This window comes from Schistocerca nitens, chromosome 1, assembly GCF_023898315.1.
Source record: "Schistocerca nitens isolate TAMUIC-IGC-003100 chromosome 1, iqSchNite1.1, whole genome shotgun sequence".
Lineage (NCBI taxonomy): Eukaryota > Metazoa > Arthropoda > Insecta > Orthoptera > Acrididae > Schistocerca > Schistocerca nitens.
Genome location: NC_064614.1, coordinates 1105477229 through 1105721118, shown reverse-complemented (window position 1 = coordinate 1105721118; position 243890 = coordinate 1105477229). Strand labels below are relative to the sequence as shown.

General features: G+C 39.8%; 1 protein-coding gene across 2 annotated transcripts; it reads right to left on the bottom strand.

The window, feature by feature from the left end:
- Window positions 1-65268: 65268 nt before the first annotated feature.
- LOC126198787 (cytoplasmic dynein 2 intermediate chain 1) lies at window positions 65269-226729 on the bottom strand. Of its 2 annotated transcripts, none has more exons than XM_049935367.1 (19): window positions 226647-226729; window positions 217220-217309; window positions 217090-217122; window positions 216498-216972; window positions 214155-214678; window positions 196717-196976; window positions 195627-195777; window positions 189996-190136; window positions 171210-171359; window positions 152101-152211; window positions 145888-146088; window positions 141464-141671; window positions 141234-141346; window positions 123479-123651; window positions 118105-118247; window positions 116102-116160; window positions 98489-98637; window positions 82392-82515; window positions 65269-65597 (listed from the first exon to the last, which is right to left on the bottom strand). In XM_049935367.1, the coding sequence occupies exons 2-19, from the start codon at window positions 217232-217234 to the stop codon at window positions 65475-65477; spliced, it is 3153 nt and encodes a 1050-aa protein (XP_049791324.1). In that variant the 5' UTR covers window positions 217235-217309; window positions 226647-226729; the 3' UTR covers window positions 65269-65474. The 2 variants fall into 2 exon arrangements, with proteins under 2 accessions (XP_049791324.1, XP_049791317.1); XM_049935360.1 differs by lacking the exon at window positions 226647-226729 and adding an exon at window positions 217441-217479.
- Between the last annotated feature and the right edge of the window lie 17161 nt (window positions 226730-243890).

The window sequence follows — 243890 nt, the reverse complement described above, 5'->3', positions numbered from 1 at the left end:
GATGTCTTTAGGTTAGTTAGGTTTAAGTAGTTCTAAGTTCTAGGGGACTGATGACCACAGATGTTAAGTCCCATAGTGCTCAGAGCCATTTGAACCATTTTTTAAATCACCCGAGTGTAAATAACAGCTCCGCCAAAGCACTGCCCTTTTATACCTTGTGTACGTGATACTACCGCCATCTGTACTTGTGGATATCGCAAAATGACTTTTGTCACCACAGTGTAAATAGGTCGGAGAATCCGTGTGTCATGACATGAAGCAAAGCCATCACATAGGTTACATTCTGGATTTTAAAAAATTGGTAGGGTACATACGGTCAATGAAAGAGATTGTTTACTAAATATTTGTGTGACCCTTACTACGTGTCACAGATAATATTGAAATCAAACGACAATATGTTTCCTTTATATAATTTACTGTTATGATATTATCTAATAGAAGGTGTTACTCCGTCGATGCTGCCAACACCGTCACCTCGCTGTGCATGTTTTGATCTGAGAATGGTTTCATAACCGAAATTGGTCACTACGTACTTTCAAAAACGATTTGGAATGCTGTAAGATTATTTGTTGATGATCAGTTAGTGAGTGCTGTTCCTTAGACTTTGTGTCTGAAATTATTTGTTCCATAAAAATTTCGTGTTAGTAAATTAGATCTACTCACAAAAAATTCAAGGACTGTTAAGAAAGATCGCTTACAAATATCCTCTTTCGACCACTGCTGTCAAAGGAGAGGGGCGAGTTTGTGTCGGTATTATTTAGTCGGCGAGGGAGCCTTATTCTACATCCATACAAATACTCTGCAAAACCACTGAGAAGGATACTTCCCATTGTACCATACATTAGGGTTTTTACCAGTTCGATTCACGTATGGGGTGCAGGAATAATTTTTACACAAATGTCACTTCGCACGCCGAACGTAGTGGCCGAGCGGTTCTAGGCGCTTCAGTCGGGAACCGTGCGACTGCTACGGTCACAGATTCGAATCCTGCCTCGGGCATGGAAGTCTGTGATGTCCTTAGGTTAGTTAGGTTTAAATAGTTCTAAGTTCTAGGGGACTGATGACCTCAGATGTTAAGTCCCATAGTGCTCAGAGCCATCACTTCGCACGTACACAACAGCGCTGGAAGCAAGCAAGGAAGGAAGGAAGATTAAGAGTTTAACGTCCCCTCGACAGCTACGCCATTAGTGACGGAGCGCAACCTCGGATTATAAAAGGATGGCGGAGAAAATCTGCAGTGCCCTTTTCAAAGGCACGGTCCCGGCATTTGCCTTGAGCGATATAGGAAAATCACGAGAAACCTTCGACTGGATGGGCGGGCGGGGATTTGAACCGGCGTCCGCCCGAATGCGAATCCAGTGTGATAACCACTGCGCCACCTAGCACGGTGGGAGCGGTGGCTAGAAGGATAGCACTATATTCTTAAATACAGGATGACACAGAATAACGAAAACGTTTGAAATGAGTAGTGGCAGTCACGGGCAGGTGGCAGTACTGCGGGTTCGTGACAGCGAGTAAACAGTTCGCCAGTTCAGTAATCATGGATCAGTGGAATGGACAACAGCGTGTGTTTGCCACAAAAACGTTGTATAAAAACAATAATAGTTTGGTAGCGGCTCAGAGGGAGCTTCGTTCTTATAATTTAGGACGACATGATGTCTTTCCGCAGAAGCACGCGATAAAATGTCGGATTAATAACTTTGAAGAGACTGGATCTGCCCCCAAGAAGAACCCAATAGGACGAGAAAGAAGTGCGTTCTCCAGCGAACATTGATATTGTACGCGAGTCTGTCTTACGGAGCCCACGCCGTTCAGTTCGTAAGCAAGCAGCAGTGGTTGGAATGCCCCAGGAGAGTGCTCGCAGAATTCTTCATCTTAATTTAAAATTTCAAATGGTTCAAATGGCTCTGAGCACTATGGGACTCAACTGCTGTGGTCATAAGTCCCCTAGAACTTAGAACTACTTAAACCTAACTAACCTAAGGACAGCACACAACACCCAGCCATCACGAGGCAGAGAAAATCCCTGACCCCGCCGGGAATCGAACCCGGGAACCCGGGCGTGGGAAGCGAGAACGCTACCGCACGACCACGAGATGCGGGCTTTAAAATTTCATCCGTACAAACTACAGATGGTACAACAATTGAAGGACAACGACTACCGGTTACGATTAGGATTCTGTCAACAGACGATAACAAAAATAAACAATGACAATGAATTTCTAAACAAGTTGAGGATGTCAGATGAGGTACATTTTCATCTCACAGTTATGTGCATAAACAGAACTACCGTGACTGGCAAACAAAAATCCTAATGACGTTCATGAGCGCCTTTTATAGGCTAGTAAATTGACAGTATGATGTGATGTTTCATCACATGGGATCATCGGACCGTATTTTTTCGCAAATGAACATCGAAACACAATAACAGTCAATGACGATCGTTACGTGGAGATATTACGAACTTTCGTTGCACCTCCATTGAACAACTTTCCAAACTTTCAAGAGTCCTGGTTTCAACAGGACGGAGCGACATCACACACTGGCGGCAATCAGTGGCACATGTGCGAGAATTGTTTAGTAACCGTGTTATCTCACGATTCGGTAACATTCCCTGGACCCATAGATGGCCAGATTTATCCGTTTGTAATTTTTTTCTTGTGGGGCTACCTCATGAGCAAAGTCTACACGACTCTACCAAGAACTGTGGACAAGTTAAAATAAATTCGGGATGCAATTATCAGTATCACAGCTGAGATGTTGCAGCGGTCAATGAGGAATCTCAACAACAGATTTCACGAATGTATTCGACAGGAGGACGCCATCTAAAAGACGTAATTTTTAAACAACGGCAAATTCCATCAATGTTTCGTAAATGGCAAAGTTGTAATTTCTTTCCTCCATCACTTCTAGTTTTATTGGATTGTGGAAATGTTCCCGTTTCTCTGTGTCATCCTGTACCTCGCTCAATGCTGGCTATTGAAACTTTGTGCCGGCCGAAGTGGCCGCGCGGTTCTGGCGCTGCAGTCTGGAACCGCGAGACCGCTACGGTCGCAGGTTCGAATCCTGCCTCGGGCATGGATGTGTGTGATGTCCTTAGGTTAGTTAGGTTTAACTAGTTCTAAGTTCTAGGGGACTAATGACCTCAGCAGTTAAGTCCCATAGTGCTCAGAGCCATTTGAACCATTTTTTTTGAAACTTTGTAAGTAGGCTTTCGCAAGATAGTTGGCGTTTGCCCTCAGGTGTCCGTCTGTTCACGTTTCTGAGCATCTTCGTGACCATTCTTGCTCCACCTTTTTGTGCACTTTCAATATCCGCAGTTAGTCATATTTGATATGGGTCACACGAACTTGAGAAATGGTTCAAATGGCTCTAAGCACTATGGGACTTAACATCTGAGACCATCAGTCCCCTAGACTTAGGACTACTTAAACCTAACTGACCTAAGCACAACACACACATCCATGCCCGAGGCAGGATTCGAACCTGCGACTGTAGCAGCAGCGCGGTTCCGGACTAAAGGGCCTAGAACCGCTCGGCCAACTTGAGAAATATTCGAAGATGAAATACGCAGGTGATTAGTTAACAGCCACCTATGTAGAGTGACAGCATTTTCCCAGCATCATGCCAATGAACGAAGTATGCCACATGTCTTACCCATAATTGAGCCTATGTAATAATTCCATATCGTATCCCTAAACATTGTTACACCTAGGTACATGAATAAGTCGCTGATTGCATCTGTTATTATTGATGTTGTGTTCATTGGATAGTACGTTCCTGAGTTTTGTGAAGCGTACAGTTTTAAACATTTAAAGCAGGTAGCCAGTCTCTTCCCTACCAAGAAATCCTCATGCAGTCATAAACTTTGTTTGATATCCCACGTAATCCGACTTTTATTAATAATCATTGGCATGCTACCGAGTCAAATGCTTTTTGGAAGTCAAGAAATACTGCATCTACGTGATTGTCTTCATCAGTGGCTTTCTCATGCGAATCAAAGGCACCTTTCTCATTACCGATGTTTTCGGCATCGTGGTCATTCTGTTCATTATATTTGAGGTGAGATATGCTCTAGGATTCTTCAAAAGATGAACGTCGTGACATAGGATGAGAATTTTGTGGAACACTTCTGCTGCCTCTGTTGTAGGCTACTGTGACCATGCTTTCTTCCAATGACTGGGAACGGATTTTTATTCAAGGGACCTACGCTTTACAGACTGTGAAAACAGGTGCCTTACATAAAACAAGACACAATTATCTAGTAAACGTGGGCTCTAAGATGTATACCTTAAGAGCCACGAGCACATGTTAATCTTCAATACTGCTGTGAAACACATGTCGTCTACTGCAAGCTCTTTGCTTTCCATATTTTGGGAGGAGGTAGTATGGACCAAAAGAAGAAAAAATTTCCAGTAAACATGGGCTCTAAAATTCATACCTTAAGCGCAACGAGCACTTGTTCAATAGAAGAGATGTGTTTCATATTAGAGAAGATGAGCAAGTGCTCATAGCTCTGAGAGTATGCATTTTAGAGCCCATGATTATTAGACTTTTAATCTTCTTTTGGCCCATACTGTCCCCTTACCAAATTATGGAAAGCAACGAGCTTGCTGTACAAGAGATGTGTTTCACAGTCTCGAAAATAAAAAAGTGCTCATACCTCTCAAGGTATGCATTTTAGTGCCCATATTCACTAGACTTTTTTTCTTGTTTTGGTATAAGGAACGTGTCGTCAAACTCTGTAAAGCGAGTTTAGTTGCACCCTACATTAAGGTTAAAATAGAGCCGTCTCAACTGCGAATTCTGTGTAGTATCCGATAGGTATTTTTCCAGGGCCTGGAGTCTCGTATAATTGTAACGATTTTAGCTGTTTCTCAACGCCACTGATTCCGACATCTATATCGCCCTTCTTTGTAGTGGTGTGAGAAGTAAACTGAGGCAGTACTTCGATATATTGCTTAGTAATTTAGTATTTCTGCTTTTACTTTACTACCCTCAATTTCAGTTCCTGTGTCAAAAAAATGGTCCAAATGGCCCTGAGCACTATGGGACTTAACTGCTGAGGTCCTCAGTCCCCTAGAACTTAGAACTACTTAAACCTAACTAACCTAGGGACATCACACACATCCATGCCCGAGGCAGGATTCGAAACTGCGACCGTAGCGGTCGCGCGGTTCCAGACTGTAGCGCCTAAAACTGTTCGGCCACCCTGGCCGGCTCCTGTGCCATCCATGAGTTTCTGGATACTAACTTTGGTGCCACCGGTAGCTTTTAGGCATGACAAATATATCTTTGGAATTTGTGAGAGTTCTTGCGATAAAATTAAGCTACGGTAGTCATTTAAGATTTGCCCTCTTGACAGCCAAACGCTTTTCATTCAGCATCTCTGTCTACAGCCCTGTTCTTTATGTTAGAGCTGTTACTCATTAGTAACTGTTCCTTTACAGTGACTGTATATCATGGAGATCCCTGCTATCGTGAACTGTCCCACTATGTACAGTCGTGCTCAAAAGTATCCGAACGACGTGAATTGCATTTCGCCTGATGCGAATGCAACCCGCATAGCGCAGCTGTCTAGCAGGTCCTCTAATCGCCCCTCGGTACAGTCGTTTGACTATTGAAAATGGTTCCAACAAGTCACCACTAGAAAACACTGTTCTGTATCGCAATAACTCAAGATGTAAAGTAATACCAAGGTACTACAAATATCAGGGAACGTCTTGTCACAGATAAGACGGTTATTCAGGCTTGTAAGCTCACATTTATTACAATAAATGACATACATGAAATGTTACCACTCTCATTATTACGTCAGATAGGTAATTCACGTACTAAATACGTCGTATTCATGATTTCCTCTTCAAAATAATATACCGTACTTATTATTTAACACAAAATGACATTACAAATTTACGTTATTCACGAGCAGCTAGTTGAGAACATGTATGAACTTCAAATGACACGACGAACCGTCTCGTTCTGCATATGGATTCAAACCCAGGTCATGCAGACTAAGCAAAGACTTCGTGACTGACGGAAACTAACAGTCATTCCTGACTAGGCATACAGAGAGTGATATACCTCGATTTTAGACAGTATTAGTTAGCAGATATCAACTTTAAATTACATAACGTAAACATTGTTAACGGACGCGAATTCCTACCCAGCATCTATTGTCCTTGTTGACGAACTACGAGAGATGTTAAATATTGCGTCTTCACAAGTAACTTGCTTGAAATGCCCTGAGGCAAAGCTTTGTGTTGGACAGGGATTCGAACCCAGAACCTAATTGGATTGTCATCGAAGCACAATCGACTGTGACATATCGGATTTTCTCGGCAGTAGCTAGATGTTTTAACTGAAATGACGACACGAAACATTAATTTTTTCTTTCCCAGGACTCCAACCTGGCACCTATCGCTGTTATATTCTAGAGAAAACGAACGTTAAAAATTGGTTGGTTACGCCAGCAGCGATATGTGAGCATGTTTGAACGAGTAATAATATGACGAAGAGTTCAGTGCTGACTGGGAATCGAGCCCCACACACATCGTTGTTGACTGCACACAAAGAGACGTCAGCTACCGAATTTTTCTCCACCTGCAGCTCGGAATAACATCCTTGAATTTACGATGATTTCGCAAACAGTTCTGTGTCTCACTGGGACTCAAAAACGTTAGATACCGTTAGTGTTGACAACGAATGAAAATACATTAAAAATCAAAATTATTACCCACCAGCAGATAGGTGTTTTCATGCTAGAGCTTGATAATACATAATGAAAGCTTTAGTGCCGGGCCAGGATTCGAACCCTTTCGCGCGCAATATGTGGAGATGTTGAGGAATCTGCAGTTTTGAACAAACAACAAATTGCAGTCGAGCTGTATTGTCACGAAGGGATCAAATTCCGCGTTAAGGGCGGTCTGAGTTGCATTCCCAGATCAGAACCAATTTTATCGACATATAGAAGCTCAAATACAAGATGCAATAAGTGTCCTGTCATCCAGCATAGCGTTTGTTTCGTCACTAGAAATAAATAACTAGTATAAGAAAGGTTACTGCTGATAGAGTTTCTACGTGTCGCGACTCCAGACTTTATTGTGGTTCAACCTAACGTCTACTTGGTAGAGAAGGAATATCATGTTTAACATGAATGTCAGACCACAATGCCATTATACCTTCTTCACTCGGCGTAGCCAGAAGAGAACAGAATCTGTCTCTCCTTATCAAAAATCATCAGCAGAAGTTGGAATCGAACCCAGACCACAAGTATATGACACTAGCATCAATCCAAGAGACCAGCAAATTCTCTTCTCTATCACTAATTTTTCTATCATAACAATGTTGCGCCACACTGGATGAGAATTCTGACACACAGACTCCCTGTAGTGGTTTGCAGCATGTTCAGTACATTCATTTACTTGGTTGACCGAATCGCCATGAACTAGCTGCCTCGGCTACCCAGTGCATACATTCGACTCTATTTTGTAATCACCGAGATAAAATCACGTAACTGACACCTACACAGAACTGCCAACAGTGTAGGATGCAGAAATTTAAACAGGAAGTGTTCCTTTCGACTTGAGCTACTCTATTGCGCCATCTGTTTGTTAAAAACGTCGTGCAGTGCAAAAGAGAAGCTGTAACTGTCTGACTCTCAGAAGTCTAGATCCGGCCATATGCATTATCTTACAGCACTGTGCAATGCGCAAGTTCTGGAGGAATTGTTGTTGAGTTCTGTTGGTGTTGCAGCTATGTGTCAGCTAGTAGCGTAACGGTAAGCGTCGCGCAATCTTGATAAGACGTCGCGAGTTTGGGTACATTCATGGCTACATTTTTTAAAACGCCATCCTGCTGTCTGCTGACGTTATCAATCTAATGGAACTTTGAACATAATTTACTTCACTTCTCAACCCAAAATAGTCGCATGTGGAAAAAGGGCTAACTTCTGCGACATTTTGTTCTTTTCAGGTTTAATAGGTGACCAGGCTGCAAATGCATCTCGAAACTTTTGTATTATGTATGGGAAGAGCGCATCGTGCCAAAATACGTCAGAAAAGTATTTTCTACATTAGCTGTCGTGTGGCAGTGGTATTTTGTTCTTCATAAAACCTTGTTTGACAGCTTTAACTCAGAACAAGTTTTCTACATGCATGTAATCAATAAACTGCATGTGCATTATCAGACTGTTACAGATAACATCAGAGAATTCGCATATATCGTTGATGATTAATTTCTCTCTCATGTTAACTAACGTTTTAACAACACTAAAAGAAACCGTTCGAAAATTGTGCACTGTATTATAAGAAATGAAATAAAACTACCCACGATAACCTTACGACGAAAGTCTGTTTCAATAAAACTGAGTGTTCACAAGCGTGCCTCTATCGGCACGAATTAGTAAAATACTAATCACTTAGATTTTTGGGTCTGTGTTTGATTGGTATGCTGTGTCATACTCAAGTGGTATGCAAATATGGCAATTCATAAATAAAGCTATGTATTCCTAGAAATCCAAAATTTGTTTGTCAGCAGCGGAAAGTGGCGTTACCTATTGTGCAGCATTGTAAGTTTTTCACCATTACACTATGAGCCGAAAGTATTTTCTTGCGATTTCCTTATCGATGTGTGATCTGACTGCTTGTAGCTCTTTCACAGAACGGATAAAAACGTTACAGTCAGAAAAATTGGAACCGGAAACCATAAGAGACGCTTTCTCTCAGGTTAGCACGTTTCCACAGAGCTAGGGAAGAGGCATGCGTCTAGGTCTCCTCTTACGAGACCAGTAGTGGCCAGAATTCGTAAACCGCTATTTAAAGGACGAGATTAGATGCGATTTTCACGTGCAACGACTTTTCTGGGCTGAAAACCGTAAATTTACAATCTTTTGTTACAGCTCATGCGTTAATAATAACTCAGATTATTCAATGGAAATGACAGGAATCAAGTGAACTTAGAGGCTTAATTCCGTGCACACCAGGAACTAACTCCTCGATCACAGAGTGCCAAATATATCTTGCCTTGTTGCCAAATCCTAGTTACATTACCAGAGGAAGACGACTAACCGATGTGATCCTACAATGGGCTGGGAAGTGACCATAGCTGACGTCTCAAAGACGCGGTTGCTATGGCCTGGAATACGTAATCCGTCTGATTCACATTTTTGTAACTGGATTTAGGGACTGGAGCGTAGTTACTAATAATACTCAGAACTGACTGCAAACTAAGCTTCATAAATCAGTAGCTCTCATAGTTGTTTTTATATATCTTTCGTACTCAAAACTAAGAAAATCATTGACGAACGTTTTCGTGCCTCGCCGATAGTCGAGCACAACAAACAAATAACAATAAAAAATACTGTGTGCGTGTGCGTGCGTGTGTGTGTGTGTGTGTGTGTGTGTGTGTGTATGTGTGTGTGTGTGTGTGAGAGAGAGAGAGAGAGAGAGAGAGAGAGAGAGTGAGGGAGAGAGATAAAAATAAAATAGAATGAGAGAGAGTAAAAAATTGTTGCAAAGAAACTGAATCATGGTATGTAAAGAAATCTTTCATAAAAATGACACGTTCTACATCATTACGAAATGCCGTATTCATGATCTATGGAACAAGTATTAATCTAATCTAATCTAATCATATCATATTGCTGACTAGTCATGAAGAGGCACGAATTACAGACATTTTCGCCAATATCAGTAACCAAATCTAAACTTGAAAAAAAAAAAAAAGACGACAGTTTTGTAATAAACCGGGACTCCTGTAAAGACCCTTTCGTCCCCGTTAACTAACCACGAAAGATGTGTTATATACCTCCATTCAGAAGGAACAAAGTGTTCATGCATTTAAAGATGAAGCGCATGATAAGTTCTGTGATGGAGAAACGAAGCCAGCACGCAATCGGATTGTTAACTAAGTAAAATTAAATGTTACGTATCGGTTTTTCTTACAAGCTGCTAGATGTTTGAATCTAAAATAAGGATGCAAATTTTTGTGCCTGAGCGACAATGGATCCGCACACCTACAGTCCTTCTTTATCATCCAGGAACATAGCTTAAGTAACACTTGCTTACTCACCAACAGTAAGATGTGTGCGTGTTTGACCAGACATAACGACACCTATTGCGATTGTTGGCAACACATGAACAGACATTAAAAATGCACGTTAATTTTCACTAGCGTCTGGTATGCACGTGATAGGGCTTGAAATGAAATGATGAATATTTTTGTACTGGATCAGGATTCGGACCCACATACTTACCTTTGGAGGAGACCTAAAGAAGATTGCAGTCTTGGGAAAAGGAACGAAATGATTGAACTATACTGTTCCGAGAGATTCATATTCTCGAAAGATGAGATACGAATTCGAATCACAGTCCAGCACCACATTTTTCCACGTCTCTACTTCAATCAAGTACAAGAAAAATAAGAGCCCTGTCCCTTTAAATGGCTATCGTTTCATCAAATAAAATAAAATGTAAGTAAGTTTACTGGAGACAGTATTTCTGTTTACCATGACTTCCGCCTATGTCATTTCCCAACGTAAACCGGCTCTGCCCAATTGGTAATGAAGGAACGTGATGTTTAATGCGGATTCTGGACTATAACGTCTTTCTCTTGAGGTTACCTGAGGTAAAATAAATCTATTTGTGCCTCTTAAAAGTAAATGCCTGAACCCACGCATTGCACCTGTGATAGTTCGTTCCACCAGACCATTGTGGCCACATTTCCCAGCCCCAGGAGTGTGCTGTAACGGATGATGTGCTTAGCTTACAAAATTAGTCACGGTGGAAAAAAATGCGAGTCTATTAAATGGTTAAGTAGAATCAACCTTCTGACGTGGAGAGTATGCTATTCTCATGTCAGCAGGATGTAAAGACTCTTCTAGGCATCATAGCCTCGATGTAAAGCCATTTTGAAATATTCACTAATTCAGCAAATTTCTTAGTTCGAGAAAATCCACTGTGAAGTGTGAAGTTAGCGGATAATTCGATTATTACCGTCATTGTTACTATCCTTTTCTTCATACTGTTGCTGGAACACATGTGCTTGAAGATCATTTAATGCCTTTTGCTCATTATAGAAGTACTTGCCCTAGAAGAGGTTCTTTCCCTGTCTACGGAGTCCTTTTCATGTTAATATCAAACATCAACAACTACTCGCAGATTACATTAAATCTAAAGTAATTGCTGAAGACGTTACTTGATAACAAAAACGCGCTGCCTTTCTTAATTTAATTCGCCTAGAAATGGCTGTCGAATACTGCCAAACCAAAAGCCGAGGGATCTTACGGCCTTCCGTTATACGTCGCTGTCAGTTCTTCCACAAGATTTGGTCGACGTGACCTGTTTCAAGTTGTGTATGACAGAATGTTTTAGAAAATCAATTGTTTTCCTTTGCAATAAACAGAAAGATTTTCATTGTAAGCTATCCAAGTTCAAAATTTTCGCATTATTAGTTCAGATTTAATGTTCACTTCTATGATATAGGAAAGTATTTCACAGTTGCAAAACCCGCATCCGACTCATTGACCTTATACTTAGTCGCTGACCATAAATTCTAGCTCAGAGTGACACCAGTTTAAGTAACCTAATGTAGCGAAGACTGTTTGCCAGTGCTCTTTTTCACCGGAAAAAATGCAATTCACTCATTGGGCTCCAATAGTACACTGTAACAGTAATTTCTGTGCGTATGCAATGCATGCGGATTGTGGAATTTAGTGGTGCTTTCTCTTCCACTTCTGTATACAATATGCCTGACCTAAACGGACCCTTTATCATTACAGGCCCTGGGCAGTGCAACATCATACTGACAACAGTAATGTGCTTATACTGACAGCCTCAGTTTTCCTTTTAGCTGATTTTGTAATCATTTAAATAGAACAACATGACCTTCCAGTGGGAGACATTTCGTCCCCCTTTTCCTTGTGTGAAATTTGTCAGTAAGCTTTTTGCCTTCCAACCAGCGAAATGCAGCAGAGTACAGCCAGTAAACGATTCCCATAACACGATTTAGTGCCGTTAAGACGATTTCTTTAAACACTGTCGTAGCTGAAGGAATTTAGTTTCTTCTTAAATCGTCTTATGCAGCAACGTTCACAGATATCTCAAATGGGAAAAGCTCTTTATCCAGGTACGAAGTTTGTAAAACAAACTTCCCACTGTTTGTGTCCGGTTGATCTTTCCGTCTGGTAGCATTGCATAAGTATTTTGTCTAAGAGGTATCACAAGTAGTGTTCCTGTAGCTGTGGGAATCATTGGTTGAAAACGAGTTTAATGCCAATGGGTACAGTACTGCCAAATATTCAAAATGATTATTAACCTAACTCTGAGTTCATCCACAAACTGAGGACTATTTATAATACCGTAACTAGACTGTGTATCCTTGTCCTCTTTGAGTGGGCATTGGAAGACATTTACACACACGTATACAATACTATGAATACTTCGAACGCTGTAGCTACCGTTGCTCACAAATCTAATTTTAGTAGATGAGGTACGAAGTTTGTAAAACAAACTTCCCACTGTTTGTGTCCGGTTGATCTTTTCGTCTGGTAGCATTGCATAAGTATTTTGTCTAAGAGGTATCACAAGTAGTGTTCCTGTAGCTGTGGGAATCATTGGTTGGCACAAAGAAACAATCAGACTCATGGGTGTAGACAGAAACTAAAGGGCAGATGCGGGCACTGTGCAGATCTGTGTTTTTTCTTCTTCTGATCCGTACAAATAACGTATACAAATCAGCGTATGCATTGCTTTCATAATGTTTCCCTCTTGTTTAGTCTTCTAATGAAGTGGATCCACACCCATGAGTCTGTTTCTTTGTATCCTTCCATCTACTATCTTTGTGTGTTACTGCTCGGTAATCAAAGAGTAGTAAATTATGCCTGCTCCCACGAGGTATTAGTACGAGGTCGCAAGAAGGCTAACGAATTATAATCAAAATATACTGAACGCCAATTTGTCCGTCATGGCTCAAATGGCTCTGAGCACTATGGGACTTAACATCCACGGTCATCAGTCCCCTAGAACTTAGAACTACTTAAACCTAACTAACCTAAGGACATCACACAACACCCAGTCATCACGAGGCAGAGAAAATCCCTCACCCCGCCGGGAATCGAACCCGGGCGTGGGGAGTGAGAACGCTACCGCACGACCACGAGCTGCGGACATTTGTCCGTCATCATACCTTTATTTATGAAATGCCATATTTGCATACCACTTGAGTATGACACAGCATACCAATCAAACACAGACCCAAAAATCTAAGTGATTAGTATTTTACTAATTCGTGCCGATAGAGGCACGCTTGTGAACACTCAGTTTTATTGAAACAGACTTTCGTCGTAAGGTTATCGTGGGTAGTTTTATTTCATTTCTTATAATACAGTGCACAATTTTCGTACGGTCTCTTTTAGTGTTGTCAAAACGTTAGTTAACATGAGAGAGAAAATAATCATCAACGATATACGCGAATTCTCTGATGTTATCTGTAACAGTCTGACAATGCACATGCAGTTTATTGATTACATGCATGTAGAAAGCTTGTTCTGAGTTAAAGCTGTCAAACAAGGTTTTATGAAGAACAAAATGCCACTGCCACACGACAGCTAATGTAAAAAATACTTTTCTGACGTATTTTGGCACGATGCGCTCTCCCCATACTTAATACAAAAGTTTCGAGATGCATTTGCAGCCTGGCCACCTATTAAACCTGAAAAGAAGTGAAGTTGTTGGAGCTCTCCAGATCTAGTGAACTAGTAAAACCTGTTCGGACTCTGCTGAAGGAGCGGTCGCTTGACCGCTCACAGGGAGAATGGCCGAGGCTAGACCTACAGGCACTGTAAGGAATTTTCACCTCCAGAATTTGGCCAGCAGAGGGAGGACGAGATTGTGGTGTACAGTTCCTGATTATCAGAATTTGGTCTAATGTTCTGAGTTCAATACAGTGTCTTATGGAGTGAATATGTGTGGCGCCATTGATGGCTATATGAGGACCACTTTAAGGTAACGCAGAATCCTTATATCACAAATGAACTGTCACATGCGGATTTAGCAGTATATAGTCATACCCGTACATTTTAAACATGTTGTTGTGGATTGGCAGGAGCCAACCCACGGAGTTTGGAGGAAGCCGAAAGGGTCGCCTTTAAGCTCACGCAGGCTGGCGTGAGGTCTGGAACAGGACAAGGAATTTAGACTTCAGAAAAAAGGTGGTACTTGGTGGAATACTTAACTTTAATCCATTAATGTTGAACGTAGCTCTTGTCTGTACATTATTTACAATATCAATAGCAACTGATAATGGCGCCTTGCTAGGTCGTAGCAAATGACGTAGCTGAAGGCTATGCTAACTATCGTCTCAGCAAATGAGAGCGTATTTTGTCAGTGAACCATCGCTAGCAAAGTCGGCTGTACTACTGAGGCGAGTGTTAGGAAGTCTCTCTAGACCTGCCGTGTGGCGGCGCTCGGTCTGCAATCACTGATAGTGGCGACACGCGGGTCCGACGTATACTAACGGACCGCGGCCGATTTAAAGGCTACCACCTAGCAAGTGTGGTGTCTGGCGGTGACACCACATTCCTCCCCCGCAAATCGGCGTACGGTTGTGTTATAAGGCTTCCGCCCGCCGTGGGGAGGACCCCATGTTGACGTATGCGACGAGGTGGGGAGCCTAACAACAGGCGAGGCTGATGACCATAGATGTTAAGTCCCATAGTGCTCAGAGCCATTTGAACCATTTTTGAACCATTTTTCTTATCAACATTGCGCGACGCTTGCCGTTACGCTACTAGCTGACACATAGCTGCAACACCAACAGAACTCAACAACAATTCCTCCAGAACTTGCGCATTGCACAGTGCTGTAAGATAATGCATATGGCCGGATCTAGACTTCTGAGAGTCAGACAGTTACAGCTTTTCTTTTGCACTGCACAATGTTTTTAACAAACAGATAGCGCAATAGAGTAGCTCAAGTCGAAAGGAACACTTCCTGTTTAAATTTCTGCATCCTACACTGTTGGCAGTTCTGTGTAGGTGTCAGTTACGTGATTTTATCTCGGTGATTACAAAATAAGAGTCGAATGTATGCACTGGGTAGCCGAGGCAGCTAGTTCATGGCGATTCGGTCAACCAAGTAAATGAATGTACTGAACATGCTGCAAACCACTACAGGGAGTCTGTGTGTCAGAATTCTCATCCAGTGTGGCGCAACATTGTTATGATAGAAAAATTAGTGATAGAGAAGAGAATTTGCTGGTCTCTTGGATTGATGCTAGTGTCATATACTTATGGTCTGGGTTCGATTCCAACTTCTGCTGATGATTTTTGATAAGGAGAGACAGATTCTGTTCTCTTCTGGCTACGCCGAGTGAAGAAGGTATAATGGCATTGTGGTCTGACATTCATGTTAAACATGATATTCCTTCTCTACCAAGTAGACGTTAGGTTGAACCACAATAAAGTCTGGAGTCGCGACACGTAGAAACTCTATCAGCAGTAACCTTTCTTATACTAGTTATTTATTTCTAGTGACGAAACAAACGCTATGCTGGATGACAGGACACTTATTGCATCTTGTATTTGAGCTTCTATATGTCGATAAAATTGGTTCTGATCTGGGAATGCAACTCAGACCGCCCTTAACGCGGAATTTGATCCCTTCGTGACAATACAGCTCGACTGCAATTTGTTGTTTGTTCAAAACTGCAGATTCCTCAACATCTCCACATATTGCGCGTGAAAGGGTTCGAATCCTGGCCCGGCACTAAAGCTTTCATTATGTATTATCAAGCTCTAGCATGAGAACACCTATCTGCTGGTGGGTAATAATTTTGATTTTTAATGTATTTTCATTCGTTGTCAACACTAACGGTATCTGACGTTATTGAGTCCCAGTGAGACACAGAACTGTTTGCGAAATCATCGTAAATTCAAGGATGTTATTCCGAGCTGCAGGTGGAGAAAAATTCGGTAGCTGACGTCTCGTTGTGTGCAGTCAACAACGATGTGTGTGGGGCTCGATTCCCAGTCAGCACTGAACTCTTCGTCATATTATTACTCGTTCAAACATGCTCACATGTCGCTGCTGGCGTAACAAACCAATTTTTAACGTTCGTTTTCTCTAGAATATAACAGCGATAGGTGCCAGGTTGGAGTCCTGGGAAAGAAAAAATTAATGTTTCTTGTCGTCATTTCAGTTAAAACATCTAACTACTGCCGAGAAAATCCGATATGTCACAGTCGATTGTGCTTCGATGACAATCCAATTAGGTTCTGGGTTCGAATCCCTGTCCAACACAAAGCCTTACCTCAGGGCATTTCAAGCAAGTTACTTGTGAAGACGCAATATTTAACATCTCTCGTAGTTCGTCAACAAGGACAATAGATGCTGGGTAGGAATTCGCGTCCGTTAACAATGTTTACGTTATGTAATTTAAAGTTGATATTTGCTAACTAATACTGTCTAAAATCGAGGTATATCACTCTCTGTATGCCTAGTCAGGAATGACTGTTAGTTTCCGTCAGTCACGAAGTCTTTGCTTAGTCTGCATGACCTGGGTTTGAATGCATATGCAGAACGAGACGGTTCGTCGTGTCATTTGAAGTTCATACATATTCTCAACTAGCTGCTCGTGAATAACGTAAATTTGTAATGTCATTTTGTGTTAAATAATAAGTACGGTATGTTATTTTGAAGAGGAAATCACGAATACTACGAACTTACTTCATTCTGTGATAAGACGTTCCCTGATATTTGTAGTACCTTGATATTACTTTACATCTTGAGTTATTGCGATACAGAGCAGTGTTTTCTAGTGGTCACTTGTTGGAACCATTTTCAACAGTCAAACGACTGTACCGAGCGGCGATTAGACGACCTGCTAGACAGCTGCGCTATGTGGGTTGCATTCGAATCAGGCGAAATGCAATTCAGCTCGTTCGGATACTTTTGAGCACGACTGTACATATGTATCCAAGGCATAGTCAACTTCCATTTTAAAGTTGAGCCACAGTTCTTCCATACAGTCATTCCCAGAGGTAAATGTTTTGTGTTCCTCTTTATCTAGTTTACTGAACATCTATATATTCCTCTTTGTTTCAGCTCACCTTTATAATTTAGTGTCTAGTTGCTGCTGATGACTGATTACCAGTTTCGATATGGACATCATCGAAGACGTCAGGTCTATTTATCGTGATTAAATCTAATATATTTCTATTGTAAGTGAGCTTATGGACTACTGTATCTCTTCTAACAAGGGAACCTCCCCATCGCACCCCCCTCAGATTTAGTTATAAATTGACACAGTGGATAGGCCTTGAAAAACTGAACACAGATCAATCGAGAAAACAGGAAGAAGTTGTGTGGAACTATGAAAAAATAAACAAAATATACAAACTGAGTAGTCCAAGTGTAACATATCCAACATCTAGGACTATATAACACGAAGAGCGCCGTGGTCCCGTGGTTAGAGCGAGCAACTGCGAATCGAGAGGTCCTTGGTTCCAGTCCTCCCTAGAGCAAAAATTTTACTTACTTTATTTTCGCAAAGTTACGATCTGACCGTTCATTCATTGACGTCTCTGTTCACTGTAATAAGTTCAGTGTCTGTGTTTTGCGACCGCACCACAAAACCGTGCGATTAGTAGACGAAAGGACGTGCCTCTCCAATAGGAACCGAAAACATTTGATCGCAAATTCATAGGTCAACCGATTCCTCCACAGGAAAACACGCCTGAAATATTCTATACGACACTGGTGACGGCATGTGCGTCACATTACAGGAATATGTTGTCGACCCACCTAACTTGCACACTTGGCGAATGGGTAAAAAGATTCTTCTACCTTGCCCGATTTAGGTTTTCTTGTGGATGTGATAATCACTCCCAAAAAAGTGATGAAAACATTGAGTTTGTGGCATAAACGGCAACAAATGAATGCAACAGTTTCACAGTCACACAGTTTTCCCTGTGCTCTTTCAAAACAAACGTTTTTAACGTTTTCAAGTTTTTCCGTGTGTAGACCGTCAAATCCTGCATGTGTCCAAGCAAATCTGAACATGTCCTGGAATTTTGGAGAGCACAGTTGATCATGTCTGAGTGCATGAACTTTGATAATTGTCTGAAAATAAAAAATTAAAACTTTTCACTCGAGGGAGGGTTGAATCAGGGACCTTCCGTTCCGTAGCTGCTCACGGTAACCACGGGACCTCGGTGCTCCTCAGTGAACAGGTATCTTAATGTGACATATCTTGCACACGGACTACTCAGTTTGTATATTTTGCTTATTTTTTTCATAGTTCCATACAACTTCTTCCTGTTTTCTCGATTGATCTGTGTTCAGTTTTTCATGGCCTATCCCTGTGCCAACTTATAACTAAATCTGAGGGGGGTGCGATGGGGAGGTTCCCTTGTAAGTAGATTTCACAGAAGGCATTTGGTGATGTTTAGAAGGATGTCTTGTAGCACACACCATTTACAAAGTCTCCTCAAATGATTCCGGTATCATCAGGGAAGGTTCATATCAGCGAACCAAGGTGTTCTCTATGCTGTTCGGTTACATCTGGGAGTGAGCCTAGTGGTCGACAGAAAGCTCAAATTACAAGTTCATGCCCATCCTTGATACTGAGCCCTGCCCGAACATTCTTGCATACAGCTCAGTTTGTATTTGGTAGTTCTGAGTTTCTCACCAATACACACTTAGAATTACGCCAAAAATCCAATTTTTTCATGACTGCTTCAGACTCTGTAGCTTTTGTGAATGCTCTGGAATTGTTTTCATCTGTGAGTGCTGTCTTGGGGTTTTACAGTAGTACTTTGGGAGCTCCTACAGCTGTAGTTATCTAGGTTGGATGGAGAGTCGCCAAAACGCACATGAGCACTCCACACACAGCCAGTTATGTAGGTAGTGGGGTTTGGTAGCTAAAATATGTTCAATGAAAGAGATTGCTTAGTAAATATTTGTACAGTCTGTAGTGGACCCTTATTACGACAGGTTATCTTAACAGTGTTCAACCCACGAATAACTGTTACAGATAGAGGAGAAAGGTGAACGACATTATGTTTACAACTTAATAGAAGGTATTAAATTATCACTGCTGCCAGCGCTGCTACCTGAGACGGTAAATCCGCGAGCGCGCGCGTTCTGTTGTACCGTTAGCAGATGAAATAATATTTTGTGACGTCTTTCTCCAATCGAGCAGTTAAGTCCCTTAGTGCTCAGAGCCATTAGAGAGCCAAGAAAGATTATACGAGTATATTCTCGGTGTAACCAAGAAAATGACATTTTGACGGAAAATTTTTGTCAGGTCGCTATCCTACCAGTTGTACATTCCCCGGTTAACAGCCACTTTTAAGTTTTATTCTCGGAATAGCGCGCAAAACGCGTTGTACGAACACATGATAACACCTAATCGGGGGATAAACGCGGTATAATTGGAACTGTGATTCTGGTAGGGTTAGTGGAGTTAATTGGAGAATAAGTTTTGACAATGGCAGGAATAATTACAAAATTAGTGATGATGAGAGGAAGGAGAAGAAACGGGGACGTCACACAAATTATACAGAAGGATATGACGCTTCCAAATTTATATAAAAATTTCGTACTACTATTTTCGACCTCATGCTTGAGAAACTGGAGCATATGGATGAAATGTGAAACTATTTCTTAACATGGTAGTAGGCCTAATAGACATTTGGTACTGGTACTTCGTAAATTATATTCTGTCGTGCTATTTATGTAAATGAGATACATAAAAATGACCATTTGTACCAAAACAGTCTCGCTATGGAGTGTGTTACAATTGCTGCAGTATTAGAAATGCCTACTTCGTTTTATCTAGCAGACAGTGACAAAATAGACGTAATCAAATCGAGAAACAACATTAGTCTTGGGTAGTATTCGTATTAACAGCTTCAGTTTCAATCGGCTGCATGAAAAAATAGTGTTTAGAAAAGAACTGGGAGACAGTAGCAGAGAACTGAATTACCTTGATCTTACATTACGAGTACATGACGACAAAATAGACTTCAATATTTTCCGTAAGAAAACTTCTTCTGATAATACCATTCTGACTCAGCACACGCCCAAGCCCATAAACTGCCCTTCTTCCATTGTAGTATCCACCGAGCACTGATAACTCCATTAACATCGGAGAGTTTGTGAGATGAGGGAGCATTTGGGTAAGAAATCCTCTAAAAAATTTTCCACATTAGGTGACAGTAAACGGGAAGATGTAGATGGGAGAAGATTGTTTATTTCCATACCGTTTCTAGGTAATATTTCGTATAAAATTAGACGGGTTCTTTCTAAGAAATGCAATTGCCATGTGTCTGTTTCAACTAATAGCAACTTGAGAGGGAAGTGAATACTCAACTTAGAACGTAAAGAACATCCATATTCAAAATCGTTTTTATATAGATCAGACGGTTCAAATGGTTCTGAGCACTATGGGACTCAACTGCTGTGGTCATCAGTCCCCTAGAACTTAGAACTACTTAAACCTAACTGACCTAAGGACATCACACACATCCATGCCCGAGGCAGGATTCGAACCTGCGACCGTAGCAGTCGCACGGTTCCGGACTGCGCGCCTAAAACCGCGAGACCACCGCGGCCGGCAATATAGATCAGACGGGGAGGCCAATTAAAACTAAGTACAGGGAACATTTACTGGGAAAAGGGGGCATTAATATGTATGGCTCCACAACGCTCAACATCTCGTTCAAAGCGGACATTCCCCTAGTAATTTGGAAGACACTGTTATTTTGCACAGAGAGGAGAAGGGATATAGGCAGGATTTATTGCAAGAACTTAATATTTTTAAACATAGTTTCAACAATAATGATTTAATTTTGAATTGCCAACTGCAACTGAAAAATAAAAATTTCTTCGATGGTTTTCGTCTAGTGTTCGAATTAACATAATAATAATTATTATTATTATTTTCTTTATTGATTTTCAATTCCCCCAAAGGGGGCGGGCCGGCAGCAGCTTACTACGCTGCTCTACAGCCTACAGACTTTCTTTTAAAAAAGGAAGAAGAAAGAAACAAGGAAAAACAGGCGATAAAATGGTGATTGAAAGTGTAAAATGGCGTAAAAATGCGGAAAGTTAAAACAGAAAGCAAAAGGGGTTGGCAATGTAGATAAAATACACAGGAATCAGACAAGTAACATAGTAGACAGACAATTAAAAAACATGGCGACAGTCTGGTTTCTGTTCGCAAGAGATAAAAAAAGCACACCCAGCGACAGTATGATGGCTGTTCGCTACACTTCCCAAAAGACACAACACGGAACACTGACTGGAAAAACACACCGTAAAACACTGCACGAAAATGGCGGCACAATTATGGCACTCCCGATCCAAAGGCAGATGGGGGGGGGGGGACCTGCAGGAGGGGGAAAAACAAGGAGGGAGGAGAGGAAAAAACGAAAAGGGGGGAGAGGACTAATAAAGGGGGAGAAGGGCAGACGCGAGAGGGAATGAGAGGAGGCAGAGGAGGGAAATGTAAAAGGACTCGGGGGAGAGAAGGGGGCAAAGAGAGGGGAGGTGGGGAAGAAAGAGGATGGAAGGGGGGGAGAGAGAGCCCGGGAAAAGAGAGGAAAGGAGGGGGAGTAAGGATCAGAGTTGATAGGAGGGATAAATGGAGGGAGAGAGGGCATCATCCGGGAGGGGGAGTTGATGGAAGCCACCTTGGGAAAGGAGATGTAGGGTGTAGAGATGGAGGGTAGGGGGGACACAACGGTGAAGACGTGGCAGGGGGAGGGGATCGGAGAGGAGAGGAGCAACCAGGGGGTGAGGGGGTTCAAGACAGTGGGAGGTGTAGAGGATGCGGAGATGTTCAAGGAATAGGAGCAGATGGGGGAAAGGAATAAGATCATAGAGGATCCACGTGGGGGACGGGAGGCGTATATGGAAGGCGAGGCGGAGTGCATGACGCTCAAGGATCTGGAGGGACTTATAGAATTTGGGGGGGGGACAGATATCCAGGCAGGACTGGCATAACAGAGGATGGGACGGATTAAGGATTTGTAGGTGTGGAGGATGGTAGAGGGGTGCAACCCCCATGTCCGGCCGGAGAGGAGTTTGAGGAGTCGGAGGCGGTTGTGGGCTTTGGATTGGATGGAGCGGAGATGGGGAACCAGGTGAGGTGACGGTCAATGGTGAGGCCAAGGTAGGTGAGGTTGGGGGTGAGGTGGACAGGACAGGCGCAGACAGTAAGGGAGAAATCCAGGAGCCGGAAGGAGCAAGTGGTACGACCTACGATGATTGCCTGGGTCTTGGAAGGGTTGAGTTTCAGGAGCCACTGGTTACACCATGCAGAAAAAAGGTCAAGGTGATTCTGGAGAAGGCGTTGGGACCGTTGGAGGGTAGGAGCGAGGGCGAGGAATGCGGTGTCATCAGCATATTGCAAGAGGTGTACTGGCGGGGGGGTTGGGGCATATCTGCCGTGTACAGGAGGTAGAGGAGATGGGAGAGGACAGAGCCCTGGGGCACACCTGCAGAGGGGTAGAAGGTGTGGGAATTGGCATTATGGATGGTAACATACGAGGGGCGGTGGGAGAGGAAGGAGGCCACCAGACGGATGTAGTTGATAGGAAGGGCGTAGGTTTGGAGTTTAAACAGGAGACCGGGATGCCAGACACGGTCGTAGGCCTTTTCGAGGTCAAGGGAGACAAAAATGGCGGAGCGACAGGAGTTAAGCTGGAGGGAGAGGAGACGAGTGAGGCGGAGGAGTTGGTCATCAGCAGAGAAGGAAGGTGGAAAGCCACATTGGGTGTTTGGGAGGAGGTGGTTTTGGCGGAGGTGGTGATGGATGCGCCGGGAAAGGATGGATTCCAAGAGCTTGCTGAACACCGATGTGAGACTGATAGGACGATAGGAAGAGGCATCAGATGGAGGCATGTTGGGTTTGGAGAACATCAGGATACGGGAGGTTTTCCACAGGTCGGGATAGAAGCCAGTGGCAAGGATAACATTGTAGAGGGTGGCAAGGATTGAAAGGAATGAGGGAGGGCAGTGTTTGAGGTGGCGGTAGGTAACGCAGTCGTGGCCGGGAGCAGTGTTGTGTTTGGTGCGGAGTGTGAGGCTGATGTCCTGGGTAGTGATGGGAGTGTTAAGTTCAGATGGTAGGGTGTGGCCCAAGTACTGGAAGCTAGGAGCAAGGGGAGGAGCAGAGGTATTCGTACAGTCCATGACATCAGGGAAGAGGGAATAATCAAAGTGGGGATCATCTTGGATGGAAAAAACATCAGAGAGGTGGGAGGCAAAGTGGTTGGCCTTACTGAGGTTGTCAGGAAAGGGACGGTCGTTAAGGAGGAGAGGGTACTGGGGGGTGGGGCGCTTCCCAGTAAGGCGGTGGAAAGCAGACCAATACTTGGAAGAGTTTATGGGGAGCGTGGTGTTGAGTTGTGTACATGTCTGGCGCCAGGCACAGCGTTTCTTTGCAGTAAGCAGGTTGCGGATGTGTCGTTGTAATTGCCGGCGGTGGGTAAGTGTATCCCGGTCATGAGTGCGGAGAAAAGAGCGGTAGAGGCGGCGGGACTCTCGAAGGAGAAGGACGGCCTGTGGAGGCAGGGCGGGGCGGTGAGGGTGGATGGCTTTGGTGGGGATATGGGTGGCGACGGCGTCAGACAAGGTCTGGTGCAGGAAGGCAGCAGCGCAAGAGATGTCATCAGGAGATTGGAGGGTAAGGTCATGGCCGTAAACCTGGGTGTGCATGGAGTCCTGGTAGACATCCCAGTTGGCACGGGAGTAATCATGGACAAGTTTAGGAGGGACGTCAGGGCGAGGAGCGTTGCGGGGATGGCGACCATTAGAGATAGTGAGGAGAACAGGAGCATGGTCACTGCCAATGAGGTCAAGGAAAACTGCGGTGATGCACCCAAGGAGGTTGGGAGGGGCAAGGACCACATCAGGAGTGGTGTTGGATTCGGGTCGGGTGTGCTGAGGTAGGGGAACCAGGTCGCCCTGGAGAGTGGTGAGAAACTGATGCCACCACTGGAGGTCAGCAGGATCACGGCTGTGGATATTGAGGTCGGCGGCAAACACATAGGTGGAGAAGGTGCGGTCAATGTGGGCCAGGAAATCGTACAGGATGGGGGTGTGAGGGCGGACGTAAATGGTGGCACAGGTGATGGTAAGGGTGGGGAAGAAGAGGCAGAGGGTGAGATGCTCGGCAGGATTGTTAAGGAGAGGTTGGGGCCGGACAGGGAGGTGCTTGAGGTGGCCTATAGCAACTCCGCCACGCGCCAGAGGGTAAGGGTTATCGGTGCGGTGTAGGGTGTAAGGAGCCGTGGAGACGGAGATACGGGGTTGAAGGAAGGTTTCATTTAGGACGAAGGCATCCACGCGGTGCTGACGGAGGGTGTGGAGGAAGAGGAGTTTGTGGGTGGGCAGGGAGCGAATGTTGTGGTACAGGAGACGGTAGGGTTCGTGTACCATTGGAGGGGAGAGTTAGACGAGGGTGGTGAGGGGGGTGAAGGTGAAGTGGGCCTGGTTGTGGGAGTATGTGGCATAGGTGGTAAGATGGAAGATGGAACGGGCAGCGAGGGCGATTTGGGAAAGAGTGTGCGAGCGCTGGAAGGGGTGGATGTTTTGGAGCACAATGGTGGTGAAACGGATGATGTCCTCAGCAGTAGGGGGAGGGCGGAGCGAGTTGTTGGGATGGATGGGGTCATCAACAGGACGGACAGGGACGGTGAGCTCAGGGGTGACTGGTGGAGGTTTCGCTTTACACTTTGAGGAGTAGGTAGGATGTGGTTCGTTGCAAGTGTTGCAGGAGGGGGGAGAGGTGAGGTTGGGGCAATTCTTGAGGAAGTGTGAAGCTTTGCAGTGGGGACAAGTAGGGGGGTTCTTGCAGGCAGAGGTAACGTGGTCGTTGTAGGTGAGACAGCGTTGGCAGCGGTAGGATTGGACTGGGGAACGGGAGGGGTCCACCTTATGACGGCGATTGTAGATGAGGGCTCCCTCGGTGAGGAGGCGGTCAATGGAGTAGGAGGATTCGATGAATATCCGCATGAGAAAAGTCGGCCCGGCATCATTGAAGATGCAACGGGCTGAGCGGATTTCAATGTCAGGCCAGGAGTTGAGTTCCGCCAACACCTCAGCCTCCGTGATCACGGGGCTAAGCTTCGTGGTCACAGCGGTGAAGGTCGGCGGACGTCGGGGAGGTTGAGGTTGACGGGGAGAGGACGGGGTGTGGTAGGGGGTGAGGGTTGCATGTTGGCCAAATTGGATACGGGGGACGTGGGAGAGGAGATCGGTGTGGAAGGAAGCATTGGGGGATTTAATGAGGACCGAGCCCTTGCGAGGAATCAGAAGGGAGATTGGGGCATTGGGGTAGTATTTCCGGATGGCGAGTGTGAGGGAGCGGGCATCAAGGAATTGAGGATCAGGATTGGAGAGGACAAAGGTGTGGGTGGCAGGCGTGGTGGGGGCGGGGGTCGGAGCTGCGTCCATGGGGGTGGGTGGGTCATGGGGAGTGGGTTTTTTTTGGAGGAGATTTCGGGGGAAGCGTCAACATTCGGGCGCTTTGAGGGTTTCGTGGTCACGACCGGGTGTAGAGGGGGCAGGGGGATGGGTTGCAGGGGGAGATGGCGGGGGGCAGGACCACCCTGAGCAGCGGATGACGCAGACGGAGGGGGCGTGGGTCTCACAGAGACTGTGGAACGTCGAGCCGAAATCCGTGCTGGCTTGGAGCCCGTCGAAGGCGGTGCAGGGAGCAGCGGATAGTCAATAGCTGTCGAAGGGGGGACAGTGATAGGGGAGGAGGAGTTGGGGGTGGTTACAACCGAAAGTGGCGCAGGGGTGGGGTGGACAGGGAGAGAAGGAAGGACGGGAAGGGGGGTGGAGGATGAGCTCCATGTGATGGTGGTTGGAGCAGCGGAGGGAGAGGTGAAAATGATAGTGGTGGTGGGTTGGGACATGGTGGCGGCGCGCGAGAAGGGCGGCGGCGGCGGCGGCGGTGGTGGCGGCGGCGGCGGCGACCAGGCGGCGGCGGCGGCAGCGGCGGCAGGCGGCCACAGAACGACGGCGGCGGCGGCGGCGGCAGGCGGCGACCGAACGACGGCGGCGGCGGCGGCGGCGGCGGCGGCGGCGGCGGCAGGCGGCGACCAGGCGGCAGCGGCGAGCACCGGCAGGCAGCGACCAGGCGGCGGCGAGCACCGGCAGGCGGCGACCAGGCGGCGGCGGCGGCGGCGGTCGGTGACGAACAGACGGACGGACAGCAGGCAGCAGCGGTGGCGGCGGTGACAGCGACGGCGACGGACAGCGAGCAGGCGGATGGACGGACGAACAGCTACAGCAGTAAGCGGCGGGCGGGCGGGCGGGCGGGCAGACAGACAGACAGAATCTTCGAAGACGGAGATTCCAACCTGAGAGTAGCCCAGGCTTTGCAATCTGACGCTTTCGAAGGAGGGGATCCAACCCCCTTTTTTTTTTCTTTATTGTTATTTTAAACCTGTACAACAGGCAGGCTGTCAGCAGCATTCTACGCCGCTCTTCAGCCAGACGATACACAAAGAGAAGAAACACTGAGAAGACAGAACGGTGGGCAATATAACAGTAGACACATAAAGACAAACACGGAGCCGTTCACACTCGACAATAATCCACACTGCAAACTGTTGATACGACGCACAAACACTGAAGAAGACGATGGCACTGGTGAACGATGGAGTGTGATGGTGAACACTGAACACTAAACATGACGGCACACACGAAACACTGATGGCGGTGATCTCCGGCGCGCGAATGTCCACTTAGCGTGCGAGTCCGGGGACCAGCCAAGAGGGGAACAGGGGTGAGGTGGGGGAGAGGGGAGAAAAAGGATGCCAATGGCTGAGGAGACGGGGGCAGGAGGAGAGGAACAGGGGAGGGGAAGCCCAGGGGAGGAGGGGGGAGAAATGGAGGAGGGAGGGAAAAGGGAGAGAAGGGAGGGAGGGTGCCCAGAGGAGCAAGCACAGGAGGAGGGCGGGAGGATCAAAGTTGGTAGGAGGGGTAGATGGAGGGGAGGAGGGCATCATCAGGGAGGGGGGAGCTGGCGGAAGCCACCTTGGGAGAGGGTAAGGAGGGTGGAGAGATGGAGACCGGGTGGGACGTGCGAATACAGGCGCGGCAGCGGGCGGGGGTGGGAGAGGATCGGGGAGACGAGCGGGTGAGGAGGATCGAGTTTGCGGGAGGCGTACAGGATCCGTATCCTTTCAAGGAAAAGGAGGAGGTGGGGGAAGGGGATGAGATCGTACAGGATCCGTGTGGGGGAGGGGAGACAGATGCGATAGGCGAGGCGGAGAGCATGATGTTCAAGGATTTGGAGGGATTTATAAAAGGTAGGGGGGGCGAAGATCCAAGCCGGATGGGCATAACAAAGGATAGGGCGGATGAGGGATTTATAGGTGTGGAGGATGGTGGAGGGGTCCAGACCCCACGTATGGCCGGAGAGGAGCTTGAGGAGACTGAGTCGGGAGCGTGCCTTGGCTTGGATTGTCCGGAGATGGGGAGTCCAGGAGAGGCGACGGTCGAGGGTGACGCCAAGGTACTTAAGGGTGGGAGTGAGGGCAATAGGACGGCCATAGATGGTGAGATAGAAATCAAGGAGGCGGAAGGAAGGGGTGGTTTTGCCTACAATGATCGCCTGGGTTTTGGAGGGATTGACCTCGAGCAACCACTGGTTGCACCAAGCGGTGAACCGGTCAAGATGGGATTGGAGGTGTTGAGAGCGCTGTAGGGTGGGGGCAAGGGCAAGGAAGGCGGTGTCATCAGCAAACTGGAGAAGGTGGACGGGGGCTGACGGCGGCGGCATGTCCGCCGTGTACAAAAGGTACAGAAGGGGGGAGAGGACGGAGCCTTGGGGCACACCGGCAGAGGGGAAAAAGGTGTAGGAATCTGTGTTATGGATGGTGACATAGGAAGGACGGCGGGAGAGAAAGGAGCCGATCAGACGGACGTAGTTAATGGGAAGGGCGAAGGTTTGGAGCTTGAAGAGGAGACCGGAATGCCAGACGTGGTCATAAGCACGTTCAAGGTCCAGGGAGAGGAAGATTGCGGAGCGACGGGAATTAAGCTGTTCGGAAAGGAGATGAGTGAGGTGAAGGAGAATGTCGTCGGAAGAGAAGGACGGCCGAAAGCCACACTGGGTAACGGGAAGGAGGCGATTGCTGGCGGAGATGCTGGTGGATGCGTCGGGTGAGGATGATCCAACCGTCTAGATGTAACATAATTATCATATCGGGCTACTATACTGTTTTCTGACTGCCAAATTCTTTATAAGCGTTTCCAATAAAATGTTGCAAATGTGTGTATAATCAAGTCATTTCTCTTGTAACTTTTATAAGCCGAGTTGCCCTATTGTAACAATTTTTGATGTTTTCTATCTCTTGCTGTCTTCAGAATTTGTGCTAAAAAAAAAATTCGGTTTTAGCACGTGGTACAGTTACATCAGCTGTTTGCAAGCGGCTATAGACCACAGGCTGTATCAGCGCCATCTAGGCGCAGTTGTCCAAATTTCTGTTCACCCATGAATGTTACTCTGTCAGTTGCATGTTTATCCGTTACTGGTCACACACGCCACGTCTAATATGTGTATTATTTTATGTATGACAAAGCCAGATGGCTGTTTTTACCATTGTCAATTTTAATTATGACTATGCCTATTGGCGGCACATCATACTCAGCATGTAAAACCTAAGTTGTGGCTTATTTTAATGATTAATAACTTTTGGCCTTTTTGGAATGTATCAGTGTCCATGTTAGGCATTTGGCCAGTCGGCTACTCCGCTGTGTTTTGCACGTGGCCATTCAGCTTGCATTTATGATAACAAGTGGACGTATTTTTATTGCATAACCTCCACTTTATATATGTTCTGCTTTCATAAAATCGTAATTTTCTGAACTTTGCATTTATCTGTATATACTTATTTTTAGGTAATAAGACTTCTGCAGAAATCTCATTTATATGAGTTGAAACCTACGTCAAGAGCTTTTGACTCCTATCTTCCTCAACTGGTGGCTGTTTTTATTTCGTATACGAGGCGTATTAGGGAAGTAAGATCCGAGTAGGCGCGAAATGGAAACCACTGTGAAAATCCGACGGAACTTTTCACAGACGTGTTGGGCACTGTCTTTAGTGGCCTGTCGATGGCTTTACGTCGCTCTTTTGAGTTCAGAGCGCAAAGTGATCATGTAGAGATGCCTATAACAACAGTGTCTCCCGCTAAGTATGTGGATCTGGTGAGAGATTTCGCCTGAAGCTATGCAGCGCCCATAGCATAAATGTCATACGTTTCTTTCTTCAAGACAATTTTCAGCCGCATTCTGCAGGGGCAATGAAGACGCTCCTGCAGCGTTTTCGATGGGAAGTGTTTGATCACCCACAATACAGCCCTTAATTGGGCCCCTCCGTTGTTCGTCTCTGCTTACATGAACCACTGGCTACGAAGACAACATTTTGGAACAAACAATGAAAGACAGACCAGCGTAGAGAATTGGCGGAAAGCACAGGCGGCTGCTTTCTGTGACGAGGGTAGTGAAAAGTTTGTACAACATTACGACAAGTGTCTTAAGTCGGAATGGCGACTAGGTAGAGAGATAGCTGGAAGGTGTGGCTAAAAAAAAAATTTATTTTCACTTTGGTTTTCATTTCACGACCGATCGGACCTTACTTTCCGAACAGCCCTCGTATACCTCCGGAAACCTACCAAAAATTACTGGAATCCATGGCTGCTGTGCTGCGTTCCAAAACTGGCCGGACACGCTAGCAAGCAGGTTGTCGTGAAATTTTGGCTCTTAAGTGTATGTCTATGTTTGCAAAAATGTCGCCAACTGCTAATAGCGCAGCCCCCTCTGATATAACTGAAAGAGCCCAGTTACCTCTCCCACGGAGCTGCAGCTGAAAACACGATGTGCTTGCAATTCAGGCGCAGTCCTGCGATCTTGCCGTAAACACAGCTAACTGGCCGCTGCGAAGGTCGCATTCGAGAAGCTATGGAGAGAGTGATTCCCCGGGACCTGCCAACAAACTTCGATGTCAAGGTTACCCGGCTGTGTAGCAGGCGCCGCACACGTTCGCTTGTGCAGTGGCGCTGGCACGGTGGTAGTCAATTCCGATCTACATCTCCGCAAGCCATCATAAGGTGTGTGGCGTAGGGTACCTTCTACTATTACGAGTCACTGCCTTTCTTGTTCCACTCGCAAACAGAACGAGGGAAAAGCGACTATCTCTATGCTTCTGTACGAGCCCTAATCTCGCGAAATGATCGTTGGCGCCAGTAGAACAGTTCTGCATTCAGCATCAAATATCGGTTCCCTAAACGTTTCTAGCATTTGTAGACTTAGAGAAAGCTTTTGACAATGTTGACTGGAATACTCTCTTTCAAATTCTGAAGGGAGCGAAAGGTATTTCCAATCCGTACAGAAACCAGATGGCAGTTATAAGAGTCGAGGGACATGAAAGGGAAGCAGTGGTTGGGAAGGGAGAGACACAGGGTTGTTGCCTCTCCCCGATGTTATTCAATCTGTATATTGAGCAAGCAGTAAAGGAAACAAAAGAAAAATTCGGAGTAGGTGTTAAAATCCATGGAGAAGAAATAAAAACTTTGAGGTTCGCCGATGACATTGTAATTCTGTCAGAGACAGCAAAGGACTTGGAAGAGCAGTTGAATGGAATGGACAGTGTCTTGAAAGGAGGATATAAGATGAACATCAACAAAATCAAAACGAGGATAATGTAGTGTAGTCGAATTAAATCGGGCGATGCTGAGGGAATTAGATTAGGAAATGAGACACTTAAAGTAGTAAATGAGTTTTGCTCTTTGGGGAGCGAAATAACTGACGATGGTCGAAGTAGAGAGGATATGAAATGTAGACTGGCAATGGCAAGGAAAGCGTTTCTGAAGAAGAGAAATTTGTTAACATCGAGTATAGATTTAAGTGTCAGGAAGTCGTTCCTGAAAATATGGGTATGGGGTGTAGCCATGTATGGAAGTGAAACATGTACGATAACTAGTTTGGACAAGAAGAGAATAGAAGCTTTTGAAATGTGGTGCTACAGAAGAATGCTGAAGATTAGATGGGTACATCAAATATCGACTGAGGAGGTACTGAATGGAATTGGGGAGAAGAGGACTTTGTGGCACAACTTGACTAGAAGAAGGGAGCAGTTGGTAGGACATGTTCTGAGGCATCAAGGGATCACCAATTTAGTACTGGAGGGCAGCGTGGAGGGTAAAAATCGTAGAGGGAGGCCAAGAGGTGAATACACTAAGCAGATTCAGAAGGATGTAGGTTGCAGTAGGTACTGGGAGATGAAGAAGCTTGCACAGGATAGAGTAGCATGGAGAGCTGCATCAAACCAGTCCCAGGACTGAAGACCACAACAACAACAACAAATTTTATCGACCGTGGTCCTCGAAAAGAACGTCGCCTACCCTCTCGTGATTCCTGTTTGAGTTCTCGAAGCATCTCCATAATACTTGCGTGTTGTCCGAACCTGTACATAACAAATCAAGCAGCCCGCTTCTGAACTGCTTCGATGTTTTCCTTTAATCCAACCAGGTGCGGATCCCAGTCACTCGAACAGCACTCAACAATGGTTCAAATGGCTTTGAGCACTATGGGACTTAACTGCTGAGGTCATCAGTCCCCTAGAACTTAGAACTACACTACTGGCCATTAAAATTGCTACACCACGAAGATGACGTGGTACACACGCGAAATTTAACCGACGGGATTAAGATGTTGTGATATGCAAATGATTAGCTTTTCAGAGCATTCTCGCAAGGTTGGGGCCGGTGGCGACACCTACAACGTGCTGACGTGAGGAAAGTTTCCAACCGATTTCTCATACACAAACAGCAGTTGACCGGCGTTGCCTGGTGAAACGTTGTTGTGATGCCTCGTGTAAGGAGGCGAAATGCGTACCATCACGTTTCCGACTATGATAAAGGTCGGATTGTAGCCTATCACGATTGCGGTTCATCGTATCGCGACATTGATGCTCGCGTTGGTCGAGATCCAATGACTGTTAGCAGAATATGGAATCGGTAGGTACAGGAGGGTAATACGGAACGCCGTGCTGGATCCCAACAGCCTCGTATCACTAGCAATCGAGATGACAGGCATCTTATCTGCATGGCTGTAACGGATCGTGCAGCCACGGCTCGATCCCTGAGTCAACAGATGGGGACGTTTGCAAGACAACAACCATCTGCACGAACAGTCCGACGACGTTTGCAGCAGCATAGACTATCAGCTCGGAGACCATGGCTGTGGTTACCCTTGACGCCGCATCACAGACAGGAGCGCCTGCGATGGTGTACTCAACCACGAACCTGGGTGCACGAATGGCAAAACGTCATTTTTTCGGATGAATCCAGCATCATGATGGTCGCATCCGTGTTTGGCGACATCGCGGTGAATGCACATTGGAAGCGTGTATTCGTCATCGCCATACTGGTGTATCACCTAGCGTGATGGTATGGGGTGCCATTGGTTACACGTCTCGGTCACCTCTTGTTCGCATTGACGGCACTTTGAACAGGGGACGTTACATTTCAGATGTGTTACGACCCGTGGCTCTACCCTTCATTCGATCCCTGCGAAACCCTACATTTCAGCAGGATAATGAACGACCGCATGTTGCAGGTCCTGTACGGGCCTCTCTGGATACAGAAAATGTTCGACTGATGCCCTGGCCAGCACATTCTCCAGATCTCTCACCAATTGAAAACGTCTGGTCAATGGTGGCCGAGCAACTGGCTCGTCACAATACGCCAGTCACTACTCTTGGTGAACTGTGGTATCGTGTTGAAGCTGCCTGGGCAGCTGTACCTGTACACGCCATCCAAGTTCTGTTTGACTCAATGCCCAGGCGTATCAAGGTCGTTATTACGGCCAGAGGTGGTTGTTCTGGGTACTGACTTCTCAGGATCTATGTACCCAAATTGCGTGAAATTGTAATCACATGTCAGTTCTGGTATAATATATTTGTCTAATGAATACCCGTTTATCATCTGCATTTCTTCTTGATGTGGCAATTTTAGTGGCCAGTAGTGTACTGAAACCTAACTAACCTAAGGACGCCACACACATTCATGCCCGAGGCGGATTCGAACCTGCGACCGTAGCGGTCGCGCAGTTCCAGACAGTAGCGCCTAGAACCGGTCGGCCACCCCAACCGCCACTCAACAATGGGTCGCACTAGTGTCCTTATGCGGTGTCCTTTAAGTTGAACCACACTTTCCTAAAATTAAGTTGCCGAGCGCTTCTAGGCGCTTCATTCGGGAACCGCGCGACTGCTATTGCGTTGGTTCTGGTCCACACAAAGTCTCAATTTTCCAGAAGGTTTTGGCAAAATTACTAAGGGTGATGCCCAGAGAGAAGCCTGCACACGTTCAATCACACCTTGTGATTCCAAATCGTGTAATGTTTTTGCGACCTCATCACGTAATGCGTGGGGAACATTGCGCGCTCTGAAAAATTTCGGTTGCGCGTTTACTTTCAGTTCCAAATGTGCTTTATAGTTCTTAGCGCAACCAAGGCCCGGTGCAAAAATGTCTGCAAACTCTTCACATAGACGAGAAACACTGTCTGAAGGCACAGTCTGGTTCACTGATAGGACCTGATTGACTATATACAAGTTAAACAACTGAAATAAATCGAAACCAAACAAGTTCACTGCAGAAGAAGAACGAAGGACGTAAAATGACACAAGTTTTGTTTGTCCTTTGTATGTTGCAAGAAGGCTGCACTGTCCTAACACAGGGAGCCCGTGACCTGAATAGGCAGTTAGCTTAACATTTGCGGCACGCAACGGAGGTGTGCCCAGCTGTTTGTACGTGTCGTGATTGATCAGTGAAACTGCAGCTCCGGTATCGAGCTGGAATGGTATCACTTTGCCGTTAATGTCCAAGTCAACAAAAAGTTTATTGTCCTGCTGACGACAAGAGCGACTGTCTCGTGAAACGTGAACTGACACTGGTAGAGAATCACTTGCAACTTGACGGGATTTCCGGCGATGTCGACACACACTATTTGTGGGACGAACACAGTCACTGTGAGAGAGAGTGGCACTGGGCGGAGTGGAATTAACTACACGAATGTCCATGGGCGAAGAGTCACGAGCCTGTGTATCCTTGGTTCGAATTCGGCGCGAAGCAAAGGGCCTGGAATGGTTGTGAGTGTCCGTTCTGAGCTTTTTCTGGCAAACACTTTGAACATGTCCTTTTTATTACAGAAAAAGCAAATAGCTTGGCGTGATGGGCAATTCTCACGCGAATGTCTAGTAGCACACCGCGGGCATGATTTTAGCACTGCATTTGCTTGCCTGCGCGCCACACGTGGCTGAGAGCCTGGTGGCAGCTACGCGGAATGGGCGCGTGGACTGTTTACTGTTCCGTGCAGCGCGCCCGGCGGGCCGGTTAATGTGACACACGGCTGGTGAAGTTTCAAATGATTCCTGAGCAAAGTCAAGTGTGTCCTGCCGATCCAATATGTCCATCACTTGTTGAAGGGAGGGACTGACTAGTTTCAAAATCTGTTCCCTTATATGAACATTAGAAATGTTCTGTGCAATTGCATCACGTACCATAGTATCTGAATAAGGGAGTCCACATTGACACTCAAAAGCACAATCCCTAGTCAGGCCTTGCAAGGTTGCAACCCACTCCCTATTAGTCTGACCGGCCGTACGTTTTGTACGAAAGAAGGTATACCTTTTTGCAACTACATTGACTGATTCTTTGAAATATGCATCTAATGCAGACAAAATTTCGTCGTAGGACAGAGTTGCTACGTCACGTCAGGGAAATAATTTCACTACCACACGGTACGTTTGGATGCCTACGGAGGAAAGGAGAAAAGGCTGCCGCTCATTACCTTGAATTCTGTAGGCGGCGAGATGGAAACCAAATTGGCGTGACCACTCCGTCAAGCTTTCCAGTGCAGCATCAAAAGGACGTAAAGTTGGTGCAACTGCGTGTTGTGGCTGCGGTAGCGGTGGAGCGGCGGCTGCCGCATCGTTTTGCATTGCACGTTGACCCTGGACGAGCTGTCCAAGGGCATCCAATAAGGCCTGCGTCTGCTGATTCTGCAAGCGATAAAATTCGGACAGTACATCTGGAGATTGTGGCGAAGCCATTACACAAGTAAATCAGGGCAATATCAATAAGAACGCGAAAAACCTCGTCGCCAAAATGTTGTGGATTGGCAGGAGCCAACCCACGGAGTTTGGAGGAAGCCGAAAGGCACGCGTTTAAGCTCACGCAGGCTGGCGTGAGGTCTGGAACAGGACAAGGAATTTAGACTTCAGAAAAAAGGTGGTACTTGGTGGAATACTTAACTTTAATCCATTAATGTTGAACGTAGCTCTTGTCTGTACATTATTTACAATACATGTTGCTTCATTCCTATACAGGGCGCATTGGACGCAGGCTATGCAGACTCTAGCCCGACCGCCTGCACCACAAAAATATGAAATAAAAAAATGAACCCTGGAATTCAATGTTGGGGTACTGTATTATCCACAAATTTTTTGGGTTTTGAACCGCAACCGATAGAAATCACTTTTATTGTCTGGTGACTGTCTGCCTGTTTGAGTATTAAGACGCCGTTTTCTCAGAAATGGGTAGACGTTACAAGTTGCAATTTATGTCACATACTAAGGTCTATGGTCCCTTGGCGGTGTGAAAACGTAAGCTTCAAAGGCAATGTAGTCAAAAGATATGCCGTTTATATAACATATTTCGACACTCAGAAACTCATTCATCAAAACCTATAGGGTACTTCCTGATGACCTAGAATCATGAAATTTGACAAGAAGCGAGGTTTCACAGCACAAGTAAAGGAAAAACCCAAAAACTGTTAACCTGGAAATATTTTGCAATTGCTAAATATATATGGGAATTGGATATATTTTCCTGATTTCCTTCCCCCAAACCCTCCCTCCCCTCCCCCTCTCTGTCCACCAGCTCCTCCACCTCTCTCTGACCTCGAGTCTTGCTTTATTGTTACTGCTTTTTCAGAATCCGTAGCAGTGTTCTAAACATAAGTCGATAAGCATAAATACCACATTCCTATTTTGTGTAAAAACGGGCTAAGAGGAAGGAACAGAACATCGATATGTGCACAATTTTGTTTCAAGAAATTGGCCAGGTGCGAGTTGGACTCGCTCACCGAGTGTTCCGTAGCAACTTTATGATGTGTGTAGACAGTTTATCCTTTCAGGGAGTAGAGGATACTGAAGATTTTTGCCTGTTATTGGTGCAAGACATTGGTGCTAGGAACTACAAGACTTTCGAGAAAGTTTTAATTTTAAGTTTAAAGTCGTATAACAAATGACAAAAGAAAGATGTATTTCGTGCGATATAATCACGAACTGACAATTTTGGATTTTTATCCTTAATTGAACCTCTTGTCAAATTTCATGATTCTAGGACAACGGGAAGCACACTATAGATTTTGATGAGTGAGCTTTCGAGTATCAAATATGTGACATAAATAGCCGTATCTTTTCATTGATTTGACGTAGAAGCTTAAAAGTTTTACAACGCCAAGGGATCATAGACCCTGTTGTTGTTTTTGTTGTTGTGGTCTTCAATCCTGAGACTGGTTTGATGCAGCTCTCCATGCCACTCTATGCTGTGCAAGCTTCTTCATCTCCCAGTACCTACTGCAACCTACATCCTTCTGAATCTGCTTAGTGTATTCATCTCTTGGTCTCCCTCTACGATTTTTACCCTCCACGCTGCCCTCCAGTACTGAATTGGTGATCCCTTGATGCCTCAGAACATGTCCTACTAACCGATCCCTTCTTCTAGTCAAGATGTGCCACAAACTCCTCTTCTCCTCAATTCTATTCAATACCTCCTCATTAGTTATGTGATCTGCCCATCTAATCTTCAGCATTCTTCTGTAGCACCAGATTTCGAAAGTTTCTATTCTCTCTTTGTCTAAACTATTTATCGTCCATGTCTGACTTCCATACATGGCTACACTCAATACAAATATTTTCAGAAACTACTTCCTGACACTTAAATGTTTACTCGATGTTAAAGAATTTCTCTTCTTCAGATACTCTCTCCTTGCCATTGCCAGTCTACATTTTATATCCTCTCTACTTCGACCATCATCAGTTACTTTGCTCCCCAAATAGCATAACTACTTTACTACTTTAAGTGTCTCATTTCCTAATCTAATTCCCTCAGCATCACCCGACTTAATTCGACTACATTCCATTATCCTCGTTTTGATTTTGTTGATGTTCATCTTATATCCTCCTTTCAAGACACTGTCCATTCCGTTCAACTGCTCTTCCAAGTCCTTTGCTGTCTCTGACAGAATTACAATGTCATCGGCGAACCTCAAAGTTTTTATTTCTTCTCCATGGATTTTAATAGCTACTCCGAATTTTTCTTTTGTTTCCTTTACTGCTTGCTCAATATACAGATTGAATAACATCGAGGAGAGGCTACAACCCCATCTCACTCCCTTCCCATCTGGTTTCTGTACAAATATTAAATAGCCTTTCGCTCCCTGTATTTCCCTGCCACCTTCAGAATTTGAAAGAGAGTATTCCAGTCAACATTGTCAATAGCTTTCTATAAGTCTACAAATGCTAGAAACGTAGGTTTGCCTTTCCTTAATCTAGCTTCTAAGATAAGTCGTAGGGTCAGTATTGCCTCACGTGTTCCTATATTTCTACGGAATCCAAACTGATCTTCCCCGAGGTCGGCTTCTACTAGTTTTTCCATTCGTCTGTAAAGAATTCGCGTTAGTAGTTCGCAGCCGTGACTTATTAAACTGATAGTTCGGTAACTTTCACATCTGTCAACACCTGCTTTCTTTGGGATTGGTATTATTATGTTCTTCTTGAAGTCTGAGGGTATTTCGCCTGTCTCATACATCTTGCTCACCAGATGGTAGAGTTTTGTCAGGACTGGCTCTTCCAAGGCTGTCAGTAGTTCTAATGGAATGTTGTCTACTCCCGGGGCCTTGTTTCACTTAGGTCTTTCAGTGCTCTGTCAAACTCTTCACGCAGTATCATATCTCCCATTTCATCTTCATCTACCTCCTCTTCCATTTCCATAATATTGTCCTCAAGAACATCGCCCCTGTATAGACCCTCTATATACTCTTTCCACCTTTCTGCTTTCCCTTCTTTGCTTAGAACTGGGTTTCCATCTGAGCTCTTGATATTCATACAAGTGGTTCTCTTTTCTCCAAAGGTCTCTTTAATTTTCCTGTAGGTAGTATCTATCTTACCCCTAGTGAAATATCCTTACATTTGTCCTCTAGCCATGCCTGATTAGCCATTTTGCACTTCCTGTCGATCTCATTTTTGAGACGTTTGTATTCCTTTTTGCTAGCACGCGAAATAAATTTGAACGTGATACGCCAAGTTGTTGCAAAGAAAAAGGATCTTAACGGATGGACAGACAAACACAGACGGATAAAAAGACAAAAAAATATTTTTTTCGTGGCTGCAACTTTTGAGTGAATTGACTTAAAAGCTTAAAATTTTTACATCGCGAAGGGACCATAGACCTTATATGTGTGATAAATTTCAGCTTGATGCGTCTACCCGTTCCTGAGAAAAATGTTTCTCAACAGTCGGACACACAGACGGACAGACACACAGACAGACAAAAAAGCGCTCATATAAGGGTTCCGTTTTCACAGGTTGAGGCGCGGAATCCTAAAAACGTAATGAGAAAGAATAAGTCTAGCAGAAACAACTTTTCTAAAAGTTTAAATCCCCTATCATCGTAGTTCAAACTGATTGCAAGAAAGAAAACAAAACCGCAACAGAGCACAGCACAGCATTTTCTTGCTCACAGTGTGTTTTAAGAGAAAACTGTGAATTGATGTTTAATATATAGCTTATATCTGTATGAATGTTTAGTAGAGTATCCTGTAAAAATATTAAGTAAATTGGTGAAGAACTTTTCGGTATTTTTGGTAACAACGTTTCCCCTTTATTATTACATGCATACTTATGTACTATATGTATTAAAAATATATAGCCAATGTCAGTCCAAATGTTCATTAGATTGCTGTGTAAAATTTTCAAGCAAATCGGTCAAGAACTTTCCGAGATTTTTGGTAGCAACGTTTCATATTTTTTTATTTCATATGTGCATGGTGGACCATTTTAATCCATAATGAGGAATAGCTCCGGACAGAGATGAGATACAGCAAAATATTTCAGATAAAAGTTGTAGTTGACAAACGGAGTCACGAATTGTTACAGATGGCCGTGACCTTAAACGTGATTTTCAATGTGATTTGGGAGCTAAATTTTGTATTTTGCCGTATCCAAGCTCTATTCCGAGTTAATCCCTACTAGAATAAAAATATATTTGCTTATTTGACTTTCATTGAACCTTGCCAAGGCCATCAATAATGTATCATTTTTCAATCTTAAATCAAATATTAGGGTTCCCATTTAAAAAATCACTTTAACCTCCAAATCACCTTGAAAAATCACATTCATGGTCAGCACCTACTTATTTTATCTAAAACATTTTGCTGTATCTCATCTCAATACCGAGTTCTTCCCCATTATGGTTTTAATTGTTTCACCTTATATATAAATATATAGAGCACACTCGTACATGAATATATTGTATGTATTAAAATATATAGTCTGTGTCTGGCTGAATGCTCTTTAGAGTATCATGCAAAAATTTTAAGTAAACTGATTAACTACTAGGTCTACAACTTTTCTTCCACCGTTTTTTCTCAAAGTTCGGGGGTTTATTGTGAAAAATTTACAAAAAAATTATGATTCATAATACTAGCCATCGCTGGCCACTACATTCTCCCATCTTTCGGATAGCATACGAATCTGGTGGCGGAAGAACTGGGCATCTTTTGTGGGGACCCATGAATCGATTCAATTTTGCACTTGTTCATATGATCGGAAGTGCTGGTCAGCCAGACTGTATGCCACTGATCGAAAAAGGTGGTACTCAGAGAGAGCAACGTATGGAGAATACGGCGGGAGGGATAGCACTTCTCATTTCAACGTTTCCATGTACGAGGGCAGTTCAATAAGTAATGCAACACTTTTTTTTCTGAAACAGGGGTTGTTTTATTCAGCATTGAAATACACCGGGTTATTCCCCAATCTTTTAGCTACACAACACTATTTTTCAACGTAATCTCCATTCAATGCTACGGCCTTACGCCACCTTGAAATGAGGGCCTGTATGCCTGCACGGTACCATTCCACTGGTCGATGTCGGAGCCAACGTCGTACTGCATCAATAACTTCTTCATCATCCACGTAGTGCCTCCCACGGATTGCGTCCTTCATTGGGCCAAACATATGGAAATCCGACGGTGCGAGATCGGGGCTGTAGGGTGCATGAGGAAGAACAGTCCACTGAAGTTTTGTGAGCTCCTCTCGGGTGCGAAGACTTGTGTGAGGTCTTGCGTTGTCATGAAGAAGGAGAAGTTCGTTCTGATTTTTGTGCCTACGAACACGCTGAAGTCGTTTCTTCAATTTCTGAAGAGTAGCACAATACACTTCAGAGTTGATCGTTTGACCATGGGGAAGGACATCGAACAGAATAACCCCTTCAGCGTCCCAGAAGACTGTAACCATGACTTTACCGGCTGAGGGTATGGCTTTAAACTTTTTCTTGGTAGGGGAGTGGGTGTGGCGCCACTCCATTGATTGCCATTTTGTTTCAGGTTCGAAGTGATGAACCCATGTTTCATCGCCTGTAACAATCTTTGACAAGAAATTGTCACCCTCAGCCACATGACGAGCAAGCAATTCCGCACAGATGGTTCTCCTTTGCTCTTTATGGTGTTCGGTTAGACAACGAGGGACCCAGCGGGAACAAACCTTTGAATATCCCAACTGGTGAACAATTGTGACAGCACTACCAACAGAGATGTCAAGTTGAGCACTGAGTTGTTTGATGGTGATCCGTCGATCATCTCAAACGAGTGTGTTCGCACGCTCCGCCATTGCAGGAGTCACAGCTGTGCACGGCCGGCCAGCACGCGGGAGATCAGACAGTCTTGCTTGACCCTGCGGCGATGATGACACACGCTTTGCCCAACGACTCACCGTGCTTTTGTCCACTGCCAGATCACCGTAGACATTCTGCAAGCGCCTATGAATATCTGAGATGCCCTGGTTTTCCGCCAAAAGAAACTCGATCACTGCCCGTTGTTTGCAACGCACATCCGTTACAGACGCCATTTTAACAGCTCCGTACAGCGCTGCCACCTGTCGGAAGATAATGAAACTATACGAGACGAAGCGGGAATGTTTGAAAATATTCCACAAGAAATTTCCGGTTTTTTCAACCAAAATTGGCCGAGAAAAAAAATGTGTTGCATTACTTATTGAACTGCCCTCGTATATTTTGACGGGTTTTGCGACATGGGGTCGAGCACTAACTGCTGCAAAATTACCTTTACGTGTCTATCGCTGTATTGTGGCCGACTGTGTTTGAGTGCTGGGCTCGAACGCATCAACTGCTTTCGATAATGATGTCCTGTGACTGTCTTCGTCTGTTTCAGTAGCTACGAAAACGTTCTGTCTGCGCCCGCCATGCCGGTCTTCAACATCAAAATCACCGTTCTTTAGCATTGAAAACATTCTCTCCACGTTCTTCCAATAATAGTTCCCTAACCATTGGTCTTACCCAGCATTTTAAGAGCCACAGCCGCAGATTTCTTCACGTTAAAGCAGAAAATTAAAACTTCCCGCAAATGGCGAGAAATGGGTACGCAAATTGACGTATTTAATCGAGGATAACCTTATGATGCAATCACAAATCGACTAATACTTTTATGGCATTATGTTTACAGCTTATTGTATTACACCTATGACCAATCACCTGAACGCCCCTTGCCGCTACTGCCTTCTATTGCCATACGGCGGAAGCAAAGCTGTAGACCTAATACTTTTGTAGATTTTTGGTAATAGCTTTAAACAATGATTGTCTTTATATAGTAATACATATAATTTTTTGCCATTTATTGTCCATCTGTCATTTCCGCTGTCAGTCATTGTTGGCGGTTCAAGCATCTCTTTTGGCAGTTGACAAAAGACTTGCAAACAAACTAGAAGCATTTGGAATCATCCGCTCTGCTCTCTCGGTGCACAGCTGTAAAATTTGGGTGGAGGTATTATTGACCCCACGACACAGTGTTTCTATTTCCCACATCGTTAAAATCGACTTATCGACTAAATATGATTACATTTTTAGGCTTAATTAGTGTTTTTATTTATTTTCAGTGTTACTACGTCTTCGAGCTTTCAGTCACTTCTGTCTGCTGTTGATCCAGATTTTCGAGACATTGTGAGAAAACATTAGAAGAAGATGAAGGCAGCGATGCAAATTATCTCGCAGATGAAAAGACCCTTCTCATAACAGTGAAGACGAAACTGCTTCAGAACAAAGCTGTGACTGGTGAACCAGATAATGAAGTGAGAAATGATAACAGAGAGGAGGCTTCTAACTTCTGTGGCAGAAACAAATATAAGTGGTCCGCTATTGAAACTCAAGGGAGTGTGAGAACACCGGGCCGGCCGCGGTGGCCGAGCGGTTCTAGTCGCTTCAGTCCGGAACCGTGCGACTGCTACGGTCGCAGGTTCGAATCCTGCCTCGGGCATAGATGTGTGTGATGTCCTTAGGTTAGTTACGTTTAAGTAGTTCTAAGTTCTGGGGGATTGATGACCTCAGCTGTTACGTCCCATAGTGCTCAGAACCATTTGAAGCATTTGAGAACACCGGCCCACAACTTGGTTATGGAAGTTCCTACACTGAAAGGCACTGCAAGCAAATTGGGAGACTCATGTAGTCCATTGGAAGCGTGGCACTGGTTGTTTACCAGATATATGTTATAAGAAATTTGCCAAACGTGTCGTTCAGTGATGTGTAAAGAATGTGAGGAGGACGCCTTGTGTAAATATTGAACATTTGTGAAAGACTAAGTACCAACTAATATGTATAGTTCGTTTACACGCTGCTGATTTTTAACACCCTGTAAGTTCATTTTACAGCAATCTACTACTGTTTCATGCTATTTATAATACAGTAAAGTAGTTTGAATTTTTATGTTCCATTTTACTTCACTGTTACGCAGGGTTACATAAACTCGTTTTGCTTTTGTGATTTATTGTGAGTTTCTTGTAGTAAACTTCCAATTTGTACTCTAATATATGCAAATACGAAAGTTATGAATAAATACTTGTGATTAAAGTCAAATAAATTACTTTTTATAGCTAATGCAAAGCGGTACCCTTCTGGACCCACCATTTATGATACAAAGAGGTCACTACTCTGTTTGAGGATCAACTATGTAATGTTCATTCCTTTGTAATACAATTTTCTTGTAGACAGCTTACGAATCATATATGTCAGAAAGACTAACGAAAAATCTAGTTTTTTTGGAGATTATTACAAAATGGTTCAAATGGCTCTGAGCACTATGGGACTTAACATTGAGGTCATCGGTCCCCTAGACTTAGAATTCTTTAAACCTAACTAACCTAAGGACAGCACACACATCCATGCCCGGGGCAGGATTCGGACCTGCGACCGTAGCACCAGCGCGGTTCCGGACTCAAGCGCCTAGAACCACTCGTCCACAACGGTCGGTAGATTATTACATTCTCTGTTTATAATTCACATGCGTGAAGTTGGACATAACAGTGAATTTCCTTGCTAAGTTATAAATTAGAGCGATAAACGCCGTGGCCCTTAGAACAGTTATCGCTTCTCCCATGTATTATGCTTCCACAAGTTTGGAAACACGCGCCGTGCAGCCGTGGCAGTGTCTGGTACGAGAAAGGAGTTGTAGGTAAGGGCATCGAGGAGCGCGCGAATATCATGTGCTTCAGTGACTAAAAAGACGCACAACTTTGTGGCCCATCTAGTCTTTATTATCATGAGCCAAAATGCTCTGCAGATACGCATGGGACACGTTGAAGGGTCAAGGTAGTTTATGATATGTATTTGAGTCACAATGTAGCTGTACAGTGTACCACTCATAACGTACCCTAACGGAAAAAAATCGCAACAGCAAGAAGGAGTTGCTCGGCATAAACGGAAGTTTGTAGGCGTGTTTCTACATCTGACAGATGACTAATAAAATTTCACGCCAGTCGCACAAGAGTGGCGCTTGTGGAGCCACTATGAGGATGAAAATCAGATTTGTTTTAAATACACGCCGTAACGGTCGTGAAAGTTAGTTACCTTTGAGATTGGGACTAGGACAGTTGATGTTAGTCAAGAATGCCTTTAATGCGACAAAGACACCATTATCAACACCTCAATGAGTTTGAACGAGGTCATGTAACAGGGCTTATGGGAAGCTGGATGTATCTTCTGTGCTACTGCTGAAAGACTTGGCAGGAATGTAGCCACTGTATGTACATGATTGTTTTCGAATGTACGGTCGCAAGAAGATTGGGCTCCGGTCGGTTGGCTCTGAGCACTATGGGACTCAACTGCTGAGGTCATTAGTCCCCTAGAACTTAGAACTAGTTAAACCTAACTAACCTAAGGACATCACACACATCCATGCCCGAGGCAGGATTCGAACCTGCGACCGTAGCGGTCTCGCGGTTCCAGACTGCAGCGCCAGAACCGCGCGGCCACTTCGGCCGGCCCTCCGGTCGGCCACGAGGCACTACATAGAGGGAAGACCATTGTTTTCACTGTATGGCTCTGTTGCGCAGTGCTGCATCTGCAGCAGCAATTAGAGCAGCGGTTGGCACCACAGTGACACAAAGAACTGTTACAAACCGTTACTTCAAGGACAGCTCCGAGCCAGATGCCGTGTAGCGTGCATTCCTCTGACCGCCATTTGCGACGTAAGTCGTGTCAAGCGAGAGCTCATAGGATGGAGCCAGTGGGCGACCGTGCGTTGGTCTGGAGGAGGCGAGTTAGGGCGTGTAACCAACTGCCTGTGTGCTACACACACTGGACCTACATCTGGATATTCTCGGGTGTGATTTCGTACGACAGCAGCGTGGTTATTCCACGCACCATGACTGCAAATTTGTACGTCAGCCTGGTGATTCGTCCTGTTGTGTTGCCATTCATGAACTGCATTCCCGGGGGTGTTTTCCACCAGGATAACGCTCGCCCACGTACCGCTGTTGTAACCCAACATGCTCTAAGAGTGTCGACATGTTGCCTTGGTCTGCTCGATCACCAGATGTGTCTCCAATCGAGCACGTATGTGACGTCACCGGACGACATCTCTAGCATCATCCACAACCAACAATCACCGTCCCCTGTATTGACTGACCACGTGCAACAGGCATAGAAAAGTCACGAGTGGGGTGTCGCGAGGTTCGGTGTGGATCCTCTGCTGTTCTTAATATATATTAATGACTTGCCACTCTATATTCACGAAGATGCAAAGCTGGCCGGCCGGAGTGGCCGCGCGGTTCTAGGCGCTACAGTCTGGATCCGCGCGACCGCTACGGTCGCAGGTTCGAATCCTGCCTTGGGCACGGATGTGTGTGATGTCCTTAGGTTGGTTAGGTTTGAGTAGTTCTAAGTTCTAGGGGACTGATGACCTCAGAAGTTAAGTCCCATAGTGCTCAGAGCCATTTGAACCATTGTTGCAAAGCTGGTACTTTTTGTCGGTGATCAAGTATAGCTATCACACCCAACAGACAAGAATTAACTGGTGAAATTGTAAACGATGTTTCTCAGAAAATCATTAAGTGCTTATCTGCAAATGGGCTCTCATTAAACTTTGACAAAACGCAGTATATACAGTTCCATACAGTAAATGGAATGACACCATTAATAAATATAGACTTCGATCAGATATCGGTAGCTAAGGTAGAATATTCAAAATTTCTAGGTGTATGCATTGATGAGGGGTTGAACTGGAAAAAACACACTGAGAATCTGCTGAAACATTTGAGCTCAGCTACTTATGTCATTAGGGTCATTCCAAATTTTGGCGATATACATCTGAGTAAATTAGCTTACCACACATATTTTCATTCTCTGCTTTCGTATGGCGTCATATTCTGGGGTAACTCATCATTGAGTAAAAGTGTGTTCATAGCACAAAAGCGTGTAATCAAATAATTGCTGGAGCTCATCCAAGATCATCCTGCAGACACTTATTTAAAGACAAACTGCCTATTGGCTTCTGTCTCGGGTTCTTCGGCCGACGTTCATCTCAACAAGTGGCCACGAAAGCCTTAACAATTTTGTACTTATTTAAAGAGCTTGAGATCTTCACTGTAGCCTCGCAATATATATATTCACTTACGAAATTTGTTATTAACAATCCGAACGAATTCAAAAGTAATAGCAGAGTACATGGCTACAACACTAGGAGAAAGACTGATCTTCACTACTCAAGGTTAAATCTAACTTTGGCTCAGAAGGGGGTAAATTATGCTGCCACAAAAGTCTTTGATCACTTACCTAATAGCATCAAAAGTCTGACAACTAGCCATATAGCATTTAAAAGGAAACTAAAAGAATTTCTTAATGGCAACTCCTTCTACTCATTAGATGAATTTTTGGATATAGTAAGTGGGTAATTTCCCAACCCCACAATTAAAAATATTGAGTGTCATGTAATATTTTGTCTAATGTAATATCTTGTATAGACACCTTTTATTAACCTGACACGTTCCACATCATTACGAAGTGTCATATTCATGATCTATGGAACAAGTACTAATCTAATCTAATCTAGAACTTCGTCCCATAAAATGAACAACACAATGCATGCATGCTTGCATTCAACATTCTGGCTGTTACACTGGTTATTAATGTACCAGCATTTCACATTTGCAATGGCTTATCTCGCGCTTACGTTGACCTGTGATTGTGCAATGTTAATCACTTACACATGTTACCTAGCCAATTATTTTTTTGTTGTTGCGATTTTTTCCGTCAGTATACCATAAAGAAAATTCTAATGATTGCAAATGTATATATTTTTCTTTCTGTCACGACTTTCAGGTTCTTGTCCCGCTTATTTTATTAAGCCATCAGTCCCTAAGTTCGATTTTCTGCGAACTGTGTCTGGCAACTACTCCAGATGGACGCACTTCCACACCCAGTTCCCAGAACAGAATCAGCCCGTACTTCCCCGCCCCGATGCTTGCAACATCGTCTGAAGGAGAAGAGGCAGGACGTGTGGAGGTCAACAGCGTGAGAGATGCTTGACTTAACACTATCCCGTTTATACGAGAGTCATGACTGCCCTTCACGCACTCTGTGACGAATGCTGACGGAAATAGCCTCCTCTAATGCGGCGAGAGGGTCATTATCGTAAAAGCTGGTGTTAACAACTATTTTTTAGTGTTTGTGGAACAGACAAACCTACTCACTGATTTCGTCTAATGTGAATGAGACCAGTGGCGACCGCTGAGGCATTCCATTGGTGGTACCAAAATAAAATAAAAAAAAACTTAGTTTGGTAACATCGAACTTAATAAGGAATTTTGTCGATAATTCATATATTTCATAAGATATTATATCAAACAAAACGTATAGAGATACAGATATAAACACTTATTACAACAGCGCCATTCTTATGCAGAGTAAGCGATTGATATATTCCTGTAGAGCATGATAGCAAATGTTTGTATAAGAGAGAGAGAGAGAAGTTGCGTTGTCTATCTTTTTCGCATGTCTGCATAAGATATAAAACGTAACACTAACTCCGAAAATCTCTCTCGCACACACAAATGCACACACGCGCACATATACACTATGTTATCAAAAGTATCCGGACACTCCCAAAAATATTAGGCGCATAGTGATGCCACATACAGCCAGGTGCTCCATATCAGCGACCTCAGTAGTCATTAGACATCGTGAGAGAGCAGAATAGGGTCCTCCGCGGAACTCACGGACTTCGAATGCGGCGAAGTGATTGGGTGTCACTTGTGTCATACGTCTGTACGCGAGATTTCCACACTCATAAACATCCCTAGGTCCACTGTTTCCGATGTGATCGTGAAATGGAAACGTGAAGGAACACGTACAGCACAAAAGCGTACAGGCCGACCTCGTCTGTTGACTGACAGACCACTGACAGTTGAAGAGGGTCGTAATGTGTAATAGGCATCTATCCAGACCGTCATACTGGAATTCCGAACTGCATCAGGATCCACTGCAAGTGCTATGACAGTTAGGCGAGAGATGAGAAAACTTGGATTTCATGGTCGAGCGGCTGCTCATAAGCCACACATCATGCTGGTAAAAGCCAAACGACGCCTCGCTTGGTGTAAGGAGCGTACACATTGGACGATTGAAGTAGAAAAACATTGTGTGAAGTGACGAATCACGGTACACAATGTGGCGACCCGATGGCGGGGTGTGGATTTGACGAATGTCCGGTGAACATCATCTGCCAGCGTGTGTAGTGTCAACAGTAAAATTTGGAGGTGGTGGTGTTATGGTGTGGTCGTGTTTATCATGGAGGGGGCTCGCACCCCTTGTTGTTTTGCGTGCCACTTTCACCACACAGGCCTATATTAATGTTTTAAGCACCTTCTTGCTTCCCACTGTTGAAGATAATTCGGGAATGGCGATTGCATCTTTCAGCACGATCGAGAACCTGTTCATAATGCACGGCCTGTTGCGGAATGGTTACAGGGCAATAACATCCCTGTAATGGACTGGCCTGCACAGAGTCCTGACCTGAATTCTATAGAACACCTTTGGGATGTTCTGTAACGCTGACTTCATGCCAGGCCTCACCGACCGACATCGATATCTCTCCTCAGTGCAGCACTCCATGAAGAATGGGCTGCCATTCCCCAAGAAACCTTCCAGCACCTGATTGAACGTATGTCTGCGAGAGTGAAAGCTGTCATCAAGGCTAAGGGTGGGCCAACGCTATACTGAATTCCAGCATTACCTATGGAGGGCGCCACGAACTTGTAAGTCATTTTCAGCCAGGTGTCCGGATACTTTTGATCACATAGTGTATCAACAGTACAATTCTTCACTCCTCACAGGGTATGTTCGGTCACTTTAACGTGGCAGTCGTAAGAAGGGGACGTTTTGATGTACAGTTGCTTAAGATACCGGTGGAGATCGGGCCTGAACTACAACGTAACACCACCAACCTCAAATAACAATTGCGCTCTAGCCGTTACCAAATGATTTATGTGCTCCGCTTTCCTTTGAGTTGTGCTTGCTGGTTGTTTTCTTTTCTTATTTTGAAATGAGTGCAGAGAGCAATCTTGATCTGTCACAGGGTTCGAATATGACTCTCACAACACCAGATGGAATCAGCTATCCACATGTACATTATTACATCGGTTATGCCTTCCCAGGAGTACAGAACAAGGACATAGGCTGCCAGCCCTGTGAGAGGGAGGCGTGGCTTGTCCCCTCGCTCCGCTCTTCTTCCCTCGACTGCCAGAACTTCTCGTTTGTTTTACGTTCGCGGCCGACGACCAGAAAAGTGTCCGTTATAACATGAGTACCAGTACGAGAAATAGCAGAGCACGTATAAATTATTCGAACTTGTAATCTGGATTTTGTGATGCAAATTTAATCAAATTACCAACATTTAAAACTAAAAGCATTGTACTCACCAAAAGGAGCAACTCCACGACTTTGGGAAGACAGCTTCAAAATAATTAATAGGAACGATATTGTAAATCGAATCTTCGCTCCTCCTTGTTGGCAAATAAATCTGCCATCTCAGATTGAAACGTTCAATTTTACACACGAATGACTTTTCACAGGATAGCATCCCTAACGCACTCAGTTATTTTTCTTTCGTGTGTTTCGTAGGAACTTTTTAATTCTCTTGAGCATTGAGAAGCATCGCTCAGCTTCTGACGTCGATATAGGCGTCGTGAATAGCGGTTTTAAAACTTTAAAAGTCTTGTCGAATGTGTCACGAAGTTCACCCTCTAGAATCAGGGAAAGAAATGCAACTGCTCTCAACTCAGGCCTAGCATAGAAGACTTGAAACTCATCATTCAACTTCCTTTTTTTCCATAAATGTATATGTGTCTTTAATTTCAAGATATTTGTCAGGAAAATCTGTGATGTATTTGTCAAACTGATTTACATCAAATAAGTTGGCTGTAATGAGATGCCCAGTGAACTGAAAACCTAATTTCATTTCAGGAAGAACGGCATCGCACAATCCCTAAGCATCTCTTTTTTTATGCCCATCAAGAATCCGTGGCTTCTTGGCAGGCATCGTTTCATCATTTTCGAAACTATTCTGACATGCTCTACATCCTGGAGGACCTCCTCACTACGGATCAAATGGAATGAAAGTAAATCTAATCTAATCTAATCTAAGGATGGAGTCAATGTCATCTCTGATGTTCTGCATTACCGCTTCAATATTCTGGTTGTCTCGCGTTTCTGTGGTCGGTTCGGTTTTCTTCTGAAGCTGATTAAAAACTACATCTGCGTGAGGCATTATCTTATAGAAAAATGGTAGCCAGAAAATGAATTCGTTGTCTTGCAGCCTTTGTTTGTATGAACCAGCTTTTTCAATAGTAGGAGATAGTTTTATGCTCTCACTTGTTTCAGTGACTTCCGTAACAGTAATAAAACTTTTCCCTGTTTTCAAAAACATCTTTTGCTACTTGTGAATGGTAATTCTATCTCGTCACGCACACTCATAACGTTTGCACCATCATAACTCTGAGCTATTACTTATGCTAGATCATCGCCAATTAATGGTTCAATTTCTTTCAGAATACTCTCAGCTGTAGTATGGGGATTCTGACTTCCTGGATTAACGAAGTTTCCAATTGGTTTTCCGTCAACAACATAACGCAAAACAATAACCAATTGAAATTCGCAAGACGCACCTGTGCCTTCATCCGCAGTAATTGCAACATAATGGGCATGTTTTATTTTTTTACGAACTTCATCATGGTACACTTCCAACGTGCAGTAGTTCGTTCTGAACAGTCTCAGAAATTCCTTTGAACACTGATGCTTGAATGAGATGAAGATCTTCATACAGTTCTAGCTCGCGAAAAAACCCCTTGTTTTGAGAGGCTATTGCTATTTTCACAGTCAACTGAATTTTCCCTTAGGGATAACACTGTGCAGACAGCTATATACTGTCAATTACCTGACCTCGCAATAGCTACAGCATGTTTGTAAAGAACTGTATTACGCGAACGTAACGAGTATGAACAGAAATACTAAACCTTTGTGTGCAAAACAGATGCTCAACATGTGTTGAATACGTTAGTGTTTTTGTTCTGCAGCTATAGCCCTGCTGTTGTGAAATAATGCCTCTTAGCTTCAAACTCTAAGGGCATAAATATATGCAAATTACATATAGCTATTTATAACTATATTCAAGTGTAGGCCTATTATTTATGTATTAGATTTCATTACGCATTAATTAGCGTTTAGGAATGCATTAACATTAACTTGCAGGAAGATTGAAAACTGGATTACAAGAAATCTGCGCCCCGATGTATTCAACATGATCGCTAGATGGCAGATCGTGCTGCTATAGGTCCTGCACTTTAATGCTGTCTGGCGGAAGGAACGTGAAGCTTTGAGTCAGACTAGCTGTGGCTCTACCTTCGTCATACGAAGCATGTAGAAACCAACGGCTCAGCCTTTCACACTGCGCTATGAGGGCACACGGTCCCAATCTGCAATTGGCTGGCTCCAAGCTTCAGAAAACTACCGCGAGAGCGCACGCGCCGAAACGCGCCTCTTCAAATCAGTAAATACATACTCCGAAACAATGTTTTATGCGCAGTTCGCATAGATTTCTCTTTCTTTCTTTTTTGTGCAAGTGATGCCATGACACAGCTGCACTACCTCAGAACTTTTTGTTTTAAATTTTGAAAGACGCATCATATAATTGGGAGCCGTACGTTTACTTTGCTTAGGGACTGCTTAAAAAAGGAGGAAAACTTGTTGGAGATCGCAGTATCAGTCGGTCATTGATAAACATCTTATTTACAAACATTGTGCATCACTCCTTAATAGAAACAAGAAAAGAAATAATTTCTTTGGAAAGATGAAGTCACTTTCTTCGTTTCTTTCGAGACTGGAAATTTTACGTACAGTTCCAGAACGCAGCTTTCCTTTCGACATTTCGCGAAACAAATTCTTTGATGACATCCATAGGACAGTTTTCCCAGCTCCGTCTTGATGAACATGAAGGAAAAGAAGATACGGAAGTCTCGACTGTCTCATGATTAATCTAAAGTAAGTTTTCTGTCGTCTCAGGATGCTGCATGATCTCTCAGTGGATGCTGGAACTATCATGATAAGAGACATCAGTCGAATAACTTCCTGATACAGATCCTCAACTATATCACCTTCCCTTCAGCAATGCGTTGTCATCTTACTTGGTTGTACAACAGCTGCAATAGATCCAGCGACACCCGCAGGCTTTCGCGTCAGTATGGGCAAACTATTTTTCAAACATACGTGATAAATAAATTTTCAGGACATTATTATCTGCTCATCATTTTCTCCTGTTATTTTCTTCAGTGCCCCTTTAATACCTGGTCAGTGTTATAAGCATAAACAAGCTATTAGTGTAAGGTAATTTTTGTAAAACTTGTTTTTAGATTCAAAGATTTTGTTTTTCCACCATGTACGTTATTTTCTGTTAGTCCCATATAAGCCCTATTCTTTATTTTGTATGTGTTGTGTTTAACGTCCATTTCTAACACAACCGTTCATTCTTTTAGTGTTAATAAAAACGAACAATGCACGTGCTTCTAGGATAAATGCAAAAATGTTGTTCAAGAATGTATTCGTACATACTGAAAATAAACGGAATTGATGGTTCATCTGCTTGTTGTCATTGCCCTATCACTGCAGTGTTCTTCTATCAGGCACTGATATTGAAACAAAAAATATTGATAATTTGTATAGATATTCAAGCAAACGTAGTATCTATTTGTAAAATATCGATATTGGTGTATCGATTATTTAGATTCGAAGTTGAAACTACGGAAAATATATAAATGCACGCTCCAGTAGTTGCAGCAAATGTTGAAAGATTTTCTAGCTACAATCATGGGTTTTCTGAAAACAGAGGTTCTCTCACTTTCGAGAACCTCTGCCAAGACCACCTACAATAAATCAGACCGTAAGGCAGATATCGATCGTTAACAATGCCCATGTCTGCAAGTACAGGATGAAAGCAAAGTAGCCCATGGTTGACAGTGTTTCCTATCAGCTGTCAACACTATTGGCAGATGTACAGAATGTGCTGCAGCAATTGGTGTGGAAGCAGGAGCGGATAGTTATGTCTTTGTGATGGTGACCTCCTGTGGTATTTGTGTGTACCTCTTGCTCAGTACACAACAATAATCTTTTTATCCGCTGGGAAAACTGACTTTGTCAGCCACAGTATAAATGCTATACACAAAATTTATTGGAAAATGTCATGCATTTAGGATCATGATGTTACATAACTACTTTGCTACTATCAGCCTACATGTTACTCAGAGAGGAAAAATTACTTTTAATGGACGCATAGGCAATCATCTGTCACTGAAATAATCATTGTAACAAGATGGCGGCTACAGTAAAAGTTAAGCAAGTGTCCTTCCAGAAATACTTAAATTTTGCCGTAAAAAAGAAATCGTGTGAAAATTGTAAAGACGAAATCAAGAAACTGAATGAACGCATAATGAGCTTACAGTTCATAATCGGCAGTTTGAAAAGGGATATTTCGAAAATACAACAAGAAAATAGTGAACTGAACACGCTAAAACTTGTGCGAGATAGTTCATCCGTTACGGAAAAGTGGTCTAATGTAAAGTGCAAGAACAGCAAGTCCAAAGTGCAAATTCGGAAAACCTGCGAAAGTTACGCAAGCTTTGTGCACGAAAACACATTTCAAGAACTTTCGATCGCCGATAGTGAAAATGCAACTTACAGTTCGCATGAACGATGGGAAAAGCAAAAAGGCACTTTGGGGAATAAGGTAAGAGAAGGAAATTTACTGACGCAAACAACTGTGAAGGAGGTCAATATAAATGTGCCGACCAAAAATTGTGTCGAAGTGTGTAGTAAAACAATACAAAACGATTCGCAAATTGTGAACTCCAATAACAGGAAACTGTTTGTGTTTTCGGACAGCCATAGTCGTGGACTTCCGAGTAAACTAAAAGAAACAACTAAAACATTTTCGTGCGGTATAGTGAAACCGGGTGCCCCACTTAGCGAAATTAAAAAAAAGACCGAATCCGCAGAGGCAAAAAATCTGCATGATAAAGACTTCGTTGTACTTATGGGAGGCGCAAACGATGTCTACAAAAATGAAACAGCGAGTGCAACGCGCGATCTTAAACAGTGTCTGCGGAACCTCACTCACACTAACGTAATACTTGTCAATATTCCGCATCGCTATGATCTTGTAAGATGGTCATGTGTTAACAGGGAAATAGAAAGTGCCAACAGTCAGTTTGCAAAAATCTGCAGACATTTTAAAAACGTGAAATGCGTTGATATAAGCAGTATTGGACGTAGATTCCACACGCAACACGGACTTCACCTGAATGGCTTGGGGAAAGAATATCTGACAAGCCTGATAATCACGGTAATAAAAAATCATCAAAATAAATTCAAAACCAAAACGATAATTGCATTGCCATCGCCTGACTCCATAACGAAAACGCTTCAAAAAAATTCATTAGAAACTTCATCAGCAGCAGCAAAACATGTAAAAAAAGACCAAATTTTAACAGAAAGAACAGTGGACATCGATTTCAACAACAAAAGAACTACTGCTCCTCATCAGCCAAGTATTATTTTAGACGAAAATAACAAAAACGAGAAGACTCCAAGTTCACAAGGAAACAGCAGTAGTGACAGAACCAACATTTGAAGTGTCAGAAACAGCACCGCCATCAACAACAACAAATAGAAGGCTGTTGGACAGAAGAAATGCTGAGCCTCCTTCTCATCTCAACGATTTTTTATGTGTGGGCCTGAAGAAAAAGAAGGGACAACAGTAGGTAGTGTCAGGTGTCTCCTCTCTCCTGTCTCAAGGCAGACTCCAATGGATTCTCAGTCAGGTAACAGCACTAATAGAATGAAAAAGCAAGAGGAAGGCATCTCTTTCTTTCATCAAAACATAAGGGGCCTCTTAAACAAAACAGATCAACTCCTTATTAACATTAGTGAAAAGGACAGTATAAATAATGCCCAGATTTTGTGCTTAACTGAGCACCATGTTACTGATAAATGTGCCTTGCCATCTATAGTAAGTTATACTTTAGTAACATACTACTGTAGGGAAAGTAAAGATAAAGGTGGAGTAGCAATTTATGTTAAGGATAGTGTAGCATACAAAGCTATAGATATTAAGAAATATTGTGTGGAACAACAATTTGAGGCATGTGCCACAGAAATAACAACTAAATTCTACCCAATAATAGTGTTGGCTGTCTACAGGGCTCCTTCAGGTGACATAAAAACTTTTCTGCATTCAATGGAACTCCTACTGTCATGGTTACTTTCAAAAGCGAAGGATATTGTAGTATTAGGTGATATCAATATAAACTTTTTGACAGGAAATAAGAATAAAATAGACTTTGAGATTGTGATGACCTTACACAATCTGACATCAGTAATAAACTTCCCAACAAGAATTACATCCGAGTGCCAAACTATGATAGACAACATTTTTTTAGATGTAAATAGACATCAGAATTATATTGTCAGGCAGGTTATAAGTGGGCTTTCAGATCATGATGGACAAATTCTCACTATTTATGACGTTAATCTGTTCAAAAAAGAATTTCCTCGATGGAAATTCATAAGAGTAATTAATAAAGAGGCGAAAGGAACTTTCAACCACAGGTTGCAGCAAATGGATTGGTCTTTAGTATATAGCCATGATGATGTTGATACTAAATTTAACTGTTTTATGAATGAATTCTGTGCTCTTTTTGAAGAAATATTTCCCAAGAAATGGGTCAGAAACAGGGCTTCCAATTCTGTAAGCAAGCCTTGGATTACAAAAGGTATAAAACAGTCATGTAAAACCAAAAGGGAAACTTATGCTGCAATAAGATTCTGTAAAGATGTAGAAAAATGGGAACACTATAGAATATACTGTAAAATTTTGAAGAAACTAATACAGAAATCAAAAGCCCTTTATTATGAGAAGAAAATAGATAATTCTAATAATAAAATAAAAGCAATTTGGAGCGTAGTAAAAAAAGAAACAGGAAGAGATACAACAAGTAAAGAAGATATAAATAATATCAGATATGAAGGTATCCTAGTAGATAACCCCAAAACGGTGGCTGAGATTTTTAATAAACACTTCCTATCAGTAACTCAACAGATTGGTTGCAAGCCCGATGTTGATGAAGCTGTAACTCTTTGTCAAGCCGTATATTCAAACACAATTTCAGAAATGCACCTTAATCCTGTCACTGTAGAAGAAATTCAAAAAATCATCATGTCTCTAAAAAGTACGAATTCTGCAGGGGTTGATAATATATATAGTAATTTATTGAAATATTCTTGTGTGTGGATAAGGGACATTCTCTGTCATATTTTCAATGCTTCCCTTCAGAAAGGTGTTGTTCCTAGTAGACTTAAGTATGCCATTGTGAAGCCCCTGTACAAAAAGGGTGATAAAGCTGAACTAACTACCTATCGACCTATCTCTTTGCTGACAGCTTTCTCAAAAATTCTAGAAAAGCTAATACATGTAAGAATTACTGATCATCTCATAAAGAATGAAGTTCTCAGTAAGAGCCAGTTTGGCTTTCAAAAGGGCCGTTCAACAGAAGATGCAGTCTACACACTTGCAAATGAAGTCCTAGAAACTCTTAATGAAAAAATGCTAGCACTTGGTGTCTTCTGTGATTTATCCAAAGCGTTTGACTGTGTTGATCGCCAGATTCTCTTGCAAAAAGCAAAATTAGTAGGAATAAGTGGTGTTGCAGGCAATTGGCTACAGTCGTACCTCCAAGACAGAAAACAAAAAGTTGTGCTGAATAGCTCGGGTGGAGTATGTGACACTTCCTCAGATTCTGAATGGAGTTCCATTACATGTGGAGTGCCCCAGGGCTCAATTCTTGGGCCACTATTATTCCTGATTTTTATAAATGATCTACCATCATGTACAAGCCTGCCGTGTAAATTTATATTATTTGCTGATGATACCACAATTTTTATGAGCAGTAGAACAGACAACAATCTTGAGGAACTCATTAATCACATACTCTCAGATATGGTTAATTGGTTCAAGGTGAATGGTCTCTCATTAAATTCCAGTAAGACCAGCTTTATTCAATTCTGTACAAAAACAGAAAAAGAGAGAGAGATAAGTGTGACATGTGGTAATCAACCAATAGTTAGAATGGAAACAACAAAATTTCTTGGAGTGCACATTGACAAGAAAATGAACTGGTCTTCACATATTATTGATCTCTGTAAGAGGCTTAGCTCTGCTACCTATGCTTTACGGGTTGTCACTACATGTGTTGAACCTAACACTGCAAAAGTGGCATATTATGGCTATTTTCACTGTCTCATTGAGTATGGAATTATTTTTTGGGGCAACCAGCGATTAGCAAGGAAAGTGTTCATTGCACAGAAGCGAGCTTTAAGAATTATATGTGGATTGCGCCCAAGAGACTCTTGTAGAAATAGTGTTCGTAATCTTAAAATATACACAACTACATGCCAATATATTTTTTCTCTCATGTGTTTTGTTTGTAAAAATATAGATATATTTCAACCAAACAGTAATTATCATGAGCATAACACACGGAGGAAGAATGACACAAAGTGAACTCAGAAATTTGAGCTAGGCACAAAAGGGTGTCCACTACACTGGAGCAAAACTCTTCAATGCTCTTCCTCCCGAAATAAAGACAAAGATTCATAACAATAGTGAGTTTAAGAAAGCTCTAAAATATTTTGCTAGAAAAAGCTTTTTACAGTCTAGATGAATTTTTAACTAAATAAATTGTAATATTTTAATATTATATAATACAAGTTGACATAATGCCACTATGAATTTTATTTAACCTGAGCTCTGTAACTGTGTGTGCTCCGTATCTGTTTTCTGTAATGTTTTAATGATTCTAAGAAAATATGTATTTTCTTTTTCTGTATTGCCGCCCAAAGAATTTACTGTATAAATTTTTATATAATTATGTACTCAAATTTCTGTATATGCTATAAGATTATCAGATTGTATTTGTAAAAAACTGACTCGTTCCACGTCCTTGTGTATCCAACACAGTTGGACCTGTGGAACACGAAATAAATCAAATCAAATCAACAAGTATTTTTCTTAGTGAAGAGAATTCACCCATAAGGCTCTCGGATAAGAAAGTTAAGAAAAGCAAAAACTGGACAGGCTATATCACTCACTGGATCTTTAGATAAATACCTTTCCATTTGCGGAGGAAATAAAGATGACGAAGGGAAAAATAATCAAACTGTTAAATCAGGCTCCAGCATACAGATAATTATTGATGTTGAAACTATGAACACAGATCTACATCCAATGATTATGACCATTGGCTAACACATGATCCACAGCATACCAGAATTGTGATTCTTGAAAATGATAGTGAGTATATCAAAAAAGGAAGGACTTTTTGAATTTATAGAATGACCAGGTGAAGGAACTAAAGGAACACTGTGTTGTTTAACTTCACCTCAGTTTCACTCACATTTGAACAAGACTAATTGTTTAAGGAAATGGGTGCTATACTCACCATCACAAAAAAACTGTACTGTTTTTGCTGCTGATTATTTGCCTCTGAGGGTGATACCAACACAAATAAATTTATTTCTTGATTCTGTCAGTGATGGAAATTGAATCCAAAGATATCAAAGCCTGAATCATAGCCTGAATATCTATCAAATTTAGAGAAATAGAAATCACTCTCTATTGGCTTGGAACTTAATAAAACCACCGACAAAGATAATCAAAAGTTTGTTCATGATGGGACCAAGAAATGGAGAAACATTTTATATTGACTTTTAGGTATTACATTATTTTTAGCCCAGCATAACCTTGCTCTCCGTGGTCATCGAGAAGATGTTTCATCAGGAAACAGAGGCAATTCCTTCGAACTGGTGCAGTTGATGGAGAAATATGATTCAGTATTGAAAGACCATAGTTTAAAACTTGAAGAGTCTGCTGGTGGATCAAAGAGAGTACCTTCCTATTTGTCAAAAGGGATATAACATTCATTTATTTTTATTCTGGGTGAACACGTTAAATAAAAAATTATTGCAGATCTCAAAAAGGCTAAACATCACAGAATAATTTTTGACAGCAGCAGATGAACTGACAAACTCAGTCAATTCATCATACATATTCATGTAGAAGACAACAATGTGGAAATTCAAAAATCTGTGTTATGTTTCTTCTTTATGTCATGAAAGACCACAGAGGATATGTCAAAAGATAGTCAAACAGCAGCTGGAAAAAGAAAAGATGGGAACAATATTGCACTGTGCAGGGCTCAGGTTATGGCAATGCCTCATCAGTGTCAGGAGTACATGGGGGAGTACAACAAAAAATTCCAGAAGTCAATCCAAAATCTCTGTTCAATCCCTGTGCTAATCATTCCTTAGCTTTTTGTGGAGTTCGTGCATTCTCAAATGCTAGCTCTAGCAAGTCCTGCTTTGGAACTATAGAGAAGGTATATTCATTCTGTAGACAGGAATTACTTGCAGAAAAAGGCAGTAAAAAGTCTGACACGATTACCTGATACTCAATGGAGTGCTCATAACAATTCAGTTAAAGTCATGAAAGAAAATGTAGAAACCATTGTGAGCACTTTGGAAGATATGCAAGAGCCATCCAAGGCAAACTTTGATATTGGACCTACAGAAAGCTTGGTCCTTCCAGCTGACTTCTACATAAGTTAGAAACTTATGGGGTCAGAGGAGTGGCATTAGATTTGTTAAGATCGTACCTTGCTGACAGGAGACAATGTGTTAAGTTGTATCATACAACCGGGGGACTTATACAAACAGTAAAATCATCTTATAAAATTCTTAACTGTGGAGTCCCTCAGGGAAGTATTATTGGGCCTTTTCTGTTCATTGTGTACATCAATGATATAATAATTCCAAAAAATGCAGACCTTGTGAATTATGCCGACGACACCTCCTTCATAAGCTGGGGCCCTACAAAACAGGTAGCTGTGCAAAATAATATGAAGAACACTAGCGTCATCACAGAATATATGACTAAAAATAAATTGGTATTAAATAAGGAAAAGACAATTCTAATGGAGTTTATGCTAAATTACAAATCAAGACAAGTGGATACTGAGCCAGAGTTATCAATTGAAACAATTGATAAACATAAATTCCTGGATATTATAGTTGACGAACATCTTACATGGAAAGATCACATCAGCAACATGTGTAAAAAAATCTCGTGTAATACCTACCTGCTAAAACGCCTTTCTAGCATAATAGCGTCACCAGTCTTAAGACAAATCTATTTTGGTATTATACACTCCCACCTAGAATACGGTATTGAGATTTGGGGCGGGGCACCAACGGTATACATGGATAGGGCTTTTAGAGCTCAGAAGAGAGCAATTAGGAAATAGCGAATATTAGCAAACATCAATCCTGTAGAGAATACTTCATTAAGCATAATATACTAACAGTGTATTCATTATATGTTCTAAGGACTATACTGTTTGTAAAAGAAAATATGGAGCACAGTATAATAAATAGTGATATCCATAGTTATAATACAAGGAAGAAAGAGGATTACCATATAAAATTCAGACATAAAAAAGCAACCGATCATAATCCATTTTCTGCTGGAAGATTTTTTACAACAGACTGCCAAATACCAAAAAAAATGTTAAAAGGAAACATATTTAAAATAAAATTAAAGCAGCTGTTAATTGCTAAATGTTTGTACTCCATCAAGGATGTTTAATGTTGTATGTACTTTATTTCTACTACTAAACTATTATTATTGTTCATGTATGTAATGACTGACTATGTCCATGACTGTAAAAGTTATTATGGACAAATAAACCATTATTATAGTATTATTATTATTATTATTATATGTGATTTTATCTTTTTGAACTACTTCACATTTTGGCACATGATACTGATGGAAGTAGATTTATTCCAACAATATCTAAAATTACATAAATTGTGGTGTCTGTTCTTTCAGACATATCTGAAAGAACAGACACCACATAGCATCTGCATCTGTTATACATTATATGTAAATTGAAGATGGAGTGGCGTGAAAGGAAAGGAAAGAATGGCTCTGAGCACTATGGGACTCAACATCTTAGGTCATAAGTCCCCTAGAACTTAGAACTACTTAAACCTAACTAACCTAAGGACATCACACACACTCATGCCCGAGGCAGGATTCGAACCTGCGACCGTAGCAGTCCCGCGGTTCCGGACTGCAGCGCCAGAACCGCTAGACCACCACGGCCGGCGAAAGGAAAGAGGAGGGACTACTGATGTCAGCTGCATTGAGACTCAATGCATAATCAGCGGCGACAAGCGGACTGGGATTCAAACACGCGACCTCCTGCTTACTAGGCACATGCATTAACCACTGCGCCACCCGGAACACTGTGTTTATCACAATTGCACAGACTATCTTGGCACACCTATTAGCCAACACACATTCCCACCCAGTTCCACCTATCCGCAGTCCCTCTCCATGTCCTCAGTGCTTGCTACTCTGAGTTTTCCACAGAAGATTGGATGTAGTTGTGCATCCATACTGAAGAAGGTGGATGCATTGCTCATCTCGCTGAATCAATTATATGAAAGTATAGTGTCTGCCCTATCAGACATGCCTGAAACAACAGACACCATGCATTCATTTAACTGATTTGCCTACACGGGCAGTGCATCCACCATCTTCAGTGCAGATGCACAACTACGTCCGACCTCCTGCAGGAATCTGAGTAACAAGCATGGAGGACATGGACAGGGACAGTGGATAGGTGACGCTGGGTGGGACTGTGGGTCGGCTGAGATGCATGTCGAGACAGTCTGCGCAGTTGCGATCAACAATGTGTTCTAAGTGCCACAGTGGTTAATGCAACTGCCTAGTAAGCAGAGGATCCTGAGTTTGAATCCCAGTCTGGCACACATTTTTGCTTGTCACCACTGATTCTGCGTCAAGTCTTGATGCAGATGACATCACTAGTCCCTCCAATTCCCCCCCCCCCCTCCACCTCCAATTTACATATCTAAAATTTCCAAAAATGACTGGATAAAGGGTTCACCAAATTAAAAACTGTGAATGAGTTTTTAATGATGGATCAAACCACAACTATACACAGTGTTACTTTTGGCAACAAAAAATGCAATCATATGGTCATTAACATTGACTGTTGAGGGAAAAGAAAACAATGCCAGCTGAACTAGCTCATAACACTGGATTTTTCGACTGAAGAACAAGATCACCTATCAGTGTTTGAATGCACTGACTGATTTATACAAGAATTTTCACAATGACACAGGTCCATGAAGGACGTCACCAAAATTTCAAAATTGTTGAAACAAAATTTATGCTTGAAGCTTCTGATAATGCTCTGGCTAAAGTACTAGAGAATCTGGTAGAAATTTACAGTGACCCTGATAAGGAACAGGTGCCCCCAAAAATGAAATCCTTCGATTTGTATTTAAATGGGACTTCACAGAAACATTATTTTGTACATCACTTATAATCCAATACTTCTTGACCATTTGTGTCTCAATCACATCATGCAAGAGAAGCTTTTCTAAACTGAAACTAACAAAAATTGCCATAGTTCTGTGATCAATCAAGACTGTCTGGCCAATCTGTTCATTTTATCAAATGAAAGAAAAGTTACAAATGAAATAGATTTCAATGATGTCATTGAGAATATCAGTAAAATAAAGGCATGAAAACATACCTTACACAGTGACTGGTGTCTGACAAGGCCGGGAATGACTCACAGACCTGCAGGACCTGGATGTTCGGCTGAGTATCAACAGCGAAACATAAAGATAACAACAGAGAAGGACAAACGAAAGTGATGATATGCTGGAAGAATAAGTGCACTAACTAAACCAATATCAAAATGTAAGACAGAGCGAATCTAGAGCTAAACAACGGTGTACAGTAATATCAATACTATAGTGCAGTGAGATCATAACTGACTGACTGAGAGGGTGCACTTCTGTATCAGACTATAACAATATCATAAAATTTGGTTCACAGGACATCCAGAACTGAGCATCGTGAAATCAGATATAAATTGCTTCAGTTGTAAAAGATTTATTTGTTAAATCACAACTGGTTTTGTGCAGTTATAGGCCCATCTTTAGATGAAACAAGTCTGCAATAGAAACTTGGAGAAACTATAATAAAATATCATAAACCACTTAACACTTGTTTAGTTATAATAACAGGAATTCACTCCAAACTGTAAATATGAAGTTGATACTGGTGCCTTAGTCAGAATGGAACACAAACTACTTACAGAAATGGGTGATAAAGGGGAGAAACTAAGAGAATATCAAAATACAACATAAGAGAACTTACACATGTGGCACACAGCCTCTGAACACTGGATGCCAGACTGTGGGCTGGCGACAGCCATAACTGAAGGCAAGATATGGTATCAATAATAACTACCATCTTGTACTATGGTTACAAAACAGTGCATGCTTTGTTTCCAGGTATATAAGGTAAGAGATAAGTTTGTTATTCTATTGTTTATTATTTCTTTGTACTCCACCAGATGTTTGCTGTGCTGAATGCTGATTCATATTGTAAGATTCTCAATATATCTTTAAGTATGTACAATTACTAAAATGGAGTACACATATTATAAATACTTGATTTTCTTTTTGGTCAGCCATTACATCACCATATTTTACAAAATGTACACTACAAATACATCAATTTCTAAGCAGACTATGGGCCTCATCTAGTTTCACTGCTTCAGGCCTCTGATGGGCTTAGTCCACCACTGATCAGCAATAACACAAATACTGGCTGTGAAAGCCTGATTTCTGTGATTAAATTCATCTTGTTAACTGTCTTGGTCAGTGTATTGTCATTATCACAACTGCAGCCTGAAAAGGCAACAGAGCCATCTCAATTTGCAATGTGAACCACCAGAGTTAGCACACACTGATCATTCATCTTTTATGGTTTCCAACAGAGCCTTTCTTATTTGTCAACACTCTTACAACATATCAGATGATTTTGGCAATACTTTGCCTCTATTGTTGACACCTGAAGTACTGATGCTATGAGTCAAGATCGGCTGAGCATACTTCAACTGCACATCGAGGTCAAGAACGTCTTCATCTAATGCCCCAACTATTGAACTTGTTCCACAGGCTCTTCCTATCCATTTTCATGGTGTGAATGTGCAGTGGTAGTTAATTCCTATTTGCCTAATGGACAGTAAGAACTTCACAAATTGAAGCTTGAACCAAAAGCCAGGATGTGATGATGTTTGATACTCACTAATAGCAAATGTATGCAGAGCCATTTGTCATGGAATCTGAAAACTATATTGCCATCTGGCAAAAAACTAAAACACCCCCCCCCCCCTCCAAAATTACAGTTTTGGGTAAGCTTTTGGCTGGCCAGGTTTTCAAGCTTTACTGCCACAACCAGGCAGACACCAGCCTTTTTGAACAACAGTACTGGTGTTTCATAGGCACAGTGACCCATGAAGGAAGGCCTAGACTATCAACATCGCCTTCTTTAAGAAGTCTTCCTGGCAACTATGAACTGTGTATCCACCAAATTAGAATGTACCTTGAAGATGGATGAATCTGTGTAATGAAACTCACAAATCTTTATTTATAATAATAATACCCACAAATTGTAAAGTGCAGTTGGATGTAGAAACAGTTTTTGCTTCTGCCTCAGCATCAGTTTTCAATTTGGATATAATAAGGTAGTCACTGGTTCATTCATTTCTACAACACACATTCCTCATGAGACAAAAAGCTAAAAGCTATTTTCTAAAAATAAATATATTCACAGTTGTAGTATCAAGATTTTGTTTTGGTGGATAAAGCCAAATAGACAAAAAGAACTGTATTAAATATATATGGATTCCATTACAACTCATAAGTGCATGGGGAACCTGAATGCATGTAAGGCAGTTTTAATGGAACACATCAATCATTATCAGACAACTGGACCATAGTTTTGTTTTTCTGCAGTTCAGTATTAATAACAACTTATATAAACAATATGTTCTGATATTACATACAGGTTATATACATATAAATCACATTTATGATATCCTACAAAAATATCATGGATACATACTCTGATGTATTAAATTTCAGGTCGCAATCTCGTTCAGATGCAATAACAAAACTGAGAAACATGTGAGTGTCTACTGGTTCAAAGGAAAACTGACACAATATTCATATAAATGCATTCATATTTACAAAATTAAATTATATCTACAGTACATGATTTTCATATAACCAATACCAACAACAAAATATTTGTGTTTTGGACCAGATCTAATTCATATTAGAAGACACCAGTATACCTCAAAAAGTTGTTAATTTTATCTCTAAAATCATTCTGAGAGTGATTCCAAAATTCTTTTCTCAACTGATGAACTTCTATGGTTCCATCCTCAAATGACAGGACCTGGAAAACACGATTGCTTGATATTACTTGGAACACAATGTGAATATTTAATTACTCAGCATATTGTAGCAAAACTAAATAATCAAACTTAACCACCTAACGCCCCCACCATTCCTTTCCTCTTATACTTCCCTCTATTCTCCTTTCCACAAACATGCCATCTCTGTCAAATCTCCCACTCAGGAACAGTCGAGTGAGCCATGCTGCAAGGTCGATACCTCATGCCCGACTCATGAGTGTGAATGTAGTGCTGTGATGTGGGACTCTCTTTGGTTTGTTTGCAAAGAGCAGGATGGAGCAGTGCATGGAGGGAGATTTCTGGTGGTTGCCATTGAAAAAGGTTGCTGGCACTCTGTTTTGGCTACAAGGCACTCGGTACAGAAGAACTCTGTTTGGAGCTCGCAGGATGAGTAAAGAGAAACAGCATAAACACGCCATGCTCAGTTGGCCTATGGCAACTTCTGTTTTCCAGATCTCACTGTTGGTGCTGGTTTATCTGGCGGAAGAAACCTTCCTGCTCCTGTACTTATTAAGAGTGGATGAGTGCCATAATTATGCTCATGTATTGGTGGTTTTCCGCAGATCTGGGTAATGGAGTGTTTAGCACATTTCTTGGAATATTATTTGGCAGAATGTCCATTTGCCTTGTTGTGGTACATCATTTTCTTACTTATTTTGACACTTGCACATATTGCTTATTTAGTGCACCTTTGGCGTGTTCATGTCGATCTATCAATGCTATTCCCAGCCCCTCTCTTGGATGTAATTTGTTTTTGCAGTTGGCTTCTATTCTGTTTTATTGTATTCACCTGTTGACTGGCTTTAAATGTTATCACGTTCAGGCTAGTACCCAATATATTTTTAAAAATAATGTCTGGCTATTTGGTCCACCTTTTGGTATTTCACATTTGAATCTGTTAAAAGATGCAACCTCTCCAGAGACACCCATTTTTCTGAATTACGTTAAAAAGGGTGGTTGTAATATGCATTTTCTCACTTGTCTTAAGAGTTTTGATGAGTTCTAAAAGTCAGTTACAATTTGGTCCCTCATGTCAGTCTTGGCATGTGCCTCCACAGCCTGGGCAGATCTAGTGCATGCCAGTTTTGGTTGATATCTCTGTTGGGAGCCTCAACCAGCCTTATGACACACTGTTAGTGATCATGTCTTACAGGCACCACTTCTGTCTGTAATCTGCCCATTATGTTTGGTATTTTTGTCTCTTATCGTTGAAAAGTTAGTATTGTGTGTGTTTGTCTCTTAATTAGAGAAGCTTAACCTTGCTTATTAGGATATTTGGACAAAATCATATCTTGAAAGAGCATCCACATTTAGTTACCTATCTTGTAAGTTTTAAAGGTTCTGTTTTACATTCTTTCTAATGAAACAGTGATTCCTTTGTGAATATCACTTTAATTAACAATAATTGTATGATCCTCAATTTGAATCTGTAATAATAATAATAATAATTTTGTTCCCCAATAAATTTAAAAATATTTAAAATGACAATGCTCAATTCCCCCTCTCCCCTTCTCCCCAAATGATCCAGCCATCCTAATATGCTATGACAAGCACACGCAGTGGTACAATGGTGCCCTGCTACAGGGGATGTCACAGGGTGAGGATTTATATTTATTTGTGTGTGTGTGTGTGTGTGTGTGTGTGTGTGTGTGTGTGTGTGTGAGAGAGAGAGAGAGAGAGAGAGAGAGAGAGAGAGAGAGTCGGGAGGCAGGAAGAGACACAAAATATTTAGACTATAAATGAGCAAACATCCAAAACCTAAAGCAATTTTCTGAGCTGGTACATGTGTCTATGCAACACACACAAATCATCCGCAGGTGAGTGGCTGTCTCTTCTCATTTCATACTGCAGTTAAATTGACCTTCCAGACCAATATTCTGATGTCTCATTCATCATATATGACACTAACTGAAAGCTAACTTATAAATGTAACAAACAGTTTTAATCTAGTATTAACTTAATTTTAATACATACTCTTACACAGAGTGTCTCATTATGAAAATAATCTCAATACCACTATTACTCTCTTTGCTCCCATATCTTATCTATCACTTATGCAGTTGTGAGAAACAAGTGGGGATGTGCTGGTAGATTATAAACATATCAGTCCATGAAATGAAATACACCGTCAGCTACAAAAAGTGAAGATTTGATTTTAAGTTCTGGTTGGGCACACAGTTTCACCTTTCAAAAAAATACAATTCAGTGAACGTTAAGATGCAAATTCAAAGTTTCAATCTGCTGTGAATGATAACAAACCACAGAGGATTGTCAACACAAAAACAAAATGCACATGTAAATACATATCAGTATAAGCCATTATGGCCAACAATGAGCAATGGAAAAAGAGTTGTTTCTTTGTGAACCATTCGCATTCTCAGAAATATTGCTTACATCAGCTGAAACCACTAAAGAGGCAGATGAAATTTTACTCATTTAACGCATCCCAATCAGGCCACAGTGACTGCTGCAGTCCCCCAGAAGGCATAAACTTTTTCAACATTTTGTGTGGTGCCTGCTTATAAGATGAAGTACAAAAGCAGATTACTGTCTGTTTCAGAAATACTGTGGCCAATTTCAAAACCATCATCATCAATTTAGGAATGGGATTCAGCAAGCAGCTGCAGAATTTCTTTATCAGTCAAACTGTCCATTTCACGATAAACTTTTACAATCAAGACAACTACAGAAGTACAATCCAGCAATGAATGTATAGGAACTAATCACACATGCAATATATTTTTCAAGTCACATAGCACTTAGTGGAAGCAGGGACATCCATCTAGTGACTCTCTGAAGTACTACAACAGCAAATAACTAACTTTATTCCACCACTGCTTGGAAATTATGAATTATGATGTAACATTTCGAGCACTGACTGTTAGGGAAATCACAACATGCTTGTAATTTCTATGGGCAGCGACCATGTAACACAACAAGTCATATTGGTGTATTAGTGTGATTCGCGTGTGCGGTTAGCACAAGATTGCCTTGCACCTCTTGCCTGTTGCAAGAGGTTGCGTTTCTCGCTGTTCAGTGCCTCGCTTTTGCTGAATAGAGCACAGACCATGTGTGGGTTTCTTCGCGTGCCTGTGACAGCAGCAGCCAGTGGCCGTTGAAAATATTTCATATAAACAAAGTTACTTTATACCTTTTGCTCATAGTTTGAAGTTAATTAAAGATACTAATTCTCATTACAGCAATGAAAGGAGGAGATAAAATCTGATGCAAATGTATAACATTTGTAATTTTAAACTAAATACACCAAAACCATACACAATTTTCACTGATGAAAGATTAAAATGTGAATCATTAAATTCTAATTTACAGGTAAACTATGGTACTTAGAAATTATTATGATACATGTTTTCAAAGTAAAGTTTTAGTGCACTGCTAAAGGCACAATTAGAATTTCAATTAAATGTAGGTATAAAAAGTTAAAGGTCTGTCTGTCAGAATGACAGCTGTGACTTTGGAGTTCAAAAATATTTCACATTCCATGTGGACTCTGGCAAATTTTGTGCAGTTTTCAACTTAGTTTTTGGCACAGTCGCAAGACTTAGAATTATTCAGGCTCAGTGTAGACTGTGTTGTTTTTGCAGTGTGCCACAGCAGTTCGTGAAACGTTATTACAGTTCCACATCTAACTGACTTACAGGACAATCAATTGTTGTACCAGTTTGCATGAGGATATTTTATCATAATTCGTAGCTGTGAATACAATCTGCTTTTTCTCCAGATGTTGTTGTTTATTGTTATGGTATTCAGTCCAAAGACTGATTTGATGCAGCTCTATCCTGTGCAAGCCTCTTTATCTCCAAAGCATTACTGCAAGGTACATCCTTCTGGATCTGCTTATTGTATTCATCTCTTGGTCTCCCTGTTTGATCTTTACCCCCCCCCCCTCTCTCTCTCACACACACACACACACACACACACACACACACACACACACACACTTTCCTCTAATACTTAGCTGGAGATCCCTTGATGTCTCAGGATGTGTCCTATCAACTGATCTGTTTCTTTAGTCAAATTATATCACAAATTTCTTGTTTCCCAATTCTACTCATTACCTCCTCATTTGTTGCATGATCTACCAATCTAATCTTCAGCATTCTTCTGCAGCATCATATTTTAAAAGCTTCTGTTCTCTTCTTGTCTGAACTGTTTATCATCCCTGTTTCACTTCCATACATTGCTACACTCCAGACAAATACCTTCAGAAAAGACTATATTCAGTGTTAACAAATTTATCTTCTTCAGAAATCTTTTCTAACCATTGCAGTATAAATTTTATATCCTCTCTCCTTTGGCCATCATCAGTTATTTTGCTGCCCAAATAGCAAAACTCATCTACTACTTTAAGTGTCTCATTTAATTTCCTTATTTAATTCAACTACATCCCATTAGCTTCATTTTGCTGTTGTTGGTGTTCATCTTGAATCCTCCTTTCAAGAGACTGTCTATTCCATTCAACTGCTCTCCCATGTTCTTTGCTGTCCGTGACAGAATTACAATGTCATTGGCAAACCTCAAAGTTTTTATTTCTTCTCTCTGAACTTTAATTCCTACTTCAATTTTTTCTCTGATTTCCTTTACTGCTTGCTCATGTACACTTTGAATAATATCAGGGATACGCTACAACCCTCTCTCACACCATTCTCAGCCACTGCTTCCCTTTCATGCCCCTCGACTCATAACTGCCATCTGGTTTCTGTATAAATTGTACACAGCCTTTTGTTCCATGTATTTTACCCCCAAGACCTTTAGAATTTGAAAAAGAGAATTCCAGTCAATTTTGTCAAAATCTTTCTCTAAGTCCACAAATGCTTGGCTTTTCTTAACCTATCTTCTATGAGAAGTTGCAGGGTCAGTATTGCCTCGCATGTTCCTATATTTCTCTGGAATCCAAACTGATCTTCCCCAAGGTCGGCTTTTGCCAGTTTTTCCATTCTTCTGTAAAGAATTTGTATTAGTATTTTCTTAATCTAATAGTTCGGTAATATTCACATCTGTCACCATCTGCTTTCTTTGGAACTGGAATTACTACATTCTTCTTGAAGTCGACTGTCTCATACATCTTGCTCACCAAATGGAAGAGTTTTTGTATGGCTGGCTCTCCCAAGCTATCAGTAGTTCTGATGGAATGTTGTTTACTCCTAGTGCCTTGTTTTGACTTAGGTCTTTCAGTGCTCAGTCATGTTCTTCACACAGTATCATTTCTCCCATGGCATCTTTACCTAGCTTTGCTTGCATTTCCATAATACTGTTCACTAGTATATCTCCCTTGTATACACCCTCTATATGCTCACCTTTCTGCTTTCCCTTCACTGCTTAGGACTGGTTTTCCATCTGAGTTGCTGATATTCATACAAGTGGCCCTCTTTTCTCGAAAGGACTCTCTAATTTTTCTGTAGCCGGCGTCTATCTTGCCCCTAGTGATATATCCTTCTAAATTCTTATGTTTGTCCTCTAGCCATTCCTGTTTAGCTGTTTTGCACTTCCTGTAAATCTCATTTTTTTAATGTTTGTATTCCCTTTTCCCTACTTCATTTACAGCATTTTTATATATAATCCTTTCAGCAGTTAAATTCAGTATCTCCTGTGTTACAAAAGGAGTTCTACTAGCCCTCATCTTTTTACCTAGCTGATCCTCTGCTGCATTCACTATTTCATCTCTCAAAGCTAACCAATCTCCTTTTACTGTATTCCTTTCCTCTGTTCTTGTCAACTGTTATTGTCAACTGTTCCTTAATGCTCCCTCTGAAACTCTCTACACCCTCTGGTTCTTTGAGTTTATCCAGGTCCCATATTCTTAAATTCCTACCTTTTTTCCGTATCTTCAGTTTTAATCTACAGTTCATAGCCAATAAATTGTAGTCAGAGTCCACATCTGCCCCTGGAAATGTCTTACAATTTAAAATCTGATCTCAAAATCTCTGTCTTACTATTATATAATCAATCTGAACATTCCAGTATCTCCAGGTCTCTTCCACATATACAACCTTCTTTCATGTTTCTTAAACCAAGTGTTAGCAACAATTAAATTTTGCTCTGTGCAAAATTCTACTAGGCAGTTTCCTCTTTCATTCCTTTCCCCCAGTCCCCAGTCCATATTCACCCACTACAGGGTGTCCCACATAAAACAGGCAGGCTTCACATAGTGGTTAATCTTCTCTAGCCGAACTGCTTGTGAAGTGACAACACTGTGTCAAAAGTTGGCTACACTGTGTTTCATTGGAGACTCAAGCACAGCTGTTTGTTTGTGTGCCAGTTGTTGTTAGAAGCTCATATCGCTGTTGCAGAAATGGGGCAGTTTGCGTTAGAACAGATATTTGATATTGTGAAGTGTTACATAGAGACAGGCCGCAACAGGGAATGTAAGGAAATGTTTGAAGTGAAGTATCCTGGTAGGAAACTCCCCATGACCAGCACTATACAAGATCTGTACAAGAAATGGAGGGCTGTAAAATTCATTCAGAATGTGCGGAGGAATCGGTGACCGACAATGAGGAACCCTGAAATTACAGACAGAATTCGCATGGTAAAGACGTTATCGCAACAAGCTGGTGTATCTAGTACATCATGTCATAATGCACTAAAACGTATAAAATTAAATGCCCATCATTTGAGTCTGGTGCAAGTTAAAATTTGAGGATCAATAAAAAAAAATCATTATTTTAACTAGCTGTTACCAATAATTGCTAACAGTTACTTAGACCCCTTGCTTTACTTCATTTCAGATGAGGCCTTGTTTCACTTTTCAGGTTATGTAAAGCCACAGAATTGCAGATACTGGTCGCAGAACAACCCACATATTCTGCATGAAGAAACTCTCCACTAGGAGAAGATACATGTTTGGTGCGTGTTGCCCGGAATCACATTATTGGCCCCATATTTTTCAATTACACCTTAAACAGTGCCAGATATCTAGAGATGTTCGACTCTTTCTATGAACAATTAACAGATGCAAAGAAGCTGTATACATTACCCCAACAAGATGTCCTCGCACAACAGATGATCTTAAACAGAACATTACTAGAGAAATTAACAACAGCAAACCCGCTGAATTACAGCCTGTTGGTGTTACTGTCATCACACAAAACAGGCAATACCTGAATACCCATGGCCACCACTTCCAGCATTTACCATAAACAGGTAACTACATGTTTTTTAATGTTACTATTATCTATTCTTTTTTTAGTTATTTCATTATTCCTTCAATCTCAGGTATGAGGTGTACTACTTTTATGTGGGATGCCCTGTATTTTTCCTTCTCTTCCTTTTCCTGCTATCGAATGCCAGTCCCCCATTACTAATACATTTTTGTCTCCTTTACCTATCTGAATAATTTCTTTTATCTCATCATATATTACTTAAATTTTTTCAACATTTGCAGTGCTAGTTGGCATATATACTTATACTACTGTGGTAGGTGTGGGCTTCGTGTCCATCTTGGCTATGATAATACATTTGTTATGCTGTTCATAGTAGCTTACCCGCATTCCTATTTTCTTATACATTATTAAACCCACTCCTGCTTTACCACTATCTGATTTTGTATTTATAACCTCTATGATGAAGGCTAGCAGAAATTCTTGGGTAACAGAAGAGATATTGAAGTTAACTGATGAAAGCAGAAAATACACACATCAAAAAACTTTTTGCATCACCCTGGTTCCCAGAACTCTAGAAGATAGACGTTGACTGTGGATATTGTATCACAGACACAGTCCCTTTGACTATTCACAAATGTCACTAAACCTGCCCAAAGATTTAAACAACCATGCATGAGCAGCACCTATTAGACGGAGGTGGTCCGACAGCCAATCAGTTTCAGTCATTCCACCAGGAAGGAGCTACATGACTCATGTTGTCTGTAGTTCAACCAAGATGGTCAATACTGCAGTTTGATCACATCTGCATTGTTACTTTGTGCCAGGAAGGGCTCTCAACAAGGGAAGTGTCCAGGCATCTCAGAATAAGCCATATCGATGTTTTTCGGTCATGGAGGAGATACAGAGAGACAGAAACTGTTGACAACATGCCTTGTTCAGGCTGCCCAAGGGCTACTACTGCAGTGGATGACTGCTACCTACAGATTATGGCTCGAAGGAACCCTGACAGGAATGGCACCATGTTGAATAATACTTTTCATGCAGCCACAAGACGTCATGTTACGACTCAAACTGTGTGCAATAGGTTGCATCATGTGCAACTTCACTCCTGATGTCCATGGCGAGGTCCATCTTTTCAACCATGACACCATGTAGTGCGGTACAGATAGGTCCAACAACATGCCAAATGGACCACTCAGGATTGGTATCACGTTCTCTTCAGTGATGAGTGTCTGGAGCAACCTGGACAGGCTGAATGCTTTAGACACATTGTCCAGCGATTGCAGCAAGATGAAGGTTCCCTGCTGTTTTCGGGTGGCATTATGTGGGGCCGATGTATGCCGCTGGAGGTCATGGAAGGCGCCATAATGGCTGCACAATTCGTGAATGCCATCCTCTGACTGATAGTGCACCATATCGACAGCATATTGGCGAGGCATTCGTCTTCATGGACAACAGTTCATACCCACATCGTGCACATCTTGTGAATGACTTCCTTCTGGATAATGACATCACTTGACTAGAGTGGTCAGCATGTTCTCCAGATGTGAACCCTACCGAACATGCCTGGGATATATTGAAAAAGTTTGTTTATGGATGACGTGAGCCACCAACCACTATGAGGGATCTACGCTGAATCACCGTTGAGGAGTGGGACAATCTGGACCAACAGTGCCTTTATGAACTTGTGGATAGTATGCCATGACGAATACAGGCATGCATCAATGCAGGAGGACGTGCTACTGGGTATTAGAGGTACCGGTGTGTACAGCAATCTTGACCACCACCTCTGAAGGTCTCACTGTATGGTGGTACAACACGCAATGTGTGGTTTTCATGAACAATAAAAAGGGTGGAAATGATGTTTATGTTGATCTCTATTCCCATTTTCTGTACAGATTCTGGAACTCTCAGAACTGAGGTGATGCAAAACTTTTTTTTTTTATGTTTGTATAAATATGCAGTAAATGAAGCAGGCGAAAAGGAATACAAACATCTCCAAAATGAGATCAACAGGAAGTGTGAAATGGCTAAACAGGGATGGCTAGAGGACAAATGTAAGGATGCAGAAGCATATGTCACTAGGGGCAAGATAGATGATGTCTACAGGAAAATTAAAGAGGCCTTTGGAGAAAAGAGTACCACCTGTATGAATATCAAGAGCTCAGATGGAAAACCAGTCCTAAGCAGAGAAGGGAAAGCAGGAGGAAGGCATATATAGAGGGGTCAATACAAGAGAAATGTACTGAAGGGCAATATTATGGAAATTGGAGAGGACATAGATGAAGATGAAATGGGACATATGACATTGCGTGAAGAATTTGACAGAGCAGTGAAACACATAAGCCAAAACAAGGCCCCGTGAGTAGACAACATTCCATTAGAACTACTGACAGCCTTGGGAGAGCCAGCCATGACAAAACTCTTCCATATGGTGAGCAAGATGTATGAGACAGGCCAAATACCTTCAGACTTCCAAGAAGAATATTGTAATTCCGATCCCAAAGGAAGCAGGTGTTGACAAGGGTGAAAATTACCGAACTATCAGTTTAATAAGTCGTGGTTGTTAAATACTGAATTGAGTTCTTTACAAATGAATGGAAAAACTGGTAGAAGCTGACCTAGGGGAAGATCAGTTTGGATTCTGTAGAAATGTTGGAACATTATAGGCAATACGGACCCTACGACTTTTCTTATAAGATAGGTTAAGAATAGGCAAACTTATGTTTCTAGCATTTAAATAATTAGAAAAAGCTTTTGACAATGCTGACTGGAATACTCTCTTTCAAATCTGAAGGTGTAAAATACAGGGAGCGAATGGCTATTTACAATTTGTACAGAAACTAGGTGGCAGTTCTAAGAGTCGAGGGGGCATGAAAGGGAAGCAGTGGTTGATAAGGCAGTGAGACAGCCTTTCCCTTGTGTTATTCAATCTGTATATTGAGCCAGCAGAAAAGGAAACAAAAGAAAAATTTCGTGTAGGAATTAAAATTAATGGAGAAGAAATAAAAACTATGAGGTTTGCCAATGACATTGTAATCCTGTCAGAAACAGCAAAGGACCTGGAAGAGCAGCTGAATGGGATGGACAGTGTCTTGAAAGGAGGATATAAGATGAACATCAACAAAAGCCAAATGAGGATAATGGAATGTAGTCGAATTAAATCAGGTGTTGCTGAGGGAATTAGATTAGGAAATGAGACACTTAAAGTAGTAAATGAAGTTTTGTTATCTGAGGAGCAAAATAACTGATGATGGTCGAAGTGGAGAGGATATAAAATGTAGACTGGCTATGGCAAAGAAAGGGTTTCTGAAGAAGAAAACTTGTTCACACCAACTATAGATTTAAGAGCTAGGAAGTCTTTTCTGAAAGTATTTGTATGGGGTGTAGCGATGTACGCAAGTGAAACATGAATGATAGAGAGTGGAGACAAGAAGAGAAAAGAATCTTTCGAAATGTGGTGCTACAGAAGACTGCTGAAGATTAGATGGGTAGATCATGTAACTAATGAGAAGGTACTGAATAGAATTGAGGAGAAGAGGAATTTGTGGCATAACTTCACTAGAAGAAGGGATCGGTTGGTAGGACACATTCTGAGGCATCAAGTAATCACCAATTTAGTACTGGAGGAAAGTGTGGATGGTAAAAATCATAGAGGGAGACCAAGAAATGAATACACTCAGCAGATTCAGAAAGATGTAGGTTGCAGTGGTTATTTGAAGTTGAAGAGGCTTGCTCAGGATAGAGTAGCATCAAACCAGTCTCTGGACTGAAGACAACAACAACAACAACAACAACCCCTATTCTCCTAACCAGAAGTCCTGTTCCTCCTGCCTTGGAACTTCATTAATTCCCACTATATCTAAGTTCAACCTATCCATTACCTGCCTGATTAAGGGATCTAACATCCCATGCTCTGAGTTGTAAATTGCCAGGTTTGTTTCTCCTGACGATGACATCCTCCTGAATAGTCCCTGCATGGGGATCCAAATAGGGAACTATCTCACCTTCAGAATATTTTACTATAGACAATGCCATAATCATTTAACCATACAGTAGAGCTGTATGCCCTTGGGAAAAATCACGGCTGTAGTTTCCCCTTGCTTCCAGCTGTTCGCAGCACCAGTGCAGATAGGCTGTTTTGGTTTATGTAACAAGGACAGATCAGTCAGTCAACCAGACTGTTGCCCCAGCAGCTACTGAAAAGGCTGCTCCCTCCTCTTCAGGAATCACACACTTGTCTGGCATACAGTACAGCTATATGTTTTGCTGAGGCACGCAAATCACCCCAGCGATGGCACGATCCTCTGTTTATGGGTATAGTTTATTAGTCTATTAAATTTATGGTGCATTGATATCCACCATTGGGGGGCTTGAGTCATATCATTTATTGCTGCACAATAGCTTAGGTTGATCACCAGAGACAGTAACAAATGTTGTTTCCACAATACATCTGGTTTGTGAAAACTTAAATCAACTGTAGTTGTGTTAGTGATTTAAAACCTGCAGCTATGTTTCAGTCTAGCAGTTAGTGGAATTCTGACCAGTTGTCAGTAAGCATTCAATAGTTTATTGTAAATTGGTGACACATTTTAGGTAAATAAACCTGCCCCGACACGAACAGAAGCAGAGCCAAATTTTATTAATCAATTTTAATTTAACCCTTGTAGCATCGCAACCAGAATGTGTTGCAAAGACATTCTTCAATTAACATTTGCATTGTGATGGAGGGCAATGTTTTAGATTTAAAATGGGCCAACTCAGGTGTTACTGCTACAGCAAAAAATGTGATCATTATCTACTGTATCCTCTGGTGACACAGCCACCAACCACACAGTTTTGTACTGCAGACAGCTGGAGCTCTAGCCTGCTAATGACACTTCCTCTGGAGCTCAGACAAAAACAATCTGCAGCACCTCTCAAATACACCAGCTTTTTACAACCCAACCTCCAGCAGCTGTCATAGTAGTGTGCGGTGTCAGCTTCACTGCCAGAGGCTTCTGAAAGTTACCTGCCTTCACCGTATCCTTCCACTGGATGAATATTTAGGTTGTCGCCTGCCTGCTCTGAATTCACTTAATGTTGCAGGCTTCATGCTGACCACACTTAGTGGTTCCTCAATGAGACCACTTTTGATGAGCATACTGTACGCTCTGGGCTCTATGCTGACTGTGTCTACTGATCTATCACTTGGGGTTCATTCCTCGAGCACACTCTACTCTCTGTCCCCTCTGCTGGCTGCACCTACCAGCCCACCATTTGAGTCCAAAGCAACTCAGTCTTTGCAAGACTTCATCTCCAAGCTCATTGCCTCACAGTACATTAATACCATGAACATTGTCCACCTATGAACACCTGATTACCTGCTGGAACTTCCAGTGCTTCAGTGAGTAACTATTAGACTTAACCGATTAGCATAGATTCATGTTCCAAGAAATTGTTATTGTGTTTTGTTATTAGACTCAGAAAAATTCCATTGTTATTGGCTATGTGGGTACATCATTGACAGTGTGTTGTTCTCCTCAGTCACAAACACTACATTATCACCACCATTGTGCCCTCAGACTGCCAGCAGTGTTGTTACCCAACATTTATGAAAACTAACAACTAAATGCATATTGTACCTCCATAGGTACTGCCCTGTGTTACTTTTATCCTTTTCACCATATGAAGTCGGGAAAACATGGTAAGCCATTTGAGTTATCATAAGTAGTCCTGAATGTAGCAGAGATAATATCAGACACACTTTAGAAGATAGCTAAAAGAACATCTTTTGATGTGAACAGTCAAGTAAAGCAACTCAAAGGGAATTTTTCCTGAATTATTTCTGAGTAAGAATGCATTCTTTCTCTTCACTAAACTGCCCTTGTGGCCCTTGGTATAGATAATATTCCCCCAGAACTATTGAGATTGTTGAGTTAGTCCGTCAAGACAGAACTATTCTACCTGGTGTGCAAGATATACAAGACAGGAGAAATATCCTCAGACTTTCAAGAATTGTGTAATAATTCCAATTGCAAAGAAGGCAGGTTGCAAAATAATGACACAAATCAATTACAGAAGAATGAAAAAACTGGTAGAAGCCAAGCTCAAGAATAATCATTTCAGATTCCAGAGAAATATAGGAATTTGCAACTCAATACTGACTGTATGACTTATCTTAGAAGATAGCTGAGTAAAAGCAAACATACATTTACAGTATTTACAGATACAGAGAGAGTTTTTGACAACATAGACTGGAATACACCCTATGAGACTGTGTAAATACCCAGAATAAAATACAGGGATTGAAAGACTATCTACGCCGGCCACGGTGGCCGAGTGGTTCTAGGCGCTTCAGTCCAGAACTGCATGACTGCTACGGTCGCAGGTTCGAATCGTGCCTCGGGCACGGATGTATGTGATGTCTTAGGTTACTTACATTTAAGTAGTTCTAAGTTCTAGGGGCTGATGACCTCAGATGTTCAGTCCCATAGTGCTCAGAACCATTTTTGAAAGGCTATCTACAATTTGAAAGAAAGCAGACTGCAGTGATACATTTGTAGGATATGAAAGCAAAGCAGTAGTTGAGAAGAGAATGAAAGAGCATTTTAGCCTATTCCAGACATTATTGAATCTCTACTTAGAGCAAGCAGGAAAGGAAACCTACAGAAAATTTTGAAAGGTATTTAAAGTTCAGGGAGAAGAAATTAAAACTTTGAGCTTTTACAATGACAGAGATGGTAAAGAACTTTGAAGAGCAGCTGAATGGAATGGATGGTGTTTTGAAAAAAAAGTTATAAGATGAACATCAACAAATTCAAAACAAGGGTAATGGAATGTAAGTGAATTAAATCAGGTGATGCTGAGGGAATCAGATTAGAAAATAAACACTAAAAGTAGTACATGAATATTGCTATCTGGGCAGCAAAATAACTGATGATGTCTGAACAAGAGAAGACATAAATAAAATGGAGAATGGCAACAGTAAAAAAGCATAACTGAAAAAGAGGAATCTGTTAACATGCAATATCAGTTTAAGTGTTGGGGAGTCTTTTCTGAAGGTATTTTTTTGGAGTGTGACCCTATGTGGAAGTTAAACAATTCAAATATGTAGAGAATAAGAACTTTTGAAATGTGGTGCTGAAAAAGAATGCTGAAGATTAGGTTGGCACAGCAAATAACTAATGAGGAGGTACTGCATCTAAATTGGGAAAAAAGAAGAGGGATTGGTTGGTAGGACTCATAACAAAAGGTCATCACAGAATTGTCCATTTGATAATGCAGGAAAGCTTTGGGGAGGCGAAGGGGGGAGGGGAATTGTAAAGGGAGATCATAATTTGAATACAATAAGCAAGTTCAAATGGATGTAGTTTGCAGTAGTTATGCAGAGATGAAGAGGCTTGCACAGGATAGACTAGCATTAAGAACTGCATTAAAATAGTCTTTGGACTGATGATAATAACAACAACATTATATAATAATTTTCCAGTCACACAGAGCACACATTTTACAAGCCCTAGATCAAGATCACTGCTGGATGATTCCCTTGATAAAATCAGACCATTGTCATTCACCTGGCCTGAGATGGATAAAAAAGTAAAGAAGCAGGTTCATGCATGCACAAAGCACACAAAACACCAACTCAAAAACTGGCTAACACCTACCATCCATTGGAAGAATCCTTGTAGACTTTGTTGGACATTTTCTGAAGTACATATGTTTAATTTAATTGGAAGCCCTTTAAAACTCTTCTTAGGGTAGAAATCACCAACAGAAATCCCATAGTGGTAACACTGGTTCCTGTCAGATCACCGAAGTTAAGCATTGTTGGGCTTGGCTACCACTTGGCTGGATGACCGTTTAGGCCCATCAAGTGCTGTTGAACGCAAGTGGGGTACACCCAGCTCTTGTGAGATCAACTGAGGAGTGAGTAGATTGAGGAGTAGCAGCTCCAGTCATGAAAACTGACAACAGCCTGGAGAGCGGTACGCTGACCACATTCTTCTCCACATCCACATCCAATGATGTCTGATGGCTGAAGGTAAACAATGGTTGGTTGGTATCTTTGGGCCTTCCAAGGCCTGTACAGATGGAGTTTATGTAGTCAGCATGCAATCCATGACTATAGAAGTGAAACTATGGTCTATGATAACAACTTTAACTTTTGAAGATCTTCTCTATAGGATAATGGTAAACAATGGCCCCAGTTTTTGTCCAAAGTGTTTCCAGATTTCTACACCTGAAATGGCATTACACACCTCATAGTGATAGCCTCCAGCCATCTTCAAATGGAAAAGCATCGAAAATGATATTTAGTTTTAAGCAGTAGGTGACAAGGACCATGCGAGAGTTCTCAACTGAGGCATGGAACACACTATTTTTCACTATGTACTGCACAATGCCAATCAACAGTCAACAGATATCCTCCACAATCACAAGCCATGCACCCAATGCTGTGGCCACCTGATGTCACTATCATAGCTGCTGCAGCATGGGCACACACACCTTACTGAGTACTAGGCTGACTGAAGGGTATGTGGTCCACCTTCAGCATATGGGAGTCAATAGCCAGGGGCACCATGTGCACCTCCCCAGCTGTCATGATGTATTAAGGTCATCTTAGATCAGGTCCTCACCCAATTGTCAGGACCAAAGCAGTGATATGACCCACAGTTCTGGTCAAACTACAATGCCACATCTAATAACAGCACTTCAAAGAGAAGCTCTACAAGCCAAGACATTACCAGCACCCTTATGTCTACCCTTCAATAAGTTAATACAAGATTGGCCATATCTGGCCAAAGTGCCAGTGATAAGGGAAAGGATTTAGGACCACAGCAGGAAGAGGATTTCAACAAAAAACGAAAACTGTATGGAAGGCAGTCAATACACAAAATGAGGATGCCACACAAGCAGTAAATACCAACAGGTACTGGGGTCATGACCATCGTAGTACCACTTGACATGGGCAATTTGGGTCCTCCTCCCGTGCACAAATGTGACCCACGGCCACTTCTCATCACTTGGTCCTTATCTATGCCAAGTCATCATCACTCACTGGGTTGTGCACTGCTACTATCACTGTACTCTGACTTTGGGCAGTTATGGATGGCATTTACTGATCTTATGGTTGATGGACTTCGTGTTCTCATTTGGTTATTTGTGGTTTACTCTTTGGACAATCTCAGTGCACCGCTGCTGTGAACTAGACAGTGGACATTATGATGTTGTTCTTCGTAACACTTCTTTGTGTGTGACACTAAATTTTCAGATTCTTGGCCAGATAATACACCACATTCAGATCAAGTTTACCAGTAGTTCTTAAGTCACCCATATTTAGATCACAACACCTGAGAAGATTGAAAGGTTTCCTCTCTCTCTCTCTCTGTCTCTCTCTCTCTCTCTCTCTCTCTCTCTGTATGTGTGTGTGTGTGTGTGTGTGTGTGTGTGTGTGTGTGTGTGTGTGTGGGTGTGTGCATGCGTGTGTGCATGTACATGTACATGTCCATGCAACAAACTTATACTCTTTAATAGGTAAGTACTCCCTAACATAAGAGGAGCATGTGAAATTTCACACTGGTGATATAATCTAGTGCCTTAACATCAGAATCTGACATTTCTGAAGGAAAAAAAATAGTAATATACCAGTTGTGACTACAGTTACATACTTACTAGTGTTGGAATTTCTCTTCCATTAATATGTCTTGGTGAAAGCCTCATGGATGTTGCTGTTTTTTCACAGCAGACAGAATGAACTGGTGACACATCACTTACATTCAGATCCCAAACTTGTATCCTAATAAACAGAAACAATATAAACAGTGCATTTATAAATTTAAGGATTGTGTAGTAATATGGAACACTAATCACAGGATATGGCCAACTAAATACTTAAAAAAGAGTACAGTAATGAGCTACAGATGTAGTGTTCAAAAAATGTACACCTTTTTATATTCTTCTATTGCAGTAATATGATACCAGATACAATTGTATTAGAATTCATATTTTATTGTAATGTTAACTTGAATAAGAGAATACATTAACAGTTCTGAATTCACAATTCTGAACACAAAAAATGTGTATCTGCATTTCATGCCTGGAGGTCTTAGTTACTGTCAAAGAGAATAAATCAGAATAAAACTGAAACAAATGAGCCCTCGGTCACTATTTTTTAATGTTATTAACCAGGTTTCAACACTTCTAAGAGTGCCTAAATTCTGATGACGGCACTCTGAGAAGTGTTGAAACCTGGGTAATAAGACGAAAAAATTGTGACCGAGGCCTCATTTTATTTCAATTTTAATTTTTAAATGGTCACTGAACCAAGCAGCCATGAAGGGGGGAGGGGGGGGGGAGGACAAGTCCAGATGTAACAATAAAGGCATATCTTTAACATAACTGTTCCCAGTGTCTATTGTAAAATAAATGGGCGATTTGTTATTTTTGTTAAAACTGTTATTTTTGTAAACTATGTATGAACTAATTTCGCATGATGTTAACATATATTGTGACTCCGAAGAGTGAATATGTGCTGCTTAAAATCTATTGTGTGTGTGATGGAACAATCTTACCTACAGGCCTCAAGATTAATGTTGAACTTGAATGACGGTCAGCATAATTAGGATAGGATGGGTAATCTACTAATAATTACAAATACAGAAAACTTTGTATACTACTAAGAAGATTTTTAAAAATATTCACACAATCGTAATAATCTCACTGGACTTCATTGTGTATATGCTCAAACTGACCAAAGGCACCCATTATAGACACTTCTTATGTGGCCCATCTTGGTCTTTTGCGGAATTTTCTCTAGCGAGGACTCTGCATGCTTGAGTGAAGATATTAAAGAGATTTTTATAGTGAACCCCACTGAGTTCAATGTAACTTTTGCAGCAAATTCATGGGAAAATAGACCTCCATTTTCTTCCTCCAACTTGCTTCACAATTCACACTTGACAATTTTTTCAGTACAAAATTATTTGAAGACACGATTGATCCAATGAACTGATAACTGTGTGATAGCTTACGGCCATAGCATTGGAATTGTTTATAACTACGTTCACCTGCCAGTTACAGCACCTGTTACTCAATATTAATTTATGCTTTTGAGGTCTCTGGTAGCTTATTTGGTGACATTATAATTCCTGGGGAGTGGTTTCATTGAATAATCATGAACACATGCAGTATCTTTCAAAATAATTTCTTATTACACCAGGCACATACAACACCCAATTCAGTGTAGGTCAACCTTAAGGCCACAGAAGGCACAGTAATGAGATTTTAAATTTATTCGCCTCCTTTTCCTCTACTAACTTTACCTTGTCAATTTTTTTCTTCTTACTTTCTCAAAATGGTAGCACACTATGTTAAATTTAGTCCATCTTATCACACATAGTTTGTAATGATTTTATAATGGTTTATTATTAATGCAGTTTCCAACAGCTGCTTAACTTTTGTTAATGAATAACTTACTTGTTCCAGATCCTTGACAGTTAGCCTACACAATGCAATCCACATAATACAATGAATGAATGAAGGAATGCACAGACGCATTGTACAGACCATGAGTTGAAGCAAGCTATTTCATACTTTTATAATACTGAAGAGGTACATAAAAAGTGTTAAAGAGTGCAAACAAAACACATCTACAACAGATAAGTAAGCAAGCTCACAAACAGAGTCACAAAATGTATGGGTACCAATAGTGGTTATATGGAAAAGTAAGATATATTCTACACAGACATCAAATCAATGACAAGGTATAGCATGCCAGTTCAACTAAAATTAACACGACAATTAAAAAATGTAAATTTCACTGTGTGAAATACTCCCAAACCACTACTCTTCCCTGCTCCTTACCCTCTATCTGAAATTGCCTCTGAGGTGAGCTCAACATGATATTTACAGACTTAAGAAGTGAAAAATTCAAGCAATTATGAGCAGGATGTTGCTTCAGAGAAAAGTGTGTAAATATGGCAACAATTTGTCACTAAACCATTTTCTTCCCACATTTGTTTTAGAAAGCCAGTCAACAATGAAACACTTTTCATTGTTGCTGACAAAGAAATGCGCCTGAATTCTGTGCTGCCCAGGATGTAATGAACACAGGTACCTGATATATTTGTGACAAATTAAAAAAGTTTAGTTATAGCTGTTATGAGAACTGTAACAAGAGACCTTGTGTCAAAATGGATTGAGGAAAAGGAATTTCTAAGAATGGACGGTGTTGTCATTTACTGAGATTGTTGCATTGAGGATGTAAATAACTGCGTATTTACCTGATTATTAGCAGACAGTAGTGTATTTTAAAGAAAATTTTTCCAAACCACTTGTACACAATATCATGCTATTTTGTTTAAACTTTATTAAGCCTAGAACATGTATGCATAAAAATATAATACTGATATAAGCTATATTTTGTTTGCAGATCACATGATCAAAAAAGTTTTAAGTAGATCAGCAAGTAGCTTCCACACGTCATGCTGCAAAGATGAAGCTATGAAAGGACACAAAAGTTCTAAATGTGCAATCATTTATTAGTATAATACCAACTAAGCAAATGCAAACTCCATTTTTGTGGATCTATGTGATGCTTTGGCAGGAGTAAACATACTATTTGAAAAACTGGCAAATATCGCAGTCAAACGATTTTTAAAAAAATACACAAAAGATGATACTCCAGACCCAACTACTTTAGACAAAAATAACTTGACATCAGGCAGGTAGGTTAGAAAATTTAAAAAGAGAAATGGGTAGGTTAAAGTTAGATATAGTGGGAGTTACTGAAATTCAGTCAGAGGAGAAACAGGACTTTTGGTCAGGTGAATATATGGTTATAAATACAAAACCAAACAGGGGTAATGCAGTAGTAGGTTTAATAATGAATTTAAAAAATAGGCACATGCATAAGTGACTATGAACAGCACAGTGAACGCATTATTCTAGCCAAGAGAAACGCGAAGCCCACACCCACCATGGTAGTACAAGTTTATATGCCAACTAGCTCCACAGATGATGAAGAGACTGAAGAGCTATATGATGAGATAAAAGAAATTATTCAAATAGTTATGGGAGATGAAACTTTAATTATCATGGGGGACTGGAATTTGGTAGTAGGAAAAGGGAGAGCAGGAAAAATAGTAGGTGAAGTTGCACTGGTGGAAAGGAATGAAAGAGGAAGCTGTCTGGTAGAATTTTGCACAGAGTATTATTTAATCATAGCTAATACTTGGTTTAAGAATCATGAGAGAAGTTTTTATACATGGAACATACCTGAAGACACCAAAAGGTTTCAGATTGATTACATGATGATAAATGAGAGATTTTGGAATCAGATTTTAAATTATAAGACATTTCCAGGGGCAGATGTGGACTCTGATCACAATTTATTGGTTAAGAACTGTAGATTAAAACTGAAGATATGGCAAAAAGATAGGAATTTAAGGAACAGTTGACAAGAACAGGGGAAAGGAATACAGTAGAAGGAAATTGGGTAGCTTTGAAAGATGAAATAGTGAATGCAGCAGAGGATCAACTAGGTAAAAAGACGAGGGCTAGTAGAGATCCTTGTGTAACACAGGAAATACTGAATTTAATTGATGAAAGGAGAAAATAAGAATAAACGAATCAGGTGAAAGGGAAGACAAATTTCTATAAAATGAGGTTGACAGCATGTGCAAAATGGCTAAGCAGGAATGGCTAGAGAACAAATGTAAGGAGTTAGAAGGATATATCACTACGGGCAAGATAGATGCCATCAACAGAAAAATTAAAGAGACCTATGGGGAAAAGAGGACCACTTGTGTGAATATCAAGATCTCAGATGGAAAACCAGTCCTAAGCAATGAAAAACACTCCATCCGGACAGGCCTAGGAAGGCCCAATGGGACTGACTGGTCGCCGTATCATCCTCAGCCCACAGGCATCACTGGATGCAGATATGGAGGGGCACATGGTAAGCACACCTCTCTCCCAGCCGTATGTCAGTTTATGAGACCAGAGCCACTACTTCTCAATCAAGTAGCTCCTCAGCTTGGCTCACAAGGGCTGAGTGCAACCTGCTTGCCAACAGTGCTCGGCAGACTGGATGGTCACCCATCAAAGTGCTAGCCCAGCCCGACAGCGCTTAAGTTCGGTCATCTGACAGGAACTGGTATTACCATTGTGGCAAGGCCATTGGCCCAAAGCAATGAAGGGAAAGCAGAAAGGTGGAAGGAGTATATAGATAGTCTATACAAGGGAGATATACTTGCAGACAGTATTATCGAAATGGAAGAGGAGGTAGATGAAGATGTGATAGGAGGTATGATACTGCTTGAAGAATTTGACAGAGCACTGAAAGACCTAAGTCGAAAACAGGCACTGAGAGTACACAACGTTCCGTTAGAACTACTGATAGCCTTGGGAGAGCTAGCCACGTTGAAACTCTTCCATCTGGTGAGCAAAATATATGAGACAAGTGAAATACCCTTAGACTTCATGAAGAATAGTACTGGAGGAAAGTGTCAAGGGTAAAAATCATAGAGGGAGACCATGAGATGAATGCAGTAAGCAGATTCAGAAGCTTGCAGTAGATACTCAGAGATGGAGAGGCTTGCACAGGATAGAGTGACATGGAGAACTGCATCAAACCAATCTTTGGATTGAAGACCACAATGACAATAACACCATATGCACAGGCATTAAAGTGAGTTTCCATGTGCATACATTTAAAAATATCTAAAAGTAATTTATTTTTGACATTGCATCAAGGAACTGCAGTGATTTTATCTTGTAAAATACTTGCAAGAATATCTATGACTTGATTGATTTTCTTCCAAGAATGAAAAAAATTAATTTTATGAACTTAAACTTGCTTCAGCCTTCATTTTAATTCTTATTTTGTCAGTTAGGAGTTGGATGAAATTTGAAAGGACTTGGAAACGTTAAACATGTGGGCGCATAATTTGAAAGGCCTCAGAAATGTTAAACGTGGGCATTTGTAAGCAAAATTACTGACTGTCTGCATCAGTATATTGCATATTAATAGTTGGACAGATAAGGACAGCCTCATCTAGTTTTTTGCAAAGTTTTTGCAAACACCAAATCAGTCTACAATTACAAATTTCTTTGATGAAGGACTGCACAAGTAATTGTAAACAGAAAAACATTCTATAGTCTAAACATTTTAGTATATCCACATTCCACTTTTTCAACCAGTAGAAGTTGCAGAGTTTGTGGCTACTACCTGTCTTCATTATCTAACAGTTTTTCATCTACAACTATAAGTGTATGCCACAAGCCACCATACAATGCTTGGCAGAGTGTATCTTGTGCCATTACAAGCTATTCACCTTCCTGTTCTGCTCACAAATAGAGTGCGGCATAAATGATTGTCTATACACCTCTGTACAAGCCCCAATTTCTCATTTTTTGTCTGCAAGGCCCTTATGCAAAATGTACGTTGACCGGAGTGGAATTGTCCTGCAGTCAGCTGCAAATGGTGGTTGTCTAAATTTCCTCAATAGTGTTTAACAAAAAACATGCCATTATCCATCCAGGGATTCCCATTTGAGTTCAAAAAGCATTTCCACAATACTTCCAAACTGATCGAATGTACTGGTAACAAATCCCAGCAGCATGCCTGTGATTGGTTCGATGTCTTCCATTTATCCTACCTGATGAGGATTCTAAGCACTCGAGCAGTACTCAGGAATGGGTTACCACACTAGTGTTCTATATGCCATCCCCCTTATAGAAAATACACTTTCCTAGAATGCTGCCAATAAACTGAAGTCAACCATTCTCCTTCCCTACAGACAACCTTATGTGCTAATAGCATTTTGTATCTTCCATTTCTTATCACTTTGCAACACTATTGCCAGATATTTAATTGAAGTGACTATGTAAAGCAGCACACTAGTAATATTGTTTTTGAACACTACTGATTTATTTTTCCTGCTCATGTTACATACTTCTACATTTAGAGAAAGCTGCCATTCATCACACCAAACAGCAACAGACAGTGTACTGGGTTCTATTACTTAAGAAGTCTTCATGCCACTCCCATATCTCAGAACCTGTTCCATATGCTTAGACTTCATTGATAGTCTGTAGTGGGGCACAGTGTCAAATGTTTTCTGAAAATCTAGGAATTTGGAATCTGTCTGTTGTTCTTTACCCATAGTTCACAGGATATTGTGTGAGAAACGGGCAAACTGAGTTTCTCGCAACTGATACTTCCTAAATTCATGCTGATCTGTAGACAGATGCTTTTCTGTCTCAAGGAAATTTATTATACTCAGATAAAGAATATGCTCAAGAATTCGGCAGCAAGGAGATGTTAAGGATATTGCTCTGTGATTTTATGGGTCCGTTACTTTATCCTCCTTATATCCCAGGGCATCTGCGCTATTTCCAGTTACTTGCACTTTTGCACTGAGTGAGAGCTTTTCATTAAATGCAAGCTAAGTAAGGGGCCAAACTCAAAGACTACTCACTGTGAAACTGAACTGGGATTTCATCTGGACCTGGCAAATTATGTGTTTTCAACTCTTTCAGTTGCTTCTGGATGCCAAGCATGCCAACTTCTGTGTCCTCCATTTGGGGAGTCTGTGTGATGGTCAAATGATGGTACATCTGTAAGATTCTCCTGCATGAATGATTTTTTTAAAAGCTTAATTTAAAATTTCAACTTTCCTTTAACTGTTTTCTTTTGTCACATCAAACTGGTTGAAGAGAGACTGGACAGATGTCTTTGACCTGCTTAGTGATTTTATGTAAGACTAGAATATTCTTGGGTTCTCGGAAAGGTCTTTGCTAGTGTATGATTTTGCCTGTCGACATTTCCACACTATTTTTTGAACTGAGAATGTAAAAATCTCTGTTTCCTCAGCATTTTCTGAATTTTGTTATCAAGCCACAGTGGGTCTTTTCTGTCCTTAGTCCACTAAATCGAAGCACTCTTCTCCAGAGCATTATTTACAATCAGTTGAAACATTGCCCATAACTCCTCTACATCCATCATATTTGAACTAAATGATGTTCATTCATTGTTCAAGTAGGATACTAACAACTGAATATCTGCTCTTTCTGGCATATAAACTTACCTAGCTTTCTTGATGGATTTATCAACTTTACTAACCACTGTCACTATGAAGACATTACAATAAGCACTATACTGACATTGTCGATAAAATCATGTCTGTTTGCAGCTACAAGATCAAATATATTTCCACTGCATTTGGGCTGCTGAACAAGCTGCTCAAGAAAGTTTTCAGAAAATGTGTACTGAAGCACGTCACAGTACTGTCTGTCTGTAGGACCTGCAGTGAATCCGTAGACATCCCAGTCCGTACTGCGTAGGTTAAAGTTGCCTGTAACTAATGTTATATCATCAAGGTATTTCCATGCTAGTTAGCTATTTGTAAGTGTTCCCATAAGTTTAACTTAATTCCATATTCATTTCTTAAAAGTATGTAATACTTGAACATGGGCTTCTTTATTATGTCCTTTCACATTATTTTGCTACTTCTGAGTTCTATGTGACATTTTTATTATAGCGGATTATTGGCATGAAATGTACGTTTTCAGCACTGGGTGACGTGGAGGTAACTAAATCTCTCTGCACTATCCCTCACCAATTTAAAGTTCGTATGCTCTATCCCCCCTACCTGCAAACCAAGGGAGGTGAGTTTGCTACATTATTTGCAGACTGTATGTCTTATTTTAAAATGTATTAATTGCACAACCAAAGTTGAGCCCTTTTGGATGTCTGCCAAACTTTGTCTGATGTAGGTGCTGAGCAACAGTGGTATTATTGTTGTCAATCTGTGTTGGCTTCTGTGTGTTGAGTTTTATGTTGTGGGTAAATATTGTTTTTAAAATAGTTTCATTATGAGTGATGCTTGTACTTCTGAGGAGTTATTAACTTCTTCTACTCCTAAATGCAAAGGGAGTAAAATGTTGCGTAGCCAAGCACGTACAATAGTGCTTAATGTCATAAAGTGCCGCAAAGAAGGAAAAAAGCAGAAGAAATTGTTCTACCTGCTTTCACAGGCGGGGAAGAGAGCTGGTAGGTACACAGGACAAAGTGTATTGAGTATGAAGAGAATGGTAAAATTTATGAAAACTAATCCTGGTGAGTCTCCAAGAACGACAAAAAAGGAAAAGGTTAGTTTAATTTAGTAGTCTGCAGTTCCACTGTCCCTCAGTAGAACCCTCTATTGGATATTAATTTTTCTTTTCATGTGTCATTGATTACACTTCAATGACTTTGTGTATAAGTACTGTATAGTATTTCAATATAGTCAATGTACAAGGTGATCAAACTTTTGAAGAGGTGTTCCTTCCTTTCCTTAATAGGAGGTGTAGTAACATTCAAGAGGAACTGGATGAATTTGACAAGCGTGTCATTCGTGACATGATAGACTTTCATACTAAGCAGAAATTTGTTCCCAGCATAATGAAACTGTTGCTAGTTCTGAGAGCCAAGATAGGACAGAACTGGTGTGGTACTTCACTAAATTTTGAAGTCAACGGGCTTCATGTGGAAAACGTCTCAAAACAAGAGGACATTGTTACTCGAACGTGAGGACATTGTGGAATGGAGATCTCATTTTCTTGTAGAGATGAAAGCCGTTAGCGAGGCAGGAAGCGAAATTTTCTATCTAGATGAATCTTGGCTCAATAACAATCTTACTTGCAGCAAAAGTTGGCAAAGCGAAGACGTGGTTGGTGTGACAGCTTGGGGAAGAGCTTCTAAGAGATGAATAGTAGCATCTGTTGGTTCTAAGAACTGTTTTGTGAGGGCAGCTGAGCTCAAGTTTTTTTCCAGAACCAGCCAAGGAGATTACCATGAGCAGATGAACTCTAATAACTTTGAAAAGTGGTTTGAAGAAATGGTTTTACCCAATCTTCCCGCTAACTCAGTTATTGTGTTAGACAATGCACCCTATCACAGTAGGCAGCTGGACAAACCTCCCACATACTACGATTCCAAGGCGGAAATGCTAGAGTGGCTGAGGAAAAATAACATTGAATGTGATGCGAGGCGGCTCTGCTCGTTAATTTGGCTACATAAGCCTGCGGATAAATGCTATGCTGTTCACACATTGGCCGCAAGCGAAGGTCACAGAGTGATATGCTTGCCACCCTATAACTGTGACCTAAATGCAATCGAACTTGTGTGGGTGAAAGTAAAGAGAGTGTTTAGGGAACAAAATGTCACTGGAGACAGTCACTGAGGATGACTGGGCAGGCTACTGTTGTAAGGTGGAGCATTTGGAGAGGGAGTACTGGACAAACGATGGTATTAAGGAAGTTGCCATTGATAACATCAATTTTATTGTTGGCACAGGTGACTCCAGTGAATTGTCAGAATCCAGTTCAGATAGAGCTTCATTGCAATTAAGAGCTGAAGATGTTAGTGGGGTGTCTGACCTTGAATGACTTTGCACAGAGTTCATATTGTTTCTTCTTCATTGTTTCATTTTCATACTCTATATTGCGTATATAAGAGAATAAGTAAAAATCAGTAGTGAACTTCTATTCCATTTATCACATTTGCCTAAATAGCTTCATACACAGATTTTGTAGCAACTGAATTAGGCAAATTGTAGCAGTGGATATGTTAATAAGCACGATGTTCAATAAGTTCAGACTTCTTCAACCATAATCACTGAAGGAATATGTATAACACTGATGCTATCACTAACTCTCTCACGTCTGCTACCGTAAACAAACAGATGTCACACTAACACTGCAGTGCTTTCTGCTAGCGTGCTCAGGTTAGGTTGGCAGTGAGAGAAAGCTGTCACTGACGGTCAAATGCATTCAATTTGTATCGAATCAACCACCTCCCATAAGTCAGCTCGCCGGGTTTCAAGTTTGTTTGCGCAATTAATATCAATGATCTGATATTTTTATTAGTTTTTAGGAATACTGTGACCAACAGATTTAAATAACAAAGGTCCTGTTGTTAAGCACTGCTGTCCCATATATGGTAAAGGGCAGGAAAGTAATTAAAATATTTCATTCCAACACAAAGCATATTACATTTGTAGCTCATGTGCCACACCACATAACTGAAACATTATGTCTAAAATACGAAAATATGAATACATTGATATGCTCCACAAAGGAAGTAAGTACATGGACAAAATACACTCCTGGAAATGGAAAAAAGAACACATTGACACCGGTGTGTCAGACCCACCATACTTGCTCCGGACACTGCGAGAGGGCTGTACAAGCAATGATCACACGCACGGCACAGCGGACACACCAGGAACCGCGGTGTTGGCCGTCGAATGGCGCTAGCTGCGCAGCATTTGTGCACCGCCGCCGTCAGTGTCAGCCAGTTTGCCGTGGCATACAGAGCTCCATCACAGTCTTTAACACTGGTAGCATGCCGCGACAGCGTGGACGTGAACCGTATGTGCAGTTGACGGACTTTGAGCGAGGGCGTATAGTGGGCATGCGGGAGGCCGGGTGGACGTACCGCCGAATTGCTCAACACGTGGGGCGTGAGGTCTCCACAGTACATCGATGTTGTCGCCAGTGGTCGGCGGAAGGTGCACGTGCTCGTCGACCTGGGACTGGACCGCAGCGACGCACGGATGCACGCCAAGACCGTAGGATCCTACGCAGTGCCGTAGGGGACCGCACTGCCACTTCCCAGCAAATTAGGGACACTGTTGCTCCTGGGGTATCGGCGAGGACCATTCGCAACCGTCTCCATGCAGCTGGGCTACGGTCCCGCACACCGTTAGGCCATCTTCCGCTCACGCCCCAACATCGTGCAGCCCGCCTCCAGTGGTGTCGCGACAGGCGTGAATGGAGGGACGAATGGAGACGTGTCGTCTTCAGCGATGAGAGTCACTTCTGCCTTGGTGTCAATGATGGTCGTATGCGTGTTTGGCGCCGTGCAGGTGAGCGCCACAATCAGGACTGCATACGACCGAGGCACACAGGGCCAACACCCGGCATCATGGTGTGGGGATCGATCTCCTACACTGGCCGTACACCACTGGTGATCGTCGAGGGGACACTGAATAGTGCACGGTACATCCAAACCATCATCGAACCCATCGTTCTACCATTCCTAGACCGGCAAGGGAACTTGCTGTTCCAAAAGGACAATGCACGTCCGCATGTATCCCGTGCCACCCAACGTGCTCTAGAAGGTGTAAGTCAACTACCCTGGCCAGCAAGATCTCCGGATCTGTCCCCCATTGAGCATGTTTGGGACTGGATGAAGCGTCGTCTCACGCGGTCTGCACGTCCAGCATGAACGCTGGTCCAACTGAGGCGCCAGGTGGAAATGGCATGGCAAGCCGTTCCACAGGACTACATCCAGCATCTCTACGATCGTCTCCATGGGAGAATAGCAGCCTGCATTGCTGCGAAAGGCGGATATACACTGTACTAGTGCCGACATTGTGCATGCTCTGTTGCCTGTGTCTATGTGCCTGTGGTTCTGTCAGTGTGATCATGTGATGTATCTGACCCCAGGAATGTGTCAATAAAGTTTCCCCTTCCTGGGACAATGAATTCACGGTGCTCTTATTTCAATTTCCAGGAGTGTACAAAGGTCTGTTTGTTCAGACATCATTAATTAATCACATACCTTTTTTCGTATTGAAGGTATTCTTGTAAGCATCTGCCATCATTGCTGCATTTAGAGATATATGGCCAGTTTTAGCTTTGCCACTGCACCCTATGAATATTGTAAACAAATGGGGTACTTGGATATATGCTGATATCTTCTACTGTGATATGTTTGATGGAGTTACATAAGTAAGGGATCATAAAGTCCTGCAAATTTATTGAAATTACACCTGTTTGCTTCATTCTATGTAAAATATTACTGATTTTTTTTGTTTGTTTAGGGCTGTAGACACTTTTGAAGACACTTTTGCAGCTTCATTAAAGATGTGCAAGTGGCATCAACAAAACAGATTTGAAGCAAGACCTGATTTACATCAAATCAAATCTTGTGAATTTGCCTGCAGCAGTAATTAAACTGGAAGCCACAGATATAAAACTGGTGGAATCTTTGGCATTTACTGAAGAGACTGAAAATCTTCGCAATCATCCTGTGGAGAAGAGAAAGTTGCAGTAAAAGTTAAGCTGAACGAAGTTATCAGATGAATTCCTGATTTTGACTTTCTTAAGACACCAAAAAAATTTGTGGCAAAACTGTGAAAGACTTTCAACTTGATCTAATTTTGCCCAAAATTTTTTCACCTGTCACTTCTTGTGATGCAGAATCATTTTCTGTGTGCAAAAATGGAAACACGTGAGCCTAATTGAAGAAAATATGGATAAATTGGTTGTTGAGTACTGTTTTAAAAGGAAATAGCAATAAATATATAACTGAATTTTGATGCCATGCAGTTTTATTGTTTTGCTGCTTCATCATGCACGTTTAGTGACATGACACCTCTCCATGGTACTCTATCCTGAGCGAGCCTCTTCATCTTTGAGTGACTACTGCAACCCATATCCTTCTGAACCTGGTTAGTGTATTCATCTCTTAGTCCCCTTCTATGATTTTTACTCTCCACATTTCCTTCCAACGCTAAATTGGTGATCCCCTGACGCCTCAGAACATGTCCTACAATCTGATCCCTTCTTCTAATCAAGTTGTGCCATAAATTCTCCTTCTCCTGTGGTCAAGAGGCACCAGTAGGATTGTGAGGGGATAGGATGCTTCAAAATCATGACATTAAGTGGTTCTTTGTGCAGAAAATGTAAAAAATGTGTAGTCACAGGAATTTGGTGCATTAAGTGCAACGTTTGGTTACACAAGAAGTGCACAAATGTGTATCTGAAATTTATAAATGACAATATTCAGTGGACATGCTTCGACTGAATTAGTGATGAAAATGCGTGATTAACAACCATACTAAGTTCTAAAGACGAAATTATTCGTATTCTTCAAAGTGACATTGATCCTCTGAAAGCAGAACTGATGCTGCTAAAGCAGGGAAATATTGCATTGAAACATGAAAAACTGCAAATCATAAACAACCATGTCATCCATTGTCTAGAAAACTTAGAATATTAACTCTGCCATACTTAACATACATGAGATCATTATATTTTTGTACGCCAGACATGAATTATTTGAAGGAAATCATTTTGTCCATTCACATGATACTAGAAACAAGGAAAATTTTATGCTCCCCACCCACTGCCTCAGACTGTGGGCCCAGAGACATGGGAATGAAAATTTTTAATAAATTAAAAGGGAACAAGTTGATGCAGATGAATTCAGGTTCACTTAAAAGAAAGTTATATGAGGTACTGTCACTGGAAGGTTATTACTCGGTGGATGAATTCATGCAGGACAAACTGGAAATTTGAGCTGGATACATTGTGCTACATATTCCAAGAATTATTCTTATAATGTTATTATTTATTGTGGCGCTATTATTTATTAGTGTAATAATCATTGTAACTGTATTACAAATTTCTGACATGTCTCTTGTATGCAAACCAAATGGATTGCAAATGTATGTCATGAGATGAATAAAACACAATTCACAATTCTATTCAGTACCTCCTCTTTAGTTACGTGATCTACCCATCTAATCTTCGGCATTCTTCTGTAGCACCACATCTTGAAAGCTTCTTTTCTCTTCTTGCCTCCACTGTTTATCGTTCATGTTTCACTTGCGTACATGGCTACACTCCATACCAATTCTTTCAGAGAAGACTTCCTGGCACTTAAATCTATAGTTGAGGTTAACAAAGTTCTCTTCTTCAGAAACCCTTTCCTTGCCATAGCCAGTCTACATTTTATATCTTCTCTACTTCAGCCATCATCAGTTATTTTGCTCCCTAAATAACAGAACTCATTTACCACTTTACATGTCTCATTTCCTAATCTAATTCGCTCAGCAGCACCTGATTTAATTCGAATACATTTGATTATCCTCGTTTTGCTTTTGTTGATGTTCATCTTATATCCTCCTTTCAAGACACTGTCCATTACATTCAGCTGCTCTTACAGGTCCTTTGCTGTTTTTGACAGAATCACAATGTTGTTGACAAACCTCAAAATTTTTATTTCTTCTCCTTGGATTTTAATTCCTGCTCCACACTTTTTTTTTGTTTCCTTTACTGCTCACTGAATATACACTCACTGAATAACATTGGGGATAGGCTGGCTCATTCCCTTCTCAATCAATGCTTCCCTTTCATGCCCCTCGACTCTTATAGCTACCATCTGGTTTCGGTACAAGTAGTAAATAGCCTTTTGCTCCCTGTATTTTACCCTCACCACCTTCAGAATTTGAAAGAAAGTATTCCAGTCAACACTGTCAAGAGCTTTTTCTAAGTCTACAAATGCTAGAGACATAGGTTTGCCTTTCCTTAACCTATCTTCTAAGATAAGTCATAGGGTCAGTATTGCCTCGCATGTTCCAACATTTCTATGGAATCCTAACTGATCTTCCCTGAGGTCAGCTTCTACCAGTTTCTCCATTCATTTGTAAAGAATTCATGTTAGTGTTTTGCAACCATGATGCATTAAACTGATAGTTCACTAATTTGTACACCTGTTGACACCTACTTTGTTTGGGATTGGAATTATTATATCCTTCTTGAAGTCTGAAGGTATTTCACCTGTCTCATACATCTTCCTCGCCAGATGTAAGAGTGATTGAAGCAGAGGAAATGAATTAAAATTTGTGCTGCAGCCGGGACTCAAACCTGGGTCTTCTTGCTTGCTAGGCAGAAATGATAACCATTACACCACCACAGTACAATGGTCAACATTGCTGCACGAACTACCCAAGTTGAATGCCCTCCCCAATACAACCTTCAATTCATATCTTCTGCTTATTTTCCATTACATTATAAGGTGGAGGAGTTTTGTCATGGCTGGCTCTCCCAAGGCTATCAGTATATCTAATGGAATTTTGTCTACTCCTGGGGCTTTGTTTCGATTTATGTCTTTCAGTGCTCTGTCAAATTCTTCATGCAGTGTCATATCTTCCATTTCATCTTCATCTACATCCTCCTCCATTTCCATAATATTGCCCTCAGGTACATTGCCCATGTACAGACCCTCTATATACTCCTTCCATTTTCTACTTTCCCTTCTTTGCTTAGAAGTGGTTTTCCATCTGAGCTTTTGTTATTCATACAGGTTCCTTTTCTCCAAAGGCGTCTCCAATTTTCCTGTAGGCACTATCTATTTTACCCCTAATTGTATATGCTTCTACATCCTTACATTTGTCCTATAGCCATTTCTGCTTAGCCATTTTGCACATCCTGTCAGTCTAATTTTTGAGATGTTTGTATTCCTTTTCACCTGCTTCATTTACTGCATTTTTTTCTTTCATCATAAATATTACATTTTCAAAATACACAGGAAATAATCATCAGTTAGTATGGATCTGAGAGCACACTTTAGTTAGAATAAAACTTCCATTTCTATACTTCACGTATACGATATTTCAAAATTGTGCCTTTAAGTTTTGTCAGTGCAACATCTGAATAAGGTGACTGTAAATGGACTGACAGGAATTGTTTTTGACCATGTAATTCTTCTTTTTTTCTTTTCTCTTTTTCTGGGAGAAACATGCTAACACATGCAAAGATTGAAAATAGTAATTTAGTAGGATTTATTGAGCAACTGCTGAAATTCACAGAGAAAGGAAAAGATCATTATAAACTGACTTTTCAGAACAATATTCCTCGTTTGGTTACAGTCCATAGCTGCTTATCTATTATTTTGAGCTGTAAAACAAAAATATTTATAAATCTTTGCATACCTGGATGAGCGGTCAAGGCTGAAAATTGAACATGGTGAATGGTACAACCACTGGACAGAGACCAATGGTGATGTGCCACCAGGTGTCTGTGCAATCCCTTTTTCTGAACTCCGCCAGAAGAGTTTCATACTGCCATCACTGCAGCCAACCTAAAACAATAAAAAGAAATAAAATTAAGATATAACTGAAGAGATAAGACTAAAACTTTATTAGCAATTACATAAATTATAAATGGATGTCACAGAAAATACACAACATTGTAAAATGCAAATATTTTTACATCATTTGCCATACTACTCATGAGATGATATGTTGTTGAGATTTTATGACAAAATGAAATGAAGTAGAAATTCTTCAAAGGTAGTGCCCAATGGGCAGATTAAAAGTGTCATGCACAGTTCAGTAAAAAGTCAAAACAGCATTCAATGAATTTAAAAGTGAAGATGTTAACATTAAGAATGCATGAGGAATTTCAATTGAGGAGAGAGTGTATATGTGAAAAGACAGCACTGAAGGCCTCTATAAGGCGTGTGGTGGGATGGGGTGAATTGTCTGATGATGTAATAGAAGAAATGGGTGCCAATATGGAAGACATATGGGATCCAGTATTACAGAATTTAACAGAGCTTTGGAAGAATTGTAATCAAATAAGATGGAAAAACGGTTCAAATGGCTCTGAGCACTATGGGACTTAACTTCTGAGGTCACCAGTCCCCTAGAACATAGAATGGTAGCGCCTAGACCCGCTCGGCCATAAGATGGAAAGCCTAGATAACATTCCTTTGGTATTTATAAAATAACTGGGGTAAGTGGCAACAAAAGACTATTCAAGTTGGTTTGTAGAACCATAAGTTTGGAGACAATAACACCATACCTTTGGAAAAATATCACCCACACATTCCCAAAGAGAGCACAATCAGTTTAACTGCTCATGCATCAAAGTTGGTGACAAAAATAATGTACAGAAGAATGGAAAACAAAAGTGAAGATCTGTCAGATGATGGTCAGGAAATATAAATGCACCAAAGGCAGTTCTGTCACTGCACTTGATAATGGAAGAAAGACTTGAGAAAAATCTAGACACATTCATAGGATTTGTCAATCTAGAAAGAAAGAAGTACCCAGTTTAAAAACAGTATAGCCAAGGATGTAGTCTTTCGCCCCTGTGCTTAATTGCACATCGAAGAAGCAATGACAGAAATAAAAGATTCAGGTTGTATTAAAATACGTAGTGAAAGGATATAAATGATAAGTTTTGCTGATGATATTGTATCCCCTATGAAAGTGTGGAAGAATTTAAGCACCTGTTGAATGGGGTGAACAGTCTAATGAGCACACACTGTGGACTGAGAACAAACTGAAGAAAGATGAAAGTAATGAGGAGCAGCCAAATTGGTTAGCGATAAGCTTAATATCAAATTTGGGAAACATGAAGTAGACAAAGTGAAGGAATTCTGCTACCTCGGAAGCAGAAAATTACACACAATGGACAATGCAAGCAGGTTATAAGAAACAGTCTAGCACAGGCAAAGAGGGCATTTATGGCCAAGAGAAGTCTACTAGCATCAAACACAGGATTTAATATGAGGAAGAAATTTCTGAGAATGTATGTCTGAGCGAAGTATTTTATGGAAGTGAATCACGGAATGTGGGAAAACCAGAAGAGAAGATAGTCAAAGCTTTTGAGGTGCAGTGCTATAGAAGGATGATGAAAATTTAGTGGACTAATAAAATATGAAATGAGGAGGTTCTCCTCTGAACTGGCAAGGAGAGGGACATCAGGAAAACACTGACAAGAAGAAGGGACAGCATGATAGGACATATGTTAAGACAGAAAGGAATAGCTTCAACAGTACTACAGTGAGCCGTAGAGAATAAAAACTGTAGGGGAAGTCAGAGATGCAATATATCCAAGCAGATACTTGTGGGCGTTGGGCGAAAGTGCTACTCTGAGATGAAGAGGATGGCACCAGAGTGGGATTCATGGCAGGCTCATCAAACCATTTGTAAACCCTTGTTGCCAGTTTTGTAAAGGCCTCATCACTACTGCTGTGGAGGCTGAATTGCCACTGTTGTCAAGGCAGGCCAAGTTTGTGAGTTTGTGAAATGGCTTCTGGTGCAGTGAAACACGAAGACAATTTCTTCCTGCCATTATTACACAGCTATGCCTCACAGTCAGGTAACAGAATAGGAGAATGAAGGTTCTACAACACTCCAACAAACTAGTAACAAATTTGCACAAATGAGTTAAAAAGGTTTGCTTATCTTTGTGACTAGTGTCATTTTTGGAACACGTCCTATGACCAGTTTAGAGACAGAAGTGATGACATTTTCGACACGACCTGATCAACATTTTGCAGGACAATGCTCAAGCACATACAGTGCAAGCTGTTACTGATTTGTTTGACTGATGGGGCTGCTAAGTGCTATACCACCTACTACAATCTCCTGACTTAAGCCCTTGTAAGTTGAACTCAGTTTCTAAACTGAAGGAAACACTTCACAGCATTCACTTCAGAACTGCTACAAATTCATTGGCAACAGACCACGCCATTCAAACTGTCAACACAACTGGCAATGCTAAGAGTATCCTAAGACTTCCACATTGCTGGCAACAGGTTATAGACAATGCTGGTGACTACTTTGAACGCCAGTAAAACTTTGAAACATGTATCTATTTTGTATGAGCTGTGAATAAATAGTTGCCACTATTAAAGTTCCAACCCTCCTATATAGGAGACTCTGTTAAGTGCAGAAATAAGAGCAGACAGATAGCAGGTAATGTAAATAAACTGGACTTAGAACCAGCAGTGCAGCACCAGGATGAAATCAGGCCACCACCAGTTGGTCAGTGATTGTGAGTGAAATGAATAGTCAGCACTTCACAGTGCCTCTGCAACAAGTCAGAAATGCTGATGCTGGGCCAGCCTGCAGGAAGTGCTGCAGCTTGATTACTACAGGGGAAGTCCCGCACTTTGCCACTATCCTGGGAATATGACTGGAGTGTCTATCCATCTCTACCATCACCAGGGTGTCAATAGAAGACCTTTATGCTCTGGGCCCTGGAGTGTGATGCAGTCTGAGATCCTTGCAGGTGTTGCTGCTGGCCACACTTACTATGGAAATCACAGCAGCATCAGCAGAATGCTTAGTCAGCAGTCAGAGGCTGCCACACTTGGGAAACACCATGATATTCTCTGGGCTGCCAACCAATGATTGTAAACAAACCTCAACAAAGAAGCCATTGTAACCATGACTGGTCCTTTTTTAGCCGCGTAACACATCCTTCAGCAGAGAATCCTAGCCAGTTCTAGGCAATCCTTGATGCACCAGTTGTACTGCCTCTAGAAGTATGCCCTCTACCTTCACCCTGTTGCAACTGGTGTCAGAAAGATAATGAGGATGAAGACGAAGTTGGACAGCGAGAAGACAGCAGCCAGAACCATGGGCCTTCTGCACGAGGAACGTCCTACTCAACTATATGACTAAGTGCTGTGGATTCAAAGTTTTGTTTGGGCCTGTATGGCTGTTTCTTTAATTCTTCCTTTTTTTATTTTTACTTTGGGTGTATTATATACTTAGGTTGGTACTGGGTGGTTATAATTAAAGAGCAGCTACTCAAAGAAGTCCGTTGTCAACTATAATTGTTGTATGGCAACAAAACTCAGTAGACATACTAATGCATCAATGCAGAACCTATTTATGATGGAAAAAATTAGTTCCAATTTTGACCACCAGGTGAAAATATGGAGCTGTTAATGCAGGAAAGACAGGTAGACATGTTTCCGTGTGCAAGGAATTAGGAATGGGATGATGACAGAAAAGTTCAAACAAGTCAGACAGACATAATGTTGATTTTATTACTTATTATTTCTAACACAATTTGTTCAACTTGAGTACCAGAGACATCAACAAGATGCTGTACAGCACCATATTTACACCTGGTGGCCAAAATTGGAACTTATTTTCTTTCCCTGGAGTACATTGGTTCTGCATTAATGTATTAGCATATCTACCAAGTTTTTCTGCCATGCAACAATTACAGTCCACACTGTACCTCCTTCAGTAGTTGCACTTTAATTATGAACACCCTATAATAAGTAGGCACTATGGAGAAGCAAGTTTTGGCTCAGGAAGCTATTCACTGGCTAATAAATTAAGTAGTTCAGTTGCAGGCAGAGTTAGGGCAACTCAGTGAGGAAATGAGTGAACAGTAACTTCCTAGTCTAGCTTGACTGTAAGCAAGCTAAAACTACAGGGAACACAAGGGCACGTATTATGAGCAATGATAAGTTGAGAGAAGCACAGTCATTTGATGACTTAGGAAGGGGTTGGTGGACAGATATAGGAGAGAGAGTGAGTCGAGATACTATCATAAGCAACTTAACAGAATGTTTTAAAAGCATGGGGAATCAACAGAGTTTCATAGGCATTATTTGCAAAATTAATGGCAACACACATGAGCTTACAGAGTATGATAAAGCTAACAAACCCATGTTACAGGAAGCTTAGCCAAGAACTGATGACACATTTTTTAAGGGTGTTGTCATGAAGAGTTTGGATGGAATTCCCAAAGGTTCTGAATAAAACAATAGAAACTGTGGTAGCACTAGCTGAAATTGATGTGGTCACCAAACCACTCGAAAAAAACGATATTTAATATGTATGTTAAATGTTTTAGATGTCGTTAGAGATCTTATGAACCATAACTGCAGAGAACATCAGTGCCATTAATGCAAAAGCTTTGGACATTCTGAGTAGAGTTGTAATGACAGAAACCAGTAGAGGCATAGAAGATAATCATAGGGTGGACCTTGCACTCTGCAGTTAAATGGGGCAGGGGGCACTATGTGCACTGTACAGCACTCCCAGTAGGAGTTAGCACAAGTGCAAAATCAGTGGCACACTTTTTTCTGACTTGTTATGTAAAAGGAAATTTGTGTAAATTTTTATTACATACTGGATCTCAAGTATCTGTGGCAAGTAAGGGTATACTTGATAAAGTAAAATTAAATTCACCATGCTGGGCACTATACAGCACAGATGGGGGTCATGTAGATTCATTATGTTCAACAGTAATAAGTTTCTGAGTGGAGAAGGTAACTTCTGTGTTGATGTAGAAGTTCTTCCCATGGCCAGCAATGGCTGTGAAAACTCATTCTTGTGTTAGATTTCCTGGTTGCACATCATGAAAAAGTTGACTTGGAATAGCATATAATAGAAGTGGATAGGGCATTGCATCATCTTGGCTCTACTGTTGGAATACCATTAAAGTCACAATGTTCATCCTTAAGCAAGGGCAGCTACCTAAACTGCCTTACATTCAACTCACAGGATATCATCCCGAAAGATACCAGAAAGATCATTTGGGTTGATGTGGAAGCTGATCTTCTGGTGAATTCTTTGTGTATTGTTGAAACTTCATTTGGAGATGAAAAATTGGATAAGGCAAAATGTTTTGCACAGTGCAGTTTATCCTACGTACATGAAATTGAAGGAAGCAAAGTAGTGCCTGTCAGTATTGATAACTTTAGCACTGAGGAAGTACAGCTATCAATGGTATGCTGATAGCTAATATAGATATACTATGTTGAGATGAGCTAGGCAGGGATGTCATGTTCAATTACACAACACCGGGACAGTCTGTCAGCTGACTAGGAAATAAAGTAGCATATCTAGATGGACAGGACATGGAGGGCATGGAACAACTTTTGAGGAATACACAGGCTTGTTTGATCCTCCTGACCTATTGCCTGCCACACCATTAGCTCAACATTATATGGGAAACTGTATTGAGTTCCTGAAATCCTACAGCCTGTAATGGAGGACTTTATAAGTCAATAGCTTCAAGAGAGGATCATAAAAACAAGTAATAGCTCCCGGTCAGTACCTGTTGTCACTGCAAAACAACACACAATGCCATATAGCAGCAAAGCACAACAGTTCTGTTACGACTACCACTACTTAAAACAGTATCAGACACCTACCCAATACCAAATATACCAGAAACCTTAGATAATCTGGTCAATATTTCACATCTACTGAAAGTGAATACTTTCAATTAGAGGTAGTGCCTGCAGGTCATCTGAAGGCAGCATTCTTAGCACCATTTGGTCATTATCACTATCGCCGCATGCCTTTTGGGCTCAAAAGGCACAATCTAATTTACAGTGATTATTAGATTGTGCATTGCATGGACTGTAAGTGAAGCAATGCATGGTCTGTTTGGGTGATATAACTGTGTTTTCTGAAGACACCCAGGAGCAAAGTTTTCAGTCATCTGCATGCAGCATGGTTTACCCTTAGCCTGGAAAAGAGCCATTGCGTTTTACTACAGCCAAAATGGGGTCCAGTCTGTGTCATATTGATGCTGTCAAAAATTTTCCAACACTCACTACAACAAAGGAATTACTGTCATGTTTAGGCCTCATAAACTTTTATCAAAAATTTGTTCCATTATTGCAAGACACCTTACACAGTTATTAAGGAGAGGGATAAAATTTCACTGGCACCAGAATGTGAAGCAACTTTTATAAAACTAAAAGATTTATTAATGTCTAGTACATTTCTTACCTGTTGAGATTACCAGAAACAGTTAACGCTATAGTTTGACTCCAGCAATTTCGCATTAGCCTGTCTTTTGAATAAGGAAATAGATGGACAGGAGCACCCCACATTATATGTATCCAGACAGTTGACATTAATATGCAGAAAAAATTAATTTTCGATATTCTTTATGTGGACAACATTTTAAAGTAATAACCAATCACATGGCACTCAAATGTTTATTAGGACCCATCTAGTAAGTTAACTAGATGGGCATGGCGTCTCATGGAGTTTGACTTCAAAGTAATAAATACACTGCCCCGGAAGGTCACAAACAAATGCAGACAGTCTGAGTCGCAACGTATGCACTGATATAAATAAGGGTGAAAAGAAGGAAGCAAAGGGCAATGCCCGAGATTGTCAGTGGTTGGCCAGACAGTCACAATTCAGCATGGAGGAAGGAAAGTTTTGCAGGAACATGAGTCATGATCTACACATAGTAGTACCAGAGAAATTATGAAACCAAGTTTTTGTGTTATTGACTCGAGTGGTCTGTTATTCGTGAGTGTGCTTGCATTTCGTTGCATACAGTTGCAGCTGTGGTGGTTATAAATCTAAGAACTAACAAAGTTGTTTGTGCACTGTTATATGGTTATCAAATTTAGTAGTTTTCAATGGTGTCTCGTGCTGTTTGTGATGAAATAATGGTTTAATAAACTTTTGGAAACGTTTGCTTACTGTGTTTTTTAGAATTGTCTGTGCATTGAAGTAGTATAGTAAATTTTGTGCAGTAGTTTTTGGCTGACATTTCTTATTGTTTTTTGTGAAATATTTCAATAAAATTTTCATTCACTGTTTTAACTTCGTTGACTGTTCTAGCAGTCACTTGAATTTTTGGTTTTAGCTAAGAAATTGCATTAAATTTTCATGGTATTGGTATTTGTTGTGGTTTAGTAGTATTAATAAAAGCTATTGCTTTCTTGGTAGAGAGAGAATTTCAAAACCACTATTGTTAGTTCTATAAATAGTTCTACTGGTGTAATTGAACTTAGGTAACATAGACATTTAGAATTTTCAGTAACTGTACAATTTTACTATCAGTGAGAAGTGTGAACCTTGTAATAGGTTTGTGAGTAGTGGGTTATGGTGTGGGATTTGTCCAAAGTATTTTCATTGGGGGGGGGGGGGGGATGCAGTGGGGAAGCCAGTGGACATTCTAGTGAGATCCTCTCCTGGGAATGCAGAATCTGTAGCAGAAATAAGTTGGTAGTGGAGCAGGAGCATAAGATCTGTGGCCTTCAGGTGCAGTTACAATACACAAAGGAAGAACTAGATAGTTTGGGGAGGATGAAGGGTGTTGGGGATTGTGACCTGGCAGTTGGCAAGAAGGCATCTAGGAGGAGGAGGTATTCAGACAGCTGTTTTCTGCATATATACAATAGATTTAGCCAACTGTCAGAGTTGAGTGGAGAGGAGCCTATCATAGCTGTAGGTATAGGAAACATGCAGTAGACCTCAGCTTTTAGGAAGCCTAAGTCTGTTGCAAAGTCTAACAGAAACAAGAAGGTTCTGCTGCTAGGTAGCTTGCATGGTAGAGGTGTGGGCCAGCAGTTGCAGGAAGTGTTGGGGAGGGAGTACCAGGTCATCAGCACTGTAAAGCCTAGTGCAGGGTTGGCTCAGGTGACTGACAACATAGGCAAGTAATGTAGGAATTTTACGAAAGAGGATCAGGTAGCGATTGTGTGTGGAGCTGGGAATAATCTTGATATGGACAAAGAATATGACATAGGTTGTGACCTGGTAAAGAAAGCTACTCATACTGGTGGCACTAATGCGCACTTCATGCAACTGTTTTGGCATCATCATCGGCCTCATTTCAGTGCTACTATAAGGCATGTTAACATGTGGCTGGAGAAGGCACTGATGGCAGAGGACATGGTTCACATTGCAGTGGTGCCAGTTTAGTCCATCAATAGATCAATAGATTGGGTTTCACTAGGCATGGGCTGCACCTCAACAGGTATGGGAAGGGGAGGCTGGCAAAGCTTATATGTGACAGTGTAGTAGGTGGTGGTAGGATCACTCATGGAAGAATTCCTCGAGTAGTTGGTGTTAGAGCTGCACCCTATTTAGATTGAAGCCAGTTGATAGGTATACCTACTTAGAGGAAGTCCCTCTAACAAAGGAATCACCTTCAGAGGAGGTCAGGTATCCAAGTAGAGAAGGAATTAGTATATTTCATAAAATATCTTTATCTCTAATAAGAGATAAAGTTAGTGAACTGCTTATAGAAGTTGACTCTGACATTATTGGTATATCAGAGTGCCACTTACATAATTTGACAATTCAGAGGCTTCCTTTACCTGGATACGGATTAACTGGCTGTTTTTAAAGAGTTCCTTTTGGAGTGGGGGGAATGGCCATATACATAAAAAACAATATTCCATTTGAGTCCATAGATGTATCACAGCACTGTACTGAACAGATATTTGAATGCTGTGCAGGGGCAGTTGAATTTAGTGAAACTAAACTTCTAATTGTTGTTGTTTATACGTCTCCTAACTCTGACTTCAGAGCATTTCTGCTCAAGCTAGAGTGGGTTCTTGATTCACTTTATAGGAAGTACCAGAAATTAGTTACCTGCGGTGACTTCAATATTAATTTTGTATATGACTGTGCAAGAAAAAGGATGTTGGTGGATCTCCTAAATTCATATGATCTGATGTAGACTGTGTTTTTTCCAACTAGGGTGCAGAGGAACAGTAGCACAGCCATTGAAAATATTTTCATTCATTCTTCACTACTAGATGGGCATTCTTTTAGTAAAAGGGTGAATGGCCTTTCAGACTATGATGTACAAATTTTAACACTATAAAGCTTTTGTATTCAAACAAATGTCACATATAACTACAAACTATGTAGGAGAGCTAACCCAATGGCAATACAGAGCTTTTTAAACCTTGTTAAGGAACAAGAGTGGCAGGATGATTATAGTGCTGATAACATAGATTCCTTAACACATTTCTCATGATCTCTGAGAGTTGCTTTCCATTAGAACATTCTAAATGGGGTACTAAAGTGTGCATCATTTATAACGGCGGCCGAGATTAGGTTCGTTCTGCGCATCTGACGTCACAAAACACAGTCAGTCAATGAACAGAGAATGACCTTGCCAGAGCTCCACTGCAGTACAGAGCACGGACGAGTGTCTTCAGTTTTAGAAATGTTCAGTCATAAATAAAGTAACTGAACGAAAGAAATGTCCTGATAGCATAATTTCTTTTATAGAAAGTTTGGAAAAAGCATTCTTTATACCAATTGCTTCATATTCTATTAATTAATTAATCCAACCAAGCCATAACCCTCCTAATTCAGGTGATAGCAAGGAAAGGTGTTTGTATCATTCTCACTAACCGCTTTTATGCAATAAAGAACAGCAGTAATTGTTTATTTCCTATTGTACTTCGACAAAATGTGAGTAATTCATAGTCATACCAACAGTGTTTGTCGGTATTTTGCGTCCTAGTTTAAAGTCCTCCACGAACTGTATTGAATGATGAGCTGCCTTAGCGTAATGGTTAAAGTGTTTGGATGCTAATCGAAAGGTTCCGAGTTTAAACCTTCTTCTGTGCTTAATAATTTCTGTATTTAAAAACAATATCGAAGTGTCTTACTTCATGAATTTTATTCGTTTGAATGTAATTTTTTGAAATTTCTAGTGGCAACTGAAATCAACCATACGAAAAGTATACGCTATGGACTTTTACCTCTGTAAACTCTTCAAAATTTCGTACAGTGGTTTACTACATTTAATGCTGCACAATAACTGCATTGAACATCGAAGCAAAATTAAGTCATTTATGGGGGGAAGGTATCAGTCAAGAAGATGTGTAAAAATCAAATTTTTGGGCCAAATAGTTTTTGTGAAATCGAATGATAAGTGTGTCAAAGCAGTCGGAACACCATGTGTCTGCACAGGCGAGCAGTGCAGTGATAACAAAATCACGCACAGCGCGGAATGCAGGGAGCACGTCTCTGTAGCAGCGAAAGGGATAATACGGCCGTGATGGCTTTACTTCATAAACTGTGTGCTCCCCTATAAACTAAGTTTGCTTGGCGCGTGCAGCTGGAAACGCAGCAATCTCCCACATCTGGGTGGGCATGCGCGAACCGCCAAGATAAAAGAATTGAACTATAACAGTAAAAAGCAGCCCGGGTGGCTCACTAGTGCGATAAGGATATCATGTAGAACAAAGTGGGAATTATATCAAAATGTTAGAAGTAGTTACAATCACACTACAGTATCGCATTACAAACAGTATTGTAAGGTGCTTAAAATGTTATTACAAAGGCAAAGAGTACATGGTGTGCAAACAGAATAGCTAATTCACAGGATAAAATTAAAACCATATGGTCAGTTGTGAAGGTAGGGTATGGTCAGCAGCACAAGGTTGGTTATATCAAGTCAGTTCATAGTAAAAATATTTCTGTTACTGATAAGTCAGATATATGTACAGTATTTAACAATCATTTTCTGAGCATTGCTGGTGAATTAAATAAAAACTTAGTTTCTACAGGGAATCATATAACTGTATTGGAAAATGCCTTTCTGAGAATGATTTTGAAATACTCCTCTGTGATAATGACAAGGGGGAGATTGAGTCAATAATTAAATTAAATCACTGAAGACTAAGAACTCTCATCAATGTGATGGAGTGCCCAGCAGGATATTAAAGTACTGTGCTGCACATGTTAGCCCTGTACTTAGCCATATTTGTAATTTTTCCTTTAAGAAAGATCAGTTTCCTCAATGATTAAAATACTCAGTAGTAAAGCGGCTTTATAAAAAAGGATAATGAAGACAATTTCAGACCTATTTCTATGCTATCAGTGTTTGCTAAAGTTATTAAAAATGCTACGTTTGTAAGGATAATTGATAATTTTATATCACATTATTTGCTATCAAATGTACAGTTCAGATTTAAAAGTTATTTAACAACTGAAAATGCTATATTATCTTTTTTCTTTGAGGTACTGGATGGATTAAAGAAAAGGTTTTGAATGCTAGGTATATATTTTTTTATTTATTATTGATTTAACTAAGGTGTTTGATTTTGTTGACCACAAAATATTGCTCAAAAAGTTGGACCATTAAGGAATACGGGGAGTAGCTCACAATTGATTCACTTCTTACTTTAACAACATACAGCTAAAGGTCACAGTGTTGAGAATGGCTGTGATGTGGGGTCTGAGTGGGGTTCAATCAAATGGGACATGCCTCAGGGATCAGTGTTGGGGCCATTCTGTTCCTTATTTATATAAATGATATGCCCTCTAGAATTACGGGTAATTATAAAACATTTTTGTTTGCTGATGACACTAGCTTGGCAGTAAAGGATGTTGTGTTCAACACTGGCTCTGTTTCAAATAGTGTAGTTCATGACATAAGTCCATGGCTTGCAGAAAATAAAGTAAGGATAAATAACAGTAAGACTCAGTTTTTACAGATTCTAACACACAATTCAACAAAATCTGACATTCTAGTTTCACAGGATGGGCATATGATTAGTGAAACTGAGCAGTTCAAATTTCTAGGTGCTCAGATAGATAGTAAATTGTCGTGGAAAGCCCACATTCAGGGTCTTGTTCAAAGACTTGATGCTGCCATTTTTACTATTCAAATGATATCTGAAGTAAGTGATCGTTTGACTCAAAATTAGTCTACTTTGCTTATTTTCATTCGCTTATGTCGTATGGTATTACATTTTGGGGTAACTCTTTCCATTCTCAAAGGATATTTTTGGCTCAGAAATGGACAGTTCGGGCAATAAGTGGTTTAAGTTCGTGAACCTCTTGTCAATCCCTGTTCACTAGTCTGGGTATTCTGACATTGGCCTCTCAATATATATATTCTTTACTGTCATTTCTTGTTAACTGTATCAGCTTATTCTCATGAGTTAGCAGCTTTCATTCAATTAATACTAGGCAGAAATCCAATCTGCGTTTGGATCACACTTCCTTAACTCTTGTGCAGAAAGGTGTGCAGCACATTGCTTCATTCATTTTCAATAAGCTACCACAAGAATTCAATAATCTTAGCAATAGTCCACATGCTTTCAAACTGAAATTGAAGAGTTTCCTCATGGGTCGCTCCTGCTATTCTGTTGAAGAGTCCCCTGAAAGATTAAGCTGACTCCTATGTTATATTGTTGATTGCGTTTACTTAAACTTATGGGTTGACTTTTTTTGAGTTCATAAACATTTTATTTGTTCTGTTATTACTTATGTGTTGTAATTTCATGTACTGACATGTTACATGATCTTGGAGATTTGCTCCTCAATTTGGTCCTACAGAACTAGACATGTAAATAAAAATAAAATAAAAGGTATTGAGGCAGGATCACAATTTGATTTTAGCAGGACATGCTGGTCATAGGGCAATGGAATACAGAGTAGTGCCAAATTACTGGTGGCTAACACACAGACAAATGTCAATCGGGTCATCAAGAGCTGGATTCCATGCACACAAAGGCACAGCCCAGTCATCAAAGAATTATGTTGCATATGATTACCTGAGGCAAATAAACCATTTCAAATTACTGGGGTGGATATTCTTGGGCCATACACGCAAACAGATGAAAGAAACCATTACGTACTGATGATAATCATCATTTTTGTTTTATTCCATATTGAACTGGCAGGCTGAAAAAAGTTGCACAGTAAATGGTAGACCAGTGATTACTAAAATTTGGAATGCCTGAAACAATAATAACTGATCAAGGAACAAATTTTATATCCAATTTAATGAATCAGTCATGCTGGTTATCACATATTAAAAACTTCAGACTGGTGCTTTACAAATCATGTGAAACAGCTAGGGGTAACCTTAGATAAGAAACTAACATAGACCCCTCACATTAAGAGCATTCTGCTCCAAGGCGAAAGGTACTCCAGTGAGTACCAGAAGGGCTTGTGGCAAAAACCGGGGCCTAAGCCCCAGAGGTATGCACTGGATATACACCACGGTGATAGACCTAGGATCTCTTATGGGGCTGTAGTGTGGTGGAAGAAGGTAGAACAGCAGGTTGCAGCTAAGGAGCTTGCTAAGGTGCAGAGACTGGCCTGCTAAGCCCTAACACGTAGAATTAGCAGCACACCAACTGCTGGGATGGAAGCCATGCTGCACATGCCTTCGCTACACCTTTACGTTAAGATGGAGGCAGCAGCTGGTGCATACAGACTCAAAACTGGTAAAAACTGGATCTCATTGGGATATCCAGAATCACACACTAAAACAGTGAGTGAGGTAAATATAGGAATCGCTGGGGAAATGCCGGCCGACTATATAATAACTCCTAACTGCTTAAACAATCTTTACAATATAATAACTGGAAGCAGAGAGCAGTGGGAAAAAACAGTTCGACACCATACGGGGGACATTCACTGATGGGTCGAAATCAGACCAAGGCCCTGGGACCAGGGTGTAAGGGGTTCAGCCAAGACTAGAGGGCATTATATCTCTAGGAACATTGGCCTTGGCATTCCAAGCTGAAATTACTGCAATCAGGGCATGTATGGAGGAGAATATGTGTAGTTGCTACAAAGACCGTAGCATATACATCTATTCAGACAGACAGGCAGCCCTGAAATCATTTTCAGCTCCAGCAACAAGATCTAAGATTGTTGCAGAATGCCACAGGGCTCTGGTGGAGCTAGGGGGAAGCAATAGGGTAAACCTAGTGTGGGTCCCTGGCCACTCAGGGATCGGTGGCAATGAACAAGCCGACAGATTGGTCAGGATGGGGGCAAAGACTCCATTCATTGGACCGGAACATGTCTTGACAATCACCAAGGCTATGATCAAACTAGAACTATGGAACTGGCTTAGGAAACAGCATGTAGAATGCTGGACCAAGGTCGATAAACAAGAAAATGGTAAGATAATGATGCCTAAGCCATGTTTTAAAAGAATCTCTGTAATCCTGGGACTGAATAGGAAAGAGATTAAACTCATGACTGGACTGATGACCAGCCATGGGACTTTCAAAAAACACCTACATACAATGGGTATAACAGAAGAAGACCCTAAGTGTAGGATCTGTGATGAGAGTGAAGAAACTGCATCACACCTAATCTTCGAATGCATGGCATTGCAGACAAGAGATACAGAAGTTTTGGGACAACTCGACCTGAAGAAATTGTGTCTAACAAAAAACTGGTAAAGGGACTCCTTGCACTATTTAAGGGCATTGGTTGGCTTTATTAGATACACAGGGAGCGATACCGCATAGTAAACTTGGTTTCGGTGTGGGCAGTGGTGGGTTAGACCAAAGCTGTTTTAGCTTCCCTGTCAAAATCAAATCAATCAATCAAAGTGCTTTACATCTATAGGCAAATGGTCAAATAGAGATGATCCATCAAACAATTGCAAATTATGTTAAGCTATTATGTTAACTTGCAAGACAATAATTGGGATCCTCTACTTGTATGCATCTTGAGAGCAAATAATTCAAAAATTCTTGAGATCACAGGGTTTTCCCTAAACATGGTTGTTTTATCCAGATGATCCTTTCCCCTTTTGAGTTTTGTAATCCTCCCCTAGGAAGCAATATTTTGTCAGAGAAAATTTTCTCTAGAAAGATAATATTTGACAATAGGTGGGAAAGATGAACATCAAAGCTTTGAACGATAAGACAGAACCCATAACAACAAAAAAGTGTTCCTAAGTATCATGCAGGTCAATGGTTTGTGATGACCAACCCATATGCACTGAAATGAAAAACTAAGATGTCTGTGACATGTTATCAGGGACCCTTTCACCTGATAGAAATGATGTTGCCTGTTAACATTAAGCTACAACTATCAGGTCCCCCAAGACAGTTCACTTTGTGACAAAGTAGTCGGATTCTTTCGTCCTGTTATGTTTTTCTAATCTCAAAAGGACCAAATATTTTTTCACTAAATTTCAGCTTATTTTCAATATGCTTACCTAGTAATATGTAGTACCTACTTGGAAATAAGTTTTTATTTAGACCAAATCTCATCATAATTTATGGTTCAGATTCTTATTTAAAGTGTTCTGATCCCATTCCTGTAATTAATTTTCATCAGAGCACAGTCAATTAAAAGTAATTGTTATCTGAAGTTAGTACAATAGTTTGCTACATACAAAACCAGTATATTAGAGGGAAGAGACCTACAAGATTTGAAAGTTAAGCATTCCCATTTTCCCATAAAGTATTTTAAATTTCCAAAAACTAATTATCTTCCACAATAATTAAAATTTAGTTTCTGAACTGGTACTGTTTTCCATGGCTGATTTTGATTACTTACTTTTGTTACCTTCATTTTCATGTACAGTTTGACATACAGCATTAATAATTTTATGTAATTCACACTGATTTGCAATATGGCATCTATTCATGTAAATGCGGGGAATCACAATGCAGAAGAAAAATAGTGTCAAGGTATTTTTATAAATTTATTACCAGCAACATTTTCTGTAATTCAAAATTCTATTGGTTCTTGTACGTCATCAAAAACAATGAATTCCAACCTAGTCATTTTACAAAGCATTAAGTACTTTTCAGAATAACAATTTCTTCTTATGCCCATCTAAAAGTAGTTGGGCATCACCCATAATAGTCAGCTCATGGTTTGAGATGGAATAGTTAACATCTATTTTGGAGGCACACTCATTTGAGTCAAACAACAATTATGTATAGTCTGTATGCAGAATATGCCTTCCATTCACTGTGTAAAACACTTGCCCACGAAAGGCAAAGTCCCTGAGTTTGAGTCTCAGTCTGGCACACAGTTTTAATCTTCCAAGAAGTTTCATATAAGTGCACACTCTGCTGCAGAGTGAAAATCTCATTCTGGAAACATCCCCAGGGCTGTGGCTAAGCCATGTCTCTGCAATATCCTTTCTTCCAGGAGTGCTAGTTCTGAAGGTTCACAGAAGAGCTTCTGTGAAGTTTGGAAGGTAGGAGATGAGGTACTGGCAGAACTGAAGCTGTGAGGATGGATTGTGAGCTGTGCTTGAGTAGCTCAGTTGGTAGAGCACTTTCCCGTGAAATGCAAAGGTCTCGAGTTCGAGTCTCAGTCTGGCACACAGTTTTAATCTTCCAAGAAGTTTCATATAAGTGCACACTCTGCTGCAGAGTGAAAATCTCATTCTGGAAACATCCCCAGGGCTGTGGCTAAGCCATGTCTCTGCAATATCCTTTCTTCCAGGAGTGCTAGTTCTGCAAGATTCACAGAAGAGCTTCTGTGAAGTTTGGAAGGTAGGAGACGAGGTACTGGCAGAACTGAAGCTGTGAGGACGGATTGTGAGCTGTGCTTGAGTAGCTCAGTTGGTAGAGCACTTTCCCGTGAAATGCAAAGGTCTCGAGTTCGAGTCTCAGTCTGGCACACAGTTTTAATCTGCCAGGAAGTTTCACTTTATGAAGTAACTGAATTCTATTATCTAGTCACCAAGGCTCCTCAAGGCAGCTGAAGAAAATAAAGTGTGTGGTGTTATTAAGGAATGTTGGGTAAAAGATGTGGTCAGAGAAGCTAAGCAATCAAAGACCCTGAAATACACTTATCAGAAACAGGGATACGTTAGTGGAACATTTGATGTGACATCCAGGAATATTAAATTAGTGCTGAAAAGGCATTAGAAGGGAAAAATTATAGGGATAGGGATAAACAGGGAGTGTAATATGCAAAACACATTGTGGTGTACACCAGGTGTAGCAGTGATGTAGAGACAAAACTAGTAATGTACCAAAAAGGAAACAAGTACCCAGTGAAAGTATATTATCATTTAGAGATGTGGAAACAGTCATAATTGCTGCTGAAATTCTTGAGGGACTACTGAAGGAACTCTTACATGCGATTTTATCCTCCAATTCTTTAAAATTAATAAATCTGATCATTTCACTTACTCGAGAATTTTTAGAGGCCAAAATGCATAACAGTGCTAGCTAACAGTGGAAAAAAGTTTAGTTTTCATTTGCCACTGACACACAGTATTGGTGACAATGAATGATGTATCAACATGCTAACACATAAAATACATACCAAAAAGAATGGTTCTCCAAAAGGGCAAACATCAATGCACGTGGCAAGACTGCAAAAATCTGGGAAAACAAAGAAAAGAATTACAACTCATTACAGTGAACTGTGTAATAATTCTTAAAAATACATTTCTTTTACTAAGATATGGTCCAATTGACCTCCATGTTGTATCTGCGTGTCAATGATGTATCACCTTTACTTCATCCAAGTGTATCCTTGCTGTTCTTCAAATTGCAGTTGAAGAAAAGAAGTGAAGAGGAAACATTTAGAAGATTATGAAGGGCTTCTGCTTCATCACTACATTAAGGGAACTGAATAAGGCAGGGAGAAAACAAGCTGCATATGCAAAAGTCTGCCATTTATTGAGGATTTTCTTAATTTCAGGATGGGTCAGGGGAGAAATTTAATCACAGCAATGCTTGAAATGTTGCATATTAAATCTTAACTGGTCTTGCCTACAGTGTATCATACCTGTAGTTCTCCAATAACAAACTTCTAGATTGACCATACATATAAACTTAAAAATAGTTGTAAGAACTTTTCATGAACCACTAAATAAACATGTTAAATATTTGGAAGGCAAGTTAATAACATGTAAACTCTAAAATTTTCCCAGCACATAGATTCTTTGATTATTTCATGGGATTCTGGCTGGTTAATATTGATGAAAACATAAGATATTTTGCCTGTCAAGACAAGTACATTACGCTTATTGAAAGACTGGGAAATCATAACAGCATCTAAGAGTTTAACAAAGGACAGAATACTGATTCTCCAAATAATTGGAAAGATATTAGCTTTCCATTTAAGAAGGAAAAGAATAGGAAACGTTTTACAAATACGGAAAACAATTTCAAAGAATTCAAAGAAAATGACAATTACTTGCTCGTGTACAATAATTTTAACTTAAACATTGTGACTGTTTACCTCTGTTCTGAAATAGATCTCTGGGCTTTATATCTCACTATTCTAAGGCAAAAGTTATTTATTACACTGCAATAAGTTTTGTGCAACATGAAACCTAAGTCAATAAGTCCACAATAAAATAAAATAATTATCCTCAACCATAATAATTACAGTAATTTGCACAACTAATTCACTGTGCATGTATAATATGTTAAACTGAATACAGGTCAGTTGGTGTATCATAAAACAAGTGACGTGATACTGATAATCGTAGTAAAAACCACAACTCTGGTTAGTTCGCTTGACTGAATAAGGATACAAGTCTGAAGGTGGTGAAGAGTAACTTCCCTTCAGCAATCTCAAACACACACTTGCATAACTGTACAAGAAGTCTGCTTTGATATCCAGCAGAGTCTGTAAATATAGCAGCCCACCTATGGAAACATCAGTTAGATCAGAACACAACATTTGTTGCCTCGTAGAGAATGAGAAAGAGCCTGTGGTCACACAGGCTTAAATCAGCTGGCTAGCTGGTGTCACCTGATCGGCCAGCTGAAGATGCTGTGTTTTCCTTGTTGGTAGTGCCCTCGTTGGTTGTAGACGTAATGACTATTGTCGATAGTTCCACAACTTCAATCAATACATTCAGCAGGGATACAAGACTGGGTGTCTTACATTCCTTTGTGCAATACAGACTGCATTTTTATGACTTTCCTTTTTCATCTGTAGCTTCTGAAAAGTGAACCTCAGTTTATGGAAAGTGAGAATTCATTGTCTTTGTCTTTATTCTTTTGTGTCTCAGATAAGAAAACCCTGAATGAACAAAGTGTGTGGATTTTTTTTTCACCTACAGAAGTTGGGAGAAAGTGCACATTCAAATCCAGCTCAAACAACAGCGGAACTGAGTTAATTCTATCTCTGTACACTGAAGTTCCATTCACTCATGTCTCAGGAAACAGTAAATAGAAACATTACATCCATTTAAATAGTAGCCACTTCAAACAGACTTCCTACATTCTATTAGTAACTAGTGATAAATGAAACCTTATTTTTGAATGGTATGTTACAAGAAAAGCACTCAGAAAATCACCAATACATACCATCTGAAGTGAGATACATCTTTGGCCGGGGCTTCATACCAGATCTCAGGCAGTGAATAATACGTCCAGCTGTTGTTCCAACATATAAATGGTCCTTGTCATCAATTCCTAAAGAAAGGTATTCTGTGTCCTTGAGCAGAGTGCTGTAACATTTTAATTTGTACCATGATAAAAATTGTGCATTTCAATAAAAATTAAGCAATTCATTGATCAAGCTGCAGTTGAGAAAAATGAAATATATTGCATACACTTTTTCTTGAGCACCCTGCACCTTGTTCTGATGCAATAGGAGTCAGAAGACTAGGACTCCTAGCATTCTGTCTCCAGCTGCTGCCAACGTTAGTGATCAACTACTTTTGTGTGCACTAACATTCTAGTAGCCACAGGAAAATTTCTTGTACTGTACCTTTTTGATAAAAGTAAGTGATAAAGCAGATTTTGGTCCATTGTGTATACTATTTACAAATCCTTAGCAACAAATGTTTCCTATCAACAGTGAAACCAGAAAAACTGTTAAAAAACATTGCAGGCTACTATGACGAAAAAAGATAGACAAAGGGACTGTTTCACCCGTAACTCAGTTGGTGGAACATGCTACCATTTATACTGGGATAAATTTAAGCAACACAAGGAGGATAAATTATCCTGACAATTCCACTTCAATTCTTAGCATGAAGAGATTAGTTTCAATTTTTAGCATGAAGATTTAGCTTCAATTCTTCAGTTCAATAAGCCCTCAAAAAAAGCTGTTTACTTGGCCTGAATTACTTGAAAATATGGTATATGGCAAGGTTCTTGGCACAATATAAATAATTCAAGGAATAAAAATAAGAACACTCTGAACAGTTGAGCCACTGAGTTGTCGGTAGGCACATAAACAAGACTATGAATACTGTTACTTTTCTAATTAATTTTTCCTCAGAGCTATAGAGCACACACACACACACACACACACACACACACACACACATCTACATGGCAACATTGTCTGGGTTAACTGCAGTCAACTCTCAATAATTCATAGTTCCAAAGAGCACACAAAAAGTTTGAATAACTGACAGTTGGGTTTAACAAAGGATTGACTGATTAAGGAGCAATTAAGAAAAAAATCAAAGGAAATGTATCCCCTCCAAAAAGAATGTTAAAAATATTAATGGAGTTTCAATAAGGTTCACATACCTTTGCAAAGCAACAACTAGAACTCAAAAGATAAGTCAATTTTTTACCAGTTTTATTTATTTTAACAATTCAGATGAAAGGCACATAAAAATTTCTGAAAATACGTAAGAAAATTTTGGTTTTATTTTGTAAAGAAATCAGTAATATTTATCTGATTCAGTCATGATCAAGTGCATTTCCTGTATTGATCAAAGCAGAAACTATATCATTGTCTACTTCCATTCTAAAAAGGTACATGCACAATGTTTAAGATGATGACTTTGCCTCTTTTACAGTCACAGATGGAGTCAGTTTTGCTTCTTCTTCTTCTTCTTCTTCTTCTGCATTGTTGTCTTCATTCTTGTCATCTGGAGTAGCCCAAATTCAATGTCAGGCTGGGTACTGCACGCTTCCAAATAATACTCAAACTGTATGAAATCATCAGATGTTACATTTTCTCCTACATATGGAAGAAGGCTCCAGATATAGTTGAAACCTGCATCCATTCTTCTGCTCTCCTGCTTGCAACTAATTTTATGGCCCCCTGATGAATCTGCACTTCTTGAAATAGTTTGAAATAGTAGTTGGGGTAACATTCTTCCATGCTTTATCAGCTGTGGTTGTCACTGCCACAACGTATGTTGGGCTTGTAACCATCTTCAAAAGCTATAAAACACCATTATCAGTACTACTTCTTTGTGATTTAGAACACTGAATTATTCCCTAGTCAGGCAGTTGTATTTTCAAGTGGTGGCCACAATGGAAAAAATGTTCCAGAAGTAGTGAGTAGTAACTTCACAATTGTCCAGAAAAAGAAGAAATTTATGCTTCCATTTTTTCATCTCTTTGTACAGGCTCAACAGCCACCCATTAAACAGTTCTGATGTCATCCACACCTCTCTGTTAGGACAGACAGCACCGATTCCCTTGAAACATCTAGGACTGGCAGCTTTTGGTGTCAGAATACGTTTTAGTGTCTGTAAATGTTCACTGAAAACAACAGTGTTACACGTTCGTTGCTGTTTTTTTTTCCCTTGGCTTTTTGCCTTTAAAAGTGAATGTGCAGCTGTGAAGACATTTGAATGAAATTGCCATTTCATCAGCATAGACAAATTAAAAAAAAACCAATGCTATATCTTTTTCTTTTTAAGTTAATGAGCCACCCCTCAATGTAGGTAAATCCTTCAATGCTGAGGCTAACAGCTAATGATTTAACCTTTCCTTTAAGTGAAGAACCTCTGAAAGGTATGTTTGTCCTTTACATTGACTAAGCAATTTCAAAAACCTTTCTTCAGGATATCTTATGATATGTTTTGTGCAATCTGATTCTTCTGTTTCAGGATAGTTGACAGTGTGGATGGTGCAATCCCGATAGTTTTCACTACACCTGACTTTTTCATCCCTCATTCCATGGCCTCCATACTCTGCTTCTTTTCTGCAGGAGTCAAACATTTGTATCTCTCTTAAGTCATGTTTACAACTAATTTATGTACTGTAGTACATTCAATGTTGTTGAATAACCAAATAAATTAGTGAATGGTGATACAAGTGTGAAAAAATTCAAAATACTATGTTTCAGGTAGCTACTAACTTCAAATTGTCGAATAACCAAAGGAATTAGTGAATGGTGATACAAGTGTGGAAAAATTCAAAATACGATGTTTCAGATAGCTATTAACTTCGAATTACTGAGTGTTCACAGGTGGCTTGTCAGGACAATCACCTTGATTTATTGAGTGTGCCAAAAGGCATAAAACTTCTTTGATTTATCAAGGTCTTTTTAAGCGACAACTATTTCATTTTATCAAGAAACTTGATTTATTGAGGCTCAAATAAGCAAGAGTCAACTGTACATTGTGGCAGCACTGCAGCTCAACTGGGGTGAGGATTTGTGTCATGCAACAGAACCTTCAGTCTGGTAGCCACATCCACCTCTACCCCTACCCTATGATTCTAACTTCACTTATGACACACTCAAATCCTTATGTGCACTGTGTCCCTCTTCCTCTGTTCTATCTATCCTCCCCAATCCACTCTGCCACATTACTCTGCACTGTACACAATCTTCTCTGCCTGTGCTCAGAATGGACTTTTCAGTGCTGTATTCCTATCCTGTGCACACACTGTCTCTCCCTCTCAACTTGCAGTTACCCTTTGACAACCCTCCCTCCCACTCCCTACATCCTTTTGTCCTCACCCACTCCATCCGACACAACCCCTCACCCCAGTTGAGCTGCAATGTCATGTCACTGTAATTAGCTGGGACAATGTTGCCATACAGGTGCATGTGAGTGTATGAATGTGTGTGCATGTGTACTTTATATGTCTGAAAATAGATTGGTCCAAAGCTAGCAGTGCTCTTAGTCTTGTTTGTGTGCCTGTCTACAGCTCAGCACCTCAACTATTTGGTGATTTGTTATCTTCACTCCTTAAATTATTTCCTTTACAATATTTATTCTATTACTGGCTAATTACTTACTATATAACCAAAGCTGCAAATTGCTAAAAATGTTTTCATAGTTATCCTCTATTCCAGGATTTCCCAAACTGTGTTCTGCAGAAAACTGGTATTCCGCAGGACATGATTAGTGCTCCGTAAAAAACTGTTAATAACATGGCAGTTTTTTCTGACCTTTTGACAAGACTAATTATTTTTTTAAAAATATTATGATTTCTGTGTTACTAGTTACGAGTTAAAATTGAATAAAACAAGTTTTTCTCATTTAAAAAAATTATTGACCTTTTAAATAAACAAGGTCTTCCATTAAAGTATCAGGATTCTCAAAGTGTTCTATCAGAAGAAAAGTTTGGGAAACCTGCTCTGTTCTGAAACATACGATTCACAGTAGCATGTGATCAAACTTTTCTACTTTTTTTTACCCTCTTTCACTTGTGATAAGAATTTATATGAAAATCAAACTTAATTACATTGAAAAGAGTGTCACTGCAAGAATGAATGTATAAGGAATACAATCAAAAAATTCTGTATAGTTCAAGAGATTGTGTCATTTCTGTTATATACTACAGCACCTAAGTTCACAAAACATGCTCATGTGACACTCAAATAAGGATAATTGCTTACAAATTGGAAGCATTCCTGTGATGACATTATAAGGAAAGAGGTTCTGCACTCCTTAATCTGAATGAGCAAATCTGCTGGGAATCCATAGTTGGGTTAGTCTGCTTGATGCCATACAATCATGACCATAATGTAAAGTAACTGATATGTTAAAACTGAAAGGCATGTTAGGTATCCCAGCATCACAGATAACATATAAGCTGAAAATTTAAAGAAGCTTTCAGTCAATTCTTTTTAGTCAGCCACTGCAGGAAAGTAGAAAGTACTCAGCTAGAAGACACAACAGCTGAAAGATAAATACTAGTTGCTCAACGATGATATCAAATTGTCATTAATTACTACACACAAACCTGCCAGTAGTGATGATTAGACTGAGTAATCACATACGGATGTGGGTGATAGTGAAGGTGGAATGATTTCTTAGTCCTTGTTTTTTAATGCCAGTCATAATACAAAGTGATAGCGACAACAGGTGTTAAAAAAATTCACTAGACTTCAAGCCATTCTTTATTTTTCCAAAGAATATCATATTAGTACTTTTACCCTTTGAATACATTTATCCATAGAAAGTTCTTATACTTGAACACACAGAAATGCACCATTTTGGAATCTGATCATGTGCTGATATTAACAGTTCTTAAAAAATGTTCTTAAGAAACATGAACAGTGATTGAATCTGTATATATTTAAAATATGTATATCCGACATACATTCCACTGGTGATACAAGCAACAAGAAAATGGAAATGATTGTATGGCATTGTTGGCTGGGAGGCCCCATGAGGGGAGTTTGGCCGCGGTATTGCAAGTTCTTTTTAGTTGAGGCCACTTCGGCAACTTGCAGGTCAATGATGATTAAAATGATGATGAAGGCCACACAACACCCAGCCCCCACCGGGAATCGAACCCGGGCCCATGCTTGGTAGGTGGAAACACTATCGCTATGCTACAGACGCGTACAAGCAACAAGAGGTAATACAAAAATAAAAAATTTAATGAAAGCTAGCAACTGTTCAACAATGCACAAATTATTTATGAAAACATGTTTGGCTGAAGAAACTACAGTGCGTGAATATGATTCTGCTCTATCACCCAATTGACTTTTAACTCATGACAGAATAGATGTTTCTGTACTCACAAAGAGGCCATCCTGACAGGTATGTTGATAACTGAGCTCAGTATAAGCCTGGTTCTACCCCAGTATGCAAGACCTAGGTCCATTTGGGATGCCCTGGCAGGCAAGAATTCAGTCTGTGAGTTCTGTATCACTGTCCATATGACAATCAGACCACCAGCATCTAGACTGCATATCTGCAACACATCATTAGAAGTGATATTTTAATGATACTAATAAACATTTGTGGTCTTGTCAATGATACGTAGTACTAGAGTTTTATTTATCTCTATTAACATGTAATGTAATATTTTTATACTGAAAGAGCACAACATCCATAATTTTAAACGTAGTATAAGTGACACATGTTAAACAGTTCTTATTTTATGGAACACTCAAATCACAGCCTCCTCTATATATGCCAAAGAGTACAGTCTGTGTCCTGACATTTTGAAATTCAATGATTTCTTAGGAGAGGCTGAAAATATGCTGTGTGACTGTGGAATGGAAGACCACACCATTCAAGAATTTTGGGCCAAGGAAGATATCCAATTTAATAAAGGCTACCTCACAATTCAGTTATTCTAAGGCTACACATATGATGTTCCTAAGTACTTCATTTCTTCTACTGTAAATGGGACAAAAAAAGTATACAATTGTTCCAACAGGTTTTTTTAAACTGGGAATGTACCATAGATGTTTAACATAGACAAAAAGATGAAGTGTTCATCACTTTCAAATGAATGCTTATACAGGGTGTTACAAAAAGGTACGGCCAAACTTTCAGGAAACATTCCTCACACACAAAGAAACAAAATATGTTATGTGGACATGTGTCCGGAAACGCTTACTTTCCATGTTAGACTCATTTTATTACTTCTCTTCAAATCACATTAATCATGGAATGGAAACACACAGCAACAGAACGTACCAGCGTGACTTCAAACACTTTGTTACAGGAAATGTTCAAAATGTCCTCTGTTAGCGAGGATACATGCATCCACCCTCCATCGCATGGAATCCCTGATGCGCTGATGCAGCCCTGGAGAATGGCATATTGTATCACAGCCATCCACAATACGAGCATGAAGAGTCTCTACATTTGGTACCGTGGTTGCGTAGACAAGAGCTTTCAAATGCCCCCATAAATGAAAGTCAAGAGGGTTGAGGTCAGGAGAGCGTGGAGGCCATGGAATTGGTCCACCTCTACCAATCCATCGGTCACCGAATCTGTTGTTGAGAAGCGTACGAACACTTCAACTTAAATGTGCAGGAGCTCCATCGTGCATGAACCACATGTTGTGTCGTACTTGTAAAGGCACATGTTCTAGCAGCACAGGTAGAGTATCCCGTATGAAATCATGATAACGTGCTCCATTGAGCATAGGTGGAAAAACATGACATTAGGGTTATCGTCAACTGCACGAAGAATTGCCTCGTCCATTGCAGGTGTCCTCATTGTTCTAGGTCTTCCCCAGTCATGAGTCATAGGCTGGAATGTTCCGTGCACCCTAAGACGCCGATCAATTGCTTCGAATGTCTTCCTGTCGGGACACCTTCGTTCTGGAAATCTGTCTCAATACAAACGTACCGCACCATGGCTATTGCCCCGTGCTAATCCATACATCAAATGGGCATCTGCCAACTCTGCATTTGTAAACATTGCACTGACTGCAAAACCACGTTCGTGATGAACACTAACCTGTTGATGCTACGTACTGATGTGCTTGATGCTAGTACTGTAGAGCAATGAGTTGCATGTCAACACAAGCACCAAAGTCAACATTACCTTCCTTCAATTGGGCCAACTGGCGGTGAATCGAGGAAGTACAGTACATACTGACGAAACTAAAATGAGCTCTAACATGGAAATTAAGCATTTCCAGACACATGTCCACATAACATCTTTTCTTTATTTGTGTGTGAGGAATGTTTCCTGAAAGTTTGGCCGTACCTTTTTGTAACACCCTGTATAAGGAGATCGAAAGTATGTGATTCCGTCTCCAAAACACTGAAGCTTCAAGAACACAGAATGACATTCTATAAAAGTGTGCATTGATATACCTCTGGATAGAACATCTTATTTGAAGCAATAAAGAAAAGATACTGCACAAAGTCACAGCTTGTGAGAATCTCAATCACAGGATAACTAACTCAAAGTAGAAAACACATATCCCCATTTCGTACACATACTCACATGATTTTCTTTTTTGCCACATAACAAGCTTCCTAATGTGTGAAAGAACATGACATTATAGTGAGACAAATTGAATCACCATCTGATGCTTGAAAAGAACTACCATCTGTTTCACAATCTATATAAAGGTATGTTCTCGCTGAAATGGATGTTAAAGAACTGTTTGGGATGCATGAGACTGTGTGGCTGCGAGTCATTAATAAAGAACTGAAATCTAGATAAAATTTGTTGCAAATGACAACAGTTACAAACTATCCAGCAGCAAGGATGATGAAATGATCAGCAAGAGGACGATACCTTGTAAAAGAGCGGAAGCCTACCTGGAAGTTGCCGTCCAGCTTACATGGACGGAGCACATTAAGAATGTCAAATCATCTTCATACTAGAATGTCAAGCACAAAGAATCAACATTCTATATTTAGTGTCTGTCATGACGGAATATTTGTGTAGGGTTAAATGAATTGAGTCCCATGATATTTTACCACAATGTGTTTGACATTAAGACAAAATAGCCAAACTATAGATATCCTAGATATTGACTGTACAACATGACAATAGCTTGGAGGATCCTTTCTTGATACTGCACAACCATCAAATTACTCTCAACCTGACATGAAATACCAGCCTAACACATAGTGGACCCTCTTCTCGGCTGAATCTGCAGCTCTAAGATGTGCAATGGTACCTAGTCACCTTCACACTTTTCTGCAATAAGCATCAAACGTCAACAAATCTTGCACATGTGAAGAACCATTGATCTAGTTTCTGTTCCAGGTGCTCCCTTGCCCACTTTTCACATGAACCATGGTGCTGGGTTTTTCATTATGGATGCCTAGAGGTCAAATTGGTGTGTGGTGACAGTTGACAGGTGCCTAGATTGACACAGCCTCAAAAATATCCAGGTGCAGTTCTGTTGAATTCTCTTCACAGCACCTAAGAACCTTAATTTACAAGTAGCACTCATCGGATGCTGTTGCTGACTGCAGGTCACCAGAAAGAGGCAGATTTTTCAGTGTTTGGTGTCTCACGGTTGGGTTAAATGTGAATCACATTGCTGTGATGTACAAGGTGTGTGAGAAAAGTAATGAGACTGACAACACTGAGAGTGAATTGGCAACACTGTGTTGTTATACTTATGTAGACTGGTGTGCTCATCCCTTTCAGATGCTCAGACTAAGTTTTAGCTTCATGCAGATATCACGTGCTTTTTGAGTGTGCCATCAGTGAAGTTGTGTGTTATGAAAATGGAACAGCAGAATTTAGAGCAAAGTTATACCATCAAGTTTTCTGATAAACTTGGGGAACCAGCAAATGTGTCCTCTGAAAAGCTGAAACAGGCCTATGGGGAACATTACTTATCAAGAGCACAAGTTTTTCCCTGGCACAAGTCATTTTTGGAAGGCTGAGAACACATTGAAGATGAACCTTACTCAGGGAGACCTTCAGCTTAAAAACTGACAAAAACGTGGAATGTGTGCTTGCTCTTGTGAGATCAGACTGATGTTTAACAATAAGGATGACTGGTGACTTTGAACATGCAAAAGGTTTGTACCAAAATCATGCTGACAAACCTCACAACTGAGCACGACAATCAAAGAAATGTGCACTGATCTTCTTCAAAGAATTACCAATGACGATGAATGGCTGAGCTATGTAAAAGCAAGTGATGAATCCTGGATGTTTGTGTGTGATCCTGAGACAAAGTGACAAAGGAAGGGGTGGCACACTGAGGCCGAAAAAAAGCTTGAATGAGCAAATTGAAGAACAAAACAATACTGATTTGCATTTTGATGGTAGGGGTATCATGCATAAAAAATTTGTTTCTCCAGGACAAACTGCCAACTGAGTGTTTTACAAAGATGTCCTCAAAAGGCTCAGGATGAATCGAGTGAGACCACACATTGCAGAGACAAGTGGACACTGCATCATGATGACACCCCATGTCACACTGCCACTTTCCTCATGAATTTTTGGACTGAACAGGCATTTCTGTTGTTCTGCAGCCACCCTAGTCACCTGATCTGAGTATTTGTGACTTTCCTCTTTTCCCAGAATTTAAAAAGTCTTAAAAGAATGTCATTTTGGGACTATGGAGAACATTCAAAAGAATGTGCCCAACAGTTGACTTGTTTCTTTTCCCAAAATTGAAAAATGTCTTAAAAGGATGTCACTTTGGGACTCTGAAGAATATTCAAAATAATGTGAGCAACATGTTAAAGGCCCTACCACTTGAAGCCTTTTAGCATTGCTACCAAGACAGAACAACTCTGCCAGCATCTAGCTGCCAAAGGGAACTACTTTGAAGGAACAATATTGTTGTTTGAAGGAAAAAAAAAAAAAAAAAAAAAAAAAAAAAAAAAAAAAAAAAAAAAAGGGGGGGGGGGGAGAATTAATTCCCTCAATAATAATTAGATATAGACTACTATTAAAAACTGGAGCTGCACCACTGGTTGATAAAAAAATCATCTGATTACTTTTCTTTCACACCTCATGTATGAATTCCCTGGACAACTTCCCATGTTAACATACCTTCTTGCCATAAAGTGACAATGCTCACAGAATCTACGCCGAAATGACACTTTGAGGACTGAACAGTGTACATTATACCACAATGCCACTAGTCCTCCGATCACTCACAAAAACCAGCTGTAAGGGAGCATCTCTCCATTACCAAATATCACTCCAGACTTGTACAACGTAACCACATTCTTCACCAGGACTTTGACTACCTATCATTTGGGCCCTGCAATAGGGAAAATCCTTATTACCTCTCCTAAATTGGTGTTCAGCTGCCCACTCAACCTATGAATTATCCTGGTCCACCTTTATGTCATACCTACTTGCAATCCCTTGCCATATAAGTCATACCCCATGGAAGATCCAAGTATAAAACCTGTCCTGTCTAACTGCTGGGTATGTAGTCAGTCATACCCAGTGACAGAACCAGAGGACACCACCAAGCAGGAACTCTTCACACTATGTTCCACTGATTTCTGAACTATTGCTGCTTAAATGCCGCTCATGAACTGGAACCTATTTATGCTTCTCCATGAGGACTTCAAATATTCAGGTCCATCTGCCTATAGTTGTGTCAGCTGTTGCAGAGTCCATTGATATCTGGAACTACTTTCCTCTTCCAAAAAATAGAGTGCAAATGAACATCATTCTGCTGATCATGGCTAAATGGAGATCCACCTCATACACTCATCTAGTTGCTGTCACAGTTCCACAGTTGCAGTCCATCCAGCAACAGTTCTAACCAATGTTTATCACCAGTTGTCACCATTATAGCTAGTCGCTACAACCAAGCAATTGTTGGATGATAAACACTGAGTGTCAGGTGTCTCAATTGTTCTACAAATAAGAGCCAAACCCAGAAAGTTTGATATAGCAGTGCAAACTGAACATCTATAGATTAGTTAGTTCACTTTCAATGTCTTGGTCAGAGTTGTGCATTACTTCATCCATTGAGTAGCAGAAAATACTGCTAGGCTCTTCTGTAATGGCTTCTTCACAATCACACCATCCAGATCAGGCTCGTCCAAACTGTGCCCCTGGGGTGCTAGCGCTTGTGATCGCCCGAAGCCAGTGCCCTGGGCAAATTCGTATGTTGTTGCAGTGGCCAAGCTGTGTCGCTTAGCTGGCTGTGCGGTCTGCCTGCCGTGCCTCGCCATGCCACTGTACGCGTGCTTTGTACAGAAGACAGACTGCCATGCCCAGTCAAAAGTACTGATACAATAGAAAGCCGTAAGGCTACAGTGGATTGAGATGTATGGTCAGAAGCAGCAGATAAAAAGAAAGAGGAGCGGCGTATCCGCACTATTTAAACCTGAGTGGTAAATTAATTTATTTTGTACTGCTGTTGAAAATCATGCCAAATGTTTAGTATGTCATTGGAAACTCATGTATTTAAAAAAGTACTCGATCGAATGGCACTTTAATACCTGCCACAAAGATCAGTTCAAAAATTTGTCACAAGAGGAATGCCACTCAAAGCTTGAAGAACTGAAGGAAAACTTCAAGCAGCATTACAAGTAAGTGTTTCCTATCATATGACTCTTTATTATTTATAAATATGATAAATAAAACTATATTTTATAATCTGATATGTCACTTAGCAATGTTCCAGTTATAGAATATCATATTGTCAGCAACAAGGAACATTTCTTTTTAGTTAATTTTTATATTTGCGTTGCAGACACTTTCTGAAAAGCTGTCACAAACACTCTCTCTGACAGCAAATTATCATAAAGAGTCAGTCTTTGTTTGTGTGTGTGTGTTTTGATGGATGGGAAAACATAGGTTGTAGTTTGATCTAGGTTTTCAATTAATTAAAATGCAAATATCCCAATAGATAAAAATTCATTTTGAGACCACATTTTGCTGTCCTTGCTAGCATCTATGACCGCTTTTCACAAGAACGGGGGAAAAACACACATAAAATCAATCTTTTTTTGTTAGTTTTTATTTGGGTTTTAATGAATGAAACAATTAATTGTTAAAATGATAAAAGTGTTTTAAAACAGGATTGTACAAAATCAATTGTAAGTTTCTTTTTGCTGAGGTAGGAACAGGAAACAGGTGGGTAAAGTTTGCGCCCAAGTTACAAATGCTCGCTGAGAATTGTAAAGACAAGGAAACCCTTTGAGGCTGGGAATCTCATCAAGGATTGCCTGATTGACTCGGTGTCTTGTATTTGTTCAGCAGACTTCACTGAAAAATTTGAAAAAATAGCTCCTTCACCTCAAACTGTTGCTCACCGAGTTGAAGATATGGCCTCAGATATGAAGCAGCAATTAATGGAGAGAGTGGCAAACTTCATTTCATTTTCTATCACTCTTGACGAGTCCACGGACGATGCAGACATATCTCAGCTTGTCATATTCACTCAGGGTGTCGACGACAATCTGAATTTCTCAACCTTATACCATTAAAAGACACAACCACGGGTTATCGTATTTTTATAGCCGTGGAAAACATGTTCGAGTCAATGGGTTTAAAATGGGGAAGCCTGACCAGTGTAACAACAGGTGGAGCCCCTGCACTACGAAGAATGGACTCTGGATTCCTGGGTGACGTCAGGTCAAAAATGGCTGATGTCAGCTGTTTCTTATTCATGGCACTCCATTCTCTGATACACCAGGAAGAACTTTGTGCAAAGATTGTCAACATAAAAAATGTTATGGACACAGTTGTTCTAACAGTTAATTGTCTTTGCTTGCATGGACTCGCACATCGCCAAATTAAAGAATTTCTGGCTGATATCGAAGCACAATATCCAGACTTCCCCTACCACACTGGAGTAAGATGGCTGAGCAGAGGGAAAGTGATTCATTGGCTTTTCTCCTTGAGGGATGAAATCAATGCCTTTTTGGAAGTGAAAGGATGTGTAGAAGAATTACTTCATGATCCTAGGTGCGTGGCGAATTTGGCTTTTTTGTGGGACCTAACTGGTATTTAAATACTTTGAACATTTCACTGTAAGGCAAAAGTCACTCTGCTGTTAATTCAGTGCAGAAATAAAAAAACTGGTTTTGTGGGAAAAAACAGTTGCAAGAAGAGAATTGTAGACACTTCCCTACATTAGACAGCGTTAAGGAAGATGTGGATTTTTCAGATTATGTTCAAATCATTTGCAAATTACAAGAAGAGTTTGAAAATAGATGATTGGAGGTAAGTGAGCTTCAACCATTGTTAGATATATTTGTTCACCCATTTTCCCTTCAGGCAGAGGACGTCTCACAAGTGTTTCAACTAGAGCAGGTTGACCTGCAGTGCTTTATGCGCCTGAAGGACTGCTTTCTTATTTGTAAAATGTTGGATGACTTTTACAGCTGTTTTCCATGAGAGAAGTATCCTCTTTTGCACAAGCACGGGGCCAAAGTTCTCTCAATGTTTGGTTCAACATGTATTTGTGAGCGCTTTTTCTTTCTTTTAAAGCTTGCTAAAATTAAGAACCATTCACTACTTAGTGATAAAAATTTCACTAATTGGCTCTGGCTCTGAGCACTATGCGACTTAACTTCTGAGGTCATCAGTCGCCTAGAACTTAGAACTAATTAAACCTAACTAACCTAAGGACATCACACACATCCATGCCCGAGGCAGGACTCGAACCTGCGACCGCAGCGGTCACGCGGTTCCAGACTGAAGCGCCTAGAATCGCACGGCCACACCGGCCGGCATTTCACTAATTCTTTGAGGTTAGCAGTCTACTGGAATATTGTGCAAAATCTCGACAAAATTATTTTCTTGAAAAGAAAAATGTGTAAAATGTTAATTGGCTTCTTTAACAATGTTGACTGTAAAGATTAAAAGTCTTTATAACCTTAATTCTATTTTTTTAACAAGTTTTCAGATTTGGTCAATTAAAATTATTGCACACAAACATCAAACTAAGGATCCAATGTCTAATCTCTGAATAGGGATACAAAAAGCTGTAGTACGAAGTACAGCAAAAAAATATTTACTTGTAACTACTAACAGTAAGAATGAGACTCTATATCTCTTACATAAAATTATTTCTAAAATAGAATATTTGTGACAATAGTTCATTTAAGAAATTGATATATCTTTCAGAAGATGCCTACTGTACATATGACGAGTGTGCATGGGCAATACCAATAGAATCAACCTGTGGGTCAGAAAACTACTAAGTTGTTCTTCGATCCTTGTTTTGGATATTGTTTTATAAAACATAGTAATACTGCCACACAAACACTAATTGTTACATAAACAGTAAATGGTTTTCTTGTTTTACCACTCATCGACTACTTCTACAGAGCTGAGCTCCTTCTGTTATTTTGTTTACTTTGGATCTGACCATGGGATAGTCCAGTGCAGAGCAGTCCTGTGTGGTATCACTCATTCTGCAGCTATCTCTCTCACTCCTATGCTGACACTAGCGACACACGGTCACGGACGGGACGCTGAACTACAATGCCGTGCACCTGCGGAGCATGGGCGCTTTGCCGGGCGTATTTCTTGGATGAGCCTGATCTAGATCCTCTCCCACAGTACCAGCTTCTCCAAATTACGTGGAAGAAAGCTTCTTTACAATGCATCCTTTGATCCGACAATCCTCTTGACCTCAATCTCCACTAGTCCGTGTCCCAAACATATCTCACCATGTTAATCTACACTCTCACTTTCCTCTCCACTGTGTCCCTCTTCCTTAACTGCTCAACACCTAAACTGTATGGTTAGTGATTATATTTACTCATCACATTATTAAAACATTTGTTTCTGTAAAGACATTACCCCAGAATGTGATACTGAAAATTTAATGGCAATTGCAATTGGACACAAACTATTTAATAAAGTCTACTTAAATTTCATTTGAAGTCTTTTCTAAAACTAACTTGACTTTCTGTTATCATTTGCAAACAAAAACTTGGCATCTGGTGATGTAACCGATAAATACACACAGGAAAAGGCAGTTGCTCTAACATAGAAACTTCGAGAGTACTTCATGAGATTAATTCCCAATCAGATGATGAATAATATCTTAATTCAAGGGTCTTTCATACTGAAGCCATTTGTACAATGAAGCATAATATCCAAATTTGGTTAAAAGGATATAATTACCATGTAACATACATCGATTAGCCAGAATGTTATGACCACCGACCTACTACCGATATAAACCTGTCAAGGTGACAGCAATGTCACCTGGCGAGGAATGACTGCTAGTCATACACATCTATGGTGCTTGTAGTACAATTGAGTGTGCTGTTCATGTGCAGAGTCTGTCTGCGTTTGATTGAAGGCAGACTGTGATGGCCTGGAGGCTCAGCGCAAGCACTCTGGGAACTGCACAACTTGTCAGATGTTCGAGGAGTGCTGTGGTGAGTATCATCAACATGCAGAGAAACCAATGTGAAACCATGTACAGATGTCATGGGTCTGGGCGACCACCCCTCATTACAGATGTTGGACATTGTAGACTGGGCAGACTGGTCAAACCGGACAGATGGCGAAATGTGGCAGATAACACCAGACTTTAATGCTGGGTAGTGTACAAGTGTGTCTGAACACACATTGCACCAAGCACTCCCATCGAGGGCCTCTGCAGCCGATGACCCATGCATGTGCCAATTAACAACACAACATCAGTAACTATGACCGAAATGGACAAACGACTTTCGGCACTGGACATTAGTACAGTGGCACAGCATTTCATGCTCTCACGAATCAAGAGATCTTCATCATGCCGATGGGAGGGCATGGATCAGTCGACATCCACGGGAACAGCTCCTTGACACCTGTGTTGCAGGACAGAGACAAGCTGGCAGCAGCTCCTTGATGCTACGGGGATTGATGACATGGTCACCCATGGGTCCAGTGGAGCTCATGCAAGGCACCATGATGGCCAAGGAGTATTGTACACTGGTTGCAGACCATCTACACCCCTGTATGACGATGACATTTCCCAACGGCAGTGACATTTTTCAGCAAGATCATGCATCATGTCGCAAGGCCAGGAATATGATGGAGTACTTTGAGAAACATAGCGGCAAGTTCCAGTTGATGTTATGGTCTCCCAGCTTGCTAGATCTGAACACAGTCGAACACATCTGGGATGCGTTTTAACATGGTGACAAGAGTTCATCACCTCCCTGCCTGCTGTTTATGGGAATTGGGTAACTTGTGTGTGCAGATGTGGTGTCAGCTCCCTCACTGCTTCCATGCCATGATGTGTCACCACTGCTATCTGTGCCAAAGGTGGACATTCCGGCTATTAGGTAGGTGGCCATAATGTTCTGGCTGATCAGTGCATTTAGTACATTCTTCCTGTATGTACAAGCAGAGCGTCTTAATATTGTAATTCTTCAGAAATTATAACTTGTCTTGGACAATATACTAATTGTTATCAGATAGTTAAGAAGTTGCATATGTGTAAGCCTTCCAAAAAGCTTGTAGAATTCTAGTAGTGTGGTTGGGAGAAAATTTAATGATACTTCTTTATGCACTCCCTTATAGAATCTTAATATAAGCATATTTCAGCCAGTCAGTAAATGACCATTTGCATAAACAATTTTTGATTTTAACAAACTTTAAAAAGTCCTTTTCAAGTAACTTTGTTATTTTACCACAAACATTTAACTGTTTTTGAATTTCTAGTTTGTATAGTAGATATTACTTCACTTGCTGAAGTTATATCTATAGTAGATATTACTTCACTTGCTGAAGTAATATCTACTATACAAACTGAAATTAATCTGCTGAAGTGAGCGTCATTTCCATGACAATGAAGTTATTTGTAAATTTGGGTCTCAGATATTCTAGGGTATTACTTGCTGAACCTAACAATCACATGTTATCAATGATAGATGTAACATACTCATTAAAGAGATTTGGAATGAGATCGCTTGACCATTATGGAGGGCAGTGTTCTTGATATTTAAATGTAGTGTACAGGTCGTGGTCTTAGTCATATTTTAGTTTATTTAAAAAACTATCACAACTATAAAAGGAAATTAAAAGAAAATCAAACAATGGAAAATCCAGGATGGAATGTAACAATACCAGAGAAGGAAAGTTGCTACTCACCATATAGCAGAGATGCTGAGTCGCGATAGGCACAACAAAAAGATTCACACAATTATAGCTTTAGGCCATTAAGGCCTTTGTCGGCAGTAGACACACATACACACACGCACACGCACACACACACACACACGTAAACGCAATTTGCACACGCTTCTGCAGTCTCAGAGAACGTTTCAGTTCTCTGAGACTGCAGATGTGTGTGTAAGTTGTGTTTGTGTGAGTGTGTGTGTGCATGTGTGTATGCGTGTCTACAGCTGACAAAGGCCTTAATGGCCAAAACTGAGTGAATCTTTTTGTTGTGCCTATTGCAACTCAGCATCTCCGCTATATGGTGAGTTGCAACTTTCCTTCTCTGCTATTGTTGAAATTAAAGGTATTTCAGAATTTGTGAAATATTAATGTTGTCCTACAGCATTGTCCTACAGCACACATGAATAACAAGTATGCTGATTATCTTATAAAGGCAGTGACACAAAGGATGCAAATCATTAACTGAACTAATTAACAATATATTTAATATGTAACTAAATGATAGAAGTTAAAAATCTTGGTATTACTGGTGCTGTTGGAAAGACCAATGACAGATCTTTAATAAATAAATGTTTACTAAGAGTAATTAAATATCAAAAAGCGCAGAGAAATATGAGGTCCATAAATCTGTCAACTACATGTTATAATGATTGTAGTAAAATTATGTGAGAAAATGTAGTGTGACGATTAAATTCTGAATATAACAGATTGTGAATTTTGTTACAGATAAAAACAAGCTAATGTGCTAAAAGTATTAGCAGTAATGTAAAATGTGCTTGAAAGTGCAAAAGATGAGAAATAAAATATATTTAAAAAGAAAAAAAAACGCAGGTATGATAAGGAAGAATGTTTCTTTTATCTTTTCAGTTCAGAGGCATTAATTTACCTCCCTGGGAAGATACAGTGTCTCACCTACTCAAATTTTTGCTCTTTATTTCTGACAGCATGATATTTAAAATTTATCAGTTGCCTTACAATACTCCTTATTTGAAACTGACATTATCAACATAATTACAACTCTTCATCAAACTGACTGGCCCTCCCAGTGTACATTTTTGTTGATATGACAAATTCACTTTTGAATTCACTTAGTGTGAATGACATCAAGCCAAATCAAGAGATTTTTAATGGTACTTACTGTATTACATTACTTTTTTCTGCGAAGCCTTGGCACAATTTTTGCAGACTGCCCAGCTATCCTAATTGTTTTTCTATGCATTCTAGATGTAGTTACCCACATTATAATGATTTCTGTCAACAGTATTTTGCCAGGGTTACATTGCAGATATTGGTTAAAGCCAGCTGTGCCTGTCAGCAGTAGAGTGCACCATGCAGTCTTACACTGTCAGCAATTCATGGTATTCCCATTTTATTTGTTTCTGACACAGTGGTTTTGGTTTCAATTATGAATCATGGGTGAATAGTTTGTGCAAACATTTAAAATGTAGATGGCAAAGTTCTTGACATCTAGGCTTATCGATTCTGCACTGCTTTCTTTTTTATCCTCTTACTGTGCAAATCAAACTACATCTACATGTACATTATGCTCTGCAAGCCACCTAATAGCGTGTGATGGAGGGTACTTCTGATACCACTAACTGATCCCCCCCTTCCTGTTTCACTTGTGAATAGTGCGTTGGAAGAATGATTGTCTGCAAGCCTCTGCATTGGCTTGAATTTTCTACTCTTGCTCATTATGCAAGATGTATGTGCGAGGAAGTAATATATCGTCCAACTCTTTCCAGAAAGTGCTCTATCCAAATTTCAATAGGAAACTTTTCTGTGATGCAAAACACCTCTCTTGTAACACATGCAATGAAATTTTTTGAGCATCTCTGTAATGCTCTCACACTGACTAAAAGAGCCTATGATGAAATGCACTGCTCTTCAATAGATCTTCTCTATCTCTTCTACCAATCCTACCTGGTAATGATCCAATATTGATGAACAATACTTAATAATTGACCAAACAAGTGACAATTGACCAGTAAACCACCTCCTTCATGGATAAGGGACAATTCTTTAAGATTCTTCCGAGGAATTTTTGTCTGGCAACTGCTTTTCCTACTACTTTCTTTATGTGGTCATTCCACTTAAGGTCACTCTGGATAGTTATGGTACATACTGTTTCCAACAGTTTGTCATCAACAGTGTAGTTGTGCAGAAGTGTATTTCTTTTGGTATGCATGCACAGTATGTCACATTTATTTACATTCAGGGTCAACTGCACCATTCATCAATCCTATGCAGGTCATTCTGCAAATCGATTCTGTCTGCTGGCATCACTACATCTACATCTACGCTCTGCAAACCACGGTGAAGTGTGTAACAGAGGGTACGTCCCATTGTACCAGTTTAAAGAAAGTTGTCCATCCTTGCACCACTTTGAAATCTTACCACAATCTGACTGAATAGTTATGTAGCTTCTTTCATACAGTACTTAATTATAGGTAACTGCATCACCTGCAAAAATCTGAGGTTACTATTAACATTATCCGGAATGCCACTAATATACAGTATGAATAGCAAGGGTCCCAACACACTTCCCTGGGGTACACTTCAAGTTACTTCTACATCTGATGATGAATCTCCATCCAAGATTTGGTATGCATGCATTCCCCCCTAACAAAAAGTCCTCAATACACTTACGAATGTCACTCGATACCGCATATGACTGTACTTTTTACAATAAGCACAGGTGTGGTACTGCTACTTTGTTATAGACAACGACATCATCTGCAAAAGTCTTGAAGAGCACCCAACTCTTTCTACTAAATCATTTATACACATTATAAACAGTAATTGTCATAGCACACTCCAGAAAATACCTTTACTTTTGTCAACTTTTTCCCATTAAGAGTGACATGTTGAGTTCTATCTGCCAGGAAGTCTTGAATCCAGTCATGAATCTGGTCCAATACTCAATAAGCTCATATTTTTTTCATTAAATGGCAGTGCAGAACAGTGTCAAATGCCTTCCCTAAGTCAAGCAACACAGCGTCAAACTGAGCACTGCTGTCTACAGCACTATGGGTCTCATGGACAAACAAAGTGAGCTGAGTTTTGCAAGATATATGTTTGTGGTATCCAAGCTGATTTTTTTTTTAGAGGAGATTTTCATTCTCCAAAAATGTCATAATTCTTGAGCATGAAACATGTTCCATAATTCTATGACAGATTAATGTCACATATATAGGTCTATAACTGCGTGCATCTGTCCATGGCCCTTCTTGAAAATGGGAATGACCTGCACTTTTTTCCAATTGCTCCAGCTGCTAGAAAGGGAGCAAGTTCTTTTGCATAATCTTTGTAGATTCCTACAGGTAACTCATCTGGCTCTGATGCCTTTCCATTACTAAATGACTATAGTTGTTTTTCTATTCCATGATCAATTATCTCAATATCTGCCATTTTGACATTTGTATGGTGATGGAAAAGAAGGAATGCATAATGATCTTCTGTGATGGAACAATTTTGGAATAACAAATTCAGTACTTTTGGCCTTCTCTATGTTATCTTCCGTTTAGGTGCCAGTGTGGTCACTGAGTGAATGAATAGGTGATTTCAAACTGGTTACTGATTTTAGATAAGACCAAAACATCATATGGTTTTTACTTAGATCGGTTGACAAAATTTTATATGAGAAACCAGTCTTTCCCAATGTCACTGTTGTATAAAATATTCGCAGACTCCTTGCCACATCAATTCAGGGTAAAACCTTAAGCTTTCAACAATTTCCACGATTGTCATTGACAGGAGCAAATGACTGTCAAAATCGCTGCTGTGGTAGCCTTATATAGCCTAAAGATGGCTTCTGATTGGTCGGTAGTACATCATGCTGTTGCAGATTGTGTCAATGTCTGTTCTGGTGGTGCCACCACTCCTGCCATAGGATAAGCATCACGACAATTATCTATGGCTCTTCTCATCGAGAGCTCACTTCCATGCACTGCTAAGATTATGTCCACCATCACATTGGTTTTCTTACACATTCTTATTTTTACAGCCTCTTTAATTATAGAGCCCCAGTATGTAGGAGTGTGGGACAAACCTTTTGTTTTGTCAAACAGTATTTTATGTCTGTTTGTGTGGCTGTGCTCAGCAACTGCGGATTTCTCCAACTCCTGATTTTTAACACGCCGTTGATGTTATGCACAGTGGTCAGAAACAGTGTGGATGGACTGACTGGCATAATTGCTTCTGCATTCACATGGGATGCTGAAAATTCCAGGAGACTGTCCTTAGCGGGTGTAGCATGTAGTGTTTCTAGGAGGTCAGAAAACAGATCTGATACCTCTGTGCCAAGGGAGGTTACAGGAGTGCAGGATATATTGCAGGGACAGTTCTTAACTGGGCAGTTAAAGAAAACTGGTGTCAGCAGGAAGGATCCAAATGGTGCAGGCTGTGAAGCAGTCATTGAAGTGAGGCACAGTGGGCTGGACAGCAACTCTTGGCCACAGTTTGGCAGTGGCCATTCATGAGGATAGAAGCTTGTTAGTTGCCACACCCATGTAGAAAAAGCACAGTGTTTGAAGCTTAGTTTGTAAATCACATTTCTGTAAATCACATGGCTGCTCTCACAAGTAGTCCAGCCTTTGATGGGAAAGGGGACACCCATGACAAGACTGGAGTAGGTGGGAGGGGGTGAATGTATGGGACAAGTCTTGTATCTAGATCTGTTGCAGGGATATGAGCCATGAAGCAAAGAGTTTGGAGCATGGATGGAGTAGGGATGGACAAGGATATTGTGTAGGCTCATGGGTGCAGAATGCCTTTGTGGGTGGGATGGGGAGGACAATGGATAGGATATTCTTCATTTCATGACATGGTAAGAGATATTTGAAACTCATTAAAGAATGTGATTCAGTTGCTTCAGTCCTGGGCGGTACTGAGTTATGAGAATAGTGCTCCTTTGTGGTATGTGACTGGAGAGACAAGGCGTGGGAAATCTGTTTCTGGGCAGTGTTGGGGGGGTAATTTTGGTCTGTGAAGGCCTCAATGAGACCCTCGGCATATTTAGAGATGTGATCACTACAGATGTGATGACCGCAAGTGGTTAGGTTGTACAGAGAAGGCTTCTTGGTAGAATGATGGCAGCTGTCAAAGTGGAAGTATTGTTGTAAGCACTGTACTGCTTTCTATATGGGCATAACAATTATCAAGCTATCTGTCCACATGAATGGCCACTGCCAAATTCTGGGCAAGATGCAGCTCAACCTCCCAGTTGCTCAACAAGTAGCCTAACACCATGTGCCTCAATTCAATGACTGCTTCTCAGCTTGCACCACCCAGATCCTTCCTGCCAATACCACCTTTTCTGAACTGTGCAGGTGGAAACTCTCCTTACAACATATCCTTCATTTCCACAGCCTCCTGGCCTCAATCTCTGCTAGTCCCCATCCTCCCCCTAACCATCTCTTTCCTACTCAGACTCCAGCTCTATACATGGCTTCCATCACACCAATTCACCTATTGTGTTTTCCATTCCTTAACCCTCCCCAAGTATCATGACTCTGCACCTAGCAGCCCATTCTGTCCCATTACATCCTAGAATACTCCTACAAGTAGCACATCATCTTGGCCCATCCCTACCCTGCTATTACCCCCCCCCCCCTACCTCATGTATCATCCTCCTTACTCCCACAACTCACCCCATATTGCTGCATATATCACATAGTCAGATGCAGTCCCAGTCCACAGTTGGGCCCCAGCATCAGCACCTGTCTACAACTCAACATCTCTTCTATGCTCTGAGTAGCAACCTATTCTTTTCATATAGTAGTTATTCCATCCTGGACTTTCCATTGTTTAAATATTTCATCGCATTATAATAGGAAAATAAAATCTTGCATTTATACATCATGAAAGATATAAAATGCATTTCAGAACATCTGTAATGACTTCAAGGTTGATGAAATATTTAACTACAACACAGTTTCTTACTATTAGTACAAAACCCTCAAATACAGAATTTTTACCTTTCTTTTGTGTTGAACGTACCTGTGCTGGAGAAACTTCACTGCAAAGTACAGTACCAGTATTTTCAACTTTGTGTGTGATGGGCTCTATTGCCACAACTGACTGAAAGTGCCCATCTTTTCTCAAGAAATTAGCTGAAAAATATGAAGTAGAGGCTCAATATCTAATAAAAATGAGGAAAGATAACTGTTGCATTAATTTTATTCATTAAAATGTAGACATTTGTATGTAATTACATTGTATTCACATACCAGTATTATATGTTGGTGATCTCATCCCAGTTATATGGTGTGCAGAATCTTCTTTAAGATCCCAAAGACAGATGGTCCCATCAGATAAACCAGCCACGACCACATGTGCACGACTGTCAAAGCAGGTGGCTGACACAGTGCCAGGGCATGAAAGCACCATGAATGGTTTTGATGGTTCCAAGAGACTCCATACACATAAGTTGCTGACCTATATTAAATTTCATGAAATACAGTAATGTCATCAGAATAACTGGTAACTACAATAATAACTTAACTACAGCCTGAAATAGAAATGCCTGATTTCCTACAGTTTCCTTTAACACCTATTACATTACTTATTTGTTTAGTAACAACATAATTTCCAATGAGAAAGGTTTGCCTGAAAACAATGCGTATCTCCAGATGCTGTACATGACTGGCTGATTACAGAAGAAAAGGAATCAGATGAGATCAACATGCAAGAAATTCATATGAGTTGTCCAGAAGGCTACTCTCATGGACCACATAACTATTAAGCACTTTTACTGCATTCTTTGTCATATGGTTAACATGTCTATCTGGTAATGCTGTGCACCTGAAACTGATACAAATTTAGTTGCATTTTGCTCACCAAAGCTACTAAATGATAAGTATTTCATAGGGCTCCTCCTTTAAATGGAATTCATCTGCCTGGAGTTTGTCAATCCTGAGCATGAGGAAGGAAATCTCCAATATTTCTGACTGGTTTCCTCCACTGCACACATGGAACAGACACCCTTATGGTACACAAAGAGTTATAGCTGCTGCAAAAATTTCTACAGTGACAATACATCAAATACTCTAGGTTAGTGACCAGGATCTTAACAATGTTACATGTCCAAACCTATGAGACGGTTTAAATTGTACAGTCTGTGAAACTATAATAATGAAGGTACTTTTCTATGCTGTATGATATTTTGTGAATAGGGTGCTCTTTCCGATGATACTAAATATAAAAACTGAAGAAGTTTTATTATAAACTGTAGCAATACACAGTAGGAAACAGCTAGCTTACAGAAAAAAAATCCGAATGTTTAAGGACAAGCTGGAGCCAATTCCATTAAAGTTAATCAGGATTTATGACTATGTTATGATATGAAATAAAATTCAATGTGTCAGATAATATTACTGGCAAGTTTCATGAAGGTGATTAATTGGTGTTTGTCATTCTAGTTCTATATACATAGTTGGGAAAACAAACCTCATAATAAGGCTGCAGAAGGGTAGGAGACATCAAATAACCACAGGTTGGAAATGCACTATTGTGGAACTACAGCCTTACAAGAACCAATCAATGATGAATGTGAGGAAGTGCGTATTAAAATTAACTTGCACCAAATGGTACCTTTTACGCTAAGGAGCACAGCTGTTAGTTAAATCAGCTGAACAGTCAAAGATGACAAACTTTAAATTCCTATTCATGGTTGGTTATGTTAGACAAAAATTTTCTGTGGTGTCTACAGCTTGACTATTAAATCAATTATGGTAAAAGTACCATAATGCAATTAATTTGCTAAGGTAATTAGCAGAACTGCACAAACAGTATGTCTGTAAGATAGTCAACATGTGATACAGTAAGTCGCAGTGTTGCTACTAGTGAAATCTAGAGGCTGTTTGTTTTAATTTTTGCTACTGCACAGGAAGCATAATGAACATCTATTCTCACAAGTATAGTAAGCCAGGAAATGTGAACTACAACACTGTTGAAAAACAAAAAGAAATTAAATTTTAAACACTTTTTTTTCTCAAATAACTATTTTTATGGCAAATGCATGAAATTCCTGCCTCTGTCACTACACATGTGACATCATTGAAAAATGATTAGTATACCCTATCAAAAATCCCTGGTGTATTGCAAATGATTTTTATGGCCTCAAAAATTTTTGAGAGCAACTCTTTAAAGATATTGATTGATGTCTGGTAGATGCGGTCTTTTCACACAAAGAAGTCTAGTGGTTTTAAATTTGGCAGTCTGAGAAGCTACTATCAGGAACCTGTGCACTCCATCCACCTGCAACCAAACACTTCATTCATGTGTTGCTGAGTAGAAGACAGCAGAGCAGTATTCTGTTGGAAGAGCATCCTTTTGCTTATGCAGAGAGAAATAGCTCTAGCAAATAGATGACAGGGCCATCATGGAAGCCCTCATGGTGATGGAATGATTAGATTTGATACCCTGCTTAGGGAAATATATAATTTTAAGTTTACTGGCTACCATGCCAAAATTAGTGAAAGATAAACGCTGTTCTGTTCTCATGTTTCCTGACAGTGTGTGAAGGGTTCTACTACTGCAAAAGAGTGAAAGTGTCCTTTTCTCAAAAAGTTAGATGAATAATAAAAATGAGGAAAGATAACTGTTGCAGTAGTTTTATTCATTAAAGAGCACAAAATATTTGCCCAGTGCATTAACATACCACTATTATATGTTACAACATATAGTATTACTAGTACTTCTGGTGCAATGTTTACAACTGCAACAGATGGAGCATCTCTGCGAACTCTGTCAGCCTACTGTGTACAACTGGTGGCAGTCAGAACTGTGAAAGTTTTTATATGTCACTAGGGTTAATGATGAATGACTATTTTGCAGTGCTTATGGACACACTAACTTTTCCCCTGATAGTGACTGGCTGCCTAAAGAGTTGATTGGATTTCCTGAACTCTACAATAATACTGACAGTTAAGTAGTCTTAGTATAATTAGGTATTTGCTATGCTTTGAATTTTTTGCTATTTGAATATTTTTAATAACTTTTTATGTAAGGAAAACATGAAATAATCACTCCTAATCATAATTTTGCCACACCTTTTTTTCCTATTTGTCTTCTGTCTTTAATGACAGATTTAGTTTTCCCTCTCTTTGAAATCTACTGCTGAATATTTGAGTTTTGGCCTGAAAGAGATTCTCAAGAAATAAATATATTCAAAATTTCACTCAGCATTTTGTTATTTAAAAAATAATAAGACAGGCATAAAAGAACTGTCACTTTGGTGGTGGAGGTAAGCTTGTGTGTTGAGGGAGGAGGGGGGTAAAAATTGTAGAGGAAGACCAAGTTTTCAATACAGTAAGCAGGTTCAAATGGATGTAGGTTGCAGTAGTTATTCAGAGATGAAGAGGCTTGCACAGGATAGACTGAAGACCTCAACAACAGCAGGACGAGAGGTAGATATGTTCACTGAATATCAAGAAGGCAGTAATGTAAAAGTGTTTTCTGAAAATTTCTTCTATCTGACCAAAAATAAATATTTTTAATCTTCGCAAATGAACTGCTAATATCATATTTTATTGCCAGACTTTCATACTTCTTTTACAATTTGTTCAGTAAAAACTGTAAAATGTCCACTTGTCCACTTATACCCTAAGCTGCTTTCAAGTTGGGTACCTTTCTTCTTGAATACATTCTCAAAGAAAGTAATACCATGCTTCCAGCCACTTCTCACGCTGTTCCTATTAGCCTAATTTTTCAGCTGCTTCATCTCAAAAGCTCGTACACTCCTACTAGGGAACTTCAGCCTCAAGGGACACCTTGCTTTACACTTATAAATTTAGAAGCTCATCTACTGTCTTGTTATCATCCTCTTCCTCTTCTAACTCATTTTCCATACCAATAAAGACAGGAAAGGTATTTGAGAATATTCTTGTCTTCCTTGTGATTTATTTCCATTTGAAAATTTCCTGTTTACTCATCAACTGTTGATTTTTTTAAAAGGGGGAAGTAGAAGAGAGACTTATACTTTATGCAGAAATGGAAGTAGAATAGAGACTATTATACTTTATGCAGAACTGCTTTGATACTTTATGGGCGGCGAAGAAATAGAGAATAGCCGCTTATGTATACCTCTGATCAACATACATTGAACAAAGCTTCTGGATTGGATAGTAGCGGAACATAAAGCCTTCTGACTTATCACCACTAACAGATAAGTGTAATTTACTATACGGGAGCAAACAGAATATATGGACATCAAAAAACAGTGCTACTAATAATGATAACACACACACACACACACACACACACACACACATACAGAGAGAGAGAGAGAGAGATGGAGAGGGGGGGGGGGAGGGGATGCTACTGAATTAATGTATATGCTAGCTGAGAATCTAGACTCTGCACCTCAAACTCTCTTAATTCATAGTGTACTTGTGATTCACTAAAAAATAAGTAATTGTGTCAAGTAATGGAGTGTGGTAATACTGATTTTTATTTACACTATAGCAACAATTTCTACATTATCTTTTTGTCAAAAGAACCTAACAATTTTCTTTACTGAAATAGACTGTCTGCATTAAAAGGCAGTCTTACACTTAATGTGGAGCTGCATATGTCAAATAAGACATAGACTAGGAACAATGTAGATAGATAAAATTACACATACAATGAAAACAAATCTACATTACCTAACCTGATCTTTCCCTTGGTGAGCAGTCAATAATATGGTGGTCTGTCCTGGTGGAAATCGAATAAGTGTGACAGGTATATTTTTCAAACAGTCCACTGATTCTACATTCAGTGACACAAATCCATCACTGAAAGGTAACTTTGTTTTATTTTTCCACTTTTCATTTTTCTGCAGTAATGATTCTTCCAGTAATATTAAAACAGCCTGTAAATGATAAGTTGAAAATAACATTTTGTACGAGTAAAATTCTACTTCTAAACACAGTGCAGTAGATACAGAATTCCAAGAGTATTTTCCATAAGAACTTTTATTTGTAGTAAAACAGCAGCATAATAATAGTAATAATAGCTTCCATGAGCAAATATCCCTTCACTGGGAAATAAGAAAGGAAACATATTTAGCGATTAAGAAGCAAGTCATTTAGGACTTTGGCTAAAGACATAAAAGATAACAGAGCAGGACAGGACATGAGTGGGGGAGGGGATGGAGGGAAGAAGACCTACCAGATAATACCCAAAAATGAACCTGAGAAGTTAGAAGTAACAGGGAGAGGGTTTTATTTTTCAGTTTCTCATCTTAATAAATGACTGCTCTGCCTTTATAACAAATATGGGCTGAATGTTAAATAATCATTTTTTAATTATAATGTACAAGGCACACACACATTTTTGTAGAATTCCATTGATATTATGTATGCAGTTTCTACTAGCTGACTCCCGCTTCAGCAGCACTTACTACTCAACATTTTTTCTCTTGAGGTATGTTCAAAACTATGGCACTACATTGACAATTACTAACTCACCACTTCAAATAACCCACCACATAATATTACAAATGAAAAGTTTCTCTTTGAGGGAAGGGAAAACAGAGAAAATGGAAAAGAAGGTAAGAGATAATTGCCATGATTATCAAAATCTGTGTGGAGATAAGAGATTCATTAAGGATGGACTGCAATATGAGGGGTACTCAAAAAATTTTAATTATCACCTCAAAAAAATAAAGTTACATTTTTTTTTCGTTTATTGGTACATGTTTGCAAACATGGTAAACACTGAAACACGCAGGTCACAGTATGGTAGCATATCACTAGAGGAGCAAAACAAACTGGTGCACCCTACTGATCTGTGTTCCATACATGCATACAATAGTGAGCTAATTCTGGAAGTCAATATTTTTTGTTTCAAATATGTAGCTGTACCTCAGATACCCACTAAATTCTCAATGAGACTTGTGTTTGAGATACAGTTGTGATATGAGCACAACAATAAATGATTACTACCGTATGACAAGAGATGAAATGTTGACAGGTCCAGATATTGTCATACTAGTCTGATATCCAAGTGCATACTCAGGACCTGCAGCTTTATTTAACCTGTAATTGAATTGATATGCCTGTATGTTTTTTGGCACAGAATGTGAGTTTGGTCTTCAAAAACTTTTTTCTAGGGAAGAATGTTGTGCTGGTTCCTGTCTGTACAACAATACATATTAACAATATTAAGAAAAGGATAGATTGCTACCCACCATATAGCGGAGATGCTGAGCTGCAGATAGGCACAACAAAAAGACTGTCAAACAAGTAAGCTTTTGCCTAAAAAGGCCTTCACAGAAATTAGACAAAAAACACACACACACACACGTAAACACAACTCACACAAACATGACGACAGTCTCTGGATGCTGAGGCCATTCCACAATGACTAAATGATAATAGTCTTACATACATAATGCTTATATGAAGACATGAAATTTGTCGAAATTGTTTGAGATATTCACTGATACAGTAAATTCACATTGCAAACTTATCAGTAGCATTGAAAGAGTAATCCAACACACTGATGTAAATTCACATTTAAAATTTTCTAATTATTTCTAATTATTTTCAAATCTGGAAAGTAAGTTAAAATTTTGGTCCATTTGCACCAAAGCCGGAGCTTTTAATTCATAGTGGAGATAACTTATTTGTGGTTTGATGCATATAAACATTTCAGTTAATTTTGTAGCTAGCAGGGATGAACAAAGTATCTTAGAGAAAAAATTATTGCAAAGCAGTATTAAATATTTCCAAGTGTTTAAATAATTTGCAATGTGAAGTTCTTATATATGCTCTACAAAACAATTCTAATCACTCTTTTACAGGGCAATGAAGAAAGCAAGAGAAAAGTTCTCTCAGAAAATAATTGCAAAAAAATATAAGTGAAATAAGCTGCCCCCTACTCAGAAATATGAGAATGCTGTATTGTACTGTAAAACACAAACAACAGCACGACCAAATGAACCAAAGTTTATTCTCCTTCCACATACAAGGGAAAAACATTTGAGAATGTAGACAAAAACACAGAAACAATCCAGGTACTCATACAAGCAGTTGCTGAAAGTAAGTATGAACACAATTTGAGAGTGAGTACCTTCTGCACTGTGCCTACAAATAGGAAGGCTCTGGTAGATGGCGCAGCGGATGCTGTGCCATGTGCGCAAGTCATGTGGCTGACCACAGGTGGCCTCTATTGGCTGGCCCGTGCTGATGCCAATGGCGGAATATTCGAAGTATAGTGTGCTGGTGGTCTGATGCTGTGGTGCGTACCCAAGAATTATGTGCAGGTTTATAGTAAAAGCATTCTTAGAACAAAATCAGCAGTGTTCCTCAATTAAGTTGCAATCTACATGATGGTCACTCTGTGTAGCTGCTGGTAAATCTTCAACACTGTGAACTGCTATGGATCTTTATGGTATGATTATTTTCCATTTCCTGAGAGTGAGACAGGATTTCTGCTTGTGTAACTTACCGCATCTGGTAAATCCTCCCAATCCAAACTCTACCCGTCCTCCTAAACCTCACAGTCATTTCCTTGACCTCTCTTTCTTCCCCTAAACTCTTCTGCCGAACGAAGGAGTCATTGGCTCCAAAAGTTTGCAAACTGTAATACCTTTTATATGTGCATTCTGCTGCTGCTACTTGGTAAATAGATTTTTATCTGTTCGATTACATTATATTTAAGAAATTTATAATTCATGGTTTTATATTCTGTATTGTCTATTTTATATGACAATAAACTGCTTGGCCTCATTCAGTATGTTAAAGTGTAATACATGTAATGAGTAGTGGCTATAATTCTAAATTGCTTTATGGTAAAAAATTGAATATCTTCTTTAAGAAACTTATAAGTTATGTAGGAATATGCAACATTTAATTCTCATGGATACAATTTTCAAAACAGCACATTCCTTGTAACTGATGATAACAGCTAATATGCTTTAACTGTAATGAATATTTTTTTACATTGGATTATCCAGATAGCTACTGGTAACATCTATTTGTATAATCCAGTGGAAGGTAATGAGATGTAGGAAGGAGGGATAGCTCCACTTACAGTATTCTACTCCTTAAATACACAATTGTTTTTTTTTTCTCTTTACAGTTTACATACAGCAAATATACAGCAGTTACTTGAAATATACAATTTTTTATTCAAGCTGGGATTTCCAATACTTAAATAGTTGCAATGTAATTTCTCGATTATTAATGGAAATAATGTAGTTAGCTCACCTAGTAATACAATATTTAAAGAAATATTATTGATTTAATATACATGCAAACAATGTGAAGGTGAAATTTTCAATGAGCAAAAAATTATTTATTTCTAGACTGGTGGAACTCTTTTGAGGGCCCTTATTCTCCTCCTTTCATTGAAAATAATCAATTATTGATAAAATTATTTAATTGGATAGATTAAAACTCTACTCACTAAGTGGTGGCAGAACACACACAGAAAAGACTGTTGTGATTGGCAAGCTTTCGGAGCGAGTGGCTCCAACTTAAGGCAGAAGGGTTGAAGGGGAAGGAAGAAGGGTGAAGGAAAAGGACTGGAAAGTTCTAGGGAAAGGGATAGATTTTGGTAAAGTCACACAGAACCACAGGTCAGGGGAGACTCTTTTCTTTCCCCTTTTTTTTCCCTTCTCATCCCGTACGGTAAGTTCTGCGTGACTTTCCCAAAATCTACCCCTTTTCCTAGACCTCTCCTGTCCTTTTACTTCATCTTTCTTCCTTCCCCTTGAACCCTTCTGCCTGAAGAAAGACCACCAGCTCCGAAAGCTTGCCAATCACAACAGTCTTTTATGTGTGTGTTTTGCCACTGCTTGGTGAGTAAATTTTTTATCTATCCAATTAAATAATCGACGTGCCAGCGCTTTCGTTTGGTAAGTCACATCATCTTTGTTTTTAGATACAATTAAATAATCTTTTTAACTTAAATTTTACTTTCCCCAAAAACTTCATATTTCAAAATTTTCTGTTCTAGAATATTTTTACCTTAAATTGTGACTGTTTCGAAAATTCAGTATAATGGTTTTGTAGCACTAATTTTTAAGATTCCAAAACTTCCTACTTTCATTTGAATAACTTGTTGGTTTGTTCATTATTAAAATTTAAAAAAATTCACTTTCTTGAGATTTTACTGGCATACTATTTAAATCTTCCCTTTTTTTGTACCAATACAGTGACACTTTCTTAATTATACAGCTATTACTTAAACAAAATTACATCACTGTCCATTGTGTGTTTGTTTCTTTTGATTTCTTTGTTTTTCTGTTATTTGTTAATATGTCGCAAGTGTTTATTTTACCATTATGTGATTCTAGAATTTGTATGTCTCTAAGTAAGTGTTTGATGTAGAAAACAGCCAAAATGCAAGATTCAGTTTTTTAACTAGTCGATGACTAGTTTTGGATAAACTGATCCCATTTTCAAGTTGTTCTGTGAGATGGAAAGTTAAAATTACAATTTATCCAATAAACAATTACAAAAATTAAGTGCATATTACAGGCTAAAGAGCATATCATATCAGGATATACATACCAAAAAGACTGAACATACACATATATCACAGTCAAGTTTTGCTACGAACGTTGGCAGGACAAACATACAACTGACAGTCTATTTCCTATGCTGCCACAAGGAAACCTCCTGTATTGGTCACTCGATCAGGTAGCAGGGAATTTCTTCATTACAAGTCATGGAGGATAAAGCAATTAACACAATGAAAGTACAACACCCCATTTAAACTTTTTAAAATTTTCCAGAAACAACAGGACATTTAAAAGCTCTATCATTTTTTTTTTTCAAAACCAGCAGGACATTTAAAAGTAGTGAACAGTAAATAACAGCAGCACCTCTTACAGCATATGGAAACTGTTGCAAACATCATTCATTGTGAACCATAAATAATGTGGAAGTATGACATTGAAAATGCATCACCACATTTTGAATTATTTTACACACGTAAAACACTCACCCAGAAACAAATCTAATAGATTATGTACCTATAAAAACCTTTTTAATAACACTACATAGGTAAACAGAATTTAAAATGCTAGGTTTTCTCTTCCACTGTAACAATGCTAGGGCCCATAATGGCCCATGACAACCTGATGCACTAATTTAATCCAGCAGTAATGTAGGGAGTCAGATGCTTAAGTGTGTCACACAAAGACTCAGTTAGTCATTGGTTACCTAACAAAAATCTAAACTTCTTTGTGAATCAGGACATGACAATGAACTTGCAAACAAGCTATGTTTCACCAAATGTGCATTTGGTCAGCTGAGGTCTAGGTTGAGCCAAAAATGTGTGCAATTACTAAGTAACAGATGCACACATCATGTTGTTTGTCAGGTAGAACTCTGAGATAAAGTGTAAAATTACTACATTGCCACTTTAAAAATTCTCTGTCAAAACAATCTCAGTTTAAGTGAAGTGTTGACTTGTGATATATTAACTGTCTAAATTCCTGGATACAAGCTGATCATTACAATGTTAAATGTGTTTATAAACATGAGAAGATCAAAAATTAATTTCTGCAGTGTTGTGTTCATTATTTAACAGGGTGTCACAAAAAACATAATTGCAGGAGGATTATTCAAGAAGAATTTCAACAAGAATTCAGAGGCAAAAATCCTTGTTCAGTAATCCTTCAGACTCGACCCACTTTTAACTGATAAGACACAAGATATATGTCTGTCTTTTGCACAGTTATTTCAAAGTAAAAAAAAAATAAAAAGATAGTTTTTTCTTTCTCACTAATAATGCAATGGCTGTATCCACTATAGAGAAGATAAGCATTACTCAACAATGTAAGAAGCTATTATCTGATTATTATGCCCCAGTTATCAAATAAATAAACAAAATGCAGTGTTACTACAATCTAATGAAGTTTACTAACCTTCCCAGCTGACTGCAAGAAATGAGATAATCTCACAGTATCAATCTTTATGAATGACTTCCACACATCAGCATTCTCTTCTACTTCATCACCACCAACACCTCTGCTTTCCTGTAACAACCATTATAAATAAAAATATACAAGTACCTTACCTAGTTATGTATTACTCTGTAGCCATAACTTAAAAAGTAACTTTTAAAATGGATAACAAAGAGACATTTTGTCTCAAATTTGTAGTACATGACAGCCTAAATTTCCAGTAGAAAAATAAAATAGTTCTTGTGGCATTGATTTCAAACATTTCAAACATACAATATGAATGTATTTCTTTTATCTTTAATTTGAGGATATAAATTTATTCTGATTGGAGCTACAAATACATCAGTATCTGCTGGAGCAATATGTTTACCACCAATACATTATAGTCTTAATAGGTTTGTTCATTACAAAGAAACTTTTAAGAAAATGCAAACAATTCACTTTAGAAAAGTACTATATATGCAAGTTTTATAACACCCAACCACAAAAGAATATGTTCATTAAAATAACAATTTATCTGAACTTTCAAAATTAGATTAAAAATGAAATTTTAGATAAGAAATCCACAGCTTAGACTTTCATTTTAGCAACATTATTTTAGCAATGTTTTAATTGTGCTTGTTTCCTAATACCCTTGTCCTTCAAATATCAAATGTTCCAGCAATTTTCCAACTCTGTTTAAATTAGTAAACAGTATTTATCCTCATTTTTAGACTAATTAAACTGAGTTCTCAGGAGGGGGTTAACCCAGCTTACAAGGAACCCCTTGAGTGCAAAGTCATAAGTTCAGTCTTTAGTAAGACTCATTTGAAAGTGTAGTATTAAAAATTATGACAAAAAATATTTGCTATTAATGAGTCACCATGTGCCTCAGGAGGGCGACAGAAAATGTGTCTGAAAGGTGCAGAGATGAACCTTTTATGGGATGCCAGTATTACACTTCACAAAATGGACATTGTCGACATTCAAGGAATGTTCAAAGCAAACCAATTACTTTCACCATGAAAACTGAATGAGAAATGAAATGCCACAGTGATCATGACAGTTTGCACCATCAAGATTGAAAGTGAACTTCTTGGGAGTTACAAACCATGCAGAACATTCAGCTAGGTTTCCTTTCTAAAAGAATGCATACGGAATCACACTGGTGTAACTGGGTGATGAGAACTGATAGCATGTGACAGTATGCAACCGAATGTGAAACAGTCTTTCATGGAGTTTATCATGAAACTGGCTATCCTTCAAGGTGCAGCTGCTGATTGTGCAATATATGTTATAGGCACAGACAAAACAAACATCCAGAGGCTGAATTTGTCCAGGTGTTTCAAGTGGTACGAACTACAATGTCACACACTTTCCAGGAGGGATAGTTTGAGTATGATATTTACATGCAGACCAGGAATCAAGCAAAAGTAAGTTATTTTGGCCAGCTATTGGCCAAAAGCTGTGCTCATACCATAATTGTAGTTCTTTAATGCCCATTTTACTACTCTTGCTTGCTGTGACGTAAATATTCCCTCCTGATCTTACAAGATCATGCACACAAGAAAGAATCATAAGTGGCAGAGCACCGCCAACTTCTCATAGCACAATAAATAACTTTCCAGCCAATTTACTATCCACATTAAAGTCAGCATAATTGTATACAAATGTGTTAAGGCACTGATGCCAGTTGTGACAGTTGATCTTGATACAACTCTTGGTAGGTCTAAACTTCCGGGGTTCCTTTCACATGCATTTTCTCTTCAAATCCTGATTGGTCGGAGATGAAAACAAATTCTTTACTGAATGATGGGATAAGTGTGTTTATTTTGTCTACAAATTTTAAGGCTGATTCTGCAGTTTGCTGTGCATCATCAAATTGACGCTTTGTTTCAACTTTCATTATTTTATGTCTTCTGCAACACAGTTAGAAGTTATGCAACCAGCCACTGTTTCCCTTCAGATCACTTTAATCTATGTTGTGCACCATTTGATGTGCATAATGTAGTAGGACACTATCATGCACATCCTGTAAATTATATTGGGCATCCTTGAAATCCGCAAACAGTAGTTTTGTACTCCCTTGAATATTCATATTTTTTTATGCACTACACAGTTGTATTGCTGTGTACCTATTTGAAACCTGTTCGTAATTGTTTTTTGACTATGCTGCGGATGATGTTCCATGTTCATAATTATGTTTAGTACCTGCTCCAGTACCTGCCCCAGTGACTTAAGCTCATGTCACCTATGTTGGTAATGATGGCAGGAACATAAAGCAATGTTTCAAGTATAACACAAGTGTAACTGTTTCAGACAGTTATTACCTACTGGTGGGCCATTATAAGTAAGAAATGCCAAGTAATTAAGAATACTTACGACAAGAGTAATTAGCCATAATACATCTTAAAATGAGGGGTTTATAAAGATGATACAAGTATGAAGCGTGTATTTTCAGATATTGCACCAAAAGAGAGAAACTTCTGCTCTCAACTGAAAGAAATCCAAATTACAATGCAACAGAAAGATATTACTAGAAATAAGTTCTTGGTGTTAAGCTTTTCGAATCAGAACAGTTTTGCTGGATAAACAGAATTAAAGACAACTGGCCATTCCATGTGAAATCAACAAATAAAAGTGAATAAATTCCTTGATGATTGAGAATTATGTAATTTTTTTATCATTTTAGTCTGTCTGTCAAAAAATTAAAAATTAAAGATATTTTGGACTTTTTTTGAGTTATTAACTTTTCAAGTTTACAAAATTGTGTGATTTTTATCATGTTCTGAAATCTTAAAATGACCATCTTTCAAAAACTATTTGACTTAAGGACCTGAAATTTGGAAATTTATTGAGTTTTTTACAAGCTTTCAAAATATGTGCTATTTCACCACATTTGTAAAAATGCTAAATTTTGCCAAATCAAGAATTTTAAATTCTTGAAATTCAAAATTGGAAATATTTTTGTTGAAAATATCTATGTCAGTCATACACTATTTGTTAATGAGTGTTCCAAACATCATTATGGTATTCCAATGGGAACTCATATTCTTTATTTTACTGTAATTCGCTTTGCCAACTGTACTGTAACCAAACATGTTGAAAATTATGTGCCACCCAGCAAATACTCCATGCGTCACAAACAAATATGATTATTGTTCTAATGCAAGGTGTTTCATAGATGGCTTAATTTCTGCAATTGAAGAGGAAGTGACAGATAATGTAACTTACAAAGAGTGGATTACCATTGACCACTGCATGTTTTAAACTGTACTCAAATCAATAGCGGAATTTGTGCAAGATTTTATACACAACTACGAAGGCATGCTGAAAAGCAATGCCTCTGAATTTTTAATGTGAAAACTCTTAAGGCTTTTTATATAAAACAAACATTATTAACATTCTACATCTTTATTCTTCATGTCTTCATATTTATTTCTCAACATAGTCAACCTGACGATGAATACATCTCTCCCAACAACAGACCAGTTTATTGACACCATCACTTTAGAATGTTTGACTTTGTTGACAGAGCCAAAACCTCACCTCTGCTTGTCCGGCTTCATCACTATTAATGTGAAGTCCTGGAAGGTGTTATTTGAGTTTCTGAAACAGATGAAAATCGGATGGGCCAGGTTGAGACAGCAATGAGGATGGTCGATGTCAGGGAACCCAAGGGATTGAATTGTTACACATGTTGCAGACTTGTGTGTGGTCTGTCATTATCATGCTGAAGGAAAGAGTGCTCCATGACAAACACTTTAAATCTGAAACTCAATTACACCACGCTGTTTCTCACGCACAGACTTAAATTGCATTACACAACACCAAACTTTACTCTTCTTGTCTACATATGTATTTTTCAACATAATCAATCCCACGCTGAACATATGTCTCTCAATGAGAGACCAGTATATAAGGGGTATACAAAATACAACGTAATATATGTAAGAAATTTGGAGGCATTACTTTTCAGCATGCCCTCATAACACATATAAAATTATATGACTGTTATAAAACAGCAACCTGCTTTTTTCTTTTGACACGAAAACTTCACTACTGCAAAATGAGGGTATTACTGTATGTGATTTTGCCTATTATTATTCCTTTGTGCTTCAGAATAAAGCCCAAGGATTCATTGGGAATAATTTCCTGGTCACTGTACATGCATTCACCAAAATTACGAAAAAATATACTTACTAATTAAAGTTTTGTTTTTATTTCAGATAGATTCAGAATAAAATTCAGTCATCAGTTTCTATATGAATGCATGAGGTCTGTCCCTTTGGACATGCCCCAATGCAGCTGACATCAGTAATCTCTTCCCTTTACAACTCCCTCCCTGCCTCCCTGCCTCCCCCCTCCCCCCCTCCACCTCAAGTTTCGAGAAATTAATTTGTCATCTTCGGAAGCCTATACAGTAGGGATATTATACATATTTAGACCTTGGCTGTACATTTATGAGAAGTAAAAGAAGTATATTACAGAAACTTAATTAATATCGGTTTAGGAGATGTCAATATCTTCTTCACAGAAGCATACTGCCATGATATGTCCAAGAATGAACATATTGTGTGTGAGTACTGTAAACACAGACTGACAATTTTCAGTGACTGAATCACATCTGTGTGTATGTCATGCTGTTGTGTTAGCAGCAAAGAGCATATATAAATGCATTTAAAAATATAACAAATGTATATAAAGAAGTTACATGTAATGCCTCTTAAAAAGTATGGCACATAGTTCCAATATATAAAAGGAATGGGCTAATATTCACTTTTTATAAGAGATTCTATGCAAATTGATTATTCAACATACGAAATAGAAAATCATCTAATTTACAGGAAACCTACAACATCATTCATGCCTCTTCTTCTTACCCCTTTAAGCACAAGTTGGCATTCTTTCATGCTATGATAGACTGTATTGTTGAGGTGCCCTTAATACCAGCCTTGTACAAAAGCTTTAAGAGAACAAAAGCAACAAGAATTTAAAATCCTCTAGACTCAATAAAAGTGGCCTTATTGTTAAGAGATACACTAAAATCCCATTTCTAAGTGACTTTTCTTATCATACAGTTAATCTGTTTGAAAAATATGACATCATCATGTTCTTTACCATCAATAATGTCATGAAGTTGCTCTTTATACATAATGAGAAACCTCCAACTGACAAATATCTCAAATCTGGATTATATAAAATACAATGTAATATACGTCCAAGTTTTTATATACAACAGAGAGGGGGGGGAGGGGGGGGTTATTTAAGAGCCACTTGCATGAGCAATTGCTCAGAAAAGACAGTGGCAACTCATTTCGGTCACCTTTTGCGAAACATCTCAAAATAGAGAAACACATTGTTCCTCCACCACCCTTTGGATGTAGCTGACAAGGGCTACAAGATGAACATTTTATAAAAATCTGAAATATATAAATATTCCTACTTAAATTCAAAAGATTTATTGAATGATCAACTTGCATTAAAAAACAGACAGTATTTTTAAAACATAGCACCTCTTGTTGAATGTGAAAACCAGCCACTTTCTTTTATATATTGGAACTACGTGCCACATTGTTTTAAGATGTATTTCTTCATATACCCCAGTCGTACTTTTTATATCCTTATGTGCTAGCACAAAAACATGATATTTACAGAGGTGTGACTCAGTTACTGTAAATTTCAATATGTGTCTACAATAATCACAAAAAATATGTACATTTTTTGGACATATCCTGGCTCTGTACTTCTAGTAAGAAGAGACTGACAACTGCTAAACCAACAGTAAGTGTGTCTCTGTAATAAACTTCTTATAATTCATATAAATGTATAGCCAAGGTCTCAGGATGTATAATATCCCTAATTTTGTACACTTCTGAAGATGACAAATTAAGTAGTTGAAACCAGTAAAGCGTAATAAAAATATAATTGACAATTGAATTTTATTCTGAAATATACACTACAGTTGCTGAAAATTACATCCATCAATAATATAATTATCTCAGACAGTTAAATGGACAACACAGTTCTTGTATACATGTTGTAAAAAAGTTTACAGACTTTATGAAACTTGATTTTCATCACAACATAGGAGAAAACCATCATTACTTCACTTATGACTCAGGAGCACAATATAATAGTTGGAAAAAATTTTCTAATTTATTTTTTTTTTTCATTTTGAAGAAGTTTGGCATTTTCATGCTACTTCACACAGAAATGGAGAGTGTGATGGTGTTGGCAGCACAGTAAAAAGGCTCTGCAGTGAAATCTAGTCTGGAAAATCCTGTGAGTAATTAAATATTGTCTCCCTCCCAACTGAGTGGGATATAACAAATATCCCACCAGTCACTTTTTTATATGTGGCAAATGACCAGCAGAAGGGAAAAAAAAGAGATTTTATGAAGCCATATCAGTGACTGGGACTCAGAAGTATCACATATTACTTCCTACGAACAAAGCCAAAATTAAAGCAACATTTGTTTCTGATTTTAAGGATTCTGATGTTCATTAACTTCAAATGGGTCCAGATGCAAGTGGCATGCCTTTTGAACAGATTACAGAATTTGTTGCTTGCATATATGGCAACAAATGGTTGATGGCCTGCATGCTATGAAGAGACATAGAAGGAAAAAGGGAACTTTTTATTTACGCATCCTTGTGGATCAGCTCTTTCTTTTTCCAAGCCAACAATATCAGATAAATTGACTTCCTGAAAATTCGTCCTTTGTAAATTAAACTGCACAACTGCTACTGGAAGAAAATAGATTCTATGAGAGGAAGAGATGCAAAAAGTATCACAGATTATATTGGAAAATAACATGTTGTTATAGCAATAATCTCTTATTACCACTTGAGTGCACTAGGATCTACCTGTATGACTTAAAAAAATTGCAATATACAGAGAGTGTCTCTCCAAAGAGTCATCAGGTGCATTTTTTCTCGTGTTTCTGCAGATATCTTGTTTTTGCACTGTGCAGCTAGGGTCATCCCAAACAGATAGTGCCCATCACTTCTTTAATGCAGTGCGCAGTGTCAACGGAGAGCATAGAAGATTTTTAAAGCAGAATTTTACATGACCATTCAATAGAGCGGTCCCAGATTAGTCTAGTCTGATATTCGTTTTATTGATGTATTAACAGGGACAGTAAAACATGAAGAATAACCAGTACTACAGCAGTGACAGCACTGCCCTGGCCCATACTGTCTGCTACCACCTAGCATCCAGTGCTATGGAGTCACTGGTGGATGGCTGTTTATTCTTCATGTTTTACTATCCCTTTTAATACATATCAATGAAATGAATATTGGACTAGATTAATTTGTGAGCATGCTATTGAATAGGCAAGTAAAACTCCTGTTTAAAAATAAATTTGTTTATGTTGCCATTAGGTGTCACTTGAAAGACATGAGCAGTAACTATTTAGGCTGATTCCAGCTACACAGTGCAAAAACAAAATTGCAAATATCTGCTGAAAAACCAGAGAAAAGGTGCCTGAGGACTCTGAGGAGAGACACCTGGCATAATCTTAGGCCCTAATAGTTCTGCAACTAGATCACCATAGTGTTTTCCTGTTGAAGATTAGTAGAAAGTTTCTCAAGTTTCTCGCTGTAAGGCACCCACATAACACAGTGTCAAATAGTAAACAACTACACCAACATTTAATTAATAGTATTAATATTAATGTAAATTAAAGGTACAATTAAGTTGAGGATGTGTTATTCTGATATATGGTAAAATATTTTCTCAATTACTATAGGAAGATCAACTCTGAATTTACAGTTAAATGTGTTATTCTAGTAATGTAATAAAAAATAATGATTTGACAGTCTTATTTGGTTCTGATTTAAGGTTTCCATTACACCATAGTAAGCACAAAGTGCTACAGACTAAGTGTCAAATGCTGCATTTTCCATGAAAATAAAATTTATTTTAATTTGTTCCTGCTGGACTGCCATCATGAAATGTGGCACTCACCTGAACAAACAATTTATTTCTAACATATATTTTCTATAAAAGTTTAAAAATTAAAAAAAGAAAAACAGAAATTGTCTTGTGAAAATTGAGCAGTATAGTCAAGTAGCCCATATTTTTAATACTTATAAGAAGCAATAAAACGCTGCAAATTTTAGGGCTGTAAGGCAAATAGGTTTTGCAATATTGCTATTTTAAGTTTTCAAAAATTGCATAATTTTGAAAGCTTTACAACTTAATAACTCACAATCAAAATGACAAATAAGTTAATTTGGAATTTTTTTATAGAAACACCTATGACTATCAATAGACTAAAAATTATCAAAATTTTAGATGTCAAGAACCAGCTTGTTGGTTGATTTCACATGGAATGAACCAATCTATACAGAGATGAAGAAAGAAAAAACACATGATCAAGAAACTTGTAAGACGAGAGGTATGGAACTTAGATAAAGGAGAATACATGAGGAGTCTGTAATATTTACTGTGGCTATACATTTTTATTGTCTGTGTCCTAGTGGCCAACAACAGCTTTTATCAATATTTCTTTTTGTTTACATAACATGACAAAGGTGGTATATGATAAAATTTATGAACCTTTAGTAGCTCTCAAATTATTTCTTAATTCTTACCCTCTGGTTCTGTGATGCATCTGTTACTGAAGAGTCACAAAACCTTCATCATTATCTTTTTGAAATTTTTATTTCATGGATGAAGCCTAATACAGGCTGAGGCAAAAGTGTGGATACACACTTACAAAAGTTGAACAGTATGAATATCATAATGGCATCTCGTATGGGGTGTCTGTAGGTTGGAGTGTAACTTATAGGAGCTACAGCGACAGTGGTGGGCATCTTGAAATCTGCCATCATGGATTTGGGTTATGTGTTTCAAATGGGAAAGGGGATCATGTGGCACATCATTTGAACTGCCTCTGTCTCACAAATACACAGGTGAAACTTGTTTTAAGACATCTTTATTTGTGTAGGAGTGATGACCTCTTAGGAGGTGATCACTTCTGTTAACTGTTGTGGGTGATACACAATGGCACTTACACAGCAGGAACACATGAAATTGTGTTAATAAGTGGTGGAAAAAGTACCAGACTGATTGTTTTTTCTGATTTCAGTGTCCGATATCCTGAGTGAAATGACATTTCACACATGACAGTATCCAAGTTATTGAACAAATTTCATGCAACAGGTTCTGTGGTGGACCAGCCAACAGTGGACATTCAACAACAGCCACTGATGAGGAGACTGCAACAGCAATTTATGAAAAGTCCACATTGCAGTATGTGCTGGTTCTGGTATCAGTCAGCATTCAATCCTGCATGTTGCACTCACACCAATTGCATCCATTCAAGTTACATTTGCAACATCGGCTCTCGGAGGATGAGCCTGATGGGAGGGTGCAGTTTGCAGAATGGTCTCTGGGTCAATGTAAGAAGAGACCAAACTTCATATGACAGGTGTTATTCAGTGATAAAGCTAATTTTTATGTGCAGGGAGAACTAAACAAATAGAATCATCATTACAGGTTAGACACAAACCCCTCGTGGGTGGATCCCTGTCAAGGTGCTGGTGGTGAAAAACTGACGATTTGGTGTGGGATTTTGGACACAAGAACCATGGGTCCATTGTTGATTGATGGAACTTTCAGTTGGGAAAGATATCTTAACATGCTCTGTGATTATGTGCTTCCAACGCTGTTGAATCTGCAGGGTGATTTCCCAACGCTCTTCCAAGATGGTGCTACTGAAGTCAGACAGTTTCTGGATGAACAGTCTGGAGGTCACTGGATAGATAGGGAAGTCCTATTGAATGGCCATCATGGTCCCCTGATATTACACTTCCTGACTTTTATCTGTGAGGACATTTGAAATCAATTGTGTATGAGGTAAAAATCATTAATGTAGCCCATTTTTGTCAGCATACTGAGGAGGTGTGTGCCTCTGCTGACCCACAGATGCTGTGACGTGTGCAGCAGGACTGGCAAAAAATACTCTGAGCATGTGTCCAGCACAATGGAGGTCATATTGAGCATATGCTGTAATGCCGATTCTGACAAGTGTCATAAACTGTAACAAGTCATAACTCTTATAGAAGTACAGATATCTTAAAACAGATTTCACATGTATATTCCTGAGAAAGAGGTAATTCAAAATGATGTGCCACATGACCCACTTCCCATTTGAAACACGTAATCCAAATCCAAGATAGCACATCTACATCTACATCTACATATATATCCATACTCCGCAAGCCACCTGACGGTGTGTGGCGGAGGGTACCTTGAGTACCTCTATCGGTTCTCCCTTCTATTCCAGTCTCGTATTGTTCGTGGAAAGAAGGATTGTCGGTATGTTTCCGTGTGGGCTCTAATCTCTCCGATTTTATCCTCATGGTCTCTTCGCGAGATATACGTAGGAGGGAGCAATATACTGCTTGACTCTTCACTGAAGCTATGTTCTCGAAACTTCAACAAAAGCCCGTACCAAGCTACTGGGCGTCTCTCCTGCAGAGTCTTCCACTGGAGTTTATCTATCATCTCCGTAATGCTTTCGCGATTACTAAATGATCCTGTAACGAAGCGCGCTGCTCTCCGTTGGATCTTCTCTATCTCTTCTATCAACCCTATCTGAACATTTCAAGATGGCCACAACTGTTGCCATAGCTCCTATAAGTTGCGTCCTCATCAACAGACATCCCATACCAGACGCCATTATGATTCCTCACACTGCCTGACTTTTAGAGTGGGTATCCAGGCTTCTGCCCCACCCTGTAGTTTTGTTGAGCTCAACATGGCTTGAATCACTAAGGCCCATGTGTGGAGTTGCCACATGTGTGGAGTTGCCAGTTGTTTAGTTTTATGATATGCAGTATGAATGAAAATTATGAAGTATACACAACTTACTACAAATGAACTGTGTCTTCCCATACTAGTAATGAATAGTACAGCAATTCTGATTACGAAACAGTAATACAAAATAAACAGTACAGAATGGAGAGAGAGGAATAGCCGAGTCAAAATATAGATCAATCAATCAAATTAGGTAGAAAAGTCATATTAGAGAAGATTGCCTCACCTTTGCAGATGATCTGGCAGTTTTAACTAGAGATATTACCACTGCTCAAAAACAAACTGAAATTCTTAAAGAAGTTGCGTAGAAAGTAGGGCTGCAAATATCATTCAAAAAATGGAATATATGACTTGCAACAAACAAGCACCAAAGTTTTTGAACACAAAATATGGGAAAATAAAAAGGTATTCTCAATTTAAATACTTGGGGGAAATCATACAAGAAAACAGTCTGAAAAAGCTGCAAAAATTGCTGTCAAAAAATAGCAACTGCATTCAGATTAACACAAAATATTTATAATAAAAAATCACTTTCTAAATTCAGTAAACTTAGGCATTACAGCACTGTAATCAAACGTGAATGTCTTTGTGAAGCAGAAACTTTAATGTTAAATAGAAAGAGGAAAACTGAAAAAATTCAAAAAAAGAAAGAAAGATTATTAGGAAAATATTAGGCCCCAAAATTGATGGAGGAACTTATAAGCTGAGAAGTAATAAGGAAATAGAAGACTTACTCAGACATACATGGTGGTTTGAGAAAATGAAGACTTAAATTTTATGGGCACATTAAAAGATTGGCATCCACTAGGTTGACAAAACAAACAGCAAAATTCTACGAGAACAGAAGTAAGGCCAAAACTGGGCCAATTAAATGGATCACTGTGATTAAGGAGGATCTTAAAGCAGCCAGTATAACCTGGACAGATGTTACAAATAGAAAAACATTCAGACAAAAGATATTTGCTTGGAAAGTTGGTTCGAGGGAAATTAGAAAATGGGGTCGAGCACTGTGGTCTGGTGAAAGAAAGAGACTTCATTCTGGAAGGATGAAACAAATATGGACACATAGGAAGGCCAACCATCAAAAGTGATGTTCATGGATTGTATCTTGCGTTGTTCTATTGGGCCCATATGTGAATAAGAATAATGACAACAATACACAGTTGGAATTGATACAACTGTTATACACCTATATTCAATATATCAGGTGACAATAGTTGTATTTAATGATGTCTCAAAATTTAACTGAGGAAACTGGACAAGTGCTGTACAATTCAGCTGTTTCCAAAATGAATTTTCACCCTACACCAGAGTGTGTGGTGATATGTAACTCCCTGGCAGATTAAAACTATATGCTGGACTGACAAGCAAGCCTGGGACCTTTGCCTTTCATGGGAAAGTGCTCTACCAACAGAGCTACTCAAGCACAGCTCATGACCTGTCATCACAGCTTTACTTCTGTTAGTACCTCATCACCTAGCTTCCAAATTTCTCAATACTTGCGGGCCTATCACTCCTGAAAGAAATGATATTACAGAGACATGGGTTAGCCACAACATGGGGGACTGCTTCCTGAGTGAACTTTCACTCTGCAGTGGAGTGTGCGCTGATATGAAGCTTCATGGCAGATTAAAACTGTATGCTGGAATGAGACTTTAAGTTGGGACCTTTGTCTTTCACAGGCAAGTGCTCTACCAGCTAAGCTACTCAACCATGACTTATGAACCATCTTCACAGCTTTGATTCATATCAGCACACACTCCACTGCAAAGTGAAGATTCATTCTGGAAACAATCCTTCAGACTGTGGCTAAGCCTAAGCCATGTCTCCGCAATATTCTTTCTTCCAGGAATGCTAGTCCTGCAAGTTTCACAGGAGAACTTCTGGGAAGTTTGAAAAGTAGGTTGGCAGAAGTAAAGCTGTGAGGACAGGTCATGAGTCATACTTGGGGCAGCTCAGTTGATACAGCACATACATGCGAAATGCAAAAGTCCTGAGTTCGAGCCTCAGTCCAGCACACAGTTTTAAACTGCCAGGAAGTTTCAATTCAGCTAGTTGCATTTCTCTCTGTCTGAACCTTAACCATTCAATGAGGGGTATTTGAGTAGCAATTTGCTTATAATTGCCCTGGAATCAGTATTTTGTAATGCCTACCAAATTATAGTTTAGAGGACACTGTAATACAACATGATGTGGTGTACCATCTCTCCACACTCACACTGTCTGATTGTCTTTTGCAACATATATGAAGCTACAGAGTGAATGGGCCATTACCCATTATGAAATCGATAATGCCTCTGCTTAGGTTCATAAACTGTAGTTTATTTGTTCTGTGATTGTTTGGTAACAGCTCCCTTTACCAAATACCGGTTTTCCATGACTTTGATTGAAATTCATTTGTTATCTGTTAGTGTATATCCATGAACATTTTTCCAAGTGTGTGTGTGTGTGTGGGGGGGGGGGGGCAGCTAGGCTCTAAAATTGCCAATTTGGATATAAATGAGCTTTCAGTTTTAAGACATGTCATGCCATGAGAACTAAATTTTATAGCTGACACTGCATTCTTATTATATTCCTGAGAATTATTGTTATCTGCTTATTGTATGAACAAAAACCTTGTATTCCAGATTATGAGAGAGGGGAGGGGGGTGGAGTGCCAAGTGCCCCTTCTTGCTTTAGTACATGTCATAGTTCAGAGAGTATTCTGGAATATCAGTTGTGGAGACATAAAGCAACATTAGCATCAAGACTGTTCATTTCATTTTTACACAAGGATTTTAAGTAGTCACTATTATAAATATCTTATTGGTTACCAATATATTTTGTAATAAGTAAGCGAAGCTGCAGTGGCATCAGTATGCTATTTTATATAGTAGGAGTCTTTAACTTCCATGTGATATATTTATAACAATTCAGTTACGGACAAATGATTAAAAGTAGAAATTTTACAAATTATTTGAATTGAATAGTTGAAACTGAAAGAGAACATCTTGCACAATGATCCCCACCACAAGTCTTAATCAAACCTAAGGGTTTCAGTTGTAAGCATCTTCGCAACAAACCAGGATTCAATACACATGATCGAAAAAATTACATTACCCTGCTGCATGCTGTTAGTTACACATTCTAACTTTATGTTACTGTGAAGCACACAAATCAGCAATAACATGCAAAATAACAGGAACTGCAGTATTTTTTTGTTTTGCTAAATTTCAGACATGCAATCATTGCAGATCAAAGGAACATATGAAATTTGACAAGGCTTTTGATAAAATAATTGGTCTCAATCTTCATTTCAAACAAAACAATATTGAAGTACCTCCCAGTGGTTGCTGTTACAGTGTAGCCTCCTTCATGAGTAGCTGCAGTAGGCCCTATGGTTTGATGAATGAACATTACATAAGTTCAGCAAGAACAAGACAAATTTCAACTGACATATTTCTGTACAAAACCCAACAATCAGACTATTTTAGACTGTACAAAACAAATTTAGGTTGTAGATAGTCAGTTGAAAATCCATTCACAATGAATAGCTACATGCAGTTCAAAGCATAAGTGCAATGATTTTATGTGGAGCTGTGGTGCTGGTTTATATCCCTGTTTAATGTTTGTGAATATGAACACAGACAATTACGTACACAACATACAAGTTACTATATTGACGCCAGTGGAAAAAATGTTACTAACTCTTTGTCAACAGCAATACAGCTCACAACAAAATGAAACCATAATTTCATTTTACAATATAGTATTAAGAAAAATGAAATGGGTTGGTGGTGGTGGTGGGGGTTGTCCATTAGTATAATGTAAAAAAATGATGTACAATGCAAGGAATAATTATGCTTACCTAAACAAGCTTAGTTTTCGCCATTCTGTCTGCCATATAACAAATACCAACTATTATGTTCTTAATAAATTTACAACACTGAAAAATCATATGATTATTAAATTTTCTGGGAGGCTGGAAACCCTGAGCACCTTGTTATGAGGCTTGACTAACTACACTCACTCATAAGAAACTTCCCAGCAGAGTAAAATTGTGTGCCACACCGGGACTCAAACTCAGGACCTTTGCCTTTCGCGGGCAAGTGGTAAGAGGAGTTAGCTGCGACAAAGGTCCTGAGTTCGAGTCTTGGTCCGACACAGTTTTCATCTACCAGGAAGTTTTGTATCAGTGCAAACTCTGCTGCAGAGTGAAAATTTCATTCTGGATACACTCATAAGTATTGAATTATAAATAGCAAATTCATTAAGAAATGGTAAGTTCAGGATGGAATAATAACAATATTATGTAAAGGATAGACTGGTGCTCACCACAGGAGGCTCTGAATCACAAACAGGCACAATGGAAAGATTGTTAAACATTTAAGTTTTCAGACTGTGAAAAGGATAGATTGGTACTCATCACAGGAAGCAATGAGACAGAAACAGGCACAATGAAAAGACTCCCAAACATTTAAGCTTTCAGACAAAAATGTCTTTCTTCAGAAATAGAAAACACACACGTACACACCACCACTATGGTCAGAATGTGACTGCTTTTGATGTGAGCAGCAATCTCGGGTAGGTGTGAGGTAAGGAGATGTGGGGGAGATGTAGTGCTGGCTGTGAGAGCATGCAGGGATGTGTTGGGTACAGGATAGGGTGCTAGGTGCAGAGTTGGGAGGGTGTATTGTGCAGGGAGAAGTGGTGGATAGAGAAGGGAGAGAGACTGTACATGTGCTGGAGGAACAGAATGCATATATGGTGCTGGAGAGTGTGCAGGGAAGGGGACAGGTTGGTGAAGGACAGGGACTAGCATAGGCCGAGGCTAGGGGGTTTGCGGAAATGAATGTTATAGGGAGAGTTTCTACCTCTGTGGTTTATAAAACCTGATGTTACTAGGAAGGATCCAGATGGCACTGACTGTGAAGCAGTCACTCAAATGAAGCATACTGTGTTGGGCAGCATGTTCAGCAGCTGGATGTTCCGGATGTCTCTTGGCAACAGTTTGCCAGTAGCTATTCATGTGGACAAACAGCTTATCAGTTGTCATGTCCATATAGAAAGTGCCATAGTGATTGCATCTTATTTTGTAGATCACATGACAGCTTTCACAGGTAGCCCTGCCTTTGACGGGATAGGACATGCTTGTGACAGGACTGGAATAGGTGGCAGTGGGAAGATATTGTATGAGTCAGGTCTTGTATCTAGGTCTACGGTGGGGATATAAGCCATGGGGCAAGGGGTTTGGAGCAGGGGTGGAGTAGGGATGGACAAGGATGGTGCGTAGTTTTGGTGGGTGGTGTAGTTGCACTGTGGGAGCAGTGGGGAGGATAGTGGGTAGGATATTCTTCATTTCAAGATATGACAAGAAGTAGTCGAAAACCCAGCAGAAAATGTGATTCAGTTGCACCAGATGTGAGGGGTAGTGAGTCACAAGAGGAGTGCTCGTATGTGGTCAGACAGTGGACATGTGGGAGGTGGCTGGTGAATGGAGAGACAAGGCATAGGAGATCTGTTTCAGAACAAGGTTGGGAAGGTAATTTCAGTCTGTAAAGGCCTTAGTGAGACCCTTGACACATTTAGAGAGGGGCTGCTCATCACTACAGATGCAGTGACCACAGTTGGCTAGGCTGTATGGAAGGGACTTCTTGATATGGAATGGGTGGCAGCTGTTGAAGGGGAGGTACTGTTGGTGGTTGGTAGCTTAGATGTGAACAGAGGTACTGATGCAACCATCCTTAAGATAGGGGTCAACACCAAGGAAGATGGCTTGTTGGGTTGAGGAGGACCAGGTGAAGTGAACGGGGGAGAAGATGAGGTTTTGGAGGAATGTGGTTAGGTTGTCCTCACCCTCAGTCCAGATCAATGACTCTGTACCAAGTAAGGGGTTTGGGATTCTGGGTGCTAGGAAGAATTCCTCTACATGGTCCATGAATAGTTTGGCAAAGGATGGCGCCATGTGTGTACCATTGCTGTGCTATGGATCTGTTTGCAGGTGATATCTACAAAGGAGAAGTTATTGTTAAGGAAGGATGTAGTTGGTCATGGTGACCAGAAAGGAGGTTGTAGCTTTGGAGCCAGTCTGGCATTGGGAAGTGTACTGTTCAATAGCAGCAAGGCCATGGGCATTGGGATGGTAGTGTAGAAGGCAGTGCCATTGACAGTGGTGAGCAGGATGCCAGGTGATAAAGAAAAAAGAACTTTGGACAGTCGGCAGAGGAAATGGTTGGTATCTTTGATATAGCAGGGTAAGTTATGGGTAATAGGTTGAAGGTGTTAGTCCACAAGAATAGAGATTCTCTCTGTGGGGGGCACAGTAACTTGTCACAATGGAGCACCCTGGGTAGTTGGGTTAATAAACTTCATGGAGGTAAGTGTGGGTGAGTGGTGGGGGTGAGGAGAGAGACAGACTCAGGGGAGAAGTTCTGGGATGGCACAAAGGGTTTGAGGAGGACAGGAAATAATTGAGGACAGGAAATAATGCTGTATTTCTACCCTGCTATCCCTCCCCCTCCCTCCCCCATGCCTCTTCCTTATCCTCACCACTCACCCCAGACTGTTGCTCTGGTCAGATACAGTCACAGTCCACAGCTGGGGCACAGTGGGCAGAGACAGTGGCCATGTATGTGTGAGTTGTGCTTGTATGAATGTATGCATGTTTCTATTTCTGAAGAAGAACTTATTTGTTCAAAGGTTTTGATTTGATTTAATTTGATTTGGCAAGAGATGGTGCCATGTGTCTGCCATGGATCTGTTTGCAGGTGATATCCACAAAAGAGAAGTTATTGTTAAGTGAGAATGTAGTTGGTCATGGCGATCAGAAAGGAGGTTGTAGGTCTGGAGCCAGTCTAGTGTTGGGCAGTCTTTTCATCGTGCATGTCTGCAACTCAGTGCTTCCTCTATGTGGTGAGCAGCAATCCTTCCTTTTCATAATACAATTGTAACTTCATTAAGAGATGAAGCACTTATGGACTGAAAAATTGACAGTGTCAAGTGACTGCCCTTGTACTGGATATTAGTGTGGTAGTAGAGTGCAGGATACGAAGGGCACATGAATTAATGGATATGACCACAGTTGATTTATGGATGCCCAATGCAATGCCCTCTATTTTCAACAGCGTGCAGGCACTGGGCTCTTTGGAAATCACTATGTAAAGTGGGTAACACTGCCAACACAATGGTCTGCTGTCATGGGCAACAAATAGATCACAGCAGTCACTTCAACAACTGTGGATTGTAAAAGCAAGTAGATGGGTCAGAATACAATAAATCAGCAATTCAATTCTTCACTGACACATTTCCATAAACAACCAAACATCACAATCATTAGCCAGTCACTCTAGGCATTCAACTGTTTATCCAAAAATCAATCATGTAAACATGAAGTTTCATTTCATCTATGCTGTAAAGGTACATTGATCTCTCTTCATTTTTATGTATTTTTCTTAACAAAACACATTAATTAGGGTGGACACTGATAACATGAACAATATTTAGCACTACTTATTATTTCTTGAACATCTGCACAGTAATCAAAATGATATTTTTGAGAAATCTACACACAGAATAAAGATCTTTTGTGCAGAAAGATGGCACAAGTGAAAAATTTTTATTAGCCTGTGTTTTAACTGCCTCCTCTGTAATTGCAGTGATAATTTTGTTAACTGATAGAAATATAAACATACGTGCAGTAATGCAAAATTATTTTTTATTTTCATCTCACTTTCTGAAGCAAAAAAGATTATTGCACTCTTAAACAATGGAAAGTCCAGGATGGAATAACAACAACAAGTAAAGCATAGACTGCTACTAACCACATAGAGGATGCACTGAGTTGCAGACACGAACAATGAAAAGAATACTAGAAATCTTTAAGTTTTCTCACAAAGCACTTCCACAGAAGTAGAATCTACACATATCCATGCAACAACAGCTCTTACATACCTGGCTACTGTCTTTGATTTATATACAATTTTGGACTCAGAAAGCTTATGTATTTCTGGTGTTTTCTTCATTGTGCCAGTCTGTGACTCAGAGCCTTCTCAATGTGGTGAGTGGCAATCTGTCCTTTCCATATTATTATTGCCCATTCAGTAAATACAGTATTTAATAGACATATTTAAGACATAAAAAACATGAAACTTGAAATATCAAATGTGTGCTGATAATGACAAAATGAGTGAAAAATAAAACAAATGGTGTTGCTGACATATCATGCTTATGTTCTGTGGATTATTAACAACCTAACATTTACAGCATCTACCTCACTTGCCTGTGAAAACAATTGTATTTCATTATTCTTATCATCTTCTTTTTTGAGAGTATGGAAAGACACTGGGTTCTGTGTCCATTTATTTTTCATTGTTATCTCCTCTGTCTGAGTTTCTTCAGTTAGATTGTCTTCATTAGTTTGAACATATGCCTGTGAAAATAGCCCATAATCAGTAGTTCAAGTTTTTGCAAAAATTCATAAAACAAAGACTTCAGATAAGAGTTATGTCATGTAAAGACTCATTAAACATATGTACTGAACTATGCATGAAAGTACAGTAAACAGCAATATAAAAGAATTTGTGTAAAAGAGCCTTTAATCTTGGAAGACAGAGATTTTACAAAATATTCATTTTTTCGTGTGTTGCAATTGCACATATAGTAATTTTTTTGCCAGTGTGATTTAAATGTAATGTAATTTGTTACTTTATGTTCATAAACTTTTAAATGAATGGAGTTTCACAGATTAGCAATTGAATTAAAACTAATCTCCTGAGGAAAATTGCATTATAGCAAACACACACACACACACACACACACACAAATCAAACACCTATGCGCTTACTGGTTTACAAAGTTAACAAGTTAGAATTTCAATATTTGTCTTTTAAGAAGTATACATGTATGACAAATCAGTTGGAAGTCTAAGAATACTGTTTTTTTTTTAACATTTTTACTCTTTTCCTGATATTGACAAAGCTTTCAGCATTTGTAAGAAAACAAAATTAATTGTCACACACAACTAACTTCATTTATGGATAACACATTTTACTGTGAAATGTTTATTTCTTTTTTTCGCCTCACAAATTAGAAAACAACAGCGTGGTACGAAATTTTTCTGAAGCAATTTTGAGAGTCATACGGCCTACAACAGTAGCTTGTCCCTTTCTATACAATTTTTACTGCATCTTCAGTCAAATTTGTCTTCTTTGCTGCTTAGGGCAGTCTTTTAGGAAAATGAGTGCTTTGGGCCTGTTTGCACTTGTAAATCCAGAGGTTAGGTATACTTTCCAACTTACGAGGAGAACATGGTAATCTAGTTTCTGTGAACCATTGATCAGTGGAAGAGATGTCAAAATAAGTGAACATGATTCTTGGCTTACCTGTAGACATCTGATAGTTTCTGAGAAAATGGCGGATAAAGTTTTCAAGGTGCTTTATGTGTCTTTTAGCAATTAAGTAGTTCAACCAAAAATTGGCACAGTGGCTATTGTCACATCTCCACACTTTTAAGTTCCATGTTCGAAGCTTGATGTTGTTTTTTATTTTTCCAGCACTCCTTCATCTTCTCCTCATGTTGTCTTCTCTTTTCTTTTGCCCATGTTTTTCCCAATTTCATACTTTTTCTGCACTGAAAAACTTCTAAATTTAGTAGTTTTTTCTTAAAAAGGTTTCTGCCTACTATTTATGATTCTCTGATGTTATTTCTTTCTAGTTCTTTTCTTATTTCTGTAAACCATGCTACTGTCAATTTCTTCTTCCAGAAATACAGGAATATTTTTTTCATTAGCCGGTTCTCATTAATTCAGTAGAGGTGACCAAAAAGATTAATCTTCCCTACATTTTTGTAGGTCTCCTAGTTACATTTCATTTTCCAGCCATCTTTCTAATAATCCATCATTCAAGTACCTCTGTTTTGTTCAGCTTTTAGTCCAGTGTTAGGCATTTACATCCATACAACCTTTCTGGTTGTACCACTGTAGCGTGTCTTAGTTTTGTTTTTCTAGCTGTGCATTTCTTGTTGTAAATATTGTTTGTCAAACCATATTCTCTCTCCATTTTGTTAACATTGACATATACTGCATTTTTCCAGTCCATTCGGTTGTATAGTTTCTTTACTTACACATTCTATTTTACCTATTTGTGTTTCTAAGAATTTTAGTGCATTTTTTGTATTTGTCATTAATTTTTTTTTTCAGCTGAAATTTTGAGAGCAGTTCTGTTTGCTGTTTCTTCCAGAAGATTTATCTAACAATTGTGAATTCATATCAATGTATAGCTCCTTATTTTATAATTCACCATATATGAATAGTTCACTTTTGCAAGATTGTACTTTTATGTATCTTTAATTGTGATGGTATAAGTCATGTTTTTACATGCACACTGGAAAATTGGCTCTTCACACCAAATTATATAACCACCGGCATCCTCTGGCTACTTCAAAGATAATGTAACCAGCTTGCATAATAAAGAGTACCACTACCTGCTCCCATGACACACTACAGATCTCACTGTGCAAACTGGGGTGGCTTTATGATGATCTTAGATGATCGTTCCACTTATGTTTATGTCAGTGGCTGCTTAGACATAACATAGCCAAGTTTAAAACCTGTGGTTTGGTCATCTATTTTCCACAACCATATCAACTTGGTCATGTCAATTGCCAGTAAATTAGCATATTACACAAACGTTCTAGCATTTATTTTGACAAAATTGGTTTATATAACCAAAGGTTATATTTTGACAATGACTTGGATTCTACCCAAATCTAATGATTTGTATGTAAGTAAGAGAACAAATCAATTGGCTCATACATTGATTTAACTGTTTGCCCTGCTATTTTCTGATGCTTTCTCTGATACTTGTACTTTTATTGTGCTTTAATCTGTTGCAGTTGCAACACTTGATAATGGCCTAAGGCCAAAATCTAAGTTGTGAAATAAAACCTGTTGTGCAGCCAAATGACTATTATATCCTTCAGAAAGTTTTATATGACTGTGGCTCCACACAAAAGTAAAATCATTAATTTATTTGAATAACTGTGTCCGTCAGATTTTTTTAAAAGTATCACAAAATCTTCTGCAAAAGCCAGTCAGTTTATGTTCATTCCATTTGTTTTCCTTGCTAAAATTATTGGTTCAATTTTGTGATTTTTTTAGCCCCAGATTTCAGATATGTATTATTTTTTCTAGAAATAGTTAAACAGTAAAGATAATAAACCACTCCCTTGTCTAACACATTTTTATTTCAAATGGCTAAGATATTTTTCTCATAATTTTAACTTCACATATTGTATATGTTAGATTTTCACAAACTATGTTTGCTAATGTTGCTTCAACATCAAATTTTCTAATGATTTTATATATCATTTCCATGCCTACCAAATAAAATGCTTTCTTGAAATCAATAAATGATACTATTGAAAGTTTGCTGCTTAACACTCTGTGAAAAATTACTGATTTTAATTTAAATATCTGTACTGTACAGGATCTTCCCTTTTGAAAAACACCCTGATATTGTTTGTCTAAAGTTTCTACAACTCCGTCCAAGAGAATTTTTGAAAGTATTTTGTATGGCACTGGAAGAAATTAGACTACTTTGTAATTGCTGACATTTTATTTGTCTCCCTTTTTATGTAGCGGCTGAATTAGTGCTGTTTTATGCTCTTCTGGAATCATGTCCACAAAAAAACTGCTGTAGACCATTTATAATTTTTGGTTTTGACCATTTCAACAATTCCACTGGAATGGAGTCTTCACCACTTGCTTTGTTGTCTTTGAGTGATTTGATGGCTTCATGAATTTCTTACTCTGTTGGTAAGAAATCTTCCAGATTTTGTGATAATGCTGGAAACACCAGTTTAACTGTTGGAACTGGACAGTTTAAAAGCCTTTCAAAAAAAATTTACTAGTACTTCATAATTTTCTTTGTTATTTAATCCTATTTTGTAATTTTCATCAGTTGCTCACATTCTCTCATAGTGCTCAGAAATGAGGAATGTCCTCCCCACTAACCTTCCGACCCCTCCTGCAGTGTTATTCCACAGCCCATCAAACCTACACAGTATCCTCGACCATTCCTTCTCAACCCCTGCTCCCAATGCCTCACCTCTTATCCCCATAGTAGATATAGATGCAATGCAAGTCTCACACATTTTCCCAACACTACCTACTCCAGTCCAATCACAAGCTTCAACTATCCTATCAAAGGCAGGGCTACCAGTGAAACCAATCATGTGATCTACAGGCTACGTTGCAACCACTGTGCTGTGTTCTACAAGGGAATGGCATCCAACAAGCTGTCTATCCACATGAACGGCCACTGACAAACTGTGGGCAAGAAACAGCTGGACCACCCAGTTGCTGAGCATGTTGCCCAACACAACGTTCTTCATGTCAACGACTGCTTCACAGCCTTCTATTTCAACAATGCACAACAGTCTTTTTACCTCTCCTCTTCCCCCCTCCCCAATCTATCAAACCTCCTAACTGCATGGAGATACCATACCCTCTCACACCTCGACCCTGTATGCTCACAATAGCAACATTTTACCATCCCCCACCCCTATCCTGCTATACCTCCCCCTCCCTGCCCCACCTCCTTACTCCCACCACCCAGACTGCTTCTCTCATCATGCACTGTAGCTCACAATCTGGCCTTGGCAGCCAAAGACAGTGATCATGTGAGTGTGAGTTGTGTTTGCATGAAAGTGTGTATGTTTGTTATCTACTTCAGAAGAAGGCCTTCTGGTTGAAAGCTTACTTGTTTAGCTTTTTTTTTTTTTTTGTGCCTTTTTATGACTCAGCATCTCCACTATATGGTGGGTAGCAGTGCATCCTTTTCATAATATAGTTATTATTCCATCATGGATTTTTCATTGTTTTATATAATAAGTATATGAAACTTATTGTGAAACCTAGTTGCAATTTTATGATTAATATAATGCCCTTATATCCCTGAACTTTGAAATGTAACAGTCCATAAAAAAACCCACTTAAAATGTACATTCTCCAGTATAATTTGGGATCAAACATGTAAACAGAAAGTCGTAATATTTAATATGCCGGAAAAAAATTATATCAACAAAACTAACTACTACATTGCAATTATGTTGAAGTACAAAAGCACTGTAAATGATAGGAATATTTTCTGTGAAGGGAGCCTCTAGTAATTAATAAAATATGTTAATACATTATTGCAATTATGTATTCGAGAAGTTGTATTCGAATCAAATCACGGACATAGACTAATACAGTACTGTGCTTGCTGTACAGGAGCAAACATACATTTATATATTTATTATCAGTTTTTAAATACATATTTTAATTGTTATTTAATCAAAAAACCATTTTAAACAATGGCGAGGATTGTTTGGAATTGTTTAAAAGGTATATAAGATGACAGCCATGTTGGCAGAGTCGGTCAGTACTTTGTGTGAAGTTGGACAGGAAGCATGTAGCTTGTGGAGTAAGATTCATTTCATTATTGTAAGTATGTTACTACTTATTTGAGTTTTGTAAAGATGCTTTGATTTTTTGAGATCGCAATAAATACTCTGTTAAAACATTATACTTGATTAAATATTAATTTAACTTTATAGTTAAATGTCATAGTTGCTGGGCAGTAGTTAATGATATGAGGAATACTGATTCAAAAACTAAAATTAATAATATAGAGTTAAGTATACATAATGATAATTTTTCTGATCCTTATATAGTTAGCAATATATTTAATGATTACTTTATAGATGTTATTGAAAATGATACTTGCATGAAACAGGAGAGGCAGTTTAAATATGATAGGGAAAAGGAATGGGACTCTTGTAAGCTACCTACAGTAACCATCAAGGATGTAACACAGCTAATTGACAGTCTAAAACATAAAAGATCAGCTGGATGGGATGAATTTTCTCCTTTTCTACTGAAAAAATGCAAGGGTGAGTTAGCCATTAGTCCACCTAATAAATTGTGTACTTGAAGAAGGTGTGTTTCCGAAGAAACTGAAACTTGCTATAGTTAAACCTTTATATAAAAAAGGGGAATGAAAGCAACCACAGAACGACAGAGCAATTGCCTTAGCCTCAGTGTTTGATAATTAATTGAAAAAATAATGCTAGAAATCTTAATCGAGCACTATAATACGAATAAATCAATAGGAGATTTGCAACATGGCTTTAGAAGTGGTCGGAGCACCATATCTGCAGCAGTACAGTTTGTACACTGTCTGATAGAGAAAATAAATGAGGGTTACCAAACGGCAGGAGTGTTTTTAGATCTTTCCAAAGCGTTTCACAGAGTCCATCATGGCGCTCTTTTAAGTAAACTTGCTTGTAATGGTGTCACTGGGAGACTATTGCTTTTAATAGAATCTTACCTCAAAGATAGACAACAATGCACAGAAGTTGTGTATGATAATGGAGAGGTAATCGAAAAAAGAAGGTCAAAGATAAGAAATATAAATTTTGGTGTGCCACAAGGCTCTATCTTGGGCCCCTTTTTGTTTATTTGCTACGTGAATGATTTCCCAAAAGTATTAGACACCAGTCATCGTATTACTATGTATGCTGATGACACCTCTTTGGTTTGATGGGCACGTAGTAATGATGACCTAAATTCAGTGGTACAGAATTTGGTTGAAAAAGCCCAAACACATTTTGAAAAAGAAAACCTGAGGGACAATATTAACAAAACTAATTTAATTTATTTCAAGACAAGTGGCTCAAATAAAAATACTGTTGTAAATGAGGACATTCAGGAAAATACCTGTTCAGAATGTAAATTTCTGGGGATATATATAGATGGCAGACTTTCGTGGAATCGGCAAATAGATCATGTCTGTGGTAAAATAACATCTAGTCTGTATTTACTAAGGAGTTCAATATCTAGATATTGAAGCAATACAAATAGCGTATTTTGGATTGGTGTATCCCCACCTATCTTATGAAATTGTATTAAGGGGTGGGTGTAGCCAATACAATAAAAGAAGGATATTCGTATTGCAGACAAGAGTAATAAGAACTATGGCAAAAGCAAGACCCAGAACTTCATGCAAAAACCTGTTTATTAATTTTAATATTATGACTATCTATGCAGTATATATGTTTCAATCAATATTATTAGTGAAAAAAGACAAGAAAGTGACAAACAGAAATATGTAAATCCATGATTACGATACAAGACACAAATCAGACTTTCATATGGTGAGCAGAAGATTGAATCTAACAACAAATATCCCATTCATAAAGGGTGCAATATTTTATAATTCACTGACAAACAACCTGAAACAGCTTTCTGGTAGAATTTTTAAAAATGACTTTAAAAAATGGCTTATATTGAAGTGCCCATACAGTATGGTGCTGACATGATTTGACCTCAGGAATGCTATGTTAAATATACTTAAATGATCTTTTACTTAATAGCATGTAATCTATATATATTGTGTATCAGGAATCTAAATGTAATTATTGTAACATTGCCCATGCATGTTAAATACATGTTTCAAGCTGTAAGATAAAAGCTGTCTAAGAATCCAGGACCATGGCTGTGACAGATCATGATGAATAAAAAAATAAAACCCCAATATTATTTTTAACAACTAGCTAGTAACTTTAAATCACATAGTGACTGAAATCAATCTGTAAAATAAAGAATTTCAATATTTATGAATGATGTTGCCATTTATCCAAAATATATTGATAAGTGTTAGTGTCAGTGGTGTTGAGAAACAGCTGAAATTGTTAAAACTGAACAATGCACCAGGGCTTGATGGAATCCATAGGAGGTTCTATACTGAATTTGTGTCTGAGTTAGCCCCTCCTCTAACTGCCATCTATTGTACATCTCTCAAACAAAAAGCCATGCCCAGTTCTTAGAAAAAAGCACAGGTCACACCCGTCTACTAGAAGGGTAGTAGAAGTGATCCACAAAACTAATGTCCAATATGCTTGCCATAAGTTTGTTGTAGAATCTTAGAACATCTTCTGAGCTCAAACATAATGAGATATCTTGAACAGAACGACCTCCTTCATGCCAACCAGCATGGATTCCAAAAAATTGATGTGAAACCTAACTTGCACTTTTCTCACATGACATACTGTAAGATTTGAATCAAGGCAGTCAGGTAGATGTAGTATTTCCTGATTTCAGAGAAGCATTTGACTCAGTATCACACCTAAGCTTATTGCCAAAAGTACAATCTTTTGGGGCATCAAGTGAAATTTTTGACTGGACTGAGGACATTTTGATAGGGAGGGCACAGCATATAATCTTGGATGGAGAGTCATTGTAAAATATAGAAGAGCCCCAGGGAAGTGTGTTGGGGCCCTTGCTGTTCATTTGTATATTAATGACCTTGCAGACAATATTAATAGTAACCTCAGACTTTTTGCAGATGGTACACTTATCTATAATAATGTATTGTCTGAAAGAAGCAACATAAACATTTAGTCAGATTTTGATAAGAGTTCAAAGTGGTGAGGAGATTGGAAACTTGCTTCAGATATTCAAAAATGTAAAATTGTGCACTTCACAAAATGAAAAAAAAAAAACACGGTATCCTATAATATCAATGAGTCACTGCTGGAATCGGTCAACTCATACAAATACCTGGGTGTAACACTTCATGGGGATATGAAATGGAATGATCACACAGGCTCAGTCATGGATAAAGCAGGTAGTAGACTTTGATTTATTGGTAGAATACTGGAGAAGTGTAATTAGTCTACAAAGGAATTGCTTAAAAATCAGTTGTGCAACTGGTTTTAGAATATTGCTCAAGTGTGTGGGACCTGTACCAAATAGGACTAACAGGGGATATTCAATATATACGGAGAAGAGCAGCACGAAAGGTTACAGGTACGTTTGATATGTGGGAATGTGTCACACAGATACTGAAGAAACAACTGGCTGACTCTTGAAGATAGACGTGAACTATCCAGCGAAAATCTACTAGCACAACTCAAGAAGTGCCTTTAAATTATGACTCTAGGAATACACTACAATCCCCCTGTTTATCACACACATAGGGGTCATGAGGATAAGATTAGAATAAATATAGCATGCACAGAGGCAGTCACACAACTGTCCTTCCTGTGCTCCACATATGAGTGGAAAGGGAAGAAACTCTTGTAACTGGTACAATGGGATGTAACTCCCACTATGCTTTTCATGGTGGTATGCTGAGTATAGATGTAGGTGTAGAACACAAGTTCGAAAATTTTCAAAAATCGGTTTAGATTCTAGCATGGAAAAAGGACTAAATGTTGTCAATGAGTTTACTCAAAAGGTATGTTCCATTAGATAATGGTAAAAAGGCAACAGGACTATTTTTGACATGAGAAAGGCATTGAATTCCATGAACCACACCTCACTTCTTCACAAATTAAAGATGTATAGGATCAGGGACACTGATTTACAGCAGCCTGACCTTCCTTATGACAGAAAAAACGAAGTAATTGTAACTTATAATTCTTGCAATTACTCCTCAAACTGGAAAACAATTTCTCAAGGACACCTCTAGGTTCAATACTGGTTCCCGCATAGATCCTGAGATATCAGTACCCAGAAGAACCACCTCTGGCCGTAATAATGGCCTTGATATGCCTGAGCATTGAGTCAAACAGAGTTTGGATGGTGTGTACAGGTACAGCTGCCCATGTAGCTTCAATATGATGCCACAGTTCGTCAAGAGTAGTGACTGGCGTATTGTGACGAGCCAATTGCTCGGCCACCATTGACCAGACGTTTTCAATTGGTGAGAGATCTGGAGAATGTGCTGGCCAGGGCAGCAGTCGAACATTTTCTGTATCCAGAAAGGCCTGTACAGGACCTGCAACATGTGGTCGTGCATTATCCTGCTGAAATGTAGGGTTATGCAGGGATCGCTTCCAATGAGCGTTCGCTGCGATGTCGCCAAACACGGATACGACCATCATGATGCTATGATGCTGTAAACAGAACCTGGATTCGTCCGAAAAAATGACGTTTTGTCATTTGTGAACCCAGGCTCGTCGTTGAGTACACCATCGCAGGTGATCCTGTCTGTGATGCAGCGTCAAGGGTAACCGCAGCCATGATCTCCGTGCTGCTGCAAACATCGTCGAACTGTTCGTGCAGATGGTTGTTGTCTTGGAAATGTCCCCATCTGTTGATTCAGGGATCGAGACATGGCTGCACGATCTGTTACAGCCATGCAGATAAGATGCCTGTCATCTCGACTGCTAGTGATACGAGGCCGTTGGGATCCAGCATTTTGTTCCATATTAACCTCCTGAACCCACTGATTCCATATTCTGCTAACAGTCATTGGATCTCGACCAACGCAAGCAGCAATGTCACGATACGATAAACTGCAATCGTGATAGAGTACAATCCGACCTTTATCAAAGTCGGAAACGTGATGGTACGCATTTCTCCTCCTTACACGAGGCATCACAACAACGTTTCACCAAGCAACGCTGGCCAACTGTTGTTTGCGTATGAGAAATCGGTTGGAAACTTTCCTCATGTCAGCACGTTGGAGGTGTCCCCACCGGCACCAGCCTTGTGTGAATGCTCTGAAAATCTAATCATTTGCATATCACAGCATCTTCTTCCTGTCAGTTAAATTTCGCGTCTGTAGCATGTCACCTTCGTGGTGTAGCAATTTTAATGGCCAGTAGTGTATGTGTGTGTGTGTGTGTGTGATGAAGAACTTGCAGTGATCATGATATCACATAAGCAAACCATGTAAAGTTATTAGGTGGTCTAACTCTTAAAAATTTAAATTTGAAGATACCCACACACTACTTAAAAGACAAACTGAATTGCTTAGTATACGCAATGCACATTTTATTTTATTTATTGATTTTTTTTTCAGATGCCACAAATATAGATGCCAGAAAGATAAGTCTGTCTTTGCTACTTTGAGTCAGTAATTCATTATGGCATAATCTTCTGAGGAAATTTAGCAAATTTACAAGGCTCCTAATTACAAAATAAAATGATTAAAATATGCATGTTGTCAAACAACAGATATCCTGTTGGCCACAGTTAAAAAAATTAAAATTTCTATCCATTCCTTCCCTTTACACGTACAAGGTGTGATTAAAAAGTAATGGGAATTTTTGTGTTTCTTAAAGAATCTTTATTTATTCATTGTCAGCTTTTCCCCCTTCAAAATAATCTCCCTCAGTAGTAATACAATTGTTCCAGCACTTTTTACAGTCTTGGAAGCACTTCTGGAACTCACTTTTCATTACAATGTTCAGCTTCTTCAGTGATTCTGTTTTTATCTGATCTATTGTGGAAAATGATGTCCTTTCATGGTTCTCTTCAGTTACGGCAATAAAAAATGATTTGATTTGATTTGATTTGATTTATTTCGTGTTCCATAGGTCCAACTGTGTTGGATACACAAGGACGTGGAACGAGTCAGTTTTTTACAAATACAATCTGATAATCTAATAGCATATACAGAAATTTGAGTACATAATTATATAAAAATTTATACAGTAAATTCTTTGGGCAGCAATACAGAAAAAGAAAATACATATTTTCTTAGAATCATTAAAACACTACAGAACACAGATACGGAGAACACACAGTTACAGAGCTCAGGTTAAATAAAATTCATAGTGGCATTATGTCAACTTGTATTATATAATATTAAAATATTACAATTTATTTAGTTAAAATTTCATCTAGACTGTAAAAAGCTTTTTCTAGCAAAAATATTTTTAGTGCTTTCTTAAACTCACTCTTGTTATGAATCTCTGTCTTTATTTTGGGAGGAAGAGCATTGAAGAGTTTTGCTCCAGTGTAGTGGACACCCTTTTGTGCCAAGCTCAAATTTCTGAGTTCACTGTGTATGTCATTCTTCCTCCGTGTATTATGCTCGTGATAATTACTGTTTGGTTGAAATATCTCTATATTTTTACAAACAAAACACATGAGAGAAAAAATATATTGGCATGTAGTTGTGTATATTTTAAGATTACGAAAACTATTTCTACAAGAGTCTCTTGGGCGCAAACCACATATAATTCTTAAAGCTCGCTTCTGTGCAATGAACACTTTCCTTGCTAATGGCTGGTTGCCCCAAAAAATAATTCCGTACTCAATGAGACAATGAAAATAGCCATAATATGCCACTTCTGCAGTGTTAGGTTCAACACATGTAGTGACAACCCGTAAAGCATAGGTAGCAGAGCTAAGCCTCTTACAGAGGTCAATAATATGTGAAGACCAGTTCATTTTCTTGTCAATGTGCACTCCAAGAAATTTTGTTGTTTCCATTCTAACTATTGGTTGATTACCACATGTCACACTTATCTCTCTCTCTTTTTCTGTTTTTGTACAGAATTGAATAAAGCTGGTCTTACTGGAATTTAATGAGAGACCATTCACCTTGAACCAATTAACTATATCTGAGAGTATGTGATTAATGAGTTCCTCAAGATTGTTGTCTGTTCTACTGCTCATAAAAATTGTGGTATCATCAGCAAATAATGTAAATTTACACGGCAGGCTTGTACATGATGGTAGATCATTTATAAAAATCAGGAATAATAGTGGCCCAAGAATTGAGCCCTGGGGCACTCCACATGTAATGGAACTCCATTCAGAATCTGAGGAAGTGTCACATACTCCACCCAAGCTATTCAACACAACTTTTTGTTTCCTGTCTTGGAGGTACGATTGTAGCCAATTGCCTGCAACACCACTTATTCCTACTAATTTTGCTTTTTGCAAGAGAATCTGGTGATCAACACAGTCAAACGCTTTGGATAAATCACAGAAGACACCAAGTGCTAGCATTTTTTCATTAAGAGTTTCTAGGACTTCATTTGCAAGTGCGTAGACTGCATCTTCTGTTGAACGGCCCTTTTGAAAGCCAAACTGGCTCTTACTGAGAACTTCGTTCTTCATGAGATGAACAGTAATTCTTACATGTATTAGCTTTTCTAGAATTTTGGAGAAAGCTGTCAGCAAAGAGATAGGTCGATAGTTAGTTAGTTCAGCTTTATCACCCTTTTTGTACAGGGGCTTCACAATGGCATACTTAAGTCTAATGGGAACAACACCTTTCTGAAGGGAAGCATTGAAAATATGACAGAGAATGTCCCTTATCCACACACAAGAATATTTCAATAAATTACTAGATATATTATCAACCCCTGCAGAATTCGTACTTTTTAGAGACATGATGATTTTTTGAATTTCTTCTACAGTAACAGGATTAAGGTGCATTTCTGAAATTTTGTTTGAATATACGGCTTGACAAAGAGTTACAGCTTCGTCAACATCGGGCTTGCAACCAATCTGTTGAGTTACTGATAGGAAGTGTTTATTAAAAATCTCAGCCACCGTTTTGGGGTTATCTACTAGGATACCTTCATATCTGATATTATTTATATCTTCTTTACTTGTTGTATCTCTTCCTGTCTCTTTTTTTACAATGTTCCAAATTGCTTTTATTTTATTATTAGAATTATCTATTTTCTTCTCATAATAAAGGGCTTTTGATTTCTGTATTAGTTTCTTCAAAATTTTACAGTATATTCTATAGTGTTCCCATTTTTCTACATCTTTACAGAATCTTATTGCAGCATAAGTTTCCCTTTTGGTTTTACATGACTGTTTTATACCTTTTGTAATCCAAGGCTTGCTTACAGAATTGGAGGCCCTGTTTCTGACCCATTTCTTGGGAAATATTTCTTCAAAAAGAGCACAGAATTCATTTATAAAACAGTTAAATTTAGTATCAACATCATCATGGCTATATACTAAAGACCAATCCATTTGCTGCAACCTGTGGTTGAAAGTTTCTTTCGCCTCTACATTAATTACTCTTATGAATTTCCATCGAGGAAATTCTTTTTTGAACAGATTAACGTCATAAATAGTGAGAATTTGTCCATCATGATCTGAAAGCCCACTTATAACCTGCCTGACAATATAATTCTGATGTCTATTTACATCTAAAAAAATGTTGTCTATCATAGTTTGGCACTCGGATGTAATTCTTGTTGGGAAGTTTATTACTGATGTCAGATTGTGTAAGGTCATCACAATCTCAAAGTCTATTTTATTCTTATTTTCTGTCAAAAAGTTTATATTGAAATCACCTAATACTACAATATCCTTCGCTTTTGAATGTAACCATGACAGTAGTAGTTCCATTGAATGCAGAAAAGTTTTTATGTCACCTGAAGGAGCCCTGTAGACAGCCAACACTATTATTGGGTAGAATTTAGTTGTTATTTCTGTGGCACATGCCTCAAATTGTTGTTCCACACAATATTCCTTAATATCTATAGCTTTGTATGCTACACTATCCTTAACATAAATTGCTACTCCACCTTTATCTTTACTTTCCCTACAATAGTATGTTACTAAAGTATAACTTACTATAGATGGCAAGGCACATTTATCAGTAACATGGTGCTCAGTTAAGCACAAAATCTGGGCATTATTTATACTGTCCTTTTCACTAATGTTAATAAGGAGTTGGTCTGTTTTGTTTAAGAGGCCCCTTATGTTTTGATGAAAGAAAGAGATGCCTTCCTCTTGCTTTTTTATTCTATTAGTGCTGTTACCTGACTGAGAATCCATTGGAGTCTGCCTTGAGACAGGAGAGAGGAGACACCTGACACTACCTACTGTTGTCCCTTCTTTTTCTTCAGGCCCACACATAAAAAATCGTTGAGATGAGAAGGAGGCTCAGCATTTCTTCTGTCCAACAGCCTTCTATTTGTTGTTGTTGATGGTGGTGCTGTTTCTGACACTTCAAATGTTGGTTCTACCACTGCTGCTGTGTTTCCTTGTGAACTTGGAGTCTTCTCGTTTTTGTTATTTTCGTCTAAAATAATACTTGGCTGATGAGGAACAGTAGTTCCTTTGTTGTTGAAATCGATGTCCACTGTTATTTCTGTTAAAATTTGATCTTTTTTTACATGTTTTGCTGCTGCTGATGAAGTTTCTAATGAATTTTTTTGAGGCGTCTTCGTTGTGGAGTCAGGCGATGGCAATGCAATTATCGTTTTGGTTTTGAATTTATTTTGATGGTTTTTTATTACCCTGGTTATCAGGCTTGTCAGATATTCTTTCCCCAAGCCATTCAGGTGAAGTCCGTGTTGGGTGTGGAATCTACGTCCAATACTGCTTATATCAACGCATTCCACGTTTTTAAAATGTCTGCAGATTTTTGCAAACTGACTGTTGGCACTTTCTATTTCTCTGTTAACACATGACCATCTTACAAGATCATAGCGATGCGGAATATTGACAAGTATTACGTTAGTGTGAGTGAGGTTCCTCAGACACTGTTTAAGATCGCGCGTTGCACTCGCTGTCTCATTTTTGTAGACATCGTTTGCGCCTCCCATAAGTACAACGAAGTCTTTGTCATGCAGATTTTTTGCCTCTGCGGATTCGGTCATTTTTTTAATTTCGCTAAAAGAAGTTGCAGAGGGCCATGTCCAGCGTATATGGTCGCTGAGGCAACGTAGTGATTATGTTTTTGCAAAAAAACCATGAACAAGCATTGAGGTGTGAGTGGGAGCATTATTATCATGCAATTTCCACGAGTGATTTTGCACAATTCCGATCGTTTTCTTGATTGCTTCACACAAATGGTACATAGGTTACGGGTAGTATTCCTTACAGACCATATGACCATAAGGTAGGAGCTCATAATGCGCCATCCCATTGTTATTGAAGAAAACAGTGAGAAAGAACCTTAACATGTGATTGGACCTGTCGAATTTTTTTCAGTCTTGGCTCTTCAGGAAGTTTAAATTGGAATGACTGGGCCTTGGCTTCAATGTCATACCCATATCCTCATGATTTTTCACCTGTTATAACCTTCTTTAGAAGTTCTGGATTGTTGTTGACTTCATTCAGCAATTTCTGAATGATGTCTGCACAATGTTGCTTTTGATCGAAATTCAACAATTTTGTAACAAACTTTGCTGCTACATGTTTCATGCCAAAAACATCCAAAAAAATTGCATGGTATGAGACAAAAGATAGCCCTACATCATCAGAAATCTCTCTGATGATTACATGGCAATTTTACAGAACGATTTTATTTACTTCTTCCACATTGTTAGCAGTAATTGTTGTACTACGGTGTCCAGGGTAGTCGTCATCTTCAACGTCTTATCAACCCTCATTGTCATCTTTATAGCACTTGTAAACTCATGTCTTACTCATGGTAGATTCGCCAAAAGCCATTGTCAGCATTTCAAATGCAGTGTTGCACTTTCTTCCATTTTTCAACCAAAATGTAATGCAAATTCTTTAATCCATCTCTTTCAAAAGTAAAAATTTGCCAGGCCCTCAAAAACACATATATCCTTTTTGACTGTCAATAATAAACTATATATTCACAACAACTCAAAATGCAGACTACACCAGTTACATTTGTACCAACAAGATAAAGAAAAAAAATTAAAAATTGAAAATTCAATGCAAAAAGCCAAGAAATTAAAAAAATTCTGTTACTTTCTCATTGTATCTCATATGAGGTGCTGACGTCCTTATATAAACTCAATATACACTTGACCCTTTTCATTTACACCCAACTACAGCACTTGTTACAGAAAAATTTTTAAACTTCCTACACACTATTTAAAATGCTATGCCCAAGCAGTCAGACTATATGGGGTATTTACAATAAAAATAAAAGGTAGTAATACATATAACATGGAGATTGGTACACTGAAAGTATGGTTCTTTACTCATCTGGTGGAAAAGTGTTAAGTGTTATTATTCAATTGAAAACTTCACTGAGGAAGTTTCAAAGATTGAAAAATGGAATTAAAATGTTTTATTTTTTGAGCACTAAAAATTATAGTAAGTGTTCATGTAGAAGCATTTCAGAAATGTATATAAAGAATGTGAACTTTTGTATTTTTCTTAAAAAATGTTTTTACTGTAAATCTTGACATGTCTCCTTCACATCAAATCAAATGACTTGAAAACTGTATATAAATAAATCACATTCCACACTGCACCTGCTTTACAATGGCTGTTTCACTCCTATGTTTTCTTTAAAAAAGATAATAGGACAGAAAGCAGTGATTCCATGCACACAATTAGCCTTTGAAAAGATGTGAAGGTCTGCCTTCCATTTCCTTTGCAAAAATAAATTTGCACAACATACACTATGCGATAAAAGTATTTGGACACCCCCCAAAAACATATGTTTTTCATATTATGTGCACTGTGCTTCCACCTACTGCCAGGTACTCCATATCAGTGACCTCAGTAGTCATTAAACATCGTGAGAGAACAGAATGAGGCACTCTGCGGAACTCACAGACTTCGAACGTGGTCAGGAGATTGGGTGTCACTTGTGTCATACGTCTGTACACGAGTTTTCCACACTTCTAAACCTCTCTAGATCCACTGTTTCCAAAGTGATAGTAGAGTGAAAATGTGAAGGGACATGTACAACACAAAAGCATACAGGCCGACCTTGTCTGTTGACTGACAGAGACCGCCGACAGTTGAAGAGTGTCATAATGTGTAATAGGCAGACATCTATCAAGACCATCACACAGGAATTCCAAATCGCATCAGGACCCACTGCAAATACTATGACAGTTAGACGGGAGGTGTGAAAACTTGAATTTCATGGTCAAGTGGCTGCTCATAATCCCACACATCACACCAGTAAATGCCAAATGACGCCTTGCTTGGTGTAAGGAGCATAAACATTGGACGATTGAACAGCGGAAAAACACTGTGTGGAGTGACGAATCATGGTACACAATGTGGTGATCTGATGGCAAGGTGTGGGTATGGCAAATCCCCGGTGAAAGTCATCTTCCAGCATGTGTAGTGCCAACAGTAAAATTCGGAAGTGGTGGTGTCATGGTGTGGTCATGTTTTTCATTGAGTGGGCTTGCACCCCTTGTTGTTTTGCATGGCACTACCACAGCACAGGCCTACATTGATGTTTTAAGCATCTTCTTGCTTCCCACTGTTGAAGAGCAATTCGGGTATGGCGACTGCATCTTTCAACATGATCTAGCACCTGTACATAATGCATGCATGTGGTGTAGTGGTTACATGACAATAACATCCCTGTAATGGACTGGCCTGCACAGAGTCCTGATCTGAATCATATAGAAAACCTTTGGGATGTTTTGGGACACCAGCTTCGTGCCAGGCCTCATCGACCGATATCGATACCTCTCCTCAGTGCAGCACTCCATGAAGAATGGGCTGACATTCACAAATAAACTTTCCAGCACTTGATTGAACATATGCCTGCGAGAATGGAAGCTGTCATGAAGGCTAAGGGTGGGCCAACACCATATTGAATTCCAGCATTACCGATGGAAGGTGCTACGAACTTGTAAATCATTTTCGGCCAGGTGTCTGGATACTTTTGATCACATAGTGTATATATCCAGTGGTTACCATAAGACCATAAGTTGTCAGGAACATGAATGATCATGATAATCAGGTATCATATTTTGCACAAAAAAAAGAAAAAAAGAAAAAAATCAGTTAAGAAACTTAAGCAAGACAGAATTGCTGGTCAGTATTTCCCTAAGCAGGCATAATGTGTAGTACTGTTGACAGACACATTTAACCACAAAAGTGATTCAATCCCTAGCTTTTGGAACTAATAGTTCCTTTTTCATAGATGAGAGAGTGATAGGTTGAGGAAGTTTCAAGGGGGGTTTGAATGACCTGTCCTTCATTTTATCCCTCCCTGACTTTCATGTCATGTGGAATTCTAATGTTTTGGAATCTGACTATTGATGTGCAACAATATTTATGGATTATATCACAATAACAGCTTGTGAAAAAATAAAATTGGGGGTTCTGAAGAGAATCATCATTTAAAATTATTTTTATATTCACTTATTGTAATTTTTTTTCTTTCAGTACAGTGGTTGTCCACACATTTTGAAAAGTTTCATCATCCTCTATCTACTAATTATTTTACTGTACTATAAATTGCAAATATGACAACATACATAACACCAGTCAGACAGAATAACATGAATACACAAAAATAATTTGAAAATTATTTGAAAAAGCATCAAAAAAGAAAGAAAGTTACTTACCTGAACAGAATTACATTTCCCATAACATCTCATGTAAATATCATATGGAATTGGTGGTAAATCAAGAAGACCAAAGCTAACAACATCAAAATGGATCATTTTCATAAGCTGCTCACCACGTTTCTTGACTCTTCTCAACATCTGAGCATGCAAATTAAACATAATTCAAACTTCAGTTTCTCCCATTGTATAAAATTTTCAAGCAATTTATGGGTTTACTGCCATCTTTAAGAATTTGTCATATTTCAGATGACTATCTCGTTATTTTTAGGGCACAAGTTTGATGGGAGAATGCTGTGCAAGGAAAGTTAAGCCCTTGGCAGGTGGGACTTAGCTGGCATAGCCCTACCTCTACTAAGGGTTTAGATTTCCTTGCACAGTGTTTTCTCATTACATTTGTGCCCTGAAACTGACAGGGTGGTTACCTGTCGAAATATCGGCAGCTGCCAAAGATGGCTGTAAATTCATAAACTTTTTGAGCAAAACTGTGTTGTTTAACACAAAAATAAAGTTATACACAATTAAAAAGTGGGGTGTGTCATTTCTATACAAAGTATAATGAACAATTATAGCATAAAACATTATGTCTTCCTGAAAAATCTGAAGCAGGAAATTAAATAATGTGCACAAGACATACAACAGAAGCTTCCTGCAACATGCTGTACAATATTTATTACATTTACTTCAGACAGAAAAAAACAGCAAGTAGTTCAAAACTGATAAAAGTTTTGAAGTTAATTGTATTTAAATATCTAATTAAATAGTGAAAATATTTATGTCACTAATGATGTGAAAACTGAGTCTGGTAGCCAAACCTGATCAATAATTATTTTGACAATATTTGTGATACAAGAAGAATATTTATTTACAACTGCAATTTAAACTCTAGTTTTAAAATTTTTTAACCAGTTCATTCCCGAAGAGACATGGTAGAACAGAAAGTAAAATACAACAAAAATGAAGCTTACAGGAAACATAATAAGAACGATAATCCACCATACAAATGACAAAGAGTAGTGGGAAGGCTGTACGAGACAATGGAGACACCAAGGGAACTGTTACTAAATAAATTAAGAAGTAATGGATGACAAGGGCTAAGTAGATGTTGGATTGCTATTTCCGTTTCCAGAAGTCAAAGAGTCATGAGCAGTTAAGAAGGTGGATGAATGATGCGTTCTGCAAAGAGAGAGGAAAAAATACTTTACAGAGACACCTGTTTGCTTCTTGTCTCCACTTCAAACCACATGCTGCAGCTGTTATTTTCTTGTTTCCACTTCTGTCATAAACAAATTGAGTCACTCATAAAGAAGACTAATGGAAAAATAGATGTCACCATTCATGCACTAACAATAAGGTTGACACAAAATGTTCAATGTACACAAAACAGAGTTCATGACAAACACAACTGACAGAGTGGTATTATTGGTTGATGTGTCACATTGTACATTCCTCACCAATCGGGGGGCTGCACACCATTCTACTGTTGAGCAAAGATATCTAACTGGTCCAAATGATGAAACAGATGATGTAGTTGCTGCTGTTTTGGTCCACAATTTATTCAGGAACAGTAGATAGTTTACCAGCAATCTTGACAAATGTAAACTTCAGCTGATAGACCACATGTGTGCTTCCTTGGTTATTTATGTTTCGTCTGTGATTTGGCTACATTATTCAGTACAGTGCGTGCACAGAGTAAGCTAACAGTTGGAACCCTCACCCACATATGAGCCTTAGAATAAGGAAGTATTATTAAAGGTGTCATAGGGTGCATCAGGTTAATTATGAAAGTTGGATAGATGGCAGAAGCTAATTCTGGAACATGGTGAAAAGGTTGTCACATGGCTATGTACGTGTATCTAAACTCAAAATGTACTCCTCTGTAAGCAATGGTTCATTAAATTATAATTGTACTCCATTCAATTTAATCACAAAGGGCAGCTACTGTAGCTTCTAGAATGCTATTGTAGAGGAATAGTACGGCAAAGATGAGGGCACTGTGTTGAAAATGTGAAGGAGCATCCCTCTTGGAAGAATTGACTTGGCAAAAAAAAGGCAGCTGAGAGATAAGCAAGGAAGTAGTGTCAAACAGTGTAAAGTCTAGGAAGGAATAACAAAAATATTGTGAAAAGCAGACATACACAACACATAGAGCAGGAATTGAACTGCAAACAGGCAAAATGTAAAGGCTTCTAAGCATTTAAGCTTTTGGACAAAAAAGTCCTTCTTTGGAAATATTCTCACAAGCACAAATCACACACACATGGCCATTGTTTCTGCTGCTGTGAGGCCACAGCAGCTGGAGACAGAGGCCGTCTGTGTGTGTGTGTGTGTGTGTGTGTGTGAGAGAGAGAGAGAGAGAGAGAGAGAGAGAGAGTTTTGTGCTTGTGTGAATGTGTGCGTGTTTTCTATTCTGGACCAGGAATCATTTGTCTGAAAGCTTAAATATTTAGCAGTTTTTTCATTATGCCTGTCAGCAAGAAATTAGTTGCTTTTTAAAGCATGTTTCTCTAAGAAAGTCTAGAAAGATTTTATCTGCATCACAAGAGTTAGATGAAGAATTAAAAGACAGACAAGTAAATAGTACATAAGCAAAATTATGTTAACAATGAACAAGGTGACCCAATAAGTAAGAGTGCCACCTCAGTCTCCAGGTTTCTACACACATCAAAAAAAGTTTTGCATCACCCCGGTTCCCAGAACTCCTGAAGACTGTGGATTTTGTATCACAGACACAGTCCCTTTGACTGTTGAGAGATGTCACTAAACATGCCCAAAGATGTAAACAACCATGCACGAGCACCACCTATTAGGCAGACGGGGTCAGTCCGACAGCTGAACAGTTCCAGTCATTCCAACAGAAAGGACACGGCTCATGTTGTCTGTAGTTCAACCATGCCTAGATAGTCAATAATGCAGTTCGATCACATCCACATTGTTACTTTGGGCCAGGAAGGGCTCTCAACAAGGGAAGTGTCCTGGCATCTCTGAGTGAACCAAAGTGATGCTGTTCGGACATGGAGGAGATACAGAAAGACAGGCACTGTCAATGACATGCCTCTCTCAGGCTGCCCAAGGGTTACTACTGCAGTGGATGACCACTACCTATGGATTATGGCTCAGAAGAACCCTGACTTCAATGCCACATGTTGAATAATGCTTTTTGTGCATCCATAGGATGTCGTGTTATGACTCAAACTGTGTGCCATAGGCTGCATGATGTGGAAATTCACTCCCAATGTCTGTGGTGGTCTATCTTTGCAACCACAACACCATGCAGCGCCGCTTGGTATAGATGGGCCCAACAACATGCTGAGTAGACCGCTCAGGATTGGCATCATGTTCTCTTCACTGATGAGTGTCACATATGCCTTCAACCAGACAATCATCAGAGACATGTTTCAAGGCAACTTGGTCAGGCTGAACGCTATAGACACACTGTCTAGCAAGTGCAGCAAGGTGGAGTTCCCTGCTGTTTTGAGGTGGCATTATGTGGGGCCGACATACGCTGCTGGTGGTCATAGAAGGTACTGTAACAGCTGTACGATACTTGAATGCCATCCTCCGACCAATAGTGCAACCATATCAGCAGCATATTAGCAAGCCATTCATCTTCATTGACAACAATTCACGGCCCCATATCATGAGCATCTTGTGAATGAGTTCCTTCTGGGTAACAACATCACTCGACTAATGTGGCCAGCATGTTCTCCAGACATGAACCCTATCAAACATGCCTGGGGTGGATTGAAAAGGGATGTTTATGGACGACGTGACCCACCAACGACTCTGAGGGATCTATGCCGAATCGCCGTTGAGGAGTGGGACAAGCTGGTGCAACAGTGCGTTGATGAACTCGTAGATAGTATGCCATGACAAATACAGGCATGCATCAATGCAAGAGGACATGCTACTGGGTATTAGAGATACTGGAGTGTACAGCAATCTGGACCACCACCTCTGAAGGTCTTGCTGTATAGTTCACTGCATTCACTGACACAGTCTGTATGGTGTAGCAATGATAATCAGCAACACAATGTATGTTGAAGAAAACTTTTATTAAATAACTGTAGGACATACACACAAAGTGTGAACATTTGAAAGAAGAACTACACCATGACGAGCCAGACTGGCTCCAGCTGCCAGAGACTGTGGTCATGTGTGTGTGAGTTGCATTTGCATGAGTGTGTGCATGTGTGTATGCGTCTACTTTTGACAAAGGCCTTGTTGGCCAAAAGCTAACTTTCCGTCAGTCTTTTTGTTGCGCCTATCTGTGACTCAGCATCTCCACTATATGGTGAGTAGCTCCTATCCTTTTCATTATATTATTGCATTCCATCTTGGATTTTTCATTATTTGATGAACTGTTTTAAAATACATAGCCTATTTCTTCCTCTTTCCACTGAAGTGGTTCTCTATTCCTAATGAGGTTAGCAGTGATGAGGTATTAAATTGTGATTTTCTTAATTTCCTTTGCAGAATGGTAATATGTGACAAGTGGAAGACTATAGCCTTATTTTGGTTAATTTTCAATGGGCTTGGATTGAGTAACAATGAAGCAACAGAGCTCATTATGTGCCAGTCCCTTTAATACAGCATGAGAATGGGAAAGCAGTCCCAAAATGGCTCCTATATTTATTGAGGGAGTCTATGTGGTAGCTGATCCATTTCTCATGAAGTCCCATCAAATGAGACACAGTTATTAACAAACAAGGAGTACCATACCAACTGTCAATATAGAGTCACTAGTACTAGCTAGTGGTATTGATAGGAGCACAGGTGTGGAAATAGCCATTAAATGTATGAAAAGCAACACAGAGGAACATAACAATGGATCTGGTGACAGATTATATGAATTTTATTGATCTATGAGAGTGGATGACTACAGAAAATTCACACCAGTTACACCTAATATCCTGTCACCATGTGTTAATCTTATGAAACATAGCACAAAAATACTCTGAAACTGTTTTACCATTTAAGTGACATGGATCCTTCCTCTTAACTCCAGCACTTTTTGAAGTCCAGATACGCTTGCTTTGTATCGCCTTGATTTGTCCACTCTCTTTCATAGCAGTCCTCTTCCTTGTTCCACATTTTTCTGGCTACATTTAGCTTCCATTTCCATTCTCCCCTTATTCCTTTCAAGATTGTCTCTATTAATTTCCAACAGCTATGTCTTAGCAGCAATCTGCTATCTGTCCCATATGACATCATCAGCAACCATAACCCTTATCTTCACTACCTGGCCCTTTCCCTCAATTAAATAAAGTATTAAAAATTGTGAAAATTTTGTTTTTGGGTGTCAAGAAGTCCTACTCCAGCAATTCTTATTTCTGTGTTTTGTAGTGAATATTTTATCTCTAAATCAACCACTTGTCAGGCAACACATCATGGCATTCACTGAAATGGAAGTTCGTTTCAAAGTCTTGTTTTTGGGAGCAAATGCTTCATAGACATGCTAACTGCATCAAGAAACTGATGATTCTTGCATTTTATACAAAACAACAAAGTGTGCTATAATCATTAGCTTGTAAATTATGGTCCTCCTCAGCCAGTTCTCCAACCATTTCCCCAAAGGAGCTCTAGCTCTGTTGTTGCTATATTAAGAAAGCAAAGAACAATACCACTTACCTGTTGTTGTAATCTTGTCTTCCTTGCACTTTCAAAATTTATGGAACTCTGTTTCATTTTTATGCTGACATTCTTTATTTCCTCAGATTTGTCATCCTCAAAACCTTCATCTTCAAAAACTTGCTCAGATCTTTCTAGTGGTGGTTTGTTTCTGAAAATGTAAGGTACTGAACATGTGAATGAGACATAAATATAGAATTGCGAGATTATACATTTCATGACTAATATCCATCATTTGGTATTATTTACTTTAATTATTAAGAAACACAAAACATTTTTCTCATTTCATTAAGATGCCAGGTATTACTTTCACACAGAGATGGTCATTACAAGTTGTATGCACATGAGCCATGGGAACATACCATCACTATGGTACTTCATGTACTTTGTATCCACTTGACAACAGCTACAGCCAAGAACACATGACAAGGGGCAAATAAATGCATGTGCATCCACATATACAACTCAGGCAGAAAATGAATAAGTTTTTTAAAAGTATTGCTGGCTGTGGAATCAAAAATTAAAAACTTCATATTTATTCTTGGTATTTATTTGGAAATCATCTTCAAATACTAACTCTTTCAGTCATTTTGCACATGTTATGTGGCTTGGCCACCACGTGTTTGTCCTCATAGATGGATCAAAATTCATGTACTGGGTTCACAAGTACAGTATGCATTGCACTAGATGATGTCATCTCATGGAATTAAGTTACAGGTTTGTGTCAAGCTGAGCTGCATACCATCCAGGCATTTCTTTATCAGATTGTCTGAGAATGATAGGCATCCATTGTCCTCCAACAATGTAATGCACTTGATGTAACTGTACTTCCCATTGGGGTGCCCCAGGAAATCCATCAGCTTTTCTACACCTTATAAGTTTTGATTATTCAATGGCAGAAGAACATATTACTCAGCACAATATAATGGACTTATTGACCTGGGCCATATGGATATGTCCTTCCCACCTCCTCCCTCTCCACTAAATGTCTGTTTCTCATTTCTGTGTTTATCTACTGTTATTACTTCCTCTACACACTAAATGGTAGTCTTCTCTTGTCATTGTGAGTAATAAAACAATACATACTCACCGTTTTTGAGCAACTGTGGCATTTTCCTTTTCAACAGCCAGTTTTAATTCTTGAATCCTTTTTTCTTTGCGCTGATTTTCAGCCAAGTCATAGTTACCAGAATCCATTTTCTTTTCTTCTTCAACTGAAGATTTCTGCTGTTGTGAAGAATTCTTTGCATCATTATCCTGAGCAACAATTTCACTGTTACTACTGTCAGAAGTACTTGAATCACTATCTTCATCAGAATCTGTGCACTCTTCAAAGTCAGATTCATAGTCCTACAAATTCAAAATATTGTTTAGAAGCTAGTACTAACTTTTATCTGCCCAAAAAATAAGCATTCATATCAGGAGTCTCATTTCAAAAAATCGGAAACAACATCATAAATTAACAGAGCAGGTAAATGAGTGGCTAACAGCAAAAATTTCAACAATGTACTTTAAAAGCTATTCATTCACAATTTCAAAGAGTAAGTAATAGCCTAAAACAAACAGTACCTGAAATAACATGAAAACAATTGCCATGCGACTGTGTTCACTTTATTTAGTTGTTAATGAACTATGACCAGCCTCTGTAGCTGAGACTGCCAATGCAAACCTCAAGAGGTAAGGGAGGTTAAATCCTGGTGATGCGAAAGATTTACTGCCAGCAATTGGATGACAACAGGACAAGAGGTGGTGACATAATGTTCCCAGTCAACAGTCCTTGCAAAAATGCCATGGATTAAATTTGAGACCTCTCCACAGTGTCTCATGAAGTGAGGGCATGTTACACTGTTGATGGTGATCTGCCCAGTGGATGGGGACATTAAGCTCAGCGACTCCCATGATGCTATTCGACAGGAGAATTAAGCTATGTGCCAGCACTGGATTTCACCCTCTCTCTAACATTCATCCATTACAACACAAACTCAACACTACAGCATACAAGCACTCACCACACAATCTACGTAACACAAACACATACTTGACATTTCTTAACTAGGATATTGCTAAGAATGACAATGCAAGAGTCCTGCATCTGCTCTCCTACAATCATTCTCTGAGTATGGAACTAATCTAACATTAAATGAATGATACGTATTCATGTTGTTGTTGTGGTCTTCAGTCCTGAGACTGGCTTGATGCAGCTCTCCACGCTACTCTATCCTGTGCAAGCTTCTTCATCTCCCAGTACCTACTGCAACCTACATCCTTCTGAATCTACTTAGTGTATTCATCTCTTGGTCTCCCTCTACGATTTTTACCCTCCACGCTGCCCTCCAATGCTAAATTTGTGATCCCTTGATGCCTCAAAACATGTCCTACCAACCGATCCCTTCTTCTAGTCAAGTTGTGCCACAAGCTCCTCTTCTCCCCAATCCTATTCAATACCTCCTCATTAGTTATGTGATCTACCCACCTTATCTTCAGCATTCTTCTGTAGCACCACATTTCGAAAGCTTCTATTCTCTTCTTGTCCAAACTAGTTATCGTACATGTTTCACTTCCATACATGGCTACACTCCATACAAATACTTTCAGAAACGACTTCCTGACACTTAAATCTATACTCGATGTTAACAAATTTCTCTTCTTCAGAAACGATTTCCTTGCCATTGCCAGTCTACATTTTATATCCTCTCTACTTCGACCATCATCAGTTATTTTACTCCCTAAATAGCAAAACTCCTTTACTACTTTAAGTGTCTCATTTCCTAATCTAGTTCCCTCAGCATCACCCGATTTAATTTGACTACATTCCATTATCCTCGTTTTGCTTTTGTTGATGTTTATCTTATATCCTCCTTTCAAGACACTGTCCATTCCGTTCAACTGCTCTTCCAAGTCCTTTGCTGTCTCTGACAGAATTACAATCTCATCGGCAAACCTCAAAGTTTTTACTTCTTCTCCATGAATTTTAGTACCTACTCCAAATTTTTCTTTTGTTTCCTTTACTGCTTGCTCAATATACAGATTGAATAACATCGGGGAGAGGCTACAACCCTGTCTCACTCCTTTCTCAACCACTGCTTCCCTTTCATGCCCCTCGACTCTTATAACTGCCATCTGGTTTCTGTACAAATTGTAAATAGCCTTTCACTCCCTGTATTTTACCCCTGCCACCTTCATAATTTGAAAGAGAGTATTCCAGTCACATTGTCAAAAGTTTTCTCTAAGTCTACAAATGCTAGAAACGTAGGTTTGCCTTTTCTTAATCTTTCTTCTAAGATAAGTCGTAAGGTTAGTATTGCCTCACGTGTTCCAACATTTCTACGGAATCCAAACTGATCTTCCCCGAGGTCCGCTCCTACCAGTTTTTCCATTCGTCTGTAAAGAATTCGTGTTAGTATTTTGCAGCTGTGACTTATTAAACTGATAGTTCGGTAATTTTCACATCTGTCAACACCTGCTTCCTTTGGGATTGGAATTATTATATTCTTCTTGAAGTCTGAGGGTATTTTGCCTGTCTCATACATCTTGCTCACCAGATGGTAGAGTTTTGTCAGGACTGGCTCTCCCAAGGCCGTCAGTAGTTCTAATGGAATGTTGTCTACTCCCGGGGCCTTGTTTCATATGTATTCATATCTACACTGATACTTTGGAAATCACATTAAAGTGGATGGTAGAGGGAACTTTACTACATATTAGGGTTTCTTGCCTGTCAATTTGCATATAAAGGGCAGCATGCTGACTCTTTAAATGTTCTGTAAAAGTTCTACGTAGTCTAAACTTGTCTTACTGGTTCCTATGGAAACAATAAGTGGGAACTGTAGTGAGATTGGGCACAGCAATAGAAGAAAATTTGTTTGACACCCTGGAAGATTTCTTGTTTGGGATCAAAGGACTACAATTGGGCCATCAGTTCCCAACAATGCTACAGCAGTTGCATTTCATTATGAAGGCGGTTCATCATACAATGGTATTGGGAGATCCAGCTACATACAGACCATTGCCGATGCCCCAGCTCATTGCCATGTCAACCAGATCATGACAACCTATTGGAATTGCAGTGCAACGAGCTACTTGAATTATCCAGTGAGCTGTACTCAGACCAAAGCTGTGTTTCCTTTGTTCAGTGTGTGGTTGAACAAAGATTGGACAAACAAAGTTAACTGGCTTTGTGTAGTGGTGTCAAAACAGTGACATTCTTTAAGTGCTATCAAGTACACACTGAGGTGACAAAACTCATGGGAGAGCAAAATGTATTTAAACAGATCGTAGTAGTATTGCATACACAATGTGTAAAAGGGCAGTGCATTGGTGGAGATGCCGTTTGTACTCAGGTAATTCATGTGAAAAGGTTTCTGATGTGGTTATGGCCACATGATGGGAATTAACACACTTTGAATACAGAATGATAGTTGGAGCTAGACACATGGGACATTCCATTCCAGAAATCGTTACAGAATTCAATACTCGAAGATTCACAACTTCAAGTGTGTGCTGAGGATACTAAATTTCAGACATTACCTCTCACCACAAACAATGCAATGGTCAACAGCTTTCACTTAATGACTGATAGCAGTGATATTTCCATAGAGTTGTCAGTGTTAACAGACAAGTAACACTGCATAAAATAACCACAGAAATAGATGTGGGACGTACACTGAAGAGCCAAGGAAACTGGTGCACCTGCCTGACATCATGTAAGGCCCCGTGAGCATGCAAAAGTGCCAGAACATGATGTGGCATGGACTAAACTAATGTCTGAAGTAGTGCTGGAGGCAACTGACATAATGAATCCTGCAGAGCTGTCCGTAACTCCGTAAAGGGTATGAGGGGGTGGAGATCTCTATATCAATGGTGTTTCATTGAATGGTTCACAAGCTGACACTTGTTCATGGCCCAGCATTGAAATCTGCATCAGTTTGTGAAATGGTTGGTATTCTGTCGCACTGAATGATTCTCTTCAGTCATCGTTGGTCCCGTTCTTGTAGGATCTTTTTTCCAGCCACAGGGATGTTGGAGATCTGATGTTTTACTAGGTTCCTGATATTCATGGCACACTCTTGAAATGGTTGTATGGGAAAATCCCCACTTCATCACTACCTCAGAGATGCTGTGTCCCATTGGTTGTGCACTGACTACAACACCATGTTCAAACTCACTTAAATCTTGATAACCTGTCATTGTAGCAACAGCAACAATCTAACATCTGCACAATACACATGTTGTCTTATATAGGTGTTGCCAACTGCAGCACCATATTCTGCCTGTTTACATATCTCTGTATTAGAATATGCATGCCTATACCAGTTTCTTTCGTGCTTCGGTGTATAACAAATATATGTGCTAGGACAGTGTGGCAAAATTTGGCGTTAATGGGCTATGGCAGCAGACAACCAATGTGACTGCCTTTGCTAACAGCATGACATTGCCTGTAGCACCTCTTCTGGGCTCATGATTATATCAACTGGACACTAGACAACTTGGAAACCATGGCCTGGTCACATGAATCCAAATTTCAGTTGGTAAGAACTGATTGTAGAGACTGAGTGTGGAGCAGATCCTATGAAGCCATGGACCCAAGCTGTCAACAAGGCACTGTGCAAGTTGGTGGTGGTTCCATAATGGTGTCATCTGTGTTTACATGGAAGGGACTGAGTCTTCTGGTATGTTCAGCTACTTGGAGATCATGTGCAGCCATTCATGGACTTCATGCTCCCAAACAATGATAGAATTTTTATGGATAACAATGCACCATGTCACCATGCCGCAATTGTTCAGGATTGGTATGAAGAACATTCTACACAATTTGAGCAAATGATTTGGCCAGCAAGATCACTCGACATGAATCCCTTAGAACATTTATGGGACATAATCGAGATGTCAGTTTGTGCTCAAAATCCTGTACTGGCAGCTCTTTCACAGTTATGGATGGCTATAAAGGCAGCATGGCTCAATCTTTCTGCAAAGGACTTCCATTGACTTGTTAAGTCCATGCCATGTCGAGCTGCTGCACTACCCTGGGCAAAAGGAGGTCTGACATGATATTAGGAGGTATCCCATGACTTTCATCACCTCAGTGTCTTTATATATTGTTGCCTATACTATATGCTGGTAATTACATACAGTATCGAAGGGTTATCTATCAGTATTAAAACCACCAAAGAATAACTGACTAAAACAAATCTTGTATTAAAGACAGATTTATTTAATATCAAGGGGAAGAGTTGTCTAATGACATTAAAATCCAAGGGGAAGAGTTAAAAAGTTTACAAACAACCATACCATCTCTAACCAAGCAGTTACAAATGGAGATAATTAAACAATGTGACTTATTCAGGAGTGAGGTTCAAGAGCAGTTTAAAGAGGTAACCAACAAAATGAAACAAATGAAAGATTTCACTACACATAAATTTGACAGCGTTAACGAGAAAAATCTCAGACATGAAAGGAAGAATAGAGGTATTAGAGCACATTAATAGATCTAATGGAAGAATAAGTACACAGAATACCTTGACTAGTTTGGAGGCAGGGTTACAAGAATTAATGGAACAAAAGGACCATAAAGGATTGACTCTCGTAATACTATACTACTTCTGTGGGGATACTATAGAAAATCAAAGGGATTTTCAAAATCTGTAGGATGAATTAGAAAAAAATAAAAGAAAATGTAGCAAAAGGCAGACTACTGGTAATACTGGTATTCTGGGAGATTTGTTAGATGAACTACAATTAGGAAATGCAGTTAATTTGCCTAAACAATTTTCAAAATTTAAACCAGCTGGGGAAGTGCATACAGCTTACTTTTTGAGGGTGTTCATATCTTTACCCAGTAAGTGGTAAGACTCAAGGAAGGCACTCAGTTACCCAGTAGGTGGGCCAGCAGTATGGAGAGTAGCTCATTCTGAGCACGTCAAATCGTGGGATGATTTACAAGAGAAATTTAAAAATGATTATCTGGCATCTTATAGCTCCTCAAGGGTGACAAAATCAAGTATATTGCAACAATAGTAAAGTAACCTATAGATTAATAAAAGGGGAAACAGTACCCATTAACCATTTAAGAACAGAACGAAAATAAAGTAAGCTAAGTGGAGGCTCTCCACAAATTTCCCGAAAAAGCTTATGCATTAAGTATGATATAAAATGAAACAAATTCAAGGAACAGAGAGCTTAAAACTAATGTAGACTACACAGATAAGATACCTATGTAATAAAAATGTATAAGCTATAGGAACAAGAGAATAAATGATATGTATCGCTAAAAGAATTACAGCATTTCTCTTTTTTTTTTTTTTTTTTTTCAAAAAAAAGCAGTTGTTATGCACTACAGCATATGCAAGTTAAAGGAAGTCATTATCTTTATGAAGAAAAGATGAATTCATAGATTAAACTGAAATTAAGAGACTGTGGGATATCTTGTAAAACAAAGGTTTAAATGAAAAATATTTAAACAAAGGTCCTGTAGAGAAGGCACCTAGAACCAAAAGTGGCACGTGAATGTTCCAGTAGCCGGCGTGGTAGCTCAGCGTGTTCGGTCAGAGGGTTAGCTGCCCTCTGTAATAAAAAAACAGAGTTAATGGATCAACAACGAACTGAAACGGGTGTCTTTCGACGTCCGCCCAGAGCAGATACAATGAAAAAAAAAAAAAAGTATTGTTAATAGGTGGGAGAGCCATGCTCTTGTCTAAGTTTGCTGATGTGAATTGAAGTTATACGCATGGCATTGCTGATAATTACATGGATAAGCATTAGTTATGTTACTTTGTATTCAATAATAGCAAGTTGTTTTAGTAAGTTGAAAGTTTTTTTTCTCCCCCTCCCCAGTGTGTGGATAGCGGTTTGTGAGGTGTGATGAAAGACATGGGTGCATCACATCTACATGGTGGTGAGTTAGTGTCTCCATCTGCTGTGGGGTCTCTTATTTCTTGACATCATGGCTTGGAAGTGTTTTGCTGTCAGATAGAAAAGGACTGTCATGACAACAGTGTAAATGTGGTGACAAGTAAAAATCTAATGAACTGTCAGTTGAAACTTGTCTGAATTAAGGTGTTGTAAGGCTCAGTCAGTCACAACAATATGTTTTCAAGACTATGAAAGTTATTGTGAATTAAAGTAATGAGTTACTGTATTAAGAGGAGTTAATATAGGAGTTCAGCAAGCATCAGACATTGTCCACCATGCACATGATGTAAAGGCAAGCTAAATGTAAAAATTATGAAATACCAAACAAAGACAGTAATCTTCTTTAATCTTGACAGTAGCTGTGAGACCAATGAAGACAAAATTTGCTGAGTTGTTCTGACAAGTGACTAAAAATATAAAGTTAAATATAAATGCATTATGTTTACTCGGGGCAAATACTTCATGATTACAAAAAACTAGACACATAATTAACAAAATTACATATTTTGACTACAAAGATTTGTTTAGCAAATTATTTTGTGCTTATCTGATAGGAGAGCCCTCGCAGAAAATTTGCAACTGTTCATGCCCAAGGTTGAAATAATGAATTATTCAGTAGAAACAACAATTCTAAAGTAGCAGGTAGGTAAACAATTATACACTTGACTTGCTAGTACAGTGGTTTCAAAAGTTTTGGAAAAATACTTCCTTTGTCAGAAAAGTTTGAGGACAGGTATTTTTATTTCTGAGTTTGCAATATTAAAAAGAGACGAATGCTGTTACCTGGTATGTGTGTGACCTTGAAATGACTTGGCCATGTTCCCATGCAATCTCACTAGTGGTAGGGCTGTACTTTGCAACACACTGGTTGTTTTCTTGGTGCATTAGTTACAGTGACACAATGGGTGCTGATTGTGAGCAAAGAGTGAACATTAACTTCTGTGTTAAGCTCAGGAAAACCCTTAGTGAAATGTGCATGATGATTAAGCAAGCATATGCAGGTGAGGCACATTCAAGAAATTTTGTTTTCAAGTGGGACAAAAGGTTTTGTGAGGGCAGAGATTCAGTGCAAGATAATCGTAGAGCTGGTTGCCTGTCTACAGCACATACTGATGCAAACATGGAGTGTGTAAGGCAGTTATTTCGAGAACACGATCCTGTAACTGTGAGTCATACTGTGTGTCATAAGATTTTATGTGAAAATTTAGGGAAACGGAACTTACTGCAAAACCCATCCATCAAACACTAACAAATGAACAGAAAGAGGAAGGACGAAGAATTTCTGTTGAACTATTGGATAGAGCCAAATGTGATCCCACATTTCTGTTGAAGATTACTGCTGGGAATGAAAGTTGGTGCTACCAGTAGGACCCTCACACAAAGCTTCAGAGTGCTGAATGCTAGAGTCTTGGATCACCAGCCATGAAAACAACAACCTTTGAGAACAAAGACAATGTTGATTGCATTCTTTGATAGTAAAGGATTAGTTTACCATTGGTATGTTCCTCCCAGTCAAACAGTGTGCCAAACACTTTACATAGAAGTCTTGAAATTGTTGCAACAAGCAATTCAATGTCACTGCCCTGAATTGTGACATTCTAAGGAAAGGTTCTTTCTGCACAATGCAAGACCGCAAACTGCTTCATCTGTTGCCGAGTATATCACAAGACATTCTGTTATTGCCATCTAATATCGCCATATTAGCCTGACCTCTCATCTTGCAATTTTTTCTAGTTACTGCGAGTGAAAATGTGACTGAAAGGAAACGTTCATCAAGATGTCTCAGACATCCAACGGGTTGTGACAAAAGTGCTTACAAGCATCACAACTGAAAATTTCCCTGCTTGCTTCCAAAACCTCTAGAAAAGTTGGCAACTGTGTATAGACAGCCAAGGGGACTACTTCAATAGAGGCTAGTATCATTACTTGGTAAGGGCATTTTTCTATTTGTTTTAAAAAAAGCTGTTCTAGAACTTTTTTGGCAAAGGGAGTGCATGTCATACTCATGCTCACTTTGGAATGCAAGACATTGATTACAACAAAGACTGAACACATCACGTGATTCACATTGCATGCATTGCTTTTTCATCAGTGGGTATTTGAGGAGGAGGTGGAACCAAGAAATAAAACGAATTCCTTTCATGCAGGAAGGCTAGTGGTGGATTGGATGCTATGAACTTCATCCAAATAGTGTTTTGAATATGATGATCAACTGTCATCTAGCAGGAAGTGTCAGTTAGGATTGAGCACTTATTTTTTAAAACATTGTTACATTTGTTTGGCAATTTTATAGTTATGGACCTGACAGAACAATCTGCTATTACTAAGGTATTGTTAAAAATTGTAACAGGTGACAAGATGAGGTATTATGGCTGTGACCAAGAAACCAAATCCTAGCTGAGTCAGTGAAAAATTGTTTCATCAGCACTACTGAAGCATGCAAAACACACAATAACCGATATGAAAATAATGTTTCTTTGTTTATTTCTTCAACTGAAGCAGATAGTCCATAATGACTTTTTTATTCACAGGTACCACAGTTGAGCTGCATTAGAACCTTCAAGGTCTAAAATGAGTGCATGGTGCAGTGTGGGAAAACTGACATGCATTATGCCAATCAAAGTATTAGATCCTCCACCGAAACATTCCCATTCACACATCAAAAGTGCAGCCTGTTTTAGGACAAAAGCAAAATAACAATGGTTTACATCCATCTTCTATGGATCTAGTCCTCTGTGACTTTGCCCTGTTCTCTAAAATGAAAAAGACCTAAGTGAGAAGTGTATTCAGGAGACAAAAGAGGTGAAACAAAAACTATTGAAAACCTCTCTACTTGCAGGAGGGGATTTTAGTTATTTTTGGTTCCCACTTGTACAAACAGTTACATGACCACCAGGAGCAGTCACATTAGCCAGCCAGCCAACACAATACTCGAACACATTTTACCACTTGTGTGTTGCTGCCAATGCTGAAGACATCAGATTCCTTCAAGTCCAGGAACACTAGACACTCCACTACCACCTCGCACTATGGCAACAGTGAACCATCCATTTCCATGTGAGAATGTATCGTTTCACATCAGATTCTTGCTATGACCTGTTACTGACTTCATTGTTCCAACTGTTAACCTAACCTAACCGATTTTTCCAAACTCTACCCCTTTTCCTAAATCTTTCCATTTCTTTTCTTTCACCCCTCTTCCTTCCCCTTCACCCTTTCTGCCAGAAGAAGAGGCCTTTGATTCCGAAAGCTTGCATATGTAAAACCATGACAATCAGTCTTCCCTTTCACCCCATCTGTTAAGTCTCCCTGACCTGGTGTTTTGGGTGACTTTTATAAACTCTACCCCTTTCACTAAATCTCTCCAGTCCTTTTCCTTCACCCCTCTTCTATCCTTCCACCAGAACATGGAGCTACTGGCTCTGAAAGCTTGCACACATAAAACATTTTTTACATACATGTTCTCTTGCCACTGCTTGGTGACTAGATTTTTTTATCTATCCATAAACATTATACTGTCAAAAATTGATAATTTTCATTGTTAAGTAATCATCTACCTCCTTTGACATCACTACAGACCCAAGTCCAGCACCACATAAGATAACATTTTGGTTGCAAGACCACCACTTCCTCTTCAACCATCTGATGGCTGGGTTCCAGGTCGTGGTCAGTTCCACTGAGTGTGTTTTCACAATTATTTTTCCTTGATTGCTTAATTTATATTGTTATCCCAGAAATCATTTGTCAACTTGGTAATAGATTTCTTGTTGAATGCAAATTGGTGTCCATTTTCCAGAGCAAATTCTGCTGCCTCCGATTTCTCTGGATACCACAGGCAGAAACACCTCTTGTGTGCTGTTCAATAGTCAGAATAGCCACTCCAACATAAAACCATCCAACCCACATGGCATTTTGTATATCCCTGGCATTCTGAGCCCTATATTATCTTTCAAAGGCTACATGAGTTGTCAATTTTTGCTGGAGGCCAGAAGACTGAATCAATTTCATACCTCTTTAGATGCAAGTAGAACTTTCCTGCTACTGATCCGCAGAATGGAAAAATGCAAGCTTTTCCATGGTAGCTCAGTGCAACAGACTTTTGGCATCTGAAACAGCTTCTGCTTGACGTGCGAATGCCCTCAGAGCAGATCATTTCTGTGCTGGGTAGTGGTAAGTGGTAGCAGGCAGATGTCAGTATATGTTGGTGGGTTTTTAGTAAACAATGTGGCAGAGAAATACAGAGAACAAATGTGTCACTGATATAATGATAAAAGCATCTAGGCTTTACAGTAGCCATGGGCAGGGCAATGTCTTAAAAGTATTTCATAAACAGGTTGTCTACGACTGAAGCTATTGGCCTCCCATCACAATACCGTCCATCTGGTTAAAATATTCTCAACCACACAAAAAACACAATAAGGTCAGAGTTTGCTGAAATAAATCTACAAGTGTAATGAAAGAACTGGGAGCAGATCCACAGTGTCTTTGATGGGAATGTGCATGAATAACAAGACCACATCAAAGTTGACCACCACATTTTCTTCTGAAAGGTGCAAATGTTTGATTTGGCTGATGAAATGAATTTTACTCTTGATAGGAGTAAGGAGACTGGCCGCAACTTTTGCAAGCCTTAAAAATTTCTTGACATATTTCACCTGCAGTTTCACTTAGAATCTTGTGATCTGCTTGTTCCACACCATTTATTATGACAGCAGACCAGATAAGACTGTGGCAATGGTGATAATTCAACCCCTTGTAACTGTCTGACACTCACAGCTGTTGTATAGATAACTGCACATTCAGTTCTTTTATGTCCTGCCCCATGTTGTTTCGAAAGTTTTGTATTTCCGCAGTTTTCCTCTGTGATGACATTAGCTGTGTTACTGTGGCTGCGTAAATCCAGTCCCAATTCAAAACCGGAAGTGATATAGTCAGCCATAGATGGATGGCCATTTGCTCACAGCCATTTGTATCCAACTGTTTTCTAATGTGATGTATCCTTTCCCATATCCTCTGTGATGATATCAGCTGTGTGACTGTGGCTGTGTCAATCAAGTCCCAATCCAAAATTGAAAGTGACTTGGTTAGTCAAAGGCAGATGGCCATTAGCTCACAGCCATTTGTATCTACCTGTTTTCTTTCTTTAAAGTCAGTACTGCCATTAGACTGTTTTTTATTTGCAGTGATACATTTGCATGATCATCATTTCAGCTTAAAATGCCATTATCAAGCATTTTAATGTTATACGAGGTGCATTCAAGTTCTAAGGCCTCTGATTTTTTTTCTAATTAACTACTCACCTGAAATCGATGAAACTGGCGTTACTTCTCGATGTAATCGCCCTGCAGACGTACACATTTTTCACAACGCTGACGCCATGATTCCATGGCAGCGGCGAAGGCTTCTTTAGGAGTCTGTTTTGACCACTGGAAAATCGGTGAGGCAATAGCAGCACAGCTGGTGAATGTGCAGCCATGGAGAGTGTCTTTCATTGTTGGAAAAAGCCAAAAGTCACTAGGAGCCAGGTCAGGTGAGTAGGGAGCATGAGGAATCACTTCAAAGTTGTTATCACGAAGAAACTGTTGCGTAACGTTAGCTCGATGTGCGGGTGCGTTGTCTTGGTGAAACAGCACATGCGTAGCCCTTCCTGGACGTTTTTTGTTGCAGTGCAGGAAGGAATTTGTTCTTCAAAACATTTTCGTAGGATGCACCTGTTACCGTAGTGCCCTTTGGAATGCAATGGGTAAGGATTACGCCCTCACTGTCCCAGAACATGGACAACATCATTTTTTCAGCACTGGCGGTTACACGAAATTTTTTTGGTGGCGGTGAATCTGTGTGCTTCCCTTGAGCTGACTGGCGCTTTGTTTCTGGATTGAAAAATGGCATCCACGTCTCATCCATTGTCACAACCAACAAAAAGAAAGTCCCATTCATGCTGTCGTTGTGCGTCAACATTGCTTGGCAACATGCCACACGGGCAGCCATGTGGTCGTCCGTCAGCATTCGTGGCACACACCTGGATGACACTTTTCGCATTTTCAAGTCGTCATGCAGGATTGTGTGCACAGAACCAACAGAAATGCCAACTCTGGAGGCGATCTGTTCAACAGTCATACGGCGATCCCCCAAAAATATTCTCTCCACTTTCTCGATCATGTCGTCAGACCGGCTTGTGCGAGCCCGAGGTTGTTTCGGTTTGTTGTCACACGATGTTCTGCCTTCATTAAACTGTCGCACCCATGAACACACTTTCGACACATCCATAACTCCATCACCACATGTCTCCTTCAACTGTCGATGAATTTCAATTGGTTTCACACCATGAAAATTCAGAAAACGAATGATTGCACACTGTTCAAGTAAGGAAAACGTCGCCATTTTAAGTATTTAAAACAGTTCTCATTCTCGCCGCTGGCGGTAAAATTCCATCTGCCGTACGGTGCTGCCATCTCTGGGATGTATTGACAATGAACGCGGCCTCATTTTAAAACAATGCGCATGTTTCTATCTCTTTCCAGTCCGGAGAAAAAAAATCGGAGGCCTTAGATCTTGAATGCACCTCGTACAGTGCCTAAGATGGCATACTGTCATATTTAAGATACACTATTAGACACATTGTGTAAGGTTCAATATTTCTGGTAAAAGCCTACTGCTTTATTTTATCACTGAGTATACTCAGCAGTAGGCTTTTACCAGAAATATTGAACCTTAGACAATGTGTCTAATAGTGTATTTTAAATATGACAGTATGCCATCTTAGGCACTGTATAACATTAAAACAATCGATAATGGCATTTTAATCCGAAATCTTGATAGTGTAAATGTAACACTGCAAATAAAAAAACAGTCTCATGATGGTAATGACTTTAAAGAAATATATTATGACTGTGGCCCCACACTATGAAAAAATTATCAACTGTTTTCTAATGGGATGTATCCTTTCCCACAGCAGGGCAAAGATGGCATGACAAAATATTATCTTGGCCACAGCAATGTTGATATGGTGGCTCACAAGGGCAAGTTGTGGAACTGTCTTCTCATCATGGCAGCATAGTAGGAAGCTGAGAAAACTTAATAAATTAGCCCTCTTGTGCAAAGCTTTCGTCCACTTAGAAATACATTATGTACGAATGTGTGGTTTCAAAATGATATAAACAGATAAAATCGCATAAGTCACCACTTGGCTGAAATCTTGTGGGTTTTTAGCCACTTGACATGTCTGGAAGCCAGAGAAAATTTTATCAGTACATATTGCCATGAAACCACACATTTTTACAGATGCAATGCTGTCTTTGATTTGCATAAATTATACATATTGTAGTCCATCTGCCTATTTCATGAGACTACAACAGTACAGTTTAATAAAATGCAGACCTTTTCTGGACAATGACTTAAACTATCACCGATATCTTAGTTTGGCTGGTGTAAAGACATTTTTACCCAAAAATTGGCCTCATTGATGAATATTCGGTTGATCTAAACCAAACATATATTTGTTATCATCACTGGGTGATTGGACAGATAAGAAAATTTTGATAGGTAGTGCTAAGATGATGCTACACTATAAAATGCCCAGCAAATACTTCTCTCAAAATCAAGAGAGAGGGTTGAGAACTAAGGGCTGTTGTCCTTTCCTGTTGAAGGCCACATACTCTCCAAATTCATCCAATTTTGGGTTTTCATATCAGAATCAGTTACGTGCACAAGAAAGTTAAATACTTGAGGGTTTGAGTTCCCTTACATCAAAAAAATGTGCAAAGTGTGCATAGTGAACATGTTGGGCAATAGTGCTAAGTATTTGGTAGGTTTCCCAGTTCTCATACTTAGTTCACGGGTCACCATTATTTTGTAGAGATTCATGTAAAGAATTTTACTGTAGAACACGTCTCAGACTTCAACTGGTTCAAGAAAGGCTTACAGGTTGCTTAACAGGTGATCTCACCACCAGAATATTTTAGGCAATTTAAACATTCTGAGGGTGTCTACACCATTTTGGCTCTACATACTGATACATCAGCTCTCACATTCAAATTCTGAAACAGCACTTCAGAATAGGAATCACAGAGCTTGACCAAGCAGCTGAAAATGAAAATTCAGCAGGAAATCTATGAGGTCCACTGAACAGAAGCACATCAAAATATAAATATTTGATTATTTGTACTTATAACAGTCATGAGACCATTGTTGCTCCAGGAGAAGCATCAAATGGATCTCCACAAGGACTTTCATCTCTTTGCACAATTTCACTAAACAGTGAAAAACTTACATGTATGTCATTGGCTCAGTTGAAATATTTCCAATCCATACTGCTGCAAGTCAAACGAGAAATGTTCATCAAGCAGTGACTTTAAACTGTTTATGTTTGTCTTTGGCTCAGTTAAAATATTTCCAATGCATATTGCTACAAGTCAAAAGATAACTGTTGTCTCGCCACGTGAAGTGATTTCCCTATCGTAAACTTCACAAGGTATGTGTAATGGGTTATTCCTACTATACTTGCTTTCTTCATTTTGTTCATCTCTAGAATATTTTCCAATTCTTTCATAACTTTTGACTCACAATGGTTAATTGTCAAGATATCTATGAAGAATAGGAGTGCATTGGTGATCTGGCAATGAGAAACAAAGACAAAAACAAACAAAAGAATTAGAAAATACTGTAAAACAATGTTGTTATTATGCAGTTTCGTGACAGCCAAAAAACTCATATCTTGTTTCTGTAAACAAAAAAATGAGCACTGTGCATACAATTTTATTCTAAAACAATTTATGTAATTCTCTACAGCTCACACAAAGCAACAGTATGGTAATAGTCTGCTGTCAGATTATCTATCACAAACCTGCATCAGTGAGCTGAATACTGATAGTAACAACAGTGTAAACATTTACAGCTTTCTTTAAAAAAATCTTGACTACAATATTACAGACATATTTCACTAACCATTCAGTAAGTAGTATTTTGTCAGCTTCAGTACAAGTAAATCATAGTGAATAGCAAGATTATGATTCATGTGATTCATGAATTCCAGGTCCTACTGCCAACATATTTAAAAACCAGTGTTTCAGCAACAATTACTACTTACTGCTTCTGCAATAAGCTTTTTACACAGATTGTGAATGGGAACCAATCCTGAACTAAACAAGCATCACTACAGTTTTGTTCTAATGTAAATTATTCACCAGCCTAACACTTGCCACAAGCTTGTTGAAAGAATATTAATTCCTTTCTGACTGGGGCATCTCAGTTGACGTTTTGTGCAGAGGAAAAATGTGAAGCACAACTGAAAATTTCATCCTATCATACTTGTGATCATGAGGCAAGTGTTAATAAAAATGAATCATCATCAGAGTGCACATCTTCCTCTTACATGCAAAATTGTAGAGTATAAATATCATTGATTTGTGCCTACAATATGTTAATGTAGGTGAATTTGCATTAAGAAATAACGGTTTGAAATCTACACTTCTACCACACATACCACAGAAGAACAATGAATGAATTAAATCTTATCTTGATACACAAATTACTAGTTTTCTCCCTTATAATAAACAGGCTTCAACAAAATTTTGAGTCTAATTCACACTGTTCAAATAAAGAACTTTTACAAGTGTACCATTGACATGCAGACAAACAGGGATGAAAAAATTCTCATTAGTGCTGTTTTATAGTTGTAAACTACAGCAAAGTGCAACTGAGAAACTGCGGTTTGGCAACATGGACATGGGTACAGCTGACGAAAGTATATAGCTATCAGCAGAAAGAAGCAAATATTTTAGATGTGCACAGTGATTGGAGACCAGTTGTTAAAAACTCAAAATGGATAGTAAACCAGTCCAGTGAATACTGCAGAACAAAGCATGACGATTAAAGCAAACAAGATGCAAGTTATTACATAAAAAAAGATTTCACACTGTCTTTAGTGTTGTTTACAGTATTAACAGATCATAAAAAATAGCTGTCAACTCATAATTGGTTTAAACACAGTTCTTTAATATACATGATCACCTTTGCAGCTGGTGTATCCTTCCCATGAAATGAAGAAGGAAGGAAACCTCATATTTAATGTCTTGTTACCATAAATGCCAGACAACACAGCAGAAATGTGCAGGGATCAAAACTCAAATCTTTGAATTCTTCTAGTAAATTATGGAGCCCTCATACATTATAATGATGACAATGTAGGACTAAAAGAAACAACTCACAAAATAGTAGCAGTGTTGAGTTATTGACAGGCAAGCATAAAGAAACTACGATAGTTTCAGACAAATATTTTTTAAGCTACACACACACACACACACACACACACACACACACATACACCCCTTGCTGAACAGTAAAAGTTACATATTGGACCCACCTTGCATTTTTCCATATGGCATTGATGTAAACATTAGGCTGTGCTACTGATCGGTTCAATACCACAACCATTATTTGTTTCTCACATTTGTTGGCTTTGCCAACTCATGACCAAACTGTCACCTTTCAACATAACCTAGACCTCGGGGTGCATTACAGATCACCGCAACCAAGATTTCTGGGGGAGGTAGGTGGGTCCAATACCACAATTTAATTGCAAGAAACCAAAACACTGAAGTGATTAATGGAGGATGAGCAACTTACTTCAAAATCATCCTCATACTCATAGTCTTCATCATTCTCAATATTTGGTTCTTCTTTTGATGCTACCATAGTTGGGGGCATAAGAGGTGCAGCTGAAGATGTAGAAGGTGTATTCAAAAACTTTTCAATTTCATCTTTCATTTTCTGCTTGTCATATGTACCAACATCTTTTACAACTTTCACTTCCCTTGGGCTAAGGGTCCTGGTTCTTGTTCGGTCCCTACTGAGTTTCTGTGGTTGACTTCTCTGATGAGCCATATTTTCCTCAATGCTCTTGCGTGAGTGCCTTTCATAATCCTTTTTATGTGATGCAGCAGGCTCTGCATTGACTGCAGCAGACAATTCATTTGAATCAGTGGTGTTGGTGACTAATGATTGTTTGATTCCAGAACTGGATTCCTTCCCGTGTGTTCTTGATTTGCTTTCATTTCTTTGTAGCTTATTCTGATCTATCTGTCTATATGTGGTTGTTGACAATTTTTTTTGACTTTTTGAATCATATCTTGGAGAACTAGTAGAAGAGGCTGGAAATAATATCAATACAATTATAATTACTGTTGAGTATTTAGTTATAACCAGAAAAATTACAAATACACACAACTCAACTTAGAAAAATGAATACTTTTAATATTTATGAATGAGTTCTATAACACGAAAATTAATACTGATACTTTTAAGTTCATAAGACATTTCTGCTTGAAAGGTGACAACCTAACTGTCTTCCTCATGACATTTTATATTTATAATGGTCGTATTTGGGTACAAGATTTAATTATAATTTGTGAGAAAAATATTATATTATTAGGCAGAGAATATACCAATTTAATTTCTGCTCAATATCATTAGAACAAAATGAATGAAACAACCTTGTATTTCAACACTCAACATAAAAGAATTTCATTGCCTTTGAAATGTCCATGGCAATGGGAATATTGTAACTTAATTTACATGTTATTAAGAAGGAAGGAAGAAACATTAGTATGTAACATCCCTTTGATGAAGAGTCATTAGATACAGAGCATAAGTTCAGATCTGCTGTGCCTATTCTGAAGGAACCATCCCGGGATTTGCCTGAAGTGATTTAGGGAAGCCATGGGAAACCTAAATCTGGGTGGCTAGATAGGGATTTCAACCTCAGTACTACCATCAAACACAAGTCCAGTGTGTCTCTCAATCAGTTCTTAGGTGCATGCACATAGTGAGGCAATAAAAAGTATATTAATCCTCAGTTTTATACTACTGGTATGTGCAAACATTCTTATTCCATAAAATAGGTAATTATGAATTAAATTGTTAATAATTGTGATGAATAGTGTAATGAGCAAAGTATGGTGCAGAAAGGAGTCCATTTCAGTGGCTGTAAGAGTTTTAATGCCCTCCCTTCAAGAATTAAGTGTTTGGTAGATGATGATCTCTTGTTTAAAAAAAAACCTTACGGCAAGGATCATTTTATACATTAGAAGAGTTCCTGAACTACAGTGTTTAACATTTCTTGTATTGTAAATTGCAAATGTATGCCCAAATTTGTATTTTAATACCGAATATTTTTATTGTAAACATATATTTTGCAATATTTATTTCTCTGTAACACTTATTACTTTGTAATCTTTATCTATCTCTAAAATCTATTTTTGTAGTGCGACCTAAGTTACTGTTTACTGTTTTTCGTTTTGTAATCTCTATCTATCTCTAAAATGTATTTTTTTGTAGTGGGACCTAAGTTACTGTTTACTGTTTTGTTTTGTTTTATGTATCTCCATAAATTCTGGCCAAAAGATTGTAAAATTGACACGTTCCATATCCTGTGATAGTGTCACAACATGGATCACCGGAACAAGAGATAAATAAATAAATAAAAATATAAATAAATAAATGAAGGGCAAATGTTCTGTGCCCAACATTAGATGGGCGATTTCACTATGCAGTACTCTTCTAACAACTGACTAATGTAATGTTGTTCAAATTCACCATCAAACTCTATTTGCTGTTTATTAGCAAAATTCTTGTGCATAATTTTGAAAAGTAGTCTCACAGCAGGATTAATAATTAAAGGAAAGAAAAGAAACGAAACAACTGACATATACTAAATAATACGACATAAAGCGGAAAAATCTATGGGTTACTTGGCAGCTGTCATAACTAAGAACTTTCTGTACGGTCGTAAATACGTTTTGCTTATTTTCAGTAAAAAATGTAAACGGTTTGTAACAATGATATCTACTGGTTTAAATTAGCATATATGCGAATTGTCAGAATCAGTACATATTTATATATCACCGGCTCATAAAATTATAGCAAGTGTCACTCCGCCAGTGCGATCTCTGATTGAAATTTGACACTCACGTTTTAGAGAATTTGTCGTTTTTCTTGAGAGGCTGTGAGTAGACGTACGTAGCTCTCGAGATGATACGTCTGGTGGGCGGCGTGGTGTTGTAGATTTTTCAGCAGACTGTCCAGCGTTTCTTCTCTTCATTAATGTTTCCTTCAGTTTGTTTACATCATTACTTACATTTCTTGAAGACTTCTGTTTTAACGCATCTGTTGTATTCCTATTATCTCGTTTATCTAAAGATATTCTATCGGATTTATCAATCTCTCGCTTTTTTACTGGCACATCATCTCCCCTTCGTAACGTCTTCTGTTGTGATCGGCTGTCATTCGTGCGCAGTGATGACGAGTCTCTACTTTTCGGTGTACGTTCGACAGTCGCTTTTTGATCTTGTTTGCGCTTGTCTTTATCATCTGCTGTTCTTTTGCCTTTAGTACCTTCTTGTCTAGAGTTGTGACTTTTAACTGGTGTCGTTTTCTTTGTGCCATCCTAGAAAATCAAAAGGAACATTTTTCACACATGTTTCACACTTAACAAAGTTACGCGCCTATGGCGATAAATGCAACAAGAAATCATACTCATGTTAACTTCTGGTGTATCACATACTTTGTCTGGGGGTGCTGGTTTTCTTGTGGACCCCTGAAGATAAAAAGAAGACAGTATATTCCACACAAACATAGAAAACGGATTAGATAATTGCTGTACGCTCATATAGTCTTCATTTTCTGTTTCTTACCCTATCTGGAGGCATTCTTCGCGATTATGTTCACCCTCCAATACTGCTTCTGAACAAGCACCATGTGCGACACTTTTGAGTGGAAATATGCTGAAACAAACGAAGAGCGCTGTTTATTGATCAAACAGACCAAGGAGGAATTGTGAAGTAGCCTGATGCTTCTAATGGATTTCTACTCATGAGAAGCAGAATTACAACTAAAATAATCTACAGATACTGACTTTGCTATCATCTAATTGCGATACAATACTCGTCTTGACATTACATTAGAACTACCGCACTTTCTCCGCTGCGCTGTCTTTCGCGCAGCAAGAAACTGACGGCCAGTTGCGCGCCACAGCATTGTAACGTGACAAGGGACCGACCAATAGCACAAAAGCAGGGCACGTGTCTTCCGGTTTGCATTCATGTCGCCAGAGCGGCGGAAAGTTAAGACTATATGAGCTTCCTAAGCATTTAAACGCTGCCTAAAATTTGTAATACCTATAGCCCATACTTACTTGTACCAAGGATGCAGCTGGTAGCACTCGAGTAATTTTTGACAGCGCATAAATTTTTGAATCATTGTTTCCCGCGAAACTTCCAAGTTACAATGCTGATATTCTGTAGGCTACATTACGCAATACATTGCATTTTTTATTGACACCAAGTGTGCTATTACCTCACACGAGCGACAAATCCTAGCAGGTCGTGCGATCTGTCCACAGATCACATGTATGTGGGCAAATTGCAGCGATCGATCGCTGACCCCTTGATATTCATATACAATTTCATGAATCGCATGCGACGTGTGACAATATGGCTGGCTGGCTACGATTCGTTTGTTTAAATGCAAAATGCATGGTTATCTTTTTTTTTTATTTCGCTATGCCCGTGGAAAGTAAGAACTTTTATGTTAGAATTTACAGTTATTCAATAATCACAATTCACTCTTTTAAGTGAAGTTGAAGCCAAAGCCAACAGTTATGTTAAGTAGAAATACAAATGCAATAACCACACATTTTGCAGTAATTAACAATCTGAAGCTGTATGGTACAAGTGAAAATTCCTGGGAAATCCAAAGCTAGTCACAATATACACGGCTCCACCTGGCGATTTTGAGTTACTTATGTATCAACAAGACGCATTATTACATTTTTTAACCTCTAAAGAGAATGAAGTAATATTAAGTGGCATACCTATTCTACAGCAGTGCCAGTACTTAATTCACTTGTCATTTCATATAACCTGGCCCCTCACAGAACTTACAAGAGTTGTAAACCAGCAGCGCTGCATTTAATAACATTTCTATAAACACATCGAGATTTCAAACCACTGCGTAAATACTTGAAGTTACACCAAAAGACCAATAAATGAAAAAGGAATTGACGACTTTAAGAAGTGCAGTTTTTGCGAAATACAGACCAGAAAGATGTAGCACAACACACTTGGCGCCAGCGAAACATGTATTGTGTAACCAAGCCTACAGTTCCCAAGATACGCGTTTCAAAACAACTTTAATAAATGTCAATTCCAGTGTCTTTAAATATATTTTTGCAAGTGTTAGTGAACAACTGCCACAGCTGCTAAACAAAGCCGCTCATTTTCTACGGTAGAGTAACAGATCTTAAGGAGCGTGACGTTATATTGAGTGAAATTGCTTGGTAGATCGCTAATGTGTGGCGGGTCGAATGGAGCGATCGATTGCACGCGATACAGCCAGCGATCCGTAGCTCGTGTGTGATACCATATAGCGCCCCCTAGACGGTCAATAATATTGCATAAGAATAAATTGCAGTATTACTGATGTTCTCCCTACAATGCTCAGTAATACTGTCAATTGTATTGCCAATAATACTGCGCAATAATAGTCGTTCGGAATGTCGGACGATGACGATGTTCCTGCTGTGATAATTGCCCTTGCTAGTTTCAAGCAGAAAAAAGGTGGATGAAAACTTGGTTAAAAGATCATTCACCAAAACTTGTTAAGAGAACTGTGGTTGAACGAGAAAAGAAAGATTATCAGAACTTATTGCGTGTTGATGTTCCAACAATTGTTACGTTACTGGAAATTGCTCTACTTTGGAGTATCCTTAACTAAACGAAGCACACGTTTGGCGACGGCATCTCTGGAACATCGCTTGAATTTGAGCGCAACGGCCTGATTGCCTAAATGCTAATTATCTCGGAAACGGCACAATTTATCGAACTTTTTTCTTAACATTTATTTCTCAGTACAAACTACCCTGCAACACCCTTATAAGCTTTTCAGACTGTTTCTGACCACCCTGTGGTCTCTCCTATAAGTCGTCAGGTGCATTTTTCGGGTGTTTCAGCAGATACTTGGCAATTCAGTTTTTGCATTGTGTAGCTAGAGTCAGCCCAAACAAATAGTGCTCATCATGTCTTTCAAGTGACACTGAGTGTCGTGGACATTACGCCTTTTCGACTTTTTGTAATAGATCGTAGAGATACGTCAGCATAACAGGCAGCAGGGAGATAACCTAGTTTTACTTTCCCTCCTTGCTTCTAGACCACATGATTTTATGATATTCCTTACTTTCTTATTCACTACCCTCACCATGAATCGTCTGTCCCTTCTTACGATTTGGAAACATTGTGGAGGCAGAAGATATACTTCCAGTGGCTAACGGCTCACCAGTTATTGAACTGTGCACTGTTCTTGACAAAAGAAAAAAACAAAACAAATAAGTATACAGATATATGTAACTGTCAGACCCACCATACTTGCTCCGGACACTGCGAGAGGGCTGTACAAGCAATGATCACACGCACGGCACAGCGGACACACCAGGAACCGCGGTGTTGGCCGTCGAATGGCGCTAGCTGCGCAGCATTTGTGCACCGCCGCCGTCAGTGTCAGCCAGTTTGCCGTGGCATACGGAGCTCCATCGCAGTCTTTAACACTGGTAGCATGCCGCGACAGCGTGGACGTGAACCGAATGTGCAGTTGACGGACTTTGAGCGAGGGCGTATAGTGGGCATGCGGGAGGCCGGGTGGACGTACCGCCGAATTGCTCAACACGTGGGGCGTGAGGTCTCCACAGTACATCGATGTTGTCGCCAGTGGTCGGCGGAAGGTGCACGTGCCCGTCGACCTGGGACCGGACCGCAGCGACGCACGGATGCACGCCAAGACCGTAGGATCCTACGCAGTGCCGTAGGGGACCGCACCGCCACTTCCCAGCAAATTAGGGACTCTGTTGCTCCTGGGGTATCGGCGAGGACCATTCGGAACAGTCTCCATGAAGCTGGGCTACGGTCCCGCACACCGTTAGGCCGTCTTCCGCTCACGCCCCAACATCGTGCAGCCCGCCTCCAGTGGTGTCGCGACAGGCGTGAATGGAGGGACGAATGGAGACGTGTCGTCTTCAGCGATGAGAGTCGCTTCTGCCTTGGTGCCAATGATGGTCGTATGCGTGTTTGGCGCCGTGCAGGTGAGCGCCACAATCAGGACTGCATACGACCGAGGCACACAGGGCCAACACCCGGCATCATGGTGTGGGGAGCGATCTCCTACACTGGCCGTACACCACTGGTGATCGTCGAGGGGACACTGAATAGTGCACGGTACATCCAAACCGTCATCGAACCCATCGTTCTACCATTCCTAGACCGGCAAGGGAACTTGCTGTTCCAACAGGACAATGCACGTCCGCATGTATCCCGTGCCACCCAACGTGCTCTAGAAGGTGTAAGTCAACTACCCTGGTCAGCAAGATCTCCGGATCTGTCCCCTATTGAGCATGTTTGGGACTGGATGAAGCGTCGTCTCACGCGGTCTGCACGTCCAGCACGAACGCTGGTCCAACTGAGGCGCCAGGTGGAAATGGCATGGCAAGCCGTTCCACAGGACTACATCCAGCATCTCTACGATCGTCTCCATGGGAGAATAGCAGCCTGCATTGCTGCGAAAGGTGGATATACACTGTACTAGTGCCGACATTGTGCATGCTCTGTTGCCTGTGTCTATGTGCCTGTGGTTCTGTCAGTGTGATCATGTGATGTATCTGACCCCAGGAATGTGTCAATAAAGTTTCCCCTTCCTGGGACAATGAATTCACGGTGTTCTTATTTCAATTTCCAGGAGTGTATTATGAACTAACGAAAAGATATGGAGCGCTTAAACGGCGAAAAACGAAACACCACTCAGTGACAATAAAACTCAGTATACCGTAAAGCTGATTTTTCGGATGGGCAATACTTCCGCTGCCCATATGCGCCATGCCAAAGTGAGCATATGGCAGGACTACCTTCCCGCTCCCCGCCTCAGCCGTCACTCAGTGCTCGTGTGGCGCGCTGCGCGAGAAACTATGGCGCAACCGCAACGCCGCGCGACCTGGCGCTGGCGCGTGTCGCGTCCCAGTCGCGTCGCGTCCAAATTTGCGCGGTCCCATTTGAACCTGTGAAGTAACGAAAACGCGCGCTGCGCTGCGTCGCGCCACACGCGCTATACGCGTCTCAATTTACGCCTGGCCTGTTATCTCTCTCAAACAATTTTACAGGAACTATTCACTGAAAATATATGATTTTTGTCTTACTTGTAGCGTTATATGTCAGCTTCGTGACGAAGTGCCCATCAACTCGCTAATGACCGTTCTTATTGTGATGTACACATTTTAGTAAGACACTACGCAAAACTCAAAAAGTTTGCAACGAAAATTAGGGGTCGCTATGATTTTGCGTTTGGTGCGTATTACACCATATGTTGCTGAGTATGAAATTTAGCTAACATGCTGAATTTTTGTTTAGATTTGGGAGGAGATCTCTATCTGCCTCCCATCTCGAGAAAATGGTACCCATGTAGCGCGCTCACTTCCGATCTCACGCCCGCGAGAATGAAATACTCGCAACATCTCTCATATCTCCTAAACCGCTCGAGACATCGAAACGAAAGTTTGGCTAATGATAGCACACAAGGAGGAGAGTGTTTTGTCAATTCTTAAACACACGGAACTTTCTTACCCATGGCGATATATCAGTACTTATACTTCCCTTTTTATTTATTTCACTCCAGTGACTGTAATTTTTTAAGAGTTATCGACAACTAGCGAAACAAGAGCTTCCTAAAATATGAAATTTCTTCTTTAATGTTACTGCAAACCGACACTATGTGCTTTTTCGTAAGCTACTGAGCTCTGTGGTTGCCAACTACTTGTTTAATGAGGCACTCCGTTTCGGAATTCTGTCTCAATAGCTGCTGTGAGATGAGTTTGGCAAATTATACTGTGACAAAGGAAGTACAATTAAACCATTCACCAAGAGAAATGTGGCCGTTACTCACGAACTGTTATGCTTCTTCGAATGAGAAAATATTAACAACTCACAAAAAAATAGATTGCCAATTCCGTTGGAATTTTGGTGGAAACCACGTAACCCATCGTATTTTTAACACTGAGCGACTGGAATGGAAACTTACCCAAGGATTTTATTCCTTCTCTTGATCTGAGCAGTATTAAAATAATGACGAGCGTTCCTTCAGGCGGAATGATAGGCACATGCCAGATATTGGTTACTCACCTATGGCTTGCCAAACTGACAATGTCTGATCGCGAATAAAATATTTGTTACTGAGAAAAATAAACTGATCTGTCGCACAAGACAACGGTCAGTGTATTGTCAGCAGCGGAGGATATTGCGCGCGACAGGAATGCACAAGCTAGCCATGTGTGCCTTGTGAGTTGGGGTTCGAAAAACATTGTCATGAAAGTAGATCTGCCTTTGTCAACAGTACATTTCAACAAATTAAATATATCTAATCATAACACTCTTTTAAGATATTCCTACTTTCGCAATAATACCGACCATTTTCTTCATTTGTGTAGCCTGTTGTATAATTAGTTTATTAATGCTGATAATGTGCATGCAACAATTGAAATGCATTTTCTCATCACGGCGAACCAATTAAAACATCGTTATTTGTGACTGCTTTTCGACTGTTTGTAGCTTGCAGTGGAAATGTGATGTTCACATGCATGTAGTACAGTGTGTCGTATTACATCCATATCAGAGTAATCACAGTGAGACTTCTATACTTACCGAGCGAGGTGGCGCAGTGGTTAGACACTGTACTCGCAATCGGGAGGACGGCGGTTCAATCCCGCGTCCGGACATCCTGATTTAGGTTTTCCGTGATTTCCCTAAATCGCTCCAGGCAAATGCCGGGATGGTTCCTTTCAAAGGGCACGGCCGACTTCCTTCCCCGTCCTTCCCTAATCCGATGAGACCGATGACCTCGCTGTCTGGTCTCCTTCCCCAAACCAACCAACCAACCAACTTCTATACTTCAGATCTTGGACGCTTTTTACCAGGAGCACGAAGAGATCACACCTGTGGAGATTATCCCTTTCTAAATTTTTGTAACAGATCGTACAGATACGCCAGCATACTAGGCAGCGAGAAGATAACCTGGTTTTACTTTCCTACCTTGATTCTTAAACACATGATTTTATAATATTCTTTGCTTCCTTATTCACTACCCTCTGTTCCTTCTTACGATCTGAAAACATCGCGGAGGCATATGATACAGTTCCAGTCTAAGGCTAGGCGCAAATTGAGACGCGTATAGCGCGTGTGGCGCGTTTTTGTAACATCACAGGTTCAAATGGGACCGCGCAAATTGCGACGCGACGCGACTGGGACGCGACACGCGCCTGCGCCAGGTCGCGCGGCGTTGTGGTTGAGGCACAGTTTCTCGCGCCGCGCGTCGCGCGTGCCTCGCTAGCACCGTCGGAAATTTGAGGTGGGGAGCGGAAAAGTAGCCCGGCCATATGCTCACATCGGAACGGCGCATATGAGCAGTGGTAGTATTGCCCATACGATAAATTTTGCCTTACTGTGTACTAAATTTTATTGCCTTTGGGTAGGTGTTTCGCTTTTCCCTATTTAAACGCTCGAGCTTTCTTCGTTAGTACATTATACTCTTCTGTTATTTATATCTGTATAGTTTTGTTTTGTTTTGTTTTTCTTCTGTCAAGAAAAATGCATACTTCAGTAACTGATGAGCCATTGACCACTGGAATTGTATCATATGCCTCCGCGATGTTTTCAGATCGCAAGAAGTGACAGAGGGTAGTGAGTAAGGAAGCAAGGAATACTATAAAATCATGTGATTAAGAAGCAAGGCAGGAAAAAGTGAAACATGTTCTGAGGCATCAAGGAGTCACCAATTTAGTATTGGAGGGCAGCGTGGAGTGTAAAAATCGTAGAAGGAGACCAAGAGATGAATACACCAAGCAGATTCAGAAGGCTGTAGGTTGCAGTAAGTACTAGGAGATGAAGGCGCTTGCACAGGATACAGTAGCATGGAGAGCTGCATCAAACCAGTCTCAGGACTGAAGACCACAACAACAACATGGCTAAACACTAGCTGAAGTTTTGTTTACAGTGCTACGACACTGTCAGGAGATGCAACGAGACTGGTTCTCGAAATACGTACAGTATGTCAGTTTTCTGAGAGGCCACCGTTACAAAGCTGAGCAGGTTTCTGCGTCTTTAATACCACAAAAATTGTGGCACCCAGTATCTTGGATAATGACGCTGTTGTTTAAGCGTGAAATAACTGCTCACGATTTGGATTATGAAGTTACTTTTCGCCGACTGTACTGCTAAGCGAAAGGCTGATGATGGTGGTTAACATTTTATATTGCGTAAATTATGAAGGTGAAAAATTGTGAGAGTTTGCGGCTATTATAGTTAAATCGTTGCATGACACATGTACTTCTAAAATTTTCAAAGTAAAATGATTTGTCTGATTTTTCTGAATTGAATTTTCTAGGGAGTTGTGCTAAGACGATGTATAAGCACAATTTAAATAAATGCATATGTTAAATTAAAACATTTTACGTATTTCACTGTACTGTTGTTAATATTCAAATCCTAGGCATTTGGGCACCTTAAAACTATGGGCGATGCAGTTTATATTGATTATGTGTGTGTGTGTATAAGGGGTGGGGGATGGAGGGGGGGAGGGAGATACGGTTCAAAAAATGTTCAAATGTGTGTGAAATCTTATGGGACTTAACTGCTAAGGCCATCAGTCCCTAAGCTTACACATTACTTAACCTAAATTATCCTAAGGACACACATACCCATGCCCAAGGGAGGACTCGAACCTCCGCCGGGATCTGCCGCACAGTCCATGACTGCAACGCCTAGACCGCTTTTTTTATCCCTTCCATTTTGTTCGATACAGTTCGTTGCGTGTGGTCTGTGCGGACGTCGCAAGACATCCGTTCAAGTTGATCGTAGATTCTTTTACTCAGTTTTTTTATTACAGAGAGCACGCAGCCCTCTGACCGAACACGCTGAGTTACCGTGCCGGCTGTCGACTAATCCCGCGCGGCAGATACAGTTCCTATGGACATGGAGCATATTAAATGAAAGTAGTTTATATCAACAAAGGATGTACGGAGGGTCATAGATGTCCTCTCCCCCCTCCCCCCCCCCCCATCTCCTCCACGACCCACATCCCCGGCTCCCCAGCATTAACCCCCCTTGATCGAGTGACAGTTGTGCGCAGAGACACATATGTAGAGATGGAATGTGCTGACATTTCTCCGGTATTGAATACACTTTTGGTACCTTTTCGCTTTCATATTCGTTGACTCGCCAACTCACAACCAAACTATCGCATTCCAGCCTAACCTAGATCTCAGGCTAAGCTACAGATCAGTCTGTCACCATATCCAGGTCTTTTTTTCGTTCACATTCGTTGGCTCCGCCACATAGATGGCAGCAACGTTCAATCTAACCCAGACCTCTCGATCAGATAGGTCAGTCATCACAACCTGGTGCCTGTATACTACCTGTGAAGAGCCGCTTATACCAGCAAGAGTCCCAGGCTCTGCAGAAACGTCTTTTCACAGAAGTTTCATTCCGCGCAAGTGCTCGAACAGCCCCCATCCCCCCTTCCCCACCGCTCTTCCCCTCTACGCCCCTTGGATCCGTGCCTGTAGGGAGACAACGAACTTAGCCATAGAACACATCTATCTGACATTTGTTCCACCAGCTTCAAAAGACGTGTGAGTCCAAAGACTGAGTTGATTCCTAAATGAGCCTTAGATTTCTCCTGTAACACTATAAATGTTGTCAAAACTGTTCAAAAATGGTTCAAATGGCTCTGAGCACTATGGGACTCAACTGCTGAGGTCATTAGTCCCCTAGAACTTAGAACTAGTTAAACCTAACTACCCTAAGGACATCACAAACATCCATGCCCGAGGCAGGATTCGAACCTGCGACCGTAGCGGTCTTGCGGTTCCAGACTGCAGCGCCTTTAACCGCACGGCCACTTCGGCCGGCTGTCAAAACTGTATTGTAGGCGTTGGAGACTGCTTTGAAGACAAACAAACGTACTCCGTTTGTATATTCTGTTTTATTGTTTTGTGTTAACGACTGACGGAAATACTTTACACTGCAGACGTACCTTGACACCCGGCTAGCCTGGCAAGCCAGAAAAGATCACCCACGCTGCGCGCTATCCCTCGTCCGTAGTCTACGCTGTTTCCGTGTTCACTGGCGCAGTTCCCTATTGTGCACCTGGCTACCAGCTGCCACTGCTTCCTCCGCCATCGGTCAGAGACAGCTGCTGTCGGCTGTTACCTGGCGACGGCACCCGCATCCAGCGTTTGTATCCTCAAGGCCGCGCCACGTGCTCGACGTCAAACGGCTTTCTCTCTCCTTTTGCTTCAATGCGCGGTCTGGAGAGCATTTCTGCAATTAGTAATTCTTCTCTGGCTGTCTTGTGACAACGATGGAAACGAGTAATTTGTAGTGACGAATCACACTGTACCCAATGGCAGTTCGTTGGAAGGGTTTGCGTATCGCGTTGCCAGATGTCCTGCTGTTACCGGATATGTGTGGCTTTTTATGGTCGTGGTTGGGCAAATACATACAAAGTCCGGCCTGTCAGACTTTTACTAGGGTTTTTACACAACAAACGCACATTCCACACTGCAACTTCACTCAGGCTTGTACACAACCTTTTATCATGACTCATCTGCAAAAGGGGTTCGGTTGTGCACAGTTGCATTCGCGCCCTATATTGAGTAAATAGCCAGCCTTATTACAGCAGTGAATGAAAAAAAAAAGGTTCAAATGGCTCTGAGCACTATGGAACTTAACTTCTGAGGTCATCAGTTCCCTAGAACTTAGAACTACTTAAACCTAACTAACCTAAGGACGTCACACACATCCATGCCCGAGGCAGGATTGGAACCTGCGACCGTAGCGGTCGTGCGGTTCCAGGTTGTAGCGACTAGACCCGCGTTTGATCGTTGCATCTGCTCGGGGCGGACGTCGTAAGACAACTGTGTAAGTTCGTTATTGATCGATTAACTCAGTTTTTTTTTATTACAGAGGGCACGTAACCCTCTGACCGAACACGCTGAGCTACCGTGCCGCCACACCGCACCGACCTTACCGCACCGACGGACCACGATCAAAAGACCCCGACCTTTGTCCCCTATCCTCTGTCCCGTGTCAAGTTACGTGACACTACATTAGTGAAATATATTATTTCCAAACATGACCATCATGCATTACAATATTAAAATACGTAAAACTAAATACCTTATATTATTTTGTAGACAATCATCAGATTATTTACATATTTAAGGGTACACCACTTTTTGGCAGTTTCACCCCTCTCCTTTTGTTTAATCGCGTCTTTGCCTAAAAGGTGTGGCATACGAAATACTCATTTTGCTCTACATAGATCGAAAACTGAACAGTACCTTCACAATAAAAGACAATGACTTATTATGCAGAGGTTCTCAAACATCCTTACAACTTAATTTTTGTATAAAACATGTTCTTTAATGTCCAGAATATTATCCCTGCTACTATGCTTTAAATTTGAGTTTTGAACTATTTTGAAGAGTTCTTATGTTTATGGAGTACTCCTATTTCAGTGATCAGATACCCAGCAAATCCAATGATTAGCGAAACAAGCACACCTTACATTATTAACATATGTACCAAGTTACGCACTGAGACATAGGCAATTATGTAACTAAGTAATTCAATGTCAAACTGTTATATGCTGCCTCCTCTCTTTATTAAGAATGTGGCTCCATAAATATATTGACTTGTGCTTGCTACACCCCAACTGTTCTTCCACAGTACACATTACCACATCCAGCAAATTAGTTATACTGTTACAGTATCCCTTGTAACGTCACAAAACTACTGACGAAAGTGCGATGAATAAGTAAAAGGATAAATAAGGAGATATACAAGGTGTTCAGAAATTCCCTTTAAAACTTCTAGGTCCTGTATAGGGGATTTTGAATAGAAACCCATGTCTGGAAAGGTACCGTTTCGTTCTGCGACGGTTTCATTTCAAATGTGTAACGCCGCCACGTGTGCTTGAAAAAGAGAAAAGTTTCAGAGCTGCTTTTCCTGGTATGCAGTAGGGTTAACAGAATGACGTGTGCTACGTGTATTACTCCTACGGACTCCTTCTTGTGGGGTCGCATGCAAAGTTTAATTTACCAGACTCGTGTAGAGACAGAGGAAGATCTGCTGGCACAAGTTCTGACCGCTATAATAGGAATTGAGGAGACACCAGGTGGGATGAAGAGTGTGTACGACAACATGCTTCGTAGGTACAATGTCTGTAGCAACGTTGCGGGTTGCCACATCGACCCACTGATGTAATGCATCAGAACCGTTCTGTACATACAGTATTTTGGGTTCTTTTTTGTTTTGGAATAGTGTAAATGAAACCTTTTAGTCAAGGGAAGGCAGGATTCGGTTACCATTGTGGACGGGGCCATAATCAGTTACTATTGGTTGCCTTTTACAGTTACACACAATTTATTTTAACCAGTAATTCCAGACTCAACAATAAATAAAAATATCAGACGTTATTAATGAAGGACTAAACAGCTGTGTAAATAATAGTGTTTTCAATGAGTTACAATTTAGCAAATCATCATTAAATACAGATAATGTTTTAAAAGCAAGCCACTGTGATCTGGGCAGAAGGCCTTACACGCCAGGAATGGCAATAAATTAAGAATTGTTTAAAACTCGCTGCAACTTACAAATTACAGGCATTGAAATATTAAAGGCAAGTAGCCACAAACACAGCAGAAGATATCAGACGCCAGGACTGGCTGTAAATAAGGTTTTAAGGCTTACTGCTAAAATACAAACATCAAATTAGAGTTTTAAGGCAAATGACCACAATCACGGCTGAAGGCCTTACACGCCAGGAACGGCAATAATATAAAAAATTTAAAAACCTGCTGTCAAACAGCAAATACAGTATCAAAGGTTAATTTAAAAAAACAAGCAACTGATCAACAAACGGATGAAATAAGATGATGGTAAACTTTGTACACAACCCTTAACATCCACTGAACACTACACTGCTAGACTTATTCCAGAGGGCGACCAGAACTATTAACTAGACATAGATAACCTTCAATGCAGGCATTACAAGGTATTTTAATAAATAATACAATAATAAAACACAAGGACTACAGGAGCGTTACACTGAACTACTGGCCATCAGACCTCCTTTTAGAACACACATATCTTACAAGAACCAAGTGGCCACAGACGGTGCTCCAGGAATCGACCTGTGAGAAGGTCCGGCAACAAACACTTCCGCGAGCGATGAGATAGGCAGCCAAGAGTTGCATTCACTTCATAAGATGGTAACTCAGACTAACGAATGGCTAATGATAATCGTGCTGACGCTACCTGACGTCCGATAAACCAAATGCAACGATGGAATAATACGCCAAAGCCGGAACCGGCGGTCTGCTCTAAGTCCCCAGAATACTGTGTTTAGAACGCCCAGAACGAGAAAGGAATCACTACCACGAGAGTAGAAGAATCACCAAACGGCCTACAATCAAGAAAGGTGTCAAAACCAGACGCCATACCGGACAGCAGCGGCAAGGCGAGGAAACGTGTGCACTACCGTTACATGAACTAACTCCCAGGGCAGGTAACTGGGGCGCTAGCGGTCACCAGGCAGGAAAAATACCGTTGGTTTAACTTAACAAATTGTAACAAGTTGAACGCAGTAAATAGTAAAAGAAGTCGAGGAAATCTAATCAGATCCGCCATCCCAAATGGCTCCACTCGCTGCTCTTCGCCTCGGCGACACTACGAGCAGCAACACGGACCCAAGTCACTGTAGAATCGCGATATATCACAATGGAGGAGGTTTCTCTACTTGGATTGAAATACACTCATCTTAAGGCTTGCTGGATTCGGTTTACGACGAGGTCGTGGACCCTCGTGACTACAGCCCTTCCATCCGGCAGTCCACGCGTGCCGCCAGCGGTCCCGGCGTGTTCTGGCATTGCGCGGACCTGGCTCCTCCTGAGTCCCCAACCGAACTGTCCCACTCACACGACCCGGAAAAACAACGACGTCTCCCCAAAGATAGGACAACAGTTACTACATATCGATAACCGCCGCTGCTGCCACCAGCGGACAGGCAACGCTTGCGAAACCGAGTGACGCCAGTTAACACGAGCAGAAGACAAACAACCGCAACCATGCCAACTAAACGATACCGTCTGGCCTCCAACAGAGGGCGGAAACCTACAAACAACACCAACGCGAGCCGCAGCACGGCTCAGTAAACATGTGTTGTTTCAGTCTTAATACAAACAAATGAGGTTAAGTGATAAATGGATGTTCCCTTTCGAACTGTTACATAATAATTGTAATGCGTCAAGCCTAATTCAGTTCCTCAAGCAGAAGTGGATGACACCTGTAGATGGGATATTGAAATCTGTAAATCGGTCGTGGTTTAAATAAACATTAGTATAACTGAAGCGGATCTCTCTAAATTAATCAAAAGTGGATGCGTTAAACATCTGAAATGAAAACGTCGTAGAAGGAAAACGGTACGTTTCCGGACATGGGCTTCTATTCAAATTATTATGTACTCACTCCCCTATACAAGTCCTAGAAGTTTGTAACGGAAATTTTCAAACACCCTATAAAGGGGCGATCAAAAAGTTTCCGTTCGGAGGCCGTGCAGTCCAGAACCGGTATGTGAATCAGGCAAAACTGCCGTGAACAGGCGCAGCAGGTTGAAGATACCGTCGTAGTAGAACACCGTGTCCTGCTGTGTGAAGAAGTTTGTAACTGCTTGCTGCATATTCTTGTCGGAGAGGAATAGTCGACCCTTCAAGGCCTTTTTTAAGAGGCCCAAGGCCTGATAATCACGAGAAGAGATGTGGGCTATGAGGCGTTACGACATTTGAGGAGTGCCGGAACAAAACCTGATAAATCCACTTTTGCTGTATTCGCGTGTTTAACCTGCAGGGGGGAGATACGGAGGTAATACATGCTGCCACAATATAATATTCAGCACAACGCGACATAAGTTTTTATATCGTCAGGTGAAAAACGCAACTGAATGAAAATGCGACAACTCCCGGGAAGCACTTATTCGACGCTCGGAAAACAACGCCCTGGAGTAGTCCAGCAAGGAATACAAATGGCCGGTTCAAATGGCTCTGAGCACTATGCGACTTAACTTCTGAGGTCATCAGTCGCCTAGAACTTAGAACTAATTAAACCTAACTAACCTAAGGACATCACACACATCCACGCCCGAGGCAGGATTTGAACCTGCGACCGGAGCGGACGCTCGGCTCCAGACTGTAGCGCCTAGAGACGCACGGCCACTCCGGCCGGCCAAGGAATACACTATTGAGACCACAAGGCAGGTTTTATCGGGGACAACATGTTTTATAATGCAATATAGTTATTATATTATCAATGTCAATTCATCTTCCAAAGAATCACACTGCTCATCTGCGAGTACTGTTTCTTCATCTGCATCTTCTTCGTGAATTTCACAGTCATTAAGCAGGCTCTTGTACCACAGGAAACGAGCATCCATTGCTCACTCCCTTCCAGACTACTTGTGCAGCAAACCTCCCTCATCATGTTTCTTGGCCGCTGTCAGACTATGCCGTACATCTACAGTCTCCAATGTCTGTGGATGGTTTCTGCGCCTTTTAAAATACAGAATCGCTTCCTTTCCGCAACAGTTTCATGCTTGTAATTCCGGTAGTATTTTAATCGGAATTTCAAATTCTCAAGGTGGCAGGGGTTAAATACAGGGAGCGAAAGGCTATTTAAAATTTGTACAAGAACCAGATGGCAGTTGTAAGAAACGAGGGGCATGAAAGGGAAGCAGCGATTGGGAAGGGAGTGAGACAGGGTTGTAGCCTCTCCCCGATGTTATTCAGTATGTATATTGAGCAAGCAGAAAAGGACACAAAAGAAAAATTTGGAGTAGGAAGTAATATCTATGGAGAATAAGTAAAAACTTTGAGGTTTGCTGATAACATTGTAATTCTGTCAGAGACAGCAAAGGATCTGGGAGAGCAGTTGAACGGAATGGACAATGTCTTGGAAGGCGGATATAAGCTGAACATCAACAAAAGCAAAACGAGGATAATGGAATGTAGTCTAATTAAATCAGGTGATACTGAGGGAATTAGATTAGGAAATGAGAATCTTAAAGTAGTAGATGAGTTCTACTAGTTTGGAAGCAAAATAAGTGATGATTGTCGAAGTAGGGAAGATATAAAATGTAGACTAGCAATGGCAAGAAAAGCGTTTCTGAAGAAGAGAAATTTATTAACATCGAGTGTGGATTTAAGTGTCAGGAAGTCTTTTCTAAAAGTATTTGCATAGAGTGTAGCCATGTATGGATGTGAAACATGGACGGTAAATAGTTTAGACAAGAAGAGAATAGAAGCTTTCGAAATGTGGTGCTACGGAAGAATGCTGAAGATTAGGTGGGTAGATCATATAACTAATGAGGAGGTACTGAATAGAATCGGGGAGAAGAGGAATTTGTGGCACAGCTTGACTAGAAGAAAAGGATCGGTTTGTAGGACACGTTCTGCGGCACCAAGGGATCACCAGTTTAGTGATGGAGGGCAGCGTGGAGGGTAAAAATCGTAGAGGGAGACCAAGAGATGAATACACTAAGCAGATTCAGAAGGATGTAGGTTGCAGTAAGTACTGGGAGATGAAGACGCTTGCACAGGATAGAGTAGCATGGAGAGCTGCATCAAACCAGTCTCTGGACCAAGGCCGCAACAACAACAACAATGTTTTTGCCTGTCTGTTCTGTCTTTATCCCTGAATGACGATGTATTTCTTGAAGTTACATCGTTTTATGTCGCTCAATCCAGGAACCTTTTTGTAGGATTCTCCAAGGGATTTAATATTTTGTAAGACATAATCCTGTCCTAAGGTTCGTACAGTACCATGCACCTTGTATATTGTTTGATATTCGTCAATTTGTGTAATAACCGGTTTTGTCCTAAGGTGCTTCTCAACACACGGTCTGCCGGGAGAAAGCTATGGCCTTTTACTGGAAATGTCAAATTTATTTCCTCTAATTGTGCAGGTGATTTTTTGACAAGCCAAAACATGATGGTGCGTATGATGTGGGAATTTTTGTTTTGACCCTCCACATTCTTGTTCTGTCCAATGCCAACGAATCCAAGTAATGCAGGACTGCTGAACCAACCTCCGTAGTCCCTCTGCCGCCTATGTCCTCGGTCCATTGATAAAGCGTTGGGTTCCTCGAGTCCATTCCGACGAAACAATGAGTATAGAAACTGATTTGTCGTGCATAAAATGATTCTTGGATAGGCAGGGGTTGGACTTGTAAGTCAAAACAGAATGACACTGAATCAGGATCATTGGTTTTACACAAGTTATAAAATGCCTTTTCACGTAAGGTATGTACTCGTTTCTCTTTCATTAAGACTCTCTTCCTGTGAGGATAGGTTGCGACCTTTATTTTTTGTGCTGATACAATGCATGTACTAAAATAAAATGTGGAGTGGCTAGGGCCTCCCGTCGAGTAGACCGTTCGCCGGGTGCAGGTCTTTCGATTTGACGCCACTTCGGCGACTTTCGCGTCGATGGGGATGAAATGATGATGGTTAGGACAACACAGCACCCAGTCCCTGAGCGGAGAAAATTCTCCAACCCAGCCGGGAATCAAACCCGTGCCCTTAGGATTGACATTGTGTCGCGATCACCACTTTTTTCTTTTTTTGATCTCATTTTGTTCTATATTTTTAGTTGAATTTGTTCATGGCGGACGTCCGATGACACTCGTTCAGGTTGTTCGTTGATCCGTTCACTCAGTTTTTTTATTACAGAGGGTAGGTAAACCCTCTACTCAGCTACCGGGGAGGATATGCATGTACTGCAAGCATCAGAGCAAGGTGACCGAAAACCAATATTAAAGGAGCGCGTAAGTACTTTGTGAAACATAGACTGCTTGATCTGCAAATGCGGAGGAATCGGATCGTTGTATAGTTTCTGTAGTTTCCTTTGACTTAGCTCGCAGGACAAACAAATACGTTTGGATTTATGTATGTTATAGTGGCTCTCGGCTGCCGGAAGTTTACCTAAAAATTCTCTCAATTTTGCCTTCTTCTCAGCTGATTTTACGGACTTCCGGTCCCCACCTCGTCCTTCTTTAGGAACCCGTCCCTCAAACGCTGTCTTAGCTATTGCATGCACCCTATCGTTTTTGATTCAAATGGCTCTATGGGACTTAACATCTGAGGTCATCAGTCCCCTAGACTTAGAACTACATAAACCTAACTAACCTAAGGAGATCACACACATCCATGCCGGAGGCAGGATTCGAACCTGCGACCGCAGCAATCGCGTGGTTCCGGACGGAAGCGCCTAGAACCGCTCGGCCACAGCGGCCGGATATCCTTTTTGACAGAAAACAGCTTCATAAACAATTCGTTACATACAGGTCTATTTTGTCTTACATCCGTTAGGTACTATGTGGTATTGAATGCACGTCCATCCTTTCCTTTCCTGGTGATACTCTACTTTCTCTTTGCCGTCGTGGTGCATGTGAGCAATTAAACGAGTAAGGAACACGTCCTGTGCCACTTTTGAATGATTTTTATAAAACCTTTGCCTGTTTCGAAGAAGATATCTCATCGATATTCTTGAATATTGTAACTTTGCTGTATTGTGCTTGCAAGGTCTAATCCTAGAGGATCAGCATCACGATACCCACAAAAAGCAAGCAACCCTTATAACCCATGAAGGCCACATGCCCTAATCATGCAGTGCGACAACACGTTTACTATACATACCGGTTTTCTCGTTCCACTGCTGTTTTCCTTTCTCGTCTTCTGGGTCTGTCTTTCACTATGCGTCCTTCATCCATTTTACACCCCACAATAGCACAACCCCAACGTGTTATGTGTTGGTATGACGGATCCGTATTAATGTCTCGATGTTTGCGTCACTTGACTGGCAGCAAATGACCAGTGCCGAAACACTCCTATAGTCGCAGTACGATAGTATCGAACTACGCTGCCCATACAAAACTCGATATATCCAATGTGGTCGGAGAAAGATCCGATAACTCCAAGCGGTCGGATCACAATCAGATATCTCCTTTTGTTGCGTTTAATATCTGGGCAATAGTAAGAGAAATCTGGTAATCGATTGGACATTCTGAATAGTGTTTCCTGTTACTGCATCATGGTGTGTTTCTTCTTTTCATAGCTCGTGAAACCACTCAGAGATCACTATTTATTACTTTCTGTATTAACAGTAAATGTGGATTTAACGGTTTTTGTTCCGGCGCTCCTCATTTACGATATGGGGACGTGTGTTACCATGAAGCAGCACCACCCTTTGTTGCGCATTATTCCAGAACGATGGTTTTCGACAGACAGGCTGTTCCATACATGTTCTCCAGCATCCGATAGATGTCCACCGGTGTTTGTCCTTCCGCAGCCAAGAAAAGAGTAACAGCACATTGTTCCTGTTTGGACTCATTGGTAATAACGTCACCATTGATCCCGTTTCCACATTTATTCCACGGACGTCGGGAAGGCACAAATGTCGCACTAATTCCTTGCCTACAAGTCGGTGCTTACAGACATGCATCGGAGTCGCATTAGGTGTATATACGCTGCAGCAGTGCCCTCAAACGGAAAGTTTTTGATCTCCCCAACCATAAGGATACGTAGATATACCAAGCAATGCTATGTCTGTATCCTATGGTTTTCTTCGTAGGCCGAACGAAGCTCACACACGACACTAACACGCTGAGCGATGCAAAGTAGAATGTGCTCATCAGCCGATGCCATCCTGACCCGTCCCTCCACGTTCGCGCGTCTCTCTTATCGGTGTTGGGGTGTTCAAATGGATGTGAAATCTTATGGGACTTAACTGCTAAGGTCATCAGTCCCTAAGCTTACACACTACTTAACCTAAATTATCCTGAGGACAAACACACACACCCATGCCCGAGGGAGGACTCGAACCTCCGCCGGGACCAGCCGCACAGTCCATGACTGCAGCGCCGAAGACCGCTCGGCTAATCCCGCGCGGCCTTATCGGTGTTGAGACGTGCAAGTACGTAATGAAGAATGTTATTTGTAATTATTGAAACCAGCAGAATATTACGTTGCCGTTGTAGGCCACAACACCAACTTCTGTAAGTGTTTAACGCCCTAATGGACAAGGAAATGCAATAAATTGCAAACTGACACAATCACGCAGATGATGTTTTTGATTAATTTGAAAATTATATAGCCAAGATATCCCTAAACGATTTCCAAGAAAAATAACCTCGTTGAAAAAGTGGATTCAGATGAGAAATATTGCTATTCCGCTACAGATTATTGTTCTTTCTTCATAAGTTTAACTGAAATCGCCAGAGTTACTAAATATCGAGATAATTGGTTCTTTTATTGAAGAACTTTTAGTCTATTTTGACATAAGATTCTTAGGAAGAAGACAGAAATTTAGAAGACTGAGCACTTGGTTGCTGTCATAATTGCCAAATTATAAGGCTCTTTACTGATTCATTTTCTTTTTAGTTTAGCATGTGTGAGGTTATCTCGCAAGAAAACGGACTGTAACTGATTATTAATAATCGATTGAAAATACCCAACTGCTAATTTTTATTCAAAATATACTGTCGAGCTTTTAGGGCAAAATCTCTGGCTAAATTTTTGGAAATTTGTGGTAAGTTCCTGTTGGACGAAACTGCTGTGGTCATCGGTCCCTAGTCTTACACACTACTTAATCTAACTTGAACTAACTTGGGCTAAGGATAACACACACTCATGCCCGGGGAAGTACTCGAACATCAGACGGGGGCCGGCTACGTATAACGTCGAGTACTGCCTTTATATTTCTAGACCTGGCAACTCTAATCAGATGTAGTGCCGACGCTGAAGTACAAAGGAGGTAATGTTACGGTATGGAAATATTTTTCTTGGTTGGGATGTGGTCCCCTAATAGCGCTTAAGAAAACGCTTAATGTCGATGTATATAAACACATTTTACAGCATTGTGTACTTCGTACAGTAGAGGAAACACTGCGGAGATGGTGACCGTCTGTATCAACATGACAACGCACCGTGTCATTAAGCAGTATCTGTGAGGCAATGATTTTCGGAAAATAACATTCCTGAAATGCACTGGCTTGCCCAGAGTTCCGACCTGAACCTAGTGAAACACCTTATGAATGAGTTAGGATGTTGACTTAGCTCAGGACCTCGGCACCAACGTTACTACCTCACCTGTTTTCGGCTCTTGAAGTGGAATTAGCTGCCATCTCCCAAAGACATTTAGACACTTCATTGAAAGTGTTCCCAGAAAAGTTCAAGTTGTCAAAAAGGTGGAGGATGGACGCACCCCATACTGATGTCCACCGATATATGTCCGGAAACTTTTGACCAGATAATGTATCGAAAAGAATCATCCGATTAAAAAAATCATAACTATTGTGTTATTTCAGATATGTGCGTGAACAACGTACTGTTGGAAAGAACAAACTCTCGAGTTTTACATGGCTCCCGCTAGGTAGCAGCAGTGTGCGCCCACCTCAGTTCAAGTAGAAATGGTGTCGGGACAACAGAAAGCGTTTTTTTGTTCTACGTTTTTGCGCAGTGCTGGTCAGTAATAACTGTTCAGAAAGACTTTCTTACCAGGTAAGGTGTGGATCCTCCTACAGCAGAGAGCGTTAGACGATGGCATGAACAGTTCCGAGAAACAGGTTGTTTGTGTTAAGGCAAATCGCTGGATCGTCCCCGTGTGTGTGACACAGACGTCAAACGCATCCTTAGAAATCCGTTCGCCGTGCAGCTTGATAGCTCAACTTGCCCCGATGTTCGTCTGGCGTGTGTTGCGTCGACGTTTACACATGAAACCATACAAAAACCAGCTTCTGCAAGCCCTTCGTGAAGGTGACAAACAACAACATGTTGAATTCTGTAATTTCGTTCTTGAAAAGATGGAGGATGACAGTTTTCTTCTACGCTTAGTATTTAGTGACAAACAAGTCTGAAGGCTGTAAATTCAGCTAAATACTTAGGGATTACAATTACAGATACCCTAAATTGGAACGATCACATAGATAATATTGTGGGTAGAGCCAACCAAAGACTGCGATTCATTGGCAGAACACAGAAGTCTACTAAAGAGACTGCTTACACCATGCTTGTCCGCCCTATTCTGGAGTATTGCATCTGGTAATGCGGGAATTTTTAAACCAAGGGATTACTAAACCATGGATCGGTTGCACTGGACCAAAAGATTCAACCCTACATTACTGGCCTCCAATGTCACCGGACCGGACAATGTGATTATTTCATGTGGAGGGTTATAAAAGACTCTTTTTATGTGCCTCCATTACCAACAACAGTGAGTGAACTTAGAAATCGCATAACAGCAGCTGTGCAAGCTGTAACTCAAGACATGCTCGCTGCAGTCTGGGAACGATTTGAATACCATTGACATATGGCGTGCACGTATGAAAAGGCATGAAAAAAAAAAAAAAACTTTTCGAGTTTCCCGTTCATCAAAAAACAAAATTCATTGTATATGTATATTAGTTTCAGAAATATAAACACGCCAAATCGGATGATTCTTTTTGATATACCTTGTATTTCCATTTTAGATACAAACCTGTCTTTTATTTAATTTCTGGGATCTGTGTTTCAACAATCCTCCACATACAATCTGTTTCATCATTATGTCTCTCATCGTGTTTCTTCTGTGTTTAGTGTTGAATCATGTCCTGGTACGAAATCACTATTGGAAAATAGACTACTTTCAAAATCTTCTCTACTAACTCGTTTTGAATAATTGTGTTTGTGTAAGAGATTGACTTGCCCCAATAGAAATATTTTTCTTTTTATAAGAGAACTATGACATGTTGTTTAGTATGGTACATAATCAGCAACTATGAATAGTTTCCACCACTCTAGATGTCTCACTTTTCACAAATGGTCTCCTTGAGGTACGATCTTAGGCTTAACCTTGTAAAGCACTTGTCAGAGAAAGGCAAGCGTCCCGAGTTCAAGTATCGGTCCAGCACACAGTTTTAATATGCCAGGAAGTTTCATATCAGCACAAACTCCGTTGCAGAGTGAAAATTTCATTCTGGATACATCCTCCAGGCTGTGGCAAAACCATGTCTCCGCAACATCCTTTCTTCCAGGAGCGCTAGTTCTGCAAGTTTCGCAGGAGAGCTTCTGTGAAGTTTTAAAGGTAGGAGACGAGTTACTGGCGGAAGTAAAGCTGTGAGGACAGTCCGTGAGTCGTGCTTGGGTAGATCGATTCCTAGAGAACTTGCGCGCGAAAAGAAAAGGTCCCGGGTTCGAGTCTCGGTTGGGCACATAGTTTTAATCTGCCACGAAGTTTCATAACCTCAGTGTATGCACGATTCCCTAACAACGAAATGGGCTTATGCATTTGATGAATAGGTTACTGATAGTATGTTAACGGAACTTACGGTTTACACAGTTCTTGTATAATTAGCAAAAGCTCAGCATAATATATTTCGCAACTCTCAGATTGTCATGGGAAATTCGTGTTCCGTATTGGAAAAAAAACGTCAATATCGATCATAGACTATCGCCAATAATTGCATTTGTTTTCATTGCTTTCAGTACTCCCAATGTTATGTTTCTCAATTCCCTTAGCTTCCTTTGATGGAGCACTCTGCCGCAGATGTGTTTTGTTTGTTGTCTGAATGGACTGTCGGTGCTCAGTAATTATGCAACAGCCATCTGCCATTCCTGCTGGCCGTGCATTCAAGCTACATCTAGGGTGAAGTCGTGACACAGAGGGCATTTCATTCGTTAGAGAAGTCACATTACAACATTTGTTATTTATTGCTATTAAACACATAAATATCTATTCGTGTGATATATGAAAAGTGATAGCAACACTGCCACATGATATAGTACCGTATTATTGTTTTCTTCTTTATGCTCCAAGTTGTAGCCTAATCTAAATCTAAATGTCGTGTGACTAGCGCCTCCCATCGGGTAGACCGTTCGCCGGGCGCAAGTCTTTCGATTTGACGCCATTTCGGCGACTTGTGCGTCGATGGGGATGAAATAATGATGATTAGGACAGCACAACACTCAGTCCCTGAGCGGAGAAAATCTCTGACCCAGCCGGTAATCGAACCCGGGCCCTGAGGATTGACATTCTGTTGCGCTGACCACTCAACTACCGGGTGTGGACAGCCTAATTATATAGTCATACTTTGTTTTAGCTCCTAGTACGTAATAATTTGAATATGGATTAATACGTCAGCAGAAAGAAACTGCTGTCATCCACCACTTCTGAGCGCTGCCACTCTATAACTGATCCTACTATAAATATACGTTTTTAACCAGAGGAAAAACTCCATTTAGAATTAAAATAACTACAATTGTAGGCTTAAGGCAATTTTTCTGCTAATTAAAGAAAGTCTTACTCTTGAAGTTTTACTGTTCTGTTGCTGTTTAATAATTAAAACATGGTCTCTATTTAGTAAACACGTGGCTATATTACTGTTTTGTATTACAGGTGAAAATTACTCTTGTGTTCCATCCTGAGCTGCAAGTAACAATGGATAATATTAAAGTGTCCTGGACACAATATGTACGAAACTGGATTTTATTATTTGGTACAAATGCCTTAAAGAGTAAATGTATACGTCCAGAGGATTTGTAATATGCTTTAAGTTTAGCTGAATAGCTAAGAGTGCACTACGACTGGGAACAGTATGTCTCTTCTTCACGAAGACTGATATTATACAATTTCAAACAAACAAAGAGGACCTGTTAGACTAGATGCGAGATTGATGGCCACACTTTAAATGAAATTCTATGTGTAAAATTTCTTAGTGTACACTGGAGAACAAGTTACAATGGAGACAACACATAGAGAAAATAATCAGTAGCTCTCTTGGATGTATTTTGCACTTCATTTAGTTGACATTGCGAAAGGTGTGTTGGTATATTTCGAATTTCTGCTGTCTTACGAAGTATGTATTCAGCAGACGCGAGCAGTAGCTAAAGTAAATTAACTGATATTCTGCAATCACCTCTTAAAGATTTTGGAATTCTTGCATTCGCTTCTCAGTTCATTTACTCCTTTATGAATTTTGTTGCTGATTATAAAAAAAATCAGTTCCAGTCGAACTTCAATCTGAGTAATCACAATGCAAGGTATAAATTTCATGTAGACTGTGCCTTCCCGTCTAAGGTTCAAAATGGAGTAATGTACTTTTGTGCTAAGCTTTACACCAAACTCTTATCTAACGTAAAACAAGAAACTGGAAACTATTATCAATTCAAAAGAAAACTAAAACCGTACTTTATTGGCTACTCTGTCTACAACTTGTGATAACACCTGCATTCAATATCTGAAAATTGCCTCAACTGCATGGAAAGTGGTAATGTTTATTGTAAACTTGCTGTTGGTACAGATGTAAATAACATTTACCTTTGAAAATTATCAATGTATTTATGTAAATATTAAACAACGAGTAGAAGAAAAACAGCAGCTATGTACTATAAGTCAGAAATAGCAGCTTTCTTTTGCGGAGCAGTAGATTTCCTAGATTTTATTTAACTGGTATGGGCACAAATAATATTAAACAGTAAAGTGAGTCTTCATTATTAATGGCAGAATACAGATTAAGTTTCTAAGACTTGGTTTCCTATTGTTGGGTTGGGTTGGGTTGGGTTGGGTTGTTTGGGGAAGACCAGACAGCGAGGTCATCGGTCTCATCGGATTCGGGAAGGACGGGGAAGGAAGTCGGCCGTGCCCTTTCAAAGGAACCATCCCGGCATTTGCCTGGAGCGATTTAGGGAAATCACGGAAAACCTAAATCAGGATGGTCGGACGCGGGATTGAACCGTCGTCCTCCCGAATGCGAGTCCAGTGTGCTAGCCACTGCGCCACCTCGCTCGGTTTCCTATTGTTAATGTATATATTTGACTCGTTCCACGGTCCCGAAGTTTTATCTTCTTGATGGAATATGCACAACATGATGAATGAATGTAGATGTAGAGCTGATGAAGAAGTTGATCAGTAAACTGAGACGTTCAATAGACCTATAAATTTGTGACCTAGTCAAAATTTGGAGAACCCCACCTACGCTTCTAAGAAGGCACATATTTATACAAGCATTTGAAAAAAGCACCGTTTTTCTCCGTGGATATTCTGCACAAGGGAAAACGATGTAGATGTCAGCCACTAAAAGAGTGCTGTATTTAAATAAAGTTTATACTGATAAAAACTGGAAACCTTACGTATAAAATGACGAAAGAAAAAATAATATTTAGTTGACACATATTTATACAAGCATTTGAAAAAAGCACCGTTTTTCTCCGTGGATATTCTGCACAAGGGAAAACGATGTAGATGTCAGCCACTAAAAGAGTGCTGTATTTAAATAAAGTTTATACTGAAAAAAACTGGAAACCTTATGTATAAAATGACGAAAGAAAAAATAATATTTAGTTGACATTCAAAGACGCTGACGGAAATGGAAAGTGTTCCACCATGAACACGTTGACGGATAGCTACCAAACTGATCCTCATGTACTTCCATGATTGTAAGGTATAGTGATTAAGATATCATCGTCAACGCGAGACTATTTTCACCAGAGCGAAAAGTCATTCCTTTAGATGAAGAATGGTGTGAGTACATGACGCATGTTAATTGTGGCTAAGGGTACTGAAAATTTTCAACTGGAGATCGCAACACAGCATGTCCAACTTACCGCTATCTGTCAGGCTTTGAGAAAGGTCGAATCATTGGCAGAAGGAAGCATCATATCTTGCTCCAGCGAACTGTGTTGGAATCCTTACTATTCACACTATGTTAATGACCTTGCGGGCAATATTAATAGCAACCTCAGACTTTACGCAGACAGTGCTGTTATCTGTAACAAAATACTGCCTGAAGAAAGCTGCATAACCATTCAGTTGGATCTTGATAAGTTTTGGAGGTGGTGCAGAGACTGATAGCTTGCTTCAAATACTTAGAAATGTAAAACTGCGCACTTTACAAAACGAGAAAGCATAATATCCTATGACTACAATATTAATGAGTCACAGTTAGAATCGGTCAGCTCATACACATACCTGGGTGGGGCAATTTTTAGGGATATGAAATGGAACGACCGCATAGGCTCAGACATAGGTAAAGCAGGTGGTAGACTTCGGTATATTGGTAGAATGGTGGGGAAGTGGTCTGCAAAGGAAACTGCACACAAAACTGTTCTAATGTATGGGGCCCTTACCAAATAGCACTGTCAGCGGATATTGGGTCTGTTGTCCTTCATCCACAGTTCTCAGTATATCATGT

What these genes read in the sequence shown, in the direction of transcription:
- LOC126198787 (XM_049935367.1), bottom strand. An exon ending in AGACAAGATTACAACAACAG is followed by an intron (nt 190,137 to 195,626) that starts GTAAGTGGTATT and finishes TTGCATGCTCAG; the next exon opens with ATGTTGAGAAGAGTCAAGAA. An exon ending in AAATACAATTGTTTTCACAG is followed by an intron (nt 152,212 to 171,209) that starts GCAAGTGAGGTA and finishes TGGTTGTTACAG; the next exon opens with GAAAGCAGAGGTGTTGGTGG.